Source organism: Lissotriton helveticus, chromosome 1_2, assembly GCF_964261635.1.
Source record: "Lissotriton helveticus chromosome 1_2, aLisHel1.1, whole genome shotgun sequence".
Taxonomy (NCBI): Eukaryota; Metazoa; Chordata; class Amphibia; order Caudata; family Salamandridae; genus Lissotriton; species Lissotriton helveticus.
The window spans coordinates 131,535,277-131,823,634 of record NC_136058.1 but is presented as its reverse complement, the minus strand read 5'-3'; the positions used below and the strand labels follow the sequence as shown (position 1 = coordinate 131,823,634).

Here is a 288,358-nt window from a genome sequence, read left to right as displayed (position 1 = left end):
GATTGCATTTCTCATGCATCAGACGCATCCTTTGTCACTCAAACCATGCCTACTGTAAAAGTCCCATGTGACAACTGCTTTGTTTTATATAATTATTCTAAGCACTTTGGCATATAGAGGTTTGTGAGAAACTGGGTTACTGGTCAAGCAGCAATCACAATCCTTGTCATGGTAAGGCACAAGCAAACCCCAAATTAACCTGTGCTCAACCTCCTGGTAGCTTGGCACAATGTGTAAAGTATTTGTTCAACACTTTAAATTATTAAAACAGTGAAAATACCCCCAATAGGGATCCCACAGGTTAGAAAAATAGAACCAAATTTAATCGATAAAACAAGACTAAAATGATAAAACTTCACTCAATGGAACCTGAATTATAAATTTTTTAAGAACAAAGTATAAAATAGGTCCTAAATGCATAAAGCACCAACTGCGGTTCTCTCGACACGCTGGACCAGATCAAAGTCAAAAGTTTAGGCAAACTGATGGAGTGTAGGTTGTATACAGTCCCAGATTAGTGTGAAGTTTTATCCTCTAAGGTTTTTGTGCCAAGAGTCGCGTTCAAAGTAGAGAGGGCCACGAGGAGCAAGGAGAGCATTGCAGGCAGTTGTCAGCATGGCACAAAGAGCAGGCCCGGTGTCATAGGCGGGCAGGCTGGTGCTTCGAGTTGGCTGTCCCCCATGACCGGTCGATGCTATTGTGAAATAAAATGGACTGGCTGCTGCTCGTCCTGATTTTCGTTGTGTTTGGCGCTGTCTTGGTGCAAACTGGCCTGTTTACAGCCACAAAGAGCCCAAAAGCTTGATTTAGGAGCCCTTGAGCCATAGCAAGGGTACAGGACAGGGTACCACTTGCGGGTCAGGAACTCACTGTAGCTGGTTCCAGAAGCTCTTTGGGAAGCCTTCTCTCTCTATGAGGCTCAGATCAGGAGGCCAGCAGACTAGTCCTTGGAGACACTCTTTGGTCCAGGCTTCAAGATGAAGTTGCAGGATCAATTTTTCTCTAGGCAAGAAGGCAGCAGCACAGCAGGGAAGCAGTTCCTTTGGAGCAGCTGGCCAGGAGAGTGGCAGTAATTTTAACCAGCACAGCAATTCTTTTTATTGGCAGAGTATCCACAGGTCCAGAAGTGTTTTGAAGATTTGGTGTCTATGGCCCAGTATTTAAACCCAGTTGTGCCTTTGAAGGGAGAGGACACTTCTAGGGGTCTCCCTTTGAAGTCCCCAGGCATCCTGCCTCAACTGTCCTGAATCCATACTAACTATAGGGGGTATGCAGCTCTTTGTGTTGAGACATCACACAGCCTATGTTATGTTATGTTATTTGAGTTTATAAGGCACACAGCTACCCCAAGGGCTTTCCTGGCACCATCCTGAAAGGAGAACAGCGGAGAAGAAAAGGAGTTACAAATTGAAACAACCAAGTTTTCAGACCTTTCCGAAAATTGCCATAAACCGTTTCTTTATGTAAAGAAATGGGAAGAGAATTCCACAGGGAGGGTCCCTGCTAGGCAAAGGATCGACCGCGCATGCGCCTCAATCTGATTCTGGGAACAGTGAATTTAAACTGAGTAGTGGAGTTAAGAGTGTGTGAAGGTACATAGAGTTGATCTAAAGATTGCAGAAATTGGGGGGATGAACCAGTTTTAATTTTGCACATATAGCTCAAGGCTATGAATTTAATACGATTCTCCACCTTTTGTCAGTGAAGGTTGCGAAGAAAGCCTGAGATGGAGGCAGTCTTAGGAACCTGGCAAAGCAGTCTGGCAGGCGCATTTTGCACCACCTGCAATGTTTGTATCACATCCTTATAAGAACCCAGATATAAGACATTGCTGTACTCCAGCCTAGAAGTAACAAGGGCCTGGACTACAGTTCTCTGATTGGAGAGGGGAATCATCCAGAGACTCTTCCTTAGCCATTTGATAATGGTTAATCAAATTGAGGCCACCTTCACGACTTGATGTTTCATTGATAACTGATTGTTGATAATAACACCTAGGTTACGTACTTTATGAGCAGGCTGGTGTCAATGCTGATAATCCCACAGGTCTTGTTTTTTCCTAAGATCGGAAAGTCCATTTTTTCTCCGTTTAGTTTGAGTAGATTATCTTGCATCGAAGATGCAATTTTCATCAAACCAGACTGGAGAGTAGATGGTTCCGATTTCTTTGCTGTAGAGAGGGAAAAAATGAACTGATTATCATCAGCATAGGTAAATATAGATAGCCCTGCCTCTTCAGCAATATCTGCCATTGGGCAAACATAAATATTAAACAAGAGAGGGCTCAGGACCGAGCCCTGGGGCACCCCATACTGAGATTGAAAAGTTTTGGTGCTGGCCGTGGTGGAGAAGACCTGAAACGTACCGTTGGTAAGAAAGGAGTCAATCCATTGGAGCGCAAGGCCCTCAATACTCAGGGATTGCAACGCTTTCAGCAATTCGGTGTGTGACACCGTGTCAAATGCCACACTCAGGTCAAGAAGAATGAGGGCCACCGTGTCACCAATGTCCAATCGGTATCAAAGCATTTCAGTGACTCCTAATAAAGTAGCTTCAGTAGAAAATCCTGCTCTGAAACCAGATTGGCTGGGACTCAACGAAGGAGGATAGCAGGGAATTAATATGTTTTCCCAAAATTTGGGAAAAGGTTGGAAGTATTGAGATTGGTCGAAAGTTGGAAGGCTGAGAGGGATCAGCATTGGCCTTCTTTAAGAGAGGCAGAATCATAGTGTGTTTCTATTCTGGCGGTACTATTCCCTCCTATAAGGAGGCATTGAGGAGCTCCATAATAAGCATAAGCGAAGGAGACTCAAGTTGCCTCAACACGGAAATAGGGAGTATATTGCAAGGGGAGCCATATTTTAAGCTGGCCAGGAGCTGATTAAAAGAGCTAGTAGACCAGGTTTCCAATGTATTGATGGATTTAGAATTCTTACACTTCTCTAGCCGTGTGGCACTGACTGCATTGAACAAAGTATTAGCTGACTGTGAGATATTAGTCAGGTTGTCACTGGCCAGTGCCAAGTATATTTTTTTGACTTTGCTCACAAAAAAGTGGGCAAGATCTTCACATTGTGTTTCATTGAAGATCAGAGGGATAGTCTGACCTTCTGCTCCGGATAGTTCCTTGACCACCTTGAACAGGGTCTTAGAGCAGTTCTGAGCTTGAGAAACTGTAGAGGAGACATTTTCCGCACGGACTGCTTTGCAAAGAAAGTGATACTCCCTTATGGCCTGTTTATAGGCCAATTTAGTGTTGGGTGTGTAATTCTTCCTCCATTGGCTTTTTAAGTGTTTACATTTTGTTGTTTTAATTTTTGAGCCTCTCTCCGTGAACCAAGGGGCAGGGGATGGTGATTATTAAACCGTTTGTGAGAAATAGGGAGACAGATATCAATTGAATGTAGGAGCCATCTTTGAATAGCCACAAGATCTGCAATTTTCATTTGTTCAATTGAAGGAGTACTATTGGTTAACAGTTTATTTAAAGCTCCAGCCTATTCAAGTATAAGTTTGCCCAGCTCCTCCCTCCATCCTGCCAGTGATTGCCCATGCAGGCACACCTAAACTCACTATTGTATGTTGCTATCTAGGAGGGATATACAAAGCTCAGCTGTCAGCTGGACCCAGTGTTGTGACACAGGTAAAGGCTGTAGTAAATGTCTAAGGCAGGAAAATACCACATTTCTAAAATGTGGCATTTTCAGAATTGCAACTTAAAGTCTGAACCCACCATCAGTTAGGATTTTAAATTGTGACTCCAGAGACACCAAACACGAACTGGTTAACTGTTTCGATTTGGAAATGACACATATAAAAAATAATAAGGTAATTCCGATGTTACCCTATAGGAGAGGTAGGCCTTGCAGTAATGAAAAACAAATGTAAGAGTTTTTTTACTACCAGGACGTATAAAACTTAAAGGTACATGTCCTACTCTTTACATGCATTGCACCCTGCTCTCCGGGCTGTTCAGAGCCTCCCCTAGGGATGACTTATATGCATTAAAAAGGAAGGTTTGGGGCTGGCAACAGGTTTACCTTGCCAAGTCGATATGGTTGTTTATATTGCACACACAGGAAGCAATGGCAGGCCTGAGACATGCTTAAATAGCTACCTAAGTGGGTGGCACAATAGGAGCTGGAGACCCACTGGTACGATTTAATAGACAGACCCTGGTTGCATGTAGTGCACTTTACTAGGGAACTAGTATAAGCCAATCTTACCCCGTTTTAAGCAGAGAGCACAAACAATTTAACACTTGTAAAGTGCATAGAAACCAAAGGACAAGAAAACCAAATTCAGCAAAAATAGGAGGCGTGAAGGGAAAATGTCTGGGGATGACCCTGCAGAAAGGGCCAATTCTAACAGGTTTGTCCTAGTTTATTTACACATCCTATAAAGGTACAATAGATACCCTTCATATGCAACTGACTTTTTAGAGAACACACATATTTTATTCCATTTATAGCACAGACCTCATTGTATTGTATCGTGTGCAAAACTCAATCCAATTGAATTCTGCTTAAGAGAAACTTTGATAACCTTTCATATTTCCTATCATACTCTAGCCAGATGTTTTCATTTTATATTTCTGCTTCTTTACCAGGCACCAAAGTGAATGGCAACTGGAGTTGCTGGGCACCATGGTCACAATGCCAGTCTACAACAAGGACTAGAAGAAGAGAATGTAACAATCCTCCCCCAAAAGAAGGCGGAGCCTCGTGTGTTGGAAAGAACGTGCAAACCAACACATGCTAAGGCAGTCAATTTTGTTTTAATGTTTAGGGAAATGTTTCAAACGTTTTTATTAAAAATAGAAACCACAGGCATGGTAACGAGGTCTTGTAAGAAAAGCCATAGGTGCTGCACAGATGTATATGTGGGGAATAAAGGAATACTCTATCTGTTAATCACACAACATGGAAAACTAAAACTAAAAATGTACTCCAATCTGCTTCAAAAGACTCTGCTTACCAAGAATTGTGAAAGTTTTAAATCTGAGCTATGTGACAGCCACTTTTTCGGATAAAATGTCTTTAAAAACAGTTAATTTTAAAATACAATGTTGTAGCTGAATTGCTTGCTACCTTAACAAATGTTTATTGTGTTGCTTTAGAAGGATTGTTTGGCTTACTCATCCAAATCACAAATTTATATAAATCAAGCCTTCTGCCATGTGCATGTGAGCCTGAGGACGGGCTTTGCTCCAAATATTCAATTACTGCTCAATCCAAGCTGAGCATGCTCTTTGGCTGTGCACTGCAGTAAGATCACTGCAGGGACAGCCCCTGGGCCAAATCCTCCATGGCCAACCAAGCACCAGTACACAGAGCCAACCATGTACCCTTTCTGCTCTGTACAGAGCCTTCGGCTAGGCCCTGTGTCCAAACACCTTTAGCTGTGTGCAGAGGATGTTGGTTAAATGGCTTGCCTAGCCTTGCTCTGGGCCAGCTGTCAAATTTCATGCAGATTAATTGACCAGTGCCGAAGCTGTTAGCGAATGAACTCTATTTGCCCCCCATTTTTCTTTGCATCCCCCCCCGCACCCACCCCAATGGCTGAAAACTTGACATACCCAGCAGTAAGCTAAACTCACTGCCTTTGGCCATATTTTGGGTAGATTCATTAAACAGTGCCAAATTTGTTAGCAAATGAATACTTCATTCTCTTACCTTGATATCTGTCTCTGCAGAAAACCAGTAGTAGGCTATATATGCTAAGTCTCTGCCAAAGTTCATGCAGATCCATCAGATGGTGCCAATGTTTTTAGAAAATCAAAAATATTTTGACTCCATTATTAACTTATCCTCCCTATGGATCTGTACAAAATCTAAAATACCTGCACCTGGAGTAATTTTCTACCTACCTGCCACATGTGATTTGGATGCATCAAACAGTGATAATGTTATTTGCAATTGGTTGACACAAAATGGGACATTATGTAACAAACAACGTTTCCAAGCTTCTGCCAAATTTTCTGTGGATTCATCATACAGTGCCAATGGTAATTCTCCACTCTTTATAACTTTTCCTCCAATTGCTGGATCTATACAAAATAAAAATACTAAAGAAGGTTAAATGTTTCTAATTCCTGCTAAATTTTGTGCTTGTCCATCAAACAATGCAAACATTATTAATAAATCTATAATACTTTTACTTGTATCTTTAACCTTTAATATATCTACACTGTCATGCTAACAACTTGACATGGATTGGTCAAACAGTACCAAAGTTATAAGCAGATTAATATGTTATTTACTGCCATTTGATTAAGCATCCCCTTATGTATTGGCACAAAACTTGCTGTATCTGGGGGTCTCTAGTTGGCAGAGGTAGGTGCATCTATCCAAATAGGGACCCTTGCTTCTAGTCAGGGTAAGGGGGATACACTTTTTAGATAACCCCTGCTCACCCCCTTGGTAGCTTGGCACGAGCAGACAGGCTATCAAAGGCAATGTGTAAAGTATTTGTACCAACACTCACAGTAACACAGTGAAAACACCACTAATGAACTCCATACCAGTTTAGAAAAATAAAGTTTCTTTATCTAAGCTACACAGGACCAAATTGACAAAAATCCAACATACACAGTTCAAGAATATGATTTTAATAGAGTTCTAGGGTTTGCGCCAAAACAATCCACAGCTGCGTCAGTTTTAGCCCAAGGTAGCTGTAGATGCGATGATGTTCGCAGCGACGGGATGCGGTCCGGAAGCAAGCGGTGCGACGGTTCTCACAGTGATTACATGCTTTGCGGCAATATTCGCAGCGACAGGAATCTTCATGCACTGAGGCGATGCGCTCAGCAAACGAACGATGGGTTGGTTCTTGCAGCGGCAACAGGCGCTGCAACGATCTTCGCGGCAATGGAAATCTTCTCGCACTGTCGACAATGCCCTCCGCAAGCGAGCAATGTGTGCAAATTGTAGATTTTCTTCTTGTCCAGCTCCCCAAACAGCAGGAAACAACCTCCAGAGGCCCCACAAATGGATCAAGCACTCTAGGCAGGTCAGAACTCACACAGCAGAGTTTAGGGGGGAGCTGGGGGTGAAGTCCTTTTGTTCCTGGGACTTCTTAACAGGAGGCCAGCTCTCCTCAGGCCCTTGAAGATCTCTTCAAGCAAGGAGACACAGCAACAGCAAGGAGACACAGCAACAGCAAAGTCCTTCCCCTCTCCTTGGCAGAATAGCAACTGCAGGCCAGCCCCCAAACACACAGCAGGACAGTCCTTCCTCTTCAGTCTTCCAGCTATTCTCATTGGCAGAGGTTCCCTCTTGATTCCAGGATGATCTAAAGTTCTGGGGTCTGGGTATCCCTTTTTGTACCTATATTTCCTTTGTTCCCTGAAGGCAGAGAGGCCTTTGCCTAGTCCAAGCCAGTTCTGGTCAGTCCTTGAGCACTCTGTTTACATGACTCCTTCTTTCCTTTGAGAGAGAGGGACAGAGTCATCAGCCGCCCAGCAGGAGGTGTAGTCAGCATTGTGGAAGGCAGGCACAGCCCTATCCAGGCCCAAGTGGTATCCCCTCCCACCACTCAAGATGCAGATGGAGCTATTTAGCCCAGTGCTGACTCATCCAGCCTCCTGGAGCCACCCAGCCCCAGTCACTCACAAACCAGACAGTCAATACACAAACAGGTAGAGGCACACAGAAAGGTTAGACAAGAAAACCGCCACTTTCTAAAAGTGCTGTTTTCAAGCACAGGATTTAAAAAGCATCCTTCCTAAAAGATGGGTTATTAAATTCTGAGTTTAGGGATACCAGACTTCAATTTTCTATCTTGCTCCTATGGGAAGATATGCAGGTAAACATGATACACAGCATTCCCCATTCTAGCCTATGGGCAGGATAGCCATTCAATAGTGAAAAACGAAATTGGCAGTATTTCACTATCAGAGCATGTCACCCACACTAGTACATGATCTACCTTACGCATACACTGCACCCTGCCCAGGGGGTACCTTGGGCCTTCCATAGGGGTGTACAATGTGTACAGAAAGGGAAGGTTTAGGCCTGGTCAGTGGGGACACTGGCCAGGTCAGCATGGCAATTAGCAACTGCACGCAGGCACTGCGGTGGCAGGCCTGAGACACCATTTTAGGGCTACTCATGTGGGTGGCACAATCAGTGCTGCAGGCGCACTAGTAGCATTTGAATCACCAGCCCTGGCACACTCAGTGCACTTTACTAGGGACCTATTGATGGAACAAATCTGCCACTCATGGATAACAAATCATAATAACAATTTACCCAGAGAGCACTTGCACTTTGACACTGATCAGCAGTGGCAAAGTGCCCAAAGCATCTAAACCAGCAAAAATGAAATCCAGCACAGCATCAAAAATACAGGAGGTAGAGGCAAAAAGTCAGGGGAAACCACAACAAAGATGCCAGGTTTAACATTTGCCATGCTGATAAAAAACGAATTCTTCCTAGACTCTGCCAAAATATGTACATATTTATAACACAGGGTGAAACCTGTTGGCAAATTAACACTTTTTCCCTCCACCACTTTTAACTCGCCCATACCTTTATGTTTATGCACAAATCAGAAAACACCAAAAGGAAACTGAATGTACTGTCTGTCAAATTTCAGGGACATTTGCCAAATGGTGCCAAAGTTATGAGTAAATTAGCAAATTAACTTTTCAACTGACAAGATATACAAAACTGTTAATCTTTTTAATTCCGCCCAGTACCTTTTTTAAAAGTGAATAGATTTACACCAAATAAAAAAAGCATGCTTTTTGGGCAAACTTCTACTTACTTGCCAAATTTGATTTACATTTGTTCAGCTGTTTTTTATCTATCTTTTGGCAAAACGGGAACTAAAATGTCAAACGATACACATATCCACCAGCTTTTATTCTTTTTTTCTATTGACAGATCTTCAGAAAGCTTGGCAAACTAACTCTTAGCTGATGGAGTTAGTAGTCTGACAAGTTTGTGCAAATCTGTTCATGGGATCAAAAGTTAGGGGCAAATCAAAAAATTTAATTTCAATGGAAAGTACAACTGAACCATAACTACAGAGAGTGACTGCCACTGTGCAATATTTATGCATATATTACCTATTGGCGGTCTCTAGTAAGTAGTTATGGTTAGGACCCACCCTGTTTCTACAGAAAATGCACTTTTTGACTTGCCTATATCTTTGGCGCTGCTTGACGAATCCTCATGAAATTTTCAACAACAAAAAAATGTAATAGTGAGTCTTGTACATGGAAAAATTTGTGGTGCTCCGTTGAGCAGGGGCCAAGAAACAAGGAGGTAAAAAAAGTGATTTACAATGTTAATTCCCATAGGAGCTTTGTAGTTAACACAACTAATTCCGCTGGATGGAATTACACCGTATTTGGCAGGAAGGTAGATTTTGGTTTGCAGACCATGCTTTCAGTTATCCAGTGTAAATCCATTCAGTAGTTGTTGAGAAATTTAAGAGAAAGCAAATAAGGATATCTGGGTGTAACCTAAGCACCGATCTCAAGGTGAGATCTGATTGATTGCCAACACTTCAACTAGGAAGTGCTGGCAGCCATCTTGGAACTGGGTTTCAACCAAATCCCACAAAAAACATTTTAATAAAAGAAAAGGGGGCAAGGTAGGAATACCCTGACCCCCTAAGTGTGGCAGTTGGGCGTCTCTTTGATCCTGAAAGGGCCAACAATCAACTTTTTGTTTTTTTAAAGATCCGCTTCATTTCTCAACCGTTCTGCAAATGAGCCTTCAGGCACACTACTGGTTGGGGAAGAACTCCTCTTGGCTGCTGAGGTTTGTTCAGGGCCAGGAACCCCTATTTTTGCTACAAATAAGTCCCCAGCAGTCGGATAGCTTAGACCTTGTTCGAGGTCCCGCCCCCTTTCTCAACCACTCTGCAAATGTGCCTCCAGTGCACTACTGGTTGGGGTGTGAAGTGCCCTTGGCTGCTGGGTGTCATTGGGGGCCAAGAACCTCTATTGTTGCCACAAGTAAGTCCCCCACAGTGGAATTGCTCAGTCTTCATCAGAGGTCCTGCCTCCTTTCCCAATCACTCTGCAAAATCGACTCCTGGTGAATACTGGTTCAAGGCTGAATTCCCCTTGGCTGCTAAGGGTTGTTAAGGGCCAAGAACCCCTGTTGTTGCCACTAGTAAGTCCCCGCTACCGGGATTGCTCGGACCTCATCGGAGTATCAGCCCCATTCTCAACCACTCTGCAAACGTGCCTCCTGGTAAACTACATTTGGGGCCTGATGTTTAAAGGTGAGCGCACCAGTAAACTCCACTCTGCCAGGCAGTTAGTAGAGTTTTTGCCAAACTCTGTGTTCCAATCAGTGTGAAGTGGAAAAACTCTGCAAACTCTGCCAGTGGAGTGGAGTTTAACACTCACCCCTATCAGAGACTAATGCACCCGCCCACAGACCCACTCAGCCACTCACAAACCTACTTACAGCCCTACTCCTACGTTCTCACACCCATTTACAAACCTACTCAGACACTCATACACCCACTGAGACACTCATGAGCTCACTCACACACTCGGTGTCAGAGGTTAGTGATTGCAGTTAGGAAATACAATTTAAACAACCTTACAAATTCACTTAAAAACAAAAGGTTACAGGTATAATATAGTTAGGAAATATGTATTTTTTAAATGGAAATTCACTCAAACAAATCAAAGGTAACAGGGATGTTATAGCTAGGAAACAGAATAAAAAAACTTAGAAATTCACTAAAAAGATTACAAGGAATATTATTGTTAGTCTCAGATTTCACCTATACAAAACCAGTGAAATTCAGCATTTATAGTTAACTGATCTAACTATTGCAATGCACTACTGATAACCTCACATATTAAATCACTCATGACATGGTCAGTGACATCATTGATGACATATCAAATGACATCTCTGATGACGTCATCAATAGAACCATCCGCACACCCAATCGCATCCCCATACAACCTCTTATACACCAACCCACACAACGACTCACATACCCATTCACAGACCCATGCAAGTACAAGACCGCTCACTTATCCATAGGGACACACACCTACTCACTAACTCATAGAGCCTAATCATGCAACCAGTCACTCACCTGTACTGCCATTCACTCAGCCACACACTCACCCATAAAGCTAGTGGCACACACAGTCATTCACCTATACAGTAGGCCTGGGCAATGAACTTTGCTCCATTCGCGGAGGTTGCAGGGTGTTCTGCGCTCCGCGGAGCTCGCAGAGTGCAAAAAACTCCGCTTCGCGTAGTGCAGTGGAGTTTTTACCCTCTCGCGATCACGAATGGTAAGTTCACGATCGTAAACGATATTTTTGGGAGTGTGAGCTGCTGCTCGGGTAGAATTTCTCCCCGAGCAGCAGGAAAACCAGCACAAACTGTTGTTCGCACTGCACTCGACCACTCGCATAACTCCATGGAGTTTTTTTGTAACTTTGGGGAGTTTCGCATAGCTAAACTCCACAAACAATGCCCAGGCCTGCTATACAGCCACTCACACACTCGTGCACCCATACAGCCTCTCAACAGAGCCACTCACTCACCCATGCAACCTCTAACAAACTCACTCACAAAACCACTTACATACCCATTTACACATCCATTGAACCACCCACACAGCCACTCACTCACTCACCCATATAGACAATCTCACAGACACTCACTCTTCCATACAGCAACTCACACACCAACTCACTTAACCAAACACTCACTCAAACTGCCTCTCACTCACCCATATATCCAATTACACAACCAGTCACTCACTCATACATCCATTCAAACACCCACCCACTCATACTGTTACACCCACTCACTCACTCACCAATACAGCCACTCACACAGCGACTAATTCACTCACACAGATACTCAGACACCCACTTATACACCCATGCAGTCACTCACACACCCACTCACATGCCTACACAATAACTCAGACATCCACTCACACACGATACACACTGTCACACAGGGAATCACATAAATTATGTTAAAAAATGAATCACTCATTAGCAGCACACAAAGTATATCAATTTAACTTTTGTGGTATCTTAGTATATATTCATACAAAACCCTGTAGGTACACACTATGTACAGTGTATATATTTAGAGTTCTTTTCACAGTGTCATGTTCATCAAAAGTATATTCTTGAGTGAATCCAATTTCAACACAAACGTTATTGTGATCCAAATCTTTTGGACTGCAGAGATCTTTTCTTGTAGATCTTTTTCTGTTTTCAAAACATCAAATTCTTTCCCTTAGCCAACACGTGTTTCGTCGGATTTGCTGACTTCATCAGGGCTGATTATCTCTCTGTGAACCAATAAAAAACACAGCCGTGTTTTATCAGGGAGGCCGAAAGACCGCCCTGATTCCTTTCTCAGAGACGTATATCAATATGCTGGGGCAATAATATCAATCCAATGGTCCAGGTTCCGGACCTGATGGCGGCGTCCTGCAGAACGCCGCCGATGATACTAAATCGAACAGTGAAGAGGTGAGACATACAGACATGGCACGATTTGATCAAGAATTCTAGTATTCTACTCTGGGCATATTATCGACGAGTACACGTCTGGTGTTGAACCTGGACCGTTCGTTTGATGTTAATTATTAGGTATTGTTTGTCACTTGACTGGGCCCTAAAAATACCTTTGCTCAGGTATATAAGGGAAAATTAGGAGGAGGATGGTATTCTCTAACCTAGTGGGCATTTGCAGCGGGGACTATTAATGGGTAAAGGTTTGTTTTTTGAATGGGAGAAGTTGCTCAGGGAGAAGGTTAGTCTGATGAAACCTACTGTCAGGAAATAGCTCATGGTAACCACTACACAGGATATGGAGCCTTATTTAACCCTAGTGAAAAATAATAGGGACAGATACTTGCTCGCAAGATTCAGATTTCACCTGTTACACCTGATGTTTACTCATCTCACATGACTTCTATTCCCTGGGCCCCTTTGACTCTGACAGTAGGTCCCCACAGGATACACCGCACTTTGAAATGTTGTGTGGATTTTTTGAGAAGCCATGGAGATTTTTTTAAGTGTTCCCTTGTTCAAAAGGTTATATATACTTCTCATACACTTATTCAGTTAGTCACACACCCACTGAATGATGCAATCAGGCACTTATAAACCCACTAATCCCAATACACATTGGTATATATATTTAAAAATCATAAAGTTTTAAAAACACTCAAGGTCACTGGATGATGTCCTCAGTGATGTAATTTGAGATGTCATCAGTGATGTCACTAACTATGTTATGAGTGATGTAATATGTGAGGTCATAAGCAGTGCATTGCGGGGGTGCGAACGGCCAAATGTTCCTAGTTTTGTACAAGTGAAACTATAATGTCCCTGTAACCTTTGATTTTTTTCAGTGAATTTCTAAGTTTTTTTAAATTCCATTTCCTAACTATAAAGTGCATGTAACCTTTGTGTTTTTTCAGGCAATTTCTTTGTTTTTTTAAAGTAGTACTTTTGTTTACTGTGGTTGAGAAAAGGGATGGGGCCTCTGACTAGTGCTGGAATCTCGTTGTGTAGGACTTACAGGAAGCACCAGGAGGGATTCTTGGCCCCCAAGATCCCATCAGAAGAAAAGTAGACTTCAACTGCCAACAGCGCCTTTGTAGAATGGTACAGAAAGGGGGCGTGGCCTCCAAAGACCTCAAGTCCTTCTCGCTGTGTGGGACTTACTGGAGGTAACTGGAAAGTGTCAGAGTGATCGGTCAAGTGACTGGTGAGAAGCAGGGGGGTCCAAAAGTACATTTTTCCCATGCATGTAATTTCCTGTATGGATTTTGAACAACACAACAGCCACAGCAGCTGACTGGAATTATATACAATTTGTCATAAAGTTACACCATTACCCTGAAAGTGTGCTTTATATGAATTTGTGTAAATTCTTTCAATAGTTTTTGAGAATGTATGGTTCAAAGTTTATCGATATGTCAGGCTGATGTAGTACCACTGGAATGGCAGACCGAAAGGTATGATCTGATTTGGTGCCTCACATCAAGAAAAACATTTGTCAGTCTCTTAAGAATAAGAAACTCAGTCCCTGTGTCCTAAAATAAAATATGAAAATAACACACAGGGGGCAGTGTAGGGATACAATGTCCTCCTACGCCCTGTGCTTTAGATCCAGAGGTAGACCCCGTGGGGCAAATCACATAAAAAATTACAGGACAAAAAATTGTATTCCCGTCCCTTTCAATTATAATTCCTCCATGGGAGGCCAGGACCCAGGAGGCTTGCACAGTTTCTTTTTTCTTTAATATTTTGGTAGGGAGCAGTCGTAGGGACCCTGGCTAAGATGAAAGACACCCCCCGAGGTCCCCATATCTCAGAGGCCCAGATCTCAATAGCTAGGATAAATAAAGAGTGAAATGTGAAGAAAAAACCCCAAGATTTTTATAAAAAATATCTCATGTTACAAGACAAGAAACATTCTTTCTCTTCTTCTTATCATATTCTTGAGGATTTAAGTAATTTTAAATCTGATGGTTTCTAACATCAATTTCTATTAATTCAATTGAATTCGATGATTTGGAGGTAGTTTCAAAGGTATATTAGTATTATGGTCCAAACCCTTGCAAGTTATGAGTGGTTTCCCTAAATATACTAAACCTCAAGGGCATCAATTTAGTAAATGCAAAACTCTGAATCATAATTCCTGAATTTATATACCAGTCTGCCAATGGTGAATTAACTCTCCCCTAATAACCTTTCTGCCAAGCACCAGTGAGTGAAATGTCTTGTTAATTTTTTGTGTCAATGTTTTGTACTCATCTTCAATTACAGGCTTCTTTCTGTAACTAGGAATAATGTATTGATAAATCTCTATTGGCAAAGATTGGATCCTCTCTTCAGAAGGCAGAAGGATCTGGACAAGGTTTTAGGAAAACACTCCATGCATTGGCATGGATGTTCCATAACAACTAAAAAACAGCAATTTAAAGTGCACCATGTTGTTTTGTGGGGATTATTACAACAGTTTGCTTTATAGAACTGCTTAAAGCTTTATTGAGCAGAAGAGCAGAGAGGCAAAGCCACAGAGGCCCATCCATCATTTGCCAGGATGAAAAATATGGAGGTTGGATGGGCCCAAGAGTACGTCAAATAAGTCTTCTATCAATCACTATGGGAGCATTGAAATTTCAGTAATTCTCCACCATTAGATTTCCTTTCTACTCTTGTTTAGCTACTGTTGTGTTTTGTTATTACGGGCCTCATTCATTTATTGGCGGATGACCCATTGTTCTGTCAGGGTTATGGATACATTTCTCCATTGCATGGTGGAGGGGCTGCCTGCTAGATTTATAAATGACCCCCAACCTGGCGGTCATTTCTAAAGCATTAGCAGGAACCCCCCTTTTGGTGGTTGCTCTTCAATGCATCTTTCGGTTTGGTACATGGCTCCGTCAGTGGGACGGAGCCCTCTACCAGCCATGCTGCTATTTCTTTTTTTTTTTTTTTTAAAGAAAATGCTAAAATGGGATTTTCATTTTGAAACTTGAAAATGCAATGCTCTCCTAACTATAAGAGTCTTCTCCCATCTAAATTAGATGTGCAGAATGATAGGGCTGCCCCCGACGGGTAAAGGGTTCAATTACGGGAGACACAGAGTAGGGTCTGCCGTGATAAACACTAAGGTCTGCCCACATTTAAATTCAGCTGGTGGATTATTATTTCGGTGATGTGTGTACTGTGGCGCCAGTGCGAAGGAGCATATATACCGCCAAGATATAACCAGGCCATAGTTTTGCATATTCATGATCTTTTAGGCTGATTCCTTGTGTTTGAGGAGATCTACTTTTGGCTATCAGTGTATCTTGGGTGGATTTGGCCCTTTTTGTGCAGTTTTGAGAAACCATTAGCATTTTAATCTATGCAAGTACCACAAGATCTTGTTTTGCCTTCATATAGTTTTGGATTAAATGCTTGTTGAGTGGATGTTGATTGTGTTTGCCTTTGTCTGCAATGTCCTGACCTTAGAGCTGTCCTAGCTGAAATCGTACAGAATGAATGACATTTTTCATTTGTGCTTTATCTCTTCTATAAGGTTTTTGATTTCCAGTTTTGTCATTTTAAGAAAATTCCAGAGAATGACTTTTGGATTAGGCTGGCATTTTGAGGTGAACTGTATGGTACTCTCTGAAATCACATCTTCCTCTTATACATCAAAGCACCCCACTCATGAATGAGGTGATCTACTTTATTACTTAAATGGTATAGATAAGTCTCTAAGAATGAGGCGTCCCTTAAGCACTTAAGTTTTTGTGGTTTTGGTGTGGCAACATTTTTTGATTGATTCTTGGATACCTTCTGACCATGTTCTCCTTCCATAATAATAGACTCTAACCAGGGACATGCGTCATTATTATACCCTGTCATATAGCTACTGTACATCTTTATATTGTGTTAAGTTAGCATAGGCTCACTGGAGGTTTAAACGCCATTTTTCCTTTTTGCAACTTCTGCACACGACACTTAATTGTTGATTTAGCTTTCAACCTAGTAGTTCGTTGTGGTTTACATGAGAATAATATGTTATTACTCTGATATCAGCTTTGCTTAATAAACTATGTCTGTACAGAGAGTGCTGAAGTTTCAGGAACAACACGATACAGATTTGTTATGAGGTCTGATCTTCACGGCTTCATAGACATAACATAAGTGCAGCTTCTGCCAACTTTGGGCTCGAGGCTGGTTTTATATTGCTTTGCTTGAGGCACACAAACACACTTGATGCTGTTCGCATGCAGAGAGAGCTGGTGTATGCTGATGTGATTCCTTCATGCTAGGACACTGAGGTATGGGCCCGCCCTGATTCAACCCAAAGAGACCTTCTTAGCTAATAATATAATATGTGTGTTAGGGAGGGTGAGAAATAAGTGTTGTTAACCCTTATTCATTTACAGCATGTTATCATGCTGTCACCATTCGCTTTTTATGGACTAGTAACTATGCTGGTAATTTTGCTACTGATAATATGTTTACTTGTATTATCTAAGATACTGCGCCTGAGAAGACGGCATTAGTAAATAAACATTTCAAATGCTCATGTGTTCTTCTTTACTCCATGTTCTGGTTTGTAATGATAGTATAACGAAAGAGTGTTCATGTGTTCCACGTATCCTGAGGTACTGTAAGTTCATGTTCTGGTTTGTCTAAACATTGGGAGTTTGTTATGACCAATGAGACACTGTAGCTAGCTCGGTAAGGGGTTTGTTGGGTACTTAGGTGAGTTTTGGGTCACCCTAATTCTCCGAGGTTCCAATCCTCTGTGCACAGTTCTGTGTGAGAACAGAAACCCTGCGACATGGCGCCCAACGTTTTCGGTGGTCTTATATCATGACACTCGAGTAGTATATCGTTCAAACCTTAACCCCTTCACTACCGTTTCCGGAAAACGTGGTGTCGGTAAAACCTACCTATTTTATGGAATAGGTCTTTTCAAGCTTGATTCTTTCTAAAACGGTTTCTTTGAATTACTACCCAGTTGTGCTACAAAGTTTGCTTTGTTTTTCTGTAGTTCCAGTGAAATCATGGCTGTGGCTGTGGCCATTGCGCAGCATAGTCGCATTGCGGTGCGCACCCATCTACAGACATACCAGGTCCCGTTGGAGGGCATGGCTGTGATTTTAGTGGTGTGTGCGGATCCGGCGTTCCCATTTGAATTGTTTTACTCTTGGGTTACGTTTCCGGCTGTGGACGCAAATTCTGGTGTGTTCCACACCTACACACCCTCCCCTGTACCGGCTGAGTATACACCGTACAGGGCACTGGAAATACCTATTGATCATTGGCAGCATCGCGTTTGGTTTGATGGCGCCCTCCACCACTCTTTATCAGCTGCGAGGTTAGGCCCTTTATCCATTCCAGGCACGAATTGGCCTGCATTGGGTGGCTTTACCCCGCACCCAAATCACGGCGCTTGTACCCTTGCAGAAATTCGCAGGCTACATGTAGTCTCAATTGCCGTGATTCGTGCTTTAGTGCAATACATAGGTCGACATCTCCCGGGAGGTCCCCAGGGGGGTGCGGCCGTTCCAACGGATCGTGGCGGTTTACGGCTTAATCCGGTGATGGTAAATTCGGTTTTTGGTCAACGTCCAGTTGATAACGATGACTTCCCTTTCTGGCTAGCCGAGAAGTTTGACCAACTGGAGGCTGTGTTTCCGAATTCTACTCCTGCTGATAAACATAGGATGTTGACGATAACTTTACCGAAGGATTTAACTCCTGAGCTTGTTGACTGTGAAAGCTGGGGAAAAACTTTTGCGGCCGTTTATACGAGGTGTTTCGGCACCCCGTCTATGAACGCACTGCCTGAGATCGTTAAGCGTGTTAAGGATGATCACGGACCGGAGGCAGCGGTTGAATTGGGTAGGCGCCTGTGTGGTTCTTTTGAGATTGTAAGCGATCTCATACTCTCCAATATTAAAGGAGATGCGGTGAACTTTCAGGTGTCGAATGCTTTGGCTGCTCTGCCCGATGCCGAAAAACCCTGACAGTTAGCAAAGATAGTTGTGGCCGCATATAAAACAATTGGCCGCACAAGTAGAGGTCTGAAATATTTTTCAGTCAAGGAGAAAAAACAACCACAAGGACAATCTGCTGTGTCAGATGTCAAGCCCAAGTCCAAAAAACAAAATTGGCCTAAAAACAGACACAGGGAAAGCAAAATAAGCAGCCTCAGGATTCTTTTCCTGCAAAACAAGCTCCTGCGCCGACAGAGAAAGTTTAGGATTTGCGCGATCGCGCGATGATTAAATCACCTGATCGATATCAGGTTTCTGATCAACGCTCTCCTCGTTCCTTTCAGGACACATCGGCCCCGAAGACCGGTGGAGGAGGAGGCGGACGGGGACGTGGTGGCCAACAAGGACGTGGCCAGCCCCGCCAGACAGACAGCGCAGCAAAGCAGGAAGATTCTACGCCACAGCGACCACAGTTTGCGAAAAAGAAAGTCGCAGCCTTAACAGCGCATAGATATGCCACAGATAGTGAGAACGCGGCTTCGGAATCTGACGTGGGCTCTGACCTTGCTGGACAGCGCGGCGGAGATTACCATAGTCAGGGAGGCGCTGCGTCCACTACTGAGGGTGACAGCGACTGATATCTACGTTGTAATTGAAACAGCGGACACGAGACTTGCTCCCCCTGAAAGACTTTATGAAATTGTCCTGTTGATTGAAGGTGACATACAGCGTACAATCAAAGGGGTATTTTGGGAAAATCTTTCTTCTACGTATGACATTTTGCTTTCGGAGGCTGACTGGCCCCCACCTTTTGTGCTCGCGGCGCCGCGAGGGGAGGAGGTAATCCTCCCCAGTTTCGTGAAAACTGTCTCGAGAGAGCATGCGCAGCATTTTGCAGAAGAGTGGGCTCGGGCTCTTGCGCCGGCTCTGTACCGCAACCAATGTGGTTGGGATAAATTGTCACCTTGCCATGAAATTCCGTTGCGGTCTCAGCCGCAGCCTCAACGTCAATATCCCATTCGGCGTGAAGCAAAAGCTTCCGTCGCAGAAATCCTTGAACAATTGGAATATCAGGGAGTTATTGAAACGTGTGTGTCACCGATGAATAATCCCCTTTTTACTGTGACCAAGCCTGACGGATCATATCGTTTGGTCTTGGATTACCGGCATTTAAACTTGCATTGCCGTAACTGTGCAGTACAGAATACTCATGGCTCTGCCCTAGTGGATAGTCTGGTGCGTAAGCATTTCAAAACAACGCTTGACATATCCAACGGTTTCTATGCCCATAGATTGGATAGCTTTAGCTCCCAATGGACAAGTTTTACAAGCGCTGGAGTGCAAAAACACTTCCGGCGTCTTCCTATGGGCTACAAGAATAGTCCTGGTATTTTTACCGCACGCATAGTCTCTCTGTTAGAGAGAATCGGCCCAGATGCTTACTCGTATGTGGATGACATTTATCTCACAGACGACGAAATTTGGATGCATCTGTGTCGAGTGAATTCGATTATTTGTAACTTTGCTGATATGGGTTACAAATTTAATTTTGCAAAATCGCACATTGCAGAACACACGGTGTTGTTCCTCGGCTATGAGCTGAACAATGAAGGTAGAGGTTTGGCTCCTCACTTCTTGGAGAAATGCGCACAATTGCGCGCTCCTACAACACTGAAAAAATTACCGTCTTTGCTGGGCTTTTTGAATTTCGGAAGGACATACATTCCGGAATATGCCCAGCGTATCAAGCCGTTTTATGCATTGATACAACCTACCTTTTCAAAATCATGCTGGCTGACTGAGCACTCAGCCATCTTGCAGTCCTTGCAGGCTGATCTGCTCGCTTCTAAATACTTACTGACTCGTGATAACCACACCAACCTGGTGATAAGAATAATTCCTGGGACGGTGGGTTTCACGTACCTCACTTTTAATGAAGGAGACACAGTACCTATTGCTTACAAGTCACACTTGTACACTTCGGCTGAATTGCGGTTTCCCACTGTGGAAAAGGTTTTAACAGCTGTACAGATGGCGATTCTTAAGGAACGAGCTCTGTCACAGGGGAAACACATGTTAGTGGTAACACCCTGTCCTCATTTGGAGGCAGTCACGAAAGCCAGTGTACCGAATTCAAAAGCTTTGCACCCTCGGTGGATTCAATGGGCTGCGTCCTTGACGTCCAAGGATGTCACGTTTATTTTTGACGCCTCATTACGGTCGCAGGAGTACTTGCAGTATGAGTTCGTTCATCCTGCTCCTCTAGCTATGCGGCCTTTGGAGGACTTCCATTGCATCATTTACACTGATGGGTCGGCGCAGGTTGCACATGGCTCTAAACATGCCTACGTTTCCGCATGCGCTATTGTGGTCGGTGCTATGTTGAACGATGAGTTCATTTCCAGTGATGTGCACACGCTGCCCCTGGGCGATTGCACCGCACAATTGGCAGAGCTTCGTGCTCTTTTACTAGCATTGGAGTACGCTGATCCAAGTGTTACTACTCTAATTGTAAGTGATTCTTACTACTGTGTCCAGTCTTACAATGAAAACTTGTTCTTTTGGATTCAGAATGATTTTCGTGATTCCAAGGGTAGCACAATAAAACACAAGATGATCTGGGTTCGAGTGGCATAACTTAAGGCTAAGTTGCCACTCGTTTATGTGATTCATACTCTTGGCCATCAGCGGGTGGGAGTTCACGCTGTCGGTAACTCGCTTGCAGATGAGGCGGCGAGATCAGCAGTATCTACATACTTAGTTGCAGCAGTTACTAGATCCAAAACCAAGATTGATAGCGATATCTTGGCAGCAGTTGCTGCCTCTGAGAAGGGAGGTAAACATCCTTCGGGATTCCCTTCAAAGTACAAATACCACTTAAGTCCCGAAAAGGTTCCTTTTGTGACAATTCCTGATGTTGGGGAATGGCTGATTCCCAACTCGGATCGCAGGGCAGACTTGATTACAGCGGCACATGAAGGTGTGGCGTCTGCGCATGCGGGCGTCTCGGCCACTGTATCTCAATTACAACGACGTTTCTGGTGGCGGGGACTGTACAAACAGATGCGTGATTATGTTCTTCTTTGTGACATTTGCCAGCAGATTAAACCTTCAACTGCAACGCGTCCGCCACAGACACAGTTGTACATTTCTAATAAACCACTTGGTTGTGTTTATTTAGATCACTGCGGTCCTTTTTCATCTGATACTGCGTATAAGTACATCTTAGTAGCAGTTGACTCATGCACACGCTTTGTGTGGGTATGGCCCCATCGCAGCGCTGATTCACGGACTGTCATTAGAGATTTGCGTGTCTTTATAGGGATTTTTGCCTGTGGTACCTTCCATTCGGATCAGGGTCCAGCTTTCGCCTCTAAGGCGTATAAGGATGCCATGGATTCGTTGGGGGTCCAAGTCAAGTTTTCGTCTCCCTACAGACCTGAGGGTAACAGTGTAGTGGAGCGAATGAACCGTGATTTAAAGCAATCTTTGACAGCTCGAGTTATAGGCACTGGCAGAAACTGGCTGGCTCACCTCAATGGCATGCAGCGTGCTCTTAATAATCTCCCTAGAAGGTCTCTGGGTGGGCGGACCCCATACGAAATGCTCTTTGGCATCAAGATGTACGTCCCTGACCTTGACGGTCTAGACTGTGTGGTTCGCGCCACTTCCTTTGACGCAGATGAACATTGCAATGTTTTACAGAATCTACAAAAGACCAGAGACAGTCTTGCAAAGGAGCATTTGCCCACCACATCGGATGATGCGTTGCAGATCCCGGTAGTCGGCTGGCTACCCCAAGTTGGAGAACTGGTTCGAGAGAAGATCGATAACAAGAAAGAATTTGGTCCTTCCTATCGAGCTCCGGTTCGAGTCCTTGGAGTGAAGGGCACAAGAACAGTCGTTTTACCACCACTGCCTGGTCATAAGGAAAACAGGTTTTTTTCAATTGACAATGTCAAGATACACAGAGTGGCCGATTCTTCTTAGCATGACACCGGCTGTTTCCTGTCCTTCCATTGTGAGAAATTCAGTTGTGCCCACTAATTCTAATATTGAACCTGAAGTGGCCATCGAGTTACCTGCTGTTTCCAGTCCTTTATTAAATACTTTACCCGGAACTAACAATGATGAGATAGACTATACCTACCCCACTGATTTGTCCATGCCTGACCTGCAAGCACGTTTAGCCACGGAATCCAGATTTTCGTTTGACTCTGTTTCCCTTGCCTCGAAGAAGCCCTCTCGTATTGCAGTTTATGCCAGCCTGTTTAAAAAACATTTTTTGATTCCCCCTTGGACATACATTTGGCTGGTCCTTTTTTCAGTTTACCTCTTTATGTCAATTGGTTTTGTGTTTTATTTTTTTCGACTCATCAATGGACACTATGTCGAGGAAAGAACATGCATTACACATCTAAATGGAACTTTGGCCCGGCTTTCCTCGTCACATTCTACACACAGGTTGAAAAGAGATTTGACTTTGGTTAACATCACAGCATGGCCTTTCCTTGATGGAATAGTGTGGGATGCGGTTCGATTTCAAATTCATGGCCCAACGGAAGTCGTTAATGTTCCTAATGTACTTAGAGTGAATATGGGGGATGTGGTGAAACAAAACATTCGTTCTGATGACTGGGATGTTAATGCAGTAGAAAGTTTGTTTTCTGATTTACAATACTATGCTGCCTTTGATGCTGAGGATTTATATTTAGAATCTGCTAATTATGGTGATTTATTTTGCTACCAACATTATGGCAATCACTTCTTACATAAAACATCATCCCGGAGGGATACTGTTAATTTTACACAGTGGGAACATTGCCCAGCGCCTGCACTAGGCAGTTCTGAAACATTTCTGAAAAAGTATACTTATTTCACTGACTTTAACTAGTCCAATCCCGAGTCCTTTTATTTTAAGTTTATAAAAATGCCAATGTCCAAGGTTAGACTTACCGATACTAAATTGTTGTATTCGAAGGCCTTCCTTGATCAATTAGTTATTGGAGGCTACGATTTATGGAAAGAAACAATAGACCTTAAATCAGTTTGGGGTTCAAGAGCCTGGCAGGTACAAGGCATGGAATCTTTACACCGTGCATGTCTCATCCCGAACCACATGTTGTTTTTGAATAAAACAATTTCCCAGACCACATGCTTTGGATTGGCTACTTCTAAAAAATTAAACACCCCTACAATCCCAGATTTGGAGGAATATGATGGTTGGAGTAATTATACTCAATTGTCCATTAGAGAATTACAGGCCCTACTCCTTAATTCTTCCTTTAACATTTCCAGTTTGGATCCAAAAGGTTGGCTGCTTTGGCACCGTGGTGCTGATTCTTGCCAGCATCGATTTTTAGGTTTATCTGACGGTTTTAAAACCGTTAGGTCAGATCCACGTTTTGACTTGGTACACACTGTCACAACTTATTCTGTAGGCAAATTGTGTCAAAATTGGCTGAAACATTCTACCTTGCCTGCAGTTAAGAGTCACCTTTCCAAACTAAATGCAGACGTGGATTTAAATGATTTCATTAAAGGCCCGGCTAGTGGTAGGTCAAAAAGGTGGATATATGCAGTTTACAATGAAATTTGGAAAACATCACAGATTGAGGCTGCTACACGCCTTAGGGCTATTGATCAGGCAAATCTTGAGAAAGTGCTTGCAGTGGTTGATAATAGTATTAACGTGCTTTCCTCCCGAATTTACACTTTAGATAATATTGTGTCATCCGTTGTGGATATTGTGCATGATGAAGTGTCAGTATTGTACCATGGTCAAAATCAGTTACGGTCAATCATGCAATTTGCATGGACCCTTCAGACTCTGAAGAATAATAAGGTTCCCTGGACATACATGAACGTTTCTTCACTCTTTGCCCCGTTTAATTTAACTGACAAACAACGCTTGCTTTCAATGCGTGATGCTACCTTTAGTATGTTACATATTGAGAGGTTAGAATCTTTGCCTTTTTCCGTGGCAGAGGCCACTGCTGCAACGTGGCTTATCCACGGTTTAATAACGCTGCCTTTTGCTTTATATAAATTCTCGAATTGTATGCGATATGTACCAATTGGTCGTTATGCACCATTAGGTAGTGGTTTCCTTCATGAAGTCTGGTCCCTTCCATACACATACAGGTGTTTCAAAGATGATCAAGAGGTTTATCTAAATGGGGAGGAGTGTACTGAGACACCAGATCATTCATTGATGTGTAGACACATACAATTACACGGTTCATGCAACCAACACCGTCCAAATTTGGCTTGTGTTTTGCAAGGCACACCGGTTCCTGCTATCATCCCCACATTTACCTTATTAGGAAATGGTAGTTATTTACTTTTAAATAATGAAGACTGTTGCGGGTTAATAAAAGGTGTACCTTTTATAGTAACAGTAAGTGAACGTGTTATTTGCTGCAGAAATGTGCTGTATCCTCCCACACATGAACATAGGGATGCGTCCATCTGGCCACAGATACCAACCTTGAGGGCGGATTTCAGCGGCATGGCAAGAATAAGGGCTCTTTTGTCCCAGAAAGAGGTGGCCTTGAGTTCGGCATGTGAAACTTTCGTTCTTCACATTGCCAACACCCGTACAGAGGTTCAGGCCCTTTTAAATACTGATTTGCCTTTACATTTCAGCGAGATGATTCGTACTATCTTTAACGCGTCCTCCACAAAGGGCCTGGCACATTTTTTTAAAACTGTTAGCAGTGGTCTCGTGACTTCCTTTGAAAAGATTTTTGGAGTCGTCCCTGCTTTCTTTCATTCTATTTTTTCGACTTTGTTTGGTGGATTCCCAGTTTTACTTGCATTAGCAGCGGGCGCTCTAGTGGTTTTCTGTTTCTTTAAATATGGATGTCCTTGCTGTACAAGGCACCACCCGGCAGCTTCTGACGCTGTTCCGCAACCGAATGCTTGATTATTATGGCACACTACCGTTAGCGATATTGAGCACGGCGTATGGATTATCGTTTCGATTTTCCTACTTCACCTGTGTCAAGCCTGTGTTCCACTGCCTGACCTGTGATTTCGATTGGGCCATTGATTTGTGTCTCTGCGGACCAGTTTCTCCTGACGTCGATTTTAATCAGCTGATGAGTCCTATCATTGCTCACGAGTTGGTTTGTCCTGGCGAAAGGATTATGGCCTTAGCAGTGATGCATGGACTAATTGGTCCCTGGAATATACTGGCGGCAGCACAGGATTTCCTGGAACTGAGCTTTCTTGAAAACCCGCCGAGCTGTCCTCTGATGGTGATAGAGGCTCCGGTGCTGGGAGAACACGTATGTTCTTTTCCACTTTTAAATTGGATGGCTGAACTGTTTTCGGATGAAGACGGTGATTTCCTCTTGGAAGCTGTTGCTGCTTATTTTGCATACACAGTTATGTCCTAGACCCTTACTTATATTAACATGCTGAGTACTAGCATATCATTGACATTTATTGACTTATTAGTCACGTTTTTTTTTAATTCGCTTGCCTATTGGCTTGAGCCACTATAGACTTTTTGGCTGTTTTTTAGCATTAATTTTTGTTACAAATTTTGCTGATTCTTTTAATGTTTCATTTGAAAATCATGCTCATATAATGTTGAAATCTGCTCTCATGAGTTGGCACTTCTGTTATCTTATTTAGTCCGTTCTCGGATCATGGGGGGGTGTCATATAGCTACTGTACATCTTTATATTGTGTTAAGTTAGCATAGGCTCACTAGAGGTTTAAACGCCATTTTTCCTTTTTGCAACTTCTGCACACGACACTTAATTGTTGATTTAGCTTTCAACCTAGTAGTTCGTTGTGGTTTACATGAGAATAATATGTTATTACTCTGATATCAGCTTTGCTTAATAAACTATGTCTGTACAGAGAGTGCTGAAGTTTCAGGAACAACACGATACAGATTTGTTGTGAGGTCTGATCTTCACGGCTTCATAGACATAACATAAGTGCAGCTTCTGCCAACTTTGGGCTCGAGGCTGGTTTTATATTGCTTTGCTTGAGGCACACAAACACACTTGATGCTGTTCGCATGCAGAGAGAGCTGGTGTATGCTGATGTGATTCCTTCATGCTAGGACACTGAGGTATGGGCCCGCCCTGATTCAACCCAAAGAGACCTTCTTAGCTAATAATATAATATGTGTGTTAGGGAGGGTGAGAAATAAGTGTTGTTAACCCTTATTCATTTACAGCATGTTATCATGCTGTCACCATTAGCTTTTTATGGACTAGTAACTATGCTGGTAATTTTGCTACTGATAATATGTTTACTTGTATTATCTAAGATACTGCGCCTGAGAAGACGGCATTAGTAAATAAACATTTCAAATGCTCATGTGTTCTTCTTTACTCCATGTTCTGGTTTGTAATGATAGTATAACGAAAGAGTGTTCATGTGTTCCACGTATCCTGAGGTACTGTAAGTTCATGTTCTGGTTTGTCTAAACATTGGGAGTTTGTTATGACCAATGAGACACTGTAGCTAGCTGTAGCTAGCTCGGTAAGGGGTTTGTTGGGTGAGTTTTGGGTCACCCTAATTATCCGAGGTTCCAATCCTCTGTGCACAGTTCTGTGTGAGCAAAATAGTGGAAAAGGAGGGGTGCACAACGAGAAGGTAGGTAGAAGTTTATAAGTTCTGGGTGCACTCAAGGGTAGTGTTATCCGTCTGAAACACTTTGAATTATAACTTGGTTGTGTATGCGGAGCCCCGCTGATACATCCCCTGGTGAGGCACACCAATTTGGATCACACACAAGTGCTTCTTTAGTATTGTATTCTTCGTTTATTTCATTTCAGTAATTTATATTCATTTTGATCATAGATGACTTGAATATTAAACAGCATATCCAACAGTCGTTATCCATAACATTTAAACATTGGCCTCCAATGCATTTCGGGCTTGAGGGCCCTTGGTCACGGAGAGCTGAGGAGGAAGCACAGGGGGGGGCGGTAGTGAGAAACTATATCACAATAAAGAGAGTGAGGGGGTCTACTAGGGTGATAAGGTGTCTGGGCTCATTCGTTGTCTCTAGTGCACGAGGCTGTAGTGAGGGGTGGGGAATGTGAAGGGAAATTACCGTCGGTGAGTCAAACTAAAGCAAACATGTTAAAAATGGTGAAGACAAAGCGTCTTTGCATCTTACTTTAAAGTTACGCGTAGCGTCTGCAGACGTTCTCCATCGATCATCCGTTCGCTGTTCCTAACGCGTGTAGGACAGCCTGCTAAATATTTACATGAACAGTGATGACGGACTAGCGCCCGATGGTTACGGGGGCCATCTTGGAATGGTGTGTTTAAAGAACAGATGCTAGAAAGGCAGGGGCCATCTATGAATGGTAGATGCTGAGGGAAAGTGTCAAGGGAAAAGCCACAGTGTGCTATGTATATGAGAGGGTACAATTAATAGACAATAAAGACAAACATGTGTGATTCAGACAGGAATAGAGAGGCAGGTGAAGCAGCAACATGGTATGATACAAATGGTCCTACAGGTAGCAGCTAAATTCTGTCCGATCATTGAGCCCATGGGGCTTAAGAGTTTGCAGAAGGTAGGTCCATTCAAGTTCTCTCTTGAGTAGCAGTTTAGAGTTGTCTATGCCTTCTTTTTTGGACACTATCTCTAGGACCAAAAATTTTAATTGGGCGATGGTGTGGCGTGCTTCCACGAAGTGACAGGCAATGTTGGATTTCTCACTTTTTAGTCTAATGTTAGACTTATGTTCGTTTAGTCTGGTTTTAATCTTTCGTTCGGTCTTCCCTATGTATAGCTTGCCACATGGGCATTTGATGGCATAAATCAGATTGGTGGAATCGCAGGTGGCATCTACGTGGAGTTTGATGTTGTGTCCTTTCATAGGATGTTGTATTTCATTGCCCCTGATTACACTGTTGCAGTGACCGCAATTCAGGCAAGGTTGAGTGCCACGGTGTCGTTTGGTTAGCTCAGTGGGTTTAGCTAGTATTTCTTTAATGTTTCGGCTCCTGGTGTGAGCGAAAATTGGCGGCTCGTTGAAGATGCCTTGGAAGTCGGGTTCATTTTGTAGTATAGGCCAATGCTTCCAGATAATTCTTTTGTATGTTGCACTGGCGGTAGAGAATTTAGACACAAGGACCATTCGTTGTTCTGTGTTCTTATGTGTCTTTGTCAGACAGTCCTGTCTTGATGTGTTGGCGACGCGGGATTGCGCGTCTTGTAAAATGGTCTCAGGGTAGCCACGTGCTCGAAATCTGTTTGACATTTCCAACATTCTTTTGTCAACCATTGTTTCATCTGATACAATGCGCTTGACGCGCAGCATTTGGGAGTACGGAAGGTGTTTTTTCAGGGAACCTTGATGAAAGCTGGTAAAGTGGAGAGCATTATTCCGGTCTGTACTCTTTCTGTGGAGATCTGTGACGATTCCGTCAGTTGTGTTCTTGATGTGCACATCTAAGAAGGCGATGTCCGTTTCGCTAATTTGCCACGTGAGTTTGATCCGTGGGTCTTTTGTGTTAGTCTCCATGAGGAGATTGTGTAAGGATTCTTTTGTGTCTGCCCACAAGAAGAATAGGTCATCAATGTACCGTAAGAATAGTTTCGTGTGTCTTATGAAACTTGGATGAGTGTATAAATATTTAGTTTCGAAATTCTCCATGTAGGTATTGGCGTAGGACGGGGCAGCGCAGTTTCCCATAGCCATTCCTGAAAGTTGCAAAAACCATTGATTATTGACTGTGAAGTAACTATGATATAAGGTGAAAATCATTAGTTCCATGAGGAACGTTTGCATATCAGGGTGGATGGTGCTTTTGAGCAAGGCCTGTTCTGTGTGAGAACAGAAACCCTGCGACAACCCAGGACCCTAAAGTAAAGAGGAAGGAGTGTGGTGGTGCACACTCCCTCCCGGACGCACACCGCGCGGTATTGCTCACATGGAGAGAATAGGGAGAAGTAAGGTGCTGGCTCCAGCCTCCAGCAAGGTATATATTGGCTGGCGGGGGGCCATCTCTGTAACACATACTGCCATGAGGGAAAAAGAATTAGGACTGTAAGTAAACTGGGTGGTACCTGGGCAACAAAAACACTATGGGGCCCATTAGAATGTCGGGCGGGTTGCCACCGCCCGCATGGCGGTGGCGATCCGCCTGACATTCTGTCCCGCTTGCATGCAAATTCCCCCCGCCATATTACTATGGAGGGGGGACCCCAGTGGACGGAAAGACCGTCCACCGGTGTTCCGCCCGGTCGATGAGTCGACTGGGCGGAAAAGCTTTTCATATGGTGGCGGCGTCTGATAGACACCGCCATCCATATCAGGATGCATGTGGGAATTTACATCAGGAGGCATGTGGTCTTTAACATTGTGGGCCCGTAGCGGGCTGCATGTACAACGTGGCAGGCATCGCGCATTGCCTGTCACGTTGTGCATTCAAATGCACAACTTGCATTTTTGGCATTACGGCGGGCGGTGCTTTCAGAATGAGGGGTCCCTTACGCACGTTTGTTTTTGAGGTTTTGGTGTGGCAAAATATTTGATTGATTCTTCGATACCTTCTGACCCTGTTCTACTTCCATAGTAATAGACTTTGACCTGGGACATGCTTCATTATTATACCTTTAATTGTACCTGTCATTGGAGATAGACTTTTGGAAGTCGACATGCTGGTGAGGGCAGAGGAATGAATTATAGACAATTATAGATTGCATCATCTGAACAGCCTTGAGACTTACTCATTTAGTTGCTAGTCTTTCATGCCCTGGCTTGACTCACTCCTCTCTTTGAGACACCCTCTCTTCTTTATTCTCGGTTTTACCTCTTACTCATAGCTAGAATTTCTTACGTTCAACAGCTAGAGCTAGTACGCAATAGAAATAAAAAAGAGACTCCCGGGGAGCAGCTAAAATGGTTTGGGAGGCTGAAGACCTATACAGCCTTGGCCAATCAGCAACACAATCAGTCATTAACTACTTGAAACTGATTTACTTTTTAGGCCAGTGGAACTTAAGGTTATATCCACTATTTCCCCAACCCCAATTCCTCGAGTGAATACTTGGATAGGACCAAGGTTTAGCTGTGAGGCCAGTCTTGCTTGCTTTAATGCAGGATATTAAACGTCTGGCTCCTGCAAAGAACTCTAGAATGTGTAGCTGGGCAGTGGTTATTTTGCAAATAAGAGCAGTGTCCACCTTGAAGTTGTGAGCAGTGGTGAATTATTTGCTCAGTGGGCTTATGGCAATACTGTGGCAATGGTGTTGTGAGACAAATGTCAATTCATATGGACCACGAGGACCAACCCTCAGACTCCTTGCAGGAGTGCTGCAGCAGTAGAGAAATGTTCATATTCAAGTCCTGTTGTGTGTTCTTGGTTATCCACATCCCCATATATTTGACTCTATCAGCTGCTACTTGTAAAGGGACGAGCAGAAATTCTTTTGGTGCCCTGCCATGCAGCTACATATAGGTTGACTTAGCTCAATTTATCAGTAGACCTGAGGTCTACCCTTACATCTAAAAAATCTACATCATTCATTGTAAATACTTTAGTGGATCCTGTAGGAAACTTAAGACATCATCTGGGTATTGAGTTAATCTATCCTCCACCCCACTCTGCCATTGAAAACTCCAATCTGAGCATCTCTCCGGACCCACTCCACCAACATTTCTATCAACAAGGCAAAGAAGACTGAGGACAGAGGACAACCCTGCTGAGTTTCCTTCAATATTGAGAACAAGAGGGAGAAAAAACCTTTAATCCACACTCTTGCTGTTGGAGAATTCCATAAAGTCCTTACCCAACCCCAAAAATGTTGGGCCAAAGCTTATCCTTTCAATTGTTCTAAATAAAAAGGGCTAATGAACTGTGAGTATGGCCTTTTCATAATTGACAACAGTCCCAGCAATGCTCCTTTCAGTGAGACACAATATTTTAATTAGGTCTACTTGTAGTAGCCTCTGCAGGTTCACTTGCTTCTGCCAAGTACAAAGCCATTCTGGTATTCATGTATCAAAATCTTTATAACTGTAATCAATCTAGAGGCAGGTATGGCAAGGAGCTTCATCTCAACATTAATCCGGGAGAAGGGTGTATACGATGCACAGTGCTCATGTGGTCTATTATGTTTGAGTAGAAAACAATTGTGGCATCTTGAAAGTCTTTTGAGAGAGTTGCTGTTCTCCCAACTTCCTTAAAATCTGTAGAACTTTATTGGTAACAAAATTGATCCAGAGGTTTTGCCTGTGGACACGGCTGATAGAGACTTTTGGAGTGCTTCTATGGAAAGCATTTGGTCTACTTCATTCCAGTCCTCTCTGGAGAGAGATGCGACAATCAAGTCAGTGACTATCAGAGTGGTAACTTCAGACCGAGAGGTAGGTTTCTTGTTATATAGTTTTTTTTATAATATATTGCAAAGATCTCTGCTATCAATACCATATAAGTGATCATCCAACATTCTGTGTTATGGATTATTGTGATAACACTAAATGGTAGTTATATTTGCAACAGCTAATAAAGCAGTTTGACAAATTTGTTTCCCATTTCACAAAGGAGACTGACTCATCCCAAAGTACAGTTGTAAATCCCTCCCAAAGAATGAATTGTGAAAACACAGAAGAAACATTGATGTCAAAGCATTCCTCGATAATATCATGTAGGCAATCTCAAAAGTTGTTATTCTTCAGCCAGTATGCATTAAGTCACCAAATGCCTGTTTGCCCATGGTATGTGCTTGTGAGTCACATCTCGACTGTCCCCTAGCAAAAACCCAGGATCAACGACTGTCCCCAGGTCTGTTTTTGGCTATGAACAGGTAGTTTGGTCTAGTGCCACATTTATATGATGTAAAGTAGTGTGTTTATTGCCTTTCAGATGAATGCCTGTGGTGCTATACATCCACAAGTTCCAATGAGCTGATCCATTTACTGAAGGCTAGTGACTTATTGACCTGATTAGGGCTGTTCACGTCTGGAGTTTGATTCAAGATTCCATAAACAAATTTCCCCAGAGTCAGTATCTTCAGTGGGGCACCTAGCAAGAGTTCAGAAATCTCCCTGAAAGTATTCTTAACCAATGTTAGTGGTGTGATATGCTGCCTATTTTCCATTGGGATCCCTCCAAAGTAACCATTGTGTGTGTCTGGCAAGTGTGTTCAGATGGACACTGGTGACCACCAGGTCAAAGGATCTTCTGTAACCAGATAGCAGTGCCTCTGGATCCCATGGCAAACACTGCAAAGTACACTCCTGTATAGCCATGGTGGCCCAAGAACGTACCCCTGGTGCCCATCAAGAGGGTATGCTGCAGTAACAGGACCACCAGAGCTTGACGCTTAACTAAAGACATAACCACCCCCATTTGCTCTTATCCAGGACACAATTAACATTTCAAGTCACAACCCCTTCAATCAATCAATCAGGAGTTTGTATAGTGTGGCTATTCACCCATGAGGGTCTCAAGGCGCTGAGGGTGGGGGCTGTTGATTGTCTAGGTGTGGAGGTTAAGTTGAAGCGCCACGTCTTTTTGATGTACTCCCTGAGTTGGGTCAACGACACGGTTGCCTAGGGTGAAGGGGCAGGATGTTCCAGGTCATGGTAGCGAGGTAGAAGGATCTTCCTCTGGTTCTGGTCTTGCAGATCCATGGAACAGAGGTCAGGGTGAGTTGGGCGGAGTGGAGTTGTCTGGCGAGTTTGTGAACCCAAGGCGTTGGTTCATACATTCTGGCACTGCATCATGAAGAGCTTTCTATGCATGAATGAGGAGCTTGAAGGTGACTCTCTTGTTAATTGCAAGCCAGTGGAGTTGTCAGAGGACTTGTGTTATGTGGCTGACTCATTGTGTTTGGTTTGTGATGAAGGAGTGGATGCAGTCCAGTACAATGCCGGCGTCGTAAGTCTTGTAATTAGGGTGCAGTGGGAGATGGTGTTGAAGGCAGCTGAGAGGCCAGTAGGATGAGGGCTGCGGCTTTGCCCTGCTCGAGGAGGGAGTGGAGGTCATCGGTGTTGGTGAGGTGTGCAGTCTTTGTGCCGTGATTGCTTTGGAAGCCAGATTGGGAGGTGTCCAGGATGTAGTTCTATTCGATGAACTCTGCGAGTTGGACTTTGGTGGCCTTCTTGATGACCTTGGCTGGGAAGGGGAGAAGGGCTGTCGGCGATGGAGATGTCCAGTCTAGAACAGGGGTCGGGCCTGGATTCCATAAAGAAGGCAATGTTGGGAGAGGTGGCGTCAAGGAGGTCCTAGATTTCTGTGCCAGTTTGTGGTGGGACTGCACGTTGAGAAAGATGCAGTTGAGCTAGTCGGGTGCACTGTTAGTCGGCTGGGTGGTGAGAGGATCTGGCGTGTTGACATGGGTGAAGATGTTGCTGCGGTTCCAGCAAACAAAGGGTCCTTGGGTCTCCTTTGGCGACACTAGGTGGCAGGCGGAGTGGAGCCCTAAGTTGAGGGTGAGGAGGGTGCTGGTGTCGTAGCGGTGGAAGGTCTGAGAACCAAGGTCCCTGGGGATGGGTGTGATCCAGACACAGACAGGAGCAAACAGGCTTGCCTTTGGTGCGCCTTCACCGCACCAGTGGTGCACCCGATGCACGCAGCCACACTGCGGTCATGCAGCAGTCACCATTAAGTAGTGAGAAAGTTCACTACAGTAGAAATTCTTAAGTTTAGACAAACCCAAAGGTTTCTGCATGAAAATGTGCCCTTTTGCTTAATCACCCACACCTTCGTGGACTAATGTCACTGATGTTTCGACTCTGTGTACTAGGTCTCTGTTAAAAAGGTTCTAGTGCATGTGCTATGACCCCTATATTATGTGGAAATTGGTTATACTCCTAATTGGCACATTGGCATAGGCCTGTTGTAGCTGACACCTGGGCAGGGTCCTTCTTTGTTAACCCAGTCAAGCAGACACCATCCGAGTATGAGTGGATCGGGAGCAGAACCAGTATGAAATGACCACAGTGGTGGGGTTGCTCAATTCATTGGCCATATCTCACCATTAAGTAGTGCTGCAATGGGGCTGGACTACTGGGAGGCAGGAAATGAGGGAGTGCGAAGAGTCACTGGAGGGAGGTGGGACCAAGGGAAGAAAAGGGTAAATGTAGGAAACAAACAGAATAAAGTTAGAAAAGCAGAGAGCAGAAAAGCTCTACCACCAGATCTCCAGGAATGAAGCGCAGGCAGAAGCCTGCAGTGAAGGAGGGCCTCACACTCCTGACCAGGGGACAGCAGCAACTACGGGGGCAGCAGCAGCTACCAGACGGAGCTGCGCTATGAAGGGAACAAGTCCACTATAAGGTCAATGGACTTCTTGACCCCATAAACATCACACAAAGCTGCATGAATGGTAAGTTTCCCACCAATAGAAAGCAGGGAGGTGGAATCCCTGTTTCCTGAATAAACCCTAACTAAATACAATACATACATTATAACTACTCCCCAACCTTCCACAAACCATACTTCCTATCAGAAGCATCTGTCACCCCATAATTAAATGAACCATATCCTTCCAAACCCCCTGCTGTTCTTTATACAATGCACCTGAAGAACAACAGTACAGAATGAGCTGACTATTCAGTGGAGTACCAAATCTCTTTTGGAGGTCCATTTTGTGATGGGGCAGGTGGATCATTGCCCATATCTGTGTCCGAAGAGATCTCACCCGTCATTTCTCTCATAGTTGTCCAGGCCAATTCTGTTAATCTCGGCCTTGCTATGTTCTGTGGGCCACAGCTAGTGTGCCATCATCCATCCCCAATGTCTCTTCCCAGCTCCTGTGCACATCAATCTGGAGGACGCCAATGAGATGTTCTCCTCAACCCCTCCCATGTGTGATCTGCATGATCAAATACTAGAGTATTAACCTGTAAGATCACTCATATTAGAGCCGATGTGAGACACATATTATTTATATCCATCGCTTAGAACTTCTGCTTTACCTGCTCAAATAACTTTCGCTGTGGCTGTACTATTCTTGTGTACTCTGGTAAATTTAAGATCTTTTGTGAATCATGTAAGACTTCTCCCAGAGCCCTGACCATTCGAAGGACAATGTCCTTGTCTCTAAACATCGAGAAACAAGTAATCACTAGTCCAAGGGCTGCCCCTTTGGGTGGTGGTACAAAGGGGGGTGGTGATGGACGGAGCATCTGAACCAATCAAACACTCACACCCAGTCAACAGATCTGGGTTTAATCTATCACCGTTCTTTAGCCCACTCTGCCACCCCAGTTCAGACATGGCCATATGCAAATCAGTCTGACCCTGTGCCTCATGGGAACAGTCCAGCCCAAACTGCCAAGCCATGCCTTCCCTGAACCGGAATCAAGCTTCCTAGGACCGGTTTCTGGCATTACAGCCGTCTTCAGCCAGGCGTGCTTGAATCCAGTGGCAAAGTGAGCAAGGGACTCAACGTCTGAGCATACCCTGCCAACTAATGGCGAACAAAGCAGTACAAAAGAGGGTGGTGATGGACGGAGCATCTGAACCATTCAAACACTCACACCCAGTCAACAGATCTGGGTTTAATCCATCACCGTTCTTTAGCCCACTCTGCCACCCCAGTTCAGACATGGCCATATGCAATTCAGTCTGACCCTGTGCCTCATGGGAACAGTCCAGCCCGAACTCCCAAGCCATGCCTTCCCTGAACCGGAATCAAGCTTCCTAGGACCGGTTTCTGGCATTACAGCCGTCTTCAGCCATGCGCGCTTGAATCCAGTGGCAAAGTGAGCAAGGGACTCAACGTCTGAGCATACCTTGCCGACTAATGGTGAACAAAGCGGTACAAAAGGGGGTGGTGATGGACGGAGCATCTGAAACAATCAAACACTCACACCCAGTCAACAGATCTGGGTTTAATCCATCACCGTTCTTTAGCCCACTCTGCCACCCCAGTTCAGACATTGCCATATGCAATTCAGTCTGACCCTGTGCCTCATGGGAACAGTCCAGCCCGAACTGCCAAGCCATGCCTTCCCTGAACCGGAATCAAGCTTCCTAGGACCGGTTTCTGGCATTACAGCCGTCTTCAGCCATGCGCGCTTAAATCCAGTGGCAAAGTGAGCAAGGGACTCAACGTCTGAGCATACCCTGCCAACTAATGGCGAACAAAGCGGTACAAAAGGGGGTGGTGATGGACGGAGCATCTGAACCAATCAAACACTCACACCCAGTCAACAGATCTGGGTTTAATCCATCACCGTTCTTTAGCCCACTCTGCCAGCCCAGTTCAGACATGGCCATATGCAAATCAGTCTGACCCTGTGCCTCATGGAAACAATCCAGCCCGAACTGCCAAGCCATGCCTTCCCTGAACCGGAATCAAGCTTCCTAGGACCGGTTTCCTGGCATTACAGCCGTCTTCATCCAGGCGTGCTTGAATCCAGTGGCAAAGTGAGCAAGGGACTCAACATCTGAGCATACCCTGCCAACTAATGGCGAACAAAGCGGTACAAAAGGGGGTGGTGATGGACGGAGCATCTGAACCAATCAAACACCCACACCCATTCAACAGATCTGGGTTTAATCCATCACCGTTCTTTAGCCCACTCTGCCATCCCAGTTCAGACATGGCCATATGCAAATAAGTCTGACCCTGTGCCGCATGAGAACAGTCCAGCCCGAACTGCCAAGCCATGCCTTCCCTGAACCGGAATCAAGCTTCCTAGGACCGGTTTCTGGCATTACAGCCGTCTTCAGCCAGGCGTGCTTGAATCCAGTGGCAAAGTGAGCAAGGGACTCAACGTCTGAGCATACCCTGCCAACTAATGGCGAACAAAGCGGTACAAAAGGGGGTGGTGATGGACGGAGCATCTGAACCAATCAAACACTCACACCCAGTCAACAGATCTGGGTTTAATCCATCACCGTTCTTTAGCCCACTCTGCCACCCCTGTTCAGACATGACCATATGCAAATCAGTCTGACCCTGTGCCTCATGGGAACAGTCCAGCCCGAACTGCCAAGCCATGCCTTCCCTGAACCGGAATCAAGCTTCCTAGGACCGGTTTCTGGCATTACAGCCGTCTTCAGCCAGGCGTGCTTGAATCCAGTGGCAAAGTGAGCAAGGGACTCAACGTCTGAGCATACCCTGCCAACTAATGGCGAACAAAGCGGTACAAAAGGGGGTGGTGATGGACGGAGCATCTGAACCAATCAAACACTCACACCCAGTCAACAGATCTGGGTTTAATCCATCACCGTTCTTTAGCCCACTCTGCCATCCCAGTTCAGACATGGCCATATGCAAATCAGTCTGACCCTGTGCCTCATGGGAACAGTCCAGCCCGAACTGCCAAGCCATGCCTTCCCTGAACCGGAATCAAGCTTCCTAGGACCGGTTTCTGGCATTACAGCCGTCTTCAGCCAGGCGTGCTTGAATCCAGTGGCAAAGTGAGCAAGGGACTCAACGTCTGAGCATACCCTGCCAACTAATGTTGAACAAAGCGGTACAAAAGGGGGTGGTGATGGACGGAGCATCTGAACCAATTAAACACTCACACCCAGTCAACAGATCTGGGTTTAATCCATCACCGTTCTTTAGCCCACTCTGCCACCCCAGTTCAGACATGACCATATGCAAATCAGTCTGACCCTGTGCCTCATGGGAACAGTCCAGCCCGAACTGCCAAGCCATGCCTTCCCTGAACAGGAATCAAGCTTCCTAGGACCGGTTTCTGGCATTACAGCCGTCTTCAGCCAGGCGTGCTTGAATCCAGTGGCAAAGTGAGCAAGGGACTCAACGTCTGAGCATACCCTGCCAACTAATGGCAAACAAAGCGGTACAAAAGGGGGTGGTGATGGCAGAGCATCTGAACCAATCCAACACTCACACCCAGTCAACAGATCTGGGTTTAATCCATCACCGTTCTTTAGCCCACTCTGCCAGCCCAGTTCAGACATGGCCATATGCAAATCAGTCTGACCCTGTGCCTCATGGGAACAGTCCAGCCCGAACTGCCAAGCCATGCATTCCCTGAACCGGAATCAAGCTTCCTAGGACCGGTTTCTGGCATTACAGCCGTCTTCAGCCAGACGTGCTTGAATCCAGTGGTAAAGTGAGCAAGGGACTCAACGTCTGAGTATAACCTGCCAACTAATGGCGAACAAAGCAGTACAAAAGGGGGTGGTGATGGACGGAGCATCTGAACCAATCAAACACTCACACCCAGTCAACAGATCTGGGTTTAATCCATCACCGTTCTTTAGCCCACTCTGCCACCCCAGTTCCGACATGGCCATATGCAAATCAGTCTGACCCTGTGCCTCATGGGAACAGTCCAGCCCGAACTGCCAAGCCATGCCTTCCCTGAACCGGAATCAAGCTCCCTAGGATCGGTTTCCTGGCATTACAGCCGTCTTCAGCCAGGCGTGCTTGAATCCAGTGGCAAAGTGAGCAAGGGACTCAACGTCTGAGCATACCCTGCCAACTAATGGCGAGCAAAGCGGTACAAAAGGGGGTGGTGATGGACGGAGCATCTGAACCAATTAAACACTCACACCCAGTCAACAGATCTGGGTTTAATCCATCACCGTTCTTTAGCCCACTCTGCCAGCCCAGTTCAGACATGGCCATATGCAAATCAGCCTGACCCTGTGCCTCATGGGAACAGTCCAGCCCGACCTGCCAAGCCATGCATTCCCTGAACCGGAATCAAGCTTCCTAGAACCGGTTTCTGGCATTACAGCCGTCTTCAGCCAGGCGTGCTTGAATCCAGTGGTAAAGTGAGCAAGGGACTCAACGTCTGAGCATAACCTGCCATCTAATGGCGAACAAAGCGGTACAAAAGGGGGTGGTGATGGACGGAGCATCTGAAACAATCAAACACTCACACCCAGTCAACAGATCTGGGTTTATTCCATCACCGTTCTTTAGCCCACTCTGCCACCCCAGTTCAGACATGGCCATATGCAAATCAGTGTGACCCTGTGCCTCATGGGAACAGTCCAGCCCGAACTGCCAAGCCATGCCTTCCCTGAACCGGAATCAAGCTTCCTAGGCCCGGTTTCTGGCATTACAGCCGTCTTCAGCCAGGCGTGCTTGAAGCCAGTGGCAAAGTGAGGAGCAAGGGACTCAACTTCTGAGCATACCCTGCCAACTAATGGCGAACAAAGCGGTACAAAAGGGGGTGGTGATGGACAGAGCATCTGAACCAATCAAACACTCACACCCAGTCAACAGATCTGGGTTTAATCCATCACCGTTCTTTAGCCCACTCTGCCACCCCAGTTCCGACATGGCCATATGCAAATCAGTCTGACCCTGCGCCTCATGGGAACAGTCCAGCCCGAACTGCCAAGCCATGCCTTCCCTGAACCGGAATCAAGCTTCCTAGGACCAGTTTGCTGGCATTACAGCCGTCTTCAGCCAGGCGTGCTTGAATCCAATGGCAAAGTGAGCAAGGGACTCAACGTCTGAGCATACCCTGCCAACTAATGGCGAACAAAGCGGTACAAAAGGGGGTGGTGATGGACGGAGCATCTGAACCAATCAAACACTCACACCCAGTCAACAGATCTGGGTTTAATCCATCACCGTTCTTTAGCCCACTCTGCCATCCCAGTTCAGACATGGCCATATGCAAATCAGTCTGACCCTGTGCCTCATGGGAACAGTCCAGCCCGAACTGCCAAGCCATGCCTTCCCTGAACCGGAATCAAGCTTCCTAGGACCGGTTTCTGGCATTACAGCCGTCTTCAGCCAGGCGTGCTTGAATCCAGTGGCAAAGTGAGCAAGGGACTCAACGTCTGAGCATACCCTGCCAACTAATGTTGAACAAAGCGGTACAAAAGGGGGTGGTGATGGACGGAGCATCTGAACCAATTAAACACTCACACCCAGTCAACAGATCTGGGTTTAATCCATCACCGTTCTTTAGCCCACTCTGCCATCCCAGTTCCGACATGGCCATATGCAAATCAGTCTGACCCTGTGCCTCATGGGAACAGTCCTGCCCGAACTGCCAAGCCATGCCTTCCCTGAACCGGAATCAAGCTTCCTAGGATCGGTTTCCTGGCATTACAGCCGTCTTCAGCCAGGCGTGCTTGAATCCAGTGGCAAAGTGAGCAAGGGACTCAACGTCTGAGCATACCCTGCCAACTAATGGCGAGCAAAGCGGTACAAAAGGGGGTGGTGATGGACGGAGCATCTGAACCAATTAAACACTCACACCCAGTCAACAGATCTGGGTTTAATCCATCACCGTTCTTTAGCCCACTCTGCCACCCCAGTTCAGACATGACCATATGCAAATCAGTCTGACCCTGTGCCTCATGGGAACAGTCCAGCCCGAACTGCCAAGCCATGCCTTCCCTGAACCGGAATCAAGCTTCCTAGGACCGGTTTCTGGCATTACAGCCGTCTTCAGCCAGGCGTGCTTGAATCCAGGGGCAAAGTGAGCAAGGGACTCAACGTCTGAGCATACCCTGCCGACTAATGGCGAACAAAGCGGTACAAAAGGGGGTGGTGATGGCAGAGCATCTGAACCAATCCAACACTCACACCCAGTCAACAGATCTGGGTTTAATCTATCACCGTTCTTTAGCCCACTCTGCCAGCCCAGTTCAGACATGGCCATATGCAAATCAGCCTGACCCTGTGCCTCATGGGAACAGTCCAGCCCGACCTGCCAAGCCATGCATTCCCTGAACCGGAATCAAGCTTCCTAGAACCGGTTTCTGGCATTACAGCCGTCTTCAGCCAGGCGTGCTTGAATCCAGTGGTAAAGTGAGCAAGGGACTCAACGTCTGAGCATAACCTGCCATCTAATGGCGAACAAAGCAGTACAAAAGGGGGTGGTGATGGACGGAGCATCTGAACCAATCAAACACTCACACCCAGTCAACAGATCTGGGTTTATTCCATCACCGTTCTTTAGCCCACTCTGCCACCCCAGTTCAGACATGGCCATATGCAAATCAGTGTGACCCTGTGCCTCATGGGAACAGTCCAGCCCGAACTGCCAAGCCATGCCTTCCCTGAACCGGAATCAAGCTTCCTAGGCCCGGTTTCTGGCATTACAGCCGTCTTCAGCCAGGCGTGCTTGAATCCAGTGGCAAAGTGAGGAGCAAGGGACTCAACTTCTGAGCATACCCTGCCAACTAATGGCGAACAAAGCGGTACAAAAGGGGGTGGTGATGGACGAAGCATCTGAACCAATCAAACACTCACTCCCAGTCAACAGATCTGGGTTTAATCCATCACCGTTCTTTAGCCCACTCTGCCACCCCAGTTCAGACATGACCATATGCAAATCAGTCTGACCCTGTGCCTCACGGGAACAGTCCAGCCCGAACTGCCAAGCCATGCCTTCCCTGAACCGGAATCAAGCTTCCTAGGATCAGTTTCTGGCATTACAGCCGTCTTCAGCCAGGCGTGCTTGAATCCAGTGGCAAAGTGAGCATGGAACTCAATGTCCGAGCATACCCTGCCAACTAATGGCGAACAAAGCGGTACAAAAGGGGGTGGTGATGGCAGAGCATCTGAACCAATCAAACACTAACACCCAGTCAACAGATCTGGGTTTAATCCATCACCGTTCTTTAGCCCACTCTGCCACCCCAGTTCAAACATGGCCATATGCAAATCAGTCTGACCCTGTGCCTCATGGGAACAGTCCAGCCCGAATTGCCAAGCCATGCCTTCCCTGAACCGGAATCAAGCTTCCTAGGACCGGTTTCTGGCATTACAGCCGTCTTCAGCCAGGCGTGCTTGAATCCAGTGGCAGAGTGAGCAAGGCACTCAACGTCTGAGCATACCCTGCCAACTAATGGCGAACAGAGCGGTACAAAAGGGGGTGGTGATGGACGGAGCATCTGAACCAATCAAACACTCACTCCCAGTCAACAGATCTGGGTTTAATCCATCACCGTTCTTTAGCCCACTCTGCCACCCCAGTTCAGACATGACCATATGCAAATCAGTCTGACCCTGTGCCTCATGGGAACAGTCCAGCCCGAACTGCCAAGCCATGCCTTCCCTGAACCGGAATCAAGCTTCCTAGGACTGGTTTCTGGCATTACAGCCGTCTTCAGCCAGGCGTGCTTGAATCCAGTGGCAAAGTGAGCAAGGGACTCAACTTCTGAGCATACCCTGCCAACTAATGGCGAACAAAGCGGTACAAAAGGGGGGGGGGTGATGGACGGAGCATCTGAACCAATCAAACACTCACACCCAGTCAACAGATCTGGGTTTAATCCATCACCGTTCTTTAGCCCACTCTGCCACCCCAGTTCCGACATGGCCATATGCAAATCAGTCTGACCCTGTGCCTCATGGGAACAGTCCAGCCCGAACTGCCAAGCCATGCCTTCCCTGAACCGGAATCAAGCTTCCTAGGACCGGTTTCTGGCATTACAGCCGTCTTCAGCCAGGCGTGCTTGAATCCAGTGGCAAAGTGAGCAATGGACTCAACGTCTGAGCATACCCTGCCAACTAATGGCGAACACAGCGGTACAAAAGGGGGTGGTGATGGATGGAGCATCTGAACCAATCAAACACTCACACCCAGTCAACAGATCTAGGTTTAATCCATCACCGTTCTTTAGCCGACTCTGCCACCCCAATTCAGACATGGCCATATGCAAATCAGTCTGACCCTGTGCCTCATGGGAACAGTTCAGCCCGAACTGCCAAGCCATGCCTTCCCTGAACCGGAATCAAGCTTCCTAGGACCGTTTTCTGGCATTACAGCCGTCTTCAGCCAGGCGTGCTTGAATCCAGTGGCAAAGTGAGCAAGGGACTCAACGTCTGAGCATACCCTGCCAACTAATGGCAAACAAAGCGGTACAAAAGGGGGTGGTGATGGACGGAGCATCTGAACCAATCAAACACTCACACCCAGTCAACAGATCTGGGTTTAATCCATCACCGTTCTTTAGCCTACTCTGCCACCCCAGTTCAGACATGGCCATATGCAAATCAGTCTGACCCTGTGCCTCATGGGAACAGTCCAGCCCGAACTGCCAAGCCATGCCTTCCCTGAACCGGAATCAAGCTTCCTAGGACCGTTTTCTGGCATTACAGCCGTCTTCAGCCAGGCGTGCTTTTGCCGCCATAAGTGTGGCAGGGTATGCTCAGACGTGAGTCCCTTGCTCACTTTACCACTGGATTCAAGCAAGCCGGGCTGAAGACGGCTGTAATCCCAGAAACCGGTCCTCGGAAGCTTGTTTCGTGTCCAGGGAAGGCATGGCTTGGCAGTTCGGGCTGGACTGTTCCCATGAGGCACAGGGTCAGACTGATTTGCATATAGCCATGTCTGAACTGGGGTGGCAGAGTGGGCTAAAGAACGGTGATGGATCAAACCCAGATCTTTTGACAGGGTGTGAGTGTTTGATTGGTTCAGATGCTCCGTCCATCACCACCCCCTTTTGTACCGCTTTGGCCGCCATAAGTGTGGCAGGGTATGCTCAGACGTGAGTCCCTTGCTCACTTTGCCACTGGATTCAAGCAAGCCGGGCTGAAGACGGCTGTAATGCCAGAAACCGGTCCTCGGAAGCTTGTTTCCGGTCCAGGGAAGGCATGGCTTGGCAGTTCGGGCTGGACTGTTCCCATGAGGCACAGGGTCAGACTGATTTGCATATAGCCATGTCTGAACTGGGGTGGCAGAGTGGGCTAAAGAACGGTGATGGGTCAAACCCAGATCTTTTGACTGGGTGTGAGTGTTTGATTGGTTCAGATGCTCCGTCCATCACCACCCCCTTTTGTACCCCTTTGGGTGGTAGGCATATGGCCAAGGCCCAATGTGATTGCTCTATGAGGAAGCAGGTCAAGAGCTGCCCTGCATGCAGAATGGAGTCTTTAGGAACTGTTTTGGGCAGGGTCCTGCCACTCCCTCTGGCTATGACATGAAGTGCACATTATTACGCTTTGATTGTCAAACATCTGAGTTTTGTATGGTCTGGCTGAAGTCCTTAAACATGTCCTCCAGAGAAGTGATGCGGTCTGTGGTTTTACATAGGTCCTTTCAGAGCAGTGTAATATCCACCCTGACTTCCCTAAATTTAGGCTCCTATTTACTATGATTTGTCATGGTTGTGTCACTTTTATGACTCAACCCCAACTCAAAATTATTTTTTACATTTACTAAGCAATACGAAGTCCCTTTGCGTGGCTTTATTTTGTTTAGTGAGTACAAATGAATGCAACAAGGCACATAGGGCTGCCTTGCATTACTTTTACATTGGATTGGCATTACATTGATGGAACATGGGCATTCCCATGCTTCCACCCTTGTATTTTGAAGCTAACCCAGATTTATAAAGACTTGTAAAGCTGGGGTTGCGCCAAAATGTTGCACCCAAGTGGCAGAGGCATGATGAAGAAAATATCCTTATTTGTCCTTGTTTCTTCCTCTTTCCATGTGCATTCTGCAGCACACATAGCAAAATGAATATTCCTCTAAGGTTTGTTTTTGTGCAGGAAGGGGTCCCTTCTTGCACAAAAATGATCCTGCCTGTAATACAGGCCCTGCAGACCCTCTTGCACTATTATGCATGGGCTCCCGCATTGGCGCTAGGCTGCACACATTGCACCACATCAAGTAGAGAGCATAAATGCTCAATCTTTGTAAATAGGGAACATTTCTGCTTAATGTGACCTATCATCTCTAAAGCCTCATGAGAATACTGGATCTTCTAAAGTATGGCTTGTCCAGCCCCTTCATGCTACATAGATTACTTTCTTACCATTGAGGTGGAGTTTGTAGGCTGAGATGTGGGCTTAGCAAATTTATCCAATTTCCGCTGTGTTGGGAGTGACCTTGCCCGTGGCCATTTTGACATAGTGCACAGGAACTCATTTGTGGAGCCCAACTGATTAAAAGTGTACGACTTTCCAAACCTCTGTTTTGAAAGGTTGGCATGTGCAGTCAGGAATCCTCCCAATCCAATTAGGAGATAACTACAAATGGTGTACAGCAATAATATCGAGTTTTTATTTTCAAAGTACAAAAATATCTAGTTGGAAATATCGAAGGGACAGAATGTTGACATCAAGAATATCAGTAACCAGAATATCGACATGAAGGTAAGAAATATTGTATTTGTTAATATCGAAGTCAGTAATATAGTTTGTCAAAATATGTTTCTTATGATATTGATGTTTATATTAGTGTTATGTATTTTAGTATGTATTTTAAATGTATGTGTTCTATATTTTTGTTTAAGTAATGTATTTTTAAAAAATATATGTATTACATATTTAGAAGTTATAAATGTTTCTTTAAGTACATTTTGCGTTTTAGTTCCGTAGTGGATTATGGGTTTATAGGGGAATAGGGTGGGAAGTAATTTAATTATAGTTAATTTAATAATAATTTTTTGCAATTATTAATTATTTTTAATTCAATTTTGTGTTTTTATTCCGTAGCGGGTTGTGGGTTTATAGGGGAATAGGATGGGAAGTAATTTAATTATAATTAATTAATTACTTAATCAATATTTTTTATTAATTAATATTTCTATATTTTATATTTTATATTGTTAATTGTGGTAATTAGTTTATCATCAATTAGTTATTAATTGGTTATTAATTATTATTAATTATTGGTAAATATGTAAATGGTGTTATTTTTTGGGGAGCGTAGAGTGGGTTTATAGGGGAGTAGGGTGGGAAGTGTTTTAATAATAATGAATGTATTTATATTTTTTTCTTTAATATTTATATATTTATAACTTTATATTCAAAATTGTGGTAAATAATATATTGTTTATTATTTATTAAGTGGTTAATAATTATTAATTAATTATGAATTTTGTTATTTGGGTGATTTTTTTAAAAGCTGGTTGTATTTTGATATGGGAGTAGGCTGAGAAGTAATTTAATTTATTTTTTATTTTTGTTATAAAATGCATTTTAAATTGATTTATAATGTTAAATGTGTGAATTAAATTATTATTCATTGTTTTTAAATTGTTTGATAATTTTAAATAATTAATTAATTATTAAATAATTATGTAAATAGGGTTATGTAAATAGGGTTATGTTTCACAACATTGGTCATTTATAGGGGAATATGGTGGGAGGTACATTTTTTAAACTTAATGAACAGTTTGTTAAACATTAAAAAACCCCGATATTTTTAATGATGTTTTAGACATCGATATTTTTTTCAGATATTTTTGTACTTACTATTATGTAGATATGACTTCGATATTCTTGATAACGATATGTTTGCATTAATATTTTTGTACCTCGATATTTTTGATCTCGATATTCTGTCAGTAATCCAACTACAAACATCCTCACTGCTCATGGGCATTAGCAACTCACAGCTAGAGAGGCAGCAAGCCCGCTGCAGGCAGGATCCCAGCTGGTGAAGTTAGCACCATCCCCATCCCAATGCACAACCACCTCCAGCACATCACCGGAATCACAAGAGAAGGTGGAGGAATCTTCTGACATCCAAGTGCCAGCCTCAGGGCCCCCTTGTAAGCCTGTCTTCAACAGCAGTAGCCCCAACAACAGAGAGAGGCCTCTGTCCACACAAGACGCCCCACCCCCAATGAGATCCAAGGATGTCTCTCTTGATTTAAGCATCCATGTTGCCCCTCGTCATGCCTCTTCTTTGGAGCTGGGGCCTCAGTACCTCCTGCAGTGTACCGCAGACCTCAACCCAGCCGCGCTCAGTCCAAGCCAGGGCCATCCCCACAAGTTCACCTAAGACACCCTTTACACCTAGAACGCAGAATTCAGGCTGGCAGCTCATCTGGCCCAACACCAAAGCCCCACCATCATAGTAAAGAGAGGTGCAGCCATTGACTCAGATCTTCTCCCAATGAACACGTGGGGGGTGTCATCACAGGAGGCCGACTGCTTAGGAGTTTGATGGATTAAATGGATGTACGGCAATACCGGAGGTCCCTATCCCAAGCAGGCAACCCTTTCCTCAGCAGGCCTCTTTCCCCAACAGGCAGCCGGAATCGCAGTTGCCATAGACTGCAGTGCTGCCACCCCAGTTGCTGCGTATCTTGGATCAGCACAGCACTATTACAACCAAATCAGCGCAGTCGGCTCCAGGATATATGTCAGATAGCAGGTGCAGATGCAGGAGCAAGAAAGGATGGTGGTTGCCATTTTGTATGTCCAGACCATGCCCAAATGTCTTTGGTTTTTGTCTCTGGCTTTATTTACCATATCTCAAGGTAGTACTAAGTGACATGTGAATAGTTCAAAGTATCAAGGACATGTGGAAGGTGTTAAAGACACAGTGTACTCTGTTGACTTTTAATTGATTGGGGAACCTGAGGTGCTTTGGCATGAAGGAAAAGATTGCATCCAACACTTGTGGCTAGAATGCAGATAGACCCAGATATACTAATGTAATACACACAATACTTTGCATTGTGCAAAGGGGAAAGCAGCTCAGTTCCATATTTACAAAGATTGGCTAGGTGCTGGTGTCATCCCCTCCACTTGCCTTCGAACAAGCTGTCTTAAATGTTGCATGCTTTGCACCATAGTGAGAAAGTGCACTAGAGTAGAACTTATGTGTAGACAAACCCAAAGATTTCTGCATGAAAATCTGTCCTTTTGCTTGATCACCCACAATTTCATGGACTAATGCCATAGATTTGTCGACTCTGTGTACTGGGTCTCTGCTAACTAGGCTCTAGTGCAAGTGCATGGTCTCTGACCTCTATACTATGTTGAAATTGATTATACTCCTAATTGGCACATTGTCGTAGGCCTGTTGTAGCTGACACCGGGGCAGGGCCCTTCTTTGTTAACCCAGTCAAGCAGACACCATTCCCAGTATGAATGGATCTGCCACAGTATCAGTATGAAATGACCACAGTGGTGGGGTTGATCAATTCAATGGTCTTATCTCTGGGGTGGGCACACAGAGGCAGAATGGTTTACCTATTGTATTTAGGCAGGGAGGTTCACTTTGAGAATGTGTACTGTAAGTGAAACTCGCATTTATTCATTTTCCTTGTCATTAAATGAAGCCACAGCAAATGTGGGTATGGTTGCCAATTGGAACAGTTTCTCTATTGGTTAGGGAGGGGCGAAGAGTCTCCCCCACCCACAAGCTAGTGCCAGGCATAAATGTGGCAGCCTTGGGTATCTTCTTCAGAACACTAAAGGACCTGTGGAAGACAGAAGAAGGCATGTGCCAGCTGTTGAAACCTGTGAATGAACATGAAGTACTGGACCTGTCCCCACCCATACCCAGAACTAAGTAGACTCCAAGAGTCAGATGTTGACATCCTGTTAAGCTGCAGTGCTAAAAAAAAAGCTGCAAGAACTCCCTTTCCTGCATAGTACAGGTCACCTGTTTCAACTGGAACTGCCATGGACCCTGATGGATGCTTCTGTTGGAGTAAGTCTTATTTTTTTATTTTTATATTTTGTTGGAGTGAGTCTTGACACCCAATTACTGTGCCTGAGGTCCTAGGAACCTTAATTGTGTCAAATTGTCCTCCTCCTAACAGCCTGAAAACCTAAGACTGAAACATTTGTTGGCTCCAAGGACCTCCATAGGGCTAGGACAAACATGCCAAGTCAATCAGACCAAGGTGCATTGCTGCAGGGCAAACGATTCGGTTTGATCCCACTCTGAGTTTTTCTGTAGCAGCAAATCTGTTTCAGCAAGACATCGCGGAGAGAGTCTCTAGCCTTGTGGAACCCTGTACATCTTGAACTAGAAAACTTCTCCCACTGGAGGAATACGGGCTTCAAAACAGAGTCTAAATCTGAACGTGAAAATCTGAACTTTGAAATCTTCACCAGGTGAAGGTGCCAAAAGTATCGAGCCAAGGAACCTTACTACGAAGAAAATCTTGCCAGCAGTCAACAACTTCACCAGGGACTTGTCTGATCGCTATGAGGCCTTGTGGAGCCCTTTTCAGCTATAGCATGCTGCCTTGTCCTGCTTGGTATTTTTTACTTCCGTTTCAGAGAAGGAAAAACTTCTGACAGGGATGAGCCTGTTTTTGTATCCGACCCACGCTCCATTGCAGTTGGCCTTAAATTGCATCTAGGTACCGGTCAAGCACACCTAGATGACCTCGGTTGGTGATTTATGGTTCTGGCGCTATTAATATTTAAAAGTAAAAACATTCATATCTACGATTTCCCTTATTTCATTTTTGTTATTTTTTGGATCATCTAACTGCTTTACAGGTTTTCTCAAGTTACGCCTGATGCCATAGATGATGCCATAGCTAACAGAGGTTGTGCTCATGTTTAAATTATTGAAACCCTTACTGAACCTAACAAGGATAGTGGCATTATTGCTTGTGGTGGACTACCTGCTAGCCCAATAATAATCCACTTTCTCACTAAACCCAACCTCCTTCCTTCAGAAAGCCAAGATGCCCTTTGTGGAATTTTAATTCACGTTTTGTAGAACAGAACAGATGTCTGCTGCAGTCCTTACTATGCTGAGACATATTTTCTTCATGAATTCCAAACCATTACACGAGGTACGCAGTTAAGTGCAATAATGATATCAGGTGGTTCAATATATATGAACCTGTAACATCTAACCACTCTACAGATTACATTTTCTTGTATTGTTAGCAGTTGAAGTAAAAGCAGAAAAATGTTACAGAAGGGTCAATTTTTCAAGGTGTACAATGAGTTTAGAAAAATACAAAGAAAGACACAGAATTATTGCAGATTCCTGGATTTTATTACTAGGAGTTCAAACTGCATATGAGCAAAGCCAGTTATTAAAGGACAAACCAAGGGGCTATGAAATGTAAAAAAAATATAATGACAAAGGGAGCAATGTTCATTAATCTCTAATAATCAGCATTGCCCTTCCTAAAATGTAAGTTCTATCCTACCCACAATTTAAATTCCTATAAATTTATAATCGTATACTCTCTATAGGAAACGTAACAAATGTTTGCAAATGTGTGTCAGGCAGCAATAGTCCTTGTATTTCATGTTAAACGTGTTCAAGAAGTAACACTTTAAGAAGACTAGCTCTTCCCAACTTTGTATATAAACTTGTAAATGTAAATCAGTAGACTCTCTCTTCTATTAGTAGTGGCGCTAAAGATAACTAGGATAAATATTTTAAGGTAACAAAACTGTAGTGATAGGTTCATTTTCTTTTACCAAATGTTTGCCAAAACCTCTTATCATGATGGGAACGAAAAACAAATATATAATGATTATCAACTTTTTTAATGTGATATATGTGCTAATTGAACACAGCTTAGCGAAAAGTGAATGCACCGATTCCCTCTCTTTGGATAATGAATTTTTCCAACAATCAAATGAATATTGTTCTTAAATTGTGTTATCTGTTTCCCTGTTTTGTTTTTTCTTTATTAGTAAACTGTTCATCTTCTTTTCCTAAGTGCATGTCTCACGTTTTACTTTTCCTGATTATAATTACATCACTGAAATTTCAAAATTGTGACACAATTCAAAATCACACAATATAAATTGTAATATACAGTATTTTTCTTATCAGCATATATATTCTTCAGTTAACATTGAGTTTCTTCAGCATTTATGCCCAGGCATGTCTGCCCGCCATTCTGTGGAACAGGATTGTTGCACTGCCTGCTTCTTGTTTGTTTTCCACTGGAACATGATGTCCAGCTGGACCAGCAACCCCAGTTCCCATTAATACTGACATCTGGAACCAAGAAAATGTAGATATGATTTAATCACCACTACTAGAACATCTAACAAAGTTATTTATTCATTAGAGCGCGAGCAATAAAGAACAATGCTGCATTTTCAAAATGTAAGATTACTCATAGCTAACCATTCCATTTTCATTGGGTCCAAATGTGTATCAAATATTTCAAGCGTTTTCAAATATTGTCATCCTTCAAAATGAAACGGTAGAAATTGTTCCTGTTGCAAGTAAAAACATATTTTGGCGCTTTCACTTTAAATTTGATTTTCCTGAATATCAGGGATTGATAATGGAAATAAGATCTGTCTACTAGATAAACAAAAGCACAGGTGCACCAAAGAAAACCAACAGTAAGATTGATTCAAAGTCAAGTAATCACATGAGAAAAAGCTCTTCAGTTTTGATTTCTTTATTCTGTTACGTAGAGAAAACGATACAGCCGACGCGTTTCGTCCCAACTTGGGACTTCTTCAGGGCTGTTTAGAATACAAACATATATACATACATTTGAAAGAATGTCCACCACAGTACATGGCAATGTGACAAACATACAGTTAAAAAACACAACTAAAAAACCTATTTGTAATCATGCAGAATATGCTTTGGAATTTTATTGGGCTCATATTCCTAAGGTAAGAAGACCAAAGGGTCCAGTTTCTATAACATTCTATAAATTTTTAGGATGAGACTATTAGTATTACATTTGTGAATCTCACATACTATGCTAGTTTCTATGACATTCTATAAATTCATCAAAAAGTGATTACAATAAGGGCAAAGGAAAGGAGCAGGGAAGAAATTGATGTCATAAAAACTAGCATAGTATATGAGATTCACAACTGTAATACTGATAGTCTCATCCTAAAAATGTATAGAATATTATAGAAACTGGACCCTTTGGTCTTCTTACCTTTATAGCACATTTATAGCACATAGCTTCTGAATGTGCGATTGATGAAAACCTCAACAATTGAGTAGCTTATTTCCTAGTAATTTACACCTCTGTCCCTGTCTGAAGAGACTTTGGCTTGATCCATATTTAGAAAAAACATGTTTAGTTTAAAACACCTCTTTTTATAATGTGTGTGAATTTATAATGCACCAAACACTACACATGGGGCTAAATGCTTTTTTGTATGAAAAGCTATCTAAAAAATTAAAGCATGTATGTTTTAACTGTGTGCACTTTTAACATTTACACTAATGCACAATGATGCTATGTTGTACATTGCACATATGTTTGCATGTTGTGCACAAATTTGCTAGGAAATATTTATATAAAGGGTATTAGTATGGAGTTGGGAAAACATAATGGGCTGATTTACATGAAATTGATACTCTCTTTTGTTTGTTTTATTTTTTGGGCCTACAATTAAATAGCTGCCTGTGAATCCAGCAAGACTTGCATCAAAAGAAGAGAGCATGCGCAGATTGTGCCAGGAAAACATTTTTGTGTAGTCTGCCAAGAATTAGGGGCAGATTTATGATGACTGGCGCATCCCCAGGGATGCGTCAGTTATCTTGCGCCGCTGCTCCGCCACCCATGGTGCGCCGCATTTACAATGCGGCGCACCATGGGGCAAAAACGGCACAGATGCGTGACGCATCTGTGCCGTAAAAGTGGCGCATTGCTAGAGTTGCGTCGCAAGCACGACACAGCTCCAGCAAGGCTCGGGGGTGCCCCATCTTCACAATGCTGCGTCAAGACCTACGCCTGCTTCAAGCAGGCGCAGGGTTTTGACGCAGCATTGTCCTGAAAGTGACTGAGTGAAATCTTATAGATTTCACTCAGCCACTTTTAGGAGGCGTTCCTGCGCAGGAACGCCCCCCCCTGCGCAGGAACGCCTCCTCATGGCGCAGGGCTTTACAACGTGACGCATCTCCTAGATGCGTCACGTTGTAAATAGGGCGCATTGCTTGCGCCGCCGTTGCGTCAAATAAAGTGACGCAACTGCAGCGCAAGGCCTTCATAAATCTACCCCTTAGAGTATAAATAATGACCTCTTTGGAGGCGTGGTTGGCTTTTCAGGCTCATTTGGCTTCTAGGCTCATTTAGCTTTCAGGCTCATTTGGCTTTTGGCTTAGGCTCTGATTCATTCATATGGGTTAGGTACGAGAAACGTCGCGGGAGAGCTTGGGGTGAGATTGCTTCCGAGGAGAGTCAGGTGGGGGGTTCCCTTGCTCATGTTATTTTTTTCAGAGAGTCCTTGCACGTCATATTTTTGGCACAGCAGGCCACATTTCTTTGAGGTCTGGTGAAGGAGGGGCTCCTTGCTCTTTTAGACACAGCGATGCTGAGAGCAGCAACAGATAAAAATGCGTTTTAGATTTAGATGCTAAAATTGTAAGTCTATGCTTTGACTAATTAATTAGGTCAGAAAAGATGTATTTGTCTTATGCATTTATTTCTCTTAATGGGAGATTTTTGCAAACTATTTAAATATTGATTAGCCTTGCAAGACTATTTTTCTTAGAAACTCTTTAAGGGTTTTGACTGACATTCTGCACCACATTGTGATGCTTATATGCAGACTGTAATATGTTCTGTATTAATGGTATTTTTCCCTTTTTTCAAATTCTGTAACCTGATTGAGATTTTACTAATGAATAAAGGGTCAGAGAAAAATTAACTTTTGACTAGAAAATAAAACCCTTTAAAATACTCAACAACTCTCTTCATTGGATTAATTAATAATTGTATTTTTGACTAGTCATGTTTATTTAAAATCTCCTGAAGGTAATACATGGTGTCAAGGGCCAACGCCTTTTCAGCAATAAATAAAGGTAGCATGAGGGTTTTGCATTGAGACATTACCAGATGAAATTACCGCTGCATCACAGGCCATGGGGGAAGTGGAGACAGGTGTCGGAGGGGACAGTGGGGATTGGGGTGGAGTTAGCCAAGACCTCTTTGAAGCATGGGGGAGCAGGGAAGATGGGCTTGCTGGTTCCCCTGATGGGGGGCCTTTGGGAAGCCAGGTTGGGGGCAGGTTTCTGTTTTTCAGCCTGGGAGTAGTTTTGTGCCACAGATGATTCCCACTAGTAGGGGGTGCAGTCACACATTTGGTGCAGAGTAACAGGGCTTCAAAGATAATAGCAGCTGTGCTTGAGTGGAGTGATGGCGAAGGGTCAGAGGTGGAGCGGGCATCCCTCCTGAAACCCCACTGAGTGTATGGCTGGCATGAGGAACGGGGTGAGGGAAGCAAGCAGAGCGACCGGTCAGTGCAGTTCAAAACGGAAGGAGGGGACTAGGAGCGGTCAGAAGTTTTTTCGGGGCACTGCACATTGGGCCTACTTTCTTCTCTCCAAATCTGCAGCAGGAGGCAGGTTCCAGACCGAGGAGAGCACAGTGAGGCTCACACACCCCGGGGGGGGAGAGAAGGCTTAGCACAGAATGGTCAGCTGGGCGGCATAGTGGGACCATGTGACATATGGCAAAAAAAATTCCAGAATGCACACAAGAGAGGAAAGGAGCATATCTGTGCTGGGAGTAACACAGGGCCAGGTGGCCGGCATCTGTGGAATGCCTGAGTGGGTTTGATACGGCCCCTCAGGGATTGAGGGATTTTCGGTCTGCATTTGGGAGCCAAGAGCCACATAGGGTGACTGCAAGGTCAAGCGGGACTGCAGGGCACGCATGGCAAGATAAAGTTTTGGATTATGGAGACAAGAGTCTTGAGGAGGGTGAGATTGTGGAGACTGAAAGGCAGGATTCTAGATCAGGCAGAGGTAGTGGGTGGGGGTGCTTCTAATTCTATCTCTAGTGCTGCGTTTCAGGTTCCTCTCCAGGAGCGGGGACAAACCCAAACCACGACAGGTGGCATGATTCAGACCCAGGTAAGGTGATGTACAAGGTCCAGTGATGGTGTCAACGGGTTTGGATGCGGGGTGTGAATGGAAGAGGAATGAGAGATTGAGGAAAGGTAAGTAGGTCAAGGACACCGGGGTCGATACGGAAGAGGCAAAAAAGGGAAGGGGAAATTGGGAGGCTGAAGACAGCTTCAGTGGTGATCATAGACTACAAACGTCAGGGAAGTTTCCCAAAAAAGTAGGGGAAGAGGACAAGCTACGGTGTCCTTCCTGACTTTGAGGCAAAATGTGACATAAAATCTGCATTTCTGTTGCTACCGGTACACCATGAGGATTTTGAATTGCTGGGTATACAATTTGAAGGATTTAGGTATGTGGATAAGTCCCTCCCGATGGGATGCTTGACTTCATGGGCCCTTTATGAGGGATTCAGTATACTCCTGCAATGTTTTTTTGTACAAGGAATGGGTCACGAGAAGGTCACACAGTATCTTGATGACTTTTTCATGGTTATGAACTCTGGTTGCCAGCAGCTGTTTTTAGTTTTCAAGATCCCATGGAGTACACTGGGGTCCCTCCAGCTCCGAAGAAAAGGGTGTATCCAGTGACCACGATTTCTCTTCTGGGCATTGAATTAGATTCAGTGGCAAAGATAGTGCGCATTCCACAGAATAAAAGATAGGGCATGCAAGTCCTTTTAGACACAATGTTGGAAAAAACAAAAGTCATGGTTAAGGAGGTTCAAGTGTTCTTGGGACACCTACATTTTGCGTGCAGAGTGGTGCGAGTGGGGAGGGCTTTCTGCAGATGCCTCAGCGTAGCACTAGCTGGACTGACATTACCACACCATTATGTTAGGTTGTCTCCAGGGGGTAAGGCAGATCTACGGATGTGGAGGATCTTTTTGACCATTTTCAATGGCATTCAGATGGGCACACCTTGGGAATTGGACTGGGAAGCACATATTTTTTCAGACACCTCAGGCTGCATAGGCTTTGTTTATTACTGGCAAGGGCGCAAGTGTGCTGAAGAATGGCCCGATTACTGGAAACATGGAGGGCATAGCATTGATTTGCTTGAATTCTTCCCATTAGTAGTAACTGCAGCACTGTGGGGGGCTGTTTACAACACATGAGTGTACTGTTTTGGGTGGACAGCATGGCTTTGGGGCAGGCAGTTAACCGACAGCCAAATATGCACAGGTCCTAAAGTTGCTGAGGGTTTTTGTGTTTGAATTTTTGCAGCAGGATATATTGTACATAGGTAGGCATGTACCTGGTGTAGACAATGACATTGCAGATGCTTTGTCTCGTTCACAATTGCAGAGGTTCCATGGATTGGCCCCCGAAGCAGACAGGGACAGACCTTAGATGCTACCGGAGTTATGGACAGCGGGAGACACAGGATGTGTCAAGTTGTAGGTTTGGGCCGAGTTTGTAAGCTCAGGAGCTCAACGCAGACTGATGGAATAGCAGAGAGCCAAAGACTTTGTAGAGTTTATGCTGCATATGACTTGGAAAGGTGTAATCATAATCACAATTTCAGGGAATCTGGCAGGCATTGCATTTATGGGAAACCCTGTTGCTCTCCACACTTATGTTGTTGATGTTCTTCAGGATCTTTCAGGTATCAGGTTTGCTGGAGGGAAGAAGGGTACAGGGTTTGAATTGGTAGGAAGTCACATTTAGGCAGGACACAGTGGAAATTCGATTGCTGAGGTCTAAAATGGATCAACGGTTGAAAAGAGCAGTGGTATTACTGGAAAGGCAGGAGGGAGAGGTCTGTCCAGTAACACGGGGCAGAAAACTCAGGTATCAGGCAGGAGGACAGGCAGGTCAAGTATTCACCCACCAACAGGATGAGTGAGTGACTTCTTTCCAGTTGTTGGCAGTCCTGCGGAAAGCAGTAACCGCATTGGGCTTGGTGGCATGTCAGTTTGGTACACGTTCCTTTTGGATTGGTGTTGTGACAGAGACAGGTAGGAAGAGGCGGTCTAGGGAGAAAATAATGGGGCTAGGCAGGTGGTCATAAGAATGCTACCAAAGGTATGTTAGAGCTGATGTCGGGGAATAGGGCACATTCTTATTGCAATTGTGTGCTTACACCATTTTCTTTTGCAGGATGGGTTCCAGGCCCCCTGTCTGCTGTCTTGTCGGTGTGGATTGTTGGGCATTCCTTTGAAAATTGGGTGAAATGTGTGGCTGTAAGGAATGCGTGGGGCAGGAATCTGGTTTCTTTGACAGCTCTTTGTCCGTCTAGTTGTTTGGGAAAAGGGGCATGAGGTAGCTGGATCTGCTATCCGAAGCTCAACCATAGAAGAGTAGGGATGTTTGTCCAGCTATTTTGATCATCCATTTGGGAAAAAATGACACGGTGGTGGAGATGGCTCTAGTGTTAATGCGATCTATGAAGCAGGATTTGAGGGAAGTAAGCCTGAATGGAGTTCATTCCTAAGAGGTGTTAGAGGGGTGCGTTGAAGCTGGCAGCAATAGATAAAAGAAAGAGAAAAGTAATTAGGGAGATGAGGCGTTTTTGTAGGGACAAAGAGGTAGGTCCGTTGCAACATTTTGATCTTCATTATAAGAGGTTGGGTTCTTCAGAGATGACGGTGTGCATCTTTCAGAGTATGGTATGAGGCTATATTTGTTGGAGTTCAGGAAGTTCTTAGTTCGGAACTTGCGGAGGCAGTAATGAGTTGCCAATTCAGGGGAGCAGAAAATATCAGTTGGCGCTTTTTCTGGTGGTGGTTGACCCACAAGTTTGCAGGCTTTCACTTAAAGTTAGTTTGTTCAATATAATATAAGCAGGCAGAAAGGAAGGGGCTTAGCAAACCCACACCAGAAGTCCTGGAGTTAAATGTTAAGTCATAGGGACACCAAGCTGAGCACAGGTTATTCAGTTTACTGCTAGGCAGAAGGGGAAGTTTAAAATGTGATAATAAGGAGAAGGCAATAGGTCTGGAGGTTAAAGATGTAGGGTTTGTGTACGGGGAATAGGAGGTCGGTATGGAATGCAGGTTATTTAATGTGTAGTGAGATTTTAGTTCTGTAAGGCTAAAGGCCAAGGATGTTTATACGATATGCCCCAGTTTCAATAAAGCAGCCTTTTCCACACATATAGGGAGTCAGTGGTCTGATCGGGCCCCCATTTCACTCAATACTGCTTATGAAGATGGTGTTTAGGGCAACCATTCACATGATTGCCTTCCTTTAGAAATTGACTAAAATTGCCTTGGCACAAGTAGGAAACTGTAGTAAGCCCTTCTTCGATGCACAAAACGCTAATAGAAATATTGTCTGAAACTGTCTTACAGCTGCTCTTGATTCATGGTGGGCTGGGCTGATAATGGAAGCTGTTGAAGCCCCATCACCTCTCACTGCTTTTTTTATTAATTGGTTCCTGAGACAAATGTAGAATGAAAAAAAACCTCCACCTGCATTGTCAAGTGAGCGCATTTTACTTGGAAGGGGGTAGGTATGAAATCTAGTACCCAAACATCACATGAAGTTAAAATGACACATTTGCTTTTCTTATTGATGATGTACATGAATATCAATGATCAACAATATGCGCACAGTAAATTTCAAACCTGGAAATGAAGATATTGCATTGTTAATACTCTTACCTTTTCTCTCTGTAACCTCACAAGCCTTTCCGCTGAACCCCAATGGACAAATACAATTGCATTTTGTATCTGCAAAAATAATAAGTTTGTGAGATTTTGATCTTTTTTTATTGCCACTGTTTCCTTTGTGGGCCACTTTCTTAAAGCCTGGTCCATCATAATACTCAATGCCAAACTAATGATGTGGAACACTGTAATTTTTTTTAATATTTCAGTATCAGATCTATGCTACCGAGCCATTCCTGGAACTCAAAATATGACCTTCACTCCTCATGTGTCCTTCCTCACCATAATAAGATGTTTTACCATCAATGATATGCCCAGGCTCTACATCACATACCACAATAATGCTCTAGCACCCAACTTAAGTATGACGAACAATACCTTCAAACATAAAAGCGAATTTTGTCCCTTTGTCTTGGAACTGTGCACTCCTGGGTCGCTTTGTATAAGGTATGCAGCTGAGGGGTGTTTTTCTCCTGTCAAATACATGTGAACTCCAAAACAGCATGCCATCACTTACACCTCCTTGAATGGGATCTTCCATTTTATTTATTTATTTATTTTGGTTTTGTATGGTGCCAGAATCGACTCAGAGGTGTATCTCTGCACTTTGGACGCGTATCAATTACATATATGGAAACTGTGGAACTTAAAAGCAAAACAGATTGGTTTTAAGTAACTTTCTAAAACAAAGATGGTTCGAACAATCTCTTAAATGTGGGGGGAGTTCATTCCAGTATTGCCGACCCAGATATGAGAGAGCTTTTCTTCCTAATCTTGCTCTCCTAATTCGGGGGACCTTCAGCAAGTGTTTCATACTAGAACATAGGGATCTTGGGGGATGATCAAAAGTGAACTTTTCTGACAAATAGCTGGGGCCCAGAATAAATAATGCCTTGTGGATAGTGTAACAGACTTTAAATTGTATTTGTTGGCGTATGGGTAACCAGTGAAGTTTTAAAAGAAGAGGGCAGGAAGCTGATCTGGGAGGCATGTTCAGGACCAGTCGTGCCGCCGTATTCTGAACCACCTGAAGTTTACTAATCAAGACTTCATTGGCGGAGAGCAATAGGCCGTTACAATAGTCCAGACGACTCAATATGAGTGCCTGAGTCAAAGTCCTTCGAATCGAGTCCGGGAGCAAAGGAAAGACTCGTCGAAGTAGGCCCAGGGTATGGAAACATGTTCCCACTGTCTAGCCAAAATGTTTCTTAAAGGTAAGGGCATGGTCTAAACGGACCCCTAAGTTCTTAACGGAGGCTTTAGGAACAGGAGGCTTTCCAAGATTAATAGCCCACCAACTGGGTGACCATAATATGGGAGCCTCTCCAAAAAGTAAAAGCTCAGTTTTCCCCAACATTACATTGGAGGAAGTTATTCTTCATCCATTGTGAAATGGCACTCATACCCAAAGAGAAGGTCTCCTGAACAGTGGGAGTGAGTTCATCGAAAGGAAAGAGAACTGTGTATCGTCGGCATATGATATTGGAATAAACCAATATTTTCTTAAAACATTTTCCAAGGGAGCCACAAAGCTATTGAATAAAGTAGGACTGAAGCAAGAGCCCTGTGGGACTCCCTTGGACAGTTCTATGGGTGCCGAACGGTATGGGCCAAGGTTAACCGTCTCAGATCGTCCATATAGAAAGCTTGACATCCACTGAAAGGCGGAGTCTTGTAGTCCCATTTCCCTCAGCCTTCTGAGCAATACTTGATGGGAAACCATGTCGAACATGGCGGATAGGTCCAAAAGCACCAGAATCATAGAGTATCCCTTGTCTAGAGTCATTCTGGTGTTATCTGTGACTACTTTCAGGGCTGATTCTGTGCTATATTTGGGCCTAAAGCCTGGCTGAGAGGAGTCTAGACAGCCTGAGAGTTTGACATGGTTTGAAAGATGTTTGTTGACGTATCCCTCTATTAATTTACTCAGAAATGGTATGAGCGGAATGGGACGAAGATTGGTCAGATCAGTTAGAGGGGCCTTAGTGTTCTTGCAAATCGGCATTATCTGTGCGGCTTTCCATTCCGATGGAACAAAACCTTCCTTTATTGACAAATTAAGAAGATGTTCAATCAATGGAGATAGTTGAGGAATTAGGATACTGGCTACTCTAGCAGGAATCAGATCGCAAGGCAAGCCAGACTTCACTTGAAGCATTAGGGTCTCTATGTCTGCTGTGGTTAATGGAGGAGTTGATTCTGATATTTCTGTGGTCATAAGCATCTGATATGGGTTTCCTGTATAGACAATTTTTTCATGAATTAATTCTATTTTTTGTGAAAAATTTAATGCAATATCATTGCTCCACTGCTCACAGAAAATCACCCTTTTTAATTGCTTTACTCAAGTAATACATGTATTAACAGGCTGCACACGTCTCCCCCAAAAATCTCTCTTAAAAATTCGTAATAATTAAACACTATGAGAAAGTATATTATTAGGTCGGGTGTATGGTAGTCCTCCACATACTATGATGACACAATATTTGTTAGGTCCAGTAAAGATTTCAATACTTTAAACCAGAACCCAACCTTGTGGCTAAGGTACAGAGCAGACAGGTTTAACTTAAAAAAATGTGTAAAGCATTTAGAAGTGCAAAAACAGTGAAAACATTCACAATACAACACAATATAAATGTCACTTCAATGTATAGAAATAGAGAATATGTTAGTAAAGAAAATGACACCAAATCAACATAAATACAATAAGGGGAATAAGACCTATGAATTAAAAAAGTTTTGAATAAAAATAGCACCAAAAAGCATTAAGCGGCACCTCAGTCATCTGGTTGTGTTTGATCTGTATCTAGGTGCAATTTAAGACGAACTCTGGTGGACCACGAGTCAGATACAGAAACCAAATTTATCGCAGTGAGAAGTTGTACCTTCTGATATAGGGGCTCATTACGATGTCCGGCGGAAAGCCTCCGCTCGACACCGACTTGGAATCATGACCAACTGACTTGTGTCAGCGGTTCTGACAGCCGAATTATGATGCGACCGAACACATCGGGATATGTACAAGGAAGTGGAGGAGAGAGGTGTTAGCCTTCCTTGCTTAATGCCTCTCTTCTCCACTACTGAAACGCAAGGCTGCACCATATTTACAAGGATCTGTTGCAGCCTTGTGTTTCCCCCTGCGATGGCACTACGTGTATCAACTTGGCGCTAATGCAGGCACCCTTGCACCATGGTCTGGGCCGGACTGGCTACCGGGCAGTTGGGTGTGCTCCCGAGCAGGGGCATGATTTTGTGGATGGGGACCTATGTGTGCAAAAGGAAATTAGTTTTGCTTTTTTTATTTCAAAGCGCACGCAGGACCCAATCAATGAAATAAGCCCAGACCACAGAGAAATTAGCTCCCAGCTCGGCTGCACACACAACTGCCCGGTAGCCAGTCCGGCCCTGACCATGGTGCAAGGGTGTCTGCATGCAGGGGAGGATTGTTTAGGTGTAGGAAGGGGTCCCTTCCTGCACACAAACAATCCTAAAATGCCAGTATTTTAAAAGATTATCTATGTACAGGAAGGGACACCTTCCTCTACATAAACACACCTTGGCTTTTTGCTTTTTCTATGTGTGTTGCACAAGCTAGTAGTCACAAGAGCAATGCGGATAATGTTCGGTCTGCCGAAATACACCTCTCCGGTGCAGATCCGACTAGAACTTGGGTTGGTTAGAGAAGAGCTAGCACGCAAGGGAACATACCTCAAGACCTGGCATAAAATAAGCAGAGGTGATGCAAACACCCTTAATGAACTCCTCTGGAAAGAAGTACAAAAGTAAAAATGACAGCCCAGCAAGACTCTTTCTGGAGGATGCCATCAACCAACTGGGGGCAAGGCAGCTATGGGAACTGCAAGGGAACCTGGCAGGCTTTAAAAAAACTATAAACAAAATCGTCAAGAAAGAATCCCTTCTTCAAGACAAAGCCTCATTAGCTAAACGAGCACATGGCTGGCTGACTCTACAAACTTACAACAAACTTACTCCACAGGCGTATTTGTCGACAAGTTTTTCTAAAACAACAAAAGAAACATTTCTAAAATTACGACTGGGAGTACTACCGTCAGCGGATCATATGGCCCCGTGGCTGCGCCCCCCAAAACCAGCAACATGCCGCCTGTGCGGATTGCACAAGGAAACCATCACACACCTCATTACCATCTGTAAAGAGCTGCTGCAAGCCCGGTTGAACTTACTGAGACCCCTATTTATAAAAAAAGGAAACAGGACCTGCAGAGAAGCAACATTGGCCTGCTTCAGAGGTGACGACGTGCAAATGGCCTGTCGATTGGTAAAATATCTTGGAGAGCAGAATCCAGGTTCAAAACATTGGAAGACCAAACGCTCACCGACTCCACCCCCTCACCGCAGTCAGCCTCCAAACACCTGGATGGCCTAAAGACTTAAATTGTCTCGGAACACTGAAGCATTACCTCAATGATGTACGATTATTCAGGGAGAGGACCTGCCCGCCCCTCACAGGAAAACATAGGGGAAAGGAATTGATAGATCGTACTGTTTTAATTGTCTTTTTTTATAAACTGCTCTTTTATTATTGCTGATGGTTATTTGTAATGGTTTTTAGTAACTGTACAATAAAGCACTGAACTGAACTGAACTGAACAAGCTAGCACACACGGAAAAAGCAAAAACGAGGAGAAATAATGCATTTTTCCTCGTTTTGCAAACTTAAGACCAGGATTTACCTGGTCTTAAATTTGACACTGACTCCTATGTAAGCCACCCTTGTACATAGGGGGAAGCGTAAAAAAAAATTGGTGTTGTGGTGGAACGCCCACCACAACACCCACTGCCCACCCCATTCCCACTAACCATATCGTGAAAGGGGGCCTTATGTAGGCTGCGTTAAGCCACGTTAAGTGTCTTAACTCTGCTGTGTACATAAGACACTGCCCCTATCGCCACCACAACGTCGGTAAAAGTGACGCAGTGGTGACGATAGGGGCTTGTACATATTACCCACAGTTCGGTCGGATTCACATTGTTTCCTATGAGAGCTTGTGTACACCTGAGAACCGTCTGTAACACAGGCTCCTATGGGGAAATGGGGAGTGTATGTAAAACCCTGCACCCTGTCATAGGCACCCCATGGTGCATGCCACACAGTGTAGGGCTTTAGAGGGGGGTCCCTTAGGTATGCCCTCAGGCATCAACCCTAGGCCCCGGGGGCTAGAGGGCCCTGCCAGGGGCCCCCAAAGTCACTTTCCAACAGCCTTTCTATGTTGGAGAGGCCAACGCAGAAATGCTGTTGGAAATTGATATTGTAATCCTGAGGACGGAAATGCTGTCCATACAGGTGTACGATGCTGTTCCGACCAAAACGGATACTCCGAGAGCCAACCAGAACCAATTCGGAATGACTGTTTGGTTTTGTTCTGGCCGCAAACATCATAATAGATTGGAACGTAAACCGACCGAGTCGGTCGGAAGGGCTACGATGCGGGCGGGTAGATTCCGATTGTCGGGGGAGACTTTCCGCCTGACATTGTAATCTACCCCTTAGTGTCTGAAATAGGAGTCTAAAATCCCCAGCGGGGCCACACAGCTGGCTGTGGTTCCATAAGAATGGAGAACAGTCAGATGAAGTCCTGGTGAAGCCATTGACTTTAGGCGTGAACGCTCAGAGCCTGAGAAATTCGAAATTCATGGCGATGGAAGGTATCTGGTCAGCTGGATAATTTTTGGTGTCTTCACCTATCGAAAATTCCAACCGTGGGACTTAGGGCCTGATTTAGAGTTTGATGGATGAGTTACTCCATCAGAAACATGATGGATATCCCGTCTGCCCTATTACAAGTGCCATCACATACAATATACTTGGAATGCGGTGGATGAGATAACTGTGACGTTGTGATGCCTAGTTCGTTCTGCCGAAATCTAAATCAGGTCTTTAGTCACTTTTTGTGATTTTGGATTCCTCTAGTGGGGCACCCGCTTTTGATTGATCACAGGGGAGGAACTGCTCATTTCCCTGGCCACACCTTTAGGGTGCACACAAATAATTAATTATGTTTTCTTAACTATGACTTATCCTTAACCTTTCTTCTTTTCCAGTGGATTTAAAAAAAATGTTTTTATAAAACTTTGTTCGAAACCCTATAATGTTGTTTAATATGGTATTGTTTTAACCTCTTTTTTTTGGTATCGCACTACTGTTGTGAAATTTCAAAGTTCATTATGAGGAGTGCCATAGATTGGATTGGCATAGAGTGGAGTAGAATGTCTTAGAGTGTTGTAGACTGGAGTGACATTGAGTGAAGTGTTGTTATACAGTAAAATGGAGAAGAGTGGCATAGAGTAGAGTGGCATGGAGTGTTGTAGAATGGAGTACAAACAGTATGGTAGAGTTGAGTGGCATAGATGTGGTAGAGTGGAGTGTCATTGAGGGAGTGGCATAGAGTGACAAAGAATGCAGTGGAGTAGGGTGGAATAGAGGAGTAATGTGTCATAGAGTACAGTGCAGTAAAGTGACACAGAGTGACATAGAAGGAATTTAGTGGAGTGGGGTAGTGTGTTGTTGAGTGGAGTAGAAAGTTGTAGAGTAAAATGGCATAGAGTGGAGTAGAGCGTCAGAGTGGAGTGTCGTACAGTATAGTGGAAGAGAATGTCACAGAGAGGGGTGCCAAAGTCAAAGAGTGGAGCAGAGTGGAGAAGAGTAAAATGCAATTGAATGTCATAGAGAGTGGTAGAGTGGAGTAGTCTAGAGTGTCAGAGTGGAGAGGCATAGCATGGCATAGAGTGGAAAGTAAAGAATGGAGTAGTTGGGTAAAGTGGCAAGGAGTGGCATAGAGTAAGTTGCATAAAATGTTGTAGAGTGGAGTAGAATGTCACAGACTGCCATGGAGTGACATCAAGTGGAGTGGAGTGTTGAAAAGTAGAGTGTAGTAGAGAGCAGTAGAGTGTCATACAGTGGAGAGACGAAGAGTGTTGTAGAGTGAAGTAGAGTGTCATAGAGTTGAGTGGAGTGGAGTGGCGAGTCGTAGAGTAGAGTGGAGTAGCATGTCATAGAGTAGAGAGAAGTGGCATAGAGTGGCATATTGTAGAGTATCTAAGAGCGGAGTGGCATGTCATAAAAAGTAGTGTGTCATAGAGTGGTGTGTCAGAGTGGAGTGGTGTAGAGTGTAGTATTGTAGAGTGCTGTGGCTTAGAGTGAAGTGGCATAGTGGAGTGGAGTAGAGTGGCATAGAGAGGAGTGGCATGTCATAGAGTAGAGTTGAGTGGTGTGTCATAGAGTGGTATATCGTAGTAGAGTGTTGTAGAGTAGAGTGGCGTAGAGAGGAGTAGCATGTCATTGAGTGGTGCGTCCTAGATTGGAGTGGAGTGCCAGAGAGTGGAGGAGCGTATCGTAGAGTGAAATGGCATGTCGTACAGTAGAGTGGAATGGCATGTCTTAGAGTGGCATAGTGTACAGTGTCTTAGAGTGGACGGGTATGTTTTAGAGCAAAATGGAGTGGTGTGTCATAGAGTGGTGTATCAGAGAGTGTCTTAGTTTGGAGGGGATACAGTGGAGCAGCATAAAGTGGAGTGGCATGTCATAGCGTGGGATGATCTGGAGATTAATGGAGTGGTGTATCATAGAGTGTCTTAGAGTGGAATGACGTTTCGGATAGTAGAGTGGACTGGCATACAGTAGAGTAGAATGGAGTGGCTTGTCATGCAGTGGAGTGTCGAAGAGTGTCTTAGAGTGGAGGGGACTTAGGGTGGAGTTGCGTAGAGTGGAGTGGCATGTCATACAGTGGAGTGGCCTGCCAGATAGTGGAGTGGCATGTCATACAGTGGAGTGCCCTGTCGGAGAGTGGAGTGGCGTGTCATAGAGTTGAGTAGCATGTCATAGAGTGGAATGGCGTGGAGTCTCATAGAGTGATGTGGACTCGAGGGGCATACAGTCAAGGGGTATGAAGTGGAGTAGAGTGTTGTAGAGGGGAGTGTCATACAGTTGAGTGGTGTGTCATAGAAAAGAGTTGAGTGGCATGTCGTAGAGTGGTGTGTCATATAGTGTATTAGAATGGGGGTACAGCGTAGAGTTAAGTGGCATGGAGTGGCATAGAGTGGAATGGCATGTTGTAGAGTGGAGTGGTGTGTCATAGAGTTGCGTGACCTGTTGTAGAGTGAAGTGAGGTGTCATGGAGTGGAGTGTAATAGACTGGAGTGGTGTGTCATTCATTGGAGTGGCGTTTCATAGAGTGGAGTGGTCTGGAGTGGTGTACAGTAGAGTGGAGTGTCATAGAGTGGAGTGATGTGTCATAGAGTGGAGTAGTGTGCAGCACATTAGAGTATAGTGGAGTTTTGTGTTGTACTGTGGAGTGGCATGTAATAAAGTGGAGTGGTGTGTTGTAGAGTTGAGTGTTGAAGAGTGTCATAGAGTGGAGGTGTATGGAGTGCAGTAGGGTGGAGTGGCATGTCATAGCGTAGAGTCAAGTGGCATGGCATGGGGTGGCATGGGGCGGAGTGGCATGGAGTGTCATAGTGTGGAGTAGAGTGTTGTAGAGAAGAGTGGCATGTCATACTGTGGAGTGGCTTGTCATAGAGTGGAGTAATAGAGTGGAGTGGCATGTCATATCAGTGGTGTGGCAGAGTGTCTTAGAGTGGAGTGACTTGAGTGGACTGGCATGCCATATAGTGGAGTTGTCAGTTGTTGAGTGGGGTGGTATGCCACACAGTGCATTTGCATGGAGTATCATAAAGTGGGGTGTTGTAAAGAAAGTGGCATGTCGTAGACTGAAGTGGCGTGTCATAGAGTGTAGTGGTGTAGAGTGGAGTGTCATGAAGTAGAACGGTGTGTCATAGAGTGGAGTGGTGTGTTGTAGAGTGGAGTAGCGTGTCATACTGTAGAGTGGAGTGGCTTACTGTGGAATTGCATGGAGTGTCTTAGAGAGGAAGGGTGCAGAGTGTGGTGTAGAGTGGAGTGGCAGGTCATAGAGTGGAGTGGCCTGTCATAGAGGGGAGTGGTGCATTGTAGAGTGGAGTGGCATGTTATAGAGTGGACTGGCATGTTGTAGAGTAGATTGGAGTGGCATAGAATGGAGTGGACTGTCGTAGAATGGAGTGGCTTGTCATACAGTGAAGTAGAATATCAGAGAATGGAGTCGCATATAGTGGAGTGGGGTGGCATGGAGTTTCATACTGTAGAGTGGAGTGGTGTAGAGTGTAGTGTTATAGAATGGAGTGGTGTGTCATAGAGTGGAGCAGTGTGGAGTGGTGTGTTGTAGAGTGTAGCATGTCATACAGTAGAGTGGAGTGGCTTACAGTGGAATGGAGGGTCATAGGGTGTAGTAGTGTGCTGTAGAATAAAGTGGAATGGACTGGCATGTCATAGAGTGGCGTGTCATAGAGTGTCTTAGAGTGAAAGGGTATTGAGTGTCATGGTGTAGAGTGGAGTGCCTTATCGGAAAGTGGAGTTTTGTGTTGTAGAGTGGAGTGGCGTGGCATACACTAGAGTGCAGTGGCATGGAGTGTCATACAGTGGAGTCAAGTGGCATGGCGTAGAGTGGAATGACATGTCATACAGTAGAGAGGAGTAGTATGTCATACAGTTTAGTGAATGGTGTATCATACAGTGGCATGTCATAGAGTGTCTTAATGTGGAGGGGCATAAAGTGGAGTGGAGTGGCATAGAGTACAGTGGCATGTCATAGAGTGGAGTGACCTGTCATAGAGTTGTGTGGTGTGTTGTTGAATGGAGATGTATATCATAGATTGGAGGGCATGAAGTGTCATAGAGTGTATTGTTCAATCAATCAATCATGCCATTTGTATAGCGCACTACTCACCCGGGAGGGTCTCAAGGCGCTTGGGGGGAGGGGTATGCTACTGCTCGAACAGCCAGGTCTTGAGTTGTTTCCTGAAGGTGAGATGGTCCTGGGTCAGCCGAAGGTGGATGGGGAGGGAGTTCCAAGTCTTGGCAGCCAGGTAAGAGAAGGATCTTCCTCCGGCGGTGGCCCTTTGGATGCGTGGTACGGCTGCTAGGGCGAGGCTGGTGGACCGTAGCTGGTGGGTGGGCGTGTAGAAGGTCAGGCAGTTGTTGAGGTACTTGGGGCCCAGGTCGTGGAGAGACTTGTGTGTGTGGGTGAGGAGCCGGAACGTGATCCTCTTGTCGACGGGGAGCCAGTGCAGGTTCCTCAGGTGGCTGGAGATGTGGCTGCGTCGGGGGACATCCAGGATGAGTCGGGCGGAGGCGTTCTGGATGCGCTGGAGTCTTTTCTGTAGCTTGGCTGTGGTTCCGGCGTAGAGGGCATTTCCGTAGTCCAGTTGGCTGGTGACGAGTGCCTGGGTGACAGTCTTCCTAGTCTCGGTCGGGATCCAGCGGAAGATCTTGTGAAGCATACGCAGGGTGTTGAAGCACGATGAGGAGACGGCGTTGACTTGTCTGGTCATCAAGAGGGAGGGGTCCAGGATGAAGCCCAGGTTGCGTGCATGGTCGGTTGGCTTGGGTGCGGTGCCCAGGGCTGGGGGCCACCAGGAGTCGTCCCAGGCAGAGGGCGAAGATCCCAGGATGAGGACTTCCGTCTTGTCCGAGTTCAGTTTCAGGCGGCTGTCCTTCATCCACTCGGCGACGTCTTTCAACCCTTTGTGTAGGCAGGTTCTGGCGGTGTCGGGGTCTCTGGTGAGGGAGAGGATCAGCTGGGTGTCGTCGGCGTAAGAGATGATGTTGAGGTTGTGCTGGCGTGCGATGGCTGCGAGAGGTTTCATGTAGATGTTGAAGAGGGTGGGGCTGAGTGAAGATCCTTGCGGGACGCCGCAGATGACTTCGGTGGCCTCGGAGCGAAACGGGGGGAGGCGGACTCTTTGGGTTCTTCCGGCGAGGAACGAGATGATCCACTCCAGTGCCTTCTCTTGGATACCGATGTTGCTGAGGCGCTGGACTAGGGTGCGGTGGCAGACCGTGTCGAACGCAGCGGAGAGGTCCAGGAGGATGAGGGCCACTGTTTCCCCCTTGTGGAGCAGGGTCCGGATGTCGTCGGTGGCTGCGATGAGGGCGGTCTCGGTGCTGTTGTTGGCTCTGAAGCCGGACTGCGAGGGGTCGAGGGTTCCGTTCGTCTCGAGGAAGGCGGTCAGCTGTCTGTTGACGATCTTCTCGATGACTTTAGCAGGAAAAGGGAGGAGCGAGATGGGGCGGAAGTTTTTGAGATCGGTGGGGTCCGGTGTGTGTTTCTTCAGGAGGGCGCTGATCTCGGCGTGCTTCCAGCTCTCCGGGAAGGTGGCGGTGTTGAAGGAGGCGTTGATGATGTTCCGGAGTTGGGGTGCGATGGTGGAGTCAGCCTTGTTGAAGACGTGGTGTGGGCAGGGGTCGGTCGGTGATCCGGAGTGGATGGTGTTCATCGTGCGGGTTGTGTCTTCGGTAGTCACCATGGTCCAGGTGCGAAGGGTGGCGGTGGGGGGTGTTGGTTTGACGGGTGGGTGCATGGGTGGGGCGCCGAAGCTGTTGTGGATGTCGGCGATCTTGCGGTGGAAGAACGAGGCGAGGGAGTCGCAGAGGTCTTGTGACGGAGTGATGCCGTTGGTGCCGGTGCTGGGGTTGGAGAACTCCTTGACGATAGTGAAGAGCTCTTTGCTGTCGTGGGCGTTGTTGTCCAGTCGTTCCTTCAGGGATTTCTTCTTTGGGGTGCGGATGAGCTGGTGGTGCTTGCGGGTAGCGTTTTTCAGGGCGGTCATGTTGTCGGTGGTCCGGTCGAGGAGCCAGGCTTTCTCGAGGGTGCGGCCGGTCTTCTTGGAGTCCTTGAGGTCGTCGGTGAACCAGGATGCCTTCTTGCTTCTGGGTCTGCTGGGAGGGTTCTTTAGTGGCGCGAGGTCGTCGATGCAGGCGGTCAGCCACTGTGTGAAGTTGCGGGCTGCTTCGTTGGGGTCCGTTGTGTTGGCGGGTGGGCTCTGGCTGAGGGAGGTGGTGAGCTGGTCTGCGGTGATCTTGCTCCAATTCCTGTGAGGTACCTGTTGCGGGTGGTGGTGAGTCGTGGATCTTTTGAAGCTGAAGTGGACGCAGCTGTGGTCGGTCCAGTGGAGTCCGGTGGCGTGGCTGAAGGTGATGTACTTGCTGGAAGAGAAGACGGGATCAGGCGTGTGGCCGGCGTAGTGGGTGGGGGTGTTGACCAGTTGCTTGAGTCCGAGGTTGGCGAGGTTTTCCAGCAGGGCGGTGGTGTTGCGGTCCTTGTTGTTCTCCAGGTGGAAGTTGAGGTCCCCGAGGAGGATGTAGTCAGTGGAGGGGAGGGCGTGCGGGCTGATGAAGTCTGTGATGTCTTCGCTGAATTGTGTGCGTGGTCCCGGTGGGTCTGTAGACGAGGGTGCCTCTGAGGGTCGTCTTAGGGTCGGTGTGAATCTGGAAGTGGAGATGTTCGGCTGCGGCGAAGGAGTCGTTGGCGTCGGTCGTGATGCGGATGGTGTTCCTGTGGACGATGGCGATGCCACCTCCGGTCTGGTTGATGCGGTCCCTCCTGATGATCTTGTACCCGTCCGGGATGGCGATGGCGATGTCGGGTGCAGAGGAGGCGTTCATCCAGGTTTCCGTGAGGAAGGCGACGTCCGGTGATGTAGCGTCGAGGAGGTTCCAGAGTTCCACGGCGTGTCTGTGGACGGAGCGGGTGTTGATCAGGATGCACTTGAGGTGGTTGCTGCTGGTGTTTGTCTTGGCGGGTGCGGGGCAGGTTCGTAGGCAGGTGAACTTGCAGGTGCAGCAGGTGAAGGGTCCGTGGGTGCATCTCGGGGTGGCTCGGCAGCAGGCGTGGGTCAGGCCGGCATTGAGTGCGTTGAGAGTGGCGGCGTCGTAGGTCAGTCGGGTCATCTTGCCTCTGCGGGGAGGGCCAGGGGTCCTGGCGCTGGGCGCGGGCCAGGCGCGGACGGGCGCAGACGGGCTTACCTTTGGCGCACCTTCGGCGCTCAATCGGCGCTCCCGCTGCGCGCGTCCGCTGCGCAGTCGCTCTGGGGGTGTCATAAGTAAGGAGCCGGGAGGGAGGAGCATACATTAGAGTGGAGTCATACATTAGAGTGGAGTGGCATGTCATACAATGGAATGTCATAGAGTGTCCTAGAGTGGAAGGGCATAGAGTGGAGTTGCATTGAGTGAAGTGGCATAAAGTGGAGAGCATTGTGATACAGTGGATAGTGGAGTGGCCTGTTATAGAGCAGAGTGGCGTGTCATAGTGTGAAGTGGTGTGTCATAGAGAGGAGTGGCTTGGAATGTTGCAGAATGGAATTGAGTATAGTAGAGTGAAGTGGAGTGGCATAGAGTGGAGTGGCTTGTTGTAAAAGTGGAGTGTTGAAGAGTGCATAGAGTGGAGGGGCATACAGTGTATTAGAGCATTATAGTTTTTAGTGGTGTGTCATAGAGTAGCATGTTGTGGAGTATCTTAGAATGGAGTAGCATAGAGTAGATTATCATGTCATAGAATGGAGTGGTGTGGTATACTTTGAAGTGACGTGGAGTGGAAATGCATAGAGTGGTGTAGAATGTGGCAGAGAGTGGCCTATCGTAGACTGTTGTGGAGTGGCATAGAATTCAGGGGCATAGAGTGCAGTAGAATGTTGTAGAGGGGAGTGGCGTAGAGTGGAGTGGTGTGTCGTACATGGAGACAAGTGGCATGTCATAAAGTAGTGTGCCATAGAGTGTCTTAGAGTGAAGGGGCATAGAGTCAAGTGCATGAAGTAGAATAGCAACGAATCTAGTGGCGTGTAGTAGAGAGGAGTGGCATGTCATAGAGTGGAATGGTAAGTCGTAGAGTGCATTGGGGCATCATGGAGTTGAGTGTCATACAGTGGAGTGTTGTACACTGGAGTGGTGTTTCGTAAATTGGAGAGGTGTGAAGTGGCATCGAGTGGAGTGTTATAGAGTGGAGTGTCATAGACTGGAGTAGCATGTCATCCAATAGAATGAAGTGGCATACAGTGGAGTGGCGAGTCATAGAGTAGAGTGGAATGACATGCCAGTGTCTTGGAATAGAGGGGTGTGGAGGTAAGCCCTCTGTTATGAATAAAAGATTCTTCATGATCGTTGGTGGGAAAAAATAGTTTATTTGGAGCAACAGATACAGAGACCTCATCCACCAGAAAACCAGGTCCAACTGCAATTCTGATGCCCTACATCATCACTTAGAAACTGAGGGTGGAAGAAATGAAAGAAGTGCAAAACACCACATCACCTCCCCCTTTATAAACCAAATAATTTGAGAAAAGAAAAACAAGCAATTACATCAAGAATATACAGAATGGAAAACAGGGAATGCCGGACACATTTCAACGAACATAATCTTGTAATTGAAGTGGAACCTTTTTCGTACCAAGAGGCCTACCAACCACCTCTGGCACGACTTGCTTGTTGGAGTCACTAACATCTATTAAGATTTCAGATTTTGTGGTCATGTATTTTCTCAGCATTCATTAAACAACTTAAGAATCCTAACTCGTTGACTGAATTTTGACTTCCTTCCATCACTCAGTGGAGATATGATCCTGACCCAATCACCTACACATCCTCACATCATAACAAAAGTTCCTTTTTTCCATCTTGGCCTTCTCTTTTTCTTTATACACCTCTGTGTTACCCAAACCATCATCCACAACACTTCTCAACTGTGACCCACGAGGGAGTTACTTCAGTATTGGCAATTCTGCTTTGGAACAACCGAAATGGAGCAGCATCAGTGGATAAATGAGGCATAAATATATATTCACACACTTTGTTTTCATGCTTCCTCACAATTTACTCCAGACACCACAGCCTGTCGCAATGTTTCCTTAAGTACCTTTAGAAACCTTTCAACAGCACCATTACTTTCAGGGTGACACAGCGCCACCTTCTTAAGTATGATGCCCCTGTCTTTCAGAAAGCTTTCCACTGCCTTAGGTAAACTGGACCCCATTATCTGACAACGGAAAACCCTCCCGTTCAAAAAGATTGTCCAGAAATTCAATGACCACTCCAGATCCAACCGAGTAAGCAACCTTAATCTCAGACCATTGGTAAAACATGTCCAGACAGACTAGCACATACCTGTCCTGAGATTTCAACTTGACAGGGACTTAGATGTCAATCGCAATGTCAGACCACGGACCACTAGATTGTTCCCTTGTTACCATAGGTTGTGTCCTGCACTTCAAAATTCTATTACTGCACAAGCATTACGTACAATATCAAACCACTCTTTTGATCTGCCTGTCTATGCCGGGCAATCAATAGGTCTCCCTGATTCTTTCTTTTGTTTTGGCAATGCCCATGTGCCTGACATGAGCACTCCTCACTAATTTGTCTCTGAGACTACAAGAAGGAACCAATTTGCTTCCCACCATGAGAAGCCCATCAACAACCTCCAGCTCCTCCCTGACACAATCTTTCTTCTTAACCCATCTCCCCAGAACATTCTTCATCACCTGTTGTAACCACTGATCATTAGCTGAACAGTCTCTCTATTCTTTTCCAGTTTCTTAGAGTGGAGTGGTGAAGAGTAAATTGGCATGTCACAGACTAGAGTGGCATGTCAGAGTGGAGTGGCGTGTTGTACAGTGGAGTGGTGTACAGTGTTGTGTCATATAGTGAAGTGTCAAAGAGTGGAGAAGCCTGTCATGCAGTAGATCGGAGTGTCATACAGTGGAGTGGAGTGTCATATAGTTGCGTGTCATAGCGCATCATATAGTGGCGTGTCATCTTAGAGTGAAGGGGCACAGAGTGAACGTAGAGTGGAGTGACATGCTGAAGGGTGGAGTGGCATGTTGTAGAGTTGAGTAGCATCTCATAGAGCGGAGTGGTGTGTTGTAGAACTGAGTGGTGTATCATATAGTGAAGGGGTGTGTCATAGAGTGGAGTGTTGTGTTGTGTTGTGTTGTGTTGTAGAGTGGATTGTCAAGGATTTGCGTAGAGTGGAGGTGCATGGAGTGTAGCGGAATGTTATAAAATAGAGCGGCGTGTCATAGAGTGGAGTGGTGTGTCATAGAGTAGGGTGTCGCAGAGTGTCTTAGAAAGGAGGAGCAGAGTGGAGTGGTGTAGGGTGGATTGGTATATCATAGAGTTGATTGGCATGTTGTATAGTGAAGTGGTGTGTCAGAATAGTGGAGTGGCATGGAGTGTCATATAGTGGAGTGTCATAGAGTGGAGTGTCAAGTGTAGAGGGGAGTGCTGTGTCATAGAGTAGAGTGGAGTGGCATGTTGTAATGTCAAGTGGAGTGGCGTGCTATACAGAGGTATGGAGTGGAATAGAGAGGCATGTCACAGAGTATTGTAGAGCAGAGTAGAGTGCCATATAGTAGAGCAGAGTGTTGTAGAATGGAGTGGCATATAGTGGATAGGCATGTTGTAGAGTGGAGTGGGGTGTTATAAACTGACATGTCCTAAAGTGTCTAGAGTGGAGAGGCGTGTGGTAGAGCTGTGTGGTATAGAGTACAGTGGTGCAGAATGGAGAGGAGTGTTGTAGATTGAAGTGGCATGTTGTGGTATGGAGTGGCATGGAATGGATTGTCATAGAGTGGAGTGGTATGTCATAGAGTGGAGTGCCATATCGTAGAGTAGAATGGACTGGCGTGTCATATAGGGGCATTTCGTAGAGTGTTTTTAGAGTGAAAGGGTATAGAGTCGAGAAGTGTAGAGAGGAGTAACATGTCAGTGGATTAGCCTGTGTTGGAGCAGTGTTTTGCAGAGTGGAGTGGCGTGTCATAGAGTGGAGTTGCATAATGACTTTAAGCGTCACAGAGTGGAGTGGAGTGCCATAGAGTGGAATGGTATGATTACAGTGTAGTAGCATTTCATGGAGTGGAGTGACATGTCGTAGAGTGGAGTGGTGTGGTGTGTCATATAGGTGAGTACAGTGGCATAGAGTGGAGGGGCATAGAGTGGAGTTGAGTGTTGTAAAGTGGGGTGGCATCTCGTAGGGTGGAGTGGCATGTCACAGAGTGGTGTATTGTAGAGTGGCATAAAGTAGATCGGTATGTTATGGAGTGACACCGAGTAGATTGGCATGTCATTGAGTAGGGTGTCACAGAATGGAGGGTGTGTCGTAGAGTGGAGTGCCACGTCATATAGCGGAGTGGCGTGGTGTATTGTAGAGTGGAGCAGAGTGCTGCGTAGTGAGGGAAGTGGAATGGTGTGTCATAGATATGAGTAGTGTGCCATAGAGTATAGTGGAGTGGCTTGTTATACAGTGGCATGTCACTGAATGGAGTGAAGTGGCATGTAGTAGAGTGGAGGGGCATACAGTGGAGTACAGATTTGTAGAGTGAAGTGGCGTAAAGTGGAGTGGTGGGTTGTAGAGTGGAGTGGTGTATCATAGACTGACATGTCGTAGTGTGTCTTAGAGTGGAGGGGCATAGAGTGTAGTGGCTTAGAGTGCATGTATTAGAGTGGAGTGTCATAAAGTGTAGCTACGTTTTGTGGAGTGAAGTGATGTGTAGCATCGCAAAGTGGAGCAGCATGTTGTAGAGTGGAGTGCTGTGTAATAGAGTGGAGTGGCATGCCATAGAGTGTTTTTTGCAGTATATAAACTTTTTTTTTTAAAGATTTCAATAGATATAACTGTGCTTTCTAGATACTTTTGTGAAAGTACTGCAGTTCATCATGAACTTTAAAAAAAATATTGAAGCCAATAAAAATACAGAGTATGCTAAACTGCCTAATGCATGCCTATACATTATTAAAAGTCTTATAATCTATATTTCACACAAAACACTGAACAAATACAAACTGTTGGCTAAACAATTTTGAGTTACGCACTGCAAAGTTACTGCGGCCCAATATATCACTAAGCTTTTGACCCTTATAACTTAAAACTACTGAACAAATTCAAATCAATTAACAAAAAAAACCCTTTCCACAGCTTAAACTACATTCCCGCCAAATTCATTTAAATCCGTGCAGCCATTTTGCTGCTACATCTGTCCAAAAAGTCTATGGAAAATGCATTGGCAGAAAACTTTGCTTTAAAAAAAATACCCCTTTTTTCTTGGCACCCCCGTTTCGAATCGCCATAAAACTTTGCATCATCAGCCAATGTAGAAAAAAGAATAGGCCTGCAAAGTGTTGTTGGGATTCAGAAAAGGGTGACAAAGTTAATAGCAAGCAAAAATCTGAGGAATTCCTATCTCTCAGGATCCTAACTATAACTACAGAGTGGAGGTGATTTGACTACTCAATTACTAAATTGTTCTCTTCCCACAAAAAAACATAATTACAGGTAGAGACACTTATTTCCATTCTTTGGCTAAAAATTGTTTGTTTACAGACTAATCAGTGATCAAGGCTCTGCGTTCGAAGTAAGACTGACATCCAAATTTCAGGATCTGTGATTTGCTACAGTTAGCTAGTATGGATGTCCCCAGTTCAAGTTTCCATTGTATTATTTTTGCAGATTAAATTGGTTTGTAACACAATGCATGAGAATGTCATTAAAGCAAGAAATGCAACAAAGAAACAACTCACCTTTCAGAAATGCCAAACCATTATTACGGCACGAGGCACACTGGCAGGAACTTGTCTCAATCTCATATTCAGTAAGGGCACGCTTCATGTTGTTTTTCAGTGTAAGTGCACCTGTAAAGTCATTTGCTGTTACCAGTTCATAGAGAGGTTCTGCCTAAAATATATTCAAAAAGTTATTTTCACATTTTAATGCACCTGTAGCAGGGAAGATGGTTAGCAGAGGACAGAGTAACAATTGAGCTCATTTATAGTTTATTAAATATTTTTGAAGTATAATTTTTATATGAGTTATGAACTACGTATTAAAGTAGACATTATTAATTCCTGGCTTGAAGGCTTCATATATGTAGTCTAAGATCATAATTAAAGATGAGAACATTGACCTTGTTATCATCAATGTTAACTTCGTGGGTAGGATAATTTGGTACCCTTGGTGCTGTAAAGAGATTTTCTATCCAGGATCACAAGAAGTGAAACAAATCAAATGAAATAAAAATCACAACTATGAGTAGGCTCTTCTTGTTCTTAACTCTCAATTCATTGTCTGTGTTTGCTACACATGCTGTTAACCAATCTTTTAACTATGCTTACAAGGTTTCAAATAATTGCTAATCTCTCTTTAGCATGGAATTATGAGAACATTATAATTCTAGTGAAAAAGCATAACCAGAGGGTATAAATAGTTAAGAAGACTACTGTATTTTCAAAGTACTTCTCACACAGAATTACTGTGTAAGAATTATTCCTAGACACCTGCTTCGAATCCCAAAGACCATAATTTTATAGAGACAACAAGCAAGGCTTACTAAGAAAAATGTCTATATTCCTAAAGCTGACTCTAATTATATTTGATCATACTACATAAATCAGGCCAGCCTCGTGATTAGCTGCATTAACAGTGGATTGTGCAACTTATCCCTGAAATATTGCAAATTAGAGTAGCCACATATACTCAAGGGTGGTAGATTGGTGGAAAAAATCATGAGGTTGATTTTTGGTTGTCCAGTAAGGAGTAATATATCACAACTACTGAATGTAGAGTCAGATCTCTACTTTGTGACTTTCACCTAATGTGATATGTAGATAATGTCTCTGTGTATGCCAGAGAATACCCCATTGGTTTGTGCGCACCTATTTTCTGCTCTTCCTTGCTTTTATCCCCCAGTAAATGTCCGGCGAACTCTGAGATCATATCAAGAGTCATTTTGATTTCTTCTTGCTGGTATTCAGTGACTGGACAATCCTCAAACTTCTAAATACTCTTCTTCCTATAAATCCCAAGCTCTTGTATCCATCTTCTGTTAGTAGGAATACAACCCCATCCATGACTTTTAGCTTTAGTTTTTTTCTAACTTTAATCCTGATTATATTAGATTCACCCTAAATATAGTTTGATGTGGATGAAAATTGCAGGTTAAATAATACTTAACTCGTGGCATCATGAGGTTCAGTGCTGGTAGTCTACCTGAATACATTTTTTTTCCCCAGAGGTTTTATATAGCGCAAACTTGACCTGAAGGTATCAGAGCACTTTACATGAGCATAAGTTGAGTTACACAAGAACACATTCTTTTTCTTTTTGTTAGACATGGGGACATTAAGGGGCCGATTACAATGTCGGATGTAAACGGGTCTGACTGACTCAGTCTCAGAATCATTTCTGACCGACTCCGGTTCCAAGAGCCTGACAGACCGATTACGATGCTTCCAAACATCGTTCGGTCTGACTTGCATTGACTTCAATGGGTGTCTGTGTTCCAACACAGGCTCCCATTGCAAAAAGGGGTTGTTGTGGAAAACCTTGCACCCTGTGGCAGGCACCCCATGGTGCCTGCCACACTGTGCATGTTTTACAGGGGTGTCCCATGGGTAGCCCCACGGCCCCCAAACGGAGGCCTCTGGCTGAAGGGTGGCCTGCTACTGGACCCCAAAGTTCAAGTTCAAGTTCAGGAATTTGTATAGCGCACTACTCACCCAGAGGGTCTCAAGGCGCTTGGGGGAGGGGGTGCATTATTTATCAAATAGCCAGGTTTTAAGTTCCTTTCTGAAGGAAATGTGGTTCTGTGTAAGGAGGAGGTGAGTGGGGAGAGAATTCCAGGTCTTGGCCGCCAAGTAGGAGAAGCATCTTCCTCCCATGGTGGATCTGTGGATGCGCGGAACTGCGGCGAGGGCTTGATTGGAGGATCTTAGTTGGCGGGTGGGTGTGTAGAAGGACAGTCGTGTGTTTAGGCATTCGGGTCCAAGTTTGTAAAGGGCCTTGTGTGCGTGGGTGAGGAGACGGAACGTTATTCTCTTGTTGACGGGAAGCCAGTGGAGGTCTTTCAGGTAACCGGTAATGTGAGCTTGGCGAGGGATGTCCAATATGAGTCTGGCTGATGCGTTTTGGATGCGTTGGAGTTTTTTCTGTAATTTGGCTGTGGTTCCGGCGTAGAGGGTGTTTCCATAGTCTAGTCGGCTAGTGACTAGTGCGTGGGTGACAGTCTTTCTTGTTTCGGTGGGGATCCAACGAAAGATTTTCTTGAGCATACGAAGTACGTTGAAGCAAGAGGATGAGACGGCGTTGACTTGTCTGGTCATCGAGAGGGAGGAATCTAGGATGAAGCCAAGGTTACGTGCGTGGTCTGTGGGTATGGGTGCCGTGCCCAGGGCCGATGGCCACCATGAGTCGTCCCAGGCAGATGGGGATGATCCTAGGATGAGGACTTCCGTTTTGTCTGAGTTAAGTTTTAGGCGGCTGTTTTTCATCCATTCGGCTACTTCTTTCATGCCTTCGTGAAGATTGGTTTTGGCGGTGTTAGGGTCTTTGGTGAGGGAAAGGATCAGCTGGGTGTCGTCAGCGTAAGAGATGATGTTAAGGATGTGTTGTTGCACGATGGATGCGAGGGGACTCATGTAAACGTTGAAGAGGGTGGGACTGAGTGATGATCCTTGTGGTACTCCGCAGATGACTTCGGTGGCCTCGGATTTGAATGGGGGGAGTCGGACTCTCTGGGTTCTCCCGGCGAGGAACGAGATGTTCCAGTTCAAGGCTTTTCCTTGTATGCCGATGTTGCTGAGGCGTTGTATGAGGGTGCTATGGCAGACTGTGTCGAAGGCGGCAGAGAGGTCGAGTAGGATGAGGGCAACTGTTTCTCCGTTGTCCAGAAGCGTTCGGATGTCGTCTGTCGCTGCAATGAGGGCGGTTTCGGTGCTGTGTTTGGCTCAGAAGCCGGACTGTGAGGTGTCGAGGGAGTTGTTGGATTCAAGGAAGGCGGCGAGCTGGCTATTGACGGCTTTCTCAATGACTTTGGCAGGGAATGGGAGATGGGGCGGTAGTTCTTAAGTTCACAGGGGTCTGATTCTGACAGCCGTTGCGTGTCGGGCAGGACGATATGGAACAGGTTTCAGTATCTGACATCGGTGAGTCGGAAATTGTGTCCATAGAGCTGGATGATTCAGCTCCGAACAACTCGGGGACTCCGAGTGCCGATCCGAACCAAGTCAGACAGCCCGAAAGGTTTCCCTGCATCGTAATCGGTCGGTCCAAGACTTTTCCAATTTGGTCTGAAGATAGGTTCTGAAATGGGTTAGGGAAATCCGATTGTCGGTCGGAGGCTTTCCAACCAATATCATAATCGGCCCCTAATTGATTTGCCCAGAACAAGAGGATGCTGAGCTTCATTGCCGAGACTCAAACTCAGTTCTCCAGATTTGAGGTTGACCGCCCTAGCCATCAGGTGACAACCTGTCTTCTGTATTTCCAGGAGAGTAGGGACTCAAGGCTACTTTGACCAGGTCCAGCATACAGGCCCAAACACAATACAAAACAAAGTGGTATGCTGTTCCTTCTATGTGGTTCAGGTAGATGTATATGTAGAGAACACTGATGTGCTCACTAGGGACAGGAGAAAACTTTACTCCTTTTGGAAAAACACCCTCACACACCCAGTCAGCCAATTGTCTTGCTTCATCTTTGGGTCTGCTCCTCGTCGTGTCGGCGCTGCAATACCCGACCGGCACCCATGATGGGGCCTTTTGGCGGAGATCTTTTTTCCTAGCCTTTGAGTGCAGTGCGTGTGAGAGCTCTAGTGAGTGTAGATGTGAAGATTGTGAGGCTAAAACAGGATTTAGAGGTCCAATAAGAACAACTTTAATTAATGTTGCCACTATCCTGACTAAAAACAACAATATGTGCACCCCTGCTCTAAGTTTACAGGGTTATACGCTTTGAAATCAAGCAAACATGTTTCTTGCCCTGGGTCAAGTAGACAGCAATTCTTCATAATCTTCACATCTAACTCACTAGGGTCCTCACACGCACTGCACCTAGCGGCTAGGAAAAAAGATCTCCGGCAAAATGCCCCATCATGGGTGCCGGTCGGGTATTGCAACGCCAATCCAACGAGGAGCAGACCCAATGATGAAGCAAGAAATCTAGCTGACTGGGTGTGTGAGGGTCTTCTTCCGAAAGGAGGAAAGTTTTCTCCTGTCCTTAGAGAGCAAATAAGTGTTCTGTACATATACACCTACCTGCACCACACAGTAGGAACAGCATACCACTTTGTTTTGTAACTTTTCCTCTGTCCCACGTATTAAATTCACCATTTCTATTTGAGTACTTTCCAAATTCCAAAATTGCTGTAAATCCAGAATGTACAGCCCAAGTGACAGTAATACACATGTTTATGAAATCATATATCTTTTCGGAAAGTAGGTAGAGATGCCTATGTAGTATCTCTGTCCCAAGTGCATGCTTCCTATCTGGTTTTTGTGAATCTAGTAAATTCTATTCAACACAAAGAATATTTTAAATGTATCTTTCACATTTTACATTTGTGTGGTTATCTCCAGAGACAATTTCAACGGGCTTAATCTTAGGTTATTCTTTTCCTTTCACTTGGGTCATACAGTTAAAAATGTGACATATTTCCACCAGAACAGCTTTCGTTCCTGTCCAAATGTGGCTTGTGACTGATTCATCACAGGTAAACCTTCATTCTTCAATGATCAGCAACTAATAGCATGCCCAGACCATTTTCTTTCACAAGCCATTCATTAATGTAAAGCATCTAATTAAATATGCTAATTCTAGACGTCCGATTCTGGCCTCACACCTTGAAAATTAAAGCAACTATGGGTCAATTTTTACTAAACTTCAAAACATTGCTTGAAAATAAACAGGAGAAATGCCATGTATACACGCAAACGCTATGTGTACAAATAAGAAAAAGGCAGCTTCAAATCTCTCAAATGTCACTTTTCTAGCACTGCTCCACAATGGACCACGTTCAGGTCACAAAACAATATTGGTTATAAATAGAAAAGGACACTTGACATTGTGTCAGGTGGAAGTATTTGTTAAGAATATCACATCTACATCTCAAAGCTAAACAGAATACAATGCAGTTTAGTAAAAGTTAGAACATCTTTCTGTGCAGTACAGAAGATAACGTGGGCTCTTAGGGCAGTTCGCCTGCTCAATTCTGTGGGAACAATCTGTTTAGACAACCCCCAGTGGACATGTATTTTGTAACAGGGGGCATATTCTCAAGGACTTATCGCCAAGTTATCGGCACTTTATCACAGCCAAAGTGGCGATAAATTTATCGCCCCATTCACAAGTTGGTGCTAACAGCTGATACCACCAGTTTACCTGCGATAGCAGCCGCAAAAAACATTGTGACAGATGAATCCAGCAACAAACGCTAATGATATGCAGAGTAGGCATTCCCATGCAAAAAGCAGTGAAAACACCACTCTGCACCATTCTCAACGACCAGCCATATCTGCGATAAGATCCCAAACCAGGCGTAAAGGCGCGTTAGCAGCAGAAATGTAACACCTGCTCTTACCTGGTGTAAAGTCGGATGACAACCTGCACCATAAAAGGGAGCCCAGCCCAGAGCCACACCAGAAGATCAACAGATGCCATGGAGCCACTGATAATGCAGCTCGGAGCCCCAAGGGGGCCACAACATCCACCGCCACCACCCTCAGGCCCCACACCGGATCCCCCTGCTCCCCCTCTGGAATACCACAGAGGCAGCGCAGACAAAGACAGCGGACCTTCAGAAAATGCACCACCCTCACAGACCTAACACCAGAGGATGTCATTGCCCACTACAGGCTCAAAAGAAAAACCATCCTCTGCAGCCTGAACATCATAGCCCACAGACTGACGGTACCAACACACTGGACAACCAACATCCTTCCATAGACAAAGCTGCTGGCTGTGCTGCATCTGTTGGCCTCTTTACCTTCCAACCAACAACTGCCAGAGTCGGAGGAGTCTCACAGCCAGCCCTATCAAAGTTCATCACAACTTTCTTGGATGCCATCATCAACTTTGGTACCCCAGCACCTTCACTTCCCCCACACTGCGCAGGAACAGCTGGAGACCAAGCAAGGCTTCTAGCCCAAAGCTGGCCTCATATGCATGTTGGGGGCAATTGACTGTACACCTGTCCTACTTATGCCCCCTGCCGACACTGCACACAAGTACCGCAAAAGAAAGCACATACATTCCAACAATGTGCAGGCAACAGTGGACCACCAGGGACTCTTCACAAATGTTGTTGCCAACTACCCAGGCAGTGTGCATGATTCCTACATCTTCCGACAATCCATCATCAACCATCACTTCCAGCATGGCACCTATGGAAATGCACTGCTTGTTGGTAAATACCAAATTAACACATCACACACCCAAACTCCACAATCATGCAACTCATCACAACTCTGGTAATGCACACATTATAAACTCACATACAACATGTCAAAACAACATGCCCACTCACCATACACTACAACTAACTGTGGTAACCTGGGCTAGCCATGTACATGAGCCATCAATGGCATGGCACCTCAGCCACATAACAGAAGATTGTGGGGAGAGGTGGGAACCAGGCATGTGCGAAGGAGGCAAGTGACCCATGAATGGGAATGTACACAATGCCAGTGTGGCGTGGATGTGCTGGACAGACTGCAGTATGCAGACCACAGACATATCCATGTCGAAATACACTGCTTGTGTTTGGAGTGTAGTGGACAGTGGATGCAACCATGTTACCTCAGGCAGTGGGGTAGACCTGGGACATGTAGCTGTGTCGAACCCTCCTGTAAGCGTAAGCGGTGTGGACTGGCATAAACAGAAGCGTAGGGGTGTGGTTGATCAGGCCTGGGTGTGGTTAAGTTTTGCCCTTGCCAAGGAAGTAACTAATGTGTGTGTCTCGGCTGTAGTGTCGATGTCAACCCGCCCCTCAATGTATAATGATGCAATGTAGCATGCCCCCGGAGTGCGGGCTTGGCTGAAAGGGTAAATGAGGGAGCGCAAGCCTGCTTGGGGTCAGGACTCATACATGCCAACTGTTGTGTGCGTTGCTACTACCGCAGCATAAGCCAAGGTCTACCCTCAACCGCACGGTAAGTTCAGCCAGACATAAACTCTACATCTGTGTCCGTCCGATCCTTACCATAGGCCTACACACACCGCCACCCTTCAGCGCACAACATCACAGTGTTGTTGTCAGGCTTGTGGACATGTGCAGACAGATATGACAATGGTGTGCGTAGAGGTGCAAGTGATGTAACTGCGCTACGCACACTAGGAAATAGGCCAAGGGGGATGGAGGAGCAGCAATGAGGCTAAGTAATACTCATTGATGCTGCACATTTGCTACAAGCAGTACATGTCAAACAGGAATCACTAAGTCACACATATCACACATCAATGTACCAGTGAGCCTGCCAACACATCATGCAGAACCACCTATTGACCCATGTCTCTCTGCACTGTCACTGATGATCAATGATATGCACTCTGCATTTGGATCATGACACCCCTCCGAGCCCCAAACACACAGGCCCAGAGGCAGTACAATGCGGCCCACAAACGCACCAGGGGCATCGTGAAACACACATTTGGCATGTTGAAGTCACATTTCAGGTGCCTGGACATCACAGGTGGAGGGCTCCTGTACAGCCCAGACATTGGATGCAAGATGATCGTTCAATGTTGTGAGTTGCACAACATATATGTACGCGCCAATGCCCCATGGATACAAGTGCCAGATGCACCGGACGATGATGATGAAGATGAGGCAGGTGGACCACATCCCACTGCAGCCGCAGCAAGAATAGCCTGTAGGAACATCTTCATTGACAATTTCTACACATGAGCACGTCACATTGTGACAGTCCTTAGCAATCATGGGTCAGTACAAAATGCCCACAGGCACCGCATTGGCAAATAAATGCATTCCAAGACTCATTCCCTGAGCATGTCACTCATCTGTACAAGCACATCACTCAGACAAGTGTAAGTGCAACATGTAGTGCTAACAGTTTCATGATTTGATGATAGATGGTGGGTGTGTCACCTCTGTACAGATAGGCTATTTAGTGTGTCACGTATTTGAAATGCCATTTCTGTGTGTCACAGATAGTAAGGAATCCCACTCGTAGGTGTTTCACATGCGTCACACATCATTCCATACTGGCTGTCATTTGTGACCTACAAGTGATAACAGGGCTTTTTTTGGGGTCAAATTTGTACCACCAAGATGCAGGGGTGCACCCTGTGACTCAAGTACTACAACATGAGCAACATGTACATAAGGGGAAGTAACTGCTCCTACATTCGTCCATGCTTTCATACTTGATTGATCATAGACATGTCATGTCTGTGTGCAGGAGGTGTTTATTGTCCCTGCAATGTGAATGGGAGATGTGGTTTCAAAGTGTGAGCCATGTATGTTTACACATTGGCGCAGTTTACATACAGACTGCCTGTCAATGTACATTGTGACTGTTTGTGAGGAGATGCCCATTTGATGCGGGACAATGTATATTTGTTCTCCGTCACGGATGTGAGATTGTACTCGTACATTGTCATCTCACAGTTCTTTTCTTTGCTTTAATGGTGCATTTCCCCGCATGACGTGTGGGAATTGCAGGCCTGTCCTTGGTTATCGCTGATTTTTGTATCGCGGTTTGGGCTATTGCTGCTTTTTTGCGTTTGTGTTTCGCATTTCTGTTGTGTCACGTTGATTTTTACGCGGTCATTTGACGCGGTATCGTGAGACTTTCGCATGGTACCACAGTGTTGAGAATGCAACGCTAACACAGCATTATTTTTCCGCGATAGACTGCGATGTGAAGAGTTGCATTAAGCTAATTTTGAGATAATTATCACACGTTCTTGAGAATATCCTCCACAGTTTCTTAACATCAAATACACTTAGTAATTCCATACTGCTTTTATATTTTAGTTATGCTAGCCTACCTCCGAATACACTACATATTTAAATATGTGTACATCATAATAAGAAACAAATAAAGGTGACATACCTGTAAATGTAAACATTGAGCTAAACCAAGGATAATTTTATATATATATCTCTTCCCTGGAGGAGTCTTGTGTGGACATATATTTTTATAGTGTAGATGTATGTGCAGATGTCATTATCTGTGTGCGTGCCTGACAGCTCTCCTTTCACCACACTCTCCTGAGCAACATATTTCATACTTATTTGTGGTCAGAACATAACCAGTATATAAGAATCCCAATGAAAAGTCTGACCTACTCCTAAAAACAGAAGCGTCCCTAATGCTTTGTTGGATCACTTCTTGGAAGCTCCAATTGAGATCCTGCATTGACTGTGTGTTTCCAATGGAGCGCTCATGATCTTTAACCCTTCTTATGGCTTATATTGTATTATAATGTTTTGATTGCTCGTTTTTCTTTTCTGGCCAGATGGACACAGAAATGCAAATATTACATTCATAATATTGACGTTTGACAACTGTTTATGAATCTTTTTCTACTTTATATAAGAATTCTGTCCCATTTAAGGTGTTTGCACAGGCCACTTATGTTGTACAAGAGTTTTGAAATCAAGCTTTTGAGCTCTTTGCGACCACAAATGGGCCCATTTGCACGAGACCTCCCTGCTCACACCGCAAATCAGTGCAAAGTGCCATCAGCCCGACTCTTCACACTGCAGCATCTACCGCTCACAGGGACTGCCAAAGCAAAGCTCCAGCAACATGCAAAGCTGGCCAGCTTTTCACGTTTAACAGACAGTCTCTCGCGATACTCTCCCTGCTCCTCACGGCCCTCTTCAACATGATCAGCACTCATGGCACGAACTTGAGAAGGTAAACTTCAGTAGGCATAACCTGGTGACTTGTGACTTTGACCTGATCCAGCGTGACCAGATATCCCTAGCTGGTGATTCTGCTTTTTGGCAATATTTTCACTAAAGTCTTTAAAAAATCATACCTCAGGATCTACTGATAGGATGATTGTCATTTTGATCTTATTTTATTTCTTACTAACTTGGTGTGGGGTACTTTTTGTGTGGTATTATTCACTTTATTACTGTTTGAAGTGTTGTACAAATACTTTTCATATTGCCTTCAAGTTAAGGCTGACTACTCTGTGCCAAACTACTAGGGGGTTAAGCACATTTTAATTTGGGGTTTGTTTGTGCCGTACATGTGACAAGGATTGCAGTTGCTTCTTGACCAGAGCTCATACCCAGTCAACCAGTAACCCAATTTCTCACCATGGCCCAATCATGCTCCTATAACTACGTTCTAGTCTCAGCCCACAGCAGTGCGAGGTTGGTTTAAATCTTTTTGCCAAGGCTGATTTGGGTTTCTAGTTAGGCCCTGCTTTTCACAATCCTTGAGGCTGCAGGAACAGATTGCCCATCATTTAATTTCCATTAATTTTTGCAAATACTTAGCCTTTATTTAGAGTTCAGCAGACCGATTATTCAGTGATGTGACAAATATCACGTCTGCAGCATTGCACATGTCCTTGGACATAATCAGGGCCACAAGAATTATGCTGCAGGGCAGCACCAAATTATGTGGCAGTGTTGACTAAATTAGGGGGCAAGAAAATTCAATACATGTGGCACATTTTTTTTTATAGTATTACATTATTATGTTGTGCTTTTTACACATGGTAATACGGTCTGGGCAAAGATCTCACCTCGTTAGTATCAGTTTAATAACTACATAAATAAATAAATAAGCATATGAAAGATGACTAGTTAACTGTTGCAAAGGGCATTCCCTTGCATGAATACATAGCTGCATTTTCTGTAACTTTCGATCCGTTTGAGCTAGAAATAAATATTGTTTTGTTAAAAACGGCAGATTATGCCAGCAGATGAGGTGGTTATGTGGCAAATGCAGCAAATTCAAAATTATGTAAAAAAATCTGCTGCTGCAGAATCGCATAATTTCAGTGGCCCTCGATATAAAGCACTTGGATAGAACGGATAGGATATCCATCCAGTTTGTGATGGGGTACTATTAGCCAAACTCTAAATCTGCACCTTGGTTTTCAGAGTGTAAGAAATGTATTGTTTGTTAGAGAACGTGCTGACTCATCGAATTCTCGAGGTCATTGAGTGCTAAGGTATGTGAACAGGGGCAGGGCAAAAATCTGAATGCACAGGAACGAGGGGTGTGTAATGTCCTGCTTGACCTGTTGTATTATCTCAGCAGGGAGCAGATTTACCAGCCACTCCCTTGAGGGCTGGCCACACACAAACCCCACACCCACCAACCACAGGAGTCACCAGTGACGTGGGCCTGTTAATAAAAGGTCCCGAGTGCACGTGCTAGTGGCCAGTTCACTAAGCATCACCACAGTGTGTGCGCCACCACTTCATTAGCATGTGGGCCTAGGGCCCACAACTTTACAATGGCGACAAGGGAGGCAGAACCACATGCTGTGTTGCACCGACCTCTGTGAGAGGGAAAGATAGCTCTATATCACCGCTTTTGCCAGCCCGGAGGAGGATATTGGACCCAGCATTGTACCTGCAGTTCTCTGCTTTACAGGAGGTGAAAACGGAGACTGGTCACCTGCTACCCCAGCATTGCACCATCAGTCCCGGCGAGGATGGCAGAGAAGAGACAGAAGAGCTATTGGCAAGACCCAGAAGTAAGATACGCTGTGAACCTCCAGGTATGACTGGGCCCATGCCCGGCAATGTCCATAGTGAGGCATCTGTAAGCTCCAGCCTCTGGCATGAACGTCGCCCCCCTGAATGTGCGGACTGCAAGGAGGTCACTGCCAGCAGCACCAAGAGAACTGTTGTGAGCTGCCCTGTAATCCAAATGCTTCGAAAAGTGCAAAAGCCCTGCCGCTCTACCTCCCGATACCACCGACGTGCTAGTAGTGCTCTGTGACATCGAGTGAGCCTCACCCACACAGCAGCGGCCGTCACACTGGCAGCAGTGACGGGCCCTCACACTGTGGAAAAACAATATGCTGGCTCACTGTCCACTAGCCTGAAGCCTGTCGAGCCCCAAAAATTCAACTTTGCTTCACTTACCTGCTGAACACTGATGGAGCGAGATTCAGAAATAAATTTTATTTCAACTCGTGAAGTCACACTTCCATAAATTAATTAATTATGCTAACAATTTGTGCTGTGTGTGTGCTAATTCAATCTAGTTTAAAGTTACATTACATTACAGAACACGCGGGACACTAACATGTGTGCTCATAAATGTGCATTATGTTGCATTCTCATGTATGTGGAAAATAATAAATTAATCTTGTCTATTGTCATGTCATAACTAATAGCAGCTGTTTTTAAATAATGGCATGTGCTTATTTTGCTTTCCCTGTCTATGTGGTGTCACTCTGTTCTCTATAGGTGCATAAAGAACCTTGCTGGATTAAATGAAGAATGGTAGATATAAAATGCTGCTTTATTTGTGCTTTACTGCTAGGTAATTTAGACTAATGGGTTAATTATTAGCAATGATGGGAGGCAACAGAACAAACTGTATTTCTTGCATTAATTATTCTTTGTGTTTGTTTATATAATAGTTTTACAAATGAAGCTTAGAGATGGCTGCAGAAAAATAGTGCACTTTTAAAAGTGGCGCAAGAGAGGTGGCGCAGAAAAATGACGCTTTTTGAAAAGAGGCCTAATGATGAAAATGGCACAAGAGAAAATAATTCTGAGAAGGATGGAAAAGGCCTCTGAGCTTTTATTTTGAAAGGTTTTGGAATGAACTGCTAAAAAGATGATTCTGTGGAGAAATTTGCTAACGTGCCACGGGAGTTCAAAACGGACAAGCTCAAGGTTGAAAGGAAGAGACGTGACAAAAATTGCATTGCTTGAACTCCGTTCGATACAAAATGTAGCAGCCTGAGGAAATGCTGCCAAGACTTTTACATGAACAATGAACTAGTGAATTTGCCCGGGCATGTAAGAAGGAGGTGTCACAGTTTACTGTGGTACGAGGTGGCTCAGCCAATGGAGAACTAGAATTCGTCTGCTGGAATGTGAAAATTAGTTAGCTCAGCTTATTTTAGGGTATAAGAATGGGTTCAGAGAACAGATAGTCGGCTTACGCTCGAGAATTCTGGAGGACGTGTTATGCTGATGGACTTTACACGTGAGGAAAGGAGTTTTTATTAATTACTTTATTTCTAGGTAATGAGGGTAGAGACAGAGAGATAGTTAGGTTTGGAAATGCTTAATTTTACTTATTTCTGCAAATGAATAATAATTCTTGATTTATGCTCTTTTTATTAATTCTGAATAAACCTCTCTTTATGACATTTTCTAATGCTTGTTTAATAAAATTCCAAAACCTGAGTTTTTCTAGATGTGTTTAAATAAACTTTCTAAAATGACAAGCTGGTCTTGATTATTGTAGATAGTTTATAGTTCAAAAACAAACATATTAGATCCATTCACCTCATGTTTCAGCTGCTCTGTTGTTTCTTATGGGCCTGGTTTTGATTGGTAAGTGTGGTAGTAGATAGTGACGTCATTTATAAAGAATTTCTGTTGGAGCGCTGGAACAACACCACATGGTGCACAGCGGCGAGTGATAACATTGGCTGTCGCCTACTGCACCTGGGAGAAGCCACGCGGTTAGGCCCATTGGGGCAGAGGGCCCACCTGCAGGTGTAAGAGGCCACATTCGGGCCCGCTGATAGAGAATAAGCCCATGAGGCAAAGTGAGCCTTCACCAGTATACCACACTGAAAGCAGCTGTGCAACTGATGAGCCTCATTGGTTTGCAGTAGACTCTGCCATGCCAAGATATGGCGACATGCTGAGTAGTGCTCCACCAGCAGGGGGATGGAGCCCGTCCCAACCATGAACAGACTAAGGCCGTGCCTGCACAAAGAGCTATCGCTGCGCCTCTCTACACAATGCCACAGAGCAGGTATAACCCCGCCTGCACACAGGCTGCAGCTACATTGTTCCCTGGGGGGCACCCTCACCCGTTGCCTGTAAATCGGTGACGTCTTCACCGGTACTGCGCAGGAGTGATATCATCAAAGAGGGAGCAGCAATACTATCGCTTGACGCCCACATGTCGTTCGATACCATTTAACAGCCATATTTATTTGTGGTACTGGAGTGACTAGGCTTTGGCCCCAAATATATTGCATGGTTTAAGTTATTATACAAGAAGCCCTCGGCCCAAGTGGTAGTGAATGGACATACTTCACACCCCTTTCCCCTCAAGAGAGGAACACGACAGGGATGCCCACTATCACCTTTAGTTTTTGCACTAATGTTAGAGCCCCTTGCAACCTGGATACGAGGAGACCCACTGATCCGAGGACTGCGGTGGACTGAGGGATGGGAGGACAGAATCTCCCTATATGCGGATGATAGCCTGCTGTAGGTCGCATCACCTCACTCCTCTATAAACAGAATTATGCAAATCATCACTAACTTCTGGAAATACTCCGGCTACACCATTGATTGGTCAAAGTCAGTATTATTTATCCTTTAAGGCCCCAACCCAAAATTACCAGCAGATTGCACTGTGACGATGACCGAGGAAGGATTCCGTTATCACGGGATCTTTGTCATGAGGGATCCTTTGCTCTTCTACACACACAATCTCCTTGGCCCATTAAATCACTGCAGAGCGACACGACATTGAAAAACATTATTGTTGTCTCTCATGGGCCGTGCTGCCCTTCTCAAAATGATGGCATTGCTGAGGTTCCTTTATGCCCTACAGAGCACACCCTTTCCTATTCAGGACACATACTTTTCCCAGATTGAGAGGGAGATATGATCACTACTGTGGGATGGTAAACCATCACGATTGCCACCAACAAATGCTGAAGGGGTGGTATGATAGAGATATAGCCCTCCCAGATATCTGATTGTATTATTGGGCTGCACAACTAGCAGTAATTAACAAGTGGGTATACGGCCCACAAATTGACCCTGCATACTAGTGTGACAAATTCCTTATGGGTCCAAGAAGTTACAGACAGGCATTATACACAAACTCTATACAACAGTCACTAACAGGGCCAACACACCAATTAGTTCACCTCTGGCACGTAGGGACAAAACAGGGATGGTGAAATAAAATGACTCAATCTACGCCGCTATGGGATGCGGAAAGACTGGGAGCATTGATCAAATTACAGGGTTGATACATGGGACATCATTGTCATCTCAAAAGTGGGTGACCTATGGGCAAAAGGAAAGGTCAAATCATTTGATGAGATACTGGAAGAATATGAAATGGTAGAATCTGAGACGTACAGGTATCTACACACTGGACATGCACTAATGGCGGCCATCCCGTCAGGAGTGGTTATCCCAGAATCATCCCTGCTTGAGGACAGCTTGTTAAAAGACCAAATTGACTACAAAGCTAAACGCTATGCCCAACCCCAACATAGAGCTATGAGAGTGGTGGCAGGGTAATCTAGGAGATCTGGAAGATGAAGGCTGGCAGGAAGAACTAGATTCTCCCAGAGAAGTGCCCATACATTCTAGACTAAAATTAATACAACTCAGAATCCTACATTGATCTTATTTTTCCTGTAATACTATGACACAAATGAAACAGAAAGATGACTCCACATGTAGATGGCAATGAACAGCAGAGGGCACACTCTTCCACATACTATGAGAATGTCCTGCGATTCAGAAGTATTGGGGGGCGGTGGCGACACAGTCGCACAAAGTGACCGGCAAGGAACTCCAACCGACACCTAACTTGTGCCTGCTCAATATATGGGGACCGATGGACCTCAATAGTAAGGAACGTATCCTGGTAACTCTAGGTTTTTTTAAGCGCACAGCTGCCCCAGCTAAGGGGCGTCCCGGCGCTGCGCCTGGAAAGGAACACAACACGAACAGAGCAACAGAATGGATCAAATAGAGGACAACTAGCAGCTATTTGGGAAGATATAAGTTTTAACAGCTTTCCTAAATGTCAGAAGATCATCAAGGGCACGAACATGGGCAGGAAGAGAGTTCCAAAGTTTGGGGGAAGGCACTCTGAAAGAGCGACCGCCGGACCTACTTCTCAAAAAGCGAGGAACCACGGCTAAATTTTGTCCACAGGATCTCAGCTGACGGGAAGGAATGTAAGGGATAATGAGATGCTCTAGTATCTGAGGAGAAGCAAGTTTCCATATCTTAAAAGAAAGACATAAGGTCTTAAATTCTATCCTCTGACGCACAGGCAGCCAGTGGAGCTTGAGAATAGTACTTCTAGCAGAACAGAATCTGGGGAGACCGACTAGAGCCCTAGCTGCAGCGTTCTGAACGTGCTGCAATCTCGTAATTTCGGCCTGATTGGCTCCAAGCAACAGCGAGCTCGCATAATCGAGCCTAGACAGTATAACTGCCTGAATTATCAGTTGTCGAGTAGGAGCATCAAAAAATTTCAACACCGGCCTAAGCCCACGTAAGATACCAAAACAGGTCGCAGCTACTTTTTTTGTATGGCAAGAAAAACTAAGCGTAGCGTCCAGCCACACGCCCAGATTTTTCACCTCAACAACCGGAGTAGGGGTAGGGCCCAGATCAGCTGGCCACCACTTATCACCCCAAAGATTACTCTGTTTGCCCACAATCAATACCTCGTTTTTTTTCGCATTGAGCTGCAGGCAATTAGCCGTCATCCATCCTGCCACCTCACTGAGACCCTCACAGAAGTTGGAGGCCTCAAGGTCAGAGTCCCCACTAAGTGCAACCGCAAGCTGCGTATCGTCAGCGTAGGACACCATCGTAAGGTCCCAACGCTTGGCAACAGCAGCCAGCGGCCGCACATAGAGATTGAAAAGCGTGGGGCTCAATGCTGATCCCTGTGGGACTCCCTGTTCGATGATGTGGGATTTGGACTCGAAGGGAGGTGTAGAAACCCGAAAGGTACGATCGAAAAGAAACGATCGAAACCATTCCAGCGCCAGACCCTTGATGCCCGCCTCTCCCAGCCGCTGCAGAAGTATTGCGTGAGAAACAGTGTCAAAGGCGGCACTGAGATCCAATAGTACCAGAGCCGCCGTTTGACCCGCATCTAGCACTGCACTCAGGTGTTCAACCATGGAGAGGAGTGCGGTCTCAGTGCTGTGCCCAGCACGGAAGCCATTCTGCGAAGGGTCCAGGATGTTAGCGATGATTGGCCAGAATGCCGTTGACATGGGCTTCTGCCACCTTCGCAGCCCACGGGAGGAGGGAGATTGGACGGTAATTCTCGAGTTTGAGAGGGTCCAGTGACGTTTTTTTCAGGATGGGAGTGACGTAAGCTTGTTTCCATCTCAAAGGGACTTTACCCGAAGAGAAGGATAGATTTATAAGATGACGAATAGGGGGTAAGCAGAAGGCAGCTGAGTCTTTAAATTGGGCAGGTCTAAGTGGATCCACAGGAGATCCAGATTTCACTTTAACCACCAGTTTATCAAACTCCTCCTCCGAGAGAACTGGAAGTGTCGATAAAATCAAATTAGTACATGAAATGGGGACAAGGTCCTCACTTACCAGCATAGTACTAGGGAAGGAGCGGTAAATAGTAGTCACTTTTTCCACAAAGAAAGCCGCGAGATCCTCGCAGTGTGATAGTGAACAGACCTCGGGCACTGAAACTCTATTAGCAGTAAGATCTTTCAAAACTTTGAAGATCAGCTTTGTGGGATTGGGGCTAATATTAAATTCCTGTGAGTAATAAGCTGCTCGAGCCCTGCAAACAGCTCGATGATAGAGCTTAACATACGCAAGATAAAACGTTTTCAGTCCCACCTTATAAGTCTTGCGCCAAGCTCTCTCTGCTTGTCTACAAGTAGCTTTCAGAAGCCGTAAGGGATCATTATACCATGGACTGGATTCTGACCGGCGGCTCTTACTCCAAGCCGCAGGGATCAAGGCGTCAAGGGCTTTAGTAACCCAGTCACAAAAAAGGGTATAACCGGACTCAACATCCTCAAACGGGCCCAAAGGAGAGGACTCCAGGAGATGGTGAAAATCCGCAAGTTTAAGTTTTTTCCAAGGACGTCTAAGAATTGTTCTGTCAGATGTTTTAAAAGGATGGTCCTTAGTGGTAACCTGAAACTCGATCAGAGGGTGATCACTCCAAGCTATAGGTATAGGCAAACTGACCTTGACCGGACTCAAGTTGGTAAACAATGGGTCCAGAATATGGCCACACTCATGCGTGGGATGGAGGATCAACTGCGGGAGCTGAAGAGCCTCTAGGTCTGCAAGAATGCCACAAATCACTGGAGTATCAGGGGCATCAAAATGAAGATTTAAATCCCCAATGATGCTAAAGTTGGCTGAGGCTACCGCAAGGGAACTGACAAGTTCAGGCAGCGCTTTCCTAAATAGTACATCACTGCCTGGCGGTCTATATATCAACAGTCCAGATAGGGTGAAATGATGGTTGAATGTAATAGCAAAAAACGCACATTCACAACCAGCTATGTCCATAGGTTTCCAAATACAGGGATAACAGGACTTAATAGCTATGGCAATACCTCCACCTCTGGAGTTGCGATTAAGCGTAAAGATAGCATATTCCGAAGGAAATGCTAGATTAGGTATGGCCGTGGCCTCGTCCTGTAGCCAAGTTTCAGTCATACAAAATATATCAGGAGATTCCAGAGATAACAAATCATGGATATCCTGGTAATGTTTGGGCAAGGACCTGACATTAAGATGCCAGATTTTTAAATGAGAAGTATGTATAACGGGAGTAGCACACAGAGAATCCACTAAGCAATGAGGCGTCATATAAGCTAAAATAGGGGTAGGGGAAGGAAATGAGAACTTACCGCAAGAACAAGCATAAGGGCCACAAAGTGGATATAAAGGAGCGTGCGCACAAGAAATGGTCAAATTCCGAATCCTAAGAAGATCCTTCCTGGAATACTTGAAATCCATCTAATTAAATGCACAGAGTCCAGCCACGCCTAATGCCTCCTAAGCGCTAACGAGCGCAGACAGGCAGGACTCTGGCACGACTCAGGCGCAGGGAAGGCGCGCCCGCTGCGAGTCACCGCTGCGCGCAGAGAAGAACGCCTTAAGAAGGCGGATCACGAGCTGCAAGAGCGCTAGAACGCTCAAAGATGGCGCCCTGAAATATCCCCTTCGCTCCCAAGATGGCGGGCGTAGTAGCAGATCCCCGGGACCAGACCCGCTAAAACAGTGGTGCTTTTACAATATTATGGTGCGAGTAAGTGGGCAGGAGGCAGCAACCATAAAAACATGGGAGAAACCAAATAATTCCAACTCAAATACAAAACGGGAAATTAAAAAGCGCAAGGCGCTCTGAAAATGCGCGGCAAGCGCTAAAATTCTGCGTGGCGAGGGTAAATTGTCCAGGCTAGCCCACAGGTCACACACGCCTTAAGTAGGCGGATCACAAGCTACAAGAGCGCTAGAACGCTCAAAGATGGCGCCCTGAAATGTCCCCTTCGCTCCCAAGATGGCGGGCGTAGTAGCAGATCCCCGGGACCGGACCCGCTAAAACAGCGGTGCTTTTACAATATTATGGTGTGAGTAAGTGGGCAGGAGGCAGCAACCATAAAAACAGGGGAGAAACCAAATAATTCCAACTCAAATACAAAACTGGAAATTAAAAAGCGTAAGGCGCTCTGAAAATGCGCGGCAAACGCTAAAATTCTGCGTGGCGAGGGTACCTTGTACCTTTGCCATTGTAAGCAAAACATTGCACGAAAATGGGGCGTAGATGAACCACCCACTCCCACAGAATGGGAGCGGGACATGGACTGGTCAATGGTGGTAGAAAAACAGCTTATGAAAAGAGAGGGTGCCCTAAGAAATGGGAACAGATCTGGAGCAAGTGGAATATACACAGGGAACAGATATGTGCTCCAGTTGCACTGAGAATAAATATGACCCCTAGGTAGAGAAACAAGAGGAGGGAATAACTAAATTGTAATAAGCTCCAAGACAAAAATTAATGATAGAGGATATCTGTACACCAGGTGTTGTGATGGTATAATGTTGATTGCTGTAACAACCAAGTGTGTTCGATTTCTACCAATGAAAAGAGTTTATAAAAAAAAGAGTGCACCCACAGACACAAGCCAGCCACCATGGCAGAGTAATGTCCCTGGACACAGCTCAATGAGTGAACCACATGTAAGCCACCAGAAAGAACAAACTGCATCTCTCCCCCTTATGCTTCCCAGTGTGATTGTCAGTTCCCAAGCATCGGCTGCTTCACACAGGTGGCATCCCTGCTCAAGACTGCACATGCCACTAGAGAAGAACAGCACCAGCAAAGACACCGAGCTCTGTGGCTGTGAAATTCCCCAAAGCCACCCTCACTCCAGGCGAGTCATTCCCACCTGTCGTCCAGGCCATCCACATGGCAGACACATCCATCAGTGCCATGGGCATCACCATAACCAAAAAAGGAGTATTTAAACACCCAAATGGAGCTAAACCCCTACAAGCCACCAAGTTACCCACAGGAGAGAGCTCCACAGCGGGTTCCATGATGCTCCCCAAGTTTGAATGTTCAACACCCATTGCATCACAGCGAAAGCACGACAGACTGATCGCCAGCACATAGGTGGACAGTCACACAACAAATGTGAGGCCAAGGAACCCGGATTTTGTCAGCACAGCGTTCGTGTCCAGAGGTGTTCTGGTTAGACTATGGATGCATGTTGAGATGCCCGTGTGCTCCCAGCTGCACCTGCCCACGACTGCCCTGCGGACTGCCTCTTGAGTCTGTGGTGTTTTTATTGTTTTCATGCCGTCCCACAGATTGGACTTTGTTTTGTTTTAATAAAGTTTGGGATGAATGTAGTGTCCTACTGTACACATTTGAGTGTCTCAGCAGGCACCTTTTTTACCAGCCACTCCCTTAAGGGCTTGCCACAAACACACCTCACACCCATCAATCAATTGCATCACAAATGATGTGGGCCTGTTAATAAAAGGGCCCAAGTGCATGTGGTTGTGGCAAGTTCATTAAGCATCATCATAGTGTCTGAGTCATCATTTCTTTAGCTTGTGGGCCTAGGGAACACAGATTTACAAGGCTATGAATAACAATTTGATCTTTCCAATTAAATTGTTCATTAAAACGCTACCGCTGCTTCATTTCCTTTTTTTCCTGAATGTAGATTCATGAACCTGTATATGCAGCAGCGGTTCCTCCATTAGGGCATTGGGGCATTTCCCCACTCATATTTGTCCCCCAATTAATTGCGAGTAAACTATACATGACACCTGCAGTCAGTCTACAGCCGCGGTTCGGTTGCAGACAGTATTTTCTTACGTGTATCAAGCATGAGGCGCGTCCTTCCTGGAGTGCATCACATGCAGGCCTGAGGGGGTGGGGCTTAACAATGTTGACAGACAGTACTCGTGGTCGGGTACTTAGGCCCAAGTACGCATGTTGGGTTGGACTGCACCCTTTCTCAGGCCAACCCAACAAGGGCACTCAAGGTCTCTTCACCTGCACATTAGTGAGCTGGGGTTGACTCAAAGCTGCAGCCACTTCTCAGCAATTAGCAGTGAGATTGCCTGCCCAAGCCAATCCTTGTGCTGCTATCCTGCTATGTAATAGCAGAAGCTGCGTCTGGTTTGGCTTAAAGACCTCGCCTGGTCAGGTTACTAGGGCTTCTGGTCATGCTGCATGGGGGTGGGAGGAGGCTGTCTCTCGCTCCGTGAGGCACAAAGAGGGACAGGCGTTGCTAGTGGAACCATGCACATTGAAAAGAGCTTCCATGGTACGTTTTTTAAAGTTTAATTAGTGAGTTGATAACTTTTATTTCGGTAATGCAATTATGCATGCGTCACGTGCACTCGTTCAGTAGTACATGCTATCTATTGCAGAGGCGGTCTCTGCAGTCGCAGTATGCGTCCTCTGCCATTGACGATGGACATCCTGGTCGGTAGTCCTCTGGGGTTCTGCATACACTGCAGAGATCTAAGTTTGTTCCCCAAGGTCAGGAGGTTGAACCCTGAGCAGTTAACTAAGCCTTGTATCTTCGATAAAATCAATAGATTCACATGACCTATTAGTGCCTAGAAACACAGAGGAGGATGAATGTATGCTTAACATAGCACTGTGAATGACGATCTCTCTTGCACGTGTTTGCTTTTGCAACAAACTGCGAACGCAGGTGGTGGCTCGGGATCGACAGTCACGTGACGCATGTGAACCCCTCCAGGAATGCCTGTCTTTTTAACACTAGTTTCTTAAGCGCTGGAACTTTTGAGCGCTCGTTTATTTAATTTATTTAAACAGTTTATGTACTTAGGTGATGCAAACGTCTTTGTCTTCATGTACTATTCATGCCTCTCGTGCTGTTTGCTTTTGCAAAGGCATGTAATGTTTTTTATAACCATCAAGCTTGCAGTTGCTACAGCGGACGTGGGGGCTTATTTACAAGCCCCTTGCGCCACTTTAGCATCATTTGTAACATGGGAAAAGTGTTGTAGGTGTGGCGCAAGGGGCTTGTAAATAAGCCCTGTGGATTCTTACAGCCTGATTCATGAAGCAAAATAGCGCCCGCAATAGCTGCGAAAATGCTATTGCGGGCGCAATTCCCCTAATCGGCATTCATCAAGAAAATAACCAAAGCGCAAAAAAATAAATAGCGATTTCGCAAATAGTTTCTCTGATTTCCAGCAGGAGTGCGACAAACCACGGATTCTGAGAAAAAAATTGCGAAATCGCTATACAAGCGCAATCGGTATTCATGAAAATTCTCAAATAGCGAAAAAAAACAAAATCGCTGTTTGCTACGCGCAAATTAAGGACAACCCAAAGCAGGTGGTAACCATAAAAGCTATTAGAATTTTTTTTTTGAAAAAACGTTGGCCAATCAGGAACAGGTGCAGGCCTTACCAAACACACATAAGGAGATTCAGCAGCAGCAGTTGGAGTCTCACAATGCCAGGAATGTATATGGTGGTTGTAGGAAGGGGGAGTCTCTGGGTGGCGCAGTGCAGCACTAGCGACAAGCAGGGCCTCTCTCTTCCCCGTCAGGGCTGAGGGTTACCTTCAAGACAACCTCTGCTTACCCTCTAGGTAGTGTGGCTTAAGCAGTCTTAGGCTAATCTCTGGGGCATGTAAGGTTAAACATTTGCAATATTACACCGTCACAACCAACCCACCACACAATGACACCAAACTGTATTTGTAAAAATATATTCTCTTTATATAAATTTCAAGCAGGCTTGTAAATACAGTCTTGGTTATTTCAAATGCAGGTTCCAGTTACTCTTTAGGTTAAGTTGCCACAGTTCTTTCTCAGTAATAAGCAATCTTTGTTTAGTGTTATTCCCAAACAGTTCTTTCAGTGTTCTTTCCTTTCAAAGAGAAAGCCTCTCTCTGTTCTGGGGCTTTGGGACCCTCCCCGGCCTTCAGAGCGCCTTGCAGCGCCTCTCCTGCCTTCAAGGGCGAAACTGACTCGGCCCCTACCAACTCTCACGCATCTCGCGGTAGGCTTGGAATGGACACCAGAGAGGGGCTTGAAAAACCCTGGGCCTTTTCCAGAGGTGGGGGCTGAGCTCGGAGCAGAGCAGCCAGCAGGCGATCAGAGGAGCCCCGGGCCTTTTCCAGAGGTGGGGGCTCCCGGCTGCAGTGAGGAGCAGGGAAGGGTGAGAGGAGCCTCTGGGGCCAAGGCACAGGGAAGGAATGCTTTCTTTCAGGAATGTCAGTGCAGAGGGGTCCCTTCTGACAGCGGAGATCTCCGGGAGGCAAGGCACCCTTCACAGTGCGGGGTGCGGCCTCTCCTGGGGGGGCAGAGCAAGGCAGGGCAGCCGGGTGCAATCAGATGCACGGGGTCCAGGCTGCTCGAGTCCCCGGGATTCCGGCGGGAGGGGCTGAAGTCTCCTCAAGGGCTCCGTGAAGCAGGCAGGGGTAGAGGAGCGGCCGGCCTTAGCCCTGGGGCAGAGAGCGACTCCTGGGTGGAGCGAGGCTCTCAAGGGCAAGAGGGCAGGCTGGCTCCCGAGTACCACGGCCCTAGGAGGGGGCAGACTTCACCTCCGGCGGGAGGAAATACTCGGCCTCAGGCAGGGGACGAGCCAAAGCACAGGAGAACCCACTGGTCCTGGGGTTCAGTTCAGGGGGCAAGCTCAATCAAGCCCTTGGAGAAAAGTTTCAAGCACAAATCAGCAAAGTCTTTTAGCAAAGTCTTCTCCTCTCCTTCCTCAGCAAGGCAAGCAGCAGGCCAGTCCTTCCAGCGTCTTCTTCTCCTTCTATTCGGGCAGAGGTTCTTTGTGGTAAAACAGGATTCTGATTTACAAGGAGCAGGGCTCCTACTTTTATACACAGTTTCTTTTGTTCTCACTGGCCAGGGGGGCCTCTGCATAACTGCTCTCAGCTCCTGAGCACTTGTGGTGGGTACTTCTGCTTCTGCATTCAGTGTGAGGGCAGGCACATCAGCCGCTCCCCAGGGGGGCGGAGCCGGCATTGTGAGGACAGGGGCAGCCTGAGCACTTTGTTGACAAGCTTCGGTCCTTCCTGGGCCAGGTGCAGGCTGAGTCATCAGTCGCTCCCCAGGAGGGCGGAGCCAGCATTGTGGGGGCAGAGCACAGCCTGATGCATCATTCAGGGGAAACTCCCACCACCCACTAAGGTGTCATCCTGCTATTCACAACCTGTCAACTCCCAGCCCTGTCACTCACACAACTCAGACAGTCAGATACACACAAAAGCAGAGGCGGGCTGAAATGGTTAGGCAAGCAAATGCTAGCTTTCTAAAAGTAGCATTTGCAAACACAGGATATTAAAATAAACTTTACTAAAAGAAGTATTTTATTATTCTGAGTTCAGGCATACTAAACATTAATTTCTACCATGTTCCCTGAGCCTGCTGGGATTATAGAGTGTAATAATTCCAGCAGCCCATCTGGCCTAGAAGGGAACTGGTAGCCTTACAATAGTGAAAAACGAATTTGGCAGTAATTCACTATTAGAACATGCCACACACATCAGGGCATGTCCTACCTTACACTTACAATGCACCCTGCCCTCAGGCCTACCATAGGGGTGACTAATATGAAGTTAAGGGAAGGTTTAGGGGCTGGCAAGTGTGTGCACTTGCCCAGCCAGTGTGACAGTACCAGACTGCACGCAGGTTCTGCAATGGCAGACCCTAGACACATTTTAAGGCTGCTTCTGTGGGTGGCGCAATCAGCGCTGCAGGCCCACTAGCAGTATTGGCATTCACAAGCCCTGGCACTCCTGGTGCACTTTACTAGGGACTAACAGTAAATCCAATGAACCAATCATGGACATCAATCACATGTACACTTTACAACAGGGAGAGCATATGCACTTTAGCACTGGTCAGCAGTGGTAACGTGCCCAGAGTCATTAAACCAACAAAAATAGGTCAGAGAGAGTATTGGAGGAAGGCAAAAAGTTTAGGGATGACCCTGCCAAGAGGCCCAGGTCCAACACAACCCCCTTCCAGCCAAAACGCAGGGTAGACCAATCACCACTGTGATGGGCTTCCCTGCTTAGGGCGATAGAACATGGACCTGGCCCGCAACAGCAGGGGCACATTCCAGTTCTACGCCAAACTGAACCTATTTCAAATCCTCTGTCCATACTCTCAGGGTCCACCCAGCTAATCCATGGGGCACCCTTCTCTTCCTCTGTGGACACCACCTGTGCAGTCTCTAACCTTAACTTGCTCACAGGTGTGTCCCAACAGACAGACATCAAGTCATAGCGGCCACTGACGGTAGTCAGAGATGAGACCCAGGCCTCATGCCTCTCAGGGCTCTCAAACCTCTGTGGCCTTAAAGAGGGGGGGGGTAGTAACCCCAGGTGCTTGGCACCCTTTGTCCACTCTCCCTCCTGTCAGGTCAGGTATGACATCCTGGCACTGACCCACCAGTCCCAGGTCTGTACCTGGCGGCTGTACCAAATACTGGGGTGGCCTCTCCCACACCCGGTCCTCCTCCTTGGGGCTCTGTACCCTCCCACCTGGAGTGGTACCCCCTTCCAGAATTGTCAGGGCACCTGGGGCAGGTGACCTGCCCAATTCGCCCACCAGTTCAGGGGTGCTATCCTGCAACTGGGGCACCAGGTCAGGGGGGACACCCTGCACCTGGCCCTTAAACCTAGGGTCTAAACCCTCAAGCCTTACCGGGGTCAGAGGCGAGGACTCCCTCCCTCTGCACCCCCTTCCAGAGTACTGCCCACTCCCAACTGGAGTGGTACCCCTAGAAGTGACATGGGTCAGGACACTGATTACAGTGGTCCCACCCTCCAGGTCAGACAACACCTGAACCTGGCCCTCCAACTCAGGGACCCAACCCTGCAGTTGAACACTTGCCTGACGCACCAGGACTTTCCGGGGAGCACGCCTGCCCCCCCTGAGGGTGGCACATAGCTCATGTGCTCTGCGACAGTCTGCCTGGCGCAGATCTCCCAAACCCTGTCCCTCTGACAGTGTGGGAAGATCCCCCAGGACAGAAGTGGTGTCCCCCTGGTCATTCACTGGGGACGCAGCCCTGCTGGCTGGCCCCTGACCCACTGGTTCTTCCACTGGGGACTCTTTCCCCCTCTCGCCCCTCCTTCTGGACTTCTGCACCCTCCCAACTGGAGTGGTACTGCCAGTCACCAGAACTACTGGAGCTCTGTTTACAGAGCCTCCACGTTCTCTAGCCACTGGGGGATCCCCCTCAGAGGGTGACTCATCCGGACAGCCTAGGCTCCCCACCTGGTGTTCCCTTAAAGAACCATCCAGGCTCTGAGACTGAGGTTGGGCACTACCGGGACAAAACCCATTCTCACTCCTTCCTCTTAAGGACAGGACGTGAGGCCCTACACCCATCTCACTACTACAGGACCTAGCTGGGCTACTCTGCGCCACTTCCACCACTCTGGGCTGGAAGATACCTGAGCCACTCCCCACAGGATCACACCCCAATGCCTCTCCAGACCCTCTGGAATCCACCACAAGGTCTGCCTCCAATGTGAGCTCCCTGGGGTCAGAGAACTCACTCTCAAACAGGTGTTGGCATAGCTCTGGAAAACTGGGACTTACAATATGCTCTCCCACAATTGGATTACACAGCCCCCTAGCAGGGTTAACCAAATTATCCTTCACCTCACCATCCAGCGCCTCACACACATACTCCGCACCATTCTTCTGAGACTGGCCAGACAGTAGCGAACTGTCTCTGTCACACAACCCACACTCTTCTGGGCGGTCCTTACACTCACCCACCAGGACCTCAACCATGGGGGAAACCCTCCCTCCACTAGGACCATGAACTCCTACGCCAGCTACCCTATTCCCTTCAGGGACGCTGCGCACTACTGGAGCTACCTCATGCCCTTGAACCTCCTGGTGTAAGTTAACCCCCTCCAAGTCAGGTGCCATACCTCTAGGTGTGCGCGTTATGCTGTCTGCACTAGATACCTTAATGTTGCTGCCACCATCTGAGCTGGACTCCACCTCCAACTCAGCAAAGCTCAATCTCTGAGCTTCACATATTTCTTGTTGCTGGGCTGAAGCCCTTCTGGCCTCAAGCCCCTCGAGCTCCAAGTCAAGTTTCCTCATTCTTAAGTCATGCGCAAGCTCCATTTTCATTACTTCCAGGGCTAACTTCCTAGATTCTAGCTCCAGTTGCCCATTTATTTCCAGCTCTGCCAACTTCAATTCATGATCTCGGGTTGCCTGTCTGTCCGCCAGCTCCTCTGGCGACAGACCTCGGACAGAAACACTGCTACCCAATGGGGAGGTTGCACCCCTCCACTCTGGAGTCAGGGGTCCCTCCAGCTGCTGTTCTGCATCCTCAAATTCAAAATCCTTTCCAGGGGCATTCCTTGCCTTGACCCAGGCCCTCAGCGCCTTTTGGAACTGCTCCCTTCTGGAGAGTCCGGTCATGGAAATGTTCAAATTTTTGCAGAAGCTCTTGAGCTGTTTCCCGGTGTAGTTTTCTAGTTTCTCCCAATCACAGTCAATAGAAGAAATGGATGCTGCCCTTTCCATTTTCACTGACACAGGCATGACTTCAAAAACACATGGAGATCTCTTCTCGCAAATCATAAATCAACAAAAAATGTCTGTGGCTTTAAGTTACTGGACTGTAATCACTGTGCAATGGTCAGCAGTTAAGGTAAAAACACTGCAAATGTAAATTCGCTATCCTCACCGCTGCGTCCAATGTAGGAAGGGGGAGTCTCTGGGTGGCGCAGTGCAGCACTAGCGACAAGCAGGGCCTCTCTCTTCCCCGTCAGGGCTGAGGGTTACCTTCAAGACAACCTCTGCTTACCCTCTAGGTAGTGTGGCTTAAGCAGTCTTAGGCTAATCTCTGGGGCATGTAAGGTTAAACATTTGCAATATTACACCGTCACAACCAACCCACCACACAATGACACCAAACTGTATTTGTAAAAATATATTCTCTTTATATAAATTTCAAGCAGGCTTGTAAATACAGTCTTGGTTATTTCAAATGCAGGTTCCAGTTACTCTTTAGGTTAAGTTGCCACAGTTCTTTCTCAGTAATAAGCAATCTTTGTTTAGTGTTATTCCCAAACAGTTCTTTCAGTGTTCTTTCCTTTCAAAGAGAAAGCCTCTCTCTGTTCTGGGGCTTTGGGACCCTCCCCGGCCTTCAGAGCGCCTTGCAGCGCCTCTCCTGCCTTCAAGGGCGAAACTGACTCGGCCCCTACCAACTCTCACGCATCTCGCGGTAGGCTTGGAATGGACACCAGAGAGGGGCTTGAAAAACCCTGGGCCTTTTCCAGAGGTGGGGGCTGAGCTCGGAGCAGAGCAGCCAGCAGGCGATCAGAGGAGCCCCGGGCCTTTTCCAGAGGTGGGGGCTCCCGGCTGCAGTGAGGAGCAGGGAAGGGTGAGAGGAGCCTCTGGGGCCAAGGCACAGGGAAGGAATGCTTTCTTTCAGGAATGTCAGTGCAGAGGGGTCCCTTCTGACAGCGGAGATCTCCGGGAGGCAAGGCACCCTTCACAGTGCGGGGTGCGGCCTCTCCTGGGGGGGCAGAGCAAGGCAGGGCAGCCGGGTGCAATCAGATGCACGGGGTCCAGGCTGCTCGAGTCCCCGGGATTCCGGCGGGAGGGGCTGAAGTCTCCTCAAGGGCTCCGTGAAGCAGGCAGGGGTAGAGGAGCGGCCGGCCTTAGCCCTGGGGCAGAGAGCGACTCCTGGGTGGAGCGAGGCTCTCAAGGGCAAGAGGGCAGGCTGGCTCCCGAGTACCACGGCCCTAGGAGGGGGCTAGAGGGGGCAGACTTCACCTCCGGCGGGAGGAAATACTCGGCCTCAGGCAGGGGACGAGCCAAAGCACAGGAGAACCCACTGGTCCTGGGGTTCAGTTCAGGGGGCAAGCTCAATCAAGCCCTTGGAGAAAAGTTTCAAGCACAAATCAGCAAAGTCTTTTAGCAAAGTCTTCTCCTCTCCTTCCTCAGCAAGGCAAGCAGCAGGCCAGTCCTTCCAGCGTCTTCTTCTCCTTCTATTCGGGCAGAGGTTCTTTGTGGTAAAACAGGATTCTGATTTACAAGGAGCAGGGCTCCTACTTTTATACACAGTTTCTTTTGTTCTCACTGGCCAGGGGGGCCTCTGCATAACTGCTCTCAGCTCCTGAGCACTTGTGGTGGGTACTTCTGCTTCTGCATTCAGTGTGAGGGCAGGCACATCAGCCGCTCCCCAGGGGGGCGGAGCCGGCATTGTGAGGACAGGGGCAGCCTGAGCACTTTGTTGACAAGCTTCGGTCCTTCCTGGGCCAGGTGCAGGCTGAGTCATCAGTCGCTCCCCAGGAGGGCGGAGCCAGCATTGTGGGGGCAGAGCACAGCCTGATGCATCATTCAGGGGAAACTCCCACCACCCACTAAGGTGTCATCCTGCTATTCACAACCTGTCAACTCCCAGCCCTGTCACTCACACAACTCAGACAGTCAGATACACACAAAAGCAGAGGCGGGCTGAAATGGTTAGGCAAGCAAATGCTAGCTTTCTAAAAGTAGCATTTGCAAACACAGGATATTAAAATAAACTTTACTAAAAGAAGTATTTTATTATTCTGAGTTCAGGCATACTAAACATTAATTTCTACCATGTTCCCTGAGCCTGCTGGGATTATAGAGTGTAATAATTCCAGCAGCCCATCTGGCCTAGAAGGGAACTGGTAGCCTTACAATAGTGAAAAACGAATTTGGCAGTAATTCACTATTAGAACATGCCACACACATCAGGGCATGTCCTACCTTACACTTACAATGCACCCTGCCCTCAGGCCTACCATAGGGGTGACTAATATGAAGTTAAGGGAAGGTTTAGGGGCTGGCAAGTGTGTGCACTTGCCCAGCCAGTGTGACAGTACCAGACTGCACGCAGGTTCTGCAATGGCAGACCCTAGACACATTTTAAGGCTGCTTCTGTGGGTGGCGCAATCAGCGCTGCAGGCCCACTAGCAGTATTGGCATTCACAAGCCCTGGCACTCCTGGTGCACTTTACTAGGGACTAACAGTAAATCCAATGAACCAATCATGGACATCAATCACATGTACACTTTACAACAGGGAGAGCATATGCACTTTAGCACTGGTCAGCAGTGGTAAAGTGCCCAGAGTCATTAAACCAACAAAAATAGGTCAGAGAGAGTATTGGAGGAAGGCAAAAAGTTTAGGGATGACCCTGCCAAGAGGCCCAGGTCCAACAGTGGTCAGGCGGCGAAGGCTACAGTGAGCAGCACGGAGGAGACGCAGAATACAGGAGAGTATATTCCGCCAGCGGGTCACCCTGCTGGGCCAAACCATGGAGCAGATATATGCAAAGTACCGCCTGAATGGGGAAATGATAATCCAGCTAATACAGGACCTTGACCCCCTGATGCAGCACCCAACAAGGTGGACCAATGCCGTGCCTACACATGTACAGGTATTGTGTAGCCTGCACCTCCTGGCCTCTGGGAGCTTCCAGGGGATAGTAGCGGTTGCTGGGGGGATATCCCAGCCCACCATGTCACGCTGCCTCAGGAGTTTTGTTGACGCAATGCTTACCCAGCTACACCGACACATCACATTTCCCACCAGCCAACAGGATCTGGACTTGACAAAGCTACAATTCTACAATGTGGCCCATTTCCCATCTGTGATAGGTTGCATAGACTGTACCCACATCGCCATCTGCCCACCAGCTGCGACGGAGTACATGTACCGGAATCGCAAGTCCTACCACTCCCTTAACATACAGATGGTCTGCAATGCCAAGACAATCATAACGGACATTGTGGCCCAGTACCCAGGAAGTACCCATGACGCATTCATATTCCGGCACAGCGGCCTCCACACACGACTGGCCAGGGGAGACTTTGGGGAAGGACACCTACTTGGTAAGTACACTTTGTCAACAATGTCACATTGCAATGAAGTAGCTGCGCAGCACAGGCACTCACCCTCTGCTCCTCTCATTCAGGTGACAGTGGCTACGCCCTCCGGGAATACCTCCTCACCCCATTCCTCAACCCTGCAACACCACAGCAACGGCGGTACAACGTTGCTTACATACGGACAAGGAATTGTATAGAACGGACTTTTGGGCTACTGAAGAGCCGGTTCCGCATACTGCACAAGACAGGTGGGGCCATGTATTACAGTCCTGAATTGTGCTGCCGCATTGTGGCTGTCTGCGCAATACTCCATAACATTGCCACCAAGCGCAGGATACCTGTTGACATATCTGGCAGTGAGTCGGAAGGGGACGACCGGCCACCTGCACATGGGCGTCATGCACGCGGGGAGAACCCAGCTGAAGGTCACAGACGCCGCAACCACATCACCATGAACTGTTTCTAGTGAACCCTCTCCCCTCACCCAACATATCACAATTGCATGCAAAAGTTAATAATGGCACTACGCCAATGTGTGCTGCCAAATTAAATCTTATTGTTTGAATCACAATAATGTTTCCAGTTGACATCCTTTCATTGCTAACAGTATTTCAGCATACTGCTGCGTCCAATACACAGGGCAGGCTTATGTTCAGCCTGTGCCTGTACAAGTACTATTCAGTCAGGTGCGCCTCCGGCGCGAAGCACCCAAGCGCCTCTCCGGCTCCTCCTCATCCACCGCACGTGTCCCTGCATTGGGCCTGGTGCTGCGTCTCAGCGCCCCTACGTGTGAGGCAGAGTGGCTGCTCACACTTGATGTCCCCTCACTGCCATCGTCACCCCCGACAGTGGCAGGTACAGCAGGGTGAAGTGCCATCACGGCAGTGGTCAGGCCCTCAAGTACCCTGGCAACATCCTCGCAGCATTGAATGAGCTGCTGCTGCTGCGCCAGGCACCGGCGCGATAGCTGCAAGGTGGCATTGCCAATCACATAGTTTGACCGGGTGTAAGCCGTCTGCCGGGTCAGTAGCTGAGGGTGGCGGCGCTGGTCCGTGTTGCGCTGTTTAATCATTGCAGCTGTGTTGGCCTCCATGGCTGCAGTCATGTGGGTCATCCCCTCCCCCACACCTGCCATGGCTGCCGTCATGCGGTCCATCCGGTCCCCCACCCCTGCCACATTGCGGCCAATGTTATGCAGCTGCAGCTGTATGGCCCCTTGCCGGCGTGCCTGCATCTGATGAATCCGGAGCATGCGACGTTCAACACTCAAGCTCGGCAGCCGCTGTACATTCCCCCTCCTGGTGCTGGGAGCATTGGTCTGCAGGCGAGCACTGCCACGCCTGCTCTGCTGGACTGCCACAGTGGGTGGCCGCTGTGCCGCCGCTGTCGCGGGACCTGATGGTGGTGCGCCAGCTGCTGGTGGTGTCAAGCTAGGCATTGCCGGTGCGGCAGGGGCTGGAGGCACAGTGGTAGTGGGCCGGGCTGCAGGTCTTGGTGCAGCACTGAGGCTGGAGGCACAGTGGTAGTGGGCCGGGCTGCAGGTGTTGGTGCAGCGGCAGAGGCTGGAGGCACAGTGGTAGTGGGCCGGGCTGCAGGTGTTGGTGCAGCGGCAGAGGCTGGAGGCACAGTGGTAGTGGGCCGGGCTGCAGGTGTTGTTGCTGCGGCAGACGCAGGAGGCTGTGTGTGTAACTGCTCCTCCTCGTAATCCTGTGCATCCTCATCTATGTGCAGCCTCTCGCTGTCGCTGCTGTCAGCGCCACCTGTGAGGGGAAGTGGACGTACATTAGTTGCATGTATCTGTCACACGTGCAGTTGCTACATGCATGCTGGGTGACATTCCCTGACTGCCTATAGCATTGCGTACTTTTGGCCCTGTCTGGCTGCATTGGGTACTTGTACATTGTGCCCACACTACATGTCCCACAATGCTTTAGGGCATTAACTGATGTGCACCAATGGCATGACTTTGGAACATTATGGGAGGCTATAGGGTCATGGCCATACATAGGGGACAGGGTCGCAGTCGCATGCCACTTACCTTGGCTCTCTTGGGTGGGGCGGGATGAGTCCATTTGGGTGACTCCAATACACGCCTCTTCCTCCAGCGTGTCCTCAACGCGATCCTCCAGGGGGGTGTTTGGAGGGACTTGGTCTCCTGAGGTCAGGGCATCTGCTACTGGTATTGTGATCGCTGTTCTGTTGCCTTCAGGCTATTGTGCCCCGTGATCCTCCTGCTGTGTGCCCCATTGTTTTACTGTTTTTCTGTTTCCTGTATTTGCTCATGTACTTTCTCCCCTCTGCTGCCCCGGTAACCTCCCGCCCCGCTCCCCGCTTCCCGCCTCCGTTGGTTGCCACGCCCCCTTTTCTTTCTGTGCCCTCCCCGCTCCCGCCTCCCAGCTGCTCCTCCCTCCCTCGCACTTGGCCATAAATGGCGACCGTGCGACGCAGGTGAGTGTGACCTAGCTTTAGGACACCCCCGCGCCGCACGCCACCAGCTGCTGCGTGTGCCCCCCGCCTGCCTCACTGTCCCTGCCTGCCGCCGGCCGACCACGCCCCCTGCTGCCGAGCGGCGTGGTCTCCTGAGGTCTGGGCATCTGCTACTGGTATTGTGATCGCTGTTCTGTTGCCTTCAGGCTATTGTGCCCCGTGATTCTACTGCTGTGTGCCCCATTGTTTTACTGTTTTTCTGTTTCCTGTATTTGCTCGTGTACTTTCTCCGCTCTGCTGCCCCGGTAAACTCCCGCCGCGCTCCCCGCTTCCTGCCTCCGTTGGTTGCCATGCCCCCTTTTCTTTCTGTGCCCTCCCCGCTCCCGCCTCCCAGCTGCTCCTCCCTCCCTCGCACTTGGCCATAAATGGCGACCGTGCGACGCAGGTGAGTGTGACCTAGCTTTAGGACACCCCCGCGCCGCACGGCCACCAGCTGCTGCGTGTGCCCCCCGCCTGCCTCACTGTCCCTGCCTGCCGCCGGCCGACCACGCCCCCTGCTGCCGAGCGGCGTGGTCTCCTGAGGTCAGGGCATCTGCTACTGGTATTGTGATCGCTGTTCTGTTGCCTTCAGGCTATTGTGCCCCGTGATTCTCCTGCTGTGTGCCCCATTGTTTTACTGTTTTTCTGTTTCCTGTATTTGCTTGTGTACTTTCTCCCCTCTGCTGCCCCGGTAACCTCCCGCCCCGCTCCCCGCTTCCCGCCTCCGTTGGTTGCCACGCCCCCTTTTCTTTCTGTGCCCTCCCCGCTCCCGCCTCCCAGCTGCTCCTCCCTCCCTCGCACTTGGCCATAAATGGCAAACGTGCGACGCAGGTGAGTGTGACCTAGCTTTAGGACACCCCCGCGCCGCACGGCCACCAGCTGCTACGTGTGCCCCCCGCCTGCCTCACTGTCCCTGCCTGCCGCCGGCCGACCACGCCCCCTGCTGCCGAGCGGCGTGGTCTCCTGAGGTCAGGGCATCTGCTACTGGTATTGTGATCGCTATTCTGTTGCCTTCAGGCTATTGTGCCCCGTGATTCTCCTGCTGTGTGCCCCATTGTTTTACTGTTTTTCTGTTTCCTGTATTTGCTCGTGTACTTTCTCCCCTCTGCTGCCCCGGTAACCTCCCGCCCCGCTCCCCGCTTCCCGCCTCCGTTGGTTGCCACGCCCCCTTTTCTTTCTGGGCCCTCCCCGCTCCCGCCTCCCAGCTGCTCCTCCCTCCCTCGCACTTGGCCATAAATGGCGACCGTGCGACGCAGGTGAGTGTGACCTAGCTTTAGGACACCCCCGCGCCGCACAGCCACCAGCTGCTGCATGTGCCCCCCGCCTGCCTCACTGTCCCTGCCTGCCGCCGGCCGGCCGACCACGCCCCCTGCTGCCGAGCGGCGTGGTCTCCTGAGGTCAGGGCATCTGCTACTGGTATTGTGATCGCTGTTCTGTTGCCTTCAGGCTATTGTGCCCCGTGATTCTCCTGCTGTGTGCCCCATTGTTTTACTGTTTTTCTGTTTCCTGTATTTGCTCGTGTACTTTCTCCCCTCTGCTGCCCCGGTAACCTCCCGCCCCGCTCCCCGCTTCCCGCCTCCGTTGGTTGCCACGCCCCCTTTTCTTTCTGTGCCCTCCCCGCTCCCGCCTCCCAGCTGCCCCTCCCTCCCTCGCACTTGGCCATAAATGGCGACCGTGCGACGCAGGTGAGTGTGACCTAGCTTTAGGACACCCCCGCGCCGCACGGCCACCAGCTGCTGCGTGTGCCCCCCGCCTGCCTCACTGTCCCTGCCTGCCGCCGGCCGACCACGCCCCCTGCTGCCGAGCGGCGTGGTCTCCTGAGGTCAGGGCATCTGCTACTGGTATTGTGATCGCTGTTCTGTTGCCTTCAGGCTATTGTGCCCCGTGATTCTCCTGCTGTGTGCCCCATTGTTTTACTGTTTTTCTGTTTCCTGTATTTGCTCGTGTACTTTCTCCCCTCTGCTGCCCCGGTAACCTCCCGCCCCGCTCCCCGCTTCCCGCCTCCGTTGGTTGCCACGCCCCCTTTTCTTTCTGTGCCCTCCCCACTCCCGCCTCCCAGCTGCTCCTCCCTCCCTCGCACTTGGCCATAAATGGCGACCGTGCGACGCAGGTGAGTGTGACCTAGCTTTAGGACACCCCCGCGCCGCACGGCCACCAGCTGCTGCGTGTGCCCCCCGCCTGCCTCACTGTCCCTGCCTGCCGCCGGCCGACCACGCCCCCTGCTGCCGAGCGGCGTGGTCTCCTGAGGTCAGGGCATCTGCTACTGGTATTGTGATCGCTGTTCTGTTGCCTTCAGGCTATTGTGCCCCGTGATTCTCCTGCTGTGTGCCCCATTGTTTTACTGTTTTTCTGTTTCCTGTATTTGCTCGTGTACTTTCTCCCCTCTGCTGCCCCGGTAACCTCCCGCCCCGCTCCCCGCTTCCCGCCTCCGTTGGTTGCCACGCCCCCTTTTCTTTCTGTGCCCTCCCCGCTCCCGCCTCCCAGCTGCTCCTCCCTCCCTCGCACTTGGCCATAAATGGCGACCGTGCGACGCAGGTGAGTGTGACCTAGCTTTAGGACACCCCCGCGCCGCACGGCCACCAGCTGCTGCGTGTGCCCCCCGCCTGCCTCACTGTCCCTGCCTGCCGCCGGCCGACCACGCCCCCTGCTGCCGAGCGGCGTGGTCTCCTGAGGTCAGGGCATCTGCTACTGGTATTGTGATCGCTGTTCTGTTGCCTTCAGGCTATTGTGCCCCGTGATTCTCCTGCTGTGTGCCCCATTGTTTTACTGTTTTTCTGTTTCCTGTATTTGCTCGTGTACTTTCTCCCCTCTGCTGCCCCGGTAACCTCCCGCCCCGCTCCCCGCTTCCCGCCTCCGTTGGTTGCCACGCCCCCTTTTCTTTCTGTGCCCTCCCCGCTCCCGCCTCCCAGCTGCTCCTCCCTCCCTCGCACTTGGCCATAAATGGCGACCGTGCGACGCAGGTGAGTGTGACCTAGCTTTAGGACACCCCCGCGCCGCACGGCCACCAGCTGCTGCGTGTGCCCCCCGCCTGCCTCACTGTCCCTGCCTGCCGCCGGCCGACCACGCCCCCTGCTGCCGAGCGGCGTGGTCTCATGAGGTCAGGGCATCTGCTACTGGTATTGTGATCGCTGTTCTGTTGCCTTCAGGCTATTGTGCCCCGTGATTCTCCTGCTGTGTGCCCCATTGTTTTACTGTTTTTCTGTTTCCTGTATTTGCTCGTGTACTTTCTCCCCTCTGCTGCCCCGGTAACCTCCCGCCCCGCTCCCCGCTTCCCGCCTCCGTTGGTTGCCACGCCCCCTTTTCTTTCTGTGCCCTCCCCGCTCCCGCCTCCCAGCTGCTTCTCCCTCCCTCGCACTTGGCCTTAAATGGCGACCGTGCGACGCAGGTGAGTGTGACCTAGCTTTAGGACACCCCTGCGCCGCCCGGCCACCAGCTGCTGCGTGTGCCCCCCGCCTGCCTCACTGTCCCTGCCTGCCGCCGGCCGACCACGCCCCCTGCTGCCGAGCGGCGTGGTCTCCTGCGGTCAGGGCATCTGCTACTGGTATTGTGATCGCTGTTCTGTTGCCTTCAGGCTATTGTGCCCCGTGATTCTCCTGCTGTGTGCCCCATTGTTTTACTGTTTTTCTGTTTCCTGTATTTGCTCGCGTACTTTCTCCCCTCTGCTGCCCCGGTAACCTCCCGCCCCGCTCCCCGCTTCCCGCCTCCGTTGGTTGCCACGCCCCCTTTTCTTTCTGTGCCCTCCCCGCTCCCGCCTCCCAGCTGCTCCTCCCTCCCTCGCACTTGGCCATAAATGGCGACCGTGCGACGCAGGTGAGTGTGACCTAGCTTTAGGACACCCCCGCGCCGCACGGCCACCAGCTGCTGCGTGTGCCCCCCGCCTGCCTCACTGTCCCTGCCTGCCGCCGGCCGACCACGCCCCCTGCTGCCGAGCTGCGTGGTCTCCTGAGGTCAGGGCATCTGCTACTGGTATTGTGATCGCTGTTCTGTTGCCTTCAGGCTATTGTGCCCCGTGATTCTCCTGCTGTGTGCCCCATTGTTTTACTGTTCTTCTGTTTCCTGTATTTGCTCGTGTACTTTCTCCCCTCTGCTGCCCCGGTAACCTCCCGCCCCGCTCCCCGCTTCCCGCCTCCGTTGGTTGCCACGCCCCCTTTTCTTTCTGTGCCCTCCCCGCTCCCGCCTCCCAGCTGCTCCTCCCTCCCTCGCACTTCGATATAAATGGCGACCGTGCGAACACGCAGCGGTCACGCGCAGCGGGCGCGCCGATTGTGCGCCGAAGGTGCGCCAAAGGTAAGCCCGTCTGCGCCCGTCCGCACCTGGACCACGCCCAGTGCCAGGACCTCTGGCCCCCACCGACGGAAGCCGACCCGACGGACCTACGACGCCACCGAACTCAACGCACTCAACACCGGCCGAACCCCGGGCTGCTACCAAGCCACACCGAGACGCACCCACGGACCCTTCAGCTGCCACTCCTGCAAGTTCACCTGCAACCGGACTCACGCCACACCAGCACCCACCAAGCTGAACTCCAGCAGCACCCACCTGAAGTGCATCCTGCTCAACTCCCGCTCCGTCCACAGACACGCCATCGAGCTCTGGAACCTGCTCGACAACACAGCCCCAGACGTCGCCTTCCTCACGGAAACCTGGATGAACGCCTCCTCAGCGCCCGACATCGCCATCGCCATCCCGGACGGCTACAAGATCATCCGGAGGGACCGCGTCAACCAGACAGGAGGAGGCATCGCCATCATCCACAGGAACACCATCCGCATCACGACCGACACCGACGATACCCTTGCACCCGCCGAACACCTGCACTTCCAGATTCACGCCAACCCCAAGACCACCCTCAGAGGCACCCTCATCTACAGACCCCCGGGACCACGCACACAATTCAGCGAAGACATCGCCGACTTCATCAGCCCGCACGCCCTCCCCTCCGCCGACTACATCCTCCTCGGGGACCTCAACTTCCACCTGGAGAACAACAACGACCGCAACACCACCACCCTGCTGGACAACCTCGCCAACCTCGGACTCAAGCAACTGGTGACCACCCCCACCCACTACGCCGGACACACACTCGACCCCGTCTTCTCTGCCAGCAAGGACATCGCCTTCAGCCACGCCACCGGACTCCACTGGACGGACCACAGCTGCGTCCACTTCAGCTTCAGAAGGACCACGTTCCACCATCACCAGCAACAGGTTCCCCGCAGAAGCTGGAACAAGATCACTGCAGACCAACTCGCTACTTCCTTGAGCATGAACCCTCCTACCAGCACAACGAACCCCAGCCAAGCGGCCACCAACCTCACGAAATGGATCAGCGACCTCGCCCCGCTGAAGACCACGCCGAGCCGACCCGGCAGCAAGAAAGCACCATGGTTTAACGACGAACTCAAGAGCTCCAAGAAGAACTGCAGAGCACTCGAGAAAACCTGGCGCAGAGACCCAACACCGGACAACATGACTGCCCTCAAGCTCGCCGCCCGAAAACACCACCAACTGATCCACACCACCAAGAAAACCGCATTCAAGGAACGACTGGACAACAACGCACACAACAGCAAGGAACTATTCAACATCGTGAAAGAGCTCTCCAACCCCAACGCCGGAAACAACGACATAACCCCTTCGCAAGACCTCTGCAACTCCCTCGCCTCCTACTTCCACAACAAGATCACGGACATACACAACAGCTTCAGCACTCAACCGACGCACACCACGACCGAACCACCGCCCCCCACAACCACCCTCCGCGCCTGGACCCCGATCAGCACCGAAGACACCGTCCACACGATGAACTCCATTCACTCCGGATCTCCGACAGACCCCTGCCCTCACCACATCTTCAACAAGGCCGACACTGTCATCGCACCCCACCTGCGGGACATCATCAACACCTCCTTCGACACCGCGACCTTCCCGGAGAGCTGGAAGCACGCCGAACTCAGCGCCCTACTTAAGAAGCCATCAGCGACCCCACCAACCTCAAGAACTACCGCCCCATCTCGCTGCTCCCATTTCCGGCAAAAGTAATCGAGAAGACCGTCAACAAGCAACTGGCCGCCTTCCTCGAGACGAACGGCTCCCTCGACCTCTCGCAGTCTGGCTTCCGGGCCAACCACAGCACCGAGACCGCCCTGATCGCAGCTACCGATGACATCCGAGCCCTGCTCGACAACGGAGGAACAGCGGCCCTCATCCTCCTGGACCTATCCGCGGCCTTCGACACTGTCTGCCACCGTACCCTAGTACAGCACCTCAGCAACGTCGGAATCCAGGAGAAGGCACTGGAGTGGATCACCTCCTTCCTCGCCGGAAGGACACAGAGAGTCCGCCTCCCCCCGTTCAGATCGGAGGCCACCGAAGTCATCTGCGGCGTCCCTCAAGGCTCCTCGCTCAGCCCAACACTCTTCAACGTCTACATGAGCCCCCTCGCAACCATCGCACGCCAGCACAACCTCAACATCATCTCCTACGCCGACGACACCCAGCTGATCCTCTCCCTCACCAACGACCCCGCCACCGCCAGAGCCAACCTACACGAAGGGATGACAGACGTTGCCAACTGGATGATGAACAGCCGCCTGAAACTGAACTCGGACAAGACGGAAGTCCTCATCCTGGGATCTTCTCCCTCCGCCTGGGACGACTCCTGGTGGCCCCCCGCCCTGGGCAGCGCACCCAAACCCACAGACCACGCACGCAACCTGGGCTTCATCCTGGACTCCTCCCTCTCCATGACCAGACAAGTCAACGCCGTCTCCTCGTCGTGCTTCAACATCCTGCGCATGCTACGTAAGATCTTCCGATGGATCCCCACCGAGACCAGGAAGACGGTCACCCAGGCCCTCGTCACCAGCCGTCTGGACTACGGCAACTCCCTCTACGCCGGAACCACCGCCAAACTCCAGAAGAGACTCCAGCGGATCCAGAACACCTCAGCACGACTCATCCTGGACATTCCCCGCCGCAGCCACATCTCCGGGCACCTGAGAGACCTGCACTGGCTCCCGGTCAACAAGAGAATAACCTTCCGGCTCCTCACCCACGCACACAAAGCCCTACACAACCAAGGCCCAGGATACCTCAACAGCCGCCTCAACTTCTACGTTCCCAAACGCCAGCTTCGATCGACCAACCACGCCCTCGCCGCCGTCCCCCGCATCCGAAGAGCCACCACAGGAGGAAGGTCCTTCTCCCACCTGGCCGCCAAGACGTGGAACTCCCTTCCGACCCACCTCCGCCTGACACAGGACCACCTCGCCTTCAGGAAGCAGCTCAAGACCTGGCTGTTCGAGCAGTAGCAGACCCCACCCCCCCCAGCGCCTTGAGACCCTCCGGGTGAGTAGTGCGCTATATAAATGCTGTGATTGATTGATTGATTGATTGATTGATTGACTGTAGGTCCTCCCCCTCCAGTGCCCAGGGACTCTCCCAGCCTCTCGGCGACCCTCTCCTTGGCACGACCTCGGAGGTCCTACCACCTTTTCTTCAGGTCATCCAGTGACCTGTCGGCCACACCCATAGAGTTCACTGCGGCCGCTATCGTGAGCCAGATCCTGCGCCTCTCCTGCTCGGGCACCCTCCTTGAGTCTTTCCCAAAAAGTTTGGAGTGGTTCTCCACCACCCCTTCAATTAGGTGCTCCAACTCTTGTTCGGAGAACTTGAGTTTCCTCTTGCGCCCGGGGTTGCTGGGCCCAGGTACTGCATCCTCAGCCATTGCTGCAGTGGTATTGGAGGTGGTAGTCCAACTTAGCAGGTGTCCTTGCAGGAGCTATCTCTGTTGCTGCCTCGAGGTCTGCCTCACTGTGGTGAATGGGGGTGGGCCCTGGCTGCTTCCTGGTTGTGATGTCATCGCTGTGCTCGAAATGCGACTTCCTGTTTTCCCGATCTCGTGCTATTTGCGGTCCCGCTATTGACGATCTCGCTATTAGAGATATCGCTATTCCGACACGGATGTTGCCGGAAATAGCGTTTTTAATGCGATTTTCGTTCTTCGGAAACGGTATTTGCGGCCGCGTGCGAATCGCTTTTCTTTCTCAAAATTCATCATGAATACCGTTTTGCGTGTCCTTGATAGCGATTCGCTATGAATCGCTATTAGGGCCACGCAAAACGTCCCGTTGATGAATCAGGCTGTTAGTCTTTTGTAAGTCCTATGAAATCCAAGTTCGGCGGGTCGCTGCGTGTCCTGCGTACATACAGCGTAGCAGCAAAACTGAAAGGACAAGCGCTTGTCAGCACAAAGGTTAGAGGACTCGAGCAAGTAGCCAGACACGTCATAAGGCCACCCCACCTAGCTCAGCGGGTGCGTGAGTCTGCTGACAAACCCAAAGTAGAGATTGGGTAAATTTTGATCATACATTATGAATGTGTGTAGACTGTGTAACTGTAACATCCATGTCGGCTGGATATCATAGGCACTCTACAAGTATGTTTGTTTACACTTGGAAACACAATATCAGAATGCACCAGTGTGTTAAACAAACACCCAGGATTGGGAAAATCTGTTCTGTGCGAAAGAGGACGGGTGGGATGCACTCTGACAAACGCACAAATCATAATATATATTATTGTGCAGCCATGTGCCCCAGAGCCTGCGCTGCCTGAGGCACAGCTATGTTAGACTGCTCCAGGCCGCCTCTTTCCTCCCTTCTTGCCTCCCAGCCCTTGTGCTATCGTGCCCTCTCCCTGTCAAACCAGCTCTTATCACATACCCTCCTGTGGGAATCTTCTTTCGTATTTCTTTCTTGCTCCATCAGAAGCTACAATACCAATCCTCCTGCACCCTTACTCCATCCCCTGTACCCTTAATTTCCCCCAGCCTCCTACATATTCCCCATATACTGGGATCTGCTGCTTGCACTAATGAAGAAAATAAAACATGTACAATTTGCATTGGACTGTCGAGGGGTTGCACGTCAATGGCAAGAGCCTGGTGTTTTCTTCACCAACAGTATTACAGCATGTCCTGCGAGCCCTGTATTTATGGCCTGACAAATGGCTTGTAGCTTGAATAATAAAACTGGTTTGCCAAAAGCAGGCTCTTCCACCCCTGAATAGGTGCCCCCCCCGTGCCTAGGAGAGGAGCGCCCTTAGTCACGCCACGAAACCGGGCCTCCTCTGGGAGCTGGTAGAGGTGATGTCTCCAATACACATTCGAAACCGAAACCGAACATTTACTTACTTAAGGCGGCTTCGCAGGGTCTCATCCCCTTTGTCTTCTTGGACCCCATGGAAGCCGCAGAAGCGTCGGAAACCACTAACAGAAGACAAAGGCGAAGGCGGAGCGCTGACAGATAACAGCAAAGGAGCATGCACAGCAATGGAGGTTCAACGACTAGATGGACCCCAGGAGGGGGTAGGATGGATGTGTGAAGAGGATAGGCGGGGAGGGGACCGACCTGCTGGTGGTCCTGGACTATACTGCCCTAACCCGCTACGTATGGACTGAATAGAACCTTGGGGAGGCTGCCTGTGTTCAAGTACCCCGGTGGGCCGGTGCGCTTTGCGGTGTCCTGGATTGCAAGTATTCAACTGTTTGCTGTAACTTGTTGGGGTCAGTTGTCACAATGTGCACAGTTGAGTGGGTCGGCCAAATTCAAATTCAAGTGTGAGGTTAAGCGGAAGTGCAGGTGTAATGTCGTCCCTAATTTCATTACTGCCTTTTACATGTGGATGTCGCTAATGTCTGATGCTGTGAATACTGATATCTCCAAGAAGAATACATTTACTCTCGTAATATGCAACTGTTTGCCGTAGCACGTTGGGGCCTGCTGGCACAATGTGCGCAGCTGAGTGGGTAAGCCGAGTCGGTCAAATTCAAGTGTAAGGCCAAGATGAAGTTCAACTGTAATGTTGTGCCTCATTTCCTTCCTGCCTTTGACAGGTGGGTGTGGCTAAAATTTGATGCAGTGTATATTGATATATATCCATGTAGAATACTTTTACTCTCATAATGGTTGTGGGGAATTATCTGTGTTGATGTGAATAAAAAGTCTATGCCTTGGACAACATAACCTGATTCCGTAAGTTCTTGGGCCCAGCGCGGCAGAAAGGAGTCAAACTGAGGAAGGAGTGAGTGTTATTTTGTGCACGTACTATTACAAATGCAAGCAATAAATATAAGCCATTTTTTCAGGACATAAACAATAACACAGACTGCCTGGTAACATATCAGAGACATTGGTCTGTAGTTTGTTTGTTATATTGTAAAGCACTCTAACCCCTTTAGGTAATGTCTGCGCTTTATAAACCTTCTTCTATTCTCAGATGTGCTTTAAAATGCCCATTTGTGCACTCTTTTTTCCAACATTTCCCAGGAGAGAACCCTCCCCCTCTGAACCCTGTTTACATTAGTCCCCAACTTTTATGCCCTTCAGATGTCCTTTGTTGATGTAAGGATTTTTTAGTGACGACAGGAAGAATGGCGCTCAAGCTAATTCTGTGTAAGTTTGGAAAGCTATATGTATGTACGGTGCTGCCAGGTCGGGGGAACAAAACACCTTAAAACCCCTGCAGTTATGTGAGTCCAGAAACCCACAAAATGGATTGAGAAACAGAGACCCGGGCACATGTGGTTGGGGCCAGAGAAAAGTCCTGAAGAGTCACGGGATCACTCCAGGGCCGGACTGGGAACCAAAACCGGTCCTAACAAAGTGCTCGGCCGGCCCCCCTCCTCACTCGGGTGGGGGAGGGGGGTTGGAGGTGCCGCCGAGCTCTTTGCCGGTGCTGTTTTCGGATGATTTTGTTATAGTAAAAATGGCCCTGAAACATAAACGGCCCCCAGGGGCCCCAAACCGCCCCCAGCCGGCGCGGCGCACCGGGGGATTGCCTGGTGCCCACTACGGCCAGTCCGGCCCTGGATCACTCCAATTTGTGACGAAACACGTGTCGGCTGGTTGCTTTTTTAGTGTTGCACTTATTAAATTCAATTCAACTCATTATTCTGATATTGACCTCAGATTCTGTCATTTAACCCTGGACATTCCAGGGATTTTCTCTGACCCCAACCATGTGTTCCCGGGACACTGTTTCTCACTTTCAGATGTCACTAGCTGCCACTGTGTATATGTTAACCACTATTCTCTATTTCTATACACTTTTCTACGATTTTACCATTTCCACATTTACCCTTGCACTCATTTCGCTAAAGTGACACGAATAAAACGTGAGTGCTGAAAGATAATTAATATTCATTCTGTTGGGAATTCACAATTTTCCTTAGGACAGAGTGTCTCCTCGGTTTCACAGGTTTATTACTGCAACTTCCAGGGCAGCAAGGCCACACATTTTCACCATTGACTCGTACAGTTTCCGAAAAATGAAGGTCCCAATGTTTTTTGAAAATGACTGAGTACCATTGAAGTCATTCACCCATGGATTATGGAGTGTAACAAATTGGCAGGACAGTGGTGGAGACACTCGGTATTGTGTAGACACTCATGTATTTCAAAAATCTTGAAGAAAACTATTCTGATGAAATTATAAGGCACTATCACTCACACAAAGGAGAAATGAATAAGAAACTGTAGAAAAGAACCCTTGAACGCAAATCCTTCTTTTTATGATTTCACTGATTGTTTTGGGGACTTGAGGTATCTCAGAGGCGAAAATAAACTAAACACACTTTGCAGAAAGGCAGTTAGAATAACAAAATTAAGCAACTTCACAATTTTACTAAACCGTCCATTTTTAAAAACATTGAATTATTTTATTTGATTTATGTAACATGCAACAAAAACAGTGTAGACTTCTACAGGATGAAAAGATTTTTTCAGCTGTGTGAATTCTGAAGTGTCGAGATCCATAATTTTTGGATGCAAAACTTGTATTCAGTTTTGACAGGTTTTGGCACTGCTTCGGGTCATATACTATAGCGCTATATCAAGATAAGCACTTTATACGCTTTTTTGGGTAATGATTTTTCACAGTGACCGATTGACCGATAATGAGAAAGAAGGGTGAGCAGCATGAGAAAGCAAAGCATCAGTAAGGTTTCAAAACTTTGACATAACAAATGTGATCGATGTATCGATATTGAAAGAAACTTCAATCCCTATGATCAAGCCATTGAAGCCATCGCACTCTATGGCGTTCTGAGATTTCCAAGTCTGCTAAACACAAGACGATACTTAAATACAGTGTTAAAGAAAATATAAGTTCATGTCATTGACTATATATATCTTAAGAAAACAAACGCACGTTTATAAAGCTGGTGCAATATTAAATATACAGATTTATACCCAAAAACATCTCTAGTGTGGTTGGTTGGGTAGACCACCACCCAAATGAGGTAAACATGTTTGAATTATGTTATTCCCAAAAATTTTAATAAAATAATGACATTAACAAAAACAAGTTACTCTGGAGTGCACAGGCACAGTGGCACTGAAATGAAAAACCCTCATCAACTCACATTTAAAACATTTCAAAACAATATCTGCACGATACCTTTACTTTGATGACATCAGGATTGTACTGCACTGCATCCCCCCACTCCTGCATCAGATCTGCGGTTGGTAGGTTCTTGTAAGCAAGTGCTGTGATGTGCTCACTTGCTCCACCTCTAACAAGAACCACAAAGTCTTCGACAAATTTTTTATTATATTTGCTGTCTGTGAAATATAGTCAAGAAGAAAGTATTAAACCACTTTCCTGAACGATCAAAAAAGAAAACTCTTGTATACAAAATATAATTTTTTGCTTACCTCCTACTTCTTTTAGAAAAGCTTCACATGAACCACCGGACATTCCTACGCTCACGTAGACGCCTTTAATGTTTCCTCCAATGTTGAATCCAGCTTGTACACAGGACTGGATGTCACTGAAAGTATATCCTTCAAGAGAAATACATAGAATCATGCATTTAATACTTATTTTAATGTGCAAGTTGCTTTTAGTTCTCTTATTCTAATTTGACTCTTCGTTGACGTGTTATTATTATTTGTAATATCCGGGCACAAACATGAACAACTTCTTCTTTCAACCTTTAGTATATTTCAATATCCTTGACTAAGTCACTGCTATGTTTTGTAAATTCCCTGGAAGAGTTATCCATGTAGAAATCGTTGGCATCTCGTTTTAAATGCAATTTACACCTTCATTTCACATTCTTGACTTAATATCACCCGTACGTCTCATCCTCTCCAAGTGCCATTCAAGGACAAAACAGAATTTCTTTCTCTCCAGATGCTATGGCTAACACTTTTACCAGCACATCCCTCCTTCGTGTACACTAGCACCTGATAAAACATCGCCTTTTAATAATGTTCTATGCTCCAATAACTATGCTCCATAATCTTCTTTTATGGATCATAGCTTATTTATGAATGAGATAAATCATACTCTAGATGCACAAATTAAATATTACTTCATTGACATCTTTCTCCTAAGAGTAGAGGGTCTTAACCCCTTCCACGCTGATGACGAGCTGGGCTCGTCATGAGGTAGCCTCCTGCTACGCTGATGACGAACCCAGCTCGTCACGTAACATGCGCTTTACAAAAATCTCCGCGTACGAGCGGAATTCCGCCCGCACGCATGCATACTGGCGTCAAAACACTATGAGGCCACTGTTAAACTTGGCACTTTTTGCAGGGCGTACCAAAACCTTTTGGCTTCACCACTCCTGTTTTGCTAAATTCATTTTTGTTGACTTAAGGACTCTGCACACTTTACCACTGGTAGCCAGTGTTTGTGTGTGCTCTCTTCTTTAAACATGGAAAAAGGCTGACACAAAAATGGCACCATTTATTTACATGCATGTCCCTATTAAAGTGGTACTACATGCACCCAGGGCCTGTAAATTAAATGGCACTAGTGCACTCATGTATTTCTCAATAAAAAAAACAACAAAAAAAACTTGTGAGCCCGCGGGGGACATGAGTTTCTCCAGCGTCTCACCTAAAAGTAGTGCTTCTGTGCCCAGTGGGACTGCAGCTGTGGTTTCAAACTGTTCTCCGGGTGGCAACAGGTGGTGTGAAGGCTTAGGTGTGCTCAGCTAGTGGATCGGCCGATGTTAGGTGGTGTGCACCATTCATGGGAATTCGGTGTAGGGGAGCAGTGGTCACAGGCGGCTCTGAGGCTCCGCTGGGATTGGCAGGCCTCAGTGCGGATTTGCTTCTGGGTCATCCCCAGCAGGGTCCGCACTGGCTAGGTGTCAGTAGAGCAGCAACCTAAGAGCTTGACTCCTAACGGGCGATGAAGAGGAAAGAAAGACGAAGAAGCATGCAGAAGTCACATGAGCCGAAGAAAGTCAACTGAGAAGGTGGCAGAAAACCCAGTGCATCCACCAAACTCACCCCTGTTGGTAGGAAAACAAAGGAAAAAAGGTTTGTCCAAACAGAGAAAGGGGGGACTGTGGAAAGGAGATGCTGGAAGTGCCCCAATTAGATATGCCTTAAAAATTATAACATTGATTTAGTGATGAATTACTTTCAAAAACCAGCCTAGAATCTGCCCCAGAGCACTTGGGAGAACGTGGAGTGTAAGCAGGGGGACAAAAAAGTAGTCAATTTGACCACACTGGATAAAAACACTGACTCGGCCCGAGTTCTCTTATTGTGAAGGACTCTTTAGGCACAGAAAATAAAAAGACAGAACTTTAAAAAGGTTCTTAGTGAAGGAGTAATTTCATAATTACTCCTTCACTAAGAACCTTTTTTAAAGTTTAGGCTAAAGGGGCTGACAGTAATACAGCTCCTTCACCCGTACTTAGGGACTCAAGCAGGCTCACGCAAATAAAGGGAAACACCCTCCTAATGAACACAGATGAACATGGAGCGAGGTAGCCTCCTAACAGAACTTTAAGTCATTAACAGATTTCAGGTGCTTGGGGATGGGCCTGAAAATACCTAACAAATGCAGAAGAGATGATCAATCCGCAGTCTCAACTGCAGAGCTCTGGATAAATAAGGACTGTGATAATCAGCAGGGTGCTGAAAAGTTACTAGCTGCTCTAACAGCAGAATTCAGGGTCAAGTTTGCAATATCAGAAAGAAATCAGGGGAAAATTCAAGAGGCCTGCAAAACTTTAAAAGCTAAAATGACCTCCATAACGGATGGAATTTGCACGATGGAAGCACTTACGAGGGAGGTTTAAGTGAGTTGCGAATTAATCCAAGATCTAAAAAAAGGGGACAAGGGCCTCCCTGATAAAATAGAGTCTCTGGAGAATAATGTGAGGCGCAATAACATCAGGGTCCTAAGTATTCCAGAGGGTTTAGAAGCAGAGAACATCAAGGGCTTTGTCATAGGCTTATTTAAGGAATGTATTCTCTCGAATGATATTACAGAGTTCAAGGTAGATGTACAGGGGATCCACCGAGACCCCTTTTTAAAGAATTTAAAAAGAGAAAAATCCCGGAAAATTCTGATTAGCTTTAAAACTCACTATTTGAAAGAGTGGGTTTTATCTGAGGCCCTAAAAGCAGGAAGTTTTACCAAAGGGGACTATACGTTTAGTGTTAGGTCAGACATCTCTAGTATCACACAAGATAGGCAGTGGGAGCTGGGTAAATACATTACAGAAATAAGAACATTAGGTGCCTCAGCCCAAATAAGAATTCTAGCTCCACTGAGAATCATGTGGAACAAATGGATGAACAACATAAGGGAGATAGGAATCCTGGTAGAGCAGATATAGACGCTGCAGAAAATGCAAATAGTAAAGGCCTGGTGAAGCACAGAGCTCCAATGGGTATAGAAGTTCAATATACCTGAATTAGTTTCAGAGAGGGTTTCCCAGGGAAGGGGTGGTTTGAATTGGGCACATAAGGATGAATTTTACTGGGTGGGAAACATGCGAGGAAAAAATATACAAGAGCCCATAGGAATGAATGGGACAGCATTCATTAATTGCAACTAGCACTTTGCGAGTCACAATTAAGGGATGTGTAGGAATCGCTATTTTTATAGCGATTCCTACATGCATAGGCTTTTGCGATTCCTTAATTGTGATTCCTTAATAATCACAATTAAGAAATCGCAAAAGCCTACAATGATGCATGTGCCAGATAGATACTACTGCAGGAAAAAACACATAATTCAAGTTCCACAAAGTAAAAGAGGTACGGGCATGTTTTTTTTTGTTTAAATCTTTTTATTAAGATTTTTGCAAATTTTTAAGAAAACATACAGTCAGACCAGCACTCATGCATCAGGTTGAAAAAAAGAAAAGTGATTGCCAGCAGCACGATGCACATTGCCCAATAGTAACAGGAAAAACAGATGTGTAAATTATGGCGAGCACATCAAATCATGAGTCAATATCCCTAGACAGGGCGGAGCAGTGCTGGTGAGTCACACCACCGGGTGGCATGTAAACTATTCAGGTATAGTGCAATTCGAACCCACCTGGGGACATAGGGTACCAGATAATGAAGACAACATTAGACAAGGAAGGGATAGGGGAGTCGCTTGAGACCTGCTGCCACATCTAGTGCAGCCGGGGGGGGCAAAGCTGCCAGGGTCTAGTGGCAAGGAAGTTCTGGAACAGAAGGGCTAAGTCAGCTTGGGTGTCAGTGCTACTCAACACTCCCCCCGGCCCTAGGTAACGTTTTCGGGTCCCATGTCTTAGTGACCATTTCTTGGAGCTTGGAAACCATTGTGTCCCACTGAGGTGCAAGGGGGAATTTACGAATGACAAGTAGGTCCTCTCTACATAGCACCACACCCTCCGCCTTAGCCCAGATAAGCAGGGATCTGCGCCAGGCAAGCGGGTGAGGCGACAGAGGGGATTTCCATCGCTTGGTGATCAATCATATTGCCGTTATTATTAGACCCAGATCTAGAAATTGTATGGCAGCTTTATAGTTTTTATTTCTGCTAAAGAGATGCAATACATTGGCTTCCCAATTAGGGGGAATGGCTCGGGAGGTGCAACTTGCTAGGGTGATTGTCACATTGTTCCAGTGGGCAATCAAGACAGGACAACACCAGAGCATATGGAGAATGTGGGCATCTAACTGCCGGCAGCGGGGAGAAGCCGCATCTGTGCGGAGGAAGTACCTGTTGATTTGAGCTGGAGTAAGGTTAGTCCAATGTAGTACAAAGAATTGAATTTGTTGGAACCGTTGATTACGGGGAACGTAGGTCGGGCTGCCCCTGACGATAGCCCACTCTCCATCTGTAAATGCCCTCCCCAGAGCCACCCTCCCAATGATGTCGAAGCTGAGTGAGGTCCACCTCCGTGTGTTGCTGGATGGAAGATACGAACCAGTGTGTGAGGTGTCTTCTTGTCCCCATCACGTGATGGTATTGCAAATGAGATGAAAGATGTTTTTGTATAGCACATGGCTACCCGGAGGCATCCCAGAGCTGCGGAGGTAGCTAGAGAAGCGTATGGTGTTACGGAAATAGCCATGTCTTCAGAAGTTTGTGGAACGTCAGGTGATTGGCTTCCTGGCGGATGGAGAGTGGAAGAGAGTTCCAGAGCCTGACGGTGTTGTAAGAGAAGAGGTCCCTGTCTGGGACCTCTTGATTCTGGGGGTTTCAGTCAGGTGTAGCTCATCTGAGCAAAGACTTCTGGTGGCTTTATAAGGATTGATCAGAGTTTTCAAGATGGAAGGACCTTTGTCCTGAAGGTATTTATGTGTGATGCAGGGTGCTTTAAAATATATTCTCTCTTGTATCGGGAGCCAGTGAAGCGATCTTAGGGCAGGCCTGGCTGAGCATTGTTTTTTTGTGCCCTTGAGGAGCCTTGATGCTGAAGTTTGAACCACTTGCAATTTGGAAATGACTGACTTGGGAGCGGCCACATGAAGGGCATTTCCATAGTCTAGTCTGGAGAGGATAAGTGCCCGAATCAGGACTTTTTTCGAGTGGCAGGGTAAGAGAGGAAGTATTTTTCGTGCAGTTCGGAGCAGGCCATAGCAGGTGGCGCCGGTTTTCCTGGCTTGCGTTCTAAAAGTGAGGTTGTGGTCAAGCCAGATGCCCAGGATTTTTATCTCTTTTTTGGGCGTTGGTGCGGGCCCCATGCAAGTCGGCCACAAAATGTTAGGGTTGCAGATTGCATGATTGCCCAGCAGAATGAGCTCTGTTTTGTCGCCGTTGAGTTGGAGGTGAGATGCGCTCATCCAGTCAGCGACTTCTTTGAGACAGGAGCCCAGGTCCGTAGGGGACTGTTCTGCCTGGTTCAGTGACACGATTAGCTGGGTGTCATCTGCATAGGTAACTAATTTAATTCCGAAAGGGGCTAATATTTCTGCCAGTAGGGACATGTACACGTTAAAGAGTGTGGGGCTCAGTGACGAGCCCTGGGGAACCCGACATTGCGACGGCACTGGTTGGGACCGGGTAGTACCTTCAAATACCTGGAACAATTTACCTTCCAGGAATGATTTCAACCAGGCTAAGGCTGTGCCTGTCACTCCCATTTTTTTGAGACGGTGTACCAAAGTGCCTTGGTTCACCGTGTCAAATGCTGCACTTAGATCCATGAGAATGATGGCTGAGGAGCCTCCAGAGTCAAGAATCTTTGTAGCCTCGTCTACCGCTGCTATCAGTGCAGCCTCTGTGCCCTGGCCAGGAGGGAAGCCAGTCTGAGACGAGAGGAACAGTTCAGAGGTTTCAAGGTACGTGGAGAGTTGGCGGTTTACATATTTTTCTGCGATTTTGCTAATTCCAGGAAGTAAGGAGATGGGGCCCATCTCCATGGGGTCTAGGTGTGTTTTTTTTTAGTAGCGCCCTTACCATGGCTTTTTTCCAGTCTTGGGGTACTATACCCGATGTTAAAGAGGCATTGATTCCTTTGGTGATGGGGGAGATGATGGTGGGTGTCGCTGCCTTCAGGATGTTAAACGGGGCGGGGTCCAGTGGAGAACCGCTCTTGATCGAGTCTAGGATGGGAGGAAGTAATTCGTCCGTGAGTGAATCATATAATTCTAGGCGATGGCTGATATTCTGAGGTTCTATTTTATGGTATTCTGGATTGGTTTATTGTTATTGAATGGGAGCTGGTTGATGATATTTAAAATATTGGCGGAAAAAAAGATGGCTAATTCTTCACATCGATGGCCAGACGGGTCAGGGGCTGTGGGTGGCTCAGGGACTTTCATGAGTTTTTTATGATCTGGAATATTTATCTGGAGGAGTTAGAGGAAGATAGGATTTTTTTGTCGTAATAAGCAGCCTGGGCTGCTTTTAGTGCCGTTTTGTAGGCGGCAATAGAGGATCTATATTCTAATTTTTTTTTCAAAATCTTTCCTCCACGCTCTTTCTAATTTTTTACATTGTTGTTTTACTTTACAAAGTTCCCGATTAAACCAGGGGGATTTATTAGGGACGCTTTTATTTGTATGGTTTTCCTGGGTAGTACTACGTCCAGCGTGTATTCTATCCATGAGGAGAATTTTCTGTAGGCCGCTGAGGGGTCAGGGTCATAGGTCGGGATGGCTGATTCCAGTGCACAAGTCCAGTCCTCTACAATCAGTATGGGCCAAAGGCAGGCTTGGATGCGTGATGCTAACATTTGGGAGACCGTGGTGATTGGGTGCCACAGAAAAGGAATTAAGAAGTGGTCTGACAAGGGAAGGGGGACAGGCTCCTTCCCTTTTCATTCAGTTATATTAGAAAAAATCAGGTCAAGGAGATGACCTTTCATGTGTGTGGCTTAAAGAATCTTTAGGTGCAGCTGGTAGGCTGGGAGATCATGTGCTAAGTCTTCAACCACTTTATCTAAAAGGGCATCGAAGTGTAGATTAAATGCTCCAAAAATGTTAAAATTGGGCGAGACACTGGCATTTTCCACTAGCGAGCTACAGAATTGGCCCGGAGCTCCTGGGGGACGATATAGGAGAATGCCGGCAAAAGTAAATGAGGGGATGGGAGGTTCCTGAGTGAGTGTACCTCATTCAGATGAGAAAGAGGCTATGATTGTTCTATGTAAACGTACAGGCATGTATTTGCTACTCGTTCCAAGGAACTAGCCTTCAGGGGAACCTCAGACCAATTTTGGAATTAAATGGGGTAAACTATTATTTAACGCTCACAACTGTTACAATGACATCCTGTTCGAATTAGGGGGCTCTAGTTGGCAGAGGTGGGTACCTTTAACCAAATAGGGACCCTTACTTCTAGTCAGGTTAAAGGGGTAAACACTGTTGATAACCCCTGCTCACCCCTTTGGTAGCTTGGCTCGAGCAGACAGGCTTATCCCCAAGGCAATGTGTAAAGTAGTTGCACCCACAATAATATTGTGAAACACCACAGAGGGACACCACACAGGTAATTATAAAAAAAATAGATTATTTATATCAAATTTAGGCAAGACCAAATATCAAAAAGCAAGGCCAACATATATAATAAACTTCTGTTGCAAGTAAAAGAAAAACGGTTCTCTTGTAATGTCCTCTTAACTTATAGTACAAGTATTATCCAAAGCACAATCCCAGCAAGGGGGCCTCAATTAAAAATAGTCCAGGCAGTCTCTGTGTCCCAGTACTGCAGCGAGGATCTGGTAATGCTGCTTGTGGTGGAAAACGGGACTCCCCGCTAACTCAAGCCACCGCAGCCTCTTATTTGCGCAAAGGGAACAGGCCCAGCATGCTACCGTTATCTCCTCTCAGGGACTCCCCACCCCAAGTAGGTGAAACTTGCTCACCGGCATCGCTCGCGGCTCCCTCTCCCTGCGGTAACTTTATGATCTAAGCTGCAGGCAATTTACCTTAGGCGTGCAGGGAAGAAGGAGGCCGCCACTTCATGGGAGCTTCAGGCTGCACAGTTTCCCTGGCGTCTCCGGTGCTGATTTCTTTATTCCAGCGAACGCAGCTCCCTCGAGGGTTGCAAACAGTGGTGTCCTTCACAAGCACTGGGCCAATCCCAGCGCGGCGCTGCAGGCGAGCCCCCAACCACGTGACACTGCTCTCCTTCCCGACCGGGCACAATCGTAGCGCGGCTCCTCAGTCGAGCCTCCTGTGATGGGCCAATCACAGAGTGGCCTCCCCGGTGACGCAGCGGGTCCGGGGCCGATGGCAGTGGGTTTCTCCGGCTGTTCTTTGTCCCGGGCAGCGGCAGTGATTTGTAAACCTGCCGATTCGGGGCGCAGCAGTTCCCCCCACAGGGCGCAGGTTGTAGGCAAGCCGCCCACGATGTTACCAGCACACTCGGGGGATTACTAACGTGGGAGACCACATAGACCTACGGTTGGCGTCAGTTGTGTGCTGATGAGCACACCGATCCTCCCACACGGCGGGCATTTGTTAGTGAAGCACTGACTGCGAATAAAGACATGCTCACAGCGTCTTGGTTCTTCTTGGGAACTTTTGTAAACCTGGGTTCCAAAAACAGGAGGCCAGCTCTTCTCAGGCCCTTGGAGACTTTAAGTAGACACAGTACACAGCAAAGTCTTGGTTTCAAACAGGTAGGGGGGAATCACAGCAGACAGCAAAGTCTCCTTCTTCTCTCCTTTAGTGGAATCAGCAAAACAACAGTTCAGTCCCAGAGCACACAGGAAAGGCAATCTTCCTTAGTTTATCCAGCTGTTCTTCTTCCGGTAGAGGTTCCTCTTGATTGTAGAAGTCTGATTTTCGAGGGGTCTCTGTCCTACTTTTATACCCCTAAAGTCTTTGTTCTGCATGTGTTGGGGGTTCTGGACACAGTTCAAACCAGTCCTGGGGGCACTCTGCCAGTGCACAACTTCTTCCTTTGAGAAAGGGGGCCAGGGTCCTCAGCCACCCAGCAGGAGATGGAGCCAGTCCTTTGTGGAGGCAGGCACAGCCCTACTCAGCTACAGGGATCACCCCACCCAGCTCTCTAAATGCAGATGGGCCTATTTAGCCTAGGGCTGACACACCCAGACTCCTGGAGCTAAGATACTTCACCTGCCCCTGTCACTCCCCAAAGCCAGACAGTCAATCCACAACCAGGCAGAGGCACACAGGAAGTTTTAAATAGAAAAAATAGCAACTTTCTAAAAGTGCCATTTCTAAATGCAGGATTTAAAAACCATCTTCACTTAAAGATGTGTTATTAAATTCTGAATTCAAGGGTACCAGACTCCATGTCTCCATCTCGTTCCTATGGAAAGATAGGCTGGTATAATGGTACACAGCCTTCCACATTCTGTCCTATGGGCAAGATGGCCTTTCAATAGTGAAAAACGAAATTGGCTGTATTTCACTATTAGAACATGGTACACACATCAGTACATTCCCTACCTTTCACATACACTGCACCCTGCCCAGGGGGGTACGTTGGGTCTACTATAGGGGTGTCCTATGTGCACAGAAAGGGTAGGGTAGGGCCTGGCAAGTGTGGGCACTTACCTGGACAACATAGCAGTTCACAGACTGCGCAAAGGCACTGCGGTGGCAGGCCTGAGATACCATTTTAGGGCTACTCTTGTGGGTGGCACAATCAGTGCTGTAGGCCCACTAGTAGCATTTGAATTACCAGCCCTGGCACACTCAGTGCACTCTACTAGGGACTTGACAGGTAAAACAAATATGCCAATCATGGATAACCAATCACAATAACAATTTACAGGGAGAGCATATGCACTTTAGCACTGATTAGCAGTGATGAAGTGCTAAGATGCCTATTGCCAACAACCACAGGTCAGGAAAACCAAGGGAGAAAGAAGCAAACAGTTTGGGGATAACCCTGCAAAAAGGGCCATTTCCAACATATCCTTACAGATAATCTTTCCCTTAATAACATCTAGGTATTGGAGAATATTGGATCCACCGATGCAGATTTGTATATTGCCATCCATCCTATACTGCAGAAATGCCTTTGCTCTAGGAAACAATCATTACCACCGAGAGTCTTAGGTACTTGCTGCTGTAGAAGCTGTTTTATAATTGCAAGATATCACACATTCACATAGACTTAAACTTTCAGGAATGACTCTGTCATCACACAATCTGTTTGTAGGAAGGAAGATGATATTAAAGAGCTAAGGTGCAGTCTTTAAAAGGAACACATACCAGGAGCATTGCCCAACTGCTCTGCAGCAGTAAAAGAAAGGAAAAAAAGTATAACGTTTTCATTTGATTTTGTCCTCCTGCTGCTGCAGCTTTGCATGAGTGGCAGCGCTGCAGAGCAGGAGATGAGTGGTTTGCCCACTCCTAAGTGCGCAATGACTGTTAGGTCGGCCATCCAAAACAGTCATGTTCACGTTCCCTGTTTCCTCTTGCAGGCTGCATTACAGCTTTTGTGAAGAAAATTCCCACCCCTCCAGCTCCTGTCTCAGAGCAATCGCAAGGAGCAATCACAACGCTGCATTGCAGTGTTGTGATTGGTCAGGGAAGCCTGGCCTGTGCTTCCTGTTCCTGGAGTCGGATGCAGGAGAGCAGGAGCGGGGACGCAGGACCCGGCGGCAAGGTAAGTGCATATTAAATGTTTTTACTTTGCGACCAATAGCCCTGTTCCGCAGCCCCATGCCCGCCCCTGCACCTGCCCCGCCACCCACGAGCCATGCTGGTCGTCACTGACACACCCCAAATTGCTTCTGATATGTACTCCTATGAACTTCTGATCTTGAGAAGGATCCAGATAGATGTGATTTCTCCCAAATCAGCAGAAAGCAGAAGTGCACAGCTTTTATTCTTATCCCGTTAACACAGATGAGGGACAAATTACCCAATCATCTCAGTAGAGAAATGTGTGATCTTCAAACCTCCCTGGGACGTCAGCGGCAACCCTTGAAGCCACCATTGTGTTTTTTCTTTCTTTACAATGGGTCACGGACAGTGACCTGCACAAAGACCGCCCCCTTCTCTCTGGCAATGCCCCCCCAAGCACTTTCATTGTAGTGGAGCAATAAGTTCAGGCTTCAGCCCACTCCCCTGGCTCCACTCCCTCCTTGTGCCATCTCCTCACATGGGGAGATTTTGTTCGAAGTTGACAGGTTTCCTAATATGAGGAAAACTTATCACAGATCATTTCTACCACAAAAATAAAAATAAAAAATTGTATAATGGCATTTTTTTTTAACTCAGTATGTAACTTTTCCTCCCCAGTGGGTATGTGTGCATCACAGTGCATGGGGAATCATCACCGTGGTACTGAGGACCAAACTATATGACAGGGATACTCGATGAATACGTGTAAAATGAAGAAAATTGGTACACATGCTAGAAAGAGATGGAGCTTGATGGCTTGAAGATGCCATTTGCTCCCAAGATCTGCCACATAATTTGGGGGCATATTATCAAGAACGGCGATAAAATTATTGCCTTTTAGCGGCAGGAAACTACCACTAAAACGACGATTATGGGCTTGATAACATGTCCTTGTGAATTCCCATAGCAGCCCAGGTTCTGGTGTTAACCTGGGCTGCTATGGGAATTCACAAGGGCACATTATCAAGCCCATTATTGCCGTTTTAGCGGCAATTTCCTGCCGCTAAAGCGGCGATAATTTTATTGCATTTCTTGATAATATGCCCCTTGGTTTTTCTTCAAATCAAAGGCATGTGAAATTCATTAATATTAAAGTGAACAACTGCATCACACAAACACAAAACATAACACAACCTATCGCCAGCCTAAGAGGATACGTACATGAATTGGTGCATTTTATTTAAGTTAAAAACATATTGCATTAGAAACTCTTACAACTGCTCCGTTGGTAATAGCAAATCTACATACTTGCGTTATCGACCTCTTTGGTGTTCAGAATCAGTGTGTATTCATAAATACCGCCCAGGGTTGCTTCAGTGATGTAGTGAGTTCCGTAATCTCGAAACAGCTCTCGGTACTCGCCGTAGCTGTAGTCCAAAGGCAGGCTTTTTATTCTTTGGAGAAACTCATAATGAAGCATCAGGTCCCTAGATTTCAATTTATAGCGGGCGATTTCCAGGGACGATTTAGCACGGATAAATGTGCTTGCCTATTATAAAACACAATTAAATATCTATGAGAATTCTTCAAACACCTATTTTATAGACATAACCATACAAGCGAGTACATTTTTCATTAATGCATGGTTTTAAATTGAAAAGCCTGCATTTGTTACTTCTTGCATTGCACAAATATTATAACTCTTTCAACATCAGACAAAGTGAGGGGACAAAGAGAAAAAAAGTATGAGTAAAAACTCAGAGGCTTATTTATGATCCCCTTGCGCCACCGGTGCATCACTTTTTGTAAGTCTTTACCTGGTACAACTAAGCCATTTTTTTGGCTTATGCTGCCTTGTAAATATTGTTCCTTTTAACACAGTTTTCTGCATTAAAGGGTCGTGCAATGGGTGTTGCTAGGTGCTTTCCCTGCAACATCCATGGATTTTTTACACTGCCCCAGATTTACAATAACTCTTAACTCTGAGGCAGTGCCAAAAAGGGAGGGAGGCACAAGGAGGAGCAATATCTGTAGTTCTCGTTGTTCCTTTTTGTATGTGTGCTGCATTCTGCTGCATGCATAGAAAGTGGAAAACTCCATTTGTGTTTGTTTATGTGCAGAAAGGTGTTCCTTCCTGCACAAAAATAATCAGCCCCACAACTCAGGCACCCTTGCACAATAGTAAAAATGTGCCTGCGTTGACACAAGGCAGCTCATTGTGCACCAGCATAGGGGAAAAGGACAGGAAAGCGCCATATGTCATAGAATTGGAGCATTCCTGCAATTTCCTTTTGCCATAGGGCAGCACTGCATGAAGGCCTGCGGCGATGCCCTATGGGAAATACTCATAAATGAGGTCCTCAAAGGCTAGATTTATCTGCATTTTCTGCTTGTGCAATCACCAAAAGTGACGCAAACCAGTGCAAAGTGTTGACAAATTCCTATTCTGGGGTACAACTTTATATTTGCACTGTAAAGTTGCCTGAAACTAATGCTAAGTATAGCTATGAACTAATTTGCCTGAAGTGGCATGTGTGAAAACATGCCCTGTGGCGCGTTTTAAGTTAGGGAATTAATTCCTCTTCAATCCTGAGGTCCCCTGTGGGCCAACTATCCCACCAAGTGCCCCCAGTATGCGCTAGGGAGCTGCGTTGCAGAGAGGAGTTCAGAGGACACGCCCCCTTTTTACAACACTCTGCAACGCAGCTCCGTGGCGTTTACTTGAGGTACCTGTTGGGCTAATTGGCCCCTAAGGGACCTCTGGATTGTAGAGGAATTAATTCCCCAACTTAAAACGTGCCACAGGGCACGTTTGCACACATATCACCTCAAGCCCCACCCCCTACCTTCACCACTGAGCAAACACACCACGTAGCGCATTCTAAGTTGGGGGATTAAGTCCCCTTGCACACTGGGGGTCCCTGGGGGCCAACTAGCCCACCAGGAACCTCCAGGGGGCTGCATTGCAGAGAGGTGTAAAAAGGGGCGTGGCCTCTTTACACCTCTCTGTAACGCAGCCCCTGGCACATTTCTAGAGTGGGAATGAAATCCCCTTGAATTCTGGAGGTCTCTGGGGGCCAACTAGCCCTCCAGGCATTGCAGGATGTGCGTAGGGTACACAAACCCTGCCGATCCCAAAAAAAACACTACTCTGCAAACGCGCCCGCTGGCGCGTTTGCAGAGGGGGAAGTAATTCCAATTGAATACTGGGGGTCCCTGGGGGCCAAGTAGCCCACCAGGAACCTCCAGTATGTGCCAGGGGACTGCGTTGCAGAGAGGTGTAAAAAGGGGCATGGCCTCATTACACCTCTCAGCAACGCAGCCTCCTGGCGCATACTGGAGGTTCCTGGTGGGCTACTTGGCCCCCAGGGACCCCCAGCATTCAGGGGGATTTAGTTCCCACTCTGGAAACGCGCCAGGGGGCTGCGTTGCAGAGAGGTGTCATGAGGCCACGCCCCTTTTCACACCTCTCTGCAACGCAGCCCCCTAGCGCATACTGGAGGTTCCTGGTGGGCTAGTTGGCCCCACGGACCCCCAGTATTCAAGGGGATTTAGTTCCCCCTCTAGAAACGCACCAGGGGGCTGCTTGCAGAGAGGTGTAATGAGGCCATGCCCCTTTTTACACCTCTCTGCAACGCAGCAGGATTGTGGAACACAGATTGATTTAACAATAGCCCACTGGGGCGGTAACTGAAATTCTACTTTTAACTTGTGTGCTTTGTAATCTGGTTGGATCCAGACTTTAGTGCCTTACAGCCCACTGGGGCTGGGAAACAAAGAAATGCTCTGGCGGAGTGCGAAGCTAATGGTATAACGATGCCTGCACTTTTGAGGACGCGAGTTCGAATGTCCAGGGTGCTTTCACTCGATATTTAGTTATTTATTTATTTTAAACCAGTTTCAAATTTACTTTCAAAAGTCATCTAACAAATGAAATATAATTTGTTCTAAATATGTATAAACCGATGAAAATGCTTTAAGCTGCACCCATGCTCGCTGATCTAACATTGTGAGTCTGTTCTCGCAGCTCCAGATGAGACGTTGATAATACTGGTAGTCTGCTCTTTATGTTAATTAAAATGAAAGTCACATGATATGCTTTTAAGCTGTACCGTAAACAAGCACTATTACTTGTGAACAAGGGAATCAGTTCCCGAAACGCCTCGAGTGCGCAGTGAATAAACACAAGCTGTTTGAACAGAGCTGTTGGCCTGGACGTCGTTCTTTTGGAGACTGTGTGAACGATTGCTGTGAATACGGGGGAGTGGCAAACCCGTCCCGGCCCGCCGCTGCTAGTGGCCATTTCTGCTTCTTCGCCGACTTTGGGTGGATATACATATATATATATATATATATATATATATATATATATATATATATATATATATATATATATATATATATATATATATATATAGTTATTCTATTGTCATACAGCCATTGCCAAGTGCTTGAAGAGATTGATTAAACATATATAGGTCAGGAATCGAAAAAGGGAAGGTATGTGGACTAGGTTGGGTGCGAAGACAAACATTTTCGGACACACATTCAGGGACAATACATTACAGTTTAATGTTTGGTTTATGTTTAGATTTACCTAGATTTGGAAATATATGTTCGCCAGAAGAAGGGCACCTTCTAAAACAAGTGGAAATTAAAACTCCTCTCCACATCTCGTCCGTGAGGAGCTTCACTGAACTCACTGCACCATTGACAAGTTTCAGGTGAATTGAAAAAGCAAGAGGCTGAAATAATGGAGCAAATTAATAACATATACCTGGAAGGAGGTGGAACTCAATGCATATTTGAAAAAAAATATTCTACTCCTTAGCAGCATAAGGCTTCATTGGTTTGGCACAGCATGAACTAATTAAATATTTAATAAATGTTCTATGAGAGCTTATGGCTTTGGAGCGAATTTGTGAAAATGTTGCTGCAAAATGTACTATGGGACCGCATCTTTTAAAAACATATTCTCCAGAGGAGAACCACAAACCCACTTAGAAAAAGTCAAGCTTACTGGAATTTGGGGCAAAACTTTCAAAGGTCTTCAGCCGTGGAGAATGTGCAGCATGTGTGTTATTGGTAGGGATTAAATACCTGAACAGTCATAACACACCCACAAGGATTGACTCTGATACATCCAAACTCTCAGAATTAACCCCGATCAGTCTCAGTGGTTGAGTGTAAACTTGTGCAATGAAGGTAAAAAGCCAATGATAATTCATATTGAGCTACTCTTGTTCACCTACATCCCTTATTTGTTTCTGCTATTCGATCTTCCTTCTAGCTTGTATGGCTTCCTGCCAGCTGTCTAAGAATTTGGATATTTTTTTGACCAACAAAATATTATAAGTGAGTGTAACATGCATTCGCTATTGTCCCCAGGCTTTGTCCACCAGCTCCAAATAACTCATTCCTTTACAGAGCAGTTTTAAGGCATAGCAAAAGTAGCCAATTGCTTAAGGTGCCACTGTAGAAGGGGGTCCCAGGGCACACATTTGGTTGCAGCCCACCTGCACCCTCCAGCCTGCAGCCATGCCCAGCAGCCCAGGGGAGACTGAACTTCAGGCTCAGTAAGCAGGCATCTGATCGTGCACCGCCGCTTACACGAAAAGATTAATTGTTAACACGATGTTTGCAGGACTGGCTGTTGTCTGACAAGACCATTTCTTTAGAGAGATATCCTGTAAGGAATGTGCTTTTATAAAGAGTACTGTACGTAGGCCTGGGGGAAAATTTTATTATACAAGGGTGATCTCACACAATTTCTGAGTAATTCATAAACTATTTTTTTCTTTTAAGTGTTTATGATTTTTTGCATTATATTTTATCCTGTGGGAAGACTGTTTCAAGTGGAAAATACCTCATAGGAGCTGAGTACTTGATGTAAAAACCTTCCTCAATCCATTTCCTGCTTGAAGTTTTGTAGGAAAGGTAACCTCTCTTTCAGTTGTTACAGGAGACCAAAAAACTGCCTTTCACACAAAGCACAAACTGGCAGATGCATCAACGTAGCCTTTTGCTATTCCTAAACAGCGATTTTTAAGGAATCTCTATTTAGGAATAGCAAAAGCCTATGCATGTAGGAATCGCTATTAAAATAGCGATTCCTTACCATTCCTTAATTGCTACTCGCAAATTGCTAGTCGCAATTAAGGAATGCTGTCCCATTCATTCCTATGAGCCTACAGGCCCATTGGAATGTATTGGAGATTGCATGAGCAATTAGCGAGTACCAGTAGGTACTCGCAAATTGCTCATGCAATTTCAAGGGTGCAAGGGTGTCAAAATGACACCCTGTTGCACCCCTGAAATTGATCTATGCACATATGTTGCACAGACACATGCCCTAAGGGCATGTATGTGTGCAACATGAAGCTTTGAAAAATGCAAAAAAGTGCTTTTTTCAAAGTTTTAGCAAATTACCATGAAGTCCAACTTCATGGTAATTTGCTCCCCCTTTTAGCGAATTCGCTATTTTTTTTACTTTCATGCATTGCATTTAAGGAATCTCAATTTGGGATTCCTTAAATGCAATCGCAATTTAAGAAATCTCAATTTAGAGATTCCTTAAATTGCGATTTTTGCATTTGGGATGCTGCATCCCAAATGCAAAAATACCGGGAGCAAAAGTGCAGATTCTGAGAATCTGCCCATTTGCTCCCGTTATTTACTTTGATGCATCTGCCAGTTAATGTTCGCAAACAATATGCCTATTTCGTAATTTTGACCAACCCTAAGTAAAGTGTTTCTTTTTTGGTCTTACTGTTAGTTAACGCTCGATAGCAACACAATCTACTGCCCTCAGAGATACTGTAAGGTTAGCACTCCTGTAGCAGAAAACCGTTTGTAAAGTTGAAATTCCTGTAGAAGAACTTTCTGCTTTGAGTAAGGAGGGTGTTACTATTTACAGAACAAATGCAAGGACAGTGATTGTAGAGTGGGAACTATATCCTATAGGAAGTGCTCCTTTAAAAGGTGCTGTTATGAAGGGTACTCATATTCCAATATATATGTTCTGATGGGCTGGCAGTGCTGCCCTCCGGGATGATGTAATGGCTCCACTTTTCATCATCTGTTCAGTGGTGACACTGTGTTTGTTTTTAGCTTGGTCTCACTTACACGCTGACATCATATTTCTGTCCCGCTCTATTTCGGGTTCCTTAGCCATTACTCTGTCACTTACTTCAGCTTACCAGGCCACGAGCTGCGGCAAATGCAATGGGTCAACTGCCGAGGGGGCTGGCTGACCAAGCCCGGCCGCCAGCCGATTCCAGTGCTGGCCTGCAGCAATAGGTCACTCCCTCTGCAATTCGCCGTGGTGGGGGTGCAGTTTGTGAGAGTGAGGATGGTGGTTGTGGCTTGCTGCGCACCATCGTGTGCCTGCAATAAATCAAAAAATGTCATTATGATTATTGTCAACGATGTCACGGTGACAATCACCTGTCATGATTAAATTTTTGATTTATTGATGCCAGGAGACGGTGGCAAGCCGCTACCACCCACCTAGCTCTAACAAACTGGAGAAAATCATCATCACGGTCTCGACTCCACTGCGCAGAACCGGGCCCAGGGCCTGTATTACCTTATACTTATACCTCCTGCTCCATGATGCAGTTGAGCTGCGTGCACCTTCGCATGGCTGCAATAAATCCAAAATTTCAATCATGATGATTATCACGGTCACAATCATCATGATTCAAATTTTGGATTTTGCAGCCAGCCACGGTTATGGCCCACGACGGTGCTCAAGCCGCAACCATCAGCCACCTCGCTCCGCTCTCAAAAACTGGAGCAATCTTCACGGTCTCCGCACTCCGCTGTGCAGAACCAGGATCCCGGCCTAAACTACAAATTTCTGCTTTTAATCCCAGCCCCATGGTGCATCCCATTCCACCCCGACTGGACGGACAGCGTCTCAGACTCACCTGCAGGCTAGAAATAATTAAATTACAGCCGGCGGCCGCACGGTGCCTCGCAGTTGCTTCTGGTATGCCTCCTCACCTCTCCAGCAGTCACGCGCACTTTTAGCTGTGTGAGCGGCGATGATCATGACAATTGGTCATTAGCCCCATCCTAAGGGTGTAGAGTAAGACCACGCAGACGTGGATACATCTGCGCGGCCAGCCCATTACCATGATTAACCATTTAATTTATGAACTCTTAATCTAGAGCTAGCTCAGTTTATGCATACTGTAATATAAATTAGGTAACCTTACGACCTAATAATTAATTACCTATCAAAAAATCCCAGAAGTTCACAGATGTCTACTAGTGCTTGCTGGCTCCACGCTAAGGGGGCACCTGGGCTGCGGGGCCTGTGTTATGCCCCTGAGGGGTTGAGGTGTGACCTGCCTTCCCTGGGTGACTCATAGTTGGGCTGATTATACCTGGGCTGCATTTAGAGTAGTTGGAGGAGTTTCACTAGCACCGGAATAGGCTGTCTCCATTGCACAATGCTTTCTCCACTTCCTGAAGGGAAGCTGTGCCAGAGAGGACAGAACTGGTTTAGACTGGGTTCAGAGACCCTTGCATCAAAGAAAACAAAGAGAAAATGGGGTTTAAGTATTTCATCTTAAACCCCTGTTATTTAGGTCATTTCTGGACTTAAAAGGAACCTCTGCCAAGGAGAAGAGCTGGAGAGCTGTAAGGAGGAGTCCTGCCCCCTTGATGTGTTGTTTTGATGGGTTGGCCTGCAGTTGCTGCTTCTGCCAAAGAGAGGACAAAGACTGAAACTTTTCTTCTGAACCTGCTTGAAGAAGAATCTCCAAGGACTTGTGTATGCTTACCTACTGTTCTGAAGTCCCAGGACCACAAAGACTTCACAAGCACCCATTGAACAGCACTTAGACTCCTCTGTGGACTCCTGTATTCAAAAAGGTACCAAGTCCAGTTCTTGGGCCCTGAGAATTGTGTGGTTGGTGATGCAAAGCAAGAAGAAAGACTCTGATGCCATCAGCAATGCCACCAATGACGCTGTGACCTGCACCGAAGCCGTGGGCACCACTCACGAAGTGCACGACATACCGCCCCGCCTGCACCTCAGCTCCAATGCCCTTTGACGGCTAGCAGCCGCGGCCGGTAGTGGGAGTACCGGCCGGGCGGTGACGTGGGGAGGGAGAGGGGCAGGGTGGGTGGTAGTAATGTATGGATTACGGACCTTAACAGGTAAGTAAACATATAAATGAATAAAACGAATTTCGTTGCACGCACTGCATCACCAAATGCAATGCAGTGCGCGCAACGACATTCGTTTTATTTATTTATATGTTTACTTACCTGTCCATAATCCATACATTACTACCCCACACCCTACCCCTCCCCCTCGCCACGTCACCGCCCGGCCGGTACTCCCACTACCGGCCGCGGCTGACGGCTAGAGTTATTGGCCTTCCCGGCATCGGCACTCACACCAACACCGCCCCCACTAGTGCCAGCATCACATTACAGCAGAGCCGATAACTAATTCGGGTGACTTCGCGAAATCTGTGAAATCACCGGAGCCGACATCGTCCCTTTCCTGGCCTCGACGTCTCGCCCTCTCACGGAGTTGACGCCTCGCCTCTCCCGTGGCAGAGGAAATCAGCTTCACCTTGGCACCTACGTCTCACCTCCATGATGCCATTCATCGCCTGCTGACTTCGTTTTCCAAGGTACTGTTGTTTGGGGGTCTGAGTGACTCCATGCTCGGCCCGTGCACCTCGCAGCCGGTGCTGTACTTTGGATTTGTATCCGTCACGACGCCATAAAAGCTCAGGTGGAGCTATTTTGTTTCTACAGTTCTATTTTTGAAGTTATCATTTTAAAAATGATTTCTTGGTATATGTATGTTGGATTTTTGTCGTTTTGGTCTAATTTGGTTTAGATAAAGGTACTTTATTTGACTAAACTGGTGTGGTGTCCATTTGTGGTATTTTCACTGTGCTGCTGTGTGTTTGGAGTACAAATACTTTGCACATTGTCTTTGGGATAAGCCTGTCTGCTCCTGCCAAGCTACCAAGGGGGTGAGAAGGGATTATCTAAAGTGTGTAACTCCCTTACCCTGACTAGGTACAAAGGTGCCTCCTTGGACAAAGGGACATTACTCTGCCAGTTACAGACCCTCATTTACGTAACCTTCAAAAAAATTCAGCTGTCAAACCAGGAGAGAAAATTTAGAAAAGGCCAATATTTACTGTAACGTGTGGATTTTAGTGCAGTAAGCATTGTGTTATGCGTGTTATGTCTTAAAACCTCAAAATATGGGACAATTATTGCATCTGATTAACCCCTAACACCTAAGTGTTGGATTTTTATTGAATACAATAAATATTGCATCTGACAGGACCTACTCATAATCTGGTACCTTTGAGTGTGCAGAAACAAATTAAACTGCCAGATAATAATTTTGACTATTGCAATCCTCAAAACTTACATGAGACCCACTATCTTCCAGTTGGCTTTAAATAGTGCCCAGAGATTTGCTGCTTTGTTGATATATCTTTTCCACAACACTTTAAAATGCATATATCAGGTTCCATTCATCCTATTTTGACTATTATATATATACATTTCCTTAATATTATTTTTTAATATTTTGTTTATTGATTTAAAAATGTTGTAGTGTTTTTTTCTTGACTTTAAAAGTGTTAATCAATCATGTTTTCCTGGGGGATGACATCTTGCGACATAGTTAACAGGGGGTGTAAACCCACTAGTACCTTGACATGGACAGAGAAAAAAAGTGCTGCTAATCTCTTCATACACTGAAGAAAACAGTATATTATTAACCCCTTCAAAACAATTAGTTAACTTTCCACATATTGTCACCTTGGCTAAAATGTGCACTAACTGATGAGAAATGTACTTCATGCATATATAGTAATCGAAAAAGACGACATGTGTTATGTTTGTTATTAGGCACATAAAATAAAGAAAGACTGCTGCAACAGTGCCACAGGTGAATGAATGAATGAATCATCAACACATCAACCCATCCTTCGACATCATCAACACATCCTTCGACACCACCATCTTCCCTGAGAGCTGGAAACACGCCGAACTCAGCGCTCTACTCAAGAAACCAACAGCGGACCCCACCGACCTCAAGAACTACCGCCCCATCTCACTCCTCCCGTTTCCAGCCAAAGTCATCGAGAAGACCGTCAACAAGCAGATGGCCGCCTTCCTCGAGACGAACGGATCCCTCGACCCCTCACAGTCCGGCTTCCGAGCCAATCACAGCACCGAGACCGCCCTCATCGCCGCCACCGATGACATCCGAGCCCTGATGGACAATGGAGAAACAGCGGCCCTCATCCTCTTAGACCTCTCCGCGGCATTCGACACGGTCTGCCACCGCACCCTAGTACGGCGCCTCAGCAACATCGGAATCCAGGACAAGGCGCTGGAATGGATCATCTCCTTCCTCGACGGAAGAACACAGAGAGTCCGCCTACCACCGTACAAGTCAGAGGCCTCCGAAGTCATCTGTGGCGTCCCTCAAGGATCATCTCTGAGCCCCACCCTCTTCAACGTCTACATGAGCCCCCTCGCGGCCATCGTACGCAAACACAACCTCAGCATAATCTCCTACGCCGACGACACCCAGCTGATCCTCTTCCTGACCAACGACCCCACCGCCGCCAGAGCCAACCTGCACGAAGGGATGAAAGAGGTAGCCGAGTGGATGACGACCAGCCGCCTGAAACTGAACTCGGACAAGACGGAGGTCCTCATCCTGGGCCCCTCACCCTCCGCCTGGGACGACTCCTGGTGGCCTCCCGCCCTGGGCACCGCACCCAAACCGACAGACCATGCACGCAACCTGGGCTTCATCCTGGACTCCTCCCTCTCCATGACCAGGCAAGTCAACAACGTCTCCTCGGCGTGCTTCAACATCCTACGCATGCTACGGAAGATCTTCTGGTGGATCCCCACCGAGACCAGGAAGATCGTCACCCAGGCCCTCGTCACCAGCCGACTGGACTACGGCAACGCCCTCTACGCCGGTACCACCGCCAAGCTCCAGAAGAGACTCCAGCGGATCCAGAACGCCTCAGCCAGACTCATCCTCGACATCCCACGAACCAATCACATCTCCGGACATCTGAGAGACCTTCACTGGCTCCCTGTCAACAAAAGAATCACCTTCCGCCTCCTCACCCACGCACACAAAGCCCTACACGACCAAGGCCCGAGCTACCTCAACAGCCGAGTCAACTTCTACGCTCCCAAACGCCACCTCCGATCAGCCAACCACGCCCTCGCCGCCGTCCCCCGCATCCGAAGAGCGACTACAGGAGGAAGGTCCTTCTCCTACCTGGCTGCCAAGACCTGGAACTCCCTGCCGACCGACCTGCGCCTGACCCAAGACCACCTCTCCTTCAGGAAGAAGCTGAAGACCTGGCTGTTCGAGCAGTAGCGGCCCCCCGCCCCCCAGCGCCTTGAGACCCTACGGGTATGTAGCGCGCTTTACAAGTGTCATTGATTGATTGATTGATTTATTAAGTGCACGGTGGCCAAGCGGCTTCCTGGCGCTGAGAGCTCTACTGAACAGAACAGAACAGGGCCGAGGAGGTTAACAGGAGTATGCCTGGGCAAACAAGAAGGTCTTAAGCGCTTTACGGAAGTGTGAGAAAATGGGAATTGAGCGCATAGATAGAGGGAGAGAGTTCCAGAACCGGGGGGCAAGAACAGGGAATCTGGTACCACCAGTGCGGGATTTGCGGAAGCGGGGAACAGTGAGGAGGGCAGAAGTAGAAGAACGGAGGGTACGGGCAGGGGTGTGAGTGGAGATCAGGGTATTGATGAACGCCGGAGCAGAGCGATCAACAGCCCGGAAAACTAGGCACCCTTGTTTAAATAAGGATCTCTGCAAAACGGGTAGCTAGTGAAGTGATTTAAGGACAGGAGTGATGTGGTGAGTTTTGGGAAAATGAAAAATAAGACGGGCAGCCTGATTTTGGATTGCTTGGAGACGGCGAGTTTCGTAGGCGGGGATGCCCACGAACAAGCTGTTTCCATAATCAAGGCGGGAGGTGATAAGGGCCGAAATGATAATTTTAAGGGAATCCAGGGAAAAAAACGGGAAATTTTTCGAATCAGACGGAGGGAGAGAAAGCAAGAGGACACTACAGAGCTGACCTGGCCGTGCATTGACAGGTCCTGGCTGACCTTGATGCCCAGCGTTTTAACAGAGGAAACCGGGGTAGGAGGGGGACCAAAGATGGGGGGCCAGAAGGCAGAGGACCAAGGACTGGATGAGCCACCAGTCAAGACAAGCTCAGTCTTGTCTGGGTTGAGCTTGAGATGATTGGCGCTCATCCATCCGGAAATAAAAACCAGAGTGGAGCGAAAAAATGATAAGGAGTGAGAAGAAGAGGAAAGATCAAAGACGAGCTGGAGGTCATCTGCGTAATTATACACAGAGACCCCCAGATCAAGAAGAGAAACAATGAGGGGACGAATATAAAGGTTAAAAAGAAGAGGAGAGAGGGAGGAACCCTGAGGAACCCCACAAGACACCGGGAGGGGAGAAGCGGAAAAACCAGAGAGGTGAACAGCTTGTGAGCGACCTGTAAGAAAGGACGTGATCCAGGAGAGAGCAGAGCCCCGAATGCCCGCTGCGCCGACACGGTCAAGTAAGATGGTATGATCAACCGTGTCGAACGCAGCGGACAGGTCGAGGAGAACCAGAGCTTGGGGGGAGTTGGTATCGGCCTTGGCTTTCAGCTCATCAAGAACCGCAAGCACCACTGACTCCGTAGAGTGGCCCGAGCGGAAGCCCGCTTGATGGGAAGCGAGGAGATGGTTCTGCTCAATGTAAGAGGAAAGGCAAGAGGTAACATAACTTTCAAGAATTTTGGAAAGATAGGGTAAGAGAGAGATGGGTCTGAAATTAGAGAGGAGAGAAGAATCCAGACCAGGTTTTTTGATAATAGGAAAGACGTTCACAGATTTAAATGAGGAGGGGACGAAGCCAGTTGAAATAGAAGCGTTAAGAAGAGAAAGAGGAGTGGTAGGGCAAGAGGTAAAGAGAATTCTCAGCACGCGAGCAGGAGCACAATCGGCTGGAGAGCCGGACTTGATTTTAATAAGCAAGGCAAGGAAAGAGTCCAAGGAAATAAACGGGAAGGAATCGAGGGAAGAATTGGGAACAGGGGGAGCAGGATAATGGGAGGGGAAGGGTGTGGTAGGAATGTTAGATTTTATTTTAACGATCTTCTCAATAAAGAAGTCGTTTAAGGAGGAGCAGAGGGCCTGGGAAGGAATGAGCTTAGGGCATACACGATCAGAGGTGGCCAAGTTGTTGACCAGAGAAAAAATCTCTTTAGATTTGTTCGCGGACAAGGCGACCTGCTCAGAGAAATACTTGGTCTTGGACGCAAGGATGGCTTTCTTATAGTCATTCAACAGGCGTTTGTATTTAGCCCTGAGGTCGGGGCAGTAATTGCGGCGCCAAAGACGCTCAGAGCGTCTGAGTTCCAGTTTAAGAACCTTGAGTTCAGAATTAAACCATTTGTGGGCCTCGTGTGGGCGAACAAACTTAACTATCTTGAGAGGGGCAACTTGGTCGCAGGAAGAGGATAGCCAGTTGCTGACTGCAGCGGCCTGGATATCAAGAGGAAGGCCATTAAGGTCAGGGGGAGAGGATGCAAGGGAAAGAGAAAGGGAATGCAGATCCGCGCGGTTCCAGCTGCGGGCAAGGATATTCTTAGGGCGAAAGGTTTTGTGAGGGGAGCCAAGATTAATAGTAAAAAAAATAAGAGAATGGTCAGACCATGTGCAGGGAAAAATGCTAGGGGGAGAGACTATGTCCTGAGATGACCAAACTTGGTCCAGTATATGGCCAAGATTGTGGGTGGGAGCAGAAACATGGGACTGGAGATTAAGGCACAAGAGAGTGGCCGTGAAGTCCTTGGACGCCAGGTCCTCCCTGGGATCACCAGGCCAGTAGTTGAAGTCTCCCAGCAGGAGAACCGAGGAGTTATTAACTACAAGCGTAGCAAGGAGTTCCTGCAGGGAGGCCACAAATAGGGGCATACTCAGGGGGGGGCGGTACACAAGTACGACTGTCAGAGGGACGGTAAGATTAGTGGAACGGGCAACCAAAAAGTCCACGCCAGCTATAGAAGGTTGGGAGAGATGCTGGAATTGAAGACTGGTCCGAACAACCATGGCTACACCCCCTCCGATCCTGCCGTCAGGGCGATCAGCCCGGAGGGCGTAATAGGAATCGGGGAGGATGGCCAGGATATCAGGAAGTGAAGCCTCTGAGAACCAGGTTTCTGTTAAAAACAGAATGTCAGGAGAATCTGAGGTAAGAAGGTTGAATAATTGCAATTGATGCTTGCCTGCCGAACGAGTGTTGAGGAGGCAGGCAGAGGCAATATGAGAGGAAGAAGAAGTAGTAATGGAAGGCATGGATTCCTGGGAGTGCAAGGAAGGAATAGACTGCAGGGAAGCGGTACGGCCAGGATGAGGGGCGTAAATACCTAAGGAAGTAAGATGCTGCGTGAGGGACAGGGGAAGAGGCACATCAACCGAGCAGGAGAGGAGTTGCACAGATGAGTATGCAAACAGAGGGGCAGAGTGTAAGGCCCCAGGTCCCGGCCTGTCGCGGACGGGCGCAGACGGGCTTAACTTAGGCCTTCGTCGCGCCCGCTGCGCTCGTCCGCTGCGCGGCCGGGATGGAAGTGCCATAAAGTAGGCCACAGGAAGCAGTAGGGGCGTGGCAGGGGGTGGAGGGACAGAGGAGCTGCACCGCCAACCCCAGAGCAGCCCGAGATGGAAGCCACGCCCGTCCCCGCCCCAGTGACCTGCCCGTCAGAGGGGGGGAGAGCGCTCAGCGTGGGGCGCTCGGTAGCGTGAGCCCAAGGGGGGTGAAGTGGCGGCAAGAGGGGTGCGCGGTGTCCAGAGCGCGGCCCCAGGACAGGTACAGTGAAAGTCTAAAAGCGTTTTTTAAAATGCAAAGTTGCGCCACAACAGGTAGCATTGTTTCTCCCGGCGAAGCCTCGGGAGGTCTGTGTGACAGGAAGAGCTGGGGCGGGACTCGCCAGGCCCGGAAGAATTAGCCAGGGGGGGAGGGACAGAGGAGCTGCACCGCCAACCCCAGAGCAGCCCGAGATGGAAGCCACACCCGTCCCCGCCCCAGTGACCTGCCCGTCAGAGGGGGGGAGAGCGCTCAGCGTGGGGCGCTCGGTAGCGTGAGCCCAAGGGGGGTGAAGTGGCGGCAAGAGGGGTGCGCGGTGTCCAGAGCGCGGCCCCAGGACAGGTACAGTGAAAGTCTAAAAGCGTTTTTTTAAATGCAAAGTTGCGCCAAAACAGGTAGCGTTGTTGCTCCCGGCGAAGCCTCGGGAGGTCTGTGTGACAGGAAGAGCTGGGGCGGGACTCGCCAGGCCCGGAAGAATTAGCCAGGGGGGGAGGGACAGAGGAGCTGCACCGCCAACCCCAGAGCAGCCCGAGATGGAAGCCACGCCCGTCCCCGCCCCAGTGACCTGCCCGTCAGAGGGGGGGAGAACGCTCAGCGTGGGGCGCTCGGTAGCGTGAGCCCAAGGGGGGTGAAGTGGCGGCAAGAGGGGTGCGCTGTGTCCAGAGCGCGGCCCCAGGACAGGTACAGTGAAAGTCTAAAAGCGTTTTTTAAAATACAAAGTTGCGCCAAAACAGATAGCGTTGTTCTTCCCGGCGAAGCCTCGGGAGGTCTGTGTGACAGGAAGAGCTGGGGCGGGACTCGCCAGGCCCGGAAGAATTAGCCAGGGGGGGAGGGACAGAGGAGCTGCACCGCCAACCCCAGAGCGGCCCGAGATGGAAGCCATGCCCGTCCCCGCCCCAGTGACCTGCCCGTCAGAGGGGGGGAGAGCGATCAGCGTGGGGCGCTCGGTAGCGTGAGCCCAAGGGGGGTGAAGTGGCGGCAAGAGGGGTGCGCGGTGTCCAGAGCGCGGCCCCAGGACAGGTACAGTGAAAGTCTAAAAGCGTTTTTTAAAATGCAAAGTTGCGCCACAACAGGTAGCGTTGTTGCTCCCGGCGAAGCCTCGGGAGGTCTGTGTGACAGGAAGAGTTGGGGCGGGACTCGCCAGGCCCGGAAGAATTAGCCAGGGGGGGAGGGACAGAGGAGCTGCACCGCCAACCCCAGAGCAGCCCGAGATGGAAGCCACGCCCGTCCCCGCCCCAGTGACCTGCCCGTCAGAGGGGGGGAGAGCGCTCAGCGTGGGGCGCTCGGTAGCGTGAGCCCAAGGGGGGTGAAGTGGCGGCAAGAGGGGTGCGCGGTGTCCAGAGCGCGGCCCCAGGACAGGTACAGTGAAAGTCTAAAAGCATTTTTTAAAATGCAAAGTTGCGCCACAACAGGTAGCGTGGTTGCTCCCGGCGAAGCCTCGGGAGGTCTGTGTGACAGGAAGAGCGGTGGTAAGAAAAGCAGCTTTTAGCCAGGTGCACAACGTTCATTATACACTCCCAGTTCAATTCAGAAGTGGAATTACCTATGCATAGCTTTATGGTGGAGTTTTGACATATTAAAAAGCATCCACTAAGATCTACATCAGAATTTTGTGTTTTATAAATATTGAACCATATTACCAAAAATAGAATTTTAATTTGCAGGCTATCTGAACTACATTAACTAGCAAAGTGGTAGCTTGACCATACGTCCTGCAAGTATTTAGCTAGAATGTCATGGAAGGAACTAGCAAGTATCCAACAACATACCAAAAAGGGAAGGGGCCACCGGAAATAAAAAAATGCCATCAAGTACCAAAGTACCAGGTGAATCAAGAGACCAAACCAGGGGAGTTGAGATGCAATGGGCCACAATAAAAAATATCTAAATATCTCTAAATCTGGCAACACCTGGCAGCAAAATGCAGCCATGATGAGGACTTGATGGATTGAGTTCGGCCGACTTCAATAAAGGATTAAACTCTCATGATCATGTGAGAAACATGATATGCTCTCAGGGACACAGAACGGCAACCAGAGATCAATTTCCTTTGTGTTTAGAAACATGGCATGACCTATTATCCTGAGGTGTTCATGACTGAGGTATGATCCTTCTAACCAGCCCCCAACAGCTATCATGACCACAGTGAGCATCTCAACAAGTAATGCAAGTTCTGCATGGCTAGGGCATCGCATCACGCAAAAAGCAGCCTAACCTTCTCATGGTACTGTTGAAAAGTTTTTGTCTGAAGAATGGATGGAATCTTCAAAGGCTCCAATTAAGGAAAGAAAATGTAAACACACATATGGCTAGGACAGGTGTGTACAGTTTGATCTTCTTTAAGGTATTCAAAGACACCCATATATCGGTAAGAGTTCTTCCACACCTTGTCTCCTAGATTCTACAAACCTTTAGCTGAACCAATAATAAAGACTCCCTAGGGAAGAACAAGAAAATGCATTCAATATATTCGTCTGAAGAAATGTAAATGGATCTACTAGATGCTCTGAAAACTGAATAATCAAAAGTTGCAAAAAGTTATGGAAATCTGCCAGACATTTTGTGACAAAGACTCTTTCTCAATTACAAATTTTTACATCAGCCTTTTGACTTTTTTTTAGCAGCTCATCACCATACTTTGTAGGTAGACGATTGCTTTAATGAAATAATATATGGCATTATAAAGGAGCAAAGTGTGAGGCTACAAACAGGGGGGGAGCAGAGAATCCACTTACTGTGCTTGAAAATTGTCGCGTTCTTTCAATAACCTTCTTGAATTTTTTATCAGCGTAGTTGAAGCCAATCTCGAAAACTCCCGGTATTTTGAACCCGAAGCTGAAGCTCGTTTCTTTTAAATAGGAGCTGAACATATTGTGTTCATAACTTGAGTATGAACTAAATTCATTTAATTCAAACTCATATTTACCTTTTGTCTAAACAAAAGAAAGAAAAAACAAGGCATTAATTTAGCATATACTCGTTGCAGAAAATACATATTCTGTTATCATGTACTTTAGGGAAAAACTATTGTAGGTGAGGTTATGGTGCATTTTAATAGACCTTTTCTTGTACAGCATAGATGCTACAGTGGCATAGTTTATGTGACACCATTGAATCATTCTTCAGTTATAAATGAACTGCACTACCAAGAATATGTAGTTAGTATCCCTCAGGCCCGAATAATGAGAATTATGGAATTTTACTGCACACTGTAAATAGATAAAACCCGGAGTGTATTATTTACCGGGGTTCGCTGGTTCCGCTGATTCTGAATTTTCCCTGTGGAAATGAGACATTACATACAGAATTGGTGATTTCTGGGCCAGTTTCAGAGTTTACCCCATATTATATCTCTAGCAAATTTCAATAGCCATGGCCTGCCAATTTGCCTGGAAAAAATTGTGCCCAGATTGATAACGATCACAAATATCATCAATCTAATCCCTGCAAAAACTCCTATGTATTGAAGGATCAGAACATACCGTAAAATTTGTAATCAACTTTCAAGTAGAGATATAGGATTGCAGGAGTTGGCCAAGGGAATATCATCAACCCTAAAGTGTTTTTTTTTAAACAGTAATTGAAATAGACAGATAACTTCTAACAATGTTAAACAAATTGTACTTTGTCCGAGATATAACCCTCAACTAAAGTTTAAAGGCCAGTTTAGTTGCTACAGTTTCCAAGTAGGAAAACATGCCAAACGTTTTCACAAGCGACTCTTTATGTCTTGCTTTTACAAAGAATAACTTTGTAAGTCTCCAAAACTAGAAAATGACTTGACACAAGCTTTTTGCTAGTCGTTATGAGTCGTTAAGCTGTGTCATCAATACCTTCACTTGACTTTCAAGCCCTCTACTCCTTTTTCTATATTTCATGGTTTTGTGTTTTTTGTGGGATATTAGCACATTGTGTTTAATCACTGGTGACAAATCTAGAAGTTATGCTGCACTTGTTTATTTATGGAGGGTTTTTAAAAATCACTGATAAAATCCCAGTTAAATGTCAGTGTTGCTTTTTCATGGAGGAAGGAGACCCAACGTGTCACCGCAGTTTTGACCTTATCCTTCACCTTGCTGTTTATGTTATTCCTGACCCTTACTCTAGTCATAGCAGACACTTTAGTGTTAGCCAGTTCCACCCCCATTTGGAAAAATATCACTGACTTGATTCCCAGTTCTCTTCCTGTAACAAATTGGGTTGTTGTTTGCCTGGGCCATGAGCCCTGGTCAAGCAGCAACTTTAACCCCTTCGCCGTGGGGCTAATTCCCCCACGGTGTGGGGGAAGGGGGGTCGCGCGCTGAGCTCGTCACGCTGCACGTGGCGCTGTGCTCATGACGAGCTGAGCTCGTCATGACCACGCCCGTTTCTTAGAACGCTCAGCACAGCAGGGAAATTATCCCCGAGTGGGAGCGCCGCGACGGTCATGATGAGCTCAGCTCGTCATGAGCACAGCGCCAATGTCCCTCATGGCGAGCTGAGCTTGTCATGAGCACCGATGGTGGTAATCTTTGTCAGGGTAAGGCACAAGCAAACCCCAAATTAACCAGTGCTCAACCCACTCGGAACCCACTTGGAACAGAGCAGTCAGGCTTAACTTAAGGTAATATGCAGTGGTGGCCGCTCCATTAGGGCATTGGAGCGCCGCCCCACTGCTTTCTCGCAGTGCGAGAAGCAGAAGACAAAATGGTATTTTAAATACCATTTTATTTTCTGCTTCTTGCCCTGCAGAAGGCATGAGTTTTGTAGCAATGGGGCAACCCAATAGCCACTGGGCCTGGGTGACTAGTGGTACAACAAGAAAATGTCCCAGTGGAAAACCATTAAAACAGATAAATCAATACAAGAATTAATCAGTTGTATCTAAACAAAGTTAGGCACCACCATACCGTCTTTCCAAAAATGAATGTGCGCACTCTATAATTTCTCTATGTAGGCTGCATGCAGCCTACATAGAGAAAAGGTCGTCCCTACTGGTGCTTGGCTGAGCGCCGTCCGGGATTCCCTACCAATCACAACACTGCCATTGCAGCGTTGTGATTGGCTTACAGGATTTAATTTAATTTAATTGCGGGTTTATATAGCGCTAGGAATCGACTCCCGGAGGAGTATCTCCACGCTTCGACCGCTGGGGAACCTGTCCTGGCTCACCCTGAGAGATGGTCCCTGATGGGTATCTCTAAGGTGCGACCAAGCATCCCCGGCTGTCTGGGGGGGCCGTTGTGAAGATGAGGCAAGCTGATGCCCAGAGTTGCCGAGTGTGGTTTCTGACTAGAGTAGGCACCGAGGCGAGAATTATCGAGGCCGCTGACCCTGGTCCACGACCCTGCCGCGTCGGGAATCGAACCCTGGTCCCGGGCCGTTCTCTGCTTACGGGTCTGCCGCCTCTAACCAGTGAGCCACACTTCTCCATGGATGCGAGGGAGAATGCCTGATCCGGAGCAGCAGAGGCCGCGCAGACCCGGCCCAGGAGCAGAGACGGCACGGGACTGGGTACATTTTCATTTTATTTTAAAGTCCCTCCCGCGGTAACCCAGCACGATGCCCCCCCTCCTGCGAGTATTGCGAGCCGGGAACATTAAAGGTTGAATTCCCTTACCTTGGAAGTAAGGAGTTGCTACCAGGATCTCACGCAGCCATTCTTCACAGAGCACTTCGGCTCAAATAACGCAACTAAATCTGCTTCGTGCCGTCGCGCTGCTGTGATGGGGGAGGGGCTGCGTGCACGCATGTAATTAGCGTAGCAGCCGCATTGACTACAGGAGACAGCTTATTACAGTCACTGCGTGGTCCTGACTGCTTGAGCCGGGCCACACCCCTTTATTTAGCTGGCGTGTGATGGCATGTTCCAGCGCTAGCGTGAAGCCTCTGACGCAGGTAGACTGCACCGCTACCCCACATCAGAGAACACTACATTCCTTCCAACCTTTATTAAACAACAAACAAAACCATGAACATATAGATCTGTTACCAGTCACTAGAATTCCAGTCCCGGGTTTGTCACACCATGAAGTCTGCCAGCCGGATGGAGCAGTGTTGCTTCTCAGGTCATATCGGAGGTGTTCTCCCCGTGATGATGGCAATGACAGGGTCATTTCCTGCGAGACTTCACCCTCAGGGGATCTCGCAGGGGAACTGGGCAGTGCTCCGGCTGGTGTTCCAAGCAGTGAAGGGGGTGCCATGGTCGGATCGGATCACATCTTCAGTGGGAGTTGTCCCTTGTTCACCATCTGTTCCTTCCTCCGCTGGCTGTTGACGTGGTCTGGCGAGAAGAAAGAGTTGTTGCGTTTGATTTCCTTGGTTCCTCTTCTGGCTATCATAGTGCCAGTTCGGCGGATAATTGTCCATGGATGATGTTTGAATGGAAGCTGGAACTTGCTCCTAGGGCACCTGTCCTTGACATAGACTATGTCCCTTACTTGAATAACTGACATCCGGGCTCGTCGGTCGGCGCTGGCTTGGTCATTTAGGCTGGTCCTGTTGGCTCGGACCTTTTCAGCGTCAATCTGAGACGGGGTCCAGCTTGGGTGATGCGGGATGGTGTCTCGCACTACTCGGCCCATGCTTGCCGGCCCCGGAGCTGCCTCGGTCGTGGGATGGGGCATCAAATGGTATTCTCTCAGGAAACTATATATGGCCCTCTAGAGGGTTGATCCATCCTCATGCGCGATGCGTATTACTTTGTTGAGAGTGCACATGAACCTCTCTACTTCCCCATTTGCTTGGGGCCAGCGCAGTGGCACTTTAGGGTACTGAATTCCCCAGGCCTTGAGATATTCTGCAAATTCTTGCCCATGGAAGGGTGGGCCGTTGTCTGTCTTCACCACTTCGAATATTCCATGGGTAGCAATGGTTTTCTCGAATTATGTAACAACTTCCGTGGCTGTCTGACTTCCTACAATCTCGATTTCGGGGTACTTTGTGTAGTCATCGATGATCACCAGGGCATAGCGTCCATCTAAGAGGTGTCCAAAATCCACCCTCACGCACTCCAATGGCGTTGGGGGTTTTCTTCAGTAATGACCGGGTGAGGGTGATCCGGGATGGCCCAATGCCTGGTACCATGAGCATGTTCTGACTGTTTGTTCAACCAGTGGGTCCATCCCTGGGAACCACACCTTGGCCCTCAGCCGACTCTTTGTTTTTACCATGCCTTAATGTCCCCTGTGTGCGAGGTCCACAGCTTGTTGAGCCAGGCTTGATGGAATCACCAGTCGCGGGCCTAGGAGCAGACAACCACTGCAGTCGACCGAAAGTTCAACCTTGACCCGCACAATTGACACCAGGACGGTCTTTGCTTGCGGTGTCCATCTGGTCATGGTGGACTGAATGGGGCGGCAGTCATTCGATTGGACCGCAATTATGGACAGTTGCAGGCATTCAGCAATCCGGGTGGCTTCTACGATGGTCTCAAGACTCATGGGAAGTGGACAGGACCTTTCCGATATGAGTCGAACATATTCTTCAGTGTCTTCGGCATCCTCTTCTTCCGCTTTAGTGGCAACCCTGGGATGCCTCGAAAGGTAGTCCACTGGATTGGATGAGCCTGGTTTGTATTCCACTCGATAGTCAGACACCTGCAGCTGAAGGATCCATTTTTCCTCGGGGGGGCTTGGATGCTGACCCTTGAAACAGGGGGATGAGGGGTTTGTGGTCTGTGGACACTCTGAATGGATGGCCATAAACAGACGTGGAAGTGCCGACAGGCCCAGTGGATGGCGATCGCTTCTCGTTCTATGTGCGAGTACCTCTGTTCTGTGTCCGTCAGGGAGCAGCTCGCGTATGCTATCGGGGCCCACACTCCATTTCCTTGCACCTGCGTGAGCACGGCTCCTAGCCCATATGGGCTGGCATCCACAGTGACGTTGGTGGATCGGGCCGGGTCGAAGTATGACAGTGTTGTGTCTGCCGACAGGGCTGCTTTGGTATCCTTGAAGGCTTGTTCCTGTTCGGGGCCCCACTGCCATGTGGTGGTGGATTTCATCAGTTCCCTGAGAGGCTTCATGAGGTTGGATAAATCCGGGACAATCCGCCTGCAAAAGTTCACCATCCCTAGGAAACTCCTTATTTCGAGATGTTGGAGGGTGCTGGGGCTTCCTGTACATCTCGCACCTTGTCGGGGTCCGGGGCCACTCCTTAGTTGGAGAATGTGTAGCCAAAGAAGCTGATCTTGTTCTTTAAGAATTGGCACTTCCCTCTGTGTAGGGTCAGTACGGATTCTTTGATCCTCTGGAGAACCCCGCCAGGTCTATGGTGGTGATCTTCCATCGACGATGCGCATATGAGTAGGTTGTCGCTTACGTTTAAGACCCCTGGGAGTCCACTGCGGATGGTGTTTTGGAACACCTCCGCGGCACTTGGGATCCCAAAAGGGAGGCGTTGGTATCTCCTGAGACCGACGTGCGTAGAGAATGTGGTGATGTATCAAGAGTCTGGGTGTAGTGGCAGTTAGTGACCGGAGGACCATCTTTGAAAACCACTTTGCGCCGTTCAGTTCCCCCAAGATGTCGTCGATGGTGGGGGTTAGGTGACATTCCCTTTTCACCGTGGTGTTTGGGAGGCTCATGTCAACGCAGATGCGGACCTGCCCTGGCTGTTTTGGTTTCTGTGCCACTACGATCGAGGACACCCATTGGGTGGGTCTACTGACCATCTCTATAATCCCTTGCTTCTCCAGTGCCTCTAGCTCTTCTTCGACCTTCTTTTACAAGTGGAATTCAATACGCCTGTGCCTCAGCACCACCGGTTGGACTGACGGGTCGATGTGGAGAGCGACTTCTTTCCCTTTCAGATATCCTATGCCTTTGAAGATGTCTTCAAACTCCTCCATGATGGCCTCCAGTTCCTCCTCTTGTACCGCCATGGCAAATTATATTAGCCTCAGCTCTTCTGCTGATTGTCCGCTTATCAGCATACCGCTTCTTCCTTGGTCACGTACACTGTGGTGGGGATCTTGAGGTCCCGGTGTCTCAGCTCAGTCTTGAAACATCCTAGGAGTGGGATGGGTGTCTTCTGTCCGTATGCAAATACCCTGATCCTTGCTTCGTGTAATGGTAGGTGTGGACTTAGTTGATTATACATGTTGGCAGCCATTAGTTCGGTCGAGGCCCCAGTGTCTATAGTGGCTCTCAATCCTGGTGGTGGATCTTGATTCTGCATCTTAGAAGTCGTCATCTCTACCGTCGTAGCTAGTCTACTGTGAATACATAGTGGACCGGGTAGTCTCCCACTTCATCATCCATGTCCTCACTGTCATGCACTTCAGCCACTGTCTGTGCTGCTTCTTTCCGTGATTTTGCAAACCGGCATACCGCTGCAAAGTGTTTCATCCACCCGCAAGCACTGCACTTCTTCCCTCTCGCTGGGCAGTCTTGCATGCAATGGGGTATGCCTCCGCAGTAGCCGCATTCCCTTTTCTTGTCTTGCTGTGTTCTTCCTGTATTTTGGGGCGCTTTGGGCCTCACCACAGTCGCCTTTTCCACCGCTTGTTCCATCTTGATGGGTCGGTGGAGGGCCGCCTCCGTGTGGGATTCTCTGGTTTGCGACAGTTCTTTTGATCAGCCCAGGGTGAGGATGTCCGCTAGAGTCTTGCCATCCTTCTGAAGAATGTTCACTCTGAGTTTGGACCAGTAGCACCCTTGTATTATCTGACCTCGGATTTCTTCCTGTTCATCACAAAATCCGCACTTGCTGGCCAGTTCTTTCAAACGCCCGTGGAATGCGTCTAAGAATTCCTCCGCTTCTTGCTTGGCCTGGCGAAAGATGAATCTTTCATAGTCCCTGTTTGCCATCAGTTCGAAGTGCACATTTAGGGCGTTGAGAAGCGTGGGTTTTGTAAATGCGGTGGATGTCTTTGCCGCTGAGGTGGAGGAGTAGGGCTCTGTGCCTGTCCCGGGCTATGCCTGCCCCTTCAAAGTAGATCTGGAGACGGTAGTCCAGTCTCTTCATCGCGGGGCAAGGGATGAGGGGGCGCTGTCCACCACAAAGGGCTCAATGGCCGGGATCGACGCTATCTTGGCGCAGACGCAGTCACACCTCGCGGCATGTGCGCTGCTTACCTCCTGGGCGCGGTAATAGCCGCCTGGCCGAGGGTGATGAAAGCGCTGTCGGGGTCCTCTCCTGTGGCCTGTGGGTGCTAGGCCTCACTGAAGCTTCCTCCTCTTCCAGGATGCTGGGGGCACACACGTGCGTGGGCTCCAACAGGGTGAGCAAAGATGGCCCTCTTCTTTCCAGGTACCCTCAGGGGCTGTAGGGCCTTCCTTGGATGCAGCAGACTTGCCTGGGGGCACACAGCAGGCTAGCACAGGGCAGGCAGTACCTCTGTGGACTCACGGCATCGATCAAAGGCTCACTAAACTCCAGAGATTAAAAACCCATTAACTGCTCTGCATGGGTTCGTTTCTGCACCACGTACAGTGTGATGGGGGATGGGCCGCGTGCGCGCATGTAATTAGCGCCGCAGCCGCATTGACTACAGGAGACAGCTTATAACAGTCACTGCATGGTCCCGACTGCTTTAGCCGGGCCACGCCCCTTTATTTAGAGCTGGCGCGTGACGACATGTTCCAGCGCTAGCATGAAACCTCCGACACTGGTAGACTGCACTGCTACCCCGCGTTGGAGAACACTACAGCTGCCAGCATTATCTGCCATTAAAGCACTGTGCAAGCTTCAGGTGATGCACTCTCATTATTTGAAATTTCTTAATAAATAATTTCAACACAAAATACTATTAAATGCGGGCTTTGGATAAGTTTCTTGATAGGCGTAGCTTTCCTTCACTCTTTACACCCTCGAGGAGAGCGGGCCTGTGCTTCGTATTGTTTTCGTCCTTCTATTATGGAACTGAGTAGAAAGCACAGCCTCACATCAGCCACTTACTCTGTTTATAAACGCCAACGTCTATTTATATACTGCTTAGTATTGCCGTTCAGAAGTACTGTAAAAAAAAAAGCGCTGCTTTTACCTAATTTAATGGCACTTGACGTATTGACCTCGGAAGGATGAACGGTCGTGTTGACACTGCCAGGGCCTGTAAGGGACCTGAAACACACACCCAGATCACTTTATTCGCAAGCGTGAGAGGGAGTCGGATGAACCTGGTGGGTCCTAGCACACACCGGAGACAAGGCTGCAGTCTGTGGATATTATTTCATGTTGCAGTATCCACCTGCCTGGACCACGTGGGATGATTTCCAGTGCCTCTTAGGGTGCACTCAGTTGAAAGCTTTATCTCGGATGCTGCACCTCAATTTTGTGGTGTACTTCTACTGTGTCCCAAACTTGGCCCTCATTAATTCTGTAGTTCCAGGTATAATCTTGCCTCATTGTAGGTGTTCGAAATCCAGCTCGGGTGTTCAGGGCACTCAGAAGTTACCAGGCCACAAATAGCACCATTGACAGTTTTCTGTAATGCAGTTATGTTTTGCATTCAGTATTGTCTTCGCGTTGGAACAAGTCAAAACAAATCACTGCCTAAAGTATTGGGGTATGGTTAGGGAAACTCACTTGTGTAATGGTTACAGATCTGCTTTTCTCAAACGTTGCTTTCTTGCACCTTTATCCAGAAAGGATTACTTTAAAAATAAACAATTTGTTAGCTGTGTGCGCGCACAGACATATGTGGTTGAATACGTGTACGCGAGTTTGCAGGGGCATAGCTACTGTTGGTGCAGCAGGTGGAGTTTGCCAAGGGGCCCACTGAACTCATTCAATGCTGTTGTTACCACCCCAACAGCAGTCAAGGGTACCATCTTCCTGCTGACACGATGTGCCCATAGAATCCTTGCTATGCTACTACGTGTGTATGTTTCAGGAAAATTGTCAGTGAACATATGTCTTCTGGTTTTTAAAAGAAACAGGGCCTGTTCATAAAATAAAGTCGGTATCTAAAAAGAAGACTTTAAACAGGAAATCATTCTACTGATTCACCACAGTTCCCATGAGTGAAATGCCCCAAGCTAAAAAAAAAATGAAATGTGAGTGACATGCCAGCCACTGGAATTACAGCTCGCTCAGTAGTAAAACACATTAGACCCCACTCCTGATGATATGCAAGTTGTCTACTGCTCTAGTGTGTAGTTTTAGCCATGGTCACTTAAAGTGCATAGAATTGTCTAATTATCTAATACTTTAAGTGCCCAGCTTCGCTCAATTTGAGAGAACCCCCTAGCAGTGCCCTTCCCTCTGTACCCTCCCCCTGCATTCAATTGCAAATCATGTGTGTGTGTGAGTGTATTTGTGTGTGTGTGTGAGAGAGAAAGAGAGAGAGACAGAGAGAGAGAGAGAGAGAGAGAGACAGAGAGAGAGAGAGATCAGGCTTGCTTGCCACCGGGTCCCAAACTTTTGCGCCCACCACTTTCAAATGTCACCAGCCGCCATTGGCAATATGTAAAGTATTTTTGCAACACTTCGAACAGTAACACAGTGAAAATACACCACAAATGGAGCCCACAACAAGATTAGAAATATAGGGGCTATTTACGAGCTGGTTGGCACAGCTCTTGCAATATGCAACGTATTCAATTGCATGGCCCTAAGTGGCTCCATGAATATTGACTTAGGCAATGCAGCACAAATTGGTGCGTTGCCTTACTCCCTGGGAAGGCTTTTCATGGGTGTTGCTTGGGTGTTCCTAAACACCTCCCCAGGGTTTTTGATGCATTCCCAGATTTACCAGGACTGCTAAACCTGGGAATGCAACAAAAAGATATGCCTTACCAGTAGAGGTGTAACAAGGAGAAATAAATGTTTTTCTCCTTGTTTCGTTCTCTTTCTACGTGTGCTGCAGTATGCAACACATGTAGAAAGAGGACAATGCCTCTCAGGATTGTTTTTGTGCAGGAAGTTGTCCAATTCCTGAACAAAAAACACTCCTGCATGCAATGTAGGCATACTTGCACCATGGTACAAGGGTGCCTGTGTTGGCACTAGGGTGCGAATAGAGAGCCAGAGCAGAGGAAAAGACAGGAATCACCATATCGCCTTAAATATAGTGTATTCCTGCACTCTCCCTGTCATGCAGTGCAGTGCAGCTTGGTGACTCATTACGCTGCACTGCATGACAACTTGGTAAGTAGGCCCCATAGAGCTTAATTTAATAAGGAAAAAAGACCTAAACTAAAACATTTCAATTAGTAGAACCATAGATATTGCATTTTAAGCATTTTCAGGGTAAACACATCAACTGTGGATATCTGGTTGCATCGGACCAAGACAAATTAACAAGTTCAGGCCGACCACAATGGAAAGCAGCCCAGCTGCAAGGACCCAGTTATGCTTGCTGGACAAAATTACCTTCAGTCCTGGTTCGCGGTGCGTTGTTTGGATGTGTCGCGCAGGAGAGGAGATGGGTTGATTCTGAGATGCGGCGAGGCTGCAGTGTGAGATCCTGTTGCATTTACATCGAAGATCCTGTCAACGGGGCTTGATGCGAACTCCAGTGTCATGGATGTAATGTCCAGCAAGGGCAATGAGTCAGTTCTGAAGAGCTGTGAGGCTGCGATGCTGAATCTGGAGTCATCATTGAGGCAGATGATGAGTGATGCAAGGGCCTGCACCGAGGATGCATCTCGTTGTGGTAGTTCCAAAGGCGATGTGGGCTGCAGCTGTGATGTGAGCCTTTGTGACTAGTCCAATCCACACAGTAGCGGAGATGCATTAATTCTACTCAGGGTTGCACCATCCAGCAGAAGAGACGTCCTTTCTGCTGGGTCCACAGACTGCCAGAGCACAATAGGCCCACTTACAAGGGTCCAAGACTGGGGTGTCACCACTTGGCAAGATATATTCACAGATGGCTGAGTCCAGGTGCAGTTGCAAGGTAGTTGGAAGCCTGTTGTGTCCGTGAGGCATCAGATCAGGAGGCCAGTCAACTGACTCCTGTGGTCATTCTGGGTTGTGGGTTCAAGAGATGCAGGTCCAGTACTTTTCACGCAGGCTTGGGGTCAGAAAACAGCAGTCAGAACAGCAAAGCAGGTGTACAGCAGGCTGCATTCCAGCGGAGTGTCAGTCCTTCAGCAGCACACCAGTCCTCCTTTCTGAGTGTCTACAGGTCCAGAAGGGTACTGAAGTTTTTGTGTCTGAGGTCCATCTTTTTTACTCCGGTGCCCTGGTTCTGGAAGGTGGAAGAAACTTCTAAACAGTGGCTTTAAAGTGCAAGGAATTCCCTGCCTCCCCTGCCCTGTCTCCAAGCTGGCTGAAGTGATAATGTAGGGTAGTTAGTTCCTTTATGTGGAAACAGGATACATCCTATTCAAGTGTGAATGAGGCTCAGCCCCACTGCTCTCTCCCATCCTGCGATCACTGATGGCCCATCCAGTCACACCTAAACTCCCATTGTGTGTGGCTGTCTAGGAGGAATACACAAATTCCAACTCTCAACTACACCTAGTCATGTGACCAGAGACAGGCTGCAGGGACCTTATGGCTAAGGCAAGAGAATGAAAACATTCTAAAAGTGGCATTTTCTGAATTATAATTTAAAATCCAACTTCATCATAAACTAGGATTTTAAATTAGGAATTCAGAGACATTAAACATTAACTGATCCTCTCTCCCCATTAGAAAATTACACTTAAAACATGTAATAAGGCAAGCCCAATGGTATCCTAAGGGTGAAATAGGCCGTGAAGTAGTGAAAAACGAATATATAAGAGTTTTTCTCTACCTGGAAATGTAAAAGTGCATGTCCTAATTTTCAAATACATTGTACTCTGCCCCCTGTGGTATTCAGTGCCTTCCCTAAGGGTGATTTATATGTATTAAAAATGAAGGTTTGGTTCTGGCGAAAAGTTTATTTTGCCAGGTTGAAATGGCAGTTTTAAAACTGCACAAAGAGACTCTGCAAAGTCAGGCCTGAGACATGTTTAAAGGGCTACTTAAGTGGGTGGCACAATCAGCACTGCAGGCCCACTAATAGCATGTAATTTACTCGCCCCAGGCACAGGTAGTGCCACTTTATTGGGGATGTATATGTAAATTAAATGTGCCAATTGAGGATAAGCCAATATTACCATCTTTAGAGGAGAGAGCACAAGCACTTTAGCACTGCCAATAACCAAGGGCAGCAAAACCAAAATCAGAAAAAATGGAGGAGGAAACCAAAACGGTGGGTGGCAGCACACCCTAAGGCTGACCGGTCTAACACTTCCTTAATCTTTTTTCTCATTCCTTCATCCTAAAACGAAACATCTCTCATACCCTTAGCTTTAGTGAAACCCTTACCCTAAGGCTAACCTGTTTCCTTACAGATATAGTGTTCCTCCATTGTATTTTTTGTTGTTTATTTTAAATATAGATAGTGTTTGGTCCTCATGAGTTTTAGCTCGAGATAGAATCGTGTTGTATTCCACACATGTTCCTTGTGAATGTGTGGAAGAGGATATTGAATAGGGTCCAAGTGTCCGGTTTAATTACTTTTACCAGAGGAGCATGGTAGTTTTGTGGGAGAGGGTGGTCTAGTTGGGTAGTCTAGTCCAGTTTTGTTCTTCAGTAGCATGCTAAAGGAGGATACGTATGCAACTAATCCCATTTTTTCTGATTACAGCATTCTGGGATGTTCAAGTGATGGCCAACTCGAGACCTATTGGGCAGGCTTGAATGCATATCTGCCAAAGGATATAACCAGATGCAGAGCATACTTTGTTCACAGGTAAAGTCATATAGTTTGCATAACACTATTTCAGTATTATGTCAACATTGTAACAATTCTCTCTTAGCAGTTTCTAGGCCATTAAGGATGGAGTCTTGTATATCAGAGTGTACCGCAGCATGGAGGCTCTTTTCACTAATCAAAATACCATTCATGCATCCCTGATTTGCCAAATCACTTAATTCCTGTGATTTGACTGTGAGTAGCTCTGAGTCAGTAAATACCTATTTGTTAGGATAGCGATCCTTCTTTGACTCATACTGATTACTACCACATATTGCTGATCACTAAGGTGTTTCCTTGAATGACTGAACAAGGATCTGTGTCATCCTGAAACAGTATAAGGAACCTCTATCCTTCAAAACTGATCATACTTCAGTGATTGGTCACTGAGGATTCTATTGTTTTAATCATCGGTCATACCGAGTCATCTTAATAGACATTATCTCTAAAAATGGGTTGCTTGCCAGTGCCTGCTAAATGTGTATTTACTTTGCCACATAATACATATGTTAAAACGCTTTTAATAAACCAAATTAATATGTAGAAGTATAATGAAGACCTAAAAATTTGTAGCCACATTTTTAAATGGCAAACAGGAGCACTATGCTTTTATAGCAAGACATGTTAAGTTAGTAATGCTTCTGAATGCAGTTTCTTTTTTTCTTTTTTACGAATCAATAGGCCAGCCTTCTTAGAAATGTGAAGACAAAAAGAGTTCATCGATAAAATGTGTTGAACCAACATGATCAACGAAAACGATAGTTTTGAACTTACCATGGAGATATTTCTCATAGAATAAAATAGTGTACTAATTAATGTAGTTAAAATGTTATCTAAATGCTTCTTCATGAATAAGATTTGTAAGTTAAAATATGTGAGAAAGGGATGGATACCATTAAAGAATGATGGACCTAGTCATGAACATTTTCGCTAACCAGTAGGAACTAAACAATGACTTGTACAATGTTGGCAGAAATGTTGCATTTTACACTTAATAAACTGCAAGTCTTTGTTTCAGGACAACGTAGACAGTGGAAGCTCTCCATTCCCATGAAGACATTTTGCCCCCATTGGTGGATGAAAGTGAATTATTGCAAAAATTGTATTAGTTACAGATATCAAAATTATATATTAGTGAGCGTTCCTAGACTAGAGTATGGCGCTTTTCTTCACACAGAATCTATGAAGCTCTACGTTCTGAGCAGACCAGTTTTTTGCTGAGCTATTTGCTAATCAATCAAAAAATTTGTATAGCGCGCTACTCACCCGGAGGGTCTCAAGGCGCTTGGGGGTGGGGGGTCCGCTACTGCTCGAACAGGCAGGTCTTGAGTTGCTTCCTGAAGGAGAGGTGGTCTTGGGTCAGACGGAGGTGGATGGGGAGGGAGTTCCACGTCTTGGCTGCCAGGTAGGAGAAGGATCTTCCTCCCATGGTGGCTCTTCCAATACGGGGAACGGCGGCGAGGGCGTAGTTGGTTGATCGCAGCTGTCGGGTGGGGGTGTAGAAGGTCAGGCGGTTGTTAAGGTATCTGGGGCCCAGGTCGTGGAGGGCCTTGTGTGCGTGGGTGAGGAGTTGGAACGGGATTCTCTTGCCGATGGGGAGCCAGTGCAGGTCTCTCAGGTGTCCGGAGATGTGGCTGTGTCGGGGGATGTCCAGGATGAGTCATGCGGAGGCGTTCTGGATGCGTTGGAGTCTTTTCTGGAGTTTGGCTGTGGTTCCGGTGTAGAGGGTGTTTCCGTAGTCCAGTCGGCTGGTGACGAGTGCTTGAGTGACTGTCTTCCTGGTTTCGGTGGGGATCCATCGGAAGATCTTTCGGAGCATGCGCAGGATGTTGAAACATGATGATGAGACGGCGTTAACTTGTCTGGTCATCGAGAGGGAGGAGTCCAGGATGAAGCCCAGGTTGCGTGCGTGGTCCGTTGGTTTGGATGCGCTGCCCAGGGCAGGGGGCCACCAGGAGTCGTCCCAGGCAGAGGGTGATGATCTGAGGATGAGGACTTCCGCCTTGTCTGAGTTCAGTTTCAGGCGGCTGTTTATCATCCACTCGGCTACGTCTTTCATCCCTTCGTGCAGGTTGGTTCTGGCGGTGGCTGGGTCATTGGTGAGGGAGAGGATCAGCTGGGTGTCGTCGGCGTAGGAGATGATGTTGAGGTTGTGTTGGCGTGCGATGGCTGCGAGGGGGCTCATGTAGACGTTGAAGAGGGTGGGGCTGAGTGATGATCCTTGTGGTATGCCGCAGATGACCTCGATGGCTTTGGATCTGAACGGGGGGAGGCGGACTCTCTGGGTTCTTCCGGCGAGGAACGAGATGATCCACTCTAGTGCCTTCTCTTGGATTCCGATGTTGCTGAGACGCTGCACTAGGGTGCGGTGGCAGACAGTATCGAATGCTGCGGAGAGGTCCAGGAGGATGAGGGCCGCTGTTTCCCCGTTGTCGAGCAGGGCTCGGATGTCGTCAGTGGCTGCGATGAGGTCGGTCTCTGTGCTGTGGTTGGCTCGGAAGCCGGACTGTGAGTGGTCGAGGGATCCGTTCGTCTCGAGGAAGGCGGCAAGCTGTCTGTTGACGGTCTTCTCGATGACTTTGGCAGGAAAAGAGATGGGGCGGTAGTTCTTGAGGTCGGTGGGGTCTGCTGAAGGTTTCTTCAGGAGGGCGCTGAGTTCGGCATGCTTCCAGCTCTCCGGGAAGGTGGCGGTGCTGAAGGAGCGGTTGATGATGTCCCGGAGTTGGGGTGGATGACGGAGTCGGCCTTGTTGAAGATGTGGTGGGGGCATGGGTCGGTTGGTGATCCGGAGTGGATGGTGTTCATCGTGTGGATGGTGTCTTCGGTGCTGACCTGGGTCCAGGCGCGGAGGGTGGTGGTGGGGGGCGTTGGATCGGTGGTTGGGTGCGTGGTCTGAGCACCGAAGCTGTTGTGTATGTCGGCGATCTTGCTGTGGAAGAACGAGGCGAGGGAGTCGCAGAAGTCTTGTGATGGAGTGATGTCGTTGTTTCCGGCACTGGGGCTGGAGAGCTCTTTGACGATGCTGAAGAGTTCCTTGCTGTTGTGTGCTTTGTTGTCCAGTCGTTCCTTGAATGCTGCCTTCTTGGTGGTGTGGATCAGCTGGTGGTGTTTGCGGGTGGTGTGTTTGAGGGCGGTCACGTTGTCTGTAGTCGGGTTTTTTCGCCAGGCTTTCTCGAGGGTGCGGCAGTTCTTCTTGGAGCTCTTGAGGCTGTCGTTGAACCAGGAGGCTTTCTTGCTGCCGGGCCTGCTGGGATGGTTTTTCAGAGGTGCGAGGTTGTCCGCGCAGTTGGTGATCCACTGTGTGAGGTTGTTGGCTGCTTGGTTGGGGTCCGTTGAGCTGGCGGGGGGGTTCTGGCTCAGTGATGTGGTCAGCTGGTCAGTGGTGATCTTGTTCCAGCTCCTGCGGGGAGCCTGTCGCGGGTGGTGGTGGGTCGTGGCCTTTCTGAAGCTGAAGTGGACGCAGCTGTGGTCTGTCCAGTGGAGTCCGGTGGCGTGGCTGAAGGAGATGTACTTGCTGGAGGAGAAGACTGGGTCAAGCGTGTGTACGGCGTAGTGGGTGGGGGTGTTCACCAGTTGCTTGAGTCCGAGGTTGGCGAGGTTGTCCAGCAGGGTGGTGGTGTTGTTGTTGTTGTTGTTCTCCAGGTGGAAGTTGAGGTCCCCTAGAAGGATGTAGTCAGCAGAGGGGAGGGTGTGTGGGCTGATGAAGTCTGCGATGTCTTCACTGAATTGTGTGCGGGGTCCTGGGGGTCTGTAGATGAGGGTGCCTCGGAGAGTGGTCTTGGGGTCGGTGTGTATCTGGAAGTGACGATGTTCGGCGGTAGTGAGGGAGTCGTCTGAGTTGGTCGTGATGCGGATGGTGTTCTTGTGGACGATGGCGATGCCTCCCCCTGTCTGGTTGACGTGGTCCCTCTGGGTGATCTTGTATCCGTCCGGGATGGCGATGGCGATGTCAGGCACTGAGGAGGTGTTCATCCATGTTTCCGTGAGGAAGGCGACGTCTGGCGATGTGGCGTCGAGCAGGTTCCAGAGTTCCACGGCGTGTCTGTGGACGGAGCGGGTGTTGAGAAGGATGCACTTCAGGTGGTTGCTGCTGGAGCTCGGCTTGGCGGGTGCGGTACAGGTCCGGATGCAGGAAAACTTGCAGGATAGGCAGGTGAAGGATCCGTGGGTGCGTCTTGGGGTGGCTCGGTAGCAGCCGGGGATCCGGCCGGTATTGAGTGCGTTGAGAGTGGCGTCGTCGTAAGTCCGGCGGGTTGGCTGGCGTCAAGGGGGTCTGGCGCTGGGCGCGGTCCAGGCGCGGACGGGCGCAGACGGGCTTTCCTTTGGCGCGCCTTCGGCGCACAATCGGCGCGCACGCTGCGCGTACGTGCGGACTCTGCCATAAATGGAGAGTGGGGGGGCGGAGCGAGGGAGGAGCAGCTGGGAGGCGGGAGCGGGGAGGACACAGAAGGAGAGGGAGCGGGACCGCGATGTCACGCGGCGGGAAGCGGGGAGCGGGGGGGGTCGCACCAGGCAGGGATACCGAGTAAAACAGAACTAAGAGGCAATCAGGGCACAGGGGGCAAAAAAGACGGCACAACGAGCAGCAAAGAGACAATCAGGGCATAGGGGGTAACAAAGACGGCACAACGAGCAGCAAAGAGACAATCAGGGCATAGGGAGCCAAAAGGACGGCAGGGGGGGTCACACCAGGCAGGGATGCAGAGTAAAACAGAACAAGGAGACAATCAGGGCACAGGGGGCAAAAAAGACGGCACAACGAGCAGCAAAGAGACAATCAGGGCACAGGGGGCCAAAAGGACGGCAGGGGGGGTCACACCGGCAGGGATGCAGAGTAAAACAGAACAAGGAGACAATCAGGGCACAGGGGACAAAAAAGACGGCACAATGAGCGGCAAAGAGACAATCAGGTCACAGGGGGCAAAAAGGACGGCACAGCAAGCAGCAGCGAGGGGGCACGGGCAGGCCTACAGCTGGAGGGCCGCACGGCGCGGGGGTGTCCTGAGGTCAGGTCACCCATTTATTTTCCCTTACCAGAATCTATGCTATAATTTCTGAGTCTCCACTGAATTTTCTAAACTTCTCTTCATGAGAAGTGTTACTTGAACTGCTTAAAGCTTCATTCTTTAACCTCTCGATTTCAAATTATTTATAGGTTCAAGATACTTTTCTTGTCCTAAGATTTAGAATAGGGATTTAGGCATTTACCTATATGGAACACGTTTTATGCTTTAGGTTCTGTATTGTTTTTTAAAATAATTAATTGATTATTAATCAAGAAACACAAAAAGAAATTGAATAGAACACTTTAAAGTCACATCAAAATCTCATCATTGACTCCTAAGAAATTACTATTTATCTATAACCTGAATTTTGAGTTTTGATTTGAAGCTTCTGATTAATTCTTACCTTTGTCCAAGGGCTGGAGCCAAGGGCCCATTAAGAGCAGGGACTTTTCCTTCAGAGATACTGCGACACAATTACTGAATTGTAAATTAATTATTTATTAAGCTCCTTGCTCGGCCACGTATTATAGCTGTTTTCTCTATCCCACCGACAAGTGAATAGTACACTCAAATCGATTATAACGGTTACACATCGTAAATGTTTTTAATAAAAGTGCATCAACACGATTTCTTCACAACTGTGACTGTTCCCCATCTCACTCTATGTGGTATAGTAGCGTGTATGCTGCTGTTATTTTACATGCATATTTCTGATTTAACATCTCCAAGATGAATTGATTAGGTGTATCTGAGTAGTTTTGCCAAGGCTGGAGAATTTGGTAATTTATAAAGGCTAGGATAGGTTTATCAGGAATCTAAACTTGATTACAAAGACGACAATGCTATGGTATAAACTTTCAGAGCGTTAACTGGACTGTACTTGAACTTCTCTACAGGAAGGTAATATATGCACTGAAAGTTGTATTCTTCATGCATACGAAACATTCAAACTCAAATAATTTGCCTCACATAAAACACGAGTTCTCATTGGTCCACGGACATATTGCAATAGTCACTTTTATACGCTTCTTTATATAAATCTGATTTTTTTACTACCAATGCCTTACTAAAAAACACCCAAATTATGGCAACATTTTTCGTTGTGTGCTTCTGCTAGAACTGAAGGAAATGTCCCCCTTTCTTTGAATTTGTTAATCAGATGTGTGACCCAACAAATTACTCTCTCCACCATATTCTTGTTTGGATGCAACCCTTCCAGAGGCACTAGAAGCATGGGGCCTCATTTATGAGGCCTTGCGTCAGTTTTGCGCTTCCGATGCGTCACTTTTTGTGACGCATCGGCGGCGTAAAACATGCCTCCTGATGCGCACTATTTACAAAGTGACGCATCTAAGCAGATGCGTCACTTTGTAAACCTCTGCGCTACATTATACCTGCGTCAGGTATAATGTATGCAGAGGGGGCATTCACCCGCAAAAAGCCTCGTAATAGTGACGCAGTGAAATCTATGAGATTTCACTGCGTCACTTTTAGGACGCTGTTGCGTCAAAATCTTGCGCCTGCCTCACAGCAGGCGTAAGACTGACGCAAGCCCTTTCACATGGGGCTTTCCCCATGTGAAAGGAAGCATTGCTGGAGTTGCGTCACTTTTGTGACACACTCCAGCAATGCGTCACTTTTGCGCCTACAGATACGTCAGAAATACTGACATCCTGTAACTCCTTGCGACATGATGCGTCATATTATAAATATGACGCATCAATCATGTCGCAGGGAGAGCGCAGTGAAAAGTGACGCATCGCTGTTTTCACGCAGCGATGCGTCACTTTTCATAAATGAGGCCCATGAAACATAAGGCTCAAGCAATGTTGTTCTAGGGTACCACTATTCATGGTTACATTATACAGTTTTGCATTTTTGCTGTAGTCAATCTAAGGTCCACGAATGTCTTATGGACCAAAGACAACTGAATCAGTGCCCTGTACTCCAGAAGAATCCGCTCTAAGGGAAGCCAAGTACCATGCCCATGTCTGGGGGGAGCAGGGAGGTACAGCACAACAGGGAGTATATTTACTAAGTGTTATCATTGTGTTTGCATCGCAAAATTGACACAGTTCTACGCTAAATCTTTTTAATTAATTTACTTTAAGCCACTAAACTTTTTTAGCTCTGGGAAATCACTTGAAAGTAGTGCAAAGGGGTGTACGATGGGTGGTGCATAGCCACCCAAGGTTTCTGACACTAAGCTCTATTTACTTGAAAAAGTAGACAAGGTTTAGCATCAGAAAATATTGCCCACTTAAACCAGTCGCTATCACGGAGAAATGCTTTCTTTTCTCTTTTCTTTTCCAACTTTGCATGTGTGCTGCAATGTACAGCATACATGCAAGGTGAGAAACGTTTTAAGGTTAGTCTAAACATAGACTTTGTGCTGCAGGAGTAATTTTCCAGTACAAAACTAATGCTAGTCTCACGTAGACACCCTTGCACTATGCTGCAAAGGTGTGTAAATGGCGCACAGCAGCAAATTGGGGAAAGGGGAGGAGAGTGCCATATTTCTGTAAATATGGTGCTCTCCTGCTCTCTCTTTCTCACACAGCGCAGCATTTGTGGCTGATGCATTGTGCTGCATGATGATTCTGTAAATCTGGGCCCAGGAATCCATCTGCTCTGACCATGGGTGGAAAACAAGCTGGCAGCTCCTACGCCATCTAAGGACAAAGTTGGTGAGACAGGGAACCAGCGTAAGTCTCTCATGCAGCCCATTGGAGGCCACATTTCTTGTGACTCATAGGATAGACAGAGGCATGCATACCCTAAAAAAAGGAAAAACTAGGAGAATAACCCCTTTTCCTGCTGCCCACTGCTGCAAAGAAAATTGCCTTGCCCCATAAGACCACTAGGCTGGCGAGAAAGGATCGAGGCACCACCAGCAGTTCCAACCTTGCTCTGGGGCAACCAGGAGTACAGTACCCCCAAATAACCTTTATCTAAAAAATGTGAAAGTCAGTCAACCTCCCACATGACATTGTATTGATGAGCCGAGGAGAGTAACGACATTGCTTGAAGTATTCCTGGATTTGGGACTTTTAGTCTTATGGCTCCAGCACACAGGTTCCTAGTTGTTGGGTCAAGAATGTTTTGCAGCTTGTGTAAAATTAGAAAAATAGACTCCTGCAGATTGTATATTGAATGATAAAATGCTTTAATGCCAATGATGAATTTAAGAACGAATCACTGCATGTTAATGTTAATTTATTTTTGTATAGCGCTTAATCACCGGTGGTCTCTCAACGCTTTAGAGAGAGTTGCCAAAAGGTCGCTAGCGGATGCATGGCAGCTCAGGGAAGGGGAGTTTTTAGAAGATGGTTCTGACACTATGGGCCGCCCGGATGTATCACTTTTTGAGCACCTAATTGTTGAACTTTTACTGTGGGGGAGCTTCATAAGTTGGGACTCACCCACAGTGAACTCAGGATGGAAGAGACTGCATGGGGATTTTACTGGTGTCCCCCTGGCTTGACCAGGCCACTGCACAACAGCTAGAGTAAGGGAAACCGGGCTGGTTACATGCAGACACAGGTGTACGTGCGTGTGCACACGTCTAGGGGTTGCGCAGGGGAGATTCCTCGGAATAAAAAACAATATCCCAACTGGTATTATTTCAAAGACAATTAGATATGATATGCCATAGACATTATCAACAAGGAAATAAGGAGACTCATTGAATATTTGTAATGTGCTCAAGGCATCATGTTTACCAAGAAGAGGTAAGGTAAATTACGGTTGTAGCAGCACTGTAGTAAAAACAATGAATACAACCCTAATTGTACTTGGTGCTCTAGATGTGCAAGTGGCGGAAAAAGAGGCGACGCAAGTGACAATGTGATCAGCATAAACGGCGCATAGTGACTGGTGCTAAAGATATTTATAGTGAGTCAAAGAAACAATGTGGCTCTAGATAAATTTACAGAGTTCGGGTTCCGATTCAGGTTCAACCACATTGTTAGTTGCGCCTCTTATTGCGCTGGATGGTCGACGGCGTTTCGATCCTCATTGATTGGGATCTTCATCAGGACAGGGTTGGTGTGGAAAACAGTGCTGATTGGCTAGAGCAATCCAGAGATAATCGTGGATAACAGAATTCAAATTTGTCTGTATGGAAGCGGGCCTGTTAATCGAGTCGCCACAATATGTATATAGGTCCCGGTGGGCGCGATCTGATCCAGTGGTTGGCGCACAATCAATCTGGGTGGCATAGTGTCGCGCGGGGACGTCCGATGAGCTCCTGGATCAATCGGGGAAGATTCAATCTTCTATAGCGCGGTCAAACGCGGAAGTGTCCGGATCACTCGGGGAGGGGAGATTCCTAGCGGGCGCAGTCCAGAAGCAGCTACAAAGTGAATGGGGTGATAGGACTTTTGCAGAATGTGGTGGTGACATGGAATAGGCTTTATACACAGGGAAAAACGTGCCAGGGAAAGTCAGTGTGTTTTACAGTTTTTCCCTTCATTACTTCCCTTCAGGATGTGGAGCCCATGGGTTAGATTAACTTTCATAAGGCCTACAGACTCCAGACATGCACTAAAATCCACTGTAACGGGTTTGAGAAGAAGTATTCTGCAGAGTCCAAAGTCATATTTGTACTGCGTCTGGGTCAAACAGAAATGTCATATTTCTCTGAGTCAGCCATAACCAGGGCCTGGCTGAGGGCTGACCTCAGTAGCCTGGATTGATAATCTTTCTTCCTTGAGCAAAGGCCTCCTCTCCAAGGAGGAAAAGAGATGGGTGGAACTACAGGCTCAACCATCAGCAGCTATCACTGGGTGCCAGGGACAAGGCTGCACCAGGGAAAAGGCAGCTCTGGGGGAAGGGGCTTTTTCAGAGACCATGTGGCAAGAGACCCTGGACGACACCATCTTGAACCAACCCAGAGGCCTGGGCAGGAAGGACGGAGCAGGGGCAGACAAGTGATGTGTTACTGTGTGATAGGGCCAACAGAGACTTCCTGCCAGCCCCTCCCCAACTTCTTAAAAGAACTTGCACAGGAGGGGGAGCTCTCTCTGGGGTGTGGTCTGCTGAGACGGAGGGTGCTGGAGCCTGGTGCAATGAGCAGTTGGAAGGAGGAACCCCCTGACTGCTCCAGAATCCTGAAGAGCACCAGGAGAGGAGTCCAGGACTAGTGTGCAGCAGCCTGGGCTTCTGTGCAAGCAGGAGAGAGGCGCAGCAGTAGAGCCAGGCAAAGGGCTGGCGCAGGGAGTCAGTGAAGACAGCTCCCTGCTGAATCCCCCCTCTGTGAGACCCAGAGGGCGAAAGAGAGTGCTCCCAGTGGCTGGAAAACGCCACCAGGAGCAAGAAGAGGCAAAGAGGGTACAGATCGGTACCCTGGGGGCCAAGATATGCCCCCTAGAAGGTAGGCGACCTTTGACCCCTGTCCAGACCGACGAAGAAGCACGTGGCAGACCAGAAATGGAATGCCAGCTCCCACTGCAGCTTGAAAAGGTGCTGGCCAGGCGGGGAGCCGGCGGGCAGCCGGGCGTAGGCTTCCGGGCTGTCATCCAGCGAGTGAGCAGGCGGGGGTCCCCAGTGGGACCGGGACCTCATAATGAAGGGCAGAGCTGCGAGGGGCCCGGGTGGGACCGAGCCCCCAGAAAACCAGCGCGCGGCCGGGGGTGGGCTCCCTGTACGGCCTACACTCACCTGGAGTTCGGGTGGGACCGGGCCCCCCACCGAGTCCTGGAAGAGGAGCGAAGCACCAGGAATGAGGCCACCTTATTGACATAATTTCAACCTATTCATATGGCTAAAACAGCATCCATATTGCTATAACTTGATATCACACAAAGGGACATTGGTCAGCGTTCACCATTTTGAAATGATATAAAATAATTATAAAAAATGTATAATATGCAAAAAGGTAAAGATTAACTTAAAAATCTTACCAAAGAGTAAAGTGGCAAACATAAGAGGCACAAGTGCAGAACAAGGGGAAACTAAATGAGCCCTTCTAGTTATTTATTAGTCCACTAAATGCCTGGTCATGAGATCCTTGCTGAATTCTGAAGTTATGGATGGTGCACAAAAGTATGTGGGTCTCGGTTGAAATGGGGGAGAAAGACTTAGCACATCATATACCAAGTCGTTGTTCACCCGCCTCATTTAAAGGTAGGTGAAGCACCAGGATTCCAGCAGATCTGGCTTTAGGGCAGTGCAAATGGTGCGGTCGCTCTGGGCGCTGACCTGTGGAGGGGGCGCCTACCTCGGGGGGGCACAATGCTTAACAATAGCTTATGATTAGAGAGACACTTTTGCCAGTTGGTAGTGACAGATACCAAGGAGGCTGTCATGGGACATGGGGGGGGGGGGGCCAAAAATGATTGCCACACCAGGCTACACCAGCGCTAAAGCCGGCACTGTTTCCAGCAGAAGAGCAGCTCCACCTTCAGGAATATTTGACCTGCTCATCACTTTGCCAGAAGGACTGCACTTCCAATCCAAAGTACATTTGTCTCACTTTAGCCCACACGAAAAAGGTCTAGTTGTTCCTAGTAAGAAACACTGCAAAATACCCCTTCACGCTAGAAGGAAACTCCTAGGGCATTAGGGCCATTTGCTTTTTTTGTTTTACAGAAACAAGCCGCCACTTGGTTGGTATATTTCTCTGTGTACAAAAGAATATTGCACCTGAAATGGAAGATGCATGACTGAGAGATGGTAGAGTACAGGTGAAACTGGAAAATTCAAGAAACAGTAGGAGGCCATGCATTTATGCTTGTAAATGTTAATTTTGGGCTTTGATGGTTTTCTTTGGGTGAGGAGTGGGGCTTCATTGGCCAATGTGCATGTTCAAAGTTTTGAATTCTTAAGAACTGGGGATGATCACAATTTTATTTTGTATGCAGATAAGTGCCGTGGCAAATCACAAAGTCGTTCAAAATTATATGCATTTGCTTCTGCCTGTCCATAAAGAAAAATTGTGGGCATTAGCGGGCAGTATCCAACAGCGGGCCCCAATGACTCCTGCAATATCGTTAGTCCACTCACACTGTAATGGGCCGTTTATGTTTCTGGTGCCAGAGTCATTCCGAATGGCTGTGCCGCAGATACCACTTCTACTTGGTAGAAAGTATAGATGAACTCAGAAAGGCTGAAACAACCTGTTTGTGAGCATCTCAACCAGTCAAAACATTTCCTTCAAATAAGTTGAGACATTTTTTCATTCTACATGCCACCGAAGGCCCTCTTTGTCATAGACCACCTGCAGAGTGTATTTGGACATTATTACCAAACTACAAATCTTCTGTAGACTAACTCCACTTTCTGGTGGAACTAGTGACCTGTGAATATAGTGAACTGTGCCTAACCAGTTCTAGTTGTGAATAGCACATTCTATTGAGTGAAAACACAACCACCATATTATCTTACAATAGGCAAGCAAACACCTTCAACAGTAGTAATGTGTTCGTATACTTACTTGTGGGAGGTAGCTGTCTACATTGTAAGGTTTTCGAAATCTGGTGTCAAGGATATAATTTGGTGAACACCCACCAGCATAATACCTGTGGTCTAATACTAGGCCTTCGTATTGATTGGTGAAGATATTTAATCTGAAATGACAGAAAGAATATGCAATTCAACCGAATCACATTAAAGTAGTGCGTCAAAATCATTGCAATGACTGTGCCCTTCTTATTAACATGTTTATTTACTTTAAATTATTGACCTTTGATCTCTCAAACTCCTCCCTTTGCATTCTTCAAAATGTTAGCACGTTTATGTTCCCGAGTGTAAACACAGACACACATACATGCATAATAGAAGAAACCCTTAATTTAATGTTTACAACCATATTTAATCTATGAATAAATTGTCCTGCTTAGCAATGTTTCTATCCTATGACTGCTTAATTCTAATGACACTTACCCACTGGCAAGATTTTCTATCGCCCAGTATTGCTCCATCTCATTGGTGCAGGTTCGATAAACTTTTTTACAATTTTTTTCATCGGACATATCGCCACAATCATCGTCTCCATTGCACTGAAGTTTCCGTGCAATGCACCGCCCTAGCAAGCAGGTGAAGAAGATCTATATTACAATTTCAATAACTCAAAAATCTTACCATTTCATAACTAAATGCATCTATAACATAGTACAAGGAAGAAAATAATAAAATGTGAAGTTTTTCGCAGGCAACAATTTATCTTTTCAGCCTCCGCTAAATTGGAGGGTATGCCCTCCTGAAGATTTTAGAGATAGCTCAGAAAATTGAAATGATTTTCCAGAAAAGTTTGGGATTGAATTGTGAATTATACTATCTGTGAGAACGTGTCTCTATTTCTGTGGTTATCCAAATGTTTGCTTACCTGTATTGCTTGGTTCTGAACTCTGCACAATGGGGCTCTGCTGTCGAGGACCCATTTTATGAGCTCATACCTCTGAATTATTGTAAAAATGGCTAATCCCCTATTAATATATTTAACTATAAAGTAAGGCCATAGTATATGGTGCAAGAAAATAAACCACTGGTATGAAAAGTTACACGTAATGTGTGGACTGCAACAACAAAGACAACATGCCTTTACAGTATATCCGTGCAGCCTTATTACTGCAGCTTTTAAACCTGCAGGAAAATATGTAAAAATAACCCTTTTTGACGGAAAGAACCCTTCTTTTAAACATGAAATAAGACGCCCATAATGAGGCCTTCTAGAACACAAGATAGGGTGCAAGGTCTTTAAAAGTGATATATTAAATCATTTAGGGGCATATTTACAAAAAACTGGCAGAGCTTGGGTTAGCTCCAAAATAGCTAACGCACCACTCCGCCACTTTAGAAATGCAGGGATGAACCGTATTTACAATAATATGGTGCTCCCCTGCGCTGGTGCTACATTTAGCTGCCTAGCTCCAATGCAGACACCCTTGCACCTTAGTGAAAGGGTGCCACGTTGAGGGAATGATTGTTGATGTGCAGAGAGGTGTCCCTTCCCGCACATAAACAATCAAGAATGACAATGTGCAGCACACATAGAAGTTGCAAATTATCATTTTTTAATGATTGTTTATGTGCAGGAAGGGACACCTTCGCTGCACATATTCAATCATTCATACCGTTTTGCTGTTGCAGAATGCAGCACACATTGAAACAGCAAAAACGCTGAGAAATGAAATATTTCTCCTCATTTCTCCATGTTAACACCAAGTTTTCCCTGGTCTTAATTTTGACTCTGCCCCATATTTACGCCACCCTTGTAAATATGGGCATCCCGAAAATCAATGTGTGTGGTGGTGGAACACCCACTGCAACACCCACTGCCCACCCCTTTCATGCAAAGTATAGCATACAAGGTGCCTTATTTACAAGGCAGCGTTAATAGATAAGGTGAAGCCCCTTTCACCACAGGAACGGTTCCTGTGGCAATAGGGGCTTGTAAATATGCCCCTTAGTGTTCGCATGTACCTACAGTGACTTGCCCCGCAAAGCTATTACATTGTGGGCGAGGAGTGGCCTGAATGCCAGACTTGGCAGCCATGGTGTAGCTAAGCTCTGACACAATTCGCAGCTTTTCCTCTTCTATGGTTGGATCAGAGGGCCTGATGCATGGAACTGATGCAAACAGTCCCAGGAAGCCGCCAAAGAGAAAGAAAATGGCTCTTGCAGCACCATTCGGCCTCCTCCACAGTCTGACTAACAGAGGTCTACTTTCGTCAGTGCTGAGGGATTCAGCTGGACCAACCCATTGTGAACCATGTGGCCGCTTGGGGTGTGGCGGCCGGCTTCTCCCTTGGACCATGGGTCCGGCGCAGCCCCTTTCTCCCTTGCGAGTCAGGGCTGTGGCCTGACTGAAACCAGATGTGCAATGCTCCATGGAGGACATATCATACACATGCACCTTTCTGGGGTCACATGCTTTGCACTGCCTTCTCCCAAGTCTTACCTGGGCTGACCCTGTGCGTGATGGGGCCCAACCTGGGGAGTGAGTGACTTCTAGCCCACACTGATGGTCTCTCCCCCAGCTCTGCAGTAGGAGATAACTTCAGAGGCCGCTTATTTATGATATGGCTGGTTGCTGTACAGGGGCAACTGGATGTGGCCACCCACAGTGGACATTTGGCAACCCCACACCATCTCTTATTGAAGGGGGCCATGGAAATGGTTCAATTGTGGCCATCACCACAACCACTTATACCACAAGCCGGAAGGATGCACAAAGGCCTGAACATTTTATACGTGCAGGATGCTAGCTCCAATCCGTCTGAATTGCTCATCTGCTGGAAAACATCATGGCAATCTCAGGCAATTGGGTGAATCTGGCCAGATCCTGTATTTTCCCCTCTCTATATCCAATTGGATCCTAAGTTAACACACAAACTGACCACTTCCTCCTCAGAACTAGAAAATGGGAACTTGGGCAGAGAAATACGTGCCCTCTGCTCTCATTTTACTTCCTGGTCCTCTCTGCCATTGTCAGTGATGACCTGGATCTGCCTAGTGAAAATGGTGTTACTGCCAGGTTATTTCTACTACTTAGTGAATCTCTCCCTCCTAATCCCATGTTCCTTCTGCTGGAGTTTTATCTCTGCCCTTGTCACTTTGATTTGGGGTTTTGGAAAGGCGCCGCATAGCTGCCTGGCCCTTCCACACTTTGAGTACTACTACTTGGCCTCTCAGCTTCAATCTGTGGCATTGGCTCTAAAGGTGATCCTTGGCTAAAACATAATTTACTGCTAGGGATTTTCATGCAAGTTTCCTCAATTAAGAATCATTACTGGCACGACCCTCGCACCACATCCCTCAGAGCTGCTTTGCATGGCATTTACATGTCTTACCAGGACACATAAGCTTGCATCCAAGACTGCATCTAATGCTCCTGCTATTACCCTGATAGGACTTCCTACTTATACAGGTCGCCTTCATCTAGGGTAGATTCATTGATGGAATTCCGCTAGCCTATCCTTGTTGGGAGATCTGCTTGTTATCAATGAGCTACATGAATTTCAGGAACTTGCAACAGCATACAGACACTTTGAGTTGTGGATGGAGGTCTGTGCCCGTTAATCAAATGTAATTAAAGGAATAATAATTTTCAAAACTCATGTTCTGTTGTGCTTTATAGGCAAAATATGCCCTTTTAATTGCTTCTTTTCAACAGTGAAATCACACAAAAATAGCAGCCGACATGTGTTTCGCCCGATGGCCGATTGGCCGAGGTCTTTCTCAAGGCAAAGTGTCTGTTACGCGATCCTATCGCTTCTTTTAATAAGATTTAGCAAAGTGGCCTCTGCGGTGCCAGAAACATGAGTTTTGAAAATTATTATTCCTTTCATTACATTTGATTAATGGGCACAGACATCCATCCACAACTCAAATCATCCTTTTACTAATGGCTCTTGGGGGCAGCCATTTGTGAGGCGTGTGCCATTTCTAACATTGGGTCTTTACCACGGTAGCGGGATTCCTAGATTCATCTACCCATCTCAGCAAACATCAGCATACAGGTTCCCACCGGGACAATTCCTCACCTACGAACCCATATGCCAGTCTTCACCTACCCTTTTTCATACTGATCACCTTGCCCTTGCTACACATGAGTTGTTTCAAACACTGTGTACTGTATAGTACTAGCCGCTGCATAGTTGCAGCAGATGCACCCATCTCAACTGCATTTCTGACCCACCAAGGAGACATACCTCGCTAGGCAAATGCATGATGCCGACTGGGCTAATATCCTAGAATACCCTCATAAAGTTTTGCGTAGCACCCGGTATACAATTCCACATCCTAAATTGAGCATACCTTACTTCCAGTCGCAAAAATAAAATATTCTCTGGTGCATATGCACAATGTCCTCCCTGCGTCTTTTTTAATGCTTATCTACTGCAAACGCTCTGGCCCTGGTTATCACTTGCTGCTTATTGGCGGAAAGTACTCAAATTGCTATCAATCACGATCTAATACACTCTACTGACCTCACCGATGCTATATTGTTGGGTTTACAGCTCTGTCCTAAACTCGACAGAGCGGCTACTAAACTCCTTGAATTGGCTCTTCTGAGGTGAAGCACACTCTTATGATCTAATAGAACAACCCGGCATCCCCGGCAACTGAGACTTGGGCCACATTTGCGCTCTCTTGCTTTCATTCAGAGAGCACACTATTGCACAGGGACGAACAAGCTAGTATCTGGAAGTATTTCATAGCTCACGCATGGAATACTCTGGTAGAGAACTTCAGTGCATGTATCAAAGATGATGAGCAACCAGCGTAGAACACCCCAGACACACTTCTCTCTAATACCTATAATGAGGGTGATGAACTGTCATCTACCACTCATGAATAAGCAGACACCCAATTTGGCTTCCGGGGGTGGCCCTCATTTTCCCACAAATAAGGTAGGACACTGTGGGTCCCAATATCTTCATTAACCCTTTGGACATTGAGTGATTCCGGAATGGGGAATGGGGGTAAGGTTAGGGTTATTTATAATGTTGCTTATGATTAGCCCTGTCTTTGCTCATAAAATAAAATGATAGGTGTTCTTCTAGTCATCCCTACCATGCAGAATAATACCATTGCGGCATACATGTTATAATGTTATTGTACCTACAACTTATAAGAGTGATATAGTATTGTATATACAACCTGCTTCAATATAAACTAAGTAAAAAAACTGAATAAAACCATATTTCTGTTAACTTTGGTTTGTGATAGGCTACTGAGTTAATGCAAACCCTGTTTTTAGAGTGAATTGAGGAGATTACAATATATTTAAAAAATGATTATGTTTTAAAAAGTTACATTTTGTCTGCCTAAACCTAGAGGAGGGTAATTGACATTAGCCTGGTGGAATATGGGCTTGCCTGTGTGACCCCCTTGATGAGGTATGAAAACTGATCACAGAACAGTAACAATGGCTTAGGCCTTTAGAAAGATGACCTGGGTGTGCGGTATGTAACTCTCAGCAGCTCAGGATCTTAATTAACTTCAAAGGACCAGAGTGACACAACCCATTCATAGTTCACTGTGAAGGGAGACCTGGAGAAGAGAATGCTTTTGTCTCGTGTGGTCTCTCTAGCCAGTTTGGTAACATCCCAGGGGGGAAGAGAGCTGGTCCTAGAACCAGTTTGATGTAGCTGAGGAGGAGGGCACAGCTCATTTCGCTAAATACATCACTAGTTAGCAGACAAGCCACCTCCAGGAGCAGCAAGACTGTGCCATCGTGGACTTCACTTAGAATAATGAACTATGGGAGAATTTGTGATAAGGGTAACTGGATGTTCAGCAAAAGTGAAAACAATTGCCCTTTTCCTCATTGGTAAGAGTGTCCAAGTGTCATTCCCATGCCTTGGCTAGTGATCCTACAATGTAGCAGCTTACCCACAGCACTTCAGAACACTTTTTGGACGTGCTGAAGAACAGGAGCGGACTAGACCTGCTGTTTAAGAATTGTATGGATACCTGAAGGGCAGGTACTCCTCCAACTTGTACTCAAGACTAAGACCTCCTGTGTTGCAATAGGAACACAGCACGCTGCAAGTTGTCTCGTTCCTGAATTGCCCAGCTTGCCAGTGGCAACTTGACATGAACTCAACTCTGTTGTTGGCCTCTCCTGGAGTGAGTCCTCACTCTAAGCGCTGTCTCCCAGATCATGGGACCCTTAGAGGTCTCCAGAAGGAGCTGCTATAGAAATTCTGACAAGTTGTGATTTGGAAAATGTTTGGACTTCCAAGTTCTCCGGAGCTTCAATGAGACCTCGAGGCGACAGTGGCTGATTTCAGCTCTATCATTACATAGAAGGGTAGACCCAAAAGTACTGGGACCTGGGTATTCAATGTTACAGGGAAAATGGTCCCAGTAAGTACATTACAGAAAACCCAAATAGTTGTTAAAAATATTCCAGACTAAAGTAATTACACATTTAGTAAGTGAGAGATGGTATTTATTCACATCCTCACCAAAGCACATATATGCAAAAGCACGTCATTGAATATAAACAATGTGCCCGAAGAAAAAGGGAAGAAGTGTGGTAGGTAAGCGGTTTTGTGAGGATTAGAGGTCAGTGGACAGTTTCAAAGGTTCAATGTGGTCATAAAATAAATAGTTGACATCACAGAAGCATATTATTAAGCGACATGAAGAGCAGTTGTAGACCTAACCCATATAATAAAACACAGTAACAATAATCTGTTGTTCCTGGGTAGGTGAAAGTACAGAAAGTCGAAGTTTCGACCCCCGAATAGTGTAGGTTGAGTTCCACCTTACTATGGGGTCTTCATCAGGACTGGGATGTGTGGAGGGAGTGGGAAGGGGCACTTAGGGTGAATGAAAAAAGAATAAACTAACAGAACTAAATCTGCTTAAGCAAAAGGCAAAATAATTGCAAATAATTACCAGATAGCCACCATAGATTGTGAGGCAGAGTCAAGGAAAAAGGAGGAGGCCCGTAGGCTACTAGTAACAGAGAGCGCGCTATCACCTGAAAAAGAAGGTAATTGTATGAGTGGCCTATAGATTAGAAGAATGCCACACACATAAGGGCTTAAACCATTGCCTGCTTGAAAACATGTAATATAATCATGCTAAGAACTAATCACATAGCTTCCATAGTGAGGAACATGAAGTTTCCTCCACTTATGGCAATAGGTGATAACTGGTCAATTGCGTCAAAGTTATAAAACAGGAGGGAGACAGGAGTAGATTAATCAGTAGATACAGTAGGCTCTAGGCTTGCACCTGAAGGATTTTGGGCGCTATGGTGGATTGTAGAGAGGTTTTTGTCACCAGTGAGTGTATTGAGGCGCTGGCAGGGTCCTGTTTATTAGCCGAATAGCCAGGTCATCAGGGACTTGGAGAACTCTGGAAGAGATCCACAGGTGACATGAGTAGCTTGTTCCATGTCTTTACTGGTAGGCAGGCAAAGAAGAGACCTGCATATCTTCTATGTCAATATTGTGACCTGACAATGATGCAAAGAGTATCTTCCGACGTAAAGATTAGGTGGCCACCCAATTTGAGTTTCCTCCACTCTGAGCGGTTCCCACCAAGACAAATTCCTTGACAGGGTCTCGTCCTTGAATATCTGGCTTAGAGAAGACTTCGGTGGATACAGCCTGCAAACTTGCAATGCTGGAGGATTTCAATTTGCATTTCATAGGCTAAGTCAGAAGGTAGAATCTTTGACCAGGATGTACCTACTTGGTGCATCGAACTCACATGCCATTATGGTCATTCTGAAATTCTGCCTAGGTTCAAGTTAACTATGTATTGTGACCACTGATAAACACTTTACTTGCTCTTGGTGCTTTTACCTTAAATCATTAAAAATGTATACCTATGGTTCCTCTTATTGGAATCTTGTCATTTTGGTGTCATTTTGCTTAATAAATGTTTATTATTTGTATAAATTAGCTGTGGAATTTTTACTGTGTTTGTTTTGACTTTGTAACAGTTTTGTTACTTTGCACATTTTCCTGCATTGAGCTCGTCTGCTCTGTGCCAGAGCTACGGGGTGTTAAGCCCAAGTTCAAATTATTGAAACTAGGGGCCTTATTTATGAAGGCCTTGCGCCGCCGGTGCGTCACTTTTAACATGGGAAAAAGTGACGCACCGGTGGCGCAAGGCCTTCATAAATAAGGCCCTAGGTTTTTCCCTGACAAGGCCCTATTCTCTATGGTGGTCTCATATCCACTCCAATTAATAACACACTTTCACATAGTATACACAGGGAGGACTAATTGAAAAGAGGCAGAGACAGCATTAATGAAGGAAGTGGGTGGGGCAATACCACAAAGTGGTTGAGCAAAGTTGCAAGGGACAGATAAGATTCCACTTGATAATATTCTCTGTAGTCAGAATGCTCACTAATGCAAAGTAGCTAAATAAAGAATCCTTTCTGTGCCAATTGAACATAAACAGTAAGAGACCAATTCACGAAGGCATTTAAGAGTATGGTGATTGGATTCTGAAAACAAAAAAACGGGATACGCAAAAATAAAAGTAGGACTATACTTTAACATCAACTGAGGTGTGCAAAATAATCTCAAATGGTCACCAACATAGGAAGCAAAGGAAGTGGGGAACTAGGGTAAACTAGATGAAATGTTTACACACACTATCATTTGTCTTAATTAAATTGATATTTAATAAGGTTTGGTAGCTAATACTGTGCAAGAAAACTTGAACTAGCAAACTCTGTGCTTAATCGACCCTATCTGAAAACTGGGGCATGTGTTAAGTTTACTGAAATGCGCTAGAAAGGATGCTGAAAAAGAAGGAACTACCCTAGTAAATCCAGATCACCTATTGACCCTATTTATGAGTATGTGAAGTAGTACACTGCAATAATACTACACATACTAATAAATGCCTATGGGAATAGAGTCCATAGTTTGGAATATAGACGAGTATTACAAAGGATTTTCGTCTGTCTCAAAAGGAAGCAACCAAAACTGAAACATTAGGGTGGGGTTAACTTACAGGATCTGGGCCAATTCACAAAGGCAACTATGAGTTTGTGAAGTAGTAGTCCCGTAAACGCTTTTGTGATTCGACCCCTCTATGTTGTACATCATTTTTAATTTTTCTCAGAAGGAAGTGTCGTGTATTTCTATAGGTTCTGAATCAGTCCCCCTATTCCTGACCCTATTCTGGTTAAACTAACTATCAAGTTAACTAACAGTCAGCCCATGAGGCAAGAAAAACCCCCATGATGCAGATACCGTTATCTGACGCAGTCACACTACGGCACAGGAACGTGTTATCTGATTAGGTCATAACGCTTGAGATCTAATTAGACAAGCGACATTCCTCCAGCCCCTGATAAGGCATACGACGTTCTCATAACAAATCAAACCTATGACAACCTGGATAATCCGTGCGGCCATTGTTTTGATTTCACAGAGAACTTTAGTAAAGAATGTGCTAACGAGCAAGTCGTATGACATCTTTATTGACGTATCTATGTCCATCCTTACGTCAATCTCGGCACCTTTAAGGTATAAATATTGCCGACCTTGCCCTATGCAAACACACGCGTGGTGACAAGACGGAGCAGCCATACTTGCCGAAGCCGAGAGCAGAAGCAGACCCCGCTGGCAGCAGCCCCGCCTTCCTGACGCGCTGAGAGACGCGCTGCTATCTCAAGCCGAGAGACCCAGCACCGGCGTTTCTGGGCAGCCCTCGCAGGCAGCCTGGAATATCGAGAGCAGAGAAAGAGATACTATTCCTCATCCATCCTAAATTCCAGGTACAGAACTGAATAACCCCTCACAGAGAATTCTTTAGTTATTCACTTGGCAAAAACAAACTTAACTTAAACTGTAACTTTCTATTCCCGCCCACGCATTAGACTTAGGTCAGGTACACGGGGTAGGCGTATTTAGAAACACCAGTTGAGTACGTTTAGTCAAATGTATATGTGTATGTAAATATATTTTAATCATTTTAAACATCATATGGCTCAGAAACCATATCAATGTTTTTACAGTATTATTTTATACTATTGCTTTTAATGTATGCACTTTACTTAACTATAAGTATTGCAATAATATCGATCCATTTCTCATGTATGAGAAAAGAGACTGATCAATAAATAACACCTTTTTATTGAACACGCCCGTCTCTTCCTTTTCTCTACATTCTGATGAGACTAAGAATGCACGTACTGACTGAGTAAAATAATTGCCTTGTGCTCACACGACTCTCGAGATTGACTCTTGATTAGGGGAGAGCAAAGTTGTCATGTTCTATGGTTGTCAGAAACTAAATCCCTTCTTGTCTAATCAGGGGAGTTAATTCCTTCCTTGAACATTCGAGAAAGTTTCTAGCGAACTCTGAGCTTAGCTGGCAAACCCAAAAATTAAGTCTAGTATCGACAGTAGTAGACCTAGTTAACGTCTGGTCTAGGCCTTTACTGCTGTAGGTACTATTCCAATGCGCAGAGCCTATTGGGAAAATAGGAGCTACACTACATGGCGCCCAACGCGTTTGGAAAGGGCGATAAAACTAACGTAAGACATTTAGAGTAACTCAGTCGTGCTTTCTCACTCAGACCCCTTTTCCCAAATACTCCAAAGACGTCTGGAGTGGGTGAAAGGTTATATCCTCCAAAACCTCGCAGGAGGGAACTCCTATGTATGGTTCTTGGTCAAGTCAACGTTGAAGGATAAACAGTTCCAAAATATTGTGCATCTAATCTTTGTTCCATAAAGAAACCTGATCTGCAAATAGACATAATACCATCCTGTCTGTAAAATGGGAGACAGTGATGAAGAAAGAGAGGCAGTTAGATTAGCTACTGAACTCGCAGATGCTGATGCTACCATGCAAGCAGCAGACCCGAATATAACACTCATTCCGGTCATTAAAAGGAGATCTATAACCTTAAAACTTATAGAAAATGGACTGACACCTAGAGGTGGCACAGTCATATTCGTAATTGAGGCACACGAATATCGGCAGACAGAGGTATACTATTCATGGATACATTTTCCGGCAGCAAATGCTGTAACAAAGTACTTCCACTATTACAAAGTAGAGGAACCTCCTGAAACATACACTCCTTTCGAGGAGGTGGAAGTACCACTCAAATTCCAAGAGCATTTGCTCTTATTTGATGGCGCCCTAATACATAACAATCACATTACAAGGCTCGGTCCTTTAGGAAGACCAGGAGCAACGTGGCCGGTCTTAGCCGGATACACACCACATCCAGACATCGAAAGAATGCCTGCAGCAGAGCTGTTAATACAGCTAAAACAACTACTAAAAATTCATAGACAATTAGTTCAGTATGTAATGCGGACTTCAACAATTCAGCCAGCGATTAAACTTCCACAGCTGACCCCTCACCAGGGGAACACAAATAAAATTACACCACAGAACATCCAATCCTGCCTAGGTAAAGTTCCAGCTAAACGGGAACAAATACCATTCTGGTTGGCACAGAAAATCACCCAAATAGAGGCGGTGTTTCCTGACACCACCCCATTAGAAAAACACAGGATTCTGACTATATGTCTCCCAATGGGAATCGCACCACACATTGAGGACTGTGACACTTGGGGTACAGTCTTTGCTTCCATCTACACAAAAACGCACGGTGTTCCATCCATTTCGGTAATACCAGATGTGCTAAAACAAATTCAAGATGAATACGGTCCAGAACCTGCTTTAACTCTTGGTATGAAATTACTAAAAGACTTCAAGCAGGTCTCGGCTATATTATTAGCCAACATAAAAGGTGAAGCAGCAAACGTGGCGATCCGCCAGAGGTTAAAAGAGACAGATATAGCAGACCAACCAGCTGAAATTGCAAGAATCATAGAAAAATCCTATGAAGAACTAGGCAGAGATAGTCTAGGTGGAATACCAGTAAAACCGCAACTGACTACAAGTCCAGAAAAAATATTTAATAATAATAATTCACCAAAAAAGAACTGGGATGGAAACAAACAATCCAATCCTAAAGAAAAGAAATTCCAGTCCCGAGGAAGGTCTCCTAGGCGAAGAGAGAAATCTCCAAACCAAAGACAGAGGTCACCGCAGAGTGACCCCTCGGGGAATAGATATAACCTTAGAAATAGGGATAATATTAAAAAGCCTGATAGATATCAAGACATTGATACACGTCCCTCTCAATCTTTTCAGAATTCCTCGCAGAAATCGGAAAGAAGAGGACGATCAGAAGAGCACGCCAAGTCCAAAGACAAGGAACCTGCTCAGCTAAAAAAGAAATTACAATTTCCAAAAAAGAAGGTAGCCAGTATCAAGGTAGTTAAAAATGCCGAGAATAATGAGGACACAACTGAAAAACGGAGAGTGGGCTCAGACAATGCTAGACAGCGCAGCAGAGGTGAGCATAGCTCGCAAAGTCCTTATGAATCATCTGGAGACAGTGGACACGAATGAATACCTTCAAGTGGAAACTGCAGACACCAGAGTTAGCAAGCCCCACAAGATATACGAGATAACATTACGTATAGAGGGAGATAAGACTAGGAAAATAAGGGGACTATTTTGGGATAACCTCTCCAAAGGCTATGACATCCTTCTAGCTGAAAAAGACTGGCCACCAGAGTTTGTCAGGGAGTGCCCTCATGGCGAAGAAGTAATTATGCCTGCCTTCTCGAATCAAATACCGATTCATAAAAAATACACACTTGCTAGAAAGTGGGCAGTGGCCTTAGCACCTGCTTTATATAAAAATCATGTAGGATGGGATGAGGATTCTCCTCCTCACAAAATCCAGTTAAAATCACAACCTACTGCACAAAGGCAGTACCCAATTAAGCAAGAAGCTAAAAAACAGATAAATGAAATACTAGATCAGCTAGAATACCAGGGGGTGATTGAAACTTGCACCTCACAAATGAACAATCCTTTGTTTCCGGTCTCCAAACCAGACAATTCATATCGTCTAGTTTTGGATTACCGACACCTTAACACATGTTGCAAAACCTTTGCAGTGCAAAACTCACACAGTGCTGCACTAATGAATAACATAGTGCGCAAAAAATACAAAACAACCTTGGACATCTCCAATGGATTCTTTTGTCAAAACATAGCACCAGAGAGCAGATATTTAACTGCATTCTCAGTAAATGGCACTCAAAAACAATTCTGTCGGTTAGCCCAGGGGTACAAGAACAGCCCGGGGGTATTCTCAGCGAGAGTAACAGAATTACTACAACTATATGATGATGAAGCATTATCTTATGTCGATGACATTTACTTAACAGATGATGACTTGGAGACTCACTTGAAAAGGGTGAACACCATAATACTTGGGTTCGCTGCAGAGGGTTACAAATTCAACTTTAAAAAATCCAGAATTGCCCATCTGACGGTCCTATTCTTAGGATATGAGTTATCAAGTGAAGGCAAAAGCCTGGCAGACAATTTCCTAGAGAAATGTGCCGTAATCCAAGCTCCTAAAACACTAAAAAACCTACAGTCAATTCTAGGCTTCCTAAATTTCGGAAGAACATACATTGCAAATTACGCAGAAAGGGTCAAACCCCTTTATGATCTAATTAAACCAGACTTTAAAAGATCCAATTGGACTCAAACACACACAGAAATTTTGAGATCCTTACAAACAGACATGCTAATTAAAACAAAATTAGAAACACGTGATAACACACGCAACCTTGTGATCCGAGTCATCCCAGGGAGATGCGGATTCACATACCTGACCTCTAATGAGGGAGAAACGGTACCAATTGCATTCAAATCACACATGTACACAGAAGCTGAACAGAAATTCAGTAATACAGAAAAAATAATTTGTGCAGTTCAAACCGCAATGGCTAGAGAAAAAGACATAGCTGACGGTAGACATAGCACAGTCAGAACAGCAGAATCAGCCTTTGAGGCACTAACAACACCGTGTAATTTACCAACAACAACATTGAATCCGGAATGGATACAATGGGTGAATTCAATCACAACGGACAAAGTATACTACTACTTTGATCCAGAACTAGAAGAATTAAAAAATCTAAAATATGAAAAGACGTAACCTCTGCCAATCGACATTCTGCCTCTACGACATTACGCCTGTGTAATCTATACAGACGGACATGCTCAACCCTCCGTTTGGGGAGAACAAGCATACAACCCCACATGTGAGATTACAAAAGAAGTGTGGCGCGGAGGTATATTAAAACCTCTATTAACAAAATCACACTCAGTAGAAACTAATTCAGAACAACAAACTGAAATAATAGCATTGAAAATGGCGCTAGATAATGCGGATCGCGAATTCCCGACACTTATAGTGTCAGATTCATATTACTGCGTCAAATCATATAACAGCGATTTGCAGACATGGATTCAAAACGAAACAAAGATGACACAGATGCACAAATAAAACAGAAACTGCTCTGGGAACAAATAGCTCTTTTACAAAAAGAACTACCAAAGACTCACGTGACTCACTCACTGAGTCATCAACGTGATGGCGTTCACGTTGTAGGGAATTCATTGGCTGAAACAGCCGCAGCGGCAGCCACTAAACCGGCTCCCGAAGTTCGAAAAAAGCGTACATTAAAATACATTGACGGTGAAACATTGCTGGCGGTGAAAACGTCATTAAAAGGCGACTGCTCAGCGTTACCGATCAACTATCCACTCAATTATACATACATAATCGATGCAAACTCCGTCCCTTTTGCTCGAATCCCTGGAGTGGGGGATAGAGTGATTCCAAACATGGACAGGAGAAACTTGTTAATCGCAGACGCACACATGGGCGAGGGTCTCAGACACCTTAAATTAAAAGATTCTCTGGAAGAATTACAATCACGGTACTGGTGGCCAGGCATGAGCCTGCACTACACCATGTTTGTAAAAAACTGCCCAAACTGCAACAGAGATCGCAGTGGGGAGAGAAGCAGTTTAATACCTCGTCGTATCAAGGCAGATAATATTACCAGCAAAAAGAATGGCTTGCGATTAACATATACAGGCTAGTTTCCACTTATAATGTAGATCCTCAGCACTCGGCTGACGTCCGGACTGTTATACAAAGATTTGCGAGTCTAAATGGCATATACGCTAAGAGCATGCTACGTTCGACCATTGTTTTCACTCAGGCAATCCAGCCTGGGGGGGAAACATGGCCAAATGAGCACAGCCCAGCGGGAATCTTCTCACTTCCTTCCTGAGGGTACGGGATGGTGTAAAGAAAAAACCAAGGCAGAAAGCAATCTATAATGGAAAGGATATTAGGTTCGGGAGCTGGGTGGGTCAAACATCTAATAAGTGTCCAACGTAGTCTAAATAACTTGCCAAGAAATTCTCTGAAGGGATTCAGTCCGTACGAATTATTATTCGGAACTAGGATGTTGATCTCTGACCTTGATAGTCAGACTTCAGTGGTAATAGAAAAAACCTTTGATGTCAAAGACCGTTTGGCTATTTTGCAGGACTTAAACAAAACAAGAAAAGACCTGAGCAACATACAGTTGAAACAACAGCCAACGACCACTGAAGAATCACCACCTGTCCCAGCAAGACCTGTCTGGATTCCAAAAGTCGGGGATCTAGTCAGGGAAAAGATCGCGGTAAAGAAGGAATTTGGGCCTTCTTACAGAAAAGCAGTTCCTGTCTTGTCTGTCAACGGGACAAGATCAGTTGTACTACCGCCACTTGCTGGAAAAAAGGAGAACCGAGTTGTATCCATCGACCTGGTAAAACCACAACATGTGGCCGATAACAAACAGTAGGCCAAGTGGACTCCCAATAAGTAGCAGAACACCAAGGTTTGCTACCAGCACAGAGGTCCTAACAAAAAGGCTCATCACATTTGAAACGCCTAAAGAAGAACAAGAAGGACTATGCAACAATGCAATAGAACTCAGACCTCTGAAAACCCAAATAAAGACATTTAGCAGAGACACACCAATCTATACTGAAGTACCAAGTGAAAATGCAAAAAACAGAAATCCTGAACCAATTGGAACAATTGACAGAACTGCATCCGGTTACTTCATCAACTTCGATGATTCCTCTGACGGCTTCAGTGAATCAAAGACACAGCTATCATCAAAATCCTTTAAAGACAAAGCTAAGGAACTTTTGAAACATCTGAAAGAAACATATCTGGTTTCTCCATGGATTGAATTTTGGGTGGGTTTTGGTGCATTTATCCTCATACTTTGGCTCATCATGGTATTTACTTTGGGACGCTTCATTGAGGGAAAATATGCTAAAATGGACACAGCAAGTCAGAACATCAACTTGATCCTCAAACCACACACATCTTCACACGTCGAGAAAAGAGAACTTTCTTCAGAACTTTCTTCAGCCAACTTCACAGCCAATCCGATACCTGGTGGGGTAGCCTGGGACAACACTGACTATGAAATTTATGGTCCGGTCGAGATCCTGAAATATCCACACCAAATCAAGATCTCATTGAGTGATTTTGCAAAACCAAACTCATTTGCTGATGATTGGGACTTCGAAAGCATTAACAACATGATGTCTGACTTAGTAATGTCTGCTAAATTTACAAAACATGATTATTTGCAAGGTTCTACAAATTATGATAGTATGTATTGCTACAACCATTATGGTAACCATTTTTTGCATAAATCTGCACAACCTAGAAATGTTTTAAATTATAATCAATGGGAACATTGTGCTACACCTCCAAAAGGGAGCTCAAGAACCATTTATGACAAATATTCATATTTTTCAGGTTTTAACACAAGTAATGCTGAAACTTTTTATTTTAAATTATCAAACAAGACAGGGATGAAAACCATGATAACCAACACAAAATTGATATATTCAGATTCATTCTTTGAAAAAATGAATACTTTTGGATTTGATTATTGGGACAAAAATGTTGATTTGAAAAGTGTTTGGGGTACAAAAGATTGGCAAGTACAGGGTTTAGAAGCTTTGTTAAGAGCCTGCATGATCCCAGAACAAATGATATTTTTAAATGACACTGTTCAACAAACCACCTGTCTTGGCTTAGCCAAAATCAAAGATTTAAATAAACCGTCTATTCCAAAGCCAACAATGTTTAGCAATAACTCTGATACAGATGAAGAGATAGACGTAAACCATATATTAAACCAAAACAGAACACATCCTGATTGGAAACAATGGTTGATCTGGCCCACAGATACAAATAACTGTCAAGATAGATTCCTGAATAAAACACAGGGTTTCAAAATGACCAGGCCAGACCCTAGATATCCCCAAAGACATCACCCAGGGATAATAACAACCTACAGTGTGGGCAAATTATGCCTTCAATGGCTACAGACTTCCACACTGCCTGAAATTAAGCAACACCTAACTTTACTTACTGATGGTGCTGACTTGCGTGATTTCATACTGGGACCACGCAAACAGCGTCAAAAGCGTTTCATAGCAGCCTCTGTATATGCAGCATACAATGAGGCCTGGAAGGTTACTCAAATTGAGACAGCAGAAAGAATACGGGAAATTGACCGTATTAATTTGGAAAAATCACTTTCTGTAGTGGACAATGGGTTAATGACTCTGTCCTCCAGAATTTTTTCATTGGACAGCATTGTGTCTTCAGCAATCGATATATTATCGCAAGACTTACTGTTATTACAACATGGTCAGTCACAATTGCGTTCCATTGTACAGCTTGGCTGGACGTTACAAAATCTGCGTTCAGGCTATGTGCCTTGGCGTTTAATCAACACAACGTCACTATTCCAAATCTTTAACCTTACTGATAGACAAATCGGTATGGCGCAAAAGGGTGCTGATTATACAATCTTGAGCATTGAAAAACTAGAAAGATTACCGTTGACAATGTCAGAACGACCTGTCAGTGAATGGATAATCCACGGAATCATAAATATTCCAATCTCAACCTTCAGGTTTCAATACTGCCAAAAATATATACAGGCTGGCATGTACGAGAAATTGGGAAAAGGGTACCTTAAAACAACTTGGAACCTGCCCTATTCACATGCATGTGTCAGTAATAAAGGACAGAAAGTGTTTCTTAGTGGCAACAATTGTGCTATGTCACTAAGCGGCACGCTTCTGTGTAACGGAATTAGTTTGCATGGAGCCTGTGAAGGGAATTCATACAACCTTTCATGTCACCAGCAAGGCGCACCTGCAACTGAAATAGAACCATTCTTTCAAAGACTCTATAATGGGAGTTACATTCTTATTGTAGACCGCAGATGTTGCAGTCTTATGCCCGGGACTCCTTATCTAGTAACTACAACGGCGAAGGTCAAGTGCTGTGGACGTTCTTTATTCCCCAGCTCCTTTCCAGACAGGGAGGCAAGGGCATGGCCCAGTTTGAAAATTACTTCTATTCGAATAGATACTTTAAGCAGAATGAAAACAGTGCTTCTTCAGACGCCTACAAGGCTCACGTCATCAAAAGAAACGTATGATCTACAAGTCGCAAGGACGACTGCAGAGATACATACATTATTATCGACTAATTCCCCCGTACATTTCGCGGAAATCCTGAGCGAAATCTTAAATATTTCTGATACCACTGGGGTCTTAAAGGTATTTAAGACAGTATTTTCGATGGCATTAACACCATTCAAAGCCATACTGGGTATTTTTCCAGATTTCGTCCATTCGATTTTTGGCGGACTTCCCCTGATCCTGGGACTAATTGCAGGAATCCTATTCCTAGTCCTTATTTTTCGTTATGGCAACCCATGTCACAGATCAAACTCTCGCGACAATGGAAGATACGATCCTAGCCATTGGATACCGGGACCGGATATCAAAAATCCTGGGACTCTCCCGGCTTAGAGACCTGAACATGACTTGGTTTCTATCATTTCGACCAATGTGGCAAAGGTGTGTTTTACCTGTACTAAGGTGTCTGCTATGCGGAGAAGAATGCGTGTTAGACACCTGTCTGACGCTACAATCGGATGCGCCAGTGGATGCAGATACACTGTTGGTTCCTACCAAGGTTCACGCTTTGTGCTGCCCTCAAAGGCTGCCAATCCTGATGACGGCATTCCTGGAATCTTCACCACTACGATTGAAGAGTAGTGAAGTTCAAGATGAAAGCAACATCGAACAGGTACGACCTTCTGTCAGCAATGCGAATCAGAATGTCAATGGAGACAATCATGCGCACGAATGCATGGTTACCCCTATTTCCGACTTAGTGGAATTTTCCCATGAAGCTGTTGACAGTTTTTTCGAAAGCCTGAATGATATGATGTTCTCTCCAGAACAGAAATAGAGACTTTTGAGTACACTCGCACACGGCGTTCCCTGAATTCGGCCTTCAACTTTAAAAATAAAGTCACATGAACAATTTCACTCCAGCTCACGGACAGCAATATTTTTCAGCAAGCCCCTTAAAATATTTTTCTACATATTTTTTTCCCGGGACACTGATCTTCTGCTTAAAGTAAGAAACTATTCCTAGAGAACTAAAATTTCTATTTTTAGATACTTTATAGACTTTAGCTGCTCGCTGGTATGTTCACAAATATTTTATTATGTGATGAAATGGTCTCGAACTTCCTTTCTGTATAGCCATATTAAGAGCCATTTCATGTGTATTTCTCATATACCAATAAGCAATAATGCATAAAAATGCGTGTTTACTTTTGCATTTAATTCATAGCTTAAGTGCATACAATATATATGACTGCAATTTTTCAGTATATTTGAAAATTTCGAAATGCATTTATGTATTTTGGGGTGGTAAGGTATACACTATACTCTATAGTATGTTGTACTATGTTATACTATGCATAGATTAGTAGATATGACCATAGTTAGCGTGGAGTGGGTGTCGTGTATTTCTATAGGTTCTGAATCAGTCCCCCTATTCCTGACCCTATTCTGGTTAAACTAACTATCAAGTTAACTAACAGTCAGCCCATGAGGCAAGAAAAACCCCCATGATGCAGATACCGTTATCTGACGCAGTCACACTACGGCACAGGAACGTGTTATCTGATTAGGTCATAACGCTTGAGATCTAATTAGACAAGCGACATTCCTCCAGCCCCTGATAAGGCATACGACGTTCTCATAACAAATCAAACCTATGACAACCTGGATAATCCGTGTGGCCATTGTTTTGATTTCACAGAGAACTTTAGTAAAGAATGTGCTAACGAGCAAGTCGTATGACATCTTTATTGACGTATCTATGTCCATCCTTACGTCAATCTCGGCACCTTTAAGGTATAAATATTGCCGACCTTGCCCTATGCAAACACACGCGTGGTGACAAGACGGAGCAGCCATACTTGCCGAAGCCGAGAGCAGAAGCAGACCCCGCTGGCAGCAGCGCCGCCTTCCTGACGCGCTGAGAGACGCGCTGCTATCTCAAGCCGAGAGACCCAGCACCGGCGTTTCTGGGCAGCCCTCGCAGGCAGCCTGGAATATCGAGAGCAGAGAAAGAGATACTATTCCTCATCCATCCTAAATTCCAGGTACAGAACTGAATAACCCCTCACAGAGAATTCTTTAGTTATTCACTTGGCAAAAACAAACTTAACTTAAACTGTAACTTTCTATTCCCGCCCACGCATTAGACTTAGGTCAGGTACACGGGGTAGGCGTATTTAGAAACACCAGTTGAGTACATTTAGTCAAATGTATATGTGTATGTAAATATATTTTAATCATTTTAAACATCATATGGCTCAGAAACCAGTTCAATGTTTTTACAGTATTATTTTATACTATTGCTTTTAATGTATGCACTTTACTTAACTATAAGTATTGCAATAATATCGATCCATTTCTCATGTATGAGAAAAGAGACTGATCAATAAATAACACCTTTTTATTGAACACGCCCGTCTCTTCCTTTTCTCTACATTCTGATGAGACTAAGAATGCACGTACTGACTGAGTAAAATAATTGCCTTGTGCTCACACGACTCTCGAGATTGACTCTTGATTAGGGGAGAGCAAAGTTGTCATGTTCTATGGTTGTCAGAAACTAAATCCCTTCTTGTCTAATCAGGGGAGTTAATTCCTTCCTTGAACATTCGAGAAAGTTTCTAGCGAACTCTGAGCTTAGCTGGCAAACCCAAAAATTAAGTCTAGTATCGACAGTAGTAGACCTAGTTAACGTCTGGTCTAGGCCTTTACTGCTGTAGGTACTATTCCAATGCGCAGAGCCTATTGGGAAAATAGGAGCTACACTACAGAAGCACTTATTATTACCCACTAAACTCTCACTGCTCCTTGTGAGTATCGTCAGGCAGAAGCTCCTGTGAGATTTTTACCTATTTACAATAATTAAAAAACGCGTTTACACAATGAAGGATTCGCTTGAAATATAGTTGAAGAGGGGTTATTTGTGCACAGAACCGCATAAACAGAAACATCTCTCACAACAAATGCATATGTTCTATTGTTTAGATGAGATTAACTTCTTGGCAGCACTGGGGACTCATATTGGCAATATGATTGCGTGAAAAGCAGAATTGTAATCCATAGTAATGTGTTGAGGACGAAATATACCATTTCCTATTTCTTGCCCCTCTCACTCCTATTTGTTTGTTTCTATTACTGGCTATAATAATATTAAGTTAAAATGTGATTTTGCTTCCTCGTGCACCCTAGAAATAAAAGTAATGCACCTTGTAAAGCACCCCCCCCCGAATGCAAAAATGTCATCATATGAGATCAGCGTTTATGTTCTTAATATACTCATGATTGTGTATTTTCCAGCTCAATGCAGAGCCAGTTATTCCAAAGGCTTTTCGCAGCAGCACTGCGCAGTATCTGAAATTGCAGAGGTAAAGTGGTAAAGTCTCATTTTATTATAAACAAGCATTAGGTGTCTGTGTTGGTTTTGCAAGTTCAGCAGAAGCACGGCAAACCAATTGCAGTAGCAGCCACCTTGGAATGTGATGTTTTATGCTTCAAAAACGACTACAGCTGTCAGTGTCCCTGTCAGAGGGCCAAGGACCGTGCAGGGGTTACTGGGCCCAATTGTGTGGGTTGAGGCCTTTGACTTCTGATGTCCTGGGCTCTGGCCTACTATGTATTCTGAGCAACTGGGCCAAGTACCCCTTGAGCACTTGACTTCAGCGGTTAGCATGGTCCGAGCAGTCCGAGGCTCCCTCAGGGGTAGGGGCCGTGATAAAAACAGGGGGTGTTTAAGGACTCAAAATACACACATCAGCCGCAGTAAATTGTTGCCCAGCCAAATACTCACTTTTATGGAACGAGAGAAGCATTTTATTGTTACCACTACCAACAAAAAGGTAGAAACTGCATTCACAAACAACTGCATAGTCCCCGTGAGGTCAGGGCTCTAGGATTTCGCTCGCAGTTCTCTTTGTCACACTCCTTCCTCACTCCGAGAAATATTGGTTATTACCCTTTCACTACAGGCAACATCCAGATATAAAGCCCCAAAGTAGTCCAAGTCTTAATAGTGCACTCTGACTCTATATTAAAGTCAACAGTATTCCAGCACCAATGGGCTAACTAGCAAGCAAGTTCCCCCGGGGGCTGAATGGCCCAAAATCAGTCTTATCCACAATAGTAAATCAGACAGCTGCACACCGCCAAAATGGTACATTTTGATTGGATCTTAGCCCATCGTTATCTACCCAGGAGATGCATAGCTAGTACCAGAGACAAGACTCGTTACTGCATCATCCACAATTCAAAAGGCCATGCTTCCCACACCTTAACTGAGAGAAAATTGTTCACCTGTTTCTGCACACACGAACCCTTCACACCTCTTTCCAGGTCTACAAGATCCAGTTGGGGTACATGCCTCCTCTTCTTTGTCGGAGAAATTGCATGGGTCACCATTAAACTGAGAAGGCGTGTCCACTTTCACATACCTAAACTGGAAGCAAACAAAGACATTAGTTTTATATGACTGATTGTTGTATACTAACACGTAACAGCTTGAAAAATGTTATTAGCTAAAGAATATTGATTAATATATGGGGCACTAGTGCAGTTTTATCATACTATAAAATAAGAAAAAATATAGAAAAACTACTATCCAGTAAATGGCACAACAAATAGAGCTGCACTTTCTCTGCCAAATTCTGCATGGGCGGTATGCTTTTAGAATATATTGGATGCAGCAATTGCCTTTCTTATCCTCACACAGGGGCTGATTTCCGTGGTGGTGAACCCGCCACCGACAGGCCATCGGTGGTGGGTTCAATGCTATTGTGCAGCCATTTCCTACCCGCCAGATTTTTATTGTGGGCGGAAAGCCCGACCGCCACGGGTCCGAAAGTAGCAATCATTCCGATCGCCTGTCAGACTGCTGCGCATCCCCCAAATGGTTGCAATGGCTATCAGGCACCGCCGTACAGATTAGGATGGTCCATCCCCACCAGCCTCTCCAAGGTGGTTCACCCGCCATGGAAAAGTTGGTAAGGATGGACTTCGGGGGCCTGTAGCAGGCCCCCCTTAAGCAGTGGCACTTCAGTTTTGCACTTGGGGGCATGGGGCCCCCCTACATTTCCCTGCAACATGTGGCAGGCACCGAATGCAAAAAATGCAAAAAGTACTTTTTTTACATTGCAGCAGGTGCTGCAGCCAGCAGCAATGGAAAAAAATCAATCAATCAGGTGTTTGTTTAGCGCGACTACTTACCCGTAAGGGTCTCAAGGCGCTTAGGGATTTGGGGGGTCGCAGGTTCCAGTCCATCAAGGAGGGAGTCTGTCAAAGAGCCAAGTTTTGCGGTTTTGAGGTTTCTTGTGAAGATGGGGAGCGATGTTGTCTGTCTGAGGGGAGCAATGTTGTCTGTCTGAGGTGGAGCGGAAGATCGTTTCAGGCTCTGGCCGCGCGAAAGGAGAAGGAGCGGCCTCCAGATCTGGTCGTTCTGGTGCGGGGGACTACGGCGTAGGAGAACTGGGCTGATCGTAGGGTCCTTTGGTGTGCGTGGAATTTGAGTCGGCTGTTCAGGTGTGCTGGTCCGGTGTCGTGGAGGGCCTTGTGAGCGTGGGTTAGCATCTTGAAGGTGGCTCTAGCTTCGATAGGGAGCCAGTGGAATGTGCGCAGGTGCTGGGAGATGTGGCAGTGTCTTGGCAGGTTGAGGACCAGTCTTGCGGCGGTGTTATGGATGTTCTGTAGCTTGCGGGTGAGGTTTTTGTTTATTCCGGCAAGGAGTGTGTTGCCCTAGTCGAGCCTGCTGGTGACCAGGGGGTGAGTGACAGTCTTTCTGTTTTCGAGTGGCATCCATTTGAAGGTCTTACGTAGGTAGTGGAGGGTGTGGAAGCAGGACGACGAGACAGAGTTGATCTGGCAGTCCATTTTGAGCTCTGAGTCCAGGATGATTCCCAGATTGCGTGCGTGATCCGTGGCGGCGGGCGGGCCACCTGTGCGAATGCCGCCTTGTAGGTGGGCGGCCCACATCCCCGGAACAATGGCAGATGGACAGAAGTCCGTCTGCCATCGTAATCAGCCCCTAAGATGGCAATTGGGACCTGGTAAACAACATTTTATAGCCTAACTCCCCACTCCTATTGTGATATTCATACACATCTGGTAAATGAGACCAGACGAGGGTTACAGCTATTTCATCCATATTGGACTGATGAATAAAGTAATTGATTTGTAAACTTATGTTTATATAAATTTGGGTGAATAAGCTTAGACAGTATGTGCTATTATTGCCTTGACATATATTCACATTGGTTGGACCTATTTTAGAGACAAGACATAAGCTGCACATGTTTATTAACTCCAAACATATATTTAAAGCATGCCTCTAAAGCCATAGAATTAAAATTGGACACACTATTTTAACTATTTGTTTCATACACATTAGTTAGCAGTGCTTGTAGCCTCATTGCTTTAGTCAATGAGGGCTGTGTTAATTTAGGACAATTTGCACTCCATCTCTTCTGACCCTCATCATTTCCTAAAGGATCATAAAGAAAGCAAAAGTGATGACAGGGAAAGTGGGTTACATTTAGGGGCTCCTGTTGTGCAAAAGAGGCCAATAGGTATATGTTTAGGTTCAGAATGATAATAAAAACATCACCACATGTTGTGCATTGCCACAAAATATGTTGTTGAGAAAGAAATTATGCAGATTTGCTATTTTTAAAACCTGAAAATAGAAACATTAAGAGACACATAAATGAAATTAATAATTGTCTTTCCTCTTGACTGACACATGTGCTTCTTGAAAATACTTACACTCACTACTAGAGCACTGAACTGGAGTCCTGCCCGAGCAATGCCAGTGGCCCAAACTTTTTCACTTCTTCTATCCACCACTTTTTGTTGCTTGTATGTGACGACCTACCTGAGATATGATCCAAGCTCCTCCTCACTGATGAAGCTTAACAAGGCTAAAACCAATCTGGGGTAAATTGTATTCCTTTTCAGAGGGGGTGTGGCCTGGCAGTTGGGCCCTAACTGTTCCGACTGGAGTAGGATCAAGATTGTTTTTGTCTTGTGATTGCTCCCTATCTAGAGTATTGCAGTGGGCAAAGAAAAAAGATGACTTAAAGTGCACACCAAATACCAATGGCTGTGACTTTTGCAACTATCCCATTCATGAATTTTGTTGTTTTAATGTGACATACCCCTAGAAAAGACAGGTTTATTTAATACGAGTTTATGGTAAAGTGCAGTCAGCTGAAATGCTCCCATTCCATGAACATGAAAGCAGGTGAATTCTCTCTATTAGTATGTAGTGTTAATATAAACAATCTTAACCTAACAATATAAGATTGACATTATTTCAGATCCTCAAAAAAACATAATTACACTTCCTCTAGAATTTTAACTCTTTGGAAATGTGCTTATTTCAAACATTATTCACAATGCAATTGACTTGTGTTATCCTGAAGCCAACATTCTTTCATAAAGCACTAACCTAACTGTAACCTAAATCGTAAATGTTAGATGTTGGTTCTCTAGTTGGCAGTGGTATGCACCCTGTCCAAGTAGGGACCGCAATCTTAGTCAGGGTAAGTGAGGTGCACACTCACCTGTGCTCACCCTCTGTTAGCATGACACTAAGCAGTGCAGCTAATTTAAAGAGACAATGTGTAAAATGTTTGTGCACACACACACACAGTAACACAATGAAAATACAACAAAAAGACTCCACATCAGTTTAGAAACATAGCTTATTATATTCTGAACAAAACAAGATGTAAATAACAAAAATCCAATAAGAACAAAACAAGATATTAATTTTTAAAGAATAAGTGAAAAATAGCGCTCAAAAGCAAATTGAGCTTTGGGGTTATTGTAGTTTGTGCTGGACTGGGACAAAATCAAGAGTTCAGGCCACCCGTGATGGAGGCAGGCCAATTACAGGACCTATGTTGGGCCCACTTACAAAAGTCCTTAATACTTATTAGAACATTGGAATGTTGGGAGCTCCATTGCAGACAATGGAGTGCTCCCTGCTTCTACGGGCCGGTAAAGGCCCGCAGAGCAACATTCCAATGTTCTACAAAGGCTTCTCGAAGTTCGAGGGGATTTATATCCCCTCGAGCTTCGAGAACCCTTTGTTTAATTTGTTAGAACATTCTGCCCTCTAGTGGCAGAATGTTCTAATAGCCTTATATACAGCTATTAAAGTCCCAATGTTTCATTAAAGTCCCTCGCCTTCGGCTCGGGCCTTTAACGATTCAGCGGGCCTTTAATAGCCGGTATAGCCCGCTACGGCGGGCTATAAGGCTATAATGCAGAACAAAATGGAGTAGTGGCGAAGCATCAGTTCCTTGGATAAAACGCCGATCCCGGAATGCAAGGGAGAGGGGGATGTGCTGGGTTAATCCATGCTGAGAACGATGTGTTAATCTTCTCGACGTGCTGGTGATGAAGCATTGATCCCTGAAGTGGTGATTCCAGAGGCACTGCGATGGACCAGAGTGCAGTACACCAACTCCAGACCTCCCAGTGGCAGTGATGTGTCAATCTCGATGTTGCGGCAGGCGATACGTAGGTGTCCCATCAGAGCAGAGATGTCAAAGCAGGTGCAGCACTTTAAACTCACATCTAAGGGCCCTGGACTGGATTGGTATTACTTGGGAGAGAAGAGTTACAGAAAGTAAAGTCCAGGTACTGGGATGAAGTTGAAAGGTGAAGTCTTTGATATCCCTAAGACTTCAGCAACAGGAGGAAAGCCAACAAGTCCTTAGGATGTGGATATGGTCCAGTCCTTCTCATTCATTTCCAGACAGGAAACAGCAGGAAGAAGGCCAACATAGCAAATCATGTAGTTACATGGCAGTCCCTCCTACAGCACAGCAATCAATGGGAAGCAGGCCAACACAGCAAAGCAATTAGCAAAGTGGTAGTCCCTCCTACCACACAGGAGCTCTTCTTCCTGGCAGAATGTCATTAGTTCAAGCAGTTTTCTCAGTCCATGGTGTCAAAGGTCTAGTACCCATTTTAACTTTTGAAGAAGGGTGACTTCAAAGAAAGGTCCTTGTGGTACACAAGAACATGCCTTGACTCCAGATTGATTACAGCAGGTATACAACCCTTTGTGCGGGGACAGGACACAGCACTTTCAGATTGAAGTGGCAGCTCCCACTATCATTTGTTTCAGGCAGACCCATCAATATGTGAATGACCACTCAGACACACCTACCCTTCCTTTAAGTGTGGCTGTCTATAGGGAAAGCAGGAAGTCAGCTGTCACCCTCAAAGACGTGTATTGACAGACAGAAGGCACCAAATGATTTAAGTAAGAAAATGGCAACATTCTAAAAGTGGAATTTTCAGCACTGCAATCTCAAAATCAACTTCACTAAAAGATGTGTTTTTAAATTGTGACTCCAGAGACACCAAATTTGGTCTTCCTATCTTTTCTCAATTGGAAGCTCCACTTATGAAATGTTACACGGCAGCTGCAATGTAATCCTATAAGAGAGATACGCCTTGCAGTAGTGAAGCATGAATTTTAAGAGTTTTTCTCTACCAGGAAAAGTACATGTCCTACCTTTTAAATTATCTGTACCCTGCCCATGGGCTGTCCAGGGTCCACTCAAGGGGTGACTTGTGTATAATAAATAGGGAGACTTGGGCCAGGCAAGTAGGTTTACTTGCCAGGTAGACCTGGCAGTTTAAAATGCACATGCAGGCTCTGCAGTAGGAGGCCTGATGAATGTTTAAAAGGTTACTTATGTGGGTGGCACAATCAATGCTGCAGGCCCACCAGTAGTATTTGATTTACAGGCCATGGGCATATGTAGTGCACCGTACTAGGGACTTAAAGGTAAACATGCCAATCAGGGATAAACCCATTGTTATCACATTTTAGATGCAGAGCACAGGTTCTTTAGCACTGCTCAGCATTGGAAAAGGGCACAGAGTTCTGAAGATAGCAACATTTAAATTCAGCAATATAGCTGAAAACAGGGGGCCAGAAGGCAAAAGGTAAGGGGAAACCACACCAAAGATGCATGGTCTCACAGTAACACACTTAATTTGGTCATGTTTCTTTAAAGAGTACAAAGAAATTGGTACTGTTGAATTTTTAACCGCCAGACTTTCAACTTTTTAGTCCATTAATGTATCTGACATTGCAAGTAAATTACCATTCTCATGATATAGTGCTAAATAAATCAGGCCATTTTATTGTGGAAACTAGAAACAAATTAAGTTGTTCGGTATGACATCTAACATTTCTATTAAGCTATTCCTATGCATTTTGACAGAGGGTGGCCATGTACCAGCAAGGGGCCTGATTTAAGAAGCAACAGAGAAGTCACCAAAATAATACATATGTCCATGATTTCCACAGTAATTTGGTTGTGATTGAAAATTATATGTCAGTATGCAAATCTTGAAAAATCAGAGATCCAGCTGTACCCCCAGCTGTATAGGTGTACTCCATTTACTCGAACTGTTGTTAAGCAATATTTCTGAATTCTGAAAACTACTTTCGAGTGTAGAAGGTTCTTTTCCCATTCCCTCACAAAATATGGGGCAGCACCCTTTCCTTTCACACCTTAGAAAGACACTAACTTCTGCCTATCCGTTTTTATTATTTTATTTTGCAATTCCCCAGGCTCCTATGTTGCTCTCCGCCGCCCCGTTCCCTCTCTCCATTGTTCCCCTGCACCAGTGCGCTATGGTTTTTACAAAAAAAAAATGTTTCTTCTTGGAGTGGGGCTTCCAGCCCTTACTGGCTTCATGTGTGCTACTTTTCTTTTAAATGTGCTGCTGCACTTCGTTTTGTTCCTCAATAGGTTTTATTATGCTGAGGTGGCTTGTTTTTGTTTATATCAATGCTATTCAGCAAACAAGCATTTTTTCTTCTCTCTGAAGAGGAATGGCATTATCAAAATGTATTGGCAAAGCCGAAGGATTGGGTAAACATCGTTAAAAGGCGAGACCTCTTCGCATTGCCAGTGCTTCTTGCCAATGTTCTTAGAACCATCAGGGACAGATGTCCAAAGGTCCACCGAATTCTCAAGGCCGGTTACGGCATGTTCTTGTTTAGACTTCGCATCTTCATCTGAGCACTGCAAACCAGAATCCCAAAGCATCCGGAAGCAAATATTTATCACGGTAAATCAGTGGGGGAGGTGACTCAGGCTTAACCTCAAACATAAACCCCTTCTGCAAAAGAATAGATTGTTTTTTAACTCATCCTCCAACCTGCTAGTTCTCCGGTGATTCCTCTGCTTCCATCATTGTGGATACAGTTTGACATGGATCGCTCAAGTGCACTCATTCTGTATATGCGAAGGGATATACCGCCTGATTCATCAAGCTAAATTGCACTCGCAAAGGGCAAGATTCTCAGAATCTTGCCTTTTGCGAGTGCAATTTTTGCATTTGGGATTCATCATCCCAAATGCAAAATTCGCTATTTAAGAATTCGCACATTTGCGAAGAATTGAATTTAAGGAATCTCTATTTGAGATTCCTTAAATGCAATTCATGAAGCATTTTAAAATTGCGAAAATGCAATTTTGGGCCGCTATTTACCGAGAGGTCAGACCACTCGGTAAATAGCAAAAACTTAGAAAAATGCTTTTAAAAGCATTTTTGTAAGTTGCATGTTGCACACACACATGTCCTTTGGACATGTGTGTGCGCAACACCTGTTTCAATTTGCATTTAAGGGGTGCTACAGGGTGTCCTTTGGACACCCCTGGCACGCTTTAAATCGCTATCTTATTTGCGAGTAGCAAATTGCTAATCGCAAATAAGGAATACTCCCCATTCATTCCTATGGGCCTTTTGGCCATAGGAATGAATGGGGAGTTATTCCTTATTTGCGATTAGCAATTTGCTACTCGCAAATAAGGAATGTGTAGGAATCGCTATTTATTTAGCAATTCCTACATGAATACCGTTTTGCGAGTCCTTAATAGCGATTCGCTATGAATCGCTATTAGGGGCTCGCAAAACGGCCCGTTGATGAATAAGGCTGATGATGAATCCCAAATGCAAAAATTGCACTCGGTATATCCCTTCGCATATACAGAATGAGTGCACTTGAGCGATCCATGTCAAACTGTATCCACAATGATGGAAGCAGAGGAATCACCGGAGAACTAGCAGGTTGGAGGATGAGTTAAAAAACAATCTATTCTTTTGCAGAAGGGGTTTATGTTTGAGGTTAAGCCTGAGTCACCTCCCCCACTGATTTACCGTGATAAATATTTGCTTCCGGATGCTTTGGGATTATGGTTTGCAGTGCTCAGATGAAGATGCGAAGTCTAAACAAGAACATGCCGTAACCGGCCTTGAGAATTCGGTGGACCTTTGGACATCTGTCCCTGATGGTTCTAAGAACATTGGCAAGAAGCACTGGCAATGCGACGAGGTCTCGCCCTAAGGCTGTATCAGCCTTATTCATCAACGGGCCGTTTTGCGAGCCCCTAATAGCGATTCATAGCGAATCGCTATTAAGGACTCGCAAAACGGTATTCATGTAGGAATTGCTAAATAAATAGCGATTCCTACACATTCCTTATTTGCGAGTAGCAAATTGCTAATCGCAAATAAGGAATAACTCCCCATTCATTCCTATGGGCCAAAAGGCCCATAGGAATGAATGGGGAGTACTCCTTATTTGCGATTAGCAATTTGCTACTCGCAAATAAGATAGCGATTTAAAGGGTGCCAGGGGTGTCCAAAGGACACCCTGTAGCACCCCTTAAATGCAAATTGAAACAGGTGTTGCGCACACAGATGTCCAAAGGACATGTGTGTGTGCAACATGCAACTTAGAAAAATGCTTTTAAAAGCATTTTTCTAAGTTTTTGCTATTTACCGAGAGGTCTGACCTCTCGGTAAATAGCGGCCCAAAATTGCATTTTCGCAATTTTAAAATGCTTCATGAATTGCATTTAAGGAATCTCAAATAGAGATTCCTTAAATTCAATTCTTCGCAAATGTGCAAATTCTTAAATAGCGAATTTTGCTTTTGGGATGATGAATCCCAAATGCAAAAATTGCACTCGCAAAAGGCAAGATTCTGAGAATCTTGCCCTTTGCGAGTGCAATTTAGCTTGATGAATCAGGCGGATAATGCTGAATGTTAAATATTCCTGCATGCTACGTAATAATATGACTCTTCTCAGAAGATAAAGCAAGGGACATTCATAGTGGAAATGGGATAAGTGATTGACAAGTTTTGCAAAGCTCTACATATACAGCCTGATTCATGAAACGAAAATCGGCTTGCAAAGGGCCAGATTCTGAGAATCTGGCCCTTTGAGAGCGCAGTTATTGCATTTGGGATTCATCATCGCAAATGCAATAATCGCTATTACAGAATTCGCTATTGTGCGAGGAATTGCATTTAAGGAATCTCTATTAGAGATTCCTTAAATGCAATTCATCAACCAATTTTAAATTGCTATTTCGCTATATTTGGCCGCTATTTACCACGAAGTCTGACTTCATGGTAAATAGCGAAAAAATAGATTAAAGCACTTTAGTGCATTTTTTTCTTTTGCATGTTACACACACACATGTCCTTTGGACATGTGTGTGCGCAACTCCAATGTAGATTACATTTCAGGGGTGCTACAGGGTGTCCTTTGGACACCCCTGGCACCCTTGAAATCGCTATCTTATTTGCGATTAGCAAATTGCTATTCGCAAATAAGGAATGTCTCCCCATTCATTCCTATGAGCCTTTAGGCCCATAGGAATGAATGGGGAGTTATTCCTTATTTGCGATTAGCAATTTGCTAATCGCAAATAAGGAATGTGTAGGAATCGCATTTCTTTATGCAATTCCTACATGAATCCCGTTTTGCAAGTCCTTAATAGCGATTCGTTATGAATCGCTATTAGGGGCTCGCAAAACGGGAGATTGATGAATCAGGCTGATAGTCCTGTGATTCCATCAAGGCACTGTGGGGCATATTCACAAACCCCTATAGCCACCCGGGCGTCACTTTTTGTGATGCTTCAGTGGCACAGCAGCATTTTCCGTATTCACAAGGTGTCGCTCAACCCCACCTTGTCAATATGCCCCTTCCCGCCGAAGTCCTCTGCGGCAAAGGGGCGTGATCATAATAGCGAAGGTGTTTCATGATCAATAAACCCCTTTATTATTATTTTTACGGATTGTAACTGTTATGGCCATACAGTATATTTCACTTCTTCATTTGCATCGCCCCCTTCACCTACAATTATTGTCCATATGTGTATGCAAGTATTTTCTATCATGTGCTTTTATTAGCATATGCATAATGTGTAGGCCAGATCTGCCACTGAATTTTGGATGAGCAAAGTTGATTGTTATGAAGCTCTGGGCCAATGAGCTGCTGCGAGTCTCTGATCGTGGCTGTATTTGCATAACATTATGAGATGAATCAGCAGTTCCTCTTTTCCATGATAGGATGAAACTAACAAAGGACACTTTTCTGTTGCTCCTCATCCAGTTACAGTGATTATTCCATCGAATTCGATTCATTTACCAGTAGTGTTAGACACTGATGCTCTGAAGTATTACACGCGATGTGTATACATGAATCCGAATACAAATACCAGAAGACTCCCTGCCACTGAAGACACACCGTTTCAGTCTTATGCTTTCCATTTATAAACCATTAGCATATTTCATTTATGTACATTAATTTGAATTAAAGTGAAAAAGATCTACAGCTCCCATTATATTGACAAAGGGGTGCCTTTGCTGGTATAGGACACTGAATATGAAATAAAGCCACGAAGTAACCTTTACTAAGTTATGTTTTCAAACAACAATGTCACATTTTATAGTTATATTTCTGTTGTTTGGTTTGAGAGAGTAATTCACAACTGGATATGTTGTGGAACATTAGCTTCCATATTGAAACAGATGAGTCACATTTTAAATAAACGTGTTTTCCTTTTTTGGTCTACTTAAAGCTTCAAATGTCAGTTGTGGAAACTCTTGACACTAATACTTCAAAAATACATATAAAGAAGTGCAGGAAGAGCTTGTGCCAGTCCCTTTCAGCCTTTGCCTTTCATACGCTTTTCATGGTTTGCCATTGCTTGAATGGGCTGCTCGTCAAGGCCATGCCATTTTAAGGGCGGTACATCAAACACAGAAAAAAGGCGATAGAGGCTGCTTGCATTAAGGCACACCACTGGCAATAGTTCGGGTGGCATTCCAACCTATTGTTCTTTTGCCACCATCCCGCACATTAGATTTGACCCAGCCCTATGCATATCAGTCTTGACCCTTCTTCAGTAGGAATAATCCAGCTCAAATTGCCAAGCTAGGGCAACTTTGAACCAGGACACAAGCAGCCCTAGACTGGTTTAGACCTGACTGGGGCTCTTCAGTCAGATACCCAAGGCAAGCACTTTCTGCTTCTTGGTGCTATTTTTTTTCTTAAGCCTTTAAAACTGCATGTCTCTTGTTCTACTGATAGGATTTGATTCGTTTTGGTGTCATTTTATTTATTAAATGTTGCTCTATTTTTTTAAATTGGTGAGGGATATCTTTTGTTTCATGTTGTCAATTTATTGCTATTTTTCTGCTACATAAATACTTAACACAGTGCCTCTAAGTTGAGCCTGACAGTGTTGATGCCACGCTACCAGGTTTTTGTGATTCACCCTAACAAGGATTGCTGTTGTTGCTTGAGAAGGGGCTTCAGCCCCCAATCAAAAACTCAATCTCACACTCTGCATTGCAGACTAGACTCTTAGAAAACTGCTCAACTTCCTTTTAGCAATTGTTATATTCAGGTGTTGAATTAGTAGTAAGGAAGAAACCCTTTGCCCATGCAGTATTTATGAGAGTTAAAAAGACAAACTAGTGAAATAATTCCAACACCAAATGTGCCACATTATGTTTCATAATTTCCCTTTTTTATACTTAATTACTTCAATACTGCCACCTAATTTCCAGGGGCGGCTCATCCGCTAGGGCGGAGGATTGCCACCCTATTGTTCTTTGAGCAAAAAAAGAAAATCATAATATGAGAGTTATCATTTTATTTTTTGTAGGTAGGGGGCTCGGTTAGGGCCGGGTGGGGCTGTTGACACAAGGGGAGGAGTGGTTTGCACAATCCAAGTGCGCAAGACTGCTTGGTCAGCCGTCTTGGGCCGGGCAAACAGTCATGTGCACCTTATCTTTTCCCCAGCGGGCTGCATTACATATCCTGGTGGGAAACATGCTCCCAGTACCCATCTGAATACCAATTCCCAGTGCTTAGACCAATCAGTTAATTCAGAAATAGCTGAAAGAAGAGGAGTGGCTCCCAGGTATGCAGATATAGCCCTTTGAAGAAATGTGAAAAGTAGCTAATATAAAGTTCAATAGCACTGTAAAAACACTTAGGAGTTGAATCAAGTAATATGACATAATATATATTTCACAAGTAGACTTAGAGTGTAAAGAATCAGAAAAAGCTGAGTGAAGATTTTAATAGTTTTTCCTAAATGCCATGGTAGATGATAAGCAAACGGAAATACTCTCATGCTGGGGTTGATGGTCATTGTATGTGGTCAGTTACTTGTCTAGATTTATTTTGACTATGGAATAGCCATAAATGTTGACTATTGTTCCTGAGAACTAAATATGCTGCTAAGGCATTTGGAAACCAATGAAAACCCTCTGGCCTCAATTATGAGCTTTTGTCATAGGGCCGTGTTGCAAGGAATCCTGCTGCGCTGCCCTAAGTCAAAACAAAAGAGCATGAATGCACCACATCTATGAGATACAGTGCATTCCTGTCCTTTTCACCTGCACTGGCACACAATGGGCTGCCATGCGCCAACACAAGCATCCTTGCACTATGGTGCAAGGAGCCTGCATTGCAGGGCTGATTGATTTTGTGCAGGAAGGGGCATCTTTCTGCACAAAATCAATCAATTTAGGTGATTTCCTCTTTCAATATGTGCACCAGAATGCAACACACATAGGTGTTGAATAGGAAATCCTCAATGATATTAATCAAGTGAGTGCTATCCTTAACAAAGGTGTCGGTGAGTGGAACAAACTCTTTTACTTGCTCACTGGTTCCAAGATGGAACCGCAATCACATACTATGGGGCGACCCGGTGGTGTAGAGGGTTTTTTGTGCACTTTAGACAATATATAGAACACAGGTGTTCTGGGGTGTGGGTTATTAAGGAAGGTGGGTTCTTTTTTACAAATGATGCTGGCATGGAGTGTCTGGGTGGTGACTGTGGATATTTTGTCTTGAATGATAGTGAGGGTGTCTGAGGTCAAGATACGGTAGTGTGTGGTGTTATTCAGCTGGCGAAGGATTTCGCCATCATTTTTGTCTTGATCCATCACAACTATGCCTCCGCCTTTGTCAGCGGGTTTTATGACTATATTCTTATTGTCGCTCAGGCTGTTTATGGCAAGTTTTTCTGTCAGTGGCAGATTGTAAGGGAAAAATTCAGACTGATGTTGTAGTTCTTTAACTTAACATCTCGGGTAGCATCATCGAGGTAGGTGGCAAAATGGTAGAGGCAGGTTTAAATTGTTTTTCAAAGGGACTATTCATCTCAGGTTTATCCGAAAACAATTGCTTATGGAGTATATGTCTAAAGATCAGAAGTAAATCTTCCTGTAGCTTGAAGAAATTACTGCGTTCAGTGGGGACGAAGGAAAGTCCTTTACTTAGTAGGGAGATTTCATCAGAAGATAGACAATCGACTCCACAATGCCATTCGCGGCCACCAAAGGGTCATTTGCAAACAATTAAATTGTAGTTGTAATTGTAAAAACATCTCTGTTTGACCCCCACAATGTATTGTTTTATTGCTTCTCCGCCGCTTCACGTTGTTCTTTAATAGTTCAAGTTCAAGTTCAGGTATTTATAAAGCGCACTACTCACCCAGAGGGTCTCAAGGCGCGGGAGGGAGGGGTTTACTTTTTATCGAATAGCCATGTTTTCAGTTCTTTTCTGAAGGAGATGTGATTCTGAGTAAGGCGGAGGTGGGTGGGGAGTGAGTTCCAGGTCTTGGCAGCCAGGAAGGAGAAGGATCTGCCACCCATGGTGGTTTTTCGATGCGCGGGACTGCGGCGAGGGCTTGATTGGCTGATCTTAGTTGGCGGGTGGGATAGTAGAAGGACAGTCGGGTGTTGAGGCATTCGGTTCCTAGATTATAAAGGGACTTGTGTGCGTGGGTAAGAAGGCGGAAAGTAATTCTTTTGTTGACGGGAAGCCAGTGGAGGTTTTTTAAGTGACCGGTGATGTGCTCTTGGCGCGGGATGTCTAATATGAGTCTCGCTGATGCGTTTTGGATGCGCTGGAGTTTTTTCTGCAATTTTGTTGTAATTCCGGCGTAGAGTGTGTTGCCATAGTCCAGTCGACTCGTGACCAGTGCATGGGTGACAGTCTTTCTTGTTTCGAGGGGGATCCAGCGGAAGATCTTTTTGAGAATGCGAAGAACGTTGAAGCAGGAGGACAATACGGCGTTGACTTGTCTGGACATTGAGAGGGAGGAGTCTAGAATGAAGCCAAGGTTACGTGCATGGTCTGTGGGAGTGGGCGCAGATCCCAAAGCGGAAGGCCACCAGGAGTCGTCCCAAGCTGAGGGGGAGGATCCTAGGATGAGCACCTCCGTCTTGTCTGAGTTGAGTTTTAAGCGGCTCTGTTTCATCCATTCGGCTACTTCTTTCATACCTTCGTGAAGGTTGTTTTTGGCGGTGTTGGGGTCTTTGGTGAGGGAAAGGATTAGCTGGGTGTCGTCGGCGTAAGAGATAATGTTGAGGTTGTGTTGACGTGCGATGGAGGCGAGGGGACTCATGTAGACGTTGAAGAGGGTGGGACTGAGTGAGGAGCCTTGAGGTACGCCGCAGATGACTTCGGTGGGCTCTGAGTAGAATGGGGGGAGTCGGACTCTCTGTGTTCTCCCGGCTAGGAACGAGATGATCCAGTCCAAGGCTTTTCCTTGTATGCCGATGTTGTTGAGGCGTTGTATGAGGGTGTTGTGACAGACAGTGTCGAAGGCGGCGGAGAGGTCGAGTAGAATGAGGGCCACTGTTTCACCGTTGTCCAGGAGTGCTCGGATGTCGTCGGTCGCCGCAATGAGGGCGGTTTCGGTGCTGTGTTTGGCTCGAAAGCCGTTCTGTGAGGGATCCAGGGAGTTGTTGGATTCAAGGAAGGCTGCTAGTTGGCTATTGACGGCTTTCTCGATGACTTTGGCCGGGAAAGGGAGTAGGGAAATGGGTCGGTAGTTTTTCAGATCAGAGGGGTCTGCTGTTGGTTTTTTCAGAAGGGCGCTGAGTTCGGCGTGTTTCCATATTTCTGGAAAGGTGGCGGAGTCGAAGGAGCAGTTGATGACATCGCGGAGTTGGGGAGCGATGATGGAGTCAGCTTTGTTGAAGATGAAGTGGGGGCAGGGGTCAGAAGGTGAGCCAGAGTGGATTGAGTTCATGAGGCGAATGGTGTCTTCAATGGTGATTGGGTTCCAGGAGTTGAGGTAGTTAGTTGGAGGGGTGGGATCTGAAGTGGGTGGGGTGAGTTGGTCATTGGGAGTATTCTTGAAGCTGTTGTGGATGTCGGCAATTTTGTTGTAGAAGAAGGAGGATAGCGCATCGCAGAGGTCTTGGGAGTTAGTGATGTCGTTGGATGCTGCGGGAGGGTTGGTGAATTCTTTGACGATATTGAAGAGTTCCTTGCTGTTATGAGAATTGTTGTCGAGACGGTTCTTAAGTGCTGATTTCTTGGCGGATCGGATCAGTTGGTGGTGTTTGCGGGTGGCTGTCTTGAGGGAGTCCATGTTGTCTGAAGTTGGTTCTTTTCTCCAATTCCTCTCCAGGGTGCGGCATGTCTTCTTGGATTTTTTAAGGTCATCATTGAACCAGGGAGCTTTTTTGCTGGATGATTTCGACTGGTGTTTTTTCAACGGTGCTAGTTCGTCCGCACTGTGGGTAATCCATTGCCTGAGGTTGGTGGCCGCTAGGTCTGGGTCCGTTGCCAGGGTGGGAATGTTTTGGCTGAGTGATGTGAGGAGTTGTTCGGTGGAGATTTTGTTCCATTTTCTTCGGGGATGGGGTTGTAGACGGTTGTGGGTCAGGGTTGTTTTGTAGCTGAAGTGAACACAGCTATGATCCGTCCAGTGGAGGGCTGTAGTATGATCGAAGGAGATGTGCTTGCTGGAGGTGAAGATAGGGTCGAGCCTGTGTCCGGCTGTGTGAGTGGGGGTGTCAACAAGTTGTTTGAGTCCGAGATTGGACAGGTTGTCCAGAAGGGTGGTGGTGTTGTTGTCGTGAATGTTGTCAAGGTGGTAGTTGAGGTCTCCTAGAAGAATGTAGTTCTCGGAGGCGAGGGCGTGCGGGCTGACGAAGTCAGTGATGTCGTCACTGAATTGAGATCGGGCGCCTGGGGGCCTGTAAATGAGTGTTCCTCTAAGTGTGGTCCTGGGGTCGGTGTGGATCTGAAAGTGGAGGTGTTCGGCGGTTGCGAGATTTACGTCAGAGCTGGTTGTAATTTTGATGGTGTTTCTATGGACGATGGCGATGCCTCCTCCAGTTTTTTTATTGGTGCGGTCTTTTCGAATGATCTTGTAAGTGTCCGGTATGGCTATGGCGATGTCGGGGGCAGAAGATGCATTCATCCATGTTTCAGTAAGGAAGACGATGTCAGGTGACGCAGTGTCGATTAGGTCCCAGAGTTCGGCTGCATGTCTGTGGACCGAGCGGGTGTTCAGTAGGATGCATTTCAGGTCGTTGGGTTCGGAGCTGTGTGTGGAGGAAGTGTGTTTGGTGAGGGTCCTGACGCAGTTGAACTTACAGGAGAGGCAGGAGAATGGGCCGTGGGTACGTCCTGGGGTAGCTTCGCAGCAAAGTGGGGTGCGTCCAGCGTTGAGGGCGAGGAGAGTAGCGGCATCATAAGTTACTCTGGGGGGTTGGGAGCGGCATAGAGGAGGGGGACGGGCGCTGGGCGCAGTCCAGGCGCGGACGGGCGTAGACGGGCTTACCTTTGGCGCACCTTCGGCGCGGCTGGAGCGCGGTCGCTGCGCGTGGACGCTGCGCGTCAGAAGCTCTACCATAAGTAGTTAGTGGAGGGGGCGGGGCGAGGGGTGGTCAGCTGGGAGGCGGGATGCGGGGTGGAGCTGCAGGCAGGGACAAAACAACAACAACAAGATGGCAGGCAAAGCGGAAGTGAGGACGACGGGGCTGGGGTGGGCAGGGTCGCCGGTCTAGTCGGTACAAATAACAGCCAAGGCAGCAAATATGCAACAAGCGCACCAACCGAGGATACAGTCCTAGCGCATACAACAACAACGCTAATCAAGCGCAGGCACAATAGCGCTAGCGTTAGGCTGGAAAACAAAGTGCAGGCAAGCGTAGGCACAAGCGTGGGTACAAGCTACGATACCGCAGGAGGCTTGGTGAGGAGCGTGGTGGGAGCGACCTCTGCAGATGGATGCAGGACAGTCAATGCGAGGTTCACTCACAGCAACACTTCCAATGCACAATTGGTTGTTATGGTTACTGCAATATAGTTGTGTCATAGTGCTACTATAACTACATGCAAATAACAACCCTTCCAACTTAAGTTGGTCTCCCTAGCTCCCCCCTCCCGTGCTGTGTGATTGATACACCTTCTATGAACAGTCTCCCCTGAATGATATACCAGTTGAGACATTGTTCTTTTGTTATAAAGCTTACCCGGTCTCAGCTGGGTCAACAGGTTTACTCCTGGTCTATTCTCTAGCAGCTGGAAGAGAGCAGAGGTACCATATCTTTGTAGATATGGTGCTGTTCTGCTGTCTCACATTCATACAATGAATAATAGCAATTTTGATTGCTGCTCTGTCTTGTGTGAAAGAAAATAGCAAATTTGCCCCAGGTAAATCAGCTGTGAGTAAGTCTTCCTAATGGGGCCTCATCCACTGTAAGTGTGTGTTTAAATGTGTTTGAGCTGCAATTGTTAGTGACTACCTTTGAAAATAACATCAGCTCCTGTGGACAGCTGTATAAAGGGATGTGGACAGGTTGTCTGCAACACTTGTTCTTATGCACTTGAACATGTACACGTGTATAAAGGCTGGGAGGGAGGCTGCTTGTCTAATTTAGCTTCTCAGAATTTTAGACCAAGAACACAGAGACAAGGAATTAATTTATAAGTCTGTTACCCCTTGTGTTAGCAATAAAATCTCCCAATTCAGACAGGCAAGGGATTGAATACTCTGGAAGACTGGGTAATGATGAGAGAGAAAGCTAACGGCTAACCAGAGCATGGATGGAAAATTCAAGACTGGAAATGCACTTTTTGGTCACTAGTGCTAGGGCATATTTAACCGGACTACACATAAGTCTGCTTGCCTGTCAGTGAGTTGTGTTTGTAGTGGATCTCTGCTTTCGTAAAGTTAGTCCACAGGTATCCTTGTCAACATCTAATCTTATGCCTGTAACATCTGTTGAGGATTCTGGTAAGCAATCATCATTTCACTTGATAAATGGAATAAAGTACCCCGTCCCATACATTATAAGGATATTGCAAGTCACAGAGCAGTTTCACGGCCATAAAGAGGAATGAGGCCAAAAGGAAGAACAGTTTAGAGGAAGAAGAGTAACACCATTGTGAACCCCTATCTGGAGTTCCCCGTGTATGCACCAAACCTCCTTGTTTTGCTGTTTAACAAGTGGGTTCCACCACCGCTTTCCGGTAGAACCCGCCGTGAGTTTGGCTGGCCCCAGGTTGAAGGGTGTTTTTAAATTCAATTTGGGATGCCTGAAACGCTGCTAATAGATTCTGTCAACCAAGCTAGGTCGTTGCTTATATAAAGCGAGAGTGTTTCACCATTTGTGGGACACTTCCAGTTATATAGCAGCAAGCAAGGGGACATATAGTCACAGTAACTACATGTGTCATTTGATTTCAGCGATGGGCAAGCCATAGACATTGCAACTGGCAACAAACAATAGAAATGGAGACACCATATTGCTGGCCTCTCATTGGCCAAGGATTCACCTATCTAATGGCTGGACTGTTTAAAAGACAGTGCCTTTACATCGACGGTTTTCCGCACAGATGAAGGCAGAAGCCAGAAACGCGTCTGCGGATACTACAAAGCATACATATGCCCCGTGTGTGTACCGAACCTCGGTGTTTTGCTGTTTAACAAGTGGGTTCCACCAGCGCTTTCTGGTAGTACCCGCCGTGAGTTCGGCTGGCCCCTGGTGGAATGGTGTTTTTTAATTCAATTTGGGATGCCTGAAACGCCACTAATAGATTCTGTCAACCAAGTTAGGTTGTTGCTTATATAAAGCAAGAGTGTTTCACCATATGTGGGACACTCACAGTTATATAGCGGCAGGCCAGGGGACATATAGTCACAGTAACTACAGGTGTCGTTTGATTTCAGCGATGGGCACGCCATAGACATTGCAGCTGGCAACAAACAACAGAAATGGAGACGCCCCATTTCTGGCCTCTCATTGGCTAAGGATTCACCTATCGAATGGCAGGACTGTTTAAAAGGCTGTGCCTTTACATCGACGGCTTTTCCGCACTGATGAAGGCAGAAGCCAGAAACGCATCTGTAGATACTACAAAGCCTACATATGCTCCGCCCCGTGTATGCACCGAACCTCCATGTTTTGCTGTTTAACAAGTGGGTTCCACCAGCGCTTTCCGGTTGCACCCACCATGAGTTCGGCTGGCCCCAGGTGGAATGGCGTTCTTTAATTCAATTTGGGCTGCCTGAAACACCGCTGATAGATTCTGTCAACCAAGTTAGGTTGTTGCTTATATAAAGTGAGAGTGTTTTACCATATGTGGGACACTCACAGTTATATAGCGGCAGGCGAGGGGACAGTATAGTCACAGTAACTACAGGTGTTATTTGATTTCAGAGATGGGCGCGCCATAGACATTGCAACTGGCATCAAACAACAGAAATGGAGACACCCCATTGCTGGCCTCTCATTGGCCAAGGATTCACTTATCGAATGGCAGGACTGTTTAAAAGACTGCCTTTACATCGACAGCTTTTCTGCACTGATGAAGGCAGAAGCCAGAAACGCGTCTGCGGCTAATACAAAGCCTACATACCCCGCATGTGCACCGAATCTCTGTGTTTTGCTGTTTAACAAGCGGGTCTCACCACCACTTTCCGGTTGCACCTGCCGTGAGTTCGGCTGGACCCAGGTGGAATTTTTTTTTTAATTCAATTTGGGCTGTCTGAAACGCCACTAATAGATTCTGGCAGCCAAGTTAGGTTGTTGCTTATAAAAAGCGAGAGTGTTTCACCATACGTGGGACACTCACAGTTATGTAGCGGCAGGCGAGTGGACATATAGTCACAGTAACTACAGGTGTCATTTGATTTCAGCAATGGGCACGCCATAGACATTGCAACTCCAACAAACAACAGAAATAGAGACGCCCCATTGCCGGCCTCTCATTGGCCAAGGATTCACCTATAAAATGGCAGGACTGTTTAAAAGACTGTACCTTTACATCGACGGCTTTTCCGCACTGATGAAGGCAGAAGCCAGAAACGCGTCTGCGGATACTACAAAGCCTACATATGTGTGTTCACAGAACCTCTGTGTTTTGCTGTTTAACAAGCGGGTTTCACCACCACTTTCCGGTTGCACCGGCCGTGAGTTCGTCTGGCCCCAGGTGGAATGGTGTTTTTGAATTCAATTTGGGCTTCCTGAAATGCCGCTAATAGATTATGTCAACCAAGTTAGGTTGTTGCTTATATAAAGCGAGAGTGTTTCCCCATATGTGGGACACTCACAGTTATATAGCGGCAGGCGAGGGGACATATAGTCACAGTAACTACAGGTGGATTTTGATTTCAGCAATGGGCGCGTCATAGACATTGCAACTGGCAACAAACAACAGACATGTAGACGCCCCATTGCTGGCCTCTCATTGGCCAAGGATTCACCTATAGAATGACTGGACTGTTTAAAAGACTGTGCCTTTACATCAACGGCTTTTCCGCACTGATGAAGGCACAGGCCAGAAACGCGTCTGCGGATACTACAAAGCCTACATATGCCCTGTGTGTGCACCGAACCTCCGTGTTTTGCTGTTTAACAGGCGTGTCCCACCACCACTTTCTAGTTGCAACCGCCGTGAGTTTGGCTGGCCCAGGTGGAATGGTGTTTTTTAATTCAATTTGGGCTGCCTGAAATGCCACTAATAGATTCTGTCAACCAAGTTAGGTTGTTGCTTATATAAAGCGAGAGTGCTTCACCATATGTGGGACACTCACAGTTATATAGCGGCAGGCAAGGGGACATATAGTCACAGTAACTACAGGTGTCATTTGATTTCAGCGATGGGCACGCCATAGACATTGCAACTGGCAACAAACAACAGAAATGAAGATGCCCCATTGCTGGCCTCTCATTGGCCAAGGATTCACCTATCGAATGGCAGAACTGTATAAAAGACTGTGCCTTTACATCGACGGCTTCTCCGCACTGATGAAGGCAGAAGCCAGAAACGCATCTGCAGATACTACAAAGCCTACATATGCCCCGTGTGTGCACCGAAGCTCCGTGTTTTGCTGTTTAACAAGTGGGTTCCACCACCGCTTTCCGGTTGCAACTGCCATGAGTTCGGCTGGCCCCAGGTGGAATGGTATTTTTTAATTCAATTTGGCTGCCTGAAAAGCTGCTAAGCGGTCCCAGGTGGAATGGTGTTTTTGAATATATATATATATATGTATCTATTTTAAAGTAATTTAGTTCACAAATGGTGTTTAATTTGATCCCGTGGAATAACTACCATTATTTTGTCCCTATGCCTTTGGATATTTGCTGAGGGGTTGTAGCATTTGCAACAAGATTGAAGTTAACACTGATTTCGTGCAGAGGTCAGAGTTTGTAAACTGGGAGGATTTGCCAGGAGCATCGGCAGACATTCCGGGTCAGAAGCTGTTTTTCATTTTGACAATTTAGTGACTTTCAGCAGCATGCAGTTTTAACACATTCATATATTTTGTTTTAATAATTCAGGTGACAAATGTTTGGCATCGCATTTAAATGTATATATTTTCCCTTGAGTGTTGGAGTTATACTAGTCATGTATGTAATCCAATTTTAGTTATGCTTGTTATGGCAATGGTACATTTTGTCAATTTATAGTTTCATTATGCAATTTTATAACAATTATCTTTACCTGCAACTTTGTTGACAAGTAGTTGCTGTGAGCATTCATATGCCATATGGGTTATATATTTTGATTACATACTTGACAGTATGTTTTCTCTGTCTATGTAGACCTTTCAAAAGGGAAGGGTTATATAAAATGCTGTAAGTTTTGGCGCCAAACAAATTGACAAAGGCTTCTAGCAAGCCGAAACGCGTCTCTTTGTCTCGTGGGTTGAGGGTGACCTATGACATTAAATTAATGCTGTATTCTGACAACCTGAAGTCTGTGCCTTTTTTTCATGGATGTTTCTGTGATAGCTGGATGTTGTTTTCATATATATATATATTCCACATTACGTTGTTCCCACAATTGAAGATACCACATGCGGTGTCTGGCTTAACCATTTATTGCTGGACAGACTGCAACACAACAGGTACGGCTTCTCAGTGCAGTTTCTGCCTATCGCCATACGCGTTTCTGGATTCTCCCTTGATCACTGGCAAGGCTTGTGGTGAACAGCACGGCTTCAATCTTTCCGCACCTGCGATAGTCCTTATAATCCCACCTCCAATGGGCGTGTGCATGAGTGCACTCTGGGTCATGTAGTTTCAAAATTAAAAACCATAGTGGTGCCGCTACTGACGTTCCTCCGTTATTTTTTCCTGTTAGGGCACTGGTTACACCGCGGCTGTGTGCTGCATTTCTTGCGCCATATCCAGCTGGTGACATCGCTCCTCGGTAGCGCTGTAGATACGTTAGCGCAAGGACCCGCTCTGCAGCAGTGGGGTATCTTCATGACCTGGGCAGGCCACCACATATTCCAAATGACATTGCTCCCACAATTGAGATGCCACAAGCGGTGTCTGGCTTAACCATTTATTGCTGGACAGACTGCAACACAACAGGTACGGCTTCTCAGCACAGTTTCTGCCTATCGCCATACATGTTTCTGGATTCTCCCTTGATCACTGGCAAAGCTTGTGGTGAACAGCACGGCTTCAATCTTTCCGCACCTGTGATAGTCCAATAAGGGAATGGAGGCGCACTACTAAAGTTTGCAACTACGAAGACCGCAATGCAATATGACCACGTCCACTGTGGCGAGAACTTACTACATAAAGCGCTGCAAATACGACGCAAAATCATCAGCCTTCCCCCTCCAGAATACAGTGACCAAGGGCTGCTAGCCCGAAATGCGTATGGACTTTTGAAAATTGCTGCTGTGAGATGCCGTTTTCCCCTGCCACCCAAGAGAAATAAAAGGTTGCAAAATGCTGCTGTGTGGCACCTCAATTGTTGGACAGTCTCATATGGAATATTTAGCGGGCCGTCCCGGGTCGCGAGGCACCCCGCCGTGGAAGAGCGCCTCCTAAACGCCATTGAAAATTATATCGGCGTGAAATAGAACAGCGTGACCGTTCTCAAGGTTAATACTGGCTGGGGCACGTTTGTCTTCACTACCAGTTACCCTACTAAAGGTTTTAAGTTCCAATGAGGAAATGGAGGCGTACTACTAAAGTTTGCAACTACGAAGACCACAATGCAATATGACCACACTCAGTGTGGCGAGAACTTACTACATAAAGCGCTGCAAATACGGCACAAAATCATCAGCCTACCCCCTCCAAAATCCAGTGACCAAGGGCTGCTAGCCCGAAACGCGAATGGACTTTTGAAAATTGCTGCTGTGACATGCCGTTTTCCACTGCCACACAAGAGAAATAAAAGGTTGCAAACGCTGCTGTATGGCGCCTCAATTGTTGGGCAGTCTCATATGGAATATTTAGCGGGCCGACCCCGGTCGCGAGGCATCCCGCCGTGGAAGAGCGGGTTCTAAACGCCATTGAAAATTATATCGCCGTGAAATGGAACAGTGTGACTGTCGCGATCGTCAGCAAGAAGAGAAAACGCCGTGCATTGGTATCATTCACTTACGTGAGAAAAGGCTGGAAGAACTACGTGTCCCAGAAGGCCATGGGGCGCATGAGTGCAGGACAAATGGCGTCTCATATTTAAGCGCCTCCCCTGCATGGGGAAGGTGCTTGACAATCCGGATAGCCTTAGTCGGATGTGTATTTCTCGTCGGATCTAGGGAGAAGCCTCTACGCCGATCAAGAGCCTGAGTGGTCAGAGGGTTTCAATCTTCGAGGATCTACGCCGATCAAGAGCCTGCGTGGTCAGAGGGTTTCACTCTGATTCCGGCTTTGCGGGCGTTTCCCGTTTGATCCCTGCTGAGCGGTTCACCTTCCTCCTAAAGTCTACCGGAGAATTGCAAGTAGTAAGAAGGAGTGCGGGCTTGCCTCCATTCTGTATGACTCCTATCATTTTGTTTTGATTATTATTAGTATCGCGGAACACTGGGAAGACATTACCTTTGTTTTCAAGACATGCACTATTTCAGTGGTTTATTTAACTGTGCGTGAACCCATAACTTCAGACCCTAGTCTCCAATGCAGTAATTGGCAGACGTGTTCTAAAAAACGTCTCCATACGTTTTGGTGTATAGCTGTACCTTTGACTTTGAACCGATTCCTGATTCTGTGTGCCGATTGTTTGCCACTTATTCAGGACTCATTGAGTTACGGATTTCATTTTCCTTTGGCATTCCCAGAAATTTCTCATTCTTTAGAGACATTGGTGGTAGACAGCATCGGCCTTCGTGGTTGGGAGTTCTGGTGAGTTGGGGGTGTGGCGCTGGGCAGGAGGGTTGACCTAGCGGTGAGTGGTAATTACGGTCGTGTCCTTGTCTCCCTGTTCTGCAGTATTCCATGTCCCACAACGACCTTGCTGTACACCCGACCAGACCTTACTGGAAGTACAGAACGTTCCGCTCCCTTCTTTCCTTGTCCTATTCCCTTTTCCCCTGGGCACAGGTTCAAGCAGTGAATTCCTTCATTGCAGGGAATTGTGTCAAAGGGAGTTGGGGTAATATCAGCTGCCATCGTCTCTGCTGGTCATTTGTTTCAGGTTAGTGGCGTTTGTTTGTTCTTGCGCCGCTAACAATCATGACAGATTGTCAAGCCCAAGAATAACGCCCGGCCCAGACGATGGATATAGATGGGGTATTAACCTCACTGTTAGATGGCTTTTCAGCACTTCAGCTTGAGGTCCATACATCACGCTTGGAAAATCAAGCATTACACAGAGAAATGGCCACCTTACGGAAGGAGGTGGCTGACCTCACACATAAAAATCCTACAGGGAAGCATTATATTAAACCAGCCACGTTGCCTCCTCCCTTATCCCAGACCACTCCTTCTACTACACAGGTGGGTGGGTTTTTTGGAGCACCACCTGCCACTTCCTCCTCCCTGGATACCATACCCACTGTCCAGATTATTCAAAACACAGGCATACCTTTGCCCCCCCTGAAATGTTTTACGGAGACCCCAACAAATTCGAGACATTTTTAAATCAATGCCGTCTCTATTTTTTGTGTAAACCCGCGGTTTTCCAAGATGAGGCTGCTAAAACGGCCTTTATGATGTCCTATATGGGCGGGAACGCAGCCAGCTGGACCATCCCTTTATTGGAGAGGAATGACCCTGTCTTGCACCATTTTCCCAACTTTTGCTTGGAATTAAGGAAACTGTTTGACAGAAAACCCCACATGATGACACTTGATCGTGAATTACTAACCTTGAGACAAGGGTCACAAGACCTGTTGTCTTACATCACCAATTTCAATCGCTTGATAGTGGAGACAGATTGGCCTGCCGAAAAAAGGATTTCCTTATTCTATCAGGGACTACGAGGGGAGCTGAAAGATGTGCTCGCTCAAGTGGTACAACTACCTTCTACCTGTGAAGAGCTCATAGACTTAACGGTTCAGCTGGACCATCAATTGCTGGGAAGGAGAGGGGATCGAAACAAAGGGGAAAATAGGTCCTTCTATCCTAGAGTGCGAACAGGAATGGAAGCGCCTCCTAAAATGCCAGAAGGGCCTGAACCGATGCAGATCGGAGGCATACCGGGAACTCTTACCATGGAGGAGAAGGAAAAGAGGCGAATGCTTAATCTCTGTTTATATTGCGGTAAAGGGGGTCACTTCATTAAGGAATGAAGAGCCCGAAATTACGTTCCAGGGAAATCCCCCTTTCCTCGCTTACAAGCCACCATGACAACCGAAGAACCGTCGGAAAACTAGCAGTTCCGAATCCGAAGGAGATCTCTGATTTGGAACACCCCTGTGAATTGGTCTCCCCTGTTCTCGATAACACTCTTCATCCTGCAGTCGCTCACATGAACATCGGTGTGTCTCTCTGGGTCACGTCACGAGATAACATGCAGGTCGACGCCCTCTTGGACTCAGGGGCCACAGGGAATTACATCCACCAGGAATTTGCCAGGCGAATGGGTATTCCTTGTGATAAGAAGGAGAAGCCTGAAACCGTAAAGGCAGTGGATGGGTCAGTCCTTTCTTCAGGACCTGTAGTGTACCACACACGTTCATTGTTGATGGAGTATGGTAAGGAACATCATGAATATATTCACTTCGACCTCATCGATGCGCCCCAGTTCCGTCTCATCAAGGGGATGCCGTGGCTTACCTTGCATGATCCCTTGGTAAGCTGGACTTCCCGCACTGTTAACATGAACTCGGAATATTGCAGAGAACATTGTCACAACAAAATGGCCTTGTCAGCGATAATGGTACCTTCGCCCGCTACGTATCTAGCAAATGCGTGCACTTCCGACCATTACTGCTGCGCCACAGTCTTACCTACAGAGTACCATGAATATCAGGCACTGTTCAGCAAACAAAAGGCCACCCAGCTACCACCCCATAGTGTATATGACTGCCGCATCGACCTGATACCAGGAGCAGACATCCCTTGTCGTAGGGTATATGCATTGACTGAGAAAGAGACACTATACTTGAAGACCTATATCGAAGATAACTTAGCCTCAGGATTCATCCGACACTCTACTTCCCCGCCATCCTCTCCCCTCTTCTTCATTCCGAAGAAGGACTGTGACGAATTGAGGACATGCATTGACTACAGAGCCATAAACAAAGCAACCATAAAAAATCGCTACCCTCTTCCTTTGATTCCCTTATTGCTGGACCAACTAAAAGGTGCTCGTTACTTCACGAAACTCGATCTATGTGGAGCCTACCATCTTGTGCGAGTGCAGAAAGGCGACGAATGGAATACAGCGTTCAGGACCAAATTCGGCCTCTTTGAATACCGGGTGATGCCATTTGGTCTCTGCAACGCCCCCGCCGCCTTCCAGTTCTTCATGGACGAGGTGTTGAGAGGTTGTTTGGAGACATTTTGTGTTGTCTATATCGACGACATCTTGATATATTCAACAACACTTCCGGAACATATCACCCATGTAAAGACTGTGCTGGGAAAGCTACAACAACACTCTTTGTATGCCAAGTTGGACAAGTGTCTCTTCCATGTCCAGGAAGTTGCCTTTTGGGGTTACGTTATCTATACCCAGGGCTTTCGAATGGACATGAGCAAGGTGAATGCAATCATCACATAGAAGACCCCGCAGAATGTCAAGTCAGTGCAAAGCTTCCTTGGCTTTGCCAACTATTATCGTCGATTTATCCAAGACTTTTCGAAAATCATCCATCCCACCACCGGGCAGCTACATCCTGTAGCCTACTATTCCAGGAAGCTCACTCCCTGTGAGGTTAATTATACCATAACCGACAAAGAGCTCCTGGCCATAAAGAGAGCATGTGAGGAGTGGCGACACTATCTTCTAGGGGCCTTGCACACAGTGGAGATCTATACGGACCACAGGAACTTACTGTTCCTGAAAACGGCTAAGGCCTTGACTCCGCGGCAATTGAGGTGGACCCTCTTCTTTTCCGATTTTGACTTTCTGATCAGATATCGACCTGGATCACGCAACGGAAAAGCTGACGCCCCCTCCCGGCTGGGAGAAGAAGAAGATAAAATCCTACAACCTGAATCACCTCTCATTCCAGCAGAGATGGAACATCCGGGAAAGTCTGTAGCATTGATCGCCTCGCAAGACTTTCTGGAAGATGTGAAAATCGTCTTATCTGACATGGACGTTCAATCCTGGATACAGGAAGAACCGGAACACCGCTGCGAGAAAGATGATCTGGCCTATCATTTCCATGCATTGTACATACCGCAGAAGGACTTACAGCAACAAGTACTTAGATGGGCTCATGATTCAGTGATGAGTGGGCATATGGGCATCTACAAGACCACTGCTAACGTGGAACGTTCCTTTTGGTGGCCAGGACTACGTGTTGACGTAAAGGAGTATGTGAAGTCCTGTGCGATTTGTGCACAATGTAAAACAGTTCATACCAAACCATCGGGATTACTTCGCATATTGCCCATTCCTCCTCAGCCGTGGCATACCTTGTCTATGGATTTCATAGTGGAGATGCCTCCTTGTGCAACTCAGACTGTCATATTGGTGGTGGTCGATCACCTTACGAAAATGGGACATTTCATATCTTTACCTGGCCTACCTTCATCCTCTGAGTTGGCTAAGACATTCCTGCAGCATATTGTGAGAGCCCATGGTTTACCGAGCGTTTTGATAACAGATAGAGGAACGCAGTTTACATCTCGATTTTGGAAGGCTCTTTGCGCAATCCTGCAAATCGACGCACGACTCTCCTCCAGCTACCATCCACAAACCGATGGAAAGACTGAACGCCTATATCTAACACTCGAACAATACCTCCGTTGTTTCACCTTACAGAATACCACTGAATGGACTACTCTTTTGTGGTTGGTGGAATTCGCCTACAATAATGCTGTTCATACTACCCTGGGGTGTTCACTTTTTTTTGCCTCTATGGGTTTCATCCGAATATGCTTCCTTTTGAGAGGCCGGCTGAATCCCTGGTTCCTAGCATACACGAACACCATGCACATCTCAGAGCTATCATGATGGATGCACAGCGTAGCTTAGCTTCTGCGCAGGCTTCCCAGAAGCACTTTGCTGATAGGAAAAGATCCCCAGAACCCGAGTATAGAGCAGGGGACAAGGTGTGGCTCTCCACTCGTAACCTTCATCTAAAAAGGGTTAGCAAACTTATGCCTAAGTATGTGGGTCCTTATGGTATCAGTGAGTTTATCAACCCTGTCGCGATGAGACTGTCGGTTGTTCGTTTTAATGAGGACCATCCCGGTAGGCCGGGTCGCCCGCCAGGACGGCGGTCCTCGAGAGGGGGTACTGTCGCGATCGTCAGCAAGAAGAGAAAACGCTGTGCATTGGTATCATTCACTTACGTGAGAAAAGGCTGGAAGAACTACGTGTCCCAGAAGGCCATGGGGCGCATGAGTGCAGGACAAATGGCGTCTCATATTTAAGCGCCTCCCCTGCATGGGGAAGGTGCTTGACAATCCGGATAGCGACTCAGCCTTAGTCGGATGTGTATTTCTCGTCGGATCTAGGGAAAAGCCTCTACGACGATCAAGAGCCTGCGTGGTCAGAGGGTTTCAATCTTTGAGGATCTACGCCGATCAAGAGCCTGCATGGTCAGAGGGTTTCATTCTGATTCGCGGACGTTTCCCATTTGATCCTTGCTGAGCGGTTCGCCTTCCTCCTAAAGTCTACAGGAGAATTGCAAGTAGTAAGAAGGAGAGCGGGCTCGCCTCCATTCTGTATGACTCCTATCATTTTGTTTTGATTATTATTAGTATCGCGGAACACTGGGAAGACATTACCTTTGTTTTCAAGACATGCACTATTTCAGTGCTTTATTTAACTGTGCGTGAACGCGTAACTTCAGACCCTAGTCTCCAATGCAGTAATTGGCAGACGTGTTCTAAAAAACGTCTCCATACGTTTTGGTGTATAGCTGTACCTTTGACTTTGAACCGATTCCTGATTCTGTGTGCCGATTGTTTGCCACTTATTCAGGACTCATTGAGTTACGGATTTCATTTTCCTTTGGCATTCCCAGAAATTGCTCATTCTTTAGAGACATTGGTGGTAGACAGCATTGGCCTTCGCGGTTGGGAGTTCTGGTGAGTTGGGGGTGTGGAGCTGGGCAGGAGGGTTGACCTAGCGGTGAGTGGTATTTACGGTCGTGTACTTGTCTCCCTGTTCTGCAGTATTCCAAGTCCCACAACGACCTTGCTGTACACCCGACCAGACCTTGCTGGAAGTACAGAACGTTCCGCTCCCTTCTTTCCTTGCCTCTCCCCTTTTCCCCTGGGCACAGGTTCAAGCAGTGAATTCCTTCATTGCAGGGAATTGCGTCAAAGGGAGTTGGGGGGAATATCAGCTGCCATCGTCTCTGCTGGTCATCTGTTTCAGGTTAGTGGCGTTTGTTTGTTCTTGCGCCGCTAACAATTACGACAGTGACCGTTCTCAAGGTTAATACTGGCTGGGGCATGTTTGTCTTCACTACCAGTTACCCTACTGAAGGTTTTAAGTTCCAATGAGGAAATGGAGGCGCACTACTAAAGTTTGCAACTACGAAGACCACAATGCAATATGACCACGCCCACTGTGGCGAGAACTTACTACATAAAGCGCTGCAAATACAGGGCAAAATCATCAGCCTTCCCCCTCCAGAATCCAGTGACCAACGGCTGCTAGCCCGAAACCAGTATGGACTTTTAAAAATTGCAACAGTAGGGAAAGTGTTGGACAGCAGAGGGGTAAGAATTACTATTCCCACTCCAATGAGAGCAACAGTAGGGAAAGTGTTGTATAGCGGAGGGGTAAAAAGTACTATTCCCACTCCAGTGAATGCAACATTAGGGAAAGTGTTGAATAGTGGCGGAATACAATTTACTATTTCCACTCCAATAAGTGCATCAGTAGGAAAAGTGTTGGATTGCGGAGGGGTAACAATTATTATTCTTACTCTAGTCGGTTTAAAATAAAAAAATATATATATTAGCAACAACAAAAATATTTAACTAAATAAATAAAAAATATATAAATATGTTGAAAATGGAAATACAAATATATTTAATATTACACATTTAAAAAAAGTTATAATGTTAAATGCATATGACAAATACCTACAAATATAATATTAAATAAAATAAAAATAATATTCAAAACAAATAAACATTGTTAATTAGAAATTATTTAGGAAAAAAACATTAATTATTACAAAAATTTACTTTTTTAATCACCGACCCTATAACATCACACAAATCACAGCCCATATCTAAATTGATTTTGTTACTAACAAAATTAACATACACTTTACCCCTATAATCCCCACATACCACAGCTAACATTAAACTGTAAAGAAAATGTATTACACAATTAAAACTTATTTTCAATTGAAAAACTAATAGTATTTAACAAGTAATTATAAAGTAAGTAAAATTAATTTACCCCCCACCCTTTACCCCTAAAAAAGTAAAACCCTCACACAAAAAATAAACAATTACCCTAATTAAATATCAATTAATTAATTAATTAATGATCAACTAATCATTAAATAATTACATATAACTTACTTTCCTCCCTTCACCTCTATAAACCTCACAACCCAGACCTACAATGAATTACACTACTTGCATATTTAATTTTCAATTAAATTTTATACATTAATTAAGAACGAATTATTAAGTAATTATATATAAATTATTTCCCACCTTTTACCCCTATAAACCACACCTAAAATGAATTACACAATTTCCATGATTAATATGCAATCAATTAATAATATAAATTAACAACGAATTATTAATTAATCAAAAATATATTACTTCCCACCCTGTACCCCTATAATTTTAACAACCCGTACCTAAATAAAATTACACAATTACCATAATTAATTATCAATTAATCAATGCATCTTAATTAACAACCAATTAATAATTAATTACAACTAAATTACTTCCCACAATTAACGCTATAAAATGTTAATTAAATAAATATTTATAAATAAAAATTATCATTAATTTATTTTAATTAAATTATTTCCCACCCTATTCCCCTGTAAACTTACAACCCGCTACTGACTTAAAAAATGCAAAATGTAATTAAAGTAAAAATGCTAACTACTAAAAATGTAACACATATATTAAAAAGCATAAAGAATACTTATACAAAAACATACATTACATACATTTAAAATATAAACTAAAATACATACTTCTAAATAAAAAATGGATATTTTGAACTCCATAATTTTGCAATCTACATCAATGACTTCTATATTTTTTAAAACGATATTTCTTACCTTAAATTCGATATTCTTGACCACGATATTCTTGCTGTCGGTATTTCTGTGTCAAGATATTTCCAACTTTATATTTGTGTGTCGACATTTCCAACTCAATATTCTGTCTGAATACCCTCTACCACAAAGAACAAAGGATTTTGTATTGTAAAAAGAGGGGCCCAGATCCCAGACTTTTGGATCACTTCTGGGAATCAACAGGAACCTTTGCCAAGGAGAGGAACTGGAGAAACTGATGATGAATACTGCCCCTGTGCAGTTTGCTGTCTGGGGTTGGCCTGCAGTGGCTACTTTCTGCCAACAAAAGGGAAAAGGACTTTGCTGTGTGCTGTGTCCCCTGCTTGAGGAAGATCCCCAAGGGCTTGAAATCGAGCTTGCCTGCAGTTCTGATGTCTCAGCGACCCAAAGAATTCACCCCCAGCTTCCCTGAACTTCCTTGCTCAGATTTCTGACCTGCCAAGAGTTGCCTGTTGCTGTTCCGGGCCCCTTGAGGTTGTTGGGAACTGGAAAAGAAGACTCAATGATGAGAAGCGTGACGCATCCGTACCGGTTTCCGACGCATCTCTGAAGAAACCGATTTAGCACCTGTCCGCGGCTCAAGAAATCAGCGCACACCACATCAAGTGCAACAATCTCCGAAGACCGAGAACATTGCACCGATTCCGTCGCAAGCCATGCTGTGCGGCTGCAAGAACCCACGCATCATCCCGGATCGTAACATTGGATTGAGGCGCCAGGTCTGTCGCATCATTGGGGGACGCAGTAAGAAACCGATGCATCACCTCCCTACACAGTAAGAAACCAACACATCAATTCCTCTCCGGTAAAGAACCGACGCATCACCTCCCCTGCGCAGCAGCAAGTAGCCAGTGCATCACCTCCCCTGAAGCAAGGAACCAATGAATCACCTTCGCTGCGTGTAAGGAACCAACGCATCAACGTCCCTGCAACCCTTTTTGTTTGTGTACCCGACACACCCATGGTACTTTGTGTGAAAAGTGTTATATTAGCAATATGCTTTGAACTGAACTATTTCTACCATTTGAAAGACATATTTTTATTACTGCATTGTGTATTTTTGACCTTTTGATCTTGGTTGGTTTAGATAAAGATTACTTATTTTTCTAAACTAGTGTGGTGTTCATTTGTAGTGTTTTCATTGCATTACTGTATGTGTTCACAAATGCTTTACATACTACCTCTGAGATAATCCTGTCTGCTCATGCCAAGCTACCAAGGGTGTGAGGAGGGGTTATTTTAGAAGTGTATAACTCTTACCCAGACTAGGAAGAAGGCTCCCTACTTGGACAAAGGTGCAAACACTTGCCAACCAGAGACCCCCATTTTTAACAAGGTAGTGCTAGACAGGGGTAAATCCAAAGTTTGGGTTGACAGTGATGGAGGGCAGGCCCGCTACAGGACCCATGCAGGTCCCACTGAAAATGTACTTTGTATGGAACGCATCAGCATCAAGGACTCCTTGCATCGGTTACGGTTCACGCAGTCTGGTTGGTTTGTCGGAGTGCAGCTTCGCAGTCAGCATGGCAAGCGCTGTATTGGAGCCACGTAGGAGTAGCAGGCGCCCAGCTGAGGCTGCAGGGAACAACATCTCGGTGGCTCAGGGAAGCGCGGGCGCAAGTGACATTGCTGGTCATGGGTGAAATAACCCGGGACATACAGTCCCCACGTTCTTGATGTTAATTTTCTTGCACTGAAGTACTTGAATGTTGTGGCTACATTAAAATACGGTGGTCCCCCACACAACCTGTCTGTGTCTCATTACTTACTCAGAAATAGTTGAGCGTAATCTCCTCACGTCTATATCTGCCATCACTTGGTGTTGAAACTCCAGCAGGTTGCGTTTCAGGCACAGCAGTGTCGTCTTCATGGTCCTCGTAGTCGGACAATTCCACCTCAGTACCCTTCCTCACAGCCAGGTTGTGCAACATGGCACAGGCAGCAATTATCTTGCAGCAGGTGATGGGGGTATACTGCCTTGCACCTCCACTCTTGTGCAGGCATCTAAATCTGCTTTTCCAGATGCCAAAGGTCCGTTCTACCACATTCCGTGTGCTTTTGTTGGCCCGGTTATACCTCCTTTGGCTGGGTGTTGAGGGGTTGAGGTAGGGAGTGAGGATAAATGAGCGGAGGGCATATGCACTGTCTCCTAAAAGGGAAATGGGAATACATTACTCACATGCATACATGTAATTCTTACTGCAATAGGTGTTAAAGGGGTCGCACACTGTATCTTACCTAGGAGGTATCCTTCACCAAATTCCCCTGCAGTCAGCCGTGCATAGATGCAGCTGTTTTGAAAAATATGGGAGTTGTGGGTACTCCCAGGGAATTTCGCCACAAGGTCAGTGATGACGAACTTTGCATTGCAAATCACCTGCACATTGATGGTGTGAGTGGACTTCCCATTCCTGAAGATATGTTATGTGGCAGCAGGGGGACAAATGGGGATGTGTTTGCCATCAATGCAGCCAATTATATTTGGAAAACCAGCCATCTGGTAGAAGTCAGATTTGGTTTGAACCAGTTCAGCATGGGTAGCAGGAAAAGAAATGTAATGCTCCATCCTCTGCAACATGGCGTTAAGGAATTTGTGAAAAAACCTTGAGAGGCTGCTCTGGGTCACCCCACCCACCGCAGCAACCACGCTCTGGTAGCTCCCAGACGCAAGCAGGTGGAGGCTGCACAGCACCTGCACATGGGGTGGAATAGCATGTGCCCTTGGGGTAGTGTGCTGCAACAGTGGTTGGAAGTCCCTGATGAGCTCCAAGATGGTGTCTGGAGCCAACCTGTACCTCTGCAGTATCTCTGCCTCTGTGAGCATGAACAGGGTCGCCCTCTGCCTGTAGACCTGCTCCTGTCTCAGCCATTCCCTCTCTCCTTCCTCCTGTAGCCGTAGCCGTCTTGCAATGACATAAAATGCCGCCATTGTGCAAACAGAATTGCATTTTGGGTCCATTTTTATAGGCTGCACCTGGTTACCACCTGATTTGAATCCATGGTAAATACTGACTCTTAAATACCGAATTTGAGCAAATTCGGTATTTCAGAGCTTACCTACATCTCAATCTTCAATTTTACCTATTCTTAATTACCGATTCGGTATTTTACCGAATCGGTAAATTTACCGATTTGGTAAATTTACCGATTCGCAAACCGTTGCGATTCGGTAAATTTACCGATTCGGTATATATTCTGATTCGGTATTTTACCGATTCGGTAACTTTTCCGAATCGGTAAATTTACCGATTTGGCCAATTTTCTGTCACCTACATACCGATAGCTGAATACTGGTCGGTAACGGCCGAAAATACCGATTTTCGGCCGATACCGACCGGTAAAGGGCTACCTACATCTGGCCCTATGTTTGTTCTGTGGGTGGCCAAAAACTGGAACTTGTAAAATATTACGTTTTCTTGCGAAAAAAAAGGTGTGTGACAACCTAATTGATAAAGCCCATATAGAAATTAACATTTATAAAGCTATTACACAGGGTAAAAGCTTGGGCTCCATTTACAGATCTACTGGAAAAAGACACTTTGCACTTTTATTGGAGGTGTTTAGTTAAAAAATTCCTGCTTCTCTGTTGTATGGTATTGAATTACTTGATATAGGGAAATGGGGCTTTTTCAGTACAACAGAAGGCAAAATTTTAAGGAGCCTAGCCTCAGTCAACTCTGCTTGCCCGTGGCTGCACTAAGGTTAGAATTCGGTTTAAGAAGTAGCTGGGTACAGGATCTTGCAGGGATAGTGCGATGGGTTACAAGCCTGGTAAAGGGTGATCCTGGCACACTACAATTTTTAATCCAGAAAGAAATATTAGAAAGCTTAAAGGAGCAGTCATTTATAGTTAAACATTTTAGAATTGCGGTTGACTTGCTACAACTGGATGAATCCGTACTTGTCACCCTATCGCCATATCAATTAAAGGCCATTTTGAAGCAGGCCACTTGGAAATTAAGTTTCACCAGGGATAGGGAAGCTCGTATTCTAAAGAGAGGTGCCCACCCGGGTATTGACTCCTATGTGATAAATAAAGTACAGGCTTACATCTCTTGGAACCTGCCCCATGGAGTGTGCTGCTTTTGGTTATTATTGAGGCAGGGTATAATCCCTTTAAATAACATATTATCTAAATGGTATGGTTCTTCTCCGGTTTGTAATCTGTGCAATAATTCTATCCAGGATGTTAATCATGTGCTGTTTATCTGCTGTGCTCTATTATTGTATCAACGTAAATGGATCAGACTAATTTGTCTACAATTATCTATTCTTTCGGCCTCTGCACTAACAGATTTTAATTATGGACCACCAAATGAAATGTTTTGCCATAGGATTTTTAACTTTTTTAAGTGTTTTTTAAATATGTACTAAAACATTTATATGAAGGATATAATTACTAATTTTGGTTTTATCTGATGTCATATAGTACATAGGGTATTGTACATCATATTTTAATGTTTTGTATTTGAAGATTTCTTTTTATGTGGATCTCTTTGGAGTTACAAGATCATAAATAAATAAAACTTGAAATTTAGTTCAGAAGGCAAAAGGTCAGGGTAGACCACACCAAGGAACCAGTTCTAACACGTGTCACCACCAGCTGAAGGTGGGACGTGCTATCCAACCCCTTGGAAATTCTCTTCACTACGGTAAAAGAACCTGGAGAGACTATTAGCTTTCGTGTGGTCTTTGACAGGACGGTCTATCACTATAAAGTCAATTTCCTGTAGAGAGATGGACCACCTCAACAGTTTAGGATTCTCACCCCTCAATTGCGTTAACCATCTGAGGGGCCAGTCATCTGTCTGAACCTGGAAGTGAGTGCAAACAGGCATTGCCTTAGCTTCTTCACCATCCAGACCCCAGCAAAGGCTACTCTTTCAATCACACTCCACTTCTGTTCCCTGGAAAGTAGCCTCCTACAGATGAATGCTACAGACTGATCCAAGCCCTCTTCATTTAGCTGTGAGAGGCCAGCCCTCATGCCATGCTCTGAGGCATCCGTCTGCACAACTAGCTCTTGGGAGAAATCAGGGGCCTTGAGTATGGGTGCATTCACAGGGCTTCTTACAGGGCATCAAAAGCTGTCTGGCACACCTCTGTCCAGATCACCTGATGTGGCTGCTTCTTGTTAGTCAACTCTGTCAAAGGGGCAACAATGGTGCCATATCCCTGGATGAATATTTTGCAATATCCAATCAGGCCTGAGAAGGCTTTGACGTCTGTCTGGCCCTTCGGGGGGGTCCCAAGCCACAATGGTGTCAATTTTTGGCTGTAAGAGCTGCACCTTGGGGTCCCAAGTAGACGACATAACCCTTCCCTATCTGGCACTTACTGGCCTTGATAGTCAAGCTTGCAATCTATAGAGTCCGAAGCTCTCCCTGGAAGTGTTTCAAGTGGTCCTCCCAACTAGAGCTGAAGACCTGCAATGTCATCAAGGTATGTGGCACTGAAGTTCTCCAACCCAGCCAGGGCCTGATTGACCAGCCTCTGGAAGGTGGCAGGGACATTCTTAAACCCAAAAGGCATGACCTGGAACTGGAAGTGCCCTTCTTGTGTTGAAAATGCTTACCTCTATTTGCCCCCTCTGGAAAAGGCAATCTGCCAGTACCCAGACGTTAAGTCAAATATGCTGAATAACTAGGCAGCTGCAAGCCGATCTATGAGCTCATTGGCACTGGGCATCAGTCCGGGTGACTGTATTGAGCCCACAGTGTCCACACAAAACCTGAGTTCAGGGGCAGCCTTGATAACCCACACCACCGGGCTGGACCATGGGCTACGTAGGGCTCACAAACCACTAATGTCAGCATCTTGGAGACCTCCTTCTTAATGCTGGCGCTTACCTTATCAAACATCCCGTACGTTTTGTTCTTCAGAGGTGTAATGTATCCAGAATCAATATCATGGGTATACCATGCAGTGAGTCCCGGGATAAATAAGAACAAAAAGGCAAACTCCCCCAGAAACTAGCAGCAGTCCCTCTGTTGATCTAGTGTCAGTGTAGGTGAGAGGCCTACACCCTCTACTGACCAATCCTTCTTCTTAGAAGATAGGAGGTCGGGGAGAGGTTCACTCTCCTCTTTCACCCCATCATCAGTATCTAGAAACATGGTAAGCTAAGATCTCTCGAAGTGGGGCCTGAGGGGGTTCATATGCAGGACCCTTAAAGGGTTCCTAGGAGTTTTGAGGTCCACTAAATAGGTGACATCACTCTTGAACTCCTTCACCTCATAAGGCCCAGACCACTGGTCTTGCAGAGCCCCGAGCTCCACTGGCTCCATTACCTACAATTTTGTACCAGGTTTAAACTCAACCAGAATGGTATTGTACTTGTACCATCGTGTCCTCCTGGCTAGCTTCCAGGATCTCCTGTGCGAGCTTCCAGGTGTGGGTCGTCTGGTTGCGGAATGTGAGCATGTAACTAACGACATCCTTAGGTTGTTTTTTAGGATCCTCCTCCCAATCTTTCTTAACCAAACTGAGAGGTCCTCTCACAGAATAGTCCATATAGAAGTTCAAAATGGCAGAAGCCAATTTCCTTCTTTAGAACCTCCTTATAGGCGAACAAATGGCATGGCAGGAGGATGTCCCACTTACAGCTCTTGGGTTCAGGCGGACCTCTAATTATGACTTTAAGGGTACATTGAACTTTCAACCAGCCCATTGGTTTGAGGGTGGTAAGGAGTGGTAAACTGATAGGTCACTACACAATCCATCCACATGGACTTCATGTAGTTGGGCATCAAGTTGGTACCCTGGTTAGATACCAGCTCCTTGGGGAAGACTAAATGGGTAAAGACCCCCATCAATGCCCTGGCCATGACGGGTGCAGCCCCTGTCCTCACAGGGATAGCTTCTGGGTACCGAGTGGCACGTCCACCAAGATCAGAATTAATCTGTTGCCCATGGCTGTCTTGGGATCCAGAGGTGTCACAATATTGATACCAACCCACTCGAAAGGGGTGCTAACAACAGGGAAACATCCCAGGGGTGCTTTGCACCTTCCCCTGACTTGCCACTCGCCAGGCAGACAGTATAGGACTTAAAGAATACATCTGAAGCCTTCCTCCTTTGAGGCCAACAGAAGTGGGTGATAAGCCTGTCAAACGTATTATCTTGCCCCAAATTACCTTTCTGTGGCATATCATGAGCCAGGCCCAGTAGGAAGATCCTAAATGGCTGGGGTACCACCAAAACATGTGTTGCACCAGGTAAGGCACCTTAGTCTCACTATATAGATCATTATGCCAGTAGATTAGGGGACTTATCTACAAACCCCTTGCACCGCCTATGTGTTACTTTTAACATGGGAAAAGTGATGTACGGTTGGCACATGGGGCTTGTAAATAAGCCCCAATCCACCCTTCCTCTTGTTGGCAGTTACCTGGGCCATTCTTCCAGGCTCACGGTCCTTATGACTACCCTCCTGAGCTGCCATCGTCTCCAAGTGTGGCCTGAGCTCACTTACTCCCAGAAAGTGTGCTCCAGGTTGTTGTCCAGCAGGCAATCTGCAGGCATCGAAAGACTCCCAGCTACCTTTAGCAGACATGCCACACAAAGAGATCCAGCAATGGCAGCCAGTGCAGGTAAGCACAGTGGGGCGGGGCAGGTAGGAGAGGGGAAGTCGACAGACAATGATATAGTTAAAATAATATAAATAAATAAAACTATTCCGTTGTCTGTCAACTTACCCCCACCCCACCCTACTTCACCGCTTCCACCGCACTTACCCAAAACAGCCCCAACAGGGAACCAGAGCCACAGCTCACTGTTGTCAGCAGCAACACCCTGGTTGAATGTTTTAGGGACTATCTGCTCTGCAGACACCAGATGACACATGGCAGTTGTCATGCTGCCTTCTGCGTCTCTCCAACCTCCTCCCGCTGCCCATTTATGGAAACCCTCAGATAGTACTTCCTAGTATTCTCTGGTATGTGAGATCTCTGTACCATCGCTCCATCTCTCCATCACCCAGGGGCACTAGGGTCAATTCTACACGTCCCCCAAAACTACCTGGCGCAATCTCATCAGGCACTACACTAGCCAATTAAACCAGTGGCAGCTGTGCCGCTTGGGACACTTGGCAACCCCATTTGTAGTGTACTTCTTGCTGTTACTCATAGCACTTAATTGGAGCCTTCCCTGCAGGTTTACTGACAGAGAATAATTTCTTCTTTTCAGCAGGAGGATGGGAACCCTGACCCTCAGTACTAGTTTGGGGCCCTTTAGAGAATTCCTTGCTATTTTTGCCCACCCTCTTTCTTCTGGTGAGGACCCTGCCCATCATTGTGGTGACCCCCTCAGTTACCTTCCAGAGGACCCTGGTACCCTGGTACTGACCCAGCTGCCTGCCCACTTAGCAAGTTCTCTGGGAGTCAGTGGCCTTACTATCAAGAAGGCGTTGACGCAGATCTGTAAAGTAAAGAGTGAACATATGCTCTATTGCACACAAATTATACAGCCCCCGTTGATCTTTTACCACACTGCCTTTCACCCAACCATCCAGTGCCTTGCAAAAAGAATCCACACCATACACCCAGGTCTGTTGGGAAATCTTCTGACTATTCCAGAGTTTCTGTCTACATTTCTCTGGGGTCAGGCCAAACCTTCTGATTAGGGCCTCATCCTGTCACTCCCGTATAGGGTCAGTAGAGTGTCCCTCCCCCACCAGGGGTATGTCTCTAAAGACTAGTCCCTCAATCTGCCTCAGGAACCTTGTGCATTTAGAGTGCAATTTCATAGGACACAAGTCATCTACGTCAACTCCCACCACAATTGCAGGCACCAAACCTTAGGTATGTAGACCCTCTTGTCTTAGGGCACTGAAGGAATGCTGCCCTTCTTTGATGTCCAGCTCTCGCATGCGCAATTCCTGAGCCAACATCATCTTTTTCCCTTCAATACCCAATCTCTTTTGGCTATCCTCCATCTCCATGGCAAATCGCGTTTTATTTTCCACCATCTCCAAGGCAAACCTATTCTCCTCAAAAGCCTTCTTCAACTTGAGTTTAGCCTGCTCTAATATAAACTTTTTCTCCTCCCTCCTGTCCTCCAGCTCCTCTGGGGACAGGCCTTTGGATGGAACACTGCTCCCTGTTCTGGAAGGGGCCCCCACTCCTGGAAGTAAATTTCCCGTCTCCACAGACAGCAGCCGAAGGCCTCTTCTCAGACCCTGGTCCAAATTATCCTCCTCATCCAGCTCTTCCTCACCTTCCTCTGAGGTTCCATCTAAAATGGCAAGGGCTTTAGACCAGTCTCTCAGTGTCTGTGATGCTCTGTAGAGAAAGCCCAAACTCCTTATAGAAAACCTTGAGCTGGGCCACAGTGTAACCCTTAAATTTGGCCAGATCAAAGTCCATTCCCTCAGCTGCAGATGCACGAGCACCAATTATTGACATGATTTTAGTAAAAATTAAAAATGATAATTAGGGAGAACTGAAATGTTTTAAATGCCAATTGAAAAGAGTAGGAAAACATTGTAAATGGGAAACAGACACAATTGATTGTAATTGGGCTAGATGTGGGTAGTAGTGTACACCAAATTTCTGTAAGGTAAAGTGCAAACATAAGTCATATCCTCACCCCAATCACCAATATTAGAAATTGAGGTTTCTGGTGGGCAGAGTAAAAACCCTGTCCAGGCAGGAGCCACAATATTAGTCAGGGTAAGTTAGATACATAACCTCAATTAACATGTGCTATCCCTCTAGTAGGTTGACACAGAGATTAACTTAAGAGGCAATGTGTAAAGCCTTTGTGCGGCACTTAAATTACAGTTACATAGTGAAAATACCACAAAATTACTCCACACTAGTTTGGAACAATGGAGAATATTTTTCGGAGTAAAAGAAGACAAAAATGACAAAATTCCAATCAGTAGTGGTTGATTTATTAATTTGTAATTATGAAATCCAAAAACAGTGCCTCGAAATCTAGCTAAAACGTTGTTTGTGGATGCGCTAGACTGGGGTTAATCCAGAGTTCAGGCTGGCCACGATGAAGGGCAGGCCGGCAACAGGACCCAGCAGATCCTGCTGAAAAAGTGCCCTGTATGGAGCAAGCGTTGGCGTAGAGGACTCCCTGTGTCAGTTCTGATACACGCAATCAAGTGGATGCATTGGACTAAAGCATCGCAGTCGATGTCAAAGGGTAGGTGCTGCATCAGAGTCAAGCCTTGCTGTGGAATTTTGGGATCGGCGCTGCATCATCATCAAATATCGCAGTCCAACCTGTGTCGCCATCGAAATAGCACTGTGTTGGCAGTGAAGGACACTGCGTTGGTTCAGATCCACACAAACATTGCACTAATTTCTGCAGAAAACAGCAGAAGAACCCACTTCTGAGGCTCAGGACTTGGAGGGGCCACCTCAGGCAAGGGATGGGACTTCTAGATGTTAATGTCCAGCAGCAACAGCAGAGTTGCAAGATGTCACTTGTGACCCTGAGACTTCAGAGAATAGGAGGCAAACAAACAAGCCTTTGAAGAAACTGGGGTTCAAGGACAAAGAGAGCAGGTCCAGACCCTCTCACTACCAGGCAAGAAACAACAGTTGAACACAGCAGAGCAGGTAGCCGAGTGTCAGTCCCTCTTACAGCAGCTCTTCGTCCATGCAGAATGTCTTTGGTTTCAGCAAAGATTTGAAGGTGTCAGGTGTCCAGAATGTATACACAAATGTGCCTTTGAAGTGTGGGAGACATCAAAGAGGTCTTTGAAGATCACAAAGTCTCTGCCTTTCCTTTCCTGTCCACCGGCTCTGTGCATGGGGACAGGAATAGCCCTATTCAGGTGCAAGTGCCAGCTCCTCCCTCCCGATATACCTCAGGAAGTCCCATCAGCCTGGTGATGGGCCATCAGGGTGCAAATGTCACACCTCTTCTCTCTTTGTGTGGCTGTCTAGAGGGAATGCACAAAGGCCAGCTGTCATCCAACCCAGATGTGTATTCAGAGAAAGGCAGAGGCACAGAATGGTTCCAGTAAGAAAATGCCAGCTTTCTAAATGTTATGAAAAAAGGGGGGTTGGGCCCTAAGGGAAAGAGGGTAGGTTGGGCCACAGAATACTGCAAAAAAGGGAAAATTTACCTATGCCTCTAATGTTGATTCAAACAATTAATGCATGAATGCGGATAAACCAAACTTTATTAGTTTATCTTGACACTTGATTTATGTCGTTTTTCTTTTTGAATAATTATAAAACTTATTTCATATTAAGCCAGAGAAAGAACATCAACTCCACATCTTGCCATACAATGTTCAAAAATGGTGAAACATAAAACATGAATATTTACAGTGAAAAACATGTAGAAATAAACAAATGTATTTAAATACAAAACAAATCTGCTCACAAGTTTCTAAACAAATCAATCTGCAGTTGCCAAGAAACAATACAAAGAGCTGCAATTGTCAAATAATTTCCCAGGGGGTAAAGAAAACTTTGTGTTACCACCCAAGCCCCTGTTGAAGTATCACTATACTCTTATTGTTTTTGATCAGGGGATAAACAGATGCCGTTGGCATAATCCCTTTAATAAATACATGAATGCCGACGCGTTTCGAGTCCCACTGTCTGAATCACAGGACTCTCATCAGGGCAGGATGAATCGTATCCATGGGAACTGTTTATGAAAAAAGGAAGGGAAGAATTTTTAGAAATCGAACCTCAATCCATTCAAGAATACCTCAAAGAATTTTAGGGGCGTGATCATAGGATGAGCCTGAATGCTGCTTGTTTCAAAGGGGAACCTGTGGAGCTCTCTGCAAAGGTGTCAAAATAGTTGGCTCATAATTATGGAGCGTTGTCACAGCTGCAGACAGTGGGATATAACATTAATTGGATTCAAGGTTTTAGGGAACTTTTCAGGTATCGACATTTACGTTTGTCAAGCGTGGACACGGTACAATAAAGTTTTCATGCAGGTTACATGGTCTTTTTTTTCAGTTCTTGTTTTACCTGGTCAGGCCCTTTAAAAATGGCAGAAGCGCTGCACATGTCATTGCGCACGTTGTAGGCGTCCTATCGCAAGTACTGAGGATTACTCATGGTGTCTATCTCAGTAAGTTTCTGAAGCTTTTAAACCGTTACTTTTACCGTAGTGGTCATGATACGTTGCTGCGGGGAGGACTGACGGGAGATATACTTTTTTTTTGGCAGTGCACAGACGCAATTCTCTTACCTTGTTGCGGGGCAAGTGAGGTTCGGCTTCACGTATGGGTAAGAAGTCATATACCAGGGCGGTGGGCATGTTTCGATTGTTCAATTTATGGCGCTGTCAATTTGTTGAATATATGGCGTCTTTTCAATTTCAGCCAGGTTAGAATTGAAGGAATTGGAATATCAAGGTGTACGTTTGGATAAGCGGCATCTGCTTTTACAAAACCTAACCATGTGTATGAGTTTACACCGGGCAGCGGTAATGGAGAGTGGTTAGTTTTTACTCACGGTACTTCACAAACAGTCCCTTATTGCGTATCTGCACAAGTTTTTTACAGGGATCACAATCTTGGTTTACGCACGGCATATTCCATTACACTTAACCCCTCCTTGAACCCATTAACCCCTCCCGAGTGCAAATCTTAATACTTTTCATGCATCATGTTGTACTATTGTCTCATCAGATATCCTTTTGGTTTTCGTTGTAGCTCTGGACGGAGGACATCAAGATAACACATTATCCATATTGTTTCATTACAATTCCCCTGATGAAGGGTTAAGTATAAACCCGAAATGCATTGGGATTTATTTTGAATTGTTCATATGGGTTTTTGTAGATATGTTGAATTTCATTTGTTCACACTATATCAATGATGCTAAAAATTAACAATGTGTTATGAATACTGAAAAATTGCAAATTCACTGAATATATTAGAGTGGAAGTAACTCTCATCAAAGTTGTTTTCTGAGTTTGTTTTACAAATGAGTTTTTGAATAAGTTTTGACCAACATTTAAAATTAGGAGAGACATTATTGTCTTCAGCTGTGCTTCTTCAGGTTGTGGGCTCCCACGACCTTGGTTTTAAGTAGGTTAACCTGCCAGATTGAAATGGCAGTTGAAAACTGCACACACAGGCTCTGCAGTGGCAAGCCTCAGCCATGTTTAAAGGGCTACCGAGTGAGCAGCCCACTAGTAGCATTTAAGTTACAGGCCATGGGCACATAAAGTGCACTCTACTGGGGACTTTATTCAATATGCCAATTGTGGACAAGCCAATGTTACTTTGTTTTGAGTACAGAGTATATGCATTTTAGCATTTGTTAGTAGTAGTAAAGTGCCCAGAGTCCTAAAGCCAGCCAAAGTAAAGTCAGTAAAACAGGACGTCAGAACGCAAAATAGTGAGGGGAAACCACCCCATGGAACCCAGGTCTAAGAACATCCCATATTTTATGCTGTGTCACAGGAAAACCTGCAGAATCAAAATTAATCCAAAGTAGTCATGAAGATAGATTTCTTTTGAGTATAGGCTTTTATTGCAGAATGGTGTAGCACAGTAAATCTGTTTAGAGTTTTTTGAGAAATTTGCTTAATTTTCAGAATATGCTCGATAAGTTTGGAGTTTTTCATCTTTTGTATACTTTTTCCAATAATTGACAAATGATCTGCAAATACAGATCTTTAGTGAATGTCAGGATCAAATATTTTAAAAATAGTAAAATCTGATTGGCCAAGGAAACATTTTCTCCTGTTTGCAATTTTGCATCTGTGGACCCTGAAGGGATTTCTGTATCCAATTAATTAGATTCACTGACCATGACAGTGAATTTATGTTGAGGCTCCCATTAGGTGATGCTGAAGATGCATGGATATTTGCACATCTGTGTCATACACCAAAATGGCAGGGAAGACTTGGCAGAAGGAGAATGATTGCATAATGGTTGGCAATGCTCTTAATTTGTTTAAAAAAAATGTCATCACAGGTTCTGCGAATACAAGCATGGAACAATAGATCCCACACATCTGCACTTGTCCAAGTGATCTCAGAAAGTCACATCCCAACAATTGCCACAGTCATAACCGAAGGGTGATAGTAGTGATATCAAGATAGTGGTGCAGTCAATTAATGCTCAGAGTAGACCCTGTGCTTGGTTATAGTTCATACAGAATTGCAGTTGTATTCCTTTCTGTGTGTGCTTCCTTCCCCTGTAGAGCACACAAGAGATACAGTGTAACTAGAGATGTATGCAAGAGTATTTTGAAAGTGAATTCCTAAAGAGGACATATCTCACAATTCAGTGAGCTTCCTGAAGTGTAAGGTTCCTGTGTTTCCTACAGTGGTGTTGTTTGAACTAGCACTTTCTGGTTGGCTGAAGTGATGCTCTAGCCAGGCAGAACCTACCATTTCCGTCAGGGGCAGGTGAGTACACACACTGTATAACCTGTGCTGACCTTTGGGTAGCTTGGCACTGAGCAGTCAGGTTTATCAGAGAGGCAATGTGTAAAGCATTGTGACAGCATTCATTCACAATAAATACCAGGTGTCACAAAAGAAACTTCACACGTGATGTATGTAAATAACGTTTCTATTCAACACACACACTACACAGCACAATATGAGCATCAGGTATTTCTGAACATAAATAAAACATATTACTAGCAGTACTGGGCCCAGCCATGTTGAGATAAAATCAATAATATGCACACATGTGAAAGATCCCACTCTAACACCCCCAGAACACTTATGGGTAGCTGTCTAGCAGGAGGGAGCGTTTCGAACCCTGCCGACACCGCCAAGAGTAATTATATCACGGAAAGTACTGTGGGGGGGACTCACCTTGCCGCCACCAACACTGCCGGAGTTACAGGATGCCACCAGCAGCGGCGCCGCCGCCCCGGGACTACAATCCCTGGCAGCCTCAGAGGCGCGGCGCGCTCAAACGACGGAGGCAGCAGCGCCAGGAGGCGCATATAGCCATCACAGCCCTCCACGTCGCGGGACGAGCCGGGCGAAGCCCAGGCCAAGGAAGGGCCCGTCTAAGCCCGTCCGAGAACGGCAAAGGACGGGACGTGGCCACTCCCTTTGATTCCGCCACCAACACACCACAAAAGGTCAGTGACTCCAAGTTTCCTGCCTCCATTTCTGCTTCTTCAAATATTTGCATCTAAGTACCATCCATAGGCAGACATTGACACAGTAAAGTCGGGAAAGGGGAGGAAATCCCTATCTGGAGGAACAATTGTGGGTACATTAGATCAATTCTTAACCAGAGCATCTAAATTGCTGTCATACGAGATCGAGATAACAGAAAAAAGGCTATCCCTAGAACCACTGTTCCATAAATGGTCATCATTGGGTGGGATTGCTCGAGCATTGTCACTGGCGTCTTCACAGACGATAGAGATTGCATCCACAGCACCTGGACATGAAGGAGAGGGCGCGCAACCAGTGATAGTACCTGACAGTATGGCTAGTGCCCCTGTGATCGCGAACAATGTTGTAATTGTTCTACCTATCTCTCCAGTTATCCATGAAAACCCGGGAATAGTGAAACTGTGTTTGACAACCCGGTCTGCTACCAGCGCTAAACTAGGGCCCACGCATCTGGCCCCTGATCCTGCGGTCAAAAGAAAGTGTGGTGGGGGCACAACCAAGAATAAGAACAAGAAGGCAAAAACTCAAGTGCACGAAAACCGGGAGCCAGACCAGCGACCAGACCAGCGACCAAGGGTTATATCTAGCCCGGAGCCTTCTCAGTCACCTGTGCATAGACCTATCACAACGCCAGGCACTGGAGAAATGGCTCCAACTGATCCAGGGGAAGATTTTTGGGTCAAACTGGAACTTGTTTTTACTGAGACCTGTCTGCCTATATATGACAGACTTAACTCTATAGAAGCTAGGCTTACCCACCTGGAAACACTGTTTACAACTGTACGGGCTGAGGGCGGAATGCTGGGTGAATGTGGGTCGGGAAGCGTGGAGGGGCCCTCAAGGTTAACTAACGTAGTTTGCAACCCTGCAATACCACAGGTCTGTAATGCTACAGAGGAAATACCTGCATTACAACCCGTAAACCAAGACCGAGTGGAGAGCAATGATCGGCCCTACGGTGCGGAAATTCTAAAAAGAGCTGAGCAGGGGGTGGGCAGAGGCGGGGGAAGAACTAACAACCCAGCAAATTCGGTAAATATTTCAGATGACCCGAATGTGCTCCCACGGTTAGACCTCCCCCTGAGTCCACACCTTATGTGGTTGTCTTAGCAGGGGTCCCAGAATTAAAACAAGGGAAAAAGGAAACATAACGACCTTAAAAACAAATGCATTCACTGTCTGAGACAAAATAGGCCCCTTCCAAACCGAGTCTCAGGTGAAATCATTTTTGCCAGACGTGTAGTTTGGGTAGGTTCACGGGTGAAAAAAACCCAGGGTGACTGTGTAGTGATAAATTTCAGGGACAGAAGGGCCGTAGAGCACATTTGTAACTGGGCGATTGGAAGTTTCGCAACATAGATACTATCTCTTCCCTTGACCTATTTTTACCCGGCTGCAACTACCATCGCCGATTCTGATATTGTCTCTAGAAGGCGACCTTGGGTGGCCTGGGACAACTTTTACTACTATGCGCAGGCAGGGAGTGATATGGGGATGGGGCTCCAGAATCGTATGCCAGATTTGGCCATGTTCCATCATGATAATGGATACAACATCTTTGACCTTGTTGATTGACTGTCGAGGTGTAGCCCTACAACACCTGTCAGTCCCGCTAGAAAGGATACCGACAAAGTTCCCTGTTCCCCAGCAGGAGTTGATTACCTTGATACACAGTTTGGTTTGCAGAGTAGCGAGAATAAGGAGGTGGCAACTAGAAGTAGGAGTACTGATAGGTTGAGTACTAGGAGCAATTCCACAAGAGATTTAGATGGGGTGATGTCTCCAGCAAGGCAGGAGGTTCTTGGTAGCTTGAGAACAAATTTGGAGGTGGGGAGGTCTAGTGAAACAGTCCAAATAGAGGAGGGGACCGTAGTGCCAGCAGATTTAGATCTGGGGGAAGGGCACGGGGATGGACTGCGAGAGGCAAAAGGCAATACCCAAATCCTCTCATGGAACCTGGCAGGGATAAAAAATAAATTGTTGTGTCCTGCCTGGGATATGTTCATAGGAAAATATGACATCTGTCTATTTCTAGAAACCTGGGCTCTAGAAAGCAACAAACGAACAGGCTTTGCAATATTTGATATACCAGCCACGAAGAAGGGCAGGGGTAGACCTTCGGGAGGCCTTAGTATCTGGGTGGGCACGCACTTGAGTGAAACAGCAGAACACCTGCCCACTAACTCAATGGACATACAATGCGTTCTTCTAACCCTGCCCCCCAACAAACGAATCGCCCTAAATAATGTTTACTCAAGGCCGACTCAGAGCGGGCTAGAGTCTACAACCATTGAAAATCTTAGTAATTACTTATCAACTTTAGATCCCGAGACTATTCCAATAGTTGGGGGCGACTTCAATTGCCAGTACGAACCTCTTAACAATTTGAGTGCAGAGGGTGAAGAGGACAGTGAGAACCAGCATTGGAACATCTTGGAACCACGAATCCCAGCTGTTAGAGCGTGGACACCGTTGGTCCTCCAAATTAATTCCTTCACACTCTCCTTTTCCCTGAGGGCCTGCAACGGGAGAATTAAATCAGATAGCCTGGGTCTACCCACGTTCAATAGAGAAGGGCACACTTCGACCATTGATTATATTATGGTTGAATCTAGGTCCTGGGACAGGGTCTATGATTTCCAGATTGTTAGACGGAGTGATAGTGATCATAACGCTTTAGTTATGACACTCAAGCCAGGAAGCTGGGGCCTGGTGAACAATTCTGAATTGCCCCCACCAGTACAACAACCTCTCCTGCTGCACAACAACAGGCGGAGGGTAAAATGGCCCCATATACAGGATTCCTCAGACAAATTGGCACGTATCTACCAGCGGATTGTGCCACACCTTATGGAAATGGCAGAGGTGGGGCATATGGGACAGCTATCAGGACAGGACACCAGGCCGCCAGAAATCCATAGTCAGTTGACTGCCAACCTTCTGGAGGTATTCTACTGGGAAGTTAGCACTATGGTAAAACTTCTCCTGTCGCATCCCTGGTATAACTCATCCTGTCGTAGAAGCAAGAGTGAGTTATTGAGAGCCATTAAAGCCAGGGATAGGACAGGTATTAAGGAACACTGGCACCTATATAAGTGGGCCATCCTATCCGCAAAGAAAGACTGGGATGCCAAGAAATGAGAGGAATTGAGAACTGCTCTCAAGAATAAGGATTTGAAATCCTTCTGGGCTATAGTTAGCGGTGGCGAGAGAGAGTCCAAAGCAGCAATTGAACCAAATATAGCCCCAACTGTATGGGAGACACATTTTGGATCTTTGTATGCTTGTACAGGTGAGGATGTGGTGGCATTTTCAGCTTCTTGCCCCACCCACGAGTATCGACTTGGTGGGGAACAGGAAATTACTCTTGCCGAAGTTGAATCTGCTATTGCCAAGCTTGTGCCAAATAAGGCGCCTGGATTGGATAGGCTGCCAGGGGACCTATTTAGGTCGCAACCAAAAATATGGGCCCCCTATCTTTGCGTCCTCTATAATTCCATCTTGAGGGGAATGGACCCGCCGGATACCTGGCGGGGTGCAGAAATAGTACCCATTTACAAAAAATGCTGCCCCTCCTACCATCAAACTATAGGCCCATCAGCTTAATAGATAACATGCAGAAGCTGATGGGTCGATTTATTTTGGAAAGAGTCCAGGCCTGGATTGAGGTAAATGAGATCTTGAGTCCTCTCCAGGCCGGTTTTAGGGCACGTACGTCAACTACCGACCTCCTGTATTGGAGAGCAGTGAGTGTAAAGGGTGGCAGCCTCTACCTCATTTTCGTGGACCTGAGGTCTGCTTTTGACCTGGTGCCTAGGGGCAAACTGTGGAAAGTTCTTGTAGACCTAGGAATCCCATCCTACCTTCTCGATGTGCTAATTAGGCTACATACAGAACCTTATGCCCAGGTGAGGTGTGGGAAGCAAGGTGAATTGTCCAAACTCTTCCCGGTAAGAAAGGGAGTGCGCCAGGGGTGTGTTCTGGCCCCCACTCTTTTTAGCATATACATAAATGGCCTTGTTGACCACCTATTAGGCCTAAAGGATATTGATGCCCCGAGGCTAGCCACAGGACGGGCACCCGCATTGATGTTCGCGGATGACACTTTGTTGTTATCCAAGACATCCATTTCCTTTTCCTTTGTCCTAATTGTCAGGCAGCACGTAGATGCTGGGTTAAACCAATTTGTAGGAATCTTGGATTCAGGGAATGTTCCACGGCTTTTAGAGTTCTAAAATTTGATACACACCCCCAATAGTCTTCGCAGTGTCCCGTTTTCTAAATGCAATGTGGCTTAAGCGACGAAACTCCCTTATGAAATGATTAGTTGATGAAATTGTTGCAACTAAATCCTATTTGCATCTTCTCGATAACTATGTGCACGGTTTAATAAGCTTTTTATGCAGGAAATGTTTTTAGAAAACTGTAAATTATTGCTAATGTAGCTGTAGTGCGAAAGTTTTAACCTATCTATATTCGTATTGTGATGTGTGTATGCATTTTATTATGTGCTTTTATGGCCCTTGGTGGCCGAAATAAAGTTATCGATTGATTGATATGTGGAGCAACAGGTTCTCAAACCCAGGCCCACCATAGTTCAATTCCACACAGTTCTAGAGTGCCCCCGAGGGCACAACGATCTCAGCAGTATGTACATACCATGAATTTTAACACTTGTTAGCAGCACTGAGGGCTGAGGCAGCACGAGTAAAACCAATGTCAAACATAGGGCCCGATTCACAGAACTAACTTAAGACAAAATCCTAAACTTACTACCATTTTGGTATTCACAGAAGGCACTTACTTATTTCGGTATTCACAGAAGTTAGGAGTCCTAACTTTAGGACTCCTAAATGCCTTGAGTAAGTGCCTTCTGTGAATCCCAAAATGGTAGTACGTTTAGGATTTTGTCTTAAGTTAGTTCTGTGAATCGGGCCCATAGTGTTCTTCTAGCAAGAAATCAAATTGTAAAGAACACAGCTGGCCAGTGTTGGCAGATGCAGCACGAGTAAAACCAATTTCAAATGTAGTGCTCTTCTAGTAACACACACACTCACTCAGCACCGATACCGGTGCAACGGATATCAGGCACGTCCATAAAAATCTTGCTCGAACACAGCACCATAATGCAGTGCAACTGATACCCAACAGGTCAATTGATAGCACACTGCAGACCTCGTGGCCCAAACCTCCCTCCACTCTCCAACCCACCCTGACTACTCTATGCCCACAGATAACCAGCCCCCCGCATACTAGGCCATACTCATCCAAAGTTCCACTTAGTCAGGGTCCTAGGGAAGCAAGTCAGGGTAGGTAGCAGGACTAATTAGTAGGCATTTGTAAAATGGGGGTTTTGCCACCACTCAATAAGTTCACCCACAGGACGTGCAGCAGAAGAGGGCTGAGGGCAGTTGTCGGTCACGCAAAAGAGTTCCACGAGGGACTTACGGCACCGGCCAGCTCTGCGAAGCACTGGGGCTAGTCCCACAGTCTCATGACCAGCTTCCGATCACTCTCAGAAGTGTTCCTTCAACCCCAGTCAGTCACTCACACAACCTTAGCCTGAACCAGGAGATACTGCCTGGCTACACAATTTCTTCGGGGGCTGGGTGAGGGGAGGGCAGTTGGTCCACCACACTGAGGGCCAAAAAGGGATGAATTGATAAATGGGGAATGAAGCCGGGGGGGGGGGGGATTCTCAGAAGGAGGAGGCACCCCGTCAGGTACTCGTCAATCAGAGTTGTACCCAGGCAATTGGGAAATACCATCACAGTGATATTGATTGCTCCAGGCAGTTCCGGTCACACACAGTGAAGAGTTGCATATGCCAGGCCACCCTGGAAATGAGGCACAACGCTTGATGCGTGATGATGTGAGTCGCACCAGACGATACTGTTAACACACAAGGAAGAGGTGGAAAGTCCTGCCTTCTTGGAAAGGAGGCACAACGACTGGTGCGCGATGATACGAGTTGTACCAAGAAATACCGTTCTCACAGGTGCATGTTCAACAATGCCACATGAGGTAGAATGAGGCACTACTAAGATTTGTCCCGAAGCAGGACACACGGAGTCCCGCAACCTGTGAATCTACTCACCACCAACAACACTCCTTATGCATGCTGAGGTCACCACGATACAGGGGCCACACGCCTTAGATGCGGACAAGACTTCTAAGTTTCTGCACAAAGCAATCCAGTCTCCAGGCATAGTTCTTAGTTGCACACTCATGCTGCACTACCAGTTGGGATCCAGGTGTCTCAAGTAGACAGTGTGGGTCCCTCGTAGGAGATCTTTGATGTCCCTGAGACCTCCAATAGCACAGGAGGCAACCCAATAAGCCCTTGTAGAGCGTACTTCAGGGTGCCACACCGCAGTAGGTAGTCAGCCCAGACCAGCCACTATTCAGGAAGGGTGCATGATCCCTTTAAATGGCAGTAATCCTCCTTGTGCACAACAGATTTCTCTGGCAGTGCACACCATGCAGATCCAGGTTCTCCGGACCCTCGTCCCCATAAGTGTATCTATACCCTGCTGAAGCATGGCATCCGTAGTTATACTGTAGTGTGCCTTTGAAGTGGAGGGTGGTTCAAGGGGTTTCTCTTTGAACCACACATTTCTTCCCTAAATTTCAGTCCTGTCTGTCATAGGGCTGTGGAAGAAAGCCAGAATCTTAATAGGGGTCATGGGCTGGCTCCATAGGCCAAGTGCCAAAACCTCTTCCTCCAATCTATCCTGCCCGGCCCTCAATTGGCAGAGGTCTGTCATTCCAGTTGCATGTCCAATACTTTTATAACTGTCCTTGGGGAATGCCCAGATGTACTCTCCTATCCTCCTGTGGGTAATGGAGGCAAATTAAAAGGTACACATAAAGTTTTAGAACAGAGAAATGCTCACTTGCTCGAAGTAGCATTTCTAAGCTAGTAATGACAAAATCACCTTTGCCACAGGAAAGGGTTTTCCATTGGGAATCTAATGATAGGAAAGGTTATGAGGCTACTACACTGCAATCCACTCTTGCAAACCTCAAAGGTAGTGAAACCACACATGGGGATTCTTCCCTACCTGGGCAGGGAACACACATGTTTACCTGGCCTGCCTTTCACCTACCACTCACTTCACCCCTTAAGACATACCATAGGGGTGATCTGGTGGTTGTGAAAGGTCCTTTCAGGCTGGCTAGGGATTTAGAAAGGCAGCCTGAGCAGTGCAAATGTGCACACAAAGACCTGCAATGGCAGTTTGGACACATGTTTAGAAACAACGTCGGTGCAAATGTGCACACCGCCCTGCAATGGCAGGCTGAACACATGTTTAGAAACACAGTTGTTGCAAATGTGCAGGACGGCCTGCAATGGCAGACTGGACACATATTTAGAAACATCATAGATGCCAAGGGGCACACTGGCCCGCAATGGCAGGTTGGACACTTGTGTAGAAACAGCATTGGTGCAACTGCGAACACTGGTGCAAAGGCTTATAACGGCCTGCAACAGCAGGCTGGAAACATGTTTAAGGACCTCATTAGTGAAAATGCACAGACCGGCCTGCCATTGCAGGCTGGTCAGAAGTTTCAAAACATCCTAGGTGAAAGTGCACACACACAGGCCTACAATAGCAGTCCTGACTTATGTTTGGAAACTTCAGGTAAGCACCATGTCCTATCGTGTGTATGAAGGGTGTGTACACTTTCACCCCATGTTTACAGTGGGACAGTGCCCCAGACCCTAAGGCTACAGAAAGATCATCAGAATCCCCCAGGAGGTGTCCTATGGGAAAGCCGACCCCCTAGTATGGAGAACCCACATGGGGGTTCTTCCCTACCCGGGCAGAAAACACACAGGCATACCTACCCAGCCACTACCCTACCCCGAGCTCCACCCCTCAGGACTTACCCTAGGGCCACTCTGGGGATAGTGAAAGGCCCCCTCAGGGTTGGCTAATGAGTGAGAGGCCACCCTTAGCATGATACATGTTTGATAGGCTACTCTGGTGGGTTGTGCAATCAGTGCTGCATCCCACTACTAGCCAGTGCAGTGCCCACCCTGAGTATGTGGTGTACCATTTTACAGGGCCCTTTATGGTACAACACCCAAACCAATCATGTAAGTAGCATTATTCTGGCATGTGTAGGAAGGGCGCATGCACTTTCCCACTGCAGTACAGTGGGAAAGTGCCCAGAGTCCTAAGGCCATGAAAACAGATTTGGCAAAAACAAGTAGGACAAAAATGTTTTGGAGAAATCTCCCTAAGAAAGGCCATGTCCAAGTGGGGCGTGGCCAGGTGCCTAAAATGGTGGATGCTCTTTAGAACCTCTCCAGGTCCCTCACCCAGTTATCCTGAAGTTCATGGTGTGAACCTTACCTTGCTGGCTTGGGCAGTGCTGGGGAATCCTTGCTGACCCAGGAGAGGGGTTCCCCAATGTTGTGTGTACTGTGGAGGCGGAGATCGGGTCTGCCACCTCACCGCATGCACAGGACTTTGCATGGGCTCGGAAGGCGGAGGCCCTCGCCTGACAGAGCAAGACACAGCACCAGGCTTTTAAGGATCTGGGACTGGTCCCGACTGCGCCGGAGCTGCCACGGGGGGCCCTGCTGACCTGAGGCAGAAAGCGGTCCCCGGAAGCTTGTTTCCTTCCCAGTATAAGAATTGGCTTGGTAGTTTGGTTTGCCCTGTTCCCATCATGCACTGGGACAGGAACAGACTAATTTGCATATAGCCAAGTTCTGAGCTGGGATGGTGCAGTGAGCTAAAAAACGGTGATGGATCAAGCCCTGATCTTTGGACTGGGTAAGAGTGGTCTGCTTAATTCAGGCACTCTGTTCATCACCACCCCCTTTTCTGAATCATTTTGTCCACCATAAGCGTGGAAGGGTATACTCAGATGTGAGTCCCTTGCTCATTGCACCATCAGGATTCAAGCAAGCCGGGCCGACGACGCCTGGAATGGCAGAAACCGGTCCCCGGAAGCTTGTTTCCTTCCCAGTATAAGAATTGGCTTGGTAGTTTGGTTTGCCCTGTTCCCATCATGCACTGGGACAGGAACAGACTAATTTGCATATAGCCAAGTTCTGAGCTGGGATGGTGCAGTGAGCTAAAAAACGGTGATGGATCAAGCCCTGATCTTTGGACTGGGTAAGAGTGGTCTGCTTAATTCAGGCCCTCTGTTCATCACCACCCCCTTTTCTGAATCATTTTGTCTACCATAAGCGTGGAAGGGTATACTCAGATGTGAGTCCCTTGCTCATTGCACCATCAGGATTCAAGCAAGCCGGGCCGACGACGCCTGGAATGGCAGAAACCGGTCCCCGGAAGCTTGTTTCCTTCCCAGTATAAGAATTGGCTTGGTAGTTTGGTTTGCCCTGTTCCCATCATGCACTGGGACAGGAACAGACTAATTTGCATATAGCCAAGTTCTGAGCTGGGATGGTGCAGTGAGCTAAAAAACGGTGATGGATCAAGCCCTGATCTTTGGACTGGGTAAGAGTGGTCTGCTTAATTCAGGCACTCTGTTCATCACCACCCCCTTTTCTGAATCATTTTGTCCACCATAAGCGTGGAAGGGTATACTCAGATGTGAGTCCCTTGCTCATTGCACCATCAGGATTCAAGCAAGCCGGGCCGACGACGCCTGAAATGGCAGAAACCGGTCCCCGGAAGCTTGTTTCCTTCCCAGTATAAGAATTGGCTTGGTAGTTTGGTTTGCCCTGTTCCCATCATGCACTGGGACAGGAACAGACTAATTTGCATATAGCCAAGTTCTGAGCTGGGATGGTGCAGTGAGCTAAAAACGGTGATGGATCAAGCCCTGATCTTTGGACTGGGTAAGAGTGGTCTGCTTAATTCAGGCACTCTGTTCATCACCACCCCCTTTTCTGAATCATTTTGTCCACCATAAGCGTGGAAGGGTATACTCAGATGTGAGTCCCTTGCTCATTGCACCATCAGGATTCAAGCAAGCCGGGCCGACGACGCCTGAAATGGCAGAAACCGGTCCCCGGAAGCTTGTTTCCTTCCCAGTATAAGAATTGGCTTGGTAGTTTGGTTTGCCCTGTTCCCATCATGCACTGGGACAGGAACAGACTAATTTGCATATAGCCAAGTTCTGAGCTGGGATGGTGCAGTGAGCTAAAAAACGGTGATGGATCAAGCCCTGATCTTTGGACTGGGTAAGAGTGGTCTGCTTAATTCAGGCACTCTGTTCATCACCACCCCCTTTTCTGAATCATTTTGTCCACCATAAGCGTGGAAGGGTATACTCAGATGAGAGTCCCTTGCTCATTGCACCAACAGGATTCAAGCAAGCCGGGCCGACGACGCCTGAAATGGCAGAAACCGGTCCCCGGAAGCTTGTTTCCTTCCCAGTATAAGAATTGGCTTGGTAGTTTGGTTTGCCCTGTTCCCATCATGCACTGGGACAGGAACAGACTAATTTGCATATAGCCAAGTTCTGAGCTGGGATGGTGCAGTGAGCTAAAAAAACGGTGATGGATCAAGCCCTGATCTTTGGACTGGGTAAGAGTGGTCTGCTTAATTCAGGCACTCTGTTCATCACCACCCCCTTTTCTGAATAATTTTGTCCACCATAAGCGTGGAAGGGTATACTCAGATGTGAGTCCCTTGCTCATTGCACCATCAGGATTCAAGCAAGCCGGGCCGACGACGCCTGAAATGGCAGAAACCGGTCCCCGGAAGCTTGTTTCCTTCCCAGTATAAGAATTGGCTTGGTAGTTTGGTTTGCCCTGTTCCCATCATGCACTGGGACAGGAACAGACTAATTTGCATATAGCCAAGTTCTGAGCTGGGATGGTGCAGTGAGCTAAAAAACGGTGATGGATCAAGCCCTGATCTTTGGACTGGGTAAGAGTGGTCTGCTTAATTCAGGCACTCTGTTCATCACCACCCCCTTTTCTGAATCATTTTGTCCACCACAAGCGTGGAAGGGTATACTCAGATGTGAGTCCCTTGCTCATTGCACCATCAGGATCCAAGCAAGCCGGGCCGACGATGCCTGAAATGGCAGAAACCGGTCCCCGGAAGCTTGTTTCCTTCCCAGTAAGAGTTGTCTGCTTAATTCAGGCACTCTGTTCATCACCACCCCCTTTTCTGAATCGACCTGAGGAGAGCGGCACTCCTCAGCGTCTGTGACGCTGTGGTGCTGCAGCACTTGTTGGCCGCGTGGTTCCCCCTGGAGGTGGCAATAAAAGACCCGCTCCCTCACGAGACTTCTGGCAGTGAGGAGCAGGGGACATTGGAAGCAGACCGGAATGGATATACCGCCTGGGGCCAACCCGGAGAGCAGGACCACGACTGCCATCCTGTTTGTGGCCACAATGCAAGGAGGTGAGCGGCTGCATACATCCGCCCGATTGCTAAGGCGAAGAGCCCCTGCTGCTTTCCTAAAGACACACAATTGATGTACGTAATGCAGAACAAATCAAAACATTCACCCCGAGTCAAGAGATCTGGGTTAAATTCATCATTCTTTTGCTCACCATGCCATCCCAGTTCAGACCTGCCCATATGCAAATCAGTCTTGACCCTGTGCCTCATGGGAACAGTCCAGCCCGGACTGCCAAGCAAGGTCTTCCCTGGACCGGAAACAAGCATCCTAGGACCGGTTTTGGGGTTTCACCCCTCTTCAGCCAGTACAGTTTGATTCCAGTGGCACAGTGAGCCCAGGACTCACGTCTGGGCATACCTGGTGCACTTAGGGAGAGAAAGCAAAAGACACACAATTGATGGACAAAATCCAGAACAAATCAAAACATTCACCCCCAGTCAAAAGATCTGGGTTAAATCCATCATTCTTTTGCTCACCACCCCAGTTCAGACCTGGCCATATGTAAATAAGTCTTGACCCTGTGCCTCATGGGAACAGTCCGGCCCGAACTGCCAAGCCAGGTCCTCCCTGGACCGGAAACAAGCATCCTAGGACCAGTTTCGGGGTTTCACCCCTCTTCAGCCAGGATAGCTTGATTCCAGTGGCACAGTGAACCCAGGACCCACGTCTGGCCATACCTGGCGCACTTAGGGCGAGAAACAAAAGCCACACAATTGATAGACTAAATGCAGAACAAATCAAAACATTCACCCCCAGTCAAGAGATCGGGGTTAGATCCATCATTATTTTGCTCATCATGCCACCCCAGTTCAGACCTGGCCATATGCAAATCAGTCTTGACCCTGTGCCTCATGGAAACAGTTGAGCCCGAACTGCCAAGCTAGGTCCTTCCTGGACCAGAAACAAGCATCCTAGGACCGGTTTCGGGGTTTCACCCCTCTTCAGCCAGGATAGCTTGATTCCAGTGGCACCCCTCTTCAGCCAGGATAGCTTGATTCCAGTGGCACAATGAGCCCAGGATCCACGTCTGGGCATACCTGGCGCACTTAGAGTGAGAAAGCAAAGGACAAAAAATTGATGGACAGAATGCTGAACAAATCAAAACAGTCACCCCCAGTCAAGAGATCTGGGTTAAATCCATCATTCTTGTGCTCACCATGCCATCCCAGTTCAGGCCCTCGTTTCTCTTTCTCCCCTGGCTGGCGGACGCACAGCGGAGCAGCACGACAGGCTTCACATCTTAGTTTTGACCACAACATGAGGAGGTACACGGCTGCATACACCCACCTGATTGCTGAAGTGGGGAACTCCCACTGCTTTACTGAGGGGGCCCTCCACCTCTCTCTCCCCCTGACTGGCGGCGTACAGCGGAGTGGCACAGCAGGCCTTGAAACACAGTTTTGCCTAGGCAGGAGCCATGGCTCCAGAGACTAGGTGCAGCGTCCTAGCTGCAGGAGCCCAGTGTGATTAGGAGGATCTATGGTGGTGACGACGACAAGAGGAGCCATCCTGGGCAGCCCACATCTCTGAGGTCTGGGATACACCAGGTGAGCCCACAGTGAGTGAGCTGAGGCAGACAATGGGCGGAGTCCGGGGTCGATCATGCCTAGGCCCCCTCTCCTGATGTGAGATGACTCTGCAGACTGGTGACTGGGTGGCATTGAGATGCCCGAGGTTAGTCCTCGGGTGCTTGGGGCAGTGTGGAGATTGGGTCAGGCCTAAGCTGCCTCCAAAGCCTCTGTTTACTCCAGGAGTGACTGTTGGGGCTGGTGCGGAATCCAGGGGCCGGTAGGGCTTAGTCTCCCTCCACTCACCCTGCTCCGTGCTGATTTCTGCACACAGTGGGGACGGGAGGACCTGAAAGGGGTACTTGGAATGTTTAATAGTCCACTATAACTTGATGCTCCGTTTAACAAGTGGTTAGGTGTGGGGTTTGGTCACACTCCATAAACTCTTTGGCGAGAAGGAGTCCCCCTGGTTGGACTCGCTGCAGAAGCACCTGGTGGGAGCAGTGAACACGCTTTGTCCGGGGAGTGGTCGCAGTGCAGCATTACTCTTAGGCAGGCATAATTTTGCCGTCCACCCTACATTCCAAGCGCACAGCAGTTAGCCATGGGCCGCATCCGCTCTAACACCTAACAGGATGTCCTCTCCTGAGGGCTGTCGGAGGGCATGCCTAGATATCCAGGATCAACCACAGGGATGATTCAGCCTGGCCTCTCTGCCAAATTAGACTCCATGTTGGGAGCAGTGGAGAAAATTGGCACCACACTAGAACAAATTTAACTTCCCTAGAGGGTAGGATGGACACCATAACCTCTGACTTCATGCTCTTACAAGCAGACCAACACAAATTGAGAGACAAGGTCCGCGAAAATGAGGCGGCACTGGCGGATAGCCAACCAAGATCCCATCATTTTACGACCACCCTGCAGGATCTGATGGACCTGGTGTGCACCTTGGAGGAGAAAGTCGATGAGGCCGAAGGGCGGTCAAGATGCAATAATGTGAGATTGATTGGTTTGTCTGAGGGATTGGAGGGCCAAAATCCAAAGTTCTATATGGAATCTTGTCCAAGAGAATTACTTCTGCCGGGTTCGTACTCACCACAGTTTGTGGTGGAGCGGGTCCAGAGAGTTCCCGCCCGTAGACCTCGTCCGGGTGCCCGCCCCTGCCCCTTTCTGTTCCGCATATTGAACTTTTGGGACAGGGATGTGATAGTGTGGGAATTAGAGAAATATTCTGGTCCCAAGGTGCAAAATCTGGCCACATCTTTCTTCCTGAACTACACCGCACATGTACAAAAAAGGTGTGCCACTTTCGGCACAGTGAAGAAGCAACTCAGGGAGTTGGATCCCCGATACTCCCTCCTCTTCCCTGCCCTCCTCCATGTGATCTTGAACGGCAACACCCGGTACTTTGATTCCCCTAAAGAAGCCTGTGACTGGCTAGAGGAGAATGGGCTTACTACAGCTCCTAGGCCACCAGACGATTTCCAGGTCCACAGGAGACCCTGCCGTGGCCGGCGCAGGAAGAGAGGCAAAGACATGAGATCGCCCATTGCGGCACCGGACTCAGTACAGATCAGGGCGGAATGAGAGGAGGCACTACAGGTGGAGGCGGCCCGCCAGCCCACGAGGTCACTGACAGGTTCTACTGTGTGTCCGTCGAGGTCTCGAAGAGATACAGACTCCTCAGCGGACTGGTCGACAGATGCTGGCATTCCGCGCCTGCCAGATGTTACCTCTCAAACTGCAGATTAAGTTATTTGAGAACTAGCCACTCGCTGTCCTTGCGCCACCCCAAACTCACTATTGATACAGCACATGGACTGTAGGCTTTACACTTGTTTACATGGCTCCAAACACTGTCCCTTTGCATCAATATACACACACACACACAATCCCAGAGTTCTACCATCTGAATGAGTTGTATACCATGGGGAATGGAACACACAAGGTATTTTCCTCTTCTCCAGTGGTTTTTCGCCCCCGTAGTCCAACAAACAACATTGATTTCACTACCTTGACTAGGCGTAACAGTTTGGGTCGATCTCCCTGTTGGGAATCCACTCTTATGATGTTAGATGATCACTTGATTTTCATTTTGTTTTTCCCCTTGGAAATGTCGCCCTGACCAAAGACCTGTTGCCGATACATGTGCTTATTTAGTCGCTCTCCACTACATAGGTAGACTCTGATAGTCTTGTGTCCCCTTTATGACTAACCTCAGTAACGTTACTCCATGTATGCATACCTGCAACGCAGATCGGTCATTATCGCATTATTGCAGGAAACACACCTGACGAGCCCTGAAGCTGCCCATTTACGCCATCACTGGCGAGGTCAGATCTATAACACTAACTATTCTTCAATGGCCAGAGGGACCAAAGACCTGTTGCCGCTGCATGTGCTTATTTAGTCGCTCTCCACTACATAGGTAGACTCTGATAGTCTTGTGTCCCCTTTATGACTAACCTCAACAACGTTACTTGGAATGTTAGGGGCATACACATACCCGCTAGACGCTATTCCATGTATGCATACCTGCAACGCAGATCGGTCATTATCGCATTATTGCAGGAAACACACCTGACGAGCCCTGAAGCTACCCATTTACTCCATCGCTGGCGAGGTCAGATCTATAACACTAACTATTCTTCAATGGCCAGAGGGACTCTTATCTGGGTGAAGTCAGGTGTTCCATGGGTGTAGGAGGAGGTGGTGGTGGACCCTGATGGATGGTATATGCTGATTGGGGGTAGACTAAACGGCCAGCCTATCCTGTTGGGGTCCATCTACACCCCAATACTGATCAGGGCGCCTCCCTCCATGGTCTATCAGTGGTGCTGTCATGATGGAAAGATGCTGGGGGGCGATTTTAATGCCGTATTAGATGTTTCTCTTGATTGCTCCTTCCCTCCTTTGAATCGTACCACAGCTTCTTCAAACACGCAATTTCTAAGTACCTGGATGGGGCATTGGTCATTGACTGATGTCTGGCATGAGCGCCACCCTCGCACCAGAATTTACTCCTTTTATTCTCCGGTCCACAATTTACAGGTGCATCTGGACTGCATTTTAGCTTCCGCTGCCCGAACCCCTTTGATACAGTCCACCGACTATCTAAGTCGAACACATTCAGACCACAATCCATAAATAATGCACCTGACCTGGGAAGTGGGAGCGCCTCTGACTCCAGTCTGGCGCTTGCATACGGCGGTGCTGGAAGACCCGGCGTTCCAGAGCTCGCTGGAGTCTGCAGTGAGCAGATACTTTGAGCTAAATGCTGACTCTGTGGAATCAGTTTTGACGGAATGGGAAGCCTTTAAAGCAGTAACTAGGAGGAACTGTCTGGGGCAGATGTGAAGCATTCAAAAACAACTGGATACAACATTGTCCACCATCGAGGGACAGTTGCTCCGACTAGAGACGCGGACCATTACCCGACCTGAAGAACAAGAGAATCTAGATGATGCTCATACAGAGAGGGACACATGTTACTAGAAAGATTGTGCTGTCATAATTACCTGGCACACTTTCATTCCACTGCAGACAAGGTGGGTAAGCTACTGGCCTACTTAATAAGAAAGGAACACCCCCAACGCCCTATACAGATGGTGGTGGATGAACTGGGGCATAGACAGTATACGCAGAAAGAAAGACATTCATGCAGTAATGACAGACCACTACGCCAGGTTATATGCATCTCAAAAGTTTGAGAATGACCGACATGTTGAGTAATTTCTTGTTACAGTGGAACTGCCCACACTGACGATTGATCAGTCCCTTGCCCTAGGGTCTCCACTGGCAGAGGACGAAATCCATGAGGCGCTGTGGTCACTGGCGTCCGGTTATACACCGGGGCCTGATGGACTCACAACTGAATTATTCAAGAAATACGTGGAGAGGCTGGTAACCCGTCGCCATTCACTCTATACTACTGTAATTAATGACTTGACCCCACCTCCCTAAATGTGTACAGCTAATGTGGTCTCGCTGCTGAAACCAGGAAGGGATCCAACCTCCCTGGCTCATACCGACCGATAGCGATTCTAAATATAGAGTATAAAATCTTAGCTAAGATTTTAGCAAACCAGTTGGTACCACTCATTCCCAACCTGGTCCACCCCGACCAGAATGGGTTTTTGTCCCTCATCGTAACACTGCACTGAACATCCGCTGCTACTTTCGGGTAGCCGAGTACACCCCTATTAATTGGCCTTGCACGGGTTGCATGATACTGGACCTCGAGAAGGCCTTTGATTCGCTAGCCTGGAAGTTTCTCTTCGTCGCCCTGGCCTGATATGGCATGGGACCTTACTTTCCAACTATGATCCAACTGCTATATAGACGCCCAACTGTCCAGTTTCGGACAGGCCCCTATTTGTAGGATCCCACACAGGTGCGTCGTGGAACCTGGCAGGGATGCCCGTTGTGCCCTCTTCTTTTTGTGCTGGCGGTTAAGCCACTTGCGGTGCATATCCGAGTGCACGTTGACATGGGAATCACTTTAGGGGATAGAATGCACCTCATCTTGTTATACGCTGATGATTTGTTGTTATATGTGCGTGACCTTCCGCCCTCTTTGGATCAGGCTCTAACACACTTTGCCATGGCTTCGGGAATGAGGGTAAAAACGGCGAAATCTATTCTCTCTCGATTCCTACAGGAGACCCCAGATCCAGGATACTCCCTTGGCAAAGTTCCAGTGACATGGTGTAGGAACCCTTTTAGATACCCGGGGGTACAGGTCTACCGTACTAAAGAGAACCTTTTCGACTGGAACATAACCAGAGCCACTACAGCTGTTTAATCACAACTGTTCTTCTGTAACACCCTTCAACTGGCAATCTCAGGAAGTATTCCTTTTGTTAAAATGGAGGCCCTTCCCCGTTTCCTCTACTACTTCACCACCCTGCCTATTAACATTTCCCCTGCATTCTTCTGCAAATGGGAAAAGATTATCAGGGACTTTATTAAGAGGAGGTCAAGACACCGGGTCTCTCTATGGGGAAGCTATATCTACCAGTGGAATTGGGGGGGCTGGTGGTGCCCAATTTCGAGCACTACTACCTGGCCTCTCAGCTCCAATGGAACGCCAGATGGCTGTTATCTCGACATCTGGCAGGCACACCATCACTACAATCCCCGATACCACATAATGCCCTACTGCATATATTCCACCCTTGCACGAAACCCAGACCTTTAGAAGCGCTTTTACTCACTGTGGCCTATAAATGCTACCATAGATGCCTCTTCCTCACCAGAACTATCTCCCATATGCCCCCGCAATCCCGTTACTAGGAACAAAGCGAAGGGACATATACACCTCTACAGCAGAACTGCGACACTGGGGCAAGGACGGCATTCAAGACTTAGGGGACTTCTTTCTCACCGGCTCACCATCCAATACCAGGAGCTCATGTCAGAAGAGAACCCGCTCCTGGGACAGTTCTTATTACACCCTGTCCTTATAGCCTCGCTGACATCTAAATGGGGCACGCTCGCCAAGGAACCACCCAGTCATCATACAATACAGTATCTACATGTGACGGGCACTGGGGAGCACTTGACTCGGTGGTTTGCATCCTCGCTCCATCAACATATGGAGATGGATCTGACCTCCCAGAAACAACACTTGGATGAAGCCCTGTGAAAGGCATTCACAGATAAGGAGTGGGGCCCGTTCGGTGTGGTCCAAAGCACATTCTGCACAATCAGTGGTTTAAACAAATTACATTTTTTATATTACATCAAGCATAACTTGCTCCAGCCCAATTTAATAAGTATTTTCTCAGATCAGACGTGGCCTGCCCTAGGTGCCGTCCCATAGATGTGGATATGCTCCACATGTTGTGGCACTGCCCTGTCTTAAGCGAATATTGGGACAGTGTGACAACCACATTTGCTGCCTGCTCATCCTGTGATGTTCCCTCTCGGTGGGAGGTACACATATTGCATTTGTTCAGTAGGAACAAGACGAACAGGACCACTACCCGTTTTCTTGATCTGGGGCTTGTGGTAGCAAAGCACTTGATCACCAAGTGATGAAGATCACCGCTGGCACCTCATACAATAACCTGGCGCCATTCCCTACTGAATTGGGCTAGGGCAGACGGGGTGGCACTGTGCAGGGTGGACCTGTGGGGCATCTGTAAGTTCCCTCTGGCGGCCCACTGGGATGCTATGGTGTCGAACATACAGGGCATGGTCACTACTACAGGGGAGCTTCAGGACGATAATCGGGACTGATGCCCAACACCCGCATTTCACAGCGCACATATATGGAATTGGCCCCAATTGCTCGGACACAGGACCCCAATTCTTGCAGCTATTACTGAGCTCTGTCAGGACTGGCCCCCTTTCCAACGCACGCGGCAACAGGTCTAAGGCAACTACCTTACCCTTCCTTTGGTTGCATTGTCCTCATTTTGTTACACCCTATGTCCACAGTTCCGATCAGCAATCCACCATGTTTGAACGGCATAAAGACTGTTCTACTATAAGATTTCTTAGCATTGTTTTACCCATTGTAGTGGCATTATTCCACGTAATGTATTTGCTTTCAGTGACCTAATTGATAGCTTGCTTGGTATTACGTGGGGCAGTAACCCATACTGTTTTGACTTGACGCTGTTAAACATGTTACCAATACACTGTTTATGTTGTATGTTTTTGTAACAGGAAAAATGCTAATAAAAAGATTTAGAATTAAAAAAATAAAGTCCATGCCCAACAGATGTTAATAAATATCACAACGTTTGGCTAACTTATCTTGAATCAGGCACGAGAGAACTGGTCCAACATTCATGTTTGTCAAATTAAAAGGGCTTGCAGTGACTTGAGGTGGGATAAGGTCTTAAATGTAGTTAGAATTGTTATTGTGTAGGGCCTTATGGGTGACATCATATTAAACAAATGACTTTCATTGATAGGGTACCGATATATCAACAGGAGGATGGGACAAACATGGTCCTCATTTGCAACCTTGATGATGTACTAGACCACTGAGTTTGTCTCTTGAGAAGAGAGTCGTTGATAGGTTTAAGGAGAGTATTGAATGTTCTCACATTCTTCTTGGGAAGATGTTTTAGGTCTAGATGAAGCTATGTGTGGACCTGCAGTGGAAATCTCTGTGCTGTTGTGTACCTAAATGTAAAGCCTGGAGCCTAATTTTACTACAAATCTTGCGTTGTTATATTTTTCTGAAGATTATATACTGAAAATTGTCCGAAAGAAGCAAAAACATTCATTAGGATTCTTGGATCACGAGTCAGGAACTTTATATTTACAATATTGAGGTGAAGCAAGCTTTCATTTATCTTTGGCAGGTTGGTTGTGAAAGGTGCCAAGGTGTGTGCAATTTAAGAGCAACCCGCGTCGGATTGCCCTGTGTACATTTGGTCTAGGTTGGCCTTGATGGGAAAGCTGACTCCAGCAGATCCGAACATGTTTACCACAGGTCCTAGCAGATGATAAATGAGGCTGGGGAAAGAGGTTAAGATTGGTAAAACTGTAACTGTCTGCTTCAACCATCGTACTGAACTAGGTGAGACTTGGGCGATAAAATTACCCATCTCAATGGTACTCACATTAATAATCTCATTTGAATGAAAGACTAAGAGCCTGATTTAGAGCTTGGATGACAGGTTACCTTGTCACACCACGACAGACATCCGTCCACCTCATTACAAGGGTATTATATTTAGAACAGTGCTTACTTTGGGGGGCGTGGCTTGCGCGCCGCAACCTGATGGCGGTCCGTGAGTAGCTACGGGGCTTCGGTGGCTGTCGGGACGATTCAGGTCCCCTTTCAGCGCTACCTACTCATCCAAAAGCGGATTTTCGGTGATGTGAAACTGCCGGGAGTGTAATTCACCGCAGTCCCACAACCGGAGCACCAGGAGAGCTGTCTTTGGCTTCGTGAGGGGTTCTGTGTCTCGGAGGCTGGGAGCGGCCGCCATTTTGTGGTGTGACGACGCTCGCTTTCTCTCCCTCATGGGCCAGTGAACATTCCTTCTCTCCACAGGCACAAATTGATTAAGGTGACATTCTACAGCTATTTATCGTTGCCTATGGCCCCTATTACTTCTGTTTGCTGCATAACCATTGGTTGCTTCTGACGTTTCTGAGATTTTAAGCTGCTCCTCATTGGATTTTTCAGCTACGCTTTTGACCTGCATACTTCAACTGCCTCAGTGTTACTTCCTTTAATAATCATTTTTCTTCCTGCTTGGGGTCTGCGCCTAATTTATTGGCCATGTTTTATTATTATTTTTCTCATCTCCTCTGGAGTTCTTACTGTGACTTGTTCCTCTTTTAATATTGAGATACCTAACCTCTTTTGTGTATTATCTGTTACCTTGTTTCAGTGGTGGTATCTCTTATGGCTGATATTATGGGTCCCCCTTCTACTACTAAGGATGCTAAAGGTGCGCTTAAGAGGTTGAAGCAAACTTCTCCTACCCCAGAGTCCTCTCAGAAGGAGGCAACCACTACTTTGGACACCATTTTGTCACATCTTAATGCTGTTCATGACATTGCGCAATCCACTAAAACTAACACTGACTTGCTGCAGGTTGAGGTAGCGGCTATTAGGAATGATTTTAAGGCACTGTCTGTACGTGTTTCGACTGCGGAGACACGGATTAGCGGTGTAGAGGACTCTGCAAGGCAGCATTCCACACATTTTCAGCGAATGGAACGCTCAATGGTGGCGTTGAGGAGAGATCTCACGGAGCAGGAAGATCGCAACCGTAGAAGTAACTTACGTATTTTTGGTCTGCCTGAGGAGACGGAGAAGTCGGCTCCCTCAATGGTTGACTTCTTACACCAGTGGCTTCCCTCTACGCTACAAATTTCCTTTCAGAGAGACTTTGAAATTGAACGAGCTCATCGTGTGCCAACGTTTAGATCCAAGTCTTCCACCCAGCCGAGGGCGGTAATTTTTAAGCCGCTGCGTCACCAACACTCGGAACAAATCCTGGCACACATGAGGAAGATTAAGACGGTATCTTGGCAGGGCCATCGGATTTCTATCTCCCAAGATTTTGCTAGGGATACAGTGATTCATCGGAAAGGTTTTCTCAATTTACGGAAACGCTTGTCAGAGATGAATATCCCTTTTTCTTTTGCTGGTCCCTCCAGATTTCGTATTACCTTCAAGGGCCGGTCAAGAATTTTTGATGATCCCACTGAGCTCTCTGCCTTTCTAGACAATCAGTCTGAAACTCAAATGGATTCCTCTACTTCTCCTGGTGCCTCAGGCACTTGATTCTAATGCTTCTGGATAGTTTTGTTACTCTTAATTCTCAAATGATATTCCTTCCAGTTCTTCTGGATAACTGTTACTCGCTGTTTGTTGGTTTGTCTCATTTCGTATTCTTTCGTGCTTCATGTAGTTTCATTTTTTAGTGATCCGTTTGAGCAGGTGATTCTTCTTTTCGCTCCTTCTTCTTTCGTTATTTGTTGCGTATATTTACTCTTTTATTGGTCATTCCATAGCTTGGTTTTTGTCTAGTCCGTTCTTTTTCTCTCATCTATTATGTTGTTTATTTTCCTCATGCATTTCTGCTAATTTAATGCCGTTGATGTTGTTGGCTTGATGTCTTCTCTCTTTGGAGTCTTTTCGGTGATTGTTGTTTCTTCTGTTTTTCTTAGACCATGGATATTTTGTTTCTTGTTGATTATATTTTTCCTGTTCGTGTTCTTAGCTCTGTCTCCTCTCTTATGTGACTTCCATGTAGTTCTTGAGGTTAGTCTCTACGCTAATTGTATGTTTTGCTCTCCGTTGTTGGGAGTCTCTTTGATGTTCTTTATTTCAATTTTTTTTTTTTTTACGTGGGATTTTTTATGGGGTCCTTTTTCATTATATGGATAGATGTATACCTTTTTCTTTTTGAATATTGTCCTATTTTTTACTAGTCTCCCTTCATAGTTGTTGATGATGTTTTTATTATAGTATTTAGTATGGTTCTATTTTGCCTAACTCCTTGACGCATATTTAGTTTCTTTAATATATCTATGCTTGTCACGAATAGTAGACTGTTTTTCTCAGCAGTTACTTTCTTCATTTCTTAATATTTCTTGCGTGTATTTTTTTCATAATGTTTTGTATTTCATTACATAATGTGCTTTTTATGCCTTTACTTATCCCTTGCTATCCTTACTTCTTAGGTATTTATGATGTTCTTATTGCAACATTTAGCGTGACTCTACTTTGCCTAACTTATTAAGCATATTTAGTTTATATGATATGTCTATGCTTGTTACAAATTATAGAATGTTTTTCTCAGTAAATAGTTCTTCGTTTCTTAATACTCTTGCTCACATTTCTTCATACTGTTTTCTATCTCATTCTGTAATGTATTTTTTATGCCTTTATTTATCTCACCTGGTGATGTCACATTAGCTTCTGTCCTCCGTTTTATGAGGTATTTGATATCATTGTGCATATTTTCTCTGCTTATGTGCTTTTTCTCTGTTCCCCTGGCTGAATATGGGCTGGGTGGTCTTGCTTTTATTACTGTTAGTTCCCTGGCGGTTCCACTGTTTGCCTCCTCCATGTCCCCCCTGGCATGATGTTGGTCTTATCTAGACCTCCCCTTGTGGATCTTTCTCTCTCTCTCTTTCTTCCCCTTTCTCTTCTTTCTTTCTCACTTTTCCTTTCCTTTTCTTTTCTTTTCTCTTCCTTTCTTGTGCCTTTTGGATCTTCTGTTGGTGCGTTACTGTTTTGTTATTGGTCGGTGATGTATTCTTGTTGTTGCTGTTATGTTTGTTTCATTTTTATTGCTTTTGTGGTTGAATGATGCCTGGTTTGAACGTGGTTTCCCTTAATGTTAAGGGACTGAATCATCCGGTCAAGAGAGCTAAAATTCTAGATTATGGTAAATCTTTATCTGCAGACTTGGTTCTATTGCAGGAGACAAAAGTCTCCCGTACGGAGGCTTTGTGGTTAAAGAAGGACTGGGTTCTGGATGTGGCTTGTTCGGACGCCCTTGGCAAAAAGAATGGTGTGATAACACTTGTATCTAGGAATTCCGGTTTATCGTTTATTTCTACTGAACGGATTCTGAGGGCCGGTGGCTTCTATCGAAGTTATCTGATGGGATTTCGGATCTTTATGTTATGAATATTTATGCGCCGAACAATGATGACACTGTTTTTTGGCAAAAGATTATTAAAGTTCTTGCTCACGTACAGCATAATGGCAATCTAATAGTTGTGGGTGATTTTAACTTGCCTTTAGACCCTATCTTGGATAGAAACTCGGCTTTTTCCTTCCGCCCCCCTAGATCCCACAAGCAATTGTTGAATATGTGCTTTTCCGCTAATCTTCAAGATATTTGGCGTCTTCATAACCCTACGGGTAGTGAATTTTCCTTTTTCTCATCTCCTCATTCTAGCTTTTCTCGTATTGATTATCTCTTAGTACATTCATCCTTAGTACCATCCTCGTCTTCACCGTACATTCATCCTATTCTTGTCCCAGATCATGCGGCGGTTTCCTTCTCTTTGTCAAGTTTTGCTCCTTGGACAAAACATTCTTCGTGGAAATTGAATACGGAGATTTTGCATGATGCTTCTCAAATTCAGGCCATATAATCTGCAATTCAGCATTTCTTTTCTGAAAAGGATGGTTCCGTTAGCTCCCCAGTGGTCTTATGGGACGCATTTAAATGTACTCTTCGGGGGGCAAATCATTAAAATTATGGTGAAGAGAAATGCTGATGTCAAGAAGGAACTTGTTGTTCTATCAGATAGTATTCGACAACATGAACTTCTTTTTCGTCAATCTAGAGATAAGAAACTGTTACAAACCATTAAAAACTTGAAATATTTCTATAATTCTATTGTTACTAGGAGGGCGCATATTGGGGTTCAGGCACGGAAATCGAAACGGCTTCTTTTGAAAAATCGGGCTGGTAGGATCCTAGCGACCACATTAAAGTTTCAGGAGTCTAGTTCTAGGTCCTCTCAAATTGCTTCTATCACTGATAGTTCTGGTAGTAATAAATTTCAATCTAAAGAGATTCTTGAGGTCTTTCGTGATTTCTATAATACTTTATATACCCCCACTAATCAGTCGTCTTTTGAGGATTGTCAGGAGTTCTTAAAATCTATTCCTCTTAAATCTGTATCTTTGGAAGATGGGGAGAAATTGGGTACCCCGATTACACATGATGAGATTATCCAGACAATTAAATCCACTCGATCAGGCAAGGCCCCTGGTCCGGATGGTTTTCCCATTTTGTTCTATAAAACCTTTCTCCCTTCTATGGTTCCCGTCTTAAAGGTATTTTTGACTTATTTATTCAACAGAGTGCGGTTTCTGGAACGGCGGCAGATGCTACTATTGTGGTAATCCCAAAAGAAGGGAAGGATCCTTCTGATCCTAAGAATTTTCGTCCTATATCCCTACTCAATATGGAGGCTAAAATCGTTGCTAAGATTCTTGCTAAGAGGTTGGAATCCTATATTCCCGTGCTGGTTCATCCATCTCAGACAGATTTTGTTAAGGGTCGGCTTGCTAGAGATAATATCCGTACTTTTTCCCATATTCTAGGTACAGCCAAACGTTCCACACTTCGGGCTGAGGCATTAGCCTTAGACGCCGAGAAGGCTTTTGATAAGGTCTCTTGGCCTTTTCTTCATGCTGTTCTTCATGCACATAATCTTGGGGATTCTTTTGTGAACATGGTTATGTCCCTTTATGCCCACCCTAGGGTGAATATTAGAGTTAATGTTGATACTTCGGACTTTTTTAGTCTTCGTCAGGGTACTCGCCAGGGGTGCCCGCTATACCCGCTCTTGTTTTTATTAGCTATTGATCCGCTCCTGAGATTAATTGATCTCCACCCGGCCATCAAAGGTTTTACTTTTGGATCGCATTGCCTGAAAACAGCGGCGTATGCTGATGATGTTCTTATTTTTTCTGATGATATCGTTTCCGCTATCCCTGCGATTACGGATACTATTGCTCTTTTTTCTAAGGTCTCTGGGTATACTCTTAACAGAGATAAGACAGAGATGTTTCCGCTCAACGCGTATTGCTTCCCATCACATATGGGACCAGCAGGTTTTAAATGGCAATCAAAACACCTCAAATATTTGGGGATCTGGTTCTGTGGTATCCTCTATGATACTGAAGCTTATAATGAGGCTCAGACCCTAATTAAAGTACGGCGTCTTTTAGATACTTGGTCCCCTAAACATATTTCTTGGTGGGGTAGGGTACAAACATTAAAAATGATGATCACACCTATCATTAATTTTGTTTCTTCAATGCTACCGGTGAAGCTGTCTTCCTCCTTCTTTTGGGAGATTCATTCTATTACTTCTAAATTTCTCTGGAGTGATAAACGTGCCAGAATCGCATATAAGTCTTTACGGAAGCCTTACGAGTTGGGTGGTTGTAATTTTCCAGACTGGGACAAATACCAAGTGGCTTTCTTATTCTCTCAGGGAGCCTTGTGGTTTTCTTCACTTCCTGGTCACATACCTTCTTGGATGTGCATTGAACAACATCTTTCTTCTCCTCTACCTGTCTCTTCCTTTTTAAATACGTCCACACTAGCTATTCCATTTTCTCGTACTATCGTATTAGATACTATTGCTGCTGTTAGAGCTGTCGACAGGAAAGTGATTACCCCGATCCATAAATCAAGATGGTCTTCCTTGTGGCATAACCCTAGACTAAATTTTATTATTGATCCTCCACTAATACAATACTCGGCATCCAAAGGAACTACGTTGTTTCGTCATTTATACGACGACCGTAATGATCCACTACCCCTCTCTTCCTTGGCTTGCCAGTTCTCGCTCTCGAATTTAGATTTTTACACCTTCCTCAAAATTAAAGTGGCCCTCGCCAAGGTTCGTTTGGTGCCCACTTCTCCCACTATTGCATTATTCTCTTTGTGGCTTAAGACTGGTCATACTGCTTCACGCATTTATACATTTTTATCATCGACTTCTTCTGGCTCGGATACTGTTGCACAACAGAAGTGGCTACGTCACTTTGATAAGGAAACTATTGACCATATTTCTCCGGAAACATGGCAGTTGATTGGTATGCTCTCTCTTCGTGATAAAATTGCTCCTTCTTTGTTCCAGTCTAAATTCTTTTCTGTTAATCTTCTTCATTGGACTCCTGTGCGATTACATACTCTACACTTAAAAGATGATGATCTTTGTTGGAGCTGTGGTTTGGCTGCTGGGGATTTTCCGCATATGGTTTTTCACTGCTCGCTTTTGCAACCCTTTTGGGATCTTATACAAAAACATCTTATGTTAATCTTTCAAATCAATTTCCAGCTTTCCTTGCCCATGATTTTGTTGGGGCCTTTGGCTTCCCGTGATCCTTTACCGTTGGATGCTGTAGATATGCAGTTATTAGATCTATTATTGACGGTTGCTGTTAAGGTGATTCTTATGGAATGGAAGTCTTTCTCTTCGGTTTCATATCATACATGGTGGGCATGGGTTTCTTTCTTAAGAAGTGCACACACTTCTGTTGATGCGGCTCACCTCTCCCCCGCTATTTCTAGTAATGTATGGAGAGCTTTAGACATATATATGGATTTGGCCTCAAAGGGCATGGTTGAGCAGTATCCCTTTCTGCCGTCTACCTGATTGCTGTTTGTCTTTTTTATGTATTTGTGGCGTCACAGTAAATCCTTTTCCTTTCCTCTCTTTTCTTTCCTCTCTTTCTTCTTCTTCTTGTCCCTCTCTTTCTTCTTCTCTCTTCTTCTGGTTTCATTCTCTTCCTTCTATATTTCTCGCCTTTCTGATAATGATACTTTTGAGGGTCTGTACTGTTCATTACTGTGAATCTGTTATTATTTCCTCCGTACTTGATCTGAATATTAATTAAGATGTTCTATTTATTATTTGATCAATTACTATAATGAACTTCTGTATTTCTTTTCTTTCCCTACCTCAATTGTATCATTATGTATTGTATTTTAATTATTTTTACTCTTTTAAAACTCTAATAAACTTATTGAACTAAAAAAAAAAAGAACAGTGCTTACTTTGTAAAAAATATATATATGTGCCAGGGCCCTTGTCAGGGGTCCACTCTACCTATTGCCCCTGCAAGGGCTGACACAACTGCTAATCATCACACTCCTATAAGTATGACAATTCAGACTGTTCCAAAGCTATAACAATAGCATATGTGGCTGGTATTAGTAATTTCTAATGTATATTAAATTATTAAACAAATATAATTGTGCTCAGCTCAGAATTAGACTAACAGTGCCACCACGTTGCAGATGGTTATCAATGACAGTGTTGACAAGTTAGTGCAGGTGTACTGCACTGGAAATCACCGGCTCAAATTAAGCACTGATTACATCCTAATTCCCTTGTAATTAGGCATAAGGAAATCATCACATTTGTGAAGGAGTGTCCGTCCATCGAACTATAAATCAGCTCTGAGTCTGCTCTTCTAGGATTTTTAGTGTTACTTTCTGTTTATATGCATATCGCAGCAGCATGTACTTAACTCTCACATTTATTTTACAGGTTAAGCTGGTACTTCAAACTCGACTTGTGCAATTCCGAGAGTTCACAATCAATTCTATGGCAAACTTAATAATATTCATATTTAACAGCAAACGTTGAAGAAGATGCCATACAATAATTATTACTAGCAAATAATGCATACATTTTCATAGATAAACATCAATTTGAAAAAAATGTTATTTTCTTAAGCGAGTGCCATTTTAAGAGCATTATAGTACACGAGTCAAGAGTGCAGCACAATTTACTTACTCGTTTTTTCAGACAAGGGTCACAGTTGCTCCAGGGAGACCAGGTGGAAAGAAGGCAGTCGATGGGTTGTGGCGGGTCCCAGGCTGATCTCGTCCACCGCTTCCTGACTTGACTAGCATTGCCTGAATCCAGCTGGGGAATAGACTCGCTCCTGCCAGAGACATTTCAATAATTCATGAAAACATTTGAACGCGTCTACTTTTTCGAATCTCAGTTGGGCCATGCGATTCTTTTACAACACCTCCTCCATATATGGGGGCTAAAAAGGCTCATAAAATATTCCAATATTTTAGGCACTGACACAACGCACAAATGCATTATTTCGCTACAGCAGAAAATATCACGTGTGATTATGAGATAAGTGGGTGCCACAGCCTTTAGAGATGCGTTTGAGGCCCGTCAAAGCTGAAAGCTGCCCTCTGCCCTCGAAGCCGCCGCGGTTTCATTGTTTTCGGTAAGGGTCCTAGAGCACCGAGGGTGCCATTTTGCAGTCATGGAGCGCGTACCTAAAGTCGGTTCGAGTTTAAACTGCCTGAGATAAATTCTGCTAAAATACCTTACAAAGATGCAGTATGCTAAGAAGAACAGAAATAAATAAGACATGTAAGCTGTAACAGTTGCACACTGTTTCAATGAATTGAGTCGGGAAGTTTAAAAGTTAGGTTACCTGGGCCTTCGGGTGAGAGAGGCATTGGTCAGTGAGGCAGCACATATGGACAGGGGCTACCAGCAAAATGAGTGGAACAGTCCCAGACATTTGGTAACCTATGGTATTTACGACCCATACGTCTGCGTATAGACAGAAATAAAGCGACCTAAGCAGGGCTATTTTAATGTTACGGGGAATTGAATAGGAAACAAAAACTCGTTTTTTCAGAACTCTTTCAAAGAAGAAAATTCTGCAAATATCTCTTTTTTAATCTCAGTTTCTTGAACATGCAATTACACTAAGGCCATCAGATGACACCTTATCATCGACTAAACAGCGTTGGGCTTTACTTTTGGAAATGTATGAGCATGGTTCACACAGCCTACTTTCACACCAGAAATCTGCTCTCGTCGGCTTTTCGTACTTCTGAGGTAAATTTCTGTTTGTCATGAGATTTGCAAAGAAGGCGTAAAACTGTACTTTTACCACAAACAAATCAAGCAGAACTAATCTAGAGCAAGTAATGTTGGGATTAGAACATACATTAAAACACTGTGGCCATCGTTCTGAGCGCATCGGTAATACCATAAAAAATGACTACATGGGTAAATACTGACATCTTGTAATGTGGGGAAATGCTGACACCTTGTAATATGGGTGTCACATGTGTGGTCCTGAATTTTGACCCTCTGTCCTGAATATTCAAACTTACTGTCCTGAATTTGCACCCATGCCAGTTGGTCAATCTAGGTGCGGTATTACTTTTTAACTCTATAATTCTGAATTGGTGGTAGCACAGTAATATCACACACCCATTCTCATCTCTACAATTCGGAATATTACGTTATTCCACCGGACAAATTACACAATTTCTAACTTAAATGTAAGTTCGTGCAGTTTAAAAAAAAAATGTTTTGTGCAAATTTGCATAGTATTTGTAATGCTGAGTGGGTCGGATACCAACTTCTGTGTGCACTCGAATCAGGTATGTAGTCCAAAATGTATTCATTCCTGTCCCATATTGTCAGCTATGGGAAAAATCTACCTGCATAATAAGAGAATCTACCAAATCATGCCCCCGCCCAACATTCATTTATATCCACATAAAGCTACAAGCCATCCATCCATTTTGAGTAAACTGTATTGTGCTAAAAGAAGCATAGCTTTAACTTATAAATAAAGTTCAAACATATACTTACCAACAACTGTAGGTGCAGCTTGATAAGCCGAGTATTGTTAGGAAAAGGAGCATTTTCTCCCACAGGGTCTTGTGAAGTTGTGGGCAGCAAGCACTGCCGAGGCTTCTACTCAGGACTAACACCTCTGCTGCTTCTCAATGGTTAATCTCGTAAATACACATGAAACCGAGTCCTACAACCAAAATCCAAAATGAACACACCGCGCCCCCTAGTGGGCTCTGGTACACTATGACAATTAGAGTCACCGGCCATAGTAACACCAATTAGGAAAATGGAGTTAAATGTTTTAACTTTTAGTCAAAAAGACATGTTATTACATTCACTTCCGGGCTCCAGCAACAATCTCAAACTTTGAGCTTTTTCAGAATTAAAAAGACAGGACAAGTGCACAAATTATCATGATTACTGCAGTAAAGCAATGCTCGGCTGCCCTTGGAGATACTCTTGAATGACACATGACTATAAAATGTGTTGGTTGTACGCTGACAAATGTGCGAGGAAGTGTAATGTAGAAGTACTGCACGTGCCCACCTTTGTAGTGTGTTGGAAATGAAACGTGACCAATTACAAATGGTTTCTCCCTGATTCAAATGCGGCTTTTGGCCTAGCGGTCTAGTCATTTTCAGTGTAAAAAATAGAACATTGAGACCTAGGGGTTCATTAAAGACCCTAAATGAAACCAAGAGACAAAACAAGATGCCACTGAGTAGTTCCATGATGCAAATGCAGTCAAATGGAATTTGAAGTAAGGTTTCAACACCTGGCATTGTCGAACACAATTGTGTCTCCTCCTGAGTTGTGCACAGACAGCTAACTGGCATGAGAAGAAGTTTCTTCTTAGGCAATCTTTGGATGGCTTCCCATGAATAGTATAAAGACCTGGGGCAAAAGTAGACATAGTGCGCCTAGGGCTCAACGAGCCCTTGCGCTTACTTTGTGCACCCCAGATCACTTCGGGGTCACAGAAGGGGACACAAATGTTTTTGCAGCCCCTTCTGTAATGTAGATTGCACGGGTGAAAAATGCCTTTTCCTTTGTGCTTGTACTCTTCTATAGATGTTGGTGCAAGGACAAGCACTCTCAGAAGATACGCTTATTGTGAGCCATGTGAGCGCACAGTCAATCAATCAATATTACTTTATTCGATTTTGTGATGAAATCATACAAGTGACACGTGATAAAAGGTCTAACATGATTACACATAAAATACAATAAAATAACATAATATACAAGTACAAAAATCATCAAGAGCCAGTTACCCTGCCCCCCCTAGAGAATTTCAACTCAAAAAAGAGCTAGTTAACCCCAGGATCAAACTCTATCAGGCAGAACTATAAGCCCCCATAAGAAACTTTGACACATTAAAACAAACTTTATGTGCCACCCTGAGAAAGCCTTACGCCACCATGGATGCACCGTATTTACATTAGGGTGCACCATGGAGCAAGGATTAACAGATGTGTCAGAAATTGTGGTGCAAATGCCACGTATTGCTAGAGTCGTGTCGCAAGCAGGCGTAAGGTTTTGATGTAGTGGCGTCCTAGAAGTGGCACACTGCATCACTTTTACGAGGCTTTCCTGCGTTGGAATGCCCACCCTGCATACATTATACCTGATGCAGGCCTTTACAACGTGACGCATCTCCCTAGACGCGTCACATTGTAAATGGGCCGCATTTTTACACTGCCGCTGCGTCAGGGTGTAAGGGGCTTGTAAATCTGCCCCTATATGTTTCTAAAAGTTGCAAATATAAAAAGGCAGGATAAAGGCAGGCCCGATAAACATCCAAGGATATAAAAAGCGATTTAAGTAATGGTGCTGGATAAATTAATATATAGAAAAATCAGAACAATTTGCAAGGTATCACATTTAGATAACAGATCACACTTGTGCACAGTCAGTGTGTCTTTGTGGGTGCCCCAGTGGGTTGCATGGTGGTTCCTGGGACCCCCAGGTATCCCAATACCCAGGAAACAGCACATTTATGTAAGCGTACCATGGTTCCATCTCTCTGTCTGGGCGTATCCCAGTACTGGTAAGATACCGTGCGATCAGGAATGTGCTGGCAGTTGTTTGTAAGCAGTTCAATATGAAACAGTTCCAAGATGTGACTTAAAAACTTATTGTGGGATCTTTATCTACCCTATGTTAGATATGGCAGATTACCCCAATCAGGAGGGTATTGCTACCTTAAAAAGAAACACAAGTTTGTCCAAGGAAATCAACACTACTTGAACTAAAATATGGCTATAAAGCAAGGATCCCATTCTATGCACAACTTGCAAGTGTGATCATGAGCTAGGAAACGTTGAAGATGAATTGCATGGAATTGTTCTTTGCACCAAATACAAATATTTGAATGACGTACTTGGAATTAGGCAAGGCACAGGAGGGCAGATTTATGACGACTGGCGCATCCCTGCAAATCAGCAGGATTGCGCCAGGAAAGATGCGTGGCGAAAGTTTACCCTTGCGCCACCATAGATGCATATAATTTCAATGTGGCGCATCATGGCGCAAGGATAAACAGATGCGTGACGCATCTCCCATCGGAAGGGTGATGCATTGCTGGAGTCGTGTCCCAAGCGCGATGGAACTCCAGCAATGCTCGTGGCCTGCCCATACACAACGTGGTGCGTCAAGCCTTACGCCTGCTTAAAGCATGTGCATGGTTTTGACGCAGCGGCGTCGGAAAAGTGACTGAGTGAAATTTTGTAGATTTCACTCAGTCACTTTTCCGAAGCTTCCCTGCGCCGGAACGCCCACATGAAACACGACGCAGGTTTCATGTGGCGCAGGGCTTTACAACATGACGCATCTCCCTAGATGTGTCACATTGTAAATCCGTCGCAGCATGGCGCTAGCTTTACGCTGCAGCTGCATCACAGAAGTGATGCAACGGCGGCGCAAAGTGGCACATGGGGCTTGCAAATCTGCCCCACAGAATTTTATCATGGCGCATACGGCCGGGATAGGCTTTTTCAAAGGAAAATAATTGTGAGTATAGAGGATCCGTTGAAACGCATGGAGCTATACATGAAGAGCTGCCTGGTTTAGCGAAACGCCAATTGCCCCTTATTTTGCGTTTCAGGAGTGAAGAAGGATACTTATCAGATAGCACATGTCAGAAACAGTGAGCAAGGATTTTCATATTCTATTTTCGACTTGTTTTGTGAAAATGTAATGTGTTCACTGGAATCATTTCTGAGTTATATGTATGAACTTTAGACACCTTAAACACAAAAAGCTGCACGAGAGGCTCTGCATGCTAGCCCATGGATTGCTCTATAAATCTGGCAGGATTATAGTTTAGGACTAGGCTGGAGGACAAGGTGTGGTGCCAAGGTGTTACTGAGACGTCTGGTGCCTGGATGATGAAGTGAGCAGCGCAGTACAGGTGCAGAACCAGCCTATTGGAGAGGGAGTGGGGCAGAAGTGTAACTGGAGTGGGGAAGTGGCGCTCCTAATAGTCCTGAGGGGGCGGGGCGGGGAGGGGCGCAGGACAGGAAGTGGTACTCTTGGTAGTCCTGGGGGGAAGGGCAGGACAGGAAGTGGTGCTACTAGGAGTCCTGGGATGGTGCAGAACAGGAAGGGGTGCTCCTCGTAGTCTGGGGGGGAGGTGAGGGGAGGCAGCACAGGAAGTGGTGCCCCTCACTGACCTCTACCTCATGACCCCCACTCAGATGAAGATATGTTTTTGTTTATGTTTTAGCAGGTCAGGATCCACCGGGCTTCAAATCAACACTCGGTTTAAGTAGCCCGGAATAAAGCTTCAGTTTACAAAACATGGATATTTATAGTTTAAAAGAAAAAATAGGTACTAATAATGAAGTAAGTATCCTGTGTACACCGTGAGAAAGAACTTACAAGGGAAGTAATGTTTAACTTGTTTGTTCTGTCGATGGTTATTTTAATATTGATTTTGATCTGCTGCTAAATATAGATTGAATAACGACAACAGAACTCAAAGTGATGTATATATTTATATAATATGGAAGACGATGAATTTAGGTTTAAAGTAAAGAAGGTGCACGTATTTGAATCTGGTTGCAAAATGGTTCGAAAAGGTTAAGCTAGCTGTCCGGCATGTCTGAAGCAATCAGTTAATCATTTGTTGGCTGATAAGGATGGTTTACAGGAAAAGACTGCAACATGTTTGTAGAGATTGTTTATTCTTCCAAAGCATACAGAGGAAAGGAATAATAAATAGATGGTATTGGTGAAGATTAAGAGTAAGAGGATAAAAGCAAAGTAGATGAACAGCCCGAAAAATGCAAATTTAGAAACTGGTGGTTTCAAGAAAAAGTACCAAATAGATAAAGGAAAGGGTGGCAATTTTAGAAAATCAATTTTAATTTGTACTGCACATTGGCTAAATGCTGTATTTGCATGAGACTCTCTTTTTCATCATGTACTTCTCAAACTTTATTTCACTAAATTAATCCACCGAATGCACATCTTTTTTACTAAAGCTTTTCATACTTTTCAATATTTCCTGTGCATTTTTGATAACAGAAGGGGCATTCACGGGCTTACTGTCTTCATCACTCAAAGCCTGCATTGGCGGGCCAGCTCTCAAATCTGCCATCACGTACCTGTCTGACAGAAGGACTGCCTTGTAATCAGACTGGTGTTTCGCATTGAATATGACGGTTTACAGTCGAAGCATCATAATTCAACCTCACAGACCAGTTCTAAATTTCTGAAAATATCTTGTCCACAGCCTTTCTAAGCCCAAAGTAGTGCACACGTGTGCCTAGCATGAGGGCCTATGCCGTTTGCTTACATGCATTTTCTCTGTCCCCAAATGGCAGAAGAAGATGTCTCCACGCAGCATTGGCCAACTCTAATGGCAAAGTACACTACACACCACATAGCCCTAGTTGGTGTGGTCTAATCAGCAGTGGTGTAACGAAAGTTGAGGGCCCCCCCCTGCAAAGTACACGGAGGGGCCCCCTCCCCGGGCCACGACCTACTACTTTTGCAGAGGAGGACCCCTGGAGCTTGGGGGCCCACCCTGCTCGAGGGGGCTGCGGGGGCTTATCTTAGGCCACTGACAAGATGCCAGAAATGCCTCTTATTTCAGTTATGGAGCTATCTCATTAGTAAAACAACAGACATACAACTTCGGGCCATAAGACATCCACTGTAACACCAGGTAAAAAACAGAACAAATTCATTTTGCACTGACATAGCAGCAATAATTAGCCCATAGTAAGCTTATTCTATTTTGGCCTCAGCACAAAAATAGAAAAAAGTTCTGTGGGACTGGCAGGTTTTTGTGCCCGGGGAGGTCTGTGGGACTGGCAGGTTTCTGTGCCCGGGGAGGTCTGTGGGACTGGCAGGTTTCTGTGCCTGGGGAGGTCTGTGGGTCTGGCAGATTTCTCTGCCTGTGGAGGTTTGTGGGACTGGCAGGTTTCTCTGCCTGGTGAGTTCTGGGGAGGTCTGTGGGACTGTGTAGGAAATAAACAAAGGCCCCCTGAACTATAATCGTTCAATTCCTAGGACAGGGAATAAAACATGTGCGATAAACAATTCCTAGGCAATCATAAATGAAAACATATATATATAAGCGGAGGGTATAACAAAAACCAAAAACAATAAGATGTCTATGAAAATATATATTGTGTTTTTAATCCATTAATAAAAATACATGACTAGTTAAAAACAATAACATGAAGTCATTTCATAATGAATCAATGTCTACAATGTTTCATACAATAAAAAGTAAAAGGTTACATCAATAAAGCTTTCAATCAATAGACAAGTGATTATTCAAGTAGTAATTTTTCGACGCGCGCTTGGCGTAGCAAACGCCTTCTTCAGGAAATTACCACAAAAAACCTAAAAAAGAATTTATTTATAAAATGTTAAAAACAACATGAACCAGCAATTTCTTCACCAGTGTTAAATCTTGATTATCTTAGTCTATGATGATCCACTGTGTGACTCCCTAGAACTGTAGACCTTATATCTATTTTATTTAAAAGTAATGTACAATTATTTATATATAGACATCATTCTTTAAAACATTTTGTAAAGATACCACTCCATTGATCATAAACAATATTCTAGTTACATTACTCACTTAGGCCATATCTGTTTTTAGAGCACTCACTCTCTTAATTAAAGCAGAATGAAAAAATATAATATTAACAGACTAAAAAGTCAAATAGAGGATGATCCAATGAATTAATTAAAATCTGTGTAATATTCAGACAGGGAAAAAGAAGGGGGCAGGGGAAGTGGGGGGTGAGGGATAGAAAAAGGAAGAGGGGGAAGGGGGAAGAAAAACAGAAAAGGAGAAAAGAAAAAGAAAGAAAGAAAGAAAAAAAGGAGAAAAACAGGGAGGGCCGAAGCAGGGGAAGGATAGTTATCGACCTATATAGAGTTGATATCGTTGATCTACCTACTTCATATTATGTGGGACATAAACCTAGACTTTGAATTGTGTCACTTGATTTCTTGATTATATTAATTGCTTAGATAGTTATTTCTGAAATGTAGAAATATATAGACATTTTTACCATGATAGTATATTTACATTTCAAATGCCTGGTGTACTCACTCAAGATAGAATGTACGGCACTTACTTAAAAATCCCAATTATAATAATATAGGGAACATAGAGTCTCGTGTAAGACTTAAAAATTATCATTCAGTTTTCCATCCGGAGTCTTCCTGTTATCTAAAGACAGGAGATTTTATTCTGAGTATGATACAACCTGTCTATCTAGTTTGATCTAATTTAGTACTCTACATAACCAGTTTTAGATAATTATAAAGTACTGTCTACTAAAGTTTTATACAAATTACTCAATTCTACATAAAATCACGTGTTCGTATTAATTTACAGAACATGTCTGTGGTTTATGAACCACAAACTCAATCATTAGTACCCTGCGCTATTTTAGCCCTATAGTCGCTGTTTATCTACAGGCAACAAAGATATGGGCTCACTCGTTGCCGTATTTGATATTGGCTGCTAAACTGATAGCAGACTGAGATCGCCAAAACTTATTACTATACTTCATAATGAAAATATACTATATATCCAAAGGCAATCTTCATACCTGTATGAGGAAACGTTCCCTAACAGATAGCGACGATAATGGAGGCACAATGATGTTGTGTCCTTGTGAACAACTTCAGGGGCGGTCGAGGCAGAGCTAGGAGAATAAATAATAGTTGTGACTAACCTGATCACTATCGTTATACGTTTCGAAAGTCTTACCCACATATGTCAATTAATTTTGACAAAAGACCAGAACTTAGTCCCTTACGCGATACATACCTATTTAAAGTTTTTTTGGGTGCCGCAAAGAAACAATGTTTCACACATTCGTGCCGGATATAGCCGATAGTGAATCCTGCAGTGTTAAAGATCGTAACACTGCAAATTAAAAAGAAATGAAAGACACGTAATTAGCAGAATCTGCCGTGGTGCTCTCCTGCATTTTATCGAATATTATCTTATGGAGGGTTCTCAAAAATACCTGCATAAAGTTTCCGATGCTGTTACCCGCCTGATCGACTCGCCCGCTGTTGGCGTCTGACGTCACCGGATCATGAAGTCAAACAACCCAGTCTTCCGTATGGCCGATTTAAATACGGTGTGTCTATTGGTGGAAACTTATCATGTGACTAAAGGGACGGCCCGAACCTGTATACGAAAATTACCGATCCGATAAAAAAGGATAAGGGGAGTAGGTTTCTGTGCCCGGGGAGGTCTGTGGGACTGGCAGGTTTCTGTGCCTGGGGTGGTCTGTGGGTCTGGCAGATTTCTCTGCCTGGGGAGGTTTGTGGGACTGGCAGGTTTCTCTGCCTGGTGAGTTCTGTGGGGCTGGCAGGTTTCTGTGCTTGGGCAGGTCTGTGGCGCTGGCAGGTTTCTCTTCTTGGAGAGGGCTGTGGGGATAGCAGATTCTGAGCCTGTGTAGGTTTGTGGGACTGGCAGGTTTCTGTGCTTGGGGAGGCCTGTGGGGCTAACAGGTTTCTATGCCTGGGGAGGTCAGTGGGACTGGCAGGTTTCTGCACCCTGGGAGGTCTGTGGGGCTAACAGGTTTCTGTGCCTGGGGAGGTGTGTGGGACTGGCAGGTTTCTCTGCCTGGAGAGGTCTGTGGGCATGGCAGATTCTGTGCTTGTGGAGGTCTGTGGGGCTGGCAGGTTTCTGCGCTTGGGTAGGTGTTCCATTCTATGTTGTACTTCTTAGGTTCTATGTTCCATGTTCCGTAGTTGACAGTTTTTACCTTGACATCCAGCCAAGCGTTTGCGCTCTGCCACTTCTTCAATAAAGCTTTAGACTTTTACTGTTCTCCTGGATCTTCTTACCTTACAAATTTGGCGACGATATTTGGAGACTCCTTCTGCAGCATTTCCAGTGGCACAGGTGCAAAGGAGTTCCTCACCTGTTTCCGGGCCCGACCCCGTGAGCTTTTACTGGCCATCATTCTACGCAGGACCGTGCTATTTTGACTTCGATAGCTTGTTCTGCAGCAACTTTGTGGATTTTGGTGTCCTTTGCCAAAATATAAAGGATCAACGGCTTTCTTCGAAAGGTATTCAGTTCCCTGGTGATGGTCTCCTGACACGCCGTATACATAAGTCTGACGTCTGGTAAGCGACTGAAACATCTTAAGGAAGTTGGCCTTGTTATCTACGTACCATTAATTACAACATAGCGTCTTACGTCATCACGACAGACACCATCTTTGTTTCAATACCTTTATTTTCGGCTACTTCAACAAGGTCCGGCTGAAGTAATTTTCATTTCCACGCATTAAGGTACTTTAATATTTGGAGCGCTTACATTTGGATTGTTCTATTCCTTGCTTTCATTGGATCATGTGCACTTCATCGATGTGCACGACAATGACTGTTCTATAATTACTTTCCAGTGCGCATGATTTGAATGTGGAATGACTTACTTTACGAATTTTTCTGCACTTCGTCGATGCACACAACAATAACAGTTCTATATTTATATTCAATGCGCATGATTTGGATGTGCTTATTGTCGTATTTAAACTATTGCCATTTTTTTTCACATATCACTTTATTTTGTGAGTTGGTGAACTATTTCTGTAGAGGGCAATATTATTTATTACTAGCTTACCCGTCGCGCGTTGCTGCGATTTCCGAAGAAAGGAAATTCAAGGAAACACGTTATGATAACATTCAATTTACATTGTGTCATTTTTATTGAAACTTAATAATTTTAATATAGAAAACATATCAAAGTGTCGTTTTAATTCTATTTATTTATTCGAGTGCTTGTGGATACACGATTTTTTGTTTTTCCGTCTTGTGCGTACATCAGTATTCGAAAGATTATGAGGGCCGTGGGGGGGCGATATTTAAAAACATTTTATGCCAGAAACCTTCGAGGGAGTGTACTCAACAACTTCCCAAAGTTTCCTGGCGATCGGATGAATGCTGTTTTAATTCTATTTATTTATTAGAGTGCTTGTGGATACACGATTTGTTGTTTTTCAGTCTGGTGCGTACATCAGTCTCCGAAAGATTATGAGGACCCTGGGGGGCTGATATTTCAAAAACATTTATGCCAGAAACCTTCGCTGGAGTGTACTCGGCAACTTCCCAAAGTTTCATGGCGATCGGATGAATGGTCTAGTAATGCATAAAGGACAAACAGACAGACAGACAGACAGACATACTTTCGTTTTTATATATATAGATTAAGGTGTACACTTCTTTTATCCTTGTACAATACTATATATGTTTCATGCACAAACTTTTAAAATCCTTGTTATCATCTACAATATGCACTATTTATAACTAGTTACTTTACTCTCATAATTGTG

General features: G+C 46.1%; 2 protein-coding genes across 2 annotated transcripts in view; one reads left to right on the top strand and one right to left on the bottom strand.

The window, feature by feature from the left end:
• The window catches only part of C8A (complement C8 alpha chain), a 438,546-nt gene extending 432,387 nt beyond the window's left edge, over positions 1 to 6,159 (top strand). Inside the window, exon 11 of the mRNA XM_078670076.1 lies at positions 4,610 to 6,159. Coding sequence (XP_078526202.1) covers positions 4,610 to 4,761 — 152 coding nt within the window. The 3' untranslated portion in view covers positions 4,762 to 6,159. The remainder of the gene's footprint in view (positions 1 to 4,609) is intronic.
• Positions 6,160 to 50,077: 43,918 nt separating this feature from the next.
• On the bottom strand, positions 50,078 to 278,672 carry C8B (complement C8 beta chain). Its single transcript, XM_078670066.1, has 12 exons — positions 278,538 to 278,672; positions 276,690 to 276,840; positions 201,003 to 201,144; positions 178,737 to 178,878; positions 178,288 to 178,420; positions 152,927 to 153,124; positions 135,584 to 135,824; positions 123,701 to 123,829; positions 123,444 to 123,607; positions 76,925 to 77,078; positions 58,504 to 58,572; positions 50,078 to 51,062 (listed from the first exon to the last, which is right to left on the bottom strand). Exons 1-12 carry the CDS (start codon positions 278,588 to 278,590, stop codon positions 50,911 to 50,913), a joined length of 1,728 nt encoding a protein of 575 aa, XP_078526192.1. The 5' UTR covers positions 278,591 to 278,672; the 3' UTR covers positions 50,078 to 50,910.
• Between the last annotated feature and the right edge of the window lie 9,686 nt (positions 278,673 to 288,358).

Coding starts and splice junctions, on each gene's coding strand:
- C8B (XM_078670066.1), bottom strand. CDS start 278,590: ATGCTCCTTTTCCTAACAATACTCGGCTTATCAAGCTGCACCTACAGT. Junction 201,145..276,689: donor ACCCTTGTCTGAAAAAACGA/GTAAGTAAATTG, acceptor GTTTGCTTCCAG/TTTAGGTATGTGAAAGTGGA. Junction 123,608..123,700: donor TTTTCTAAAAGAAGTAGGAG/GTAAGCAAAAAA, acceptor TATATTTCACAG/ACAGCAAATATAATAAAAAA.